Below are 256,901 nucleotides of genomic sequence, written 5' to 3' on the forward strand. Positions count from 1 at the left end.
TCAATGCCCAGGGAATTAGCAATCAAGAAATCAAACGACGTATTTCACTGCGCAAATTGCTGCACAATCCTTCTTGAAAGTGGTGAAAAGTAAGGCTATCACTTGGATTTCTAAGGTTTCCCTGACCCAAGGCATGACCCTTTGTATTCATCTCGTAGGCATGTGAAAATCAAGCACTGAATGAGGAAGACAAAAGAAGAACTAGTGCATCTGACCTCTGCTGTTAGTGAAAAATATTGAAAGCATCACAGAGTGCTTTAAGAACAAACAAACCTATCCTGGAAAAACCACAGCCAGAATTCTCCTTAGAACGTGGCACCAAGATTTAATCTCGTGTATTTTGGACCTGTTATTCAAGAGAGGCCAGTTCTAGAGAAGACCAACATGCTTGGGAAAGCAAAGAGTCGGTGAAAGAGATGTATTGACATAGTGGCTGCAACAATGGCCTCAAATTTGGCAACAATTGTGAAGCTAGTGCAGTGCTTCATTCTGTTGTACATGGGGATGCTCTGTGTCAGAGTCAACCTGGAAAATCATAATAGCAGCATTTGCCTTTTCAACAAATATATATCCGTGAAGGTGATTAAAACAAACTAAAAAAGAATGTATTTAAACTATTTCACATCCAATTGGTATTGAAGTGGTTTAAGAACTCAGTTGCTAACCACCAGGTCAACAATTCAAACCAGTCACTGTTCCACTGAAGAAAGATGTAGAGATCTCTTTTCATAGAGATTATAAATTTAAAAATCCTATGGGGGTAGTTTTCCCCTGTCTTACAGGGTCACTGTAAGTCAAATTGGCTCGTTGGCTATGGGTTCAGTTCCATTTCAAAGCTAGATGATGGTGGAGATAAGGCACGGTTTAAAATCTGGAGAGGTGCAGTCAGTGTAAGACATTAAAATTTTTATAAATTATCAAGGGTTTATAAGGGACGAAGGGGGGAAATGAGCTGATTACCAAGAGCTCAAGTAGAAATAAAATATTTTGAAAATGATGGCAACATATGTGCAACTGTGCTTGCTTGACACAATGGATGGATGTCATGGATTATGATAAGAGCTGTAAACGCCCCCAGTAAAATAATTCTTTAATTGTAAAGATGTGTGTCAGGGTTATATCCTTTCGCCATACTTATGCAATCCATTTGCTGAGTAAATCATGGGAGAAGCTGGATTATATGAAGAAGAATGAGGTATCAGGATTGGAGGAAGGCTTATTAACAACTTGTGATAGGCAGATGGCACAACCCTGCTTGCTGAAACTTAGGAGCACTTGAAGCATTTGCTGATGAAGATCAAGGATTTCAGTCTTCAATATGGATTACAACTCAATTTAAAAAAACAAAATCCTCATAGCTGTAACAATAAGTAGCATCATGAGAAATGGAGATGAGATTGAAATTGTCGAAAATTGTGTTTTGCTTGGATACAGTCAGTGCTCACGGCCGCATATGGGAGCAGCAGTCAGGAGATCAAATGACAAGTTGCATTACGGTAAATCTACTGCACAAGATATCTTTAAAGTATTGGAAAGCCAAGTTACTTTGAGGGAAAATGTGGGCCTGACCCATATGAGGGTATTTTCAATTGCTTCACATGCATTGAATAAGGAAGATCGAAGAAGAATGGATGCATTTGAATTGTGGGACTGGGGAGGACTATTGAAAATAGATGGACTGCTAGAATATTGAAAATACCATGAATTGCTAACAAGATAATCCAATCTGTCTTGAAAGAAGTAAGGCCAGAGTGCTCCTTAGAAAGAAGAATGTCGAGACTTTTCCTTACATATACTGAAAATGTTTTCAGGAGACACCAGCCATGGGAGAAGGCCATGATGCTTGATAAAATGGGGGGACAGCAAAAAAAGAGGAAGACCCTTAATGAGATGAGTTGACGCAGTGCCTACTATTATGGGCTCAGGTAAAGGAACAATTGTGAGCATGGCACAGACTGGACAGTGTTTTGTTCTGTTGTGCATTGGGTTTCCGTGGGTTGGAACCAACTCAATGGCACCTAACAACAACAGCAATACCTATGCAAACATAATGTGTTTAAGAGCTCTAAGAATCTCTTATGACAAAGTCACTTTTATCTGAACTTTAATGTTCCCTTCTGCTTCTTTTTAACTTCCTTTTTAATGATTTTAAATAATAGTAAATTAAATAAATGTTTTTTTAAGTACCATGCATGTTATAATCTCATTCTTCTGAAATTACTTCTACGTGTACAAAGGGCTTCAAAACTCCCACACTTCCATGTGGCCCATCAAGAGGGGCGGAGAGAAGTTGGAGGAGATGAGGGACCATGAACGGAAGGAAGAAACTTTTACCCCCATGCCCAGCCCGCACTACATGGAGCTCAGCCAGCTGCTGTTGAATCACGCTGCCGACAACATCCCTAAAGCAGACGAGATCCGCACCCTGATCAAGGAGACCTGGGACACGTGCATCGCGAAGCTCCGGGTCTCAGCCGACCGCCTTGTGAGGCAGCAGGAGGCACACGCCAGGCTGGACAACCTGACCCTGCTGGAGATCAGCACCAGTGGCATCTTCCTCACGCAGGCCCTTGGCCGAATGTACCGGGTGCGCACCGGCCTCCAGCCCCCTGACGGCACCCAGTCCCAGGACTTCTAGAGCCAGACCCATGAGGCAAGACTGCTGGGAGAGTGCTTCTGGAGATGAGAGGTACTCCTGGTTCTGAACGTGTGGAAATGCTAACAATGCATGAGCCGTGGGGGAGGACACCGTCGAAAGCCGGCTCCCTGAGCAGTGCCTGGGTCCACATCTCTCTAGGGCCAGCCATTTTCTTGTGGGGCTGGTATGGACTGTCACCGTGGGTGCTGTGCTGCCTTGAAGGTGCATGCAGTGGATGTAGCTTGGACTTGGCTCCCTGTTCTGGACAGGCTCTTGGCTGCCCTTGGCATTGAGCAAGGACACTCCCCAGAGGGCCAGCAGGCAGGGCCTTCAGAGCCAACTTTGAGAAGCGAAGTACCCCCAGACAATAAATTAATAGACCGAACATGAAAAAAACTTTGTGGCTTCCCCCAGATGCGTCCACTCCCTTTCCCCTCTCCTGACTTGACTTTCCCATCAGTATCCCTCATCCCTCTGATAGGGATGTCTACTTGTCTTGGGGGCAACGGTGGGGGGAGGGGAGGAACTTGTCATAAGTTTGCATGGCAGCCACTCAGTTCTCAACATCCCCTCCCCATCCCTTGACAATTTGACCCCAGCTGTTGGGAGGAGCCCTCCGCCAAAGTATGAATAAAGGAGGGTGCAATAGTTTATTGTGCCAGCCTGGCCGATAAACACAAGTAGGATTAATTGAAGGGCAGAGGAATAAATGGCTCGGTGAGCCTCACCTTGCTTGTTCTGTGCCTCAATTTAAAGGGGTACACTACCTATGGGATGCCTAGCCTGTGGACAGTGTCGCTGTAAGTTGAGGTCCCTTTAAGCCCACACGATTGGAATGTTCGTCTCTGGAGCTGGGGACCGACAGTTGATGACAGTTGGGGACCTGCCTTGCTGTTTGCTGCCTGGGTATATATAGCTCAGCTCTCTCTACAGAAAGGGACTGGCAACTGGCAGCTCTCAAGCCTCAAAGGACTGCTAGTGTCTCACTGCTTTCTCATTTAACTGTTAATTTCTTGTATTATCTATCTGTATATAATTTAACAGTTCATTTCTTGTATTATATATCTATCTTTATAAATATATTTATATATAATTACTAGCAATCTGGTCTTGTCCCTCTAGAGAATCCTGTCCAACACAGAGGGTAAATGGGAGGTGATGTCAAGGAGTTCAAGTAGGAAGAGAATGTTTTGAAACTGATTGTGGTAGCAATTGCACAATCCTGCTTGATGTGATTGAACTAAGGAATGATATGATATTTGTATTAGCTCCCATTAAGATGGTTTGGGGGCGGGGCAGGAAAGTTTGTGGGAAAATCCCATTATCTTTAAATTCCTTTTTTCCATGAACTTTTTGAAGCCCCCTCCCATATGCAGCTTACACACACATAGGCACAGAATGATTCCTCTTGAAATGTCCATAACATATGAATACAGATTTCTCTTCTGGATGGATGGATTTAAGATAATTTGTTGCCCTGTTTTTGTACCTTTTCTTTTATCCCTTGAATTTTTTATAAGCATGTATCATTTGTATCAAATTGGAGTCTGGGTAGCCCAAATGGTTAAGTGCTCAGGTACTAACCAAAAAGTTGATGGTTTGAAACCACCACCAAGGTGCCTCGGAAGAAGGGCTTGGGATCTGCTTATAAAAACCAGCCATTGAAACCCTTATAAAAACCAGCCATTGAAACCCTTAGGGAGCACCACTGTACTCTGCTATACATGTGGCTGCCAGGAGTTCAGCTAAAGTCTATGGCAACTGACTGGTTGCTTGGTGTCGCCAGTAAATCAAAGAGTTGCAATATCTTAGAGCTAGACTATTTTCTGTTACCAAAAAACGTTCAGTCTCTGCCTGGTACTGTGAGACAAACTTTGACAAGGAAAAAGACAGTTTAATAACACAAAGATTCAATAATGCAAAGGAGACAAAAGATTTCTTCTAACTTCCTTTTGAACAAAGGAAGTAATGGGTTTTTATACATTTGAAAAAGAGAAGAGTTTTGGGAAAGGTATGAATAATCTTATAACTGGGTTATGGTGCACTGGTTGATAAATATCATGTCATCCTCTTATGCTGCATTCTGCTCTCGTGATTGGTCAATTTTTATGAGTTGAATATTTACAAAACAATGGAATTATTTCTCTTGTTTTTTGATGGAACTCAATAGAACAAGCTTTAGCCTGGTTGCTCTTTAAAAAGCACTCTTATTCTCAGGCCTAAAATCACAAGCTACTCATTTGGTTCCGTTAGTAGTAATATGGAAATTAAAATAAGTGATGAGGTAATTAAAATCATAAATATCTTAGTAACTCTTAACCCCCTCTTTATTTACTTATCTTTGCATATATTTAATGTTCATCTTTACTTAAATCATTCAAATAAAAATAATAATAATTTATAAACTATCAAGGGTTCATTAGGGAAGGGGGAGGGAAGTGGGATGGGAAAAATTAGGAGCTGATACCAAGGGCTTAAGTGAAGAGCAAATATTTTGAGAATGATGAGGGTAATGAATTTACAAATATGCTTGACACAGTTGATGTATGTAGTGATTGTGATGAGTTATATGAACCCCAATAAAATGATTTCCAAAAAAATTTTTTTAATTACGTCAAGCCCTTACTTTTAATAGGCAACATCAAAGGCAAGTTAATCATACATTCTAGAAAAATTACCAAACTAATTTTTAAAAAAGGAAAATGGAGCCTCAGCAGTTCACTGAACCCCCATACAGCTACCCTTCCAGAGGAAAGAAATATTCCCCTCATTGTTTTGAGGGAAATCCACAGCTAATTGTTTTAGTTTCCTAAGGCTGCCTTAACAAAAAGACCATAAATTGGGAGACTTATCAAAGCAGCAACTCTCATTCTTTGGTGGTGGGAATGCCAAATAGTATTGCCACTTTGACAGACATTCTATCCGTTTCTTATAGAGCTTGCTTATCATGTGATCCAGCAATCACACTCTTAGGAATTTACCCAAAAGAATTAGAAATGTATGCCCACCTACAAAAACAAACATATGTTTATAACCACTTTATTCATAATAGTCAGAGTGTGGAAGCAACCAAAATATACTTAGATAGGTGAGTGGATAAACTGTGGTACGTCCATATAATGGAGTGTGATCTGTGTTTCCTAGGGTTGCCAGAACAAAACACCACAAAAGTGAATGACTTAAAGAACATAAATTTATTATCTCACAATTATGGAGGCTAGAAGTCACCCCTTCCCCCCACCCCCTCACCCCAAAAGATTCTTCAGTGTCTCCTTCAGCTTTTGGTAGCCTTTGGTGCATTGTGGCACTCCTTAATTTGTTTGTAGTTGGCTGCTCACATGTTTCTGATTCTGTGTCCCTGTTTCTCCCTGCGTTTATGCAACACAGTTCAAAAAAGATTAGGACCCGGCCTACTCCATTATGACATCATTAACTTAATTAATAACCAAAAAAGATAAGATTTCAAACAAAGTCATATTCATTAGGACAAATGTTAAGTTGCCAACAAATTTTTTGAAGGGAAGGCATATCAATCTGTAATAATTGATAACAAGAAATGAGCTATAAAGCTATAAAAAAGCATGGAGAAAATTGAAATGCATATTTCTTTCATTTTTTTAAATCATTTTATTGGGGACTCATACAACTCTTATCACAATCCATACATGCATCCATTGTATGTCAAGCACATTTGTACATTTGTTGCCCTCATCATTCTCAAAACATTTACTTTCTACTTAAGCCGTTGGTATCAGCTCCTCGTATTTCCCCTCCCTCCCCTCTCCAGCCTCCCTCATGAACCCTTGATAATTTATAAATTATTATTTTGTTATATCTTACACTATCCAATGTCTCCCTCACTCACTTCCCTGTTGTCCGTCCCCCAGGGAGGAGGTTATATGTAGATCCTTATAATCTGCTCCCCCTTTCTACCCCACCTTCCCTCTACCCTCTGGTATCGCCACTCTCACCACTGGTCCTGAGGGTTCATCTGTCCTGGATTACCTGTGTTTCCAATTCCTATCTGTACCAGTGCACATACTCTGGTCTAGCCAGATTTGTAAGGTAGAATTGAGATCATGATAGTGGGGGCGGGGGCGGGGGGCACGGGAGAAAGCATTTAGGAACTAGAGGAAAGATATATGTCTAATTGTTGCTACACTGCACCCTGAGTGGCTTGTCTCCTCCCCGCGACCCTTCTAAAAGGAGATGTCCAGTTGCCTACAGATGGGCTTTGGGTCCCCAATCTGCTCTCCCCCTCATTTACAATGATATGATTTTTTGGTCTTTGATGCCTGATCCCTGATCCCTTTGACACCTCGTGGTCACACAGGCTGGTGTGCTCCTTCCATGTGGGCTTTGTTGCTTCTGAGCTAGATGGCCGCTTGTTTACCTTCAATCCTTTAAGACCCCAGATGCTATGTCTTTTGATAGCCGGGGACCATCAACTTTCTTCACCACATTTGCTTATGTACCCACTTAATTTTCAGTGGTCATGTCGGGAAGGTGTGCATCATGGAATGCCAGTTTAATAGAACAAAGTGTTCTTGCATTGAGGGAATACTTGAGTAGAGGCCCAATGTCCATCTGCTTACCTTAATACGAAATCTATAAATATATGCACATAAATGTATTTCCCCATTCTCATATATAAATATATTTTCATATGTACATGCCTGTATTTAGACCTCTACAAATTCTCTTAGTCTCCTAGTTCTTTCCTCTATTTCTTTTTACTTTCCTCTTGTCCAACTATCATGTTCAGCCTTCATTTGGATAATTCCTCTCAGTTACATTGCCCTTGATCAAGCCCTTCAGGTCCTCCTACACCATCCTCGCCATCGATTTTATATCACTTGTTGTTCCCTTATCCCTGGGGTTGTTAACTCCCACTTCCTTTCCCCCACCTTCCCCTCTCCTATGTCCTCCCCAAACTGTCGGTCCCTTTATTTTCCCTCCAGTTTGTTTATTCCACCTATCTTATCTAGATAGACCTTCAGAGATAATAATATGCACACACAAAAACAAGACAGAGCAAAACAAAGCACCAAAAGAAAACAAAAACGACCCCCCCCCAAAAAAAGCCTGTAAATAGTTCAATAACTGTTTGTTGACCTATAGGAGTGTTTTCCAGTCAAGTCTGATGGGGAGCCATGCCCTGGCCCCAGAGTCTATTTTTGGTATTCCTTGGAGACTTTGTTGCTCTGTTCCCCTTGCTCTTCCATTGTATACCCTTAGTGTGGTGGGGTCAGATAGGGTGAAATTCCAATACTTTGACTTCAGCGTTGTCCCCCATAGCGCTATGGGTCAGTGTGGGACATCGTGTCTTGTCTTGGGGGCAGTCCTATGGTCTTCTCTGTGCTTTGGCTGCTCTGAGTGGGAATATTATCCTCAGGGCTTACAACTATATGTTTTATCACACAAAGGGCCCATGCAACTATAAATTTTATCTGTACTGCAGAGACAATGCTAGATCCAGGTAGGTCCTGTTCTTTAAGGCAGATATCTTTGGAAGGCCACATGTAAGAATCTTCATCCTCAGGTCCTGGACCTGGGGGTATAATTTTCCATTTTTTTTCTTTTATACACTGAGTCATCATAAAGAACAAGGATAAAGTATAAAGGAGAGACCTGGTTCCTCATTTAGAAAGTTGGAGCAATAAATTATGCTAAGTCTACTGTACTGGGTCTTTACTAGGGTAAAATACAATGAGAGTTCCTGACTATTCCAATGTTAGGGGTTTTCACTAAGCTGAAAGCATCATTTAACCAATTCTTCTTGTCAGTGGTAAGGTAGTTAGAAATTCCCAATGTGGCGTGATCCCCAATGGTGAAGAGATAGGAAGGGGTGCTGGAGGACCCTTGATGCTATTCTTTACAACCAACTGGTTTTCCTGATCCCTAGCTTCATTCCATGAACTCAGGAGAGTTAAGACAAGGCTGGTCTCCTTCCCTGTCCTGTTCAGTTTTTATGAAACACATCAGCATTGCATCAAACTGTGTTGCACAGCAGAGCACATCACACTTGTGAAGTCACAGGCTGTTGGCGAGAGACGTTTGAGTAATTCCAGTACTCCTTTTTTCCAAACTTCATAGGTACATTTTCCTTCATGGAGAATTTAACATCTGGAAGACTTCATTTGATAAATATCAGATATTCTGTTATCTCTGAGAAAAAGAAAAAACTTTGGGGGGGAGGGGTCTTTTTTTTTGAAGTTCAGCACACACACACACATACAACTACCCTCCCATCTAGCAATAAAACAGAAAAGCCTTTGCTCTTTAAATTTTATCTTCTCTCTCCCTTTGAATGGAGACCAAGCATGGAAAGTTTCCATTCAAAGGAATAATCATCCCCTAGACGGTGAGGCTGATGTGGAGGTGGTGGTGGTGATGTACACCTGGATGTAATGCAAGCTCATCGTCATCATCTACTGGGGCAGATGCTGGTCTGGGAGCCCAGCCACCTGCAGTTTATTCACACCTCCACAACTTGTCCTCAATGACTACCTTGGTTTCCATTTCTCTTCCTTCTAATGGAAAGAATGAAATCATGCATTCTCTCCTTGGGGCTGTTGTGAGACGTGTGTATGAGAACCCACTGACTGTGTTGGTGTGCCCTGAGTCACTCCAAGATAAAAAAAAATGTATGATGTAAGTACAAAGCACCAAGTACATAGCACTCTGAGAAAATGTATTCTATGATCTCACTTGATGATTAAATATTTCACTATTATCCACTCAATAACACAACATGCAAATGCAGTGTCTCAAAACACAACATGCAAATGCAGTGTGTGTGTGGTCTCTTTCAAAGTATTATAAGTAAGGAGCACTGGTGGCACAATGGTTAAGCACTAAGCTCGTATGTGAAACATTGGTGGTTTGACTGTACCTCTGCAAGAAAGGGATCTGGCAATCCACTTCCATAAAGATTACAGCCAAAAAAACCATTGGCTCTGGGGCGGTTCTACTGTCACATAGGCTCATTTATGACTTGAGATGAACTTAACAACATCTAACCAAAAAAATGTGTGTGTTTCAGATCTGTAAGAGTCACTGGATAGTATAAACGATTAGGTTCTGGGCAACTAACCAAGAGGAAGGCAGCTCAATATTCTAGAGACCTCAGAAGAAAGACCTAGCAATGTGCTTCCAAAAGGCCCAAGTCATAAAAGTGGAAGGAATATGAGTATCTAAAAGTTTGGCATATTATATTTATATATGTGAGAAGTCAAAAGGTCCCTGGAAACCCCATTATATTTTCATTCGATTTTTTATTCACTATTTGAATATGTACTCCTATGTACTAGTATGTGCTGCAAACATAACCAAGTATACAGTACAGCATACATAGGGGAACTTTTCTGAAAAAATAAAACTTCTTGTCTGTAACCAAACATCCTTGGAGGAATTATTCAATGGTCTTGGGGACATAGGTAAATTGGCATAACTTGGTCTGCAAAGACAATCCTCTACATCTTATTTTGGTGAGTAGTGACTCAGATATTAAAAGCTTGTAATAATTGGTCTTTCCTCGTCTAGGAGAAAGGAAGAGTGACTATGAAAGACTCAAGGAAATAATTAGTCCACAGATTATTGGACCATGTGAACCACAGCCTCTACTACCCTGGAATCAGAAGAACTAGATGGTACTCAGCTACTACAACTGACTGCTCTGATTGGGCTCACATTAAAGGGTTTTGCAAAGAATGTGAAGAAAATGTGAAACAAAATTCAAAATCATAAAAAAGATTAGACTTCCTACTGTGACAGAGATTGGTGGAGCCTCCCAAGACTATGACCCTTAGACATCTTCTTCTTTAAACCTAGAACTAAACCCACCTTTCAAGGATCACCTTTCAACTAAGCAGTAGACCTATAGACTGAAAATAATACCCATGAAAAATGTAATGTTCAAGAATAATCTAACACAGGAGATCAAAATGGTGATATTTGCCCAAAACAAAGCCTCAGAGGCAGAGATTAGCAAGAAAAAAAAAAAAGACTAATGGGATTGAGGAATCCAGGTAGGAAATGGGAGGAATGCTGTTATATTGTGGAGATTACATCTAATATCACACAAGGGAAAATGTACATATTTTTAAATGGAAAATTAATATCCTCTATAAACTTTAACCCAAATCACATTTTCTTTTTTACTGAGAGGATCCAAATTTAAGACTAAACAGACACTGTCCAGACCCTCTATAACAAAGACTCAAGCAACCAAGGGAAATGAATATGGATGACAATCCTGTTAAAGCTTCAAAGGAAAGAATAAAGAAATAGATCAAATACTGAGGAGAAGAAGAGACTGCATGAAAACAAAGAACAAAGAAATGGTACACTGCCAGTTGGCACAACATGGTCGTTTTGAATCATTGCAAGCAGTGTTTTCATTGGAGCAGGGACCAGTTAACCAGCATGTTTGCCCAGAACTACAGCAGCACTCACATCAATAATCAGTGATCAAAGAAAGGTGGCATCCTTCTTACCTTGCACAAATCCCTGGCAAGCAGAGTTATGTTCCTGCCAAACAACACACCCAGCTCCTGGTCAAACCCCACAACCACTGACAGTACTGTATCACTTTTTAATCTTTAGCTCTCTCCTTAGTTTTGTCTTCCTCTCTGCGTTCTTTGCATACTTTCTATTCTTTTTCTTTTTCTCCATTTTTTTTGATCCCACAGAGTGAGCATCCTATTCCACCAACACCCACATGATTAGCAGTGCCTGCCCTGTCCCTCGCCAGCGGGAGGTGTGCATGGTCACAGGCCCTGCATTCCTGCACAGCTATGTTAAGCAACTAATACTTCAATCAGTACTGTGTTACTCTTTTTTATTTTAAAAAGTATTTTTCTTTTTTATATCTTCTTAATTCTTCCCTTTCCCTTCTACCTTGTTTCTCTCTTCTTCTGGTTTTTCTCCCCTTCCTCTTCCCCTCCTTCAATGCTCTGATTTTTCAGATATCCACCACTTCCTATGGTCAGCAGTACCTGCGCCCACATACAGCTCCATGATCCTACTACAGTAGAGTTCATCAGTCAGTACTTTATTTTATTTTCCTCTTGTCTCAGCTATTCCCTCTTCACTAACCTCTTTGTTTTTTCTCCATCACCACCCCCCACTGCTACCATTTTTTCTTGATCTAGTTGAGTAGGTACCCCACCCCCACCTCCATGTTCAACACACCAGTTCCTGTTCCTCCACATTCAACAGTGTACACTCCCATACAGCACAACACTATGCTTTACTTGTTTTTTAATTTGTTCTTTTTTCCTTTTTCTCTATTCCTCATGTTTTTTTTATAAAGTCTTCCTGTTACCTCTCCCTTCTTTTCTTTTCTTTTTCTCTCCACTCACCTTTTGTCTTCTGTCTTCCCCCAGCATTTGGAAGCCAGTAGTACTATCCAGTCATACCCACCACACCTGTCGCCCTACACATTGGCCAAAGGCCAACATCCACTCTGCAGCACTGGGTCAATGACCAACACCAACCCAGCCTACTCTCAACTGCTCTGCCTGATCAGCAACCAAAGATTTGCAACTACAGGCCCACCAACTATCAAACCCACCAAACATAGATGGAAAGTGGCCTACAGTTGTCAAACTAGTGACCAGAGTAACACACATGTCTATTGTCCAGATATATTAAAGGAAAATGGAAAATTCAAAATGAAGCAAACCAGCATACCATCAATAAATTTTACACAGCACTACAATGGTTTGGAGAATACAGATATCTTTAAATCATATGTGCAAAAATACAAGATGGCTCACACAAGTGACCAAACTATAAGGTTAGAAAATATTCCAGTAAAAGAAATATTATATCACCTTATCTAATAATCTAATAATGATCTAGATAATATTATATTAGATTATACAAAATCCAAAATAAGCTTTTTAGAGATTTTGAAAAAGCTAAGAAAACCACAGACAAAACCAAAGAAAGCACAAGCTAGAAGAATTTAATACACAATACAAGAACAAATTAATAAAATAAATGGAAAATTGGAAACCAAACAAAATTAACAACAAAAACATTCAGAAATAAATGCTAAAATTTCAGATAAATTGAAAGGACCAAGTATAACTGAATCAATAGAAAACAGAATCAGGAAGATTGAAGACAAATGTCTTACTTAATACTAATCTGTTACAGAAACAACCAGAAAAATGAACAACCAAAACAAATAAAAGAAAATTAAGAAAACCTAAGAATTATGTGGGATATCATCAAAAAGATTAACTTATAAAAAAGATTAACTTCTATAATATGAATTCCAAATATAAAAAGCAGAAGTTTGTCAAAGATTTGTTGGAAGAAAACTTCCTTAATATCATGAAGGATGGGAAAATATCTCAAAGAATCTCAAATAGGTTACACCAGTGGTTCTCAACCTTCCTAATGCCACTCGTGACCCTTTAATACAGTTCCTCATGTGTGGTGAGCCCAAGCCATAAAATTATTTGCATTGCTGCTTCATAACTGTAATTTTTCTACTGTTATGAATCATCATGTAAATATCTGATATCAGGATGTATTCTCATTGCTACCAATTGAATATAATTAAAGCATAGTGATTAATCACAAAAACAATATGTAACTATATATTGTGAAATATTTATTTCCAATTACAAATAACTGCAATTTTATCTTGAAGCATAGTATAGCATGGGTAAGAGTCTTCAAGGGTACTCGTAGGTGGGTGTATATGCATGTGGGCGGACCCACCTGGAGACGGATAGAGAAGCGGTGTCTCATTCCTAAGACCATTGGAAATATGTGTTTTCCGATGGCCTTAGGCAACCCCTGTGAAAGGATTGTTTCACACCCAAAGGGGTCGCTACCCACAGGTTGAGAACCGCTGTGTTACACTGTGAAAGAAAATCACAAAGATAAATCATAGTCAAACTTTCCAAATACCAAGGCAAATAATCTGAAAGCAACTCAGAAAAAAAACCCCAAAAAGATATCTACAAAGGAGAATCAATAAGACTAAGCTCTGATCTAATGGAAAAAACCATGTAAACAAGAAGGCAATGGAATGATGTATATAAAACCATGGAAGAAAAAAGATGCTACCCAAGAATTATGAATCCAGAATATTGTCCCTCGAATATGATGGTGAAATTAGGACTTTCTCAGATAAACTGAAATTCAGAGAATTTATAAAACCAGACCCAATTTACAACATATGCTAAGGGAAATCCTTCAGAAGACCAAAGCAGCAACAACAACTTTAAAGTAAGACATATGACGACATCACAAGGAAATCAACCAAATAATATAGACTTAAAATAGGGAACCAGAGATGTGAGTTTGTTAATAATTATAAGTGTAAAGCAAAATATTGTAATACATGATATAGTTATAAAACTTTTGAAGTCAAGATGATATCAAAATGGAACCAACGATTTGTAGAAGATAATAATAAATTAAAGGGTATCCTCAAAGATCATAAATTGTTTTACTAAAAATAAAAAGAAAGACAATAATGTTTTACTAAGCACTAAAACAACAGCAATGAAGAAATTTATAAGAAATTGTATAAACAAAACGACTCAATACAGAAAATTATGTAGAACAAAGAATCCATCAATATCACATAGACACAAAAAATAATAAAAGCAGTAAATTAATACCTATTGACAATTAAAATGAACGTAAGTGGAATAAATACATTTATTTTTCAGAGATGGAAAATAGCAGAATGGATTAGAAAAAAACAGGTCCCACTGGTATGCTGTGTACAAGACATAGAACTTAGACAATAAGACATAAATAAAATAAAAATATAAGGATAGAAAACAATCAAGTTAATGACAATCAAAAAGAATAGGAAGTAGAATTGTTTTATGATACAATAGACTCAAGGCAAAATCCATTATAAAAGACAAGGAGGGACAATATATATAATTAAAGAGTCAACTGATGGACCCAACAAACAGTCTCAAAATAAACTTATCAAATTCTAACAGAATTGAAGAAAGAAATAGAAAACTTGACAATAGCAGTTGATTTTAATACACCACTCTTGATGAATGATGAAATAATTATAAATAAAGATACAGAAGATTTAAACACAATCAGCCAACTAGACCTCATAAATATATGCAGAACACTCCACCAAGAACAGGACAATACATATTCCTTTCCAGCACACATAAAGCATCCCCCACGAAAGACCATTTGTTAAGCCACAGAGTAAGGCTCAATAAAATTTAAAACATCAAAATACTACAAAGCATCTTCTAAGCTCACAGTGCTGTAAAATTAGAAATCAACAACAGGAAGGTGAAAGGGGGTAAAAGAAACACGTTAAAACTAAAAAAAAAAACAAAAAACATTTTACTTAAAAAAAAAACCCTGGTAATAAATTTTAAAATCCTAAAATCAAATGTGAATGAAAACACACTATGTCAAAATCTCTGGGACACTACAAAATTAGTACTCAGAGGGCAATTTACAACAATAAATGCACAGCTCAAAAAAGAAGACTCAAAATCAACAATTGAAACCAACATTTCCAATAATTAGAAAAAGAACACTGAAGAAATAAAAAAAGCCTACAGTAACCGAAAAAAAAAATAATAGAGATTCAAGCAGGAATAAAGAGAAAATAAAAGAAAAACAGAAATAAGACTAGAAGCTGATGCTTTGAAAGGGTTAATAAAATTGACATGCCCTGGCAATTTTAACAAACAAAAAATGTTAAAACCATGAATAAAACCAGATAAGCTATGTCACCACAGAACCCACTGAAGTAAAAAGAATAATAAAAAAGCACTGTGATCCAATAAATGAGAAAGCCTAAAGGATATGGAAAATTTTCTAGTAATAGTCTACTTACCCCAACAAACAGAATATGAGATAAAAAAATTTAACAGATCCATCACAGAAGAAAAAAATTGAACTATTGATGAAAAATAAAGGCCTAGCCCAGTTTCACGGTAGAATTCTATGAAATATTCAAAGAACAGTTGACATCGATTCTTCTCAAACTAAGTCACAACACAGAAATGGCTGGGATACCCTTGAACCCCATTCACGAGGCAAGCATTACCCTGATACCATAAACGGCAAAGCCATAACTAAGAAATAAAATTATAGCTCACTATCCCTAGTAAACACAGATGAGAATTTTCCCAACAAAATCCTAGCCAATAAAATTCAATGGCATATAAACAATATAATAATGTTTAGCAAACAGTATTCATATCCCTTATGCAAGAATGGTTCAGCATTAGAAAACCAATCAATGTAATCTACTGCATAAGTAAAACAAAGGAAAATAACCTATCTGAACCCAACATCCATTCTTGATACAATATTCAGCAAAGTAGGACTAAAGAGAAATTATTGTTCAACATCTTCACTTCGCTTCTCAGAGCATCCCTATAGCAACCCTACAGGACAGAGTAGAAATGCCCTGTGGGTTTCTGAAAAAGTAACCCTCCACTTTCTTTCCTCAACATAATTAAGAGTATATAAACAAAGCCTATGTCCGATATATTATTCTCAGTGAAGAGAGATTGAAAGTACTTCCCTTGACAATACTGGAAACACAGTGTGGGAATTCTGCCCAATCTCATCCCACCACACCGAAGCAAAACACTAAGGGTGTGGAGAACAGAGCAATGAAGTTGCCAGGAAATACCAAAAATAGACTTTGGGCCCAGGGCTTGGGGCCCCATCAGACTCAACCGGAAAGCATTCCTAAAGGCCAACAAACAGTACTTGAACTAAATACAAGTTTTTCTTTCTTGTTGTGTTGTTTTGTTCTTTGTCAGTGGTTTGCTGTTGTTGTTGTTTTGATGTATATTGTTGCTTGGTTTTGCTCTGTCTTGTTTTTGTGCATGTTATTATCTCCACAGGTCTGTCTAAATAAGATAGACTGGATGAACAATCTGGAGGAGAAAACAACTGGACCGACAGTTCCGGGGAGACATGGAAGAGGGAGAGGTGGGGGGAAAGGCAGTGGTGTTAACAAACCCAGGGACAAGGGAACAACAAGGGATCCAAATTGAAGGTGAGGAGGGTGTAGGAGGCCTGGTAGGGCATGATCAAGGGTAATGTAACCAAGAGGAAACCCTGAAACCCTGGTGAGGAGTGAGCATGATAATGGAACAGGAGGAAAGTCAAGGGAAATAGAGGAAAGAGCTGGGAGGCAAAGGGCATCTATAGAGGCCTAGATAAAGGCATGTATATATGCAAATATATTTATATATGAGGATGGGGAAATAGATCTATGAACATATATTTATAGGTTTAGTATTAAGACAGCAGAAGGATATTGGGCCTCCACTCAAGTACTCCCTCAATGCAAAAATCCTTTCTTCTATTAAATTGGCATTCTATGATGCTCACCTTCCTGAGACAACCGTTGAAGAAAAAGCGGGTGAATAAGCAAATGTGGTGAAGAAAGCTGAGGGGGTCTTAAAAGCTTGAAGGTAAACAAGTGGTCATCTAGCTCATAAGCAACAAAGACTACAACTCCTTTTATGACCTAGCTTAGAAAGTCACGCAACCCATCACTCCTGCTACGTACAAAACATAGACTCAAGGAGAGGGGAATTCAACTTTACATCTTGAAGAAAAGCATGTGACATGGGAAATTTGTTTTGATAAATTTTGAAAAATAGTGCTAACATACATGAGATCCAAGCTAACCTACTGGCTGGCTGACTTCCAGGCATGCCCCACATGGTCTCATTCCCATGTTCATTATCTCGTCCTATCAAATCCACCTTATCCTTCAAGACTCAGTACAAATGCTGACTCATCTATGAAGCCAGCATCACAGCCCTGTCTCCTCTGGCTCCCCCCAGTACTGTAGCTGTTTTTCTGAAGCACTGTCTCTTCTATCTGGTGTCCTAGGTATCTAGGCTTGCTGGGCTCTTCCGCACCAAGGGTTATTTCCCCACCTCCTTGTGGCCCGCCTGTGTCTGGAAATTGGTCTCACCAACAGTAGGTTCAAATGCCATAAGTTTACAGGAAGGACCAATGTGATTTGAACAACATGTGCTGGAAATGTGTTTTACCAGTGGAAAAAAAAAGCATTGCTGGAAAGTTTAGCCTTTGGACACAGCCCCGGCTTGGCCCAGTCACAACTGGCATGCTCCATAAAGCAAGGAGAAAAGCTGGATATTATAAGTTATGCTGTCCAGGTCTATCTTTCCCCACATGCTTCTAAGCCAGACAGACATTGCCTGTGGAGCTTCAGGGATCACGCTGGCACATGAAGCTCTTGACTGTACATTGAAGCCAGGGGTCTCACTCAGGTCAGTCGGAGCTCTCTTTTCCTTCAGGGACAGCAAATTACAGCCCAGGGACCAAACTCTACCCCTGTCCCCATTGGCTCTGTTTTGGATTGAATTGTGCCCTCTCAAGATATATATTGAAATATTGGCCCCTATGTCTATGGAAGGAATTATATTTATAAATAGGATTTTCTTTATTATATTAATTAGGGCATACCTGAAGAGGGTGGGTTCTAAATGCGATCCTCTGAGTTGTAGAAAGAGTAGAATGGACACAGACACACAAGGAGAAGTAGAAGAGAGACTATGGAGACAGTTGTATCAATAGCGTTGTCAACAGTTAGTAGAATCTGAAATAGATGAGAAAAGATGCCTCACCTCCCAGAACCATGTCTTGAATTTCAGCCTCTAATCTCAACTATGAGGTTATTTATAGTCACTCACTTGTGGTATTTGTGTTACAGAAGCCCAAGATAACCAAGACAACCTGCTTTGGTAAATAGAGTTTTATTGGAACACAGATACACCATTCATTCTGTATCCATTCTATTTTGTCCATGGTTGCTTTCACATTACAGCGACAGAGTTGAGTAGTGTGACAAACCATGTGACCTACAAAGTCTGAAATATCTACTCCCTGCCATCTCACAGAAAACCTTCTCCAGTCCCTGCCATAGACACTTGCATACGACCTCACTATTCCTTGGCCCAGAGTTGGCTGGAAGGGAATAAAAACTCCCCTTCAGCATGTGCTGCCTCCCATTCTGCTTAGCCTGAAACATAGCCCAGGCATTCTAATGAGAAAGAGAAGGCTCCAGAAAGCCCACATGAAAGAATTCAACCCTGAAAAAAAAATAATTCAACCCTGTAATGGACTAAAGATATGTCAAGAAAGAGACTTCTCATGGTTCTTAAAGGCTGCCACCTTGTCTCTACTTTCCAACTTCCTCCCTATAGTGGCAGATACTTTCTTTCCCCCTGCTTCAGCTAAGAGCTGAGCTTGGAACTGTATTAAAAATAAAATTCAAGTAAACAGAAAATTAAGGGGGAGCGAGACATAAAAAAGTTTAGCAATGGACTAGTCTCCACACTGAGGGACACCAGGCTGCTGTAAGGGAAGATCGGCCCAAGCAGAACTGCTCCTAGGCTGGAGCACAGTCACTGGCAGGCTGCGAACACTGGATCCCTTGGCACTCAAGTCTGCCATCCACGGTCCTTGTTTTTTAAGGCCTTTTCTCACCTCAAACCATAGTAGGCACTATTGAATGAAGACAAGGAAACATTCTTCTCCACTCCCAGTGAACATCCCTCCTCCCTAGGTGCTTCGTTACAAATGGGCATTTCTCTTCTCATGCATTTGTCTGAGAGAGGCATAAAACTTGTCCTGAGTCTAGGGAGTACTCAGCCCCTTTCCAGTTCATGAGGCCAATGGGTAGCCTTTTCCTTAATGAAAGGGTCTTGTAGAATTCTGACCTCTAAGACCTTCCGAATGATTAGTCCAGACTGAAATGATCTCATGTCAGCTTTGTAACCTCCAGCAAGTTACTTAATCTTCTGAGCCTCAGTTTCCTGAAAATGAGGTGAGAATACCAATTGCATACAGTTAAATGATATCATCCTTATATTTGTGGATCCCTTATTTGTGATCTTTTCATTAAGTCACCATTTCTCCTACTGCTGGTAGCAGTACCCCAGTATCCCACTGAAGGTCACTACATCATTATTCATAGTCTTTGTGCTGAACCTCCAGCTCCAAGGCTGGAACACATAGCTAACACTAGCCAGTCAGAGGATCGTATCCTCTCATATCCCCATAGCATTTATTTCTGAGTGAAAATGTGACCCAGTCAAACCCAATGAAACAATAAAACTTTTCCCCCAACAACAGAGAATGGTAACCATCTCACTGAAGCTTGTGGATTAACACATGAGTTGAGAAGAAATCAAGAACAATGTCAATGAAGATATTGAATCCAGTCACACCTATAGCTAACACTATCCCATCAACATTTCATTATGTGCATGTTTAATTCTCTTCTTTGTTGTCTTTTTGTTGAAGTCTAGCCACACTGGCTTTCCTGTCTTGTACCAGATCAAAGTCCAGGCTGATTCAAGTGCGAAGTATCAAAGGCTGGACATTCAAAAGTGCTTGTCAAGTCAACCCCATTTCAATCTGTTTAGGTCAAGTGTTTGTTTGTTCTCTCTTGCTTCTCCCTCTCTGCTCCCTAATATAGCATCCTGGACAACTGAGAATTTGCTCAGACCTCTTTATTCAAAATTTCCAAAAAATGTTTTCTCCTCCAACAAAGAATTGCATATGCTTGATGCAGCCACCAATTGGAAACAACTTAAATGTCCATCAACAAATGAAAAGAAAAATAAAATATGGTGTAGTCATATAATGGAATACTATTCAGCAAAAAAAGAGACACATTTCATCACACCAAACTCTTATTCTGCTGCTATGTGGAATTAGTCAGATACGAATGCCGAGACTGTTCATTCCCTAAGAGCTTGTATTCATTAACCAGTCTCCCGTTGTGGCTCATCTGCGATCTGGGCTTTTAGGAAAGCCTCTTCTTTCTTCCTCAGGAACGAACTCTTCAGAGGGAGAGAGGGAAAGAGAAGAAAGAAAAAGGAGGCCGAGGAGAAAGACAGAGAAGTGAGGGAGGGTAAAAGGAGGGAAAGAGAGAGAGGAAGGAAAGAAGGAAGAAACGACAGGGAGAAAGACGGGAAAAGGGCAGCAGAAAAGCATTTGAGGTGATTTCATATAGGCATCCGCACTATCTAACACACAGTAGGAGGTCAATGAAGATGTGTAGAGCTGAAGAGAAAGCCAGGATAGCTGTATTTTACTTAGGAAGCATGCGTGGCCCTCTGCCCAAGTACCTCCAAGCAGAGCAGCTGGATAAACACAGCACCAGTGAGTCGTTTGTATTTGCAGGGGAAACAAATAATGTAAACAGATGAAAGACTCTATGTGATAATTAGAAACATTCTTAATGCTGTTCAGACACTGCTGAGGCTCCCAATTATCAAAATAGAGAGAACGCAGCAGCCTGCTCACCCTCCCCATCCTACTGCCCCATGGACTTTTTTTAACCGATTGAGTTCTAAGTTTGTGTATTCCATATTTGTAGACAAAGGATCAGCCCTCTTTGCTCCCAGCCTGTTGGCATCATAGACAGTCTTTAAGATCAATTCCAAATGCTACATCCTGTGAGAAGCTGCTTCTGGCCCTCAGAGGCTCAGATTCCCACACATTGTTTAAGGCTGTGGGAGCATTTCCCTCATTCTGTTTTGTCCTTGTAACTATGGGTGAGCCAGCCTGGCTCCATCATGAGACCCAAGATCCATGAGAACAAAATGCTAGGTTATTCATCCCTACAATTGCCAGATGATCCAAGAGGTCCAGCACACAGTTTGCGCCCAATAAGAGTTGCTCAAACCAACTGTATGGATTGAACTGTATCTCTTTTGCTCTCAATAAGATCTGAAATGTGTTCCAAGCTCCCTTACACTTTCTGTCTCTGCTCACTTCCAGATTCAAAGAGAAAAGAAACATCAAGGCATGTCATTCCCTTCGCCTCAAACTGGTTTTGTCTGTGGCAGCTCACACTTGTTCCCTTCTGTCTGAGGAGAGCCTCTTCCTCCTCCTCAGAGCTCAGCCCTTCATTCTACTCCTCTCGTGTCATTAAATGTCAAACATCTCTGGTCCTGCGTGCCTTATCTCCTCCATGCGTGTGCAAACCAACCTCTTACACATAAACAAAAATGCACACACCGGGGACACTCAACATGCAGCAGCTCGGTGAAGGGGAGAAGAAGCCAGAGAAGGCAACCAACAAGAGGGAATGCGAAGAGGCTGAGAAAGGGAAACAGGGAAACTTGGTCACACATGCCGTCATATATTGACTTTCCCAGGTGTCTTTTCTCAAATTTCTTTCATTCTCCGCTTCATGGTTCAGTAAGGCGTCCTGGAGGCACAGTGGGTTACAAGTTGAGCTGCCTACCGAAAGGTCAGAAGTTCAAACTGACCAGATGCACCAAGAGAGAAAAATGACGTTGTATGTTCCTGTCAGGATTTTCAGTCTCAGGAACCCCAAAACGTAGGTTCTGCTCTTTCTATATAGGGTCACTGTGACTTGGAATTGAATCAATGGCAGATTTGATTTGTTTGCTTACTTCTTTGGTTGTTAGTGTAGCACATTTTGCACTTCACTCCTACTCTAAAATATGTTCTTTACATATAAAAAAACTCCTATTTTGTTTCTTCCCTTGAAGGCTTTACATGCACATAAAATTGCACTTACTCGCTCCCGGAGAGGGACATATCTGATCGGAGCACAGGGAAGCAGAAGAAGGGGGAGGAGGAAAGAGTGGAGCACATCATGGCCCACAAGGCCCTGAGGACGATGACCCCAATTAAAGCAGCCAGTCCACAGAGAGGACAACACGGCCATTCCCACTATGAGACATGACATCCCTCACTGACCCATAGCCTTGCAGGGGCAGCACCTGAGACACAGTGTGGGAATTGCGTCAGACTTGATCCCACCACACCAAGGCAAAGCACTGGGGGAGTGCAGCAGAACAGCAAGGGAATGGAGCGGCAAAGTTCCCAGGGAATACTGAAGGTGGACTTTGGGGCCAGGGTGTGGTGCCCCAACAGACTGGACTGGAAAACACTCCTAAAGGCCAACAAATGTTCCTTGAACTAACTACAAGCTTTTCTTTCTTGATGTGTTTTGTTTTGTTCTTTGTCAGTGGTTTCTTGTTGTTTTGTTGTATACTGTTGCTTGGTATTGCTCTGTCTTGTTTTTGTGCATGTTATTATCTCCACCGGTCTGTCTAAATAAAATAGGCTGCATGAACAATCTGGAGGAAAAACAACATGACCGACAGTTTCGCGGGGACATGGGATAGGGGAAAGTGGCGGGGGGGGGAGGGGGTAAGGAAGTGGTGTTAACAAACCCAGGGACAAGGGAACAACAAGTGATCCAAATTGGTGGTGAGGTGGGTGTGGCAGGCCTGGTAGGGCATGATCAAGGGTAATGTAATGAAGAGGTATTACTGAAACCCAGGTGGGGACAGAGCATGATAGTGGGACAGGAGGAAACTCAAAGGAAACAGAGGAAAGAGCTGGGAGGCAGAGGGCACTTATAGAGGTCTAGACAAAGACATGTAAATATGCATATATATAGATGAGGATGGGGAAATATATCTATATGCCTATATTTATAGGTTTAGTATTAAGGTGGCAGAAGGACATTGAGCCTCTACTCAAGTACTCCCTCAATGCAAGAATACTTTCTTCTATTAAAATGGCATTCTATGATGCTCACCTTCCAGACATAACTGCTGAAGACAAAGTGGATGAATAAGCAAATGTGATGAAGAAAGCTGATGGTGCCCGGCTATCAAAAGATATAGCATCTGGCATGTTAAAGGCTTGAAGATAAACAAGCAGCCATCTAGCTCAGAAGCAATGAAGCCCACATGGAAAAACACACCAGCCTGTGTGATTACGTGGTTCCAAAGGGATCAGTTATCAAGCATCAAAGAACAAAAAATCATATCATTGGGTGCACACCTCCATGATATGATCTCTGAGGACAAACAGGTGCATAAGCAAATGTGGCAAAGAAAGCTGATGGTGCCCGGCTATCAAAAGATATAGCATCTGGCATGTTAAAGGCTTGAAGATAAACAAGCGGCCATCTAGCTCAGAAGCAATGAAGCCCACATGGAAAAACACACCAGCCTGTGAAATCACGAGGTGTCAAAGGGATCAGGTATAAGGCATCATCGGAACAAAAAGATCTTACCATAGTGAATGAAGGGGGGAGTGCAGAGTGGAGACCCAAAGCCCATTTGTCGGCCACTGGAGATCCCCTTGCAGAGGGGTATAGAGGAGGAGATGAGTCAGTCAGGGTGCGATGTAGCACCAATGAAGAATACAGCTTTCCTCTAGTTCCTAAACGCTTCCTCCCCACCCCCTCACCCCCCCTCACTATCATGATCCGAATTCTACCTTACAAGTCTGGATAGAGCAGATGTGAAGGGCAATACTGGGAGGGTAGAGGGAGAGTGGGTTGGAAAGAGGGATCCGATTACAAGGATCTACATGTGACCTCCTCCCTGGGGGATGGACCACATAAAAGGGGGTGAAGGGAGACGCCGGACAGGGAAAGCTATGACAAAATAATAATTTATAAATTATCAAGGGCTCATGAGGGAGGGGGGAGTGGGGAGGGAGGGGAAAAAGAAGACTTGATGCAAAGGGCTTAAGTGGAGAGCAAATGCTTTGAAAATGATGAAGGCAAAGAATGTACAGATGTGCTTTATACAATTGATGTATGTGTATGTATGGATTGTGATAAGAGTTGTAAGAGTCCCTAATTAAATGTTAAAAAAAGAAAATGGATAATTACAGATAAAATTAGGTTAAAAGTTAAAAAAAGAAAATTATTAAATCAGAAATTGTACAAGTATGCTTGATCTAATGAAACTGTGGATTATAATAATATCTGTAAGAACTCCTAATAAAATGTTTTAAAACAAAATAAACAAAAGAAAAAGAAAATGATGAGGGCAATGAATGTACAAATGTCCTTTACACAATTGATGTATGTATGGATTGTGATAAGAGTTGTATGAGCCCTTAATAAAATGTTAAAAAAATTAAATTAAATTTTAAAGTTCCACTTACTCACGCCAAATTTTCCCTTCCTCTGTCTTCTTCCTATAGCCTGTCCCATTTGCCTGTGTCACAGAATGGCACCATCATCACCTACCTGTGACCCATCATACACAGAACTGCAGCATTCCCCAAATTCAATCAATATCCAAAATGCTTCTTGAATTCTTCCTCATTTTTACTGTTTGGGTTGTACTTCAGCATTTCTGCGGAGTTGTATTGATATGCCTGTTACTAGCCCACTGGTCTTTTCTTCAGGGCTAGACTCTAATCTACCACTTTTTACCTGAAATTTTGATCATGTTATCTGTCTTTTAAAAATCCACGGCATGTGAACAAGGGGGGTTGGAGTGGAGACTCAAAGCCCATCTGTAGACAACTGGACATTGCCTCACAGAAGGGTTACAAGAAAAGGGACTAGTCAGCCAGGGTGCAGTATAACACCAAGGAAACACAGTATTCCTCTGGCACCTTGTGGCTTCTTCTTCCCCATTATCATGACGCCTTGCAAGTCCTACAAGTCCGACTAGACCAGAGCAGGTGCACCAGAATAAGAGCTCTCAACACATGGAATCCAGGACAGATAAAACCCTCAGGAACAGTAATTGGAGCAGTGGGATACCATGAGAGTAGGGGAAAGGTGGGGGGAGAAAAGGAGAATCTATAGCAATGATCAACATATAACCACACACACCCCTCCAAGGGGACAAACAACAGAAAGGTGGGTGAAGGGAGACAGCAGACGGTGTAAGATATAAAAATAATCATAATTTATCATTTATTAAGGGGTCACAAGGGTGGGATGGTGTCGGGGGGAGGTAGGGAAAAAGGAGGAGCTGATACCAAGGGTTCAAGTAAAAAGACAATGTTTTGAAAATGATGACAGCAACATATATACAACTGTGCTTGATACAATTGATGTATGGATTATTATAAAAGCTGTAAGAGCCCCAATAAAATGATTTATTAAAAAATATGTGACTCCTCATATACTATACATTGAATTGACATGCTAATGCCCTAAGCCCTTGTGCCTGTGACCCTGACATAACCTTATTTGATAGTGACATCTTTGAAAATGTTCCCAGTAAAGATGAAGTCATGTGCCCTCGTGCAATCTGAGTTGTGCTCTTATAAAGGAAGAGAAGAGACACAGACACAGAGGAAAGATAATCATATGAAAACAGAAGAAAGAGCATCACCAGGAGCTAAGAGAAAAGCATGGAATGGATCGATTCTCCCTCAGAACCCTTAGCAAGAAGCAAGATGGTCGAAACCCTGCCCTCAGACTTCTAGCCTCCAGAAGTGTAAAAATAAATTTCTCTTCTTATAAATCTCTGACTTCTTATAAATCCCTGACTCTGCTACAGCAGCCCCCACATCCTCAGCTGTCCACAGCATATCACCACCTGAGCCTTTTCAAATTTCCTCCTGCCATCTCCCCACCCTGAATTACAACCACACCACACTACTTGCTACTCCTTGCCTACATTTTGCCCTCTCCATTTCTGTGCCTCTGCACATTGTATTCACTTCTCCTATTTTAAAATCAATCTCCAAACTACCCTCTCCAGCTTCCTCAGATGACCTCTCCTTCCCATTGTGTTCACAATATAACTGAAAATCTAGTAGTGCTTCTCGCCTTTCCTACACTGGAAAATACTTACCTATGCAACCCAAAACTGTTAGGATCCTGAAGGCAAAGGCTCTGTAGTTTATCTTCACCATCTAAGTGCCTAAGTACAATGCTTAGCACATAGAAAGTGCTCAAAGGTAGTAGAGTGACCAGGATGACAGACAAACAGATGAATGGGTGGACAGGTGGTGGTGGATGGATGGGCAGATTGATAGTTACCTCATATGTTCATTGTTTCAGGGATCACTGGGATCACTGAAGCATTTCATTTTTTTCTTCATATTTTGTGTTTTGTACCTATCTTAAATATAAAATTAGGATAGAGGCAAGGATGAAGAGACTTTGTTTCATGTACTATGGACATGTTATCAGGTGAGACCAGTCTCTGGAGAAAGACATCGTGCTTGATAAAGTAGAGGAGCAGCAAAAAAAAGCTCCTAAAAGAAGACCCTTAACAAGATGCAATGATACAGTGCCAACAATGGGCTCAAACATATGAACAACTGCGAAATGGCACAGGCCCCAGCACTGTTTTATTCTGTTGCGCATAGGGCACTCTGAGTTAGAACCAAATCAATGGCACCTAACAATAAATAACAGGATTTGTCCATAAAACAATTCTCAGGGGGAGGAAAAAATGGAGAAATATCGTCAGTTTTCTTTCATATCCTGGTGATGGTAGATATATTTTACAGAGAGCATATGTTCACAAATTTTCTCTTATAATTATGTAATTAAGGATAAAATTCATGTTATCATTCTAAGAAAGTATGGAATCTGTGTCATAATCCCAGTAAATGCTATAAAAATAGCAATATTCCGGTTTTAAGAGTTTATTTCGCTGCTAGAATCCCAGATGTGGAGGGGGTGGTGAAGATCATTTGGAAAGAATAGACAATTGGAGAAAATTGAGGCTCAGAGAAGTTGATGTGCAGGTTGCAAGTCACAACCCATTTCTAGGCAACATCTTGGTCTCTTAGCCCTCTGCTGTAAATATCACATTTCAGCTGCCAATTAATTACTGATGATTTCAAATTTAAAGGAAATACATTTCAAAAGACATTTGGGAAACGGAGCCACAATCCAACTCTCAGACACGCCCTGAAATACCTGTGGCATCACTTCTCTCTGAGTTGTATATATGAGGTTTTAACACTTCTTGATTAACATCTCAATTAATATTAATATCTCATTAATATTATCTCATTCATAACCTTTGTTTATATAATTGAGAACAATAAGAATCTCTTATCAGTGTATGTGTTAGTCTGGGTTTACTAGAGAAACACAACCATAGGCACTCATATGTTTATAAGAGGGAACCTTATATCAAAGAATAATTGTACCTTAATTGTGGATCCAGTGGTGGTAGAAGCCTCTCGGCACAGGCATGGGTCTCCATGTGGCTTCTCCAACTCCTAGGGCTCTGACTGCATCAGTGCAGCTCCATGTGGCTTCTCAACAGTAATGTCTTGAAGGAAGTGAGCTATTTATCTCCTAAGCGCCTCCAAATGAGGTCATCAAGCTGTGATCTGATTGACAGGCTAAAATCCACCCCTTGACTCTTAAGTTTCAATTTGACAACAGATTATGTAACTACCACAGTGTAACATTTTAAAATAAAACTATATGAGAGTGACATTCCATAGAAAGTGGCAAACCATCACTTTGACTGAAATTTCATTTTCAGTGATTTTGGTCTGCCACTCAAAAACATTAGAGGAAACAAATAAATAAATAGCATTAGAGGGTATTTAAATTTTTCAGGACTCAAATATGAAGCTGGGATTTCTACTGCTCCCAAACAGAAGGCCATGGGGACTCATGTAGCCTGGCCTTTAGCTGGGATCTAATAAAAGTGGGGAAATAAAATATAGTATTACTATTCCTACAGGAGACACTCTACTATTCCATGAAGCAAGCCAAACATTTACTGCTGGGTTTGCAGGCCTCCGTTCCTCACTTCCTATTGAAACCACGGTAGTTTCCAGCTCTGGCAAGGAGAGCAGCATCAGATTGCCCAGGAAGCGTGGTAAGTGTGGAAGTAGTTGCGCTTACTTCCTAATCCCTATTGAACAATTTTACATTTCACCACATCCAAGATTCTGCTTCTAGGTATCAGTGACATCTTTCTCCTTCCCAATCGCACGGCACTATTCTACAAATTCAAAGCCTCTTTTCAAGCTTACATTCGTGACAGGGAGAGAATACCTAGGAAACAAGGTAAGCGTGGATTTCTTTGTGCTTGTTTATTAATCTGGAGTAAATAGGTTTCACATGTTTTCACATCATGTGAAACTTCAGCACAGACTAGATGCATGATTGTATTATGAAATTATTAATAATTTTCTTAATGTAACCACAGCATTATGGTTGCATTAGAACATTTAAGTGTATATTTACATAGACATAGATAAACCATATAGAAAAATGTAAACAATTGCTAAATATAGGTGGACATATGATGCTCATTTTATCATTATTTTGATTATTTTTAAAGTTTGAACACATTCAAAACAAAAAGCAGCAATGAAGAGACAAAACATTTTGTATAACTCCAATTTATGTTCATAAGTGAACAAAAACAAAAGTGTATATCAAATAAAGTTTTCCCATAAGACATGCTACTTATTCCAACATCTAAACAAAAATTAAAAACGACAGAGCAAAGCAAGTGATGTTCTGCAGAGATGGTGGCGAGGTGAGGCGAGGCTGTGGGCACCCTCGCGCCCTGCAGACTTTAGAAAGGGGAAGTCAGGAATGGTAATCAAAGAGAGTTACCCAGCACTTTTATTGCTAGGAGGTCACCTTATGCCAATAAGAAGACAAAGGGGCTAAGATGAATGCATGAGCATGTTCAATGCAGCAGTTTATGTGTCAGTCTGGGTGGACTAGAGAAACAAATCATGGACACACATGTGTATGAGGAAGAAGTTTATATACGAGAGCAATTGCACATTAAGAAAGCATGCCAATACAGTGCAGTCCAAGGCCATAAGCCTGATACTAGCCCATATGTCCAATGCCAATCTATCACGTCCTCTTCAGACTCAAGAAACACATGCAATGAAGCCAAAGGCAGGGCAATCACAAGCCAGTGGGTAGAAAGTCTTTGGGTCCAGTGGCATTGTAAGCATCTCAGCACCAGCAGGGGTCTCTCTGTGGCTTCTCCAGCTTCAGACATCTGGTTGCAAAGTCTTCTGCAAAGTCTCCCAGTTAGTGGCAGAGAGAAAGAGCAGTGTCTTCTGCCTTCAAGGAGGAAGTCCCAGATTTCCCAGCATTCTCAGGAGAAGGCCATGCCCACAAAGAAGTCTCACTGGCTATCTCCAAATTCACAGTATAGACTCCACCCTGACACTCTTAATCCTTAAACTGACACCAGATTAAGTGACTACCACAGTTTATAAAAGCAAAACAACTTTCAACCCACAAATTGTCCTTTACCAGGGGGCAGATATAACTAAGTGAGAAGATCCTTGGGTGGTGTAAATGCTTTGAATTTGTCTGTTAAATTAAAACGTTGGTAGTTCAAAACCACCCATCAATGCCATGGGAGAGAGACCTAAAATCTCCTTTTAAAAAAAACAAAACTCAATGCCATCAAGTCAATGCTGACTCATAGAGACCTCCTGTGGGTTTCCAAGACTGTAACTATTTATGGGAATAGAAAGCCCAGTCTTTCTCTAGTGGAACTACTGAAGGTTTCAAGGTGCCGACCACATGATTGCAGTCCAACCTGTAACCACCATATCACCAGAGCTCCCAGGAAAATCCTATGAAGCCAATCTCCTCTATGACATGCTTGGAATTCACTAGTCAAAATCAACTCACTGGCAATAGGATTGTTTTTTGGTATAGTTTCAGGGTGGGAATTTCCAGGTTGTGTAAAATAGTCAATGTACTCAGTTGCTACCCAAAAGGCTGGAAGTTCAAGGCCATTCAACAGCTCCTCATAAGATAAGTCTGGTGGCTTCCTTCTGAAAAATCATTGGAACGCTTCATAGTTCTACTCTGAAACATTTGGAGTTGCTGTGGGTCAGAATCACTTTAACTTGAATTTTTTAATAACCATGTGACAGAATATTTGGAACCATATTTGCAAAGATATACACAGTTGATAAAGATAGATGTTCCAAAACCAAAAACTCCTCAGCAAGTCAATGCCAACTTCTAGCAACCCTACAGAACAAAGTAGAACTGGTCCATAGAGTTTCTGAAGCTATAATCTTGATGGCTTGTCTGTCAGTTTGTTACTGTGGTGGCTTGTGTGATGTTGAAATCTAGTCACCAGCATTTAAAATACCAGCAGGGTCACCAATGATGGACAGAATCAGTGGTGATTCCAAATTAAAGGAGACTACAAAGGAGAAAAAGGCAATCCACTTTAGGAACATTAGCCAGGAGAAACGTCACTGACAGCAGCAGACCATGATCAGATATGGTGTCAGGAGATAAGCCCCAGAAGCTGAAAAATACTCAAGATGTGACAGGGGAAGAGCTGGATCCTTAAAGTAGAGTTGACTTCAATGTCCTCACAATTGAGCGAATAAGCAGCATCAGTGTTCGTAAGAAAAGACTGACGTTGTCATTTTCCTTGGATCCACAATCAACACCCATGGATGCAGCTAGTCAAGAAATCAAATGACATATTTCATTGAGCACAGCTGCTGCAAAAAACTCACCAACCAAATCACTGCCATCAAGTCAATACTGACTCATAGTAGCCCTGTTGATGGGGTAAAACTGCTCCTGTGGGTTTCTGCAACTGCAACTCTTTATGGGAGTAGAAAGTCTCATCTTTCTTCCGCAGAGTGGCTGGTGGTCTCAAACTGCTGATCTTCTGGTTAGCAACCCAAGACCTATTTAAAATGTATGTGTTATATAATATAAATGTGTATATATATAGATATATACACACATATGCATATATATGTGTCACTTTAAGATTAAGGTACTTTAAATCAAGGTATTTTCGATGGCCTCATATGAAAGCTGGACAATGAATAAGGAAGATGAAAGAAGAAAATTATAAAGTTGGCAAAAAATATTAGGTGAGGAGCCTTGGTGGCGTAGTGGTTATGTGTTGGGCTGCTAACTGCAAGGTCTGCAGATCGAACCCACCAGCCGCTCTGCAGGAGAGAGAGGAGGCTTTCAGCTCCTATAAAGAGTTCCAGTCTCAGAAACTCACAGGGCCAGTTCTACCCTGTCCTGTAGCGTCCACAATGACTCAAGAGCAATGAATTTGGCTTGGTTTATTATGAGGGAGCGGGGAGTGGAGTGGGGAGGGAGGGGGAAAAAAAAGAGGACCTGATGCAGAGGAGAGCAAATGCTTTGAGAGTGATTAGGGCTTTGAGAGTGATTAGTGCTTTATACAATTGATGTATGTATATTTGTGGATTGAGATAAGAGTTGTAGAGCCCCTAATAAAATGTAAAAAAAGGAAAGAAAGAAAATGATTAGGCCAAAGAATGTACAGATATGCTTTATACAATTGATGTATGTATATGCATGGATTGTGATAAGAGTTGTATGAGCCCTAATAAAATGCTTTTTAAAAATATTAGGTATCCCATCGACTGCCAGAATGAACAAATTTGTCTTGGAAGAAGTATAGCCAGAATGCTTCTGAGAATTGAGGTTGGTTAGATTGTGTCTCTCCTACTTTGGACATGTCGTCAGGAGGAACTAGTCCCTAGAGGATGGCATCACGCTTACTAAAGCAGGCGGTCAGCAAAGCCAAGAGGAGGCTCATCAGTGAGATGGATGGGTGCAGTGCTGGAGGGTGAAGGGGGCCAGGGCGGTGCAGTACTCCATTCTTCTGTACTCAGGTTTGCTATAAGTTAGTCAGTACTCAATGGCATCTACAATACCAACAATTTGTATGGAAGCTGATGGCCACATTTTCCTCCTGTGGAGAGAGTTGTGGATGCATTTGAACTGCCAGCCTATAGCACTTACCCACTGCACTACCAGGACTCCTTGGTAAATATAGGCAGAGAGAAATTCTATTGTTTGGGTTTTTACTTTTTTGTCTTTAATGTCTTTTTTGAAAACAAGTATTATTTATTACTTTGTACTTAGGAGAAAATTAAGAAAAAATGATCATTGCCATCTGGGAACAAAGAGGACACATCTCTTTTCAGGCAAAGTACGTGAATGGGAATCCTGGGTGTGCCAGTCCCCAGAAAAGGGGGTAGTTCTTGACAGAGTGCGCTGGCTACCATCACTATTGCACCATGTCCCCTAGGACATCTTCTAGGGACTCATGAGTTAATTGGGGATGCACAGTTCTCAAGCTTCTCAAAAAGAAGAGAAAACAGTGTTCTGATTCTTCATCTTACTTTTTAGGTGTGCCAAGCTCCACGTCAGGGACTGATTACAATCCTGCCATCCACAAACAAATGGAATATTCTGAGCTTCCACCATTTGGAGGCTCACAGTTTGCATATTTTTTTTCACAAACAGTTTGCATATTTTTATGAAGAAAAATAAACACTGTGTTTTGTAACAACCAAAATATGATGGATTAAGCATGCTTGAGATCCAGAAACACTTGCATGGCCCAGGCCATGGATATCAGGCAGGAGAGCCAGGTCTGGACAGGTGATGGAGACCAGGCCATAGCCTGTGAAATGTGGAGAGCTGTGTGGATGTGCCCAGAGAGGAGGACATCTTATCCAGTCACGTCCCCACCATTCCTAGAAAACAAGAGGAAAACATTGTTTATTGTAATATTGACCATTGTGATGATGTCCAAGGCCTTTGCTGCTGCTAGTCACAACTCAGATCGCTCAAGTGTGCCCCTCCAAACATCCATCCAGCTGTTGTTAGAACTGGAAGGAATCCAAGTAACACACATGGCTTTCCAACACATTCCATTGAGGCAACTGCTTTTGTGGTGAGTCTTTTATAACCAAAGTCCTAACGCAGTGATTCTCAGGACTGGAATATGCGAGATGGTTTGGTTTACCTTCACCTGCTGAAAGGGGTTGAACAAAAGGCAAAGAGTGCATGCCAAATAAATCTATACCTGTCATAAACTTTCTCAAGGTTTCTTTGGCCAGAACTGTCATATGGCCACTTATCATCGAAAGGAAGACTGAGAAGTGTAGTTTGAGGGCTAGGTCCATTCACATCTCCACACATATTCCCAGTAAACCAAGGAGGAAGTAAGGAAAAAGAGAAAGGTTGCTGAGGAATGAAATGGAAATACCTGCCAGTGACCTTGTGTCTCTACCATCCTTTCTCTCTCAATCCTTTATAGCAATAGGACTAAGTGGATTCATCTGCCAGTAGCAGACCAAAGGGTTCTGGAATCATCTTTCCTGCAAGTGAACCCCAGTTTATTACCTTCAGCAAGAACATCACTCTCAACACACTGCATTGCTCAAGCAACTTACCAAGGTAGGAGAAGGCAATTCTCCCCTGTGCTCTTTTCTCTCAACTTTATTTCATCTTTGCTTTGTCAATGGTTCACTGATGATATTACAAAGATGTTCCTACTCTTAGGATATCTCTCATTTCCTTCAATAAGCATTTTTTCTATATTTGGGAAACACCCATATCCTCATAATTTCTCTGTTCTGAGGAATGTCTCTTGTGAGGTCCAATCATCATTGAATAGTCATCTTTGATGTATGCAAGGTTCCCTCCCAGGAAGATCCATCATTTTACTTGGAGAATTAAACCAAAAACACAAACCAAACTCACTACCACAGAGTCCATTCTGAATTATAGTGACCCAACAGGACAGGGTAGAACTTCCCCTGTGGATTTCTGTGACTATAACTCTTGACGGGAATAGAAAGTCTTGTCTTTCTTCAAAGGGGTGACTGATGGTTTCAAACAGCTGTGTTTGTTGTTGACAACCCAATGCATAACCTCTACACCACCATGGCTCCTTAAGGAATTATCACTAATTAGAGCTTGAAAACTCCCTAAAAGACATCTGTACAAACCCTGTACATTCTTATCATCTTTGAGATAACTAGCTGTCATAAAGCAATAACTTGTTATAACTCATAGTTCAGCCGGTTTATTGGGATCAGAGAGACAATCTTTTTAAAAAAATCATTTTATTCGGGGCTCATGCAAGTCTTATCACAATCCATACATACATCCATTGTATCAAGCACATTTGTACATTTGTTGCCCTCATCATTCTCAAAACATTTGCTTTCTGCCTGAGCCCTTGGTATGCGCTCATTTTCCCCCTTCCTCCCTGCTTCCCCCTACCACATGAACCTTTGATAATTTATAAATTATTATAATTTTGTCATATCACTGTCCAAAGTCTCCCTTCATCCACTTTTCTGTTGTCTATCCCCCAGGGAGGAGGTTATATGTAGATCCTTATAGTTGATTCCCCCTTTCCACCCCACCCGGTATCGCTTACTCTCAACACTGGTCCTGAAAGGATCATCTATCCTGAATTCCCTGTGTTTCTAGTACCAGTGTACACGCTCTGGTCTAGCCATATTTGTAAGGTAGAATTGGGATCATGATAGTGAGGGGGCAGGGAGGAAGTATTTAGGAACTAGAGAAAAGTTGTATGTTTCATTGTTGCTACACTGCACCCTGAATGGCTCATATCCTCCCTGCGACCCTTCTGTAAGGGGATGTCCCGTTGCTTACAGATGGGTCTTGGGTCCCCAATTGGCACACCCCCCTCATTCACAATGATTTGATTTCTTTTGTTCTTTGATGCCCGATACCTGATCCCTTTGATACATCATGATCACACAGGCTGGTGTGCTTCTTTCATGTGGGACTTGTTGCTTCTGAGCTAGATGGCTACTTTTTACCTTCAAGTCTTTAAGACCCTACACACTATATCTTTTGATAGCTGGGCTCCATCAGCTTTCTTCACCACATTTGCTTATGCACCTGCCTTGTCTTCAGCGATTGTGTAGAGAAAGTGAGCATCATGGAATTCCAGTTTAATAGAACAAAGTATTCTTGCATTGAGGGAGTACTTGAGTGGAGGCCCAATGTCCATCTGCTGCCTTAATACTAAACCTATAAATATATGCACATAGATCTATTTCCCTATCCTTATATATAAATATATTTACATATATTTACATGCCTTTATTTAGACCTCTATAAATGCCCTTGATCTCCTAGTTCTTTCCTCTATTTCCTTTTACTTTTGTCCCACTATCATACTCAGTTTCGTTGGGGTTTCAGTAATTCCTCTCGGTTACATTACCCTTTATCATGCCCTACCAGACCTCCTACACCCTCCTCACCACCAATTTGGATAACTTGTGGTTTCCTTGTTCCTGAGATTGTTAATATTATTTTCTTTTCCCCTATCTGCCCTTCTCCCACGTCCCCCCCCCTCCCAACCATCAGTCCTGTTGTTTTCTCCTCCAGATTGTTCAACCAGCCTATCTTATTTAGACAGACCTGCGGAGATAATAACATGCACAAAACCAAGACAGAGCTAAACCAAGCAACATAAGAAAACAAAACAACAACAAAAAGCCAGTGATAAAACAACAACAACAAGGAAAAGCCTGTACTTAGTTCAAGGACTGTTTGTTGTTGGCCTTTAGGAGTATTTTCCGGTTGAGTAATGGGGTGCCAAACTCTGGCCCCAAATTCTATTTTTGGTATTCCCTGGGGACTTTGTTGCTCCGTTCCCTTTGCTGTTCTGGTGAACGCCCTTAGTGTTTTGCCTCGGTGTGTTGGGATCAAATCGGTTGCAATTCCCACAGTGCAGAAAGATAATCTCATGGGATCTTTTATGTAGCTGCCGCAAGATGTTGGTTAGAACTGTGTCATCCAGAAATTCACCAGGGCTAGTCATCCAAACTGGGTCACATGGCAAACACATGATGCTGCTGCCAGCAGAAAGTTCAGTAGGGGCTGGAGACTGGGATGCCTCCACATGGTTTCTTCATGTGGTTTGAGTTTCTCATGGCATATCATCTGGGTTACAAGACAGAGTTCTACAAAAGTCTCACACAGAAGATTCAAGGTCTCTTAAGCTTAAATCTCAGAAGTCCCATGGCAACACACCTACTGCATTGCATTGGTCAAGGAAGTTTACTGAGATTAGCCAAGATTCCAGAAGGAAAGAATTTGATTCTAGCTCTCTAGGGAGAGTATTAAAGAATGTATAGCCATCTTCAATCTACTTTTTTTTAATGAGACAATTTAGGATCACTTGTGGTGGGGAGATACCAAAAATAACTCAATGCCCTTAAGTCCAGGCCGACTCAAAACGGTACTGTAGGACAGAGTGGAACTTCCCCTGTGAGTTTCCACAGCTCTAACTCTTTACAGGAGTAAAAAGCCCCATCTTTCTACAAGGAGCAGCTGGTGGTTTCAACCTACTGACCTCAATGTTATCAGCCCAATGAGTAACCACTAAACCACCTTTTGGTGGGGAGATAGTAGGATATAAATTTGGGAAAGATCCAGTGGTAGACTATAAAAGGCCTCAAATGCCAATACTTAAGATTTGGGAAATTGCTCTCTGAGTGACAATGTATTAATTTCCTTGAAGAGCTAAAAAGAAGAAAACCCTTAATGAAACGGATCAACACAGGGCCACGACAATGGGCTTCAACGTAACAGTGCTTCACTCTCTGTAGAGTTGGCAAGGAGTCAGAGTTGACGGCACCTAACAACAACAAAGCTTTAACAAAGTACCACAAAATGAGAGGCTTATAAAGATAGAAATGTACGGTCTCACATTTCCGGGCTCTAGAAGTTTGTAATCAGGCATAGCCAATCATGATCATATTCCTGATCCATCCCAAGCCTAAAACTAAACTCACAGCCATCTAGTCAGTTCTGATTCATGGGGATCCTATGTGCTTATGGGAGCAGGTAACCTCATCTTTCTCCTACAGTTGGTGGATTTGAACAGTCAACCTTCCAAAGCTTACCCAAGAGCACCACCAGGGCTCCATCCCACCCCATCTCAATTTAGCAATATTCATCATTGTTGGTTAAAATAAAATAAAATATTCACCATTGCTGGATAATTTTTTTTTGTGTGCCAAAAACATTATCCTAATAGAGTACAAAGGGAAAACATCTCCCTTAAGTAGAAATTAGATTTTATTTTAGGACATTTGATGGACATATGCACACCCCTGTTTATCCTTCACAAAGTTTCACCTGACCCCTTTCTATTTCAAATATGGTGAAACCATTTAGACAATATCTTTCCGTGTCATTAGTGTTTGGAAATGGCTACTGGAGATACTCAAAACATTACTTTTTAATCTAGTGGAGGTTTGGGTTTTGTTTCTTAGATTTTGTGTCAAAAGAGTGAACTTGGAGGTTGAACAGTATTTCTCCACAGTCTCACGGTGTAGGAACACCCGTTTGATTCATACCTTTACCTTCTCCTGCACTTCATCTTGCCCAGACACTGAGGACCTTCTCAGAATGCTGAAGGCACAGGCACGGTCTGTGCTGTGCTCCTCCTCCTTTAGAGCACATAGACCTTTAGACAAGCCAGGTGAGAGGATGTGCTGTGATTCTGCCCCAAATACTAATTAAGGGAGGGGGGGTTGTATCTCTTGTTTCTCTGAGAAAAAAAAGAAAAGAAAAATTCCTCCTTTATTTTGCAATTGAGTCTTATTTATTTTTTATTAAAACATGTAAAGTATCTTTGCCTTAACAGAAATGATGCCCCTCAGTGACTAAGGGCGATACAGGGGACAACACTGGAGACACAGTGTGGGAATTGCACCTGACCTGATCCCACCACACCGAGGCAAAGCACTGGGGGAGTGCAGCAGAACAGCAAGGGAATGGAGTGGAAAGGTCCCCAGGGAATGCTGACAGTGGACTTTGGAGCCAGGGCATGGTGTCCCAACAGACTGGACTGGAAAATGCTCCTAAGGGCCAGCAAATGATCCTTGAATGAACTACAAGCTTTTCTTTTGTGAACTGTTTTGTTTTGTTCTTTGTCAGTGGTTTGTTTTTGTTGTTTTGTTGTCTGGTTGTATACTGTTGCTTTGTTTTCCTCTGTCTTGTTTTCGTGCATGTAAGTGTCTCCACAGGCCTGTCTGAATAGGACAGGCTGGATGAACTATCTGGAGGAAAAACAACAGGACCGACAGTTCCAGGGGGACTTGGGGTGGGGGAGGGTCAGGGGGGGTAAGGAATTGGTGTTAACAAACACAGAGACAAGGGAACAACATGGGACCCAAAATGGTAGTGAGGCGGGAGTGGAAGGCCTGGCGGGGAATGACCAAGGGTAAGGTTGCATAGAGAAGAGGTATAGCTTTAGACCAGGTGGGGACGGAGCATGGTAGTGGGGGCAGGAGGAAAGTCAAGGGAGATGGAGGAAGGAGCTGGGAGTCAAGGGGCATTTAGGGAGGTCTAGACAAAGACATGTACATGCAAATATATATATATGAGGATGGGGAAATAGATCTATGTGTCTATATTTATAGGTTTAGTATTAAGGTGGTGGAAGGACCTTGGGCCTCTACTCAAGCACTCCTTCAATGCATGAATACTTTCTTTTATTAAATTTGCACTCTATGATGCTCACTCTCCCGACACAACTGCTGAAGCCAAAGCGGGTGAACAAGTAAATGTGGTGAAGAAAGCTGATGGTGCCTGGCTATCAAAAGAGATAGTGACTGGGGTCTTGAAGGCTTGAAGATAAACAAGCGGCCACATAGCTCAGAAGCAACAAAGCCCACATGGAAGAACACACCAACCTGTGTGATCCCATGGTCCCAAAGGGATCAGTTATCAGGCATCAAAGAACAAAAAATCATATCATTGGCTGCACACCTCCATGATACGATCGCCGAAGACAAACGGGTGCATAAGCAAAGGTGGCAAAGAAAACTGATGCTGCCCAGCTATCGAAAGAGATAGTGTCTGGGGTCTTAAGGGCTTGAAGGTGAACAAGCGGCCATCTAGCTCAGAAGCAAAAAAGCCCACATGGAAGAAGCACACCGGCCAGTGCGATCACGAGGTGCCAAGGTACCAGGTATAAGGCATCATGCAAAAAAAAAAAAGATATAAGTGTGTGTATGTATGTGTATATGTGTGTATATGTGTGTATATGTATATATGTATATATATACCATATTAAATGAAGGGGGAAGTGCAGAGTGGAGACCCGAGGCCCAAGTGTCGAACACTGGAAATCCCCTCACAGTGGGGTTTAGGAGAGGAGACGGGTCAGTCAGGATGCGATGTAGTACCGATGAAGAACACAGCTTTCCCCCAGATCCTGGATGCTTCCTCCCCACAACTACCATGATCCGAATTCTACCTTGCAGGACTGGATAGGGCAGAGGTTGTACACTGGTGCTTATGGGAGCTGGTGGCACAGGGAATCCAGGGTGGACGATACCTTCAGGACCAGGGGTGTGAGGGGCGAGGCTGGGAGAGTGGAGGGTGAATGGCTTGGAAAGGGGGAACTGATTAAAAGGATCCACAGGTGACCTCCTCCCTGGGAGATGGACGACAGAGAAGGAGGGGAGGGGAGACTCCGGATAGGGCAAGATATGACAAAATAACAATGTGTGGATTATCAAGGGCTCATGAGGAAGGGGGGAGCGGGGAGGGAGGGGGAAAAAAAGAGGAGATGAAGCAGAGGGCTTAAGTGGAGAGCAAATGCTTTGAGATTGATTAGGGCAAAGAATGTATGCATGTGCTTTATACAATTGATGTATGTGTATGTGTGGATTGTGATAAGAGTTGTATGAGCCCCTAATAAAATGTAAAAAAAGAAAAGAAAAAAATGATTAGGGCAAAGAATGTACAGATGTGCTTTATACAATTGATGTATGTATATGCATGGATTGTGATAAGAGTTGTATGAGTCCCTAATAAAATGTTTAAAAAAAACATGTAAAGTATCTTTGCCTTAACAGATGTATAGTTCTTCTTTTTCCAATCATTTAATTAGGGGTTTGTACAACTCATCACAATCTATATATACATCCATGTATCAAGCACATTTGTACATTTGTTGCCATCATCATTCTCAAAATATTTGCTTTCTACTTGAGCCCTTGGTACCAGCTCCTCATTTTTTAAAAATCATTTTATTAGGGGCTCATACAACTCTTATCAAAATCCACACGTACATCAATTATGTAAAGCACATTTGTACATTCATTGCCCTCATCATTCTCAAAACTTTTGCTCTCCACCCAAGCCCCTGGCCTCAGGTGCTCGTTTTTCCCCTCCCTCCCCACTCCTCCCTCCTTCTTGAACCCTTGATAATTTATAAATTATTATTTTGTCATATCTTGCTCTGTCCCTCGTCTCCCTTCCCCTACTTTTCTGTTGTATGTCCCCCAGGGAGGAGGTCACATGTAGATTCTTGAAATAGGTTCTCCCTTTCCAACCCACCCTCCCAGTATCGCCACTCACACCACTGGTCCTGAGGGGATCATTTGGCCTGGATTCCCTGTGTTTCCAGTTTCCATCTGTACCAGTGTACATTCTCTGGTCTAGTCAGACTTGTAAGGTAGGATTCAGAGCATAACAGTTGGGGTGGGGGCGGGGGGAAGCATTTAGGAACTAGAAGGAAGTTGCATTTTTCATCGTGCTACATTACACCCTGACTATCTCGTCTCCTCCCCAAGACCCTTCTGTAAGGGGATGTCCAGTGGCCTACAAATGGGCTTTGGGTCTCTACTCCACACTTCCCGCTCATTCACTATGGTAAGATTTATTTTGTTCTGATGATGCCTTATACCTGATCCCTTTGATACCTCGTGATCACACAGGCTGGTGTAATTCTTCCATGTGGGCTTTGTTGCTTCTGAGCTAGATGGCTGCTTGTTTACCTTCAAGACTTTAAGACCCCAGACACTATCTCTTTTGATAGCCAGGCACCATCAACTTTCTTTGCCACATTTGCTTATGCACCCGTTTGTCCTCAGAGATCATATCATGGAGGTGCGCACCCAATGATATGATTTTTTGTTCTTTGATGCTTGATAACTGATCCCGTTGGAACCACGTGATCACACAGGCTGGTGTGTTTTTCCATGTGGGCTTCATTGCTTCTGAGCTAGATGGCCGCATGTTTATCTTCAAGCCTTTAACATGCCAGATGCTATATCTTTTGATAGCCGGGCACCATCAGCTTTCTTCACCACATTTGCTTATTCATCCACTTTGTCTTCAGCGGTTGTGTTGGGAAGGTGAGCATTGTAGAATGCCAATTTAATAGAAGAAAGTGTTCTTGCATTGAGGGTGTACTTGAGTGGAAGTCCAATGTCCCTCTGCTACCTTAATACTAACCTTATAAATATATGCACATAGATCTATTTCCCCATCCTCATATATAAATATATTTGCATATGTACATGTCTTTATCTAGACCTTTATAAATGCCCTCTGCCTCCCAGCTCTTTCCTCTGTTTCCTTTGACTTCCCTCCTGTCCCACTATCATGCTTAGTCCCCACCAGGGTTTCAGCAATTTCTTTTAGTTACATTACCCTGATCATGCCCTACCAGGTCTCCCACACTCTCCTCACCACCGATTGGGATCGCTTGATGTTCCCTTGTCCCTGAGTTTATTAACACCACTACCTTTCCCCTCCTCCTCCCCGTCTCCCATGTCTCCACGGAACTATTGGTCCCATTGTTTTCTCCTCCAATTGTTCATCCAGCCTATCTTATTTAGACAGACCTGCGGAGATAATAACATGCATAAAAACAAGACAGAGCAAAACTAAACAACAATATACAACAAAATAACAACAAATCATTGACAAAAACAAAACAAACAAGAAAGAAAAGCTTGTAGTTAGGTGAAGGATCATTTGTTGGCCTTTAGGAGTGATTTCCAGTCCAGTCTGTTGGGGCACCATGCCCTGGCCCGAAAGTACACCTTCAGCATTCCCTGGGGACCTCGCCGCTCCATTCCCTTGTTCTGTTGCACCCCCATAATGTTTTACTCGGTGTGGCGGGATCTGATCGGGTGCAATTCCCTCACTGTGTTTTCGGTGTTGTCACTTGTCGGGCTATGGCTCAGTGAGGGACGTCATGTCTCATAGTGGGGCCAGCCATGTGATCCTCTCTGTGGACTGGCTGTTCTAATTGGGAACATCGACCTCCTGGCCTGGTGGGCCATGATGTACTCCACTCTCTCCTCCTCCCCCTTCATCTGCTCCCATGTGCTCCAATCAGATATGTCCCTCTCCTGGAAATGTAGATTCAGTGCTGTTCTTTGAAACAAATTCTTCTGAGGGGAGGGGCAGATGTCCCCTTAGTAGTTGGGGTTTGGGATGGCCCCCCAGGCCTCTCCACTGGTTCCCTACTCCACACCGGCATGTTGTATTCACATCTTGGAGCATCAGGTTGAAGTTTGGTCCCTCTATCCCTTCCAATTTTCTGGTCTGGCAGTAGGAGCTCCAGACTGATGAGTCCTATCTGGTTGCCATTTTCTATGTCCTCCTTCCTCCTTTCTTCAGAACTAAATTAAAAACAAGCTTTGCTGTTCTGGCAAGGCCCCAATCAGATGGGATCATTTGCCTAGCTCGAGTTGCTTATTTATAGTCGATGAGAGACTAGAGATCAAGGTATAAATCCTCTCTCCCTTTTATTTCTACAATTTCAGTGGGAGGATATTTCCTACTTGGTACTCTTTTTGTAACATTGTGAAAGTGTCTAGACTAACTTCAACCCCTCCTTGATCCCCTATACATGTCAAGTTCTGTACCAAGGATGCAACTGCCCCAGTGCTTTGTGTCTTGCCCTCTTGTTGTTAGCAGAGAAGGGATGCACTGAGAAAACCTAGCCATTTCTCATCTCATCCCCAGAGTTCTGCCCAAGTCAAGGAAACATCCTCCTGGTTATATCTGTGCTTAACATCTGCAAATGTTGGCCGGTGGTGGGTAGACATGAGAGTATGTATGTGGGGAACAGTGCTAAGGAGTTGTATCCTGTTCCATGTTCTGATTTATGGAGGCTTGATTCTGCATGTGCACATTCATGTATGTCATTGTCATGATTTTACTGATATTTTCTGATATTTTTTATCAAATGTGTGAATAAACATTGGTACAGAAAAAGAAAGTGCTTCCTCCTTGTAAGAGGACACTCTGTCCAACTCCCACTAAGCATCTACTTGAGTTCTTCTGACCTAACTATTCCAACCACCATGATGGCTGGAGTAGTCATTGTCAAGACTCCTAATAATAAGTCACCATCTACTTATAGCCAATTGATCTTCCATAGTTGGTCAAACAACAATATTAAATGAGAAAGAGCAAATGGTACTGACAAAATTTAATTTCAATGTGTAGAAGAATGAAACAGGACCCATAAATCAACTCTTGTGAAAATATGACCTCATGATAGATTAAAGATCTAAATGTAAATAAAATCCAGAGTTATAAAAATCATTAGTGGAAAAACAAGGATGAATTTAAGGATCCTATTGCAGGGCATCAATCAATAACAAAATAGATGACTGTGATCTACTAAAAATAAGACACTTGTGTCTATCAAGAGACCATCAAAAAAGTGAAAAAAATAGTGGGTGGGTGTGGGGGCAACCCATGGAATGGAGAAAATGTTTTTGACAATGACACAGTGAACAAGGGTCTAGTTTCTAAAATGTATGGAAAACTGTAACATCCCAATAAGAAAAAGATGAATAACCCCATTAAAAAGTGGGCAAAGGATATGAACAGTTCATCAGAGATGATATCTAAATGTCCAACATGAAGAAATTCTCACAATCACCAGTCATTGGGGAGACACTCCTAAAAACAACAAGAAATGGGTAAGCTTACATGAACAATGACAGCCAAGTTCCAAAATACAGAAAATAACAAATGCTGAGGAGGCTATGGAGAAATTGGAGCCCACATGCATTGCTGGTGGGACTGTAAAAATCCACAATCCCCGCAGAAAGCAATATGGTGACACCTCAAACAATTGGGAAAAGAAAATCCTATGATCCAGCAATCCCTCTACTGCATATATATCCTAAAGAAGTAAGAATCATAATATGAACAGACATATCCATCCTCACACTCAGTGCAGTATTGTTCCCCAAAACAAGAAGACAGCAGCAATCTAAATGTCTTATGAATTAATAAATGAAACTCTAGCCCATACACACAATAAAATACTATGTATTATTTTTTTTAACAAAGACAAAACCATAAATCACCTCATGGTTTAGTTGGTCTGAATGAAATTATCCAATCACAAAAGGAAAAATATATGAGACCACTGGTATAAGCATGAGCTTGGGCGTCACACAGCAGGACAGGGGTGGGGTGGGAGGTTGGGGGTTGGAAATAAAGACTTCCATACCAAAGGGAACAGACTTTGGATATTTCTAGGTGGGGGAGGGGTCGAGGAAGGTAAGCCTGTGGGCTGATTGTTGATGAATGATCACTTTAGCAAAATGGAAGATCTCACTCACTGCCATTGAGTCAATGCTAACTCCTAGTGACCCCTTGTGGTTTTCCGAGACTATTAACTGTTTACAGGAATAGAAAGTCCAGTCTTTCTCCTACAGAACTGCTGGTGGTTTTGAACCGCCAACCATGTGGATTGCAACCCAATACGTAACCACAGTACAAGGGCTCTATAATGGTTCACAGGTGAAGAAGAGAAATGCAGGAGCAGATGAAGGGTAAATTATTAAGAGGGAGGGAGGAATGGAAGGAGGTGATTGCTAGTTTAACTTGTTGAATATAAAACTGGTGATCTGAAATGTGAACCCTCACCTAATTTACAATTTAAAATTACTATAAAAATAAAATAGAACACGTCTCCAGGTTGCTGTTGCTCTGGAAGCAGTAAGCAGAAGGGTCAGTGTCCAGATTTTGCATGATGGTAGAGAGATCTCACCCACATGAACAGACAGCCCAAAGCTGGCCTAGCACTCCCTCTGAATGAAACCGAAAGTGTGACTTCCTGCACTGTCTTCTGAAAGCAGTGTCTGTCTCTTCCACATGCTGTATGCTTCCTTCCTTCTGCCACAGGAGTTTCCTGGGAATGTACAGGCTTCCCCAAAAATGATAATCAAGTGTCCTCAGGCTCCATGTTTATAAACAAATAAAGACAAACCTTGGACAAGGTAACAAATGTGAAATAGCTGTTAGCAAATACAATCTCATCGAGAGGACCACGGACTCTCCAAAGCCTTTCAGGTTGTAGGGAACAAAGCACGCATGGGCTGTTCTGGGCATACTGGTCAGGATGTCGTCCTCTATTAGACAATTTACAGCTCAGAAAGAAAATCCCCACGCTCAGAATGAATGGACTTTGTTAGGGCCTCACTCATCTGCAAATGAAAGTCCCATTTCCTGCACAGAGCAGAAGTCTTACTGGTGAATTGAGTAGGAAATGTCATAAAAACACTGCATTTCTTTTCTGTGCTCTTCCTCACATAAAAGTCAGAATGGTTTGGGAGTGTCAGGGAGGAGAGTCTTTGTAGCATTTGTGCCCTAATAAAAATTTGGGGGGAAATAAAATAGGTCATGTAAAAGTTAAAGCCAAATCAAAAGGTTGGAGAGAAGAAATATTTGCTTAGCACCTTATTATGCGCCGTGCCTGGTCTTCTTTACCATTCATTATGTCCTTACTATTCACTCTTCTGAGGAAAGTGTGTTAGTCTGGGTACATTAGAAAAACAAATCCATAGAAACTCATATGTATAAGAGAGAGTTTTATATAAAGGGTAAGTGCACATCAAGAAAACATCCCAACCCAGGCCTGCCCAAGCCCACAAGTCCAACATTAGCCCATATGTCCGATACTAATCCACAAAGTCCTCCTCCATCTCACAAAACACACACTATGACTTCAACTGCAGGAGGAAAGCCGAATCAGTGAGAATGTAAGCATCTCAGTGCTGACAGGGGCCTCCATATGGCTGCTCCAGCAACCAGGGCTGCATCGGGGAAGGTCCATGTGGCTTCTCCTCATGGATGTCTTGCGGGAAGTGACCTTGCCAGCTGAAACAGGAAACTGGCTAAGGCAGTAGCATCCTGGTCCGACCATCACAAAGCAAGAGACCTGAGAACTAGAAGGGCGAGGCTCACTGAGCCATTTATCTTACTGCCCTTCAATTATCCCCACATGTGTGTATCAGCCAGGTTGGCCAGGTTGGCACAGCCAGGTTTACCTATCTCAGTGGGTATCATCCTAATTTGCAAAGGAGATGATTAAAAAACCAGAGCGATTTGGTAACTTGTCGAAGATCACACAGCAAAGTCAAGAAACCCAGATATGATCACTTTTCCATTTTCTTTGTTTTTTCTTGAACATGGCTGGACATCTACTTCTCTGTAATGCACTCTTCCCCTCCTATCAGAAGGCTCCTCCCCAGCCACCAATGATTCCATTTTGATGGACGTTCCTGGGTTGTGGGAGCTTTCATGTCTTTCTGACAAACCGCAGGAGAGAAAGCAGCTCCAGGCACGGTTCAAGCTGCAAAGCTTTCTGGAGTGAAAGATATAAAGCTCGCCTTATTGAGCAAGTGCAACCCTGAGAGAAACAAATAAAAATAAATTCTTCAGCTCTGGTCTTGTTGGAATATGTGGACATTTTTGCCAATAAGTGACATCATTTGCCTTCCAGATTTTATTAGTAAAAATAGTCTAGCAAACCCTTTGAAGAAATTGTCTTCTTAAAACATAATATGGTTTTATGTTTGTTTATTGCTTTGAAGAAGTGTTTTTGTGACATGAGACATACCGACAGGCTGTTCTGACTGAGCCCTGGAGTGGGAGGTCCAGGGGTTTATTGAGCTTACACTAACGGCACACACCACCTACCAGTGCGGGCACGCGCGTGCACACACACACACACACACACACCACAACAATCCACATTTCCATCACACACCACATACCTCACTCTGTACACACACGCATACCATGTCACACACACACGCACCAAATACCTTACATTACACACAAAATCACCACATACACCAAACACATATATATATACCAAATACATATAATAATCCATTCACATATTCCTCACACCAAACATCTTGCTCCATACACACACACTCACACACACCATACATATGTCACACATATACACATACCACATGCAGACATCTTAGCCTACACTCACACACATGGGTGGCTCTGCCAGGCACCAGTAATTCCAAGCCAGCTGAAAATGCTGTTTCAGACAATGTGAGGAGGGAATCCCATTTACCAAAACTCAGCACGGGGTCCCTATTTTCTCTCTCCCCTTCAGGTAAATCAGGCAGAAGCCTGATCAAACAGTGTTTTAAGAAGCCGAAGTCTTAAAATGTGTAGTGGAGCCAGCACATTTCCTTAGCTGAAGAGTCACATAGGGGGCTCTCTCGGTTATCTGCAGACTAGGTTGCTGCAGAGAAAGTGAGAGCATCTGCTGTGGGGCCAAGTGCCCTCCTAGGAGCACAGGGATGAGTGAACTCCTGTCTTAGTGGAACTTCTCTGTTGTACTGGAACATCCTGCCCAAGACCAGCTCACAAGAAAGGACCAAGAGCCCGAGAGGAAAATATCATGTGTAAAAGGGGAGCCTGGCCAGTTGGCTCAGCTCAATACCCAGAGCACCTGGCTGGGTGGCCCACCTAAGCTAGGCACTCCAACACAAAGCTGGGGTAACCTTAGCCAGGGTGGGCTGTCAAGGAGCTGGCAGAGTAGAGTCCATCACAACCCTGCGCAGAGGCATATCAAGCCCCAAGGACAGTTTATAATAGCAACACAGTGTAGAGAAATCATCACTCAAAGAATTAAGTAAGCTCTCTCATTTTGTTTTGTTTTGTTTTGAGGAGCCCAGGCAGGAGAAGAGAGGCTGTTTTCTCACAAGATTGATTGACCTCTTAAAGCTGAACAAACCTCAGGTGGCGGGAACCCTCCAGCAAAGAACCCGACGGGTGGACAATAAATGACTGTGGATGGACTATGAGTACGAAGAGAAGACATCACCAGAGCTGCCCTATGCTGCTAAAGAAGATCCCTGGGGCACACCTAGTAGCTCAAATCTTGTCCAGGCGTAGGGAAGAAATGGGATGTCCTTTTACCTAGCTCCCACTCCGAAAGACTGGCTGCCTTGACTGCCTCAAGGGGAATGGTTACAAACTGTGCAAACAAGTCCCATTTAAGGTTGTCAGATAAGATACAGGCTGCCCTGTTAAATTTGAGATTTTCACACAATGAAGCTATATTTGGGATCTACTTGTACTAAAAACATGTTTGTTTTTCTATGAAATTCACATGTAACTGGGCATCCTGTATTTTTATCTGCTAAATCTGTAGCTCCTGCCCCATTGCAAAGGAGTCTCTTATCTGTAAACCTCTGATACAAGCAACAGAGCCCCATACTTTTCTCCAGAATCAGAGGAAGTGGCTGCACCAAGCAAAGGTGAGGTTGGGGAGTACCATTTCTGTTTGTCAAGAGTGAAGGAGGATATCAAAGAATTGGTGGCAGATGCCCTAGAGCAGGGGTCCTCAAACTACGGCCCACCGAGGACATTTATCCAGCCCACCAGGTGTTTTTGCTCCCTTTTGTTTCTTTACTTCAAAATAAGGTATGTGCAGTGTGCGTAGGAATTTGTTCATAGTTTTTTTTATTTTTAACTCTAGACCGGCCCTCCAAAAGGTCTAAGGGACAGTGAACTGCCCCCCTGTTTAAAAAGCTTGAGGACCCCTGCCCAGAGAAATAGTTTAGACACACAGGAGACCCACAGAAGCTACAGACTTGAGCTCCCATTCCATGTGTATGGTAGTATAATGGGTTACACGTTGAGGTGCTAACCACAAGGTCATCAATTCAAACCCACCAGCTGCTCCACAGGAGAAAGGTGGCGTTTTCTGCTCCTCTAAAGATTCACAGCCTTGAAAATCCAAAGGGGAAGTTCTACTTAGTCTTATAGGCTCACTATCAGTCAGAATCAACTTGATGGCACTGGGTTCTTTTTTTCTAGTAACTACAGTAGGGAGTTCCATGACTAAGTCCCAGAGTTGCTTTGGCTGCTGCTGACAAGGCCTCCACACCCAGGCCCTTTTCATTTAGAGATGCTCATGTCCACTTCTGTAACTGCAGGAGAGATGACAAGACCAGGTGGGCCCCTCTCCCTTACCAAAGTAGACTGAGCTCGATGAAAGGAAATTAAGTTAAAGGAAACTCAAGTATTCCAGGTGTGTCTCCTCTCACCCCACCCCAACGGGAGGTCGTCACTGGTGCACTTCTGTTCACTGTTCTTGGGCCAGACTCAATGCCCCAACAAAAGAGATTAGTCTTTGCCTGTGCACTTAGAGAAACCAGTCTGGGGAGTCCAATTTACTCTAACACCTAAGGGCAGGCCCAGGCAGATTCCAGGGTTGTTTACCAAGGGGCTGCACAACCACTGATCACCATCAGTGTCCTCTCTCTTCCAACCTCCCCAAATACCCACGCCTCCCAAGAGGCCAGAGGAGGTCAAGAAGCCCAAGTGTTAAGTAATTTTAAGGAGCAGCTACCTCCCCAATTTGTCATCTTGGCCTGCATCCTTCCAGAGATCCTTGGCCCATATATGCTACCTCCAGTCATTTCCTTATCTTGAGCCCCAAACCATCACACCCATACCCACAGGGGTCGTCTAAAACCAATGCAATTCACATGACACCTGTACCAATTTATCAAACGGTTCTCAACTTTGTTGAAGTATAAGCATGAATAGTACCTTTGTCTCCAAAAGTTACTTTTAATCATACTCTGTCAAGTCTCCTTTGGACTTTTCTTGATGACATTTTGAACACAACTATAAATAACCTCAACCTTGATCATAATACTCCTCTTCTCCCCTTCCTCCTCCAGGCCTAGCTTGAGAGAGCCCCTAAATGATTGTGGCTGAACTCTGGGACACTTTCTGCCTGCATCTCCAAGGCAGAACTCCTGGTGTATTGGGGTGGGGAGCCAAAAAAACCCAACCGCTTGCCATCAAAGTTGACTGTAACTCACAGCAATCCTATGTGTGTCAGAGCAGAGCTGTGTGCTATAGGTTTTTCAATGGCTGGTTTTTAAAAATTAGATCATCAGGCATTCTCTGAAGTTGCCTCTGGGTAGAGCAAACCCACCAACCTTTTCGTTAGCAGCAGGGCACATTAACCATTTGCACTACCCAGGAGAGATCAGGAAGAACATGAATAAGCCATAAGAGAAATGAAGTTCTGATACATGGAATCTTGAGACCATTATGCTGGGTGAAATACATCAGACACCAAAGGTCAGGTTTTACTTATATGAACATCTAAAATATGCAAATATATAATGATAGAAACCTGAATAAAGGTCATAGGGGGTAGGGGAAATGAGAGCTACTACGTATTGGGAAATGAGTTTCATTTAGGGTGATGAACAGTTTTGGAGATTAATAGTGATGATGTTGTTGTTAGATGCTAGAGTCGGTTCCGAACCATTGCAACCTTATGCATGACAGAAAGAAACACTGCTTGATTCTGCACATCCTCTCACAATTGTTTCGGTTTGAGGCCAGTGTTGCAGCCGCAGTCTCAATTCATCTTCTTGATGGTCGTTCTCTTTTTCACTGCCCTTCTACTTTATCAAACATGATGTCCTTTTCTGGGGACCAGTCTCTCCTGAGGACAGGTCCAAAGTATATAAGATGAAGTCTTGCCATTCTTGCCTCTAAGGAACATTCTGGCTATACATTTCCAAGACAGATTTATTGTTCACTTTGCAGTCAGTGGTACTTTCAATATTCTTCTCCAGCACGACAATTCAAATGTATCAATTATTCTATAGTCTTCCTTGTTAAATGTCCAACTTTAACATGCATATGAGGCAATGGAAAATACTATGGCTTGAGTCAGGCATAACATAGTCCTTAAAGTAACATCATTGGTTTTCAAGACTCTAAAAAGGTCGTGTGCAACAGATTACCTAATGTAACTCGCCTTTGGATCTCTTGACTGCTGCTTCCATCAGCCTTGATTGTCGATCCAAGCAAGACAAAATCTTTGACAACTTCGATCTTTTCTCCATCCATCATGATGCTACCTATTGGTCCAGTTGTTAGGGTCCTGATCTTCTTTACATTGAACTATAATCCATACTGAAGGCTGCAATCCTTGATCTTCCTCACTTTCAGCAAGCGAGGCTGAGTCATCTGCATATGAAAGGTTATTAATAAGTCTTTCTCCAAGGAAGTGGTGTTAACAAATCCAGGGACAAGGGAACAACAGTGATCCAAATCGGTGGTGAGGATGGTGTAGGAGGCCTGCTAGGGCATGATCAAGGGTAATGTAACCAACAGGAATTGCTGAAACCCAAATGAAGTCTGAGCATGATAGTGGGACAAGAGGAAAGTAAAAGGAAATAGAGTAAAAGAACTAGGAGACAAAGGATACTTATAAAGGTCTAAATGAAGGCATGTACATATGTAAACATATTTATATATAAGAATGGGGAAATAGATCCATATGCATATATTTTAGGTTTAGTATTAAGGTAGCAGATGGATATTGAGCCTCCACTCAAGTACTCCCTCGATGCAAGAATACTTTGTTCTATTAAACTGGCATTCTACGATGCTCATCTTCCCGACACAATCGCTGAAGACAAAGCGGGTGCATAAGCAAATGTGGTGAAGAAAGTTGATGGAACCTGGCAATCAAAAGATATAGCTTGTTTGGGGCCAGGGCGTGGTGCCCCAACAGACTGGACTGGAAAACGCTCCTAAGGGCCAGCAAAGATCCCTGAACTAACTACAAGCTTTTCTCTTGTGAACTGTTTTGTTCTGTTCTTTTTCAGTGGTTTGTTTTGGTTGTTTTGTTGTCTGGTTGTATACTGTTGCTTTGTGTTCCTCTGTCTAGTTTTCGTGCATGTTAGTGACTCCACAGGTCTGTCTGAATAGGACAGGCTGGATGAACTATCTGGAGGAAAAACAACGGGACCGACAGTTCCGGGGGGACTTGGGGTGGGGGGTAGGGGGGGTAAGGAAGTGGTGTTAACAAACCCAGGGACAAGGGAAAAACATGGGACCCCAAAGGGTAGAGAAGGGGGAGTGGCAGGCCTGGTGGGAAATGATCAAGGGTAAGGTTGCTTAGAGAAGAGGTATACTCTAGCCCAGGTGGCGATGAAGCATGGTAGTAGGGCAGGAGGAAGGTCAAGGGAGATGGAGGAAAGAGCTAGGAGTCAAAGGGCATTCATGGAGGTCTAGACAAAGACATGTACATGCAAATATATATAGGAGGTTGGGGAAATAGATCTTTGTGTCGATATTTATAGGTCAAGTATTAAGGTGGCGGAAGGACCTTGGGCCTCTACTCAAACACTCCCTCTATGCATGAATACCTTCTTTTATTAAATTGGAACTCTATGATGCTCACTCTCCCGACACAACGGCTGGAGCCAAAGTGGGTGAACAAGTAAATGTGGTGAAGAAAGCTGATGGTGCCCGGCTATCAAAAGAGATAGTGACTGGGGTCTTAAAGGCTTGAAGATAAACAAGCGGCCATCTAGCTCAGAAGCAACAAAGTCCACATGGAAGAACACACCAGCCTGTGTGATCGAGTGGTCCCAAAGGGATCAGTTACCAGGCATCAAAGAACAAAAAATCATATCATTGACTGCACACCTCCATGATAGGATCGCTGAAGACAAATGGGTGCACAAGCAAATGTGGTGAAGAAAGCTGATGGTGCCCGGCTATCAAAAGAGATAGTGTCTGGGGTCTTAAAGGCTTGAAGGTGAACAAGCGGCCATCTCGCTCAGAAACAAATAAGCCCACATGGAAGAAGCACACCGGCCAGTGCGATCACGAGGTGCCCAAGGGACCAGATATAAGGCATCATGCAAAAAAAAAAAAAAAAGATATAAGTGTGTGTATGTATGTGTATTTATGTGTATATGTATATATGTATGTGTATATATATATTATATTAAATGAAGGGGGAAGTGCAGAGTGGAGACCCAAGGCCCAAGTGTCGGCCAATGGAGATCCCCTCATAGAGGGGCTTAGGAGAGGAGATGGGTTAATTAGGGTGTGAGGTAGTATCGATGCTTTACACAATTGATGTATGTATGGACTGTGATAAGAGTTGTATGAGCGTATCAATGAAGAACACAGCTTTCCCCCAGATCCTGGATGCTTCCTCCCCCCAACTACCATGATCCGAATTCTACCTTGCAGGGCTGGATAGGACAGAGGCTGTACACTGGGTTGGAGATACAGGGAATCCAGGGTGGATGATACCTCCAGGACCAAGGGCGTGAGGGACGATGCTGGGAGAGTGGAGGGTGAGTGGGTTGGAAAGGGGGAACTGATTACAAGGAGCCACAAGTGACCTCTTCCCTGGGAGAGGGACAGCAGAGAAGGGGGGAAGGGAGACCCCGAATAGGGCAAGATATGACAAAATAACGAGGTATAAATTACCAAGGGCATATGAGGGAGGGGGGAAAAGGGAGGGAGGGGGGGGAAAAAAAGAGGACCTGATGCAAGGGGCTTAAGTGGAGAGCAAATGCCTTGAGAATGATTGGGACAGGGAATGTATGGGTGTGCTTTATACAATTGATGTATGTATATGTATGGATTGTGGTAAGAGTTGTTGGAGTCCCTAATAAAATGTAAAAGAAGAAAAAAAAAAAGACTTGAAGGTAAAAATGTAGCCATGTAGCTCAGAAGCAAAAAAGCCCACATGGAAGAAGCACACCAGTCTGTGTGATCACAAGATGTCAAAGGGATGAGGTATCAGGCATCAAAGAACAAAAAATACTATCATTGTGAATGAGGGTGAGTGTGGGTTCGGGACCCACAGCCCATCTGTAGGCAGCTGGACATCCCCTTACAGAAAGGTCGCAGGGAGGAGACGAGCCAGTAGGGTGCAGTGTAGCAACGATGAAACATACAACTTTCCTCTAGTTCCTAAATGCTTCCTTCCACCCACCCACCCCATTGTCATAATCCCAATTCTACTTTACCAATCTGGCTAGACCAAAGGGTGTGCCCTGGTACAGATAGAAACTGGAAACAAGAGAAACCAAGACAGGTGGTCCCTTCAGGACCAGACTTGAGAGTGGCGATACTGGGAGTGGGGAACCGATTACAAGGATCTACATATAACCTCCTCACTGGGGGACAGACAACAGAAAAGTGGGTGAAGGGAGATGTCGGACAGTGTAAGATATGACAAAATAATAATTTATAAATTATCAATGGTTCATGAAGGAGGGGTGAATGTGGAGGGAGGGAGAAATGAGAAGCTGATTTCAGGGGCTTAATTGGAGAGCAAATGTTTTGAGAATTATGTGGGCAATGAATGTACAAATGTGCTTCACACAACTGATGTATGTATGCATTGTGATAAAAGTTACATGAGCCCCCAATAAAATGAATAAAAATTTTAAAAGTTCACACTCCTTGAAAACCCTATCTAGCAGCTCTATGCTGACACAAGTTGGACTGCCTTGAGTTGGAAAGGACAAGATGACAACTGTGTTGGTGTTAGCTTGGGTTTTGTTTTGTATATATATTTTTAATGTTTAGATTGGAAGCTCCTGGGTGGCACAAATGGAAAATGTGCTCAGCTGCTAACCAAAATATTGGAGGTTTGAGCCTACCTAAAGGCAGTTTAGAAGAAAGACCTGGTCATCATTTCTGCAAAAATAAGCCATTGAAGCTCCTTGGGATCAGTTTTACTCTGATCTTGATAAGCTCTCGATGAGTCCAAATTGACTAGATGACTCTTGGTATGATTTTTGGTTCTTGTTTCTAGTAAGCCTACGTGGAGAATCTCCTTTTATGCTCAGCAGGTTGATAACCTTAATTCCATCTGCAAAGTCCTCTCCTCATAAGATCTAGATTAGTGGTTGATTGAGTAACCAGGGAACAGAAATCTTTTTTTTTAATAAACCACTTTATTGGGCGTTCATACAACTCTAATCACAATCCATCCATTCATCCATTGTGTCAAGCACACATGTACATATGTTGCCATCATCATTTTCAAAGCATTTTCTTTCTACTTGAGCCCTTAGTATCAGTTTCTTTCCCCCCCTCCTTTCTTCCCTCATGAACCCTTGATAATTATAAATTATTATTATTTTTTCATGTCTTGCATTGTCTCCCTTTACCCCCTTGTCTGATGTCCATCCCCCTGGGAGGGGGTTATAAGTAAGTCATTGTGATAGATTTCTCCTTCTTCGCCCCACCTTACCCTTACCCTCCTGTTATGGCTACTCTCAATATTGGTCCAGAGGAGTTTATCTTTCCTGTATTCCCTGTGTTTCCAGCCCTTATCTGGGAACAGAAATCATGATGGGACAACTTTCAAATTCTATGCCCATTTCATTCTCCTTTCCCTCCAATGTACTTAATTTAGTCTTCTTTTTGCATAGAAAGGCCCAGCCCCTCTACTTTGCTAAAGATTACAGCCAAGAAAACCTTGTGGAGAAGTTCTCCATGTGATCACCATGAGTCAAAATTGACTAGCCAGCAGTGGGTCTGAATTTGGGAATTCTACTGTATTTAGCTATTCATTCCAATAGACTTATGCCTCCTTCAGAGCAGGAATCAGGCCTTGAGCACACTGTTGGAACACAGCACATGTTGCTAATAGAAGAAAAATCTTTCCCAATGATGCACCAATGCCAGCCTTTGACAGGTACTGAGCTGGACCAAAGGATCAGGGACTCAGGATAGATTTCCTGGAGATAAAGAGGCAATGGGATTTCAAAGCTTCTCAGAAGATGCATAATCTACTCTGGTAAGGGAACAAAACTAGTGCTACAATTTCTAAGTCTCCCTCTCTGCCCCCCATCTGTCACACACACACTCGATTTCATTAGGGTTTATTGTAATGTCCCCTCTTTCATCCCTCATCCTTTCTATTAAAATTTGCTTCCTCCTTTCTTTGGTTAGGTTAGCCAGCAGTCTGTCGATTCTGTTTATTCTTTCAAAGAACCAACTGTTAGTAGCATTAATTTCTTCCATCGTTTTCTTATTTTCCCTCTCCTGAATCTCAGCCCTGATTTTCATTATTTCTTTTCTTTTGAGATTAGTAGGGTTGTCCTGCTGACTCTGCCCTAGTAGTTGTGAATTTTGTGCCAGCATATCAATCATGAGTCATTCTTCCTTTTTCAGGTGTGCATGTATTGCTATGAAATGTCCTCTGATAACTGCTTTTGCTGCGTCCCATAAGTTTTGGTACGTCATGTTCTCGTTCTCATTGGTTTCTAGAAATGCCCTAATTTCATATCTGATCGTGAGTTATTCATCCTCCAGTTGTTTACTCTTGTTTTCATCACCTTCCTTTTTTTTATTTCCAGCCTTATGGCACAGTTGTCAGAGAGAGAAGTCTGTGTGATATCAATGTGCTTAAATTTATGTAGATTTGCCTAATGCCACAGCATGTGGTCTATCTTCAAATATGTGCCATACAAGCTTTAAAAGAATGTGAATTTTTTGGCATTTGGAAGAAAAGCTCTTTAAATATCCATCAGGTCAAATTGTCTAATTGTAGTGTTTACATCTCTAACCACCTTGTTGAGTTTCTTTCCCTGTGATCTATCTTTCTTAGAGAGGAGTGTATTGAAGTCACCCACTATAATTGTTGAGGCTGTGATTTCTTTTTTCATCTTTTGGAGTATTTGGTTGACGTATTCAGCGCGCCTTTCATTGGGGAATATATGTTTACAATGCTTAGTGGTTCCTTGTCTATTGTTCCCATGAGCATTATAGTGTACTTCCTTATCTCTTTTTATGGTTTGCACTTTGAGGTCAATGTTATCTGAGATTAGGATTGCAAGCCCTGATTTTGAATTGCTGTTCGCTTGGTATACCTTTCTCCAACCTTTGATTCTCAGCCGATTTCTGTCTGTAGCCTTGAGATGTGTCTCCTGTAGGCACCAGATTGATGGGTTTTGTTTTCTAAGTCAGTCTGCTAGCCTCTGTCTTTTAATGTCCAATTTCAGTCCATTGATATTCAGGGTTACTATTTTCCTCTGCGGACTCTGTGATGTCATCTTTTTTTTTTTAACAATTTATTGGGGCTCATACAATTCTTATCACAGTTCATACATATACATACATCAATTGTATAAAGCACATCTGTACAGTCATTGCCCTAATCATTTTTTTCTCCTCTTTTCTTTTTTTACATTTTATTAGGGACTCATACAACTCTTATCAAAATCCATACATATACATACAATAAATGTATAAAGCACATCCATACATTCCCTGCCCCAATCATTCTCAAGGCATTTGCTCTCCACTTAAGCCCCTTGCATCAGGTCCTCTTTTTTTTTCCCCTCCCTCCCCTTTCCCCCCTCCCTCATGTGCCCTTGGTAATTTATACATCGTTATTTTGTTATATCTTGACCTATCCGGGGTCTCCCTTCCCCCCTTCTCTGCTGTCCCTCTCCCAGGGAAGAGGTCACATGTGGATCCTTGTAATCAGTTCCCCCTTTCCAACCCACTCACCCTCCACTCTCCCAGCATCGTCCCTCACACCCTTGGTCCTGAAGGTATCATCCACCCTGGATTCCCTGTACCTCCAGCCCTCATATGTACCAGTGTACAGCCTCTGTCCTATCCAGCCCTGCAAGGTAGAATTTGGATCATGGTAGTTGGAGGGAAGAAGCATCCAGGATCTGGGGGAAAGCTGTGTTCTTCATCGGTACTACATCACACCCTAATTAACCCATCTCCTCTCCTAACTGTGATGTCATCTTATACCTTTTGTGTTGGGTGTTTTCCTACCTTCCTTTCTTTTTAGTGTGTTATGCATTCGTGTGTGTGTATCATTCTTGACTTCTTTCCACCCTTAAGCCAATGCTATTTTGGGGTTTGTTTTCTCTTTGTTGCCCTCTGGGTGAGGTTGCTTTATGTGGCAGTCTCTTATTTATGTTTGGTGAGTGTTGTTCTGCCCATACTGAGTTGGCTAGGATCTTTTGTAGGGCTGGGTTTCTTCTAACGTATTCTTTGCGTTTTTCCCTGTCTGGAAAGACTCTTACTTCCCCATATATCTTGATCGATTATTTGGGGGGGGGGGGTAGAGTATTCTTGGGTTTGTGTTCATTTCCTTCAATTTTTGGAATATGTTACTCCATTCTCTCCTTTTCTTCATCATTTCTGCTGATAAGTCTGAGCATATTCTTATTTGGGAACCTTTATATGTGATTGCTTGTTTTTCCATAGTTGCTCTCATGACTTTCTCCTTTTCCTCAAAGTTGGATAGTTTAGCTATTATGTGCCTTGGTGACTTCTTGGGATCCATTCTAGCTGGTGTTCTTTCAGCCTCCTGAATGGTTGCCTAGTTTTCATTCATTAAACTGGGGAAGGTTTCCTCCAATAATTCTCTATTGTTGCAGATGACTTCTTTGTTGTGTCTTCCTCCCGTAATCCAGTTATTCTGATGTTGTTTCTCTTCACGGCATCAGACATAGCTCTTAGGTTTTCTTCAGCTTTTCTGATGATCTTATTAGCTTTTTTCCCCCACGTATGTTAAAGTCTGCTTGGCTTTCCTCCTGACGATGGGTGTGGATATCTGCTTCTTCCAGTCGATTCTTGAGGCCCGTGAGTCTGCTACTGGTTTTTGTTATCTCCTCTCTAAGCTCTTGTATTTCCCTTTGATGTATGGACTTTATCTCCTCTATCATTTCATCAATTTTCTGTATTGTTTCCCTCATATCCTGTATGACACCAAGCAGCATTCTGAAAATTTCTTTCTGTGGCAGATCAATGTCTGTTTCTTCTATGCACATTGTTAGGTTCAGAACACCTTCTGCTATTGCCTTTTGTTTCTCCTGTTTTGCATTGAGGTTGTTGTAGCTGTTTTCTGTTTGCCTTGGGTTGTTTTAGAGAAGCCAGGTGCCATTTTTCAGAGTCAAAGAGCACTGGCTCTCTCTGGAAGACTCATAGAAATGCTTCTTTGAACTGCCTGCAGCTAATTTCACTATGGAGTTAGCCTACCACTTTATCCTCCTGTGGCTTCACTCTCAAAGGGAGTTCCCCAGAAGGCTGGTGGGTTGCCTACTATTTTTAGAACACCATGAATAGTGGGAAGAATTGCCCTGGTCAGGTAGATAGATCAATGCAGAGTTTGGCCAGCTTGGAACATTGATGAGTGTTTGCCAAGCTTCCTTAGGCCATGTGAGGCATTAACGTTGGTGGTAGGAAGTTCCCTGAGTCACATGGGCCCACAGAAGACAAATAGGAGCTCCTCCAGCTACATAGGCAGGAATTCTCCTGGTGGAGGGCAGGTGGGCTTTCCCCAGCCTCGGGCTATGCTATACAGGATGGAGCTCACCTAACTGGGCAGAGGGCAGATGTAAATGCCCTAGCCTAAGGGGAGTGGTTTGGAGGTCATCAGTGGTGTGTGAGAGAACAGAGAAGGGACAAAGAGGAAAAACACACAAAAAAACTAAACCCACGGAGACTGTGGGGGGATAGAAAGAAGAGAGGGAAACAAAAGTAACAGTATAGCTGATCCCCGATTCCTGCCCATGTGGTTTCAAGGGTTTAATCCCTGCCCCAAAGCAGCAGCAGCAAGCTGTGGTTCTGCTGAAATAAATCCCCTATGTGGGCTCCAAATGGTCCAGGCTCCAGCCGAGACAGTGGCAGGGCTAAGCTCAAACCCCAGCCGTCCTCCACTGTGGTAAGCCAAACGCCCCAGCCCCTCAAAACCTTGTGGATCTGTGCCTACTTATATTTATGATATATTACAATGCCGCAGTGTTGTATTTCCCTCTTAGTAACTCTCCTGGGCTGATTTCTGCAATTCCCTCTGTTATGTGTTACTCAGTTGCCACTTCCAGGAAGTCCCCCCATAAAGAGATTTTTAAAAGCCTCTCCAGACTCATTTCAAGAAAGGGTTAGGAGAGAGTGAAAAATCACTCAATCTACTACTTTGAATCCTAAATTCCTTGACTTATATTTAAAATTTTCACACATCTAATCAGATACATAAAACTCTTTTCTAGAATTCCTAGTGGGAGTATGTGCATGTTATGAATAATGTAGCATTTGAAAAATGCACTGGCTTTATCTGTTTGTTTTTGCCAAAGATGTGTCTGTGTAGCTCTACTTACCTAAGTGAATGCATGTGGTTGTGGAAAATAACATCCGTTTATGCAGGTAACAAAAACCAAACTTTTATGATATATATTTAAAAAGATAAAGTTTGACCAAATCATTGAAGGACAGAGCTGAGGAGTCTTCAGATTTTTCTATTTCTATTATAGACTAAGACACTTAAAAAAGAATTCACTCTTTCTCTAAAGTTTGAGGGAGGCAAATTGAGTTGCTATTCTGGGTCCCAATTCAGTTCTCTCTACATTCTCAGGCTAACTCTCTTTAGAGAGTATCTCTTAGCAAATTAGTGAATTGGAATTTGTTTGCACTTGAACTAAAAATAATTATTTGTCAATTCATATGAAGCCTGCTAGGTTCAGGGGTAGAATTCTTGCCTTCCATGTGGGAAATTCTAACCAATGCACCTCATATATAGCTACTACCCGACTGTCACAGGAGGTTCTCCTGTTGTGATGTTGCTAAACAGATTTCAGCAGAGCTTCCAGACTGAGACAGATTATGAAGAATGGTCTAGTGATATACTTTTAAAATTCAGCCATTGAGAACCCTTGGATCACACCAGTGAAATCCATAATGAATCACTGAGATGTCTCAGAAGCAGACAGTGTTTAATATCACTGTGCATGGGGTTGTCATGAGTCAATTGCTGACACATTTATGGCAGTTAACACTCACCTCAGAGAACTACTATTATATCACAATTTTTATCTTCATTGAAATTTTAAGGGACATGATTTGTATATGCACAAGCAATATTAATTTTGACTTAGCAAATAATTGTAGCCCATTAAGTGACTCTTTAGCCTTCCAAAGCAAACCAGATCCTGTTACTTGCTTATTTGAGATCACTTGTAGCACCCTACTTACTTCCCAATAACTACAAATGCCATAGGGTAACGTCCAAGTTTCTTCATGACCAGACTTCTGCTTACATTGCTTCACCTACCAACCTCTGCTCTGTGCTAATGATGTTCCTCTGCCTGGGATCCCTCCCCTTCTGAACCTCTCAAATGCCACTTCCCTCACCCTCATCCAACTTCCTTCCCAAATGATGATAATCTCATGTTCACTTCAGTCTCACATCATCATACCTTGCCTTGAGGCCCACTTTGGATTAAATTGTCCTTGTGTGCCCCTGGGCACTTAATCCCATCTTCTGGTACATCATGCTCTCTTTTCATTATTGTTGCTCATCAAAGCCATGCTTAACTCCTTCATGAGACTCTGAGTTCCTTGAGGAAAAAGACTATGTCTTGCTTCTGCATTCCTCTCATTTACCTTGGCTTGCCCCACAAGTATCCAGTAAACCCCGCCCCACTGTCATTGAGTAGATTCCAACTCACAGTAACCCTAGTAGGCAGAGTACACTGCACCTGTACCTCTAAGTTTCTTAGATTTTAAGTCTTTATGGGAGCAGTCTCATCTTTCTCTCAAGAAAGGGTTGTGTTAGACCTGCTGAGCTTTCAGCTAATACCTCAATGAATGATCCACTATGTCACTATGGCTCCAATTAAAAACAACAATTAAAAACCAGTCATGCATTCTGGGTCAACTCATAACAACCCTATATAAAGTTTCTGAGGAGACAAATTTATGAACACTGACAGAAGACCCTAAATGTCATTAACAATACAATACAAGAAAGAAAATATCAAAGTGGATGCCATAAGAGACTCTGAAACTTACTCTTGATTGTACAGTAGCTAATGAAAATGTAAGAAATGATGAATTAGAGTTGACTAGGAAATTTCAAAGAGTAATGTAAGAAGACTAATATTTTAATGAAATGTGTAAAGACTGGGACTTAGAAAGCCATAAAGGAAGAATACCCTCAGCACAAATCAAGCTGAAAAACTGAAGAAAAAAATTAAGTCTAGACATGCACCATTGAAGGATTCTATGGACAAAATATGGAATGATACAGGGAGCATCAAAAGAAAGTAAAAGGACTATGCTGACTCATGCTACCAAAAAGAATTAGTTGCCATCCAACCATTTCAAGATGTAGTATATGATCAAGAACTGATGGCACTGAAGGAAGAAGTCCAAACTTCGCTGAAGGCATTAGTAAAACACCAGGAATTAATGAGATAACAATTGAAATGTTTCAACAAACTGATGAAGCACAGAAGCACTCGCTCATATATGCTAATAAATTTGGAAGACAGTTAACTAGTAAAGCAACTGAAAAAGATCTATTACTATGCTCACTCTAAAGAAAAGTAACCCAACAAAATGCAGAAATTATTGAACAATATCATTAACACCACATGCAAGTAAATTTGCTGAACATCATTCAACAATGGTTACAGAAGTAAATCAACAGGGACTTTCTATCATGTACTTTGGACATGTTATCAGGCGAGACCAGTCCTTGGAACAGAACACCACATTTGGTAAAGTAAGAAGGTCAGCGAAAATGAAGAAGACCACTGTCAAGGCAATGGATTGACACAGTGTCTGGAACAATGAGTTCAGACATGGCAACAATTGTGAGGAGTGGTGCAGGACCAGCCAGGGTTTCACTGCTGTACATAGAATTGCTAAGAGTTGGTACAGACTCCATGACACCTAACAACAATTCTTTATGAATGTAGTCTCAACTTTCTCCCTCCATGTGGCAGATGGGTTAGAACTTTTTGGTCCAACACTTACCCAACAGTGCTCCAATGTTAATATGAAAGAACTAAAAATCTGACAAATGATATTTTGTATTCAATTAAAAAAGAAACCAAACTTACTGCCATCGAGTTCAAGCAGATTCAGAGGGAATATATAAAAGTAGTGAATACGTGAAAGAAAAGGAGGGATCAAGGAAGAGAGGGGAAGTAAAAGCTAATAGGCAGGTCTGTATGTCTCAATTTAAAGGAAACTTGGATTCATAATTAAAAAATAAACCAACCAAATTATTGAGGCCATAAGAGAGAAATTATTTTTGAACAGACCTGCTGGCGATAAATTAAAAAAAACAAAAACCAACTTCTAAACAAATGGCCAGAACATCAAAACTAATATTTTGAGGAAACAATTATGTGCTACTTCATGTAACTGGGAATAGATATTCTGTAAGATCCAGCAATACCTCTGCTGGATATAGCTTCAAAAGAAGTAAGAACCACAGCAAGAACAAACATGGGCTCACTCCCGTGTTCATTGAAGCACTGTTCATAATAACAAGAAGATGGAAACAGCCCACATGCCCATCATTTGAAGAATTGATTAAGAAACATTGGTACATATGCAAATGGAATTCTGTGGTTCACTAAAAACAATGATGAAACCATGAAGCACCTCATGACATGGATGGGCTAAAGAGCATTATGCTGAGTGTAGCCAGTCAATCATAAAAGGACAAATACTGTCTGAGGCCACTATTATAAGGATAAAAACCAAGGCAAAGACTTTCATACCAAAGGGAATAGACTTTGGAGGTTACCAAGTCAGGGATGGCAAAGGAGGAAAGACGAAGCAATGGTCTAGAGCAGGGGTAGGCAAACTTTTGATACAGGAGGGTCAACCCTGTCCCTCACAATTGAAAAATTATTCAAGAGCTATAATTATCTTTTTACAAACAAATGAAATCACCATTATGAGTAAATCCTTTAAAACTTTTCAGTTTTACTTCCTGGCCACATTTATGCACCAAAAAGAGCCGCATTTGGCTGCCACAGGAGCTACGTTTGCTAACCCCGAGTCTAGAGGGTTGAGAGGTACTGACCTGGGTGAAAGGGAGGAGAGGTCTGCAAGAGGGAGAAAAGAAATCAGAAATACGAAGAGGGATGTGTAGAATGCTAGTGGGAGGTTATGAATTGCTTGAAATGTTCAAAATCATAAACCAAATAAGATAAAATTTTGAAAAGGAAGTAAAAAGTCAATCCTGAGGTACATTGCTATAATTCTGCTAAGGAATCAACAATCTTGAGCCCTATGTGGGCAATGACCTGACATCTTGTGCCATTCCAAATACACAATACATAACCATGGGCGAATGAACTGATTACCAGTGTCACTGGAAAGCCCATTGCCAGATCCCATCGAGTCCAGGTTTTCATTTCACAAGAGCCACTATTGTACTTCGCCACCTACCAGCCTCACCATGAGGCTTGGGGAGTGCACATTTGGATGTCTAGAATGTTCGCAACTATATTTACGGTGCTTCCCAAAGCTAGAAAGTCAAAGCTATAATGGCACAATGAATAGGGTAATTATCAACAGAGTATGAAATTATCTAAAATCCGAGTTGCTTCTATTCGGGCCCAGAAGAGTGGGCTGGAAGAGCATGCACAGTAGAGAGGAGCCGAAGAAGAGTTCAGGGGCAGAGTCAGAAAGGTGGGGAACTCCGGGCCAGTCACTTAACCTCGATTAGATAGAATTTCTTCATCTAATAAAGAGTGGGGCTTAATGAGTACTTGAGAAATTCCTTTGAGTACTAAAGATTCTATAGGGCAAAAATATTCTAGAATACTAAGTAAGAAAATGAAAATGAGCCAATTGGGTCACCATCCACAGAGTAAACCTCCTGAGTTTCAAAGACTGCAGGGGAGATATTCATATTATAACCATATTATTTGCTGTTTTCTTGGTTCATGAACTGTTGCAAATTATCTATGTTCTCTTTAGCTCAGTCTAGACCACAGACCAGTTCTGCTTCTATGATCTCTCCCAAATATACAAAGTTTATAATTTCATTTTATACTCCATTCGACTTGTTCGTAGTGGGTATAATTGGAAGACTGAACCCCGTAAGAGCTGAAATGAACCCCGTAAGAGCTGAAATGCTATCTGAAGTCCCTCATTTCTTACCCACATTTGTTCTTGTCCATCACGGAGCCATGGCATGAAGGGAAATACCAGAGAGCTACTCCTGAGATAAGTGGGTTGTGATGGAATATGTCATACAGCTAAATTAAGAGGTTCATTTCATTGTCCACTGTGCCTGTTTCTTAAGGATGATGGGCAAGATGGCAGGCTCATAATTAAAAGCCCATTTTTTTAAAACCATGTTGGCTAGGAAACGTGTTCCCTCTTCAGATTCTGTGGAAGCTAGGAGGGTAATTTTACAAATCCTCCAATGTAGCTCTCAGTTGCTTGATTTGAAAAACAAGAGGCTGGTTTTCCAACCTGTATTAGCTGTGTGCCCTTTAGCAAGTTAGTTTTCTCATCTGTAAAATGGGGGAAATAGTAGTACCTATCCCAGGGTTGTTGTGAGAATAAAATAGGCACATATGTATGCTTATTTAGTTTACATCACAAAACTATCACACAGACAAGTGGTCTTAACCTAGCAAGTGCTCTGTAAACGTTAGCCTTTGTTTTCACTGAAACAAAAAGTCATCCTTTTGTTCAACATAAGTATTGGAAAGGTTGGCATTCTTCAATGTAATCTTACTAAGGGGATACTGAATTTGTAAACATGTAGTGAAATTTCCATTAAATTTCTGAGAAATATACCTGTGTAGAATCCTGGATGGCCTTCAGAGATTGGGATGCTTATGCATTTGCATTCAATATACAAATTCTAAAAATTATCTGTAATGGTAAAAATAGGCTGGCTGTCGTAAGCCTCCCAGTTCATAACTACTGTAATCACATGCTTAGAATTTAAAAACTTTGAAGATAATGCAAGCTAAGCTGAATTGACCAATAATCAATTTTTCATAAATTAATATAATTGGTATACTATAAAAAGGCCATACTCCTCTAAAATGACACCGAGAAGGGAAAAAAAGAACAACGGTGGACTTATAAATATTTGCATTATAATTGTTATAAACTGTGTCCCCCAAAAGACATGCTGGGCTCTATGAATGTGACCTTACTTGGGGAAACAGGTTTTTTCTTCACAGATAGTATCAGCTAGCAGATTCATATCAGAGTAATGTGGTACAGTGCTAGAGAGGGCAGGGTCACCCACAGGGGCAGAGCGATCAAACAACAAAGGAATGCCATGGATTGCTGCGCATCAAAGAACCAGAAAGAGTACACAGAACAGTTTTCCAAACCCGCAGAAAGAATGGACTCAGCCAATACCCTGATTTGGACGTCTAGGCTCCACAACTATGAGGATACAAATCTCTGTTCTTAAAGGCCATACGTTGTGTGATAACTTCCCAAGAAAGGACAGTCTTTCAGGAAAATGGAGAGCTTTAGTTAAGTCTGCTGCAACACAACTTTGAGTGTCTTGTACAAAATTATTTCCCTCATAATCAAAGATATATGTGGGGACTTCAAGAAGTCCATGGGAAAATTCTGTTGTCTTTTAATTCCACTCTTCCATGAACTTTTTAAAGCACAAGTAGCCATTCCACACCATAATAGCCCATAAAAGATAGATGGAGAAAGGCTGTAGCTAAATCGTTACAGAAGGCTCAAGGGCCTCTCCGTGTGTGTGTGTGTGTGTGTGTGTGTGTGTGTGTGTGTGAGAGAGAGAGAGAGAGAGAGAGAGAGAGAGAGAGAGATTGATTAGAAATAGCGATTTGGAAAATATGAGAATCATCCCATAGACTAAAGAGAATGTTTCCATTGAGATAAAGCACCCAGAAGCGTGCCTAACACACCAGAGATGGTTTAGTTTCCCCACCCACCCTCCCTCAGAAAGCTAAGGCATGTGGTGATGGAGAAGTTGCAGTTTCCCACTCTCATCAAATTAAACTTGGGTGGCTGGGCTGGCTCCTGCAAAAGGAAAAGGAAGCACATATATTCTGCAGAGTGGCCCCAGGCTCCGGTCTGAGTCCCCAATGTGCTACGTACTACAAGCAAGCCCTGGTAGATCACATGGCCTCAACAAGCCCGTTTCTCCACAGGAATATAAAATGCTAACATGATCTGTTCAATTGTTTTGTGAGACTCCAATGGAATCACTTTCAGGGAAGCACTTCTTTAGAGGACTTCAAATGTTCTATCTTTGAGTCCTGTGTGGATTAAAGCAGACATGCCCAGTTCCTACCAAAGGGTAGAGGGATATGACTTTGAAACTGGACTCAGACCTCATCCCAACATGCTGGTAGATACTAAAACTTCAAACTTCTCCTATCCCTGTATAATTGATCTAACTCAATAAAGGAATCTCTGATCTCCTCAGCATGCTTCCTGGATCTATCTTGTTATTAGGATGCACCATGAAAAAGGTACTAAATTTCAATATTAATAGTTAACATTACTAGAGATAACTTTCAAGATGCCAAAAAAGCAGGCTCTTAGGACAGCAATCTCTCTGAATAAACCAGTGCCAAATCTCATCATTGGAAGTAATCATCTGAATGTGGTGCAATGATAGAAATATTGTCTCTGGTCCAGCAAACATTTTTTGGTAGACTCAAAATGGAAGCTAGTCTAAGTCTGAAGTGGGTGAGTGGGCCTCTTCTTTTTGTCTGCTCTGTCACCGTCAGGGAAATAACTCATTCCTTTTAACTTCTTTAAGGACAAGTGTTTTGGGTGGAATTGTCCCTTCAGGAATGGCTTTCCAAGTAGGTTTCAGACATACCTGTTATTTGATATATCTATTAATAGTAATAGAAAATTCAATTCAAATAGCTTAAGAAATGGAAGCCATTTAGACTTGCTAACTAAAAAGTCAGTAGTTCAAATCCAGCTGCTGAGGATGAGGCTCTCCACACTCCTAGTGTCTCTAGAATCTTGTGCAGTATCACTGTGGGTTGGAAAGTAGTGGATGGCAGTGGATTTTTGGACAGCTGGTACAAGTTGAAGTCCTGTATACAGCTTGATAATGGCCCTCAACTGATGAAAGGGCCAAGTTATCTCTTTAAGTGTCGTAGAGCTGTCTCTTCAACATTGCCCTGTCCTAGGCATGCTGTCCCTCTCTGGGTTATGTGGTGGCTGCCAGAAACTCCATCTTTCTCTACAAGGAAAGGTCTTTGTTCTAGCGTCACTATAGAAAGTCCTGATGTTCACATTATGTGAACTGGCTCGTCATGCATACATACTCCAAACAAATCGTTGTGCTCTGCAGGTGGAAGATGACAGCTGGTTTGATTCAGGTTATGTGCTCCACCCCTAACACTTTGGTAGAAGTTGGTAACTCAGAGAAATCTGCAACACTGTTTAGGGCAGAAAGGCAAATGGTTTTGGGAGGCCATGGCACTGCCAAAGAAGTCGGAGGTCTGCATTTCAGCACAGGTGATGACAGCAGTGATTTCGTTTCAGAGCACTTTTAACCTTGTCCAAATCTGCAGAGTATGTAACAGCTGGCAAAGTCTGATGGGCTTGTTTTGGATATTTCTCTCTCTTCATCAGATACAAGCTATCATTCTTTAAAAGGGATATTATCAGTATATATATATGTGTGTGTATGTATGTATATATATGTATGTGTATATATGTGTGTGCATATATATATGTATGTGTATATATGTATGTGTGTGTGTATATATACCATAGTGAATGAAGGGGGAAGAGCAGAGTGGAGACCCGAGGCCCAAGTGTCCACCACTGAAGATCCCCTCATAGAGGGGTTTAGGAGAGGAGATAGGTCAGTCAGGGTGTGATGTAGTACCGATGAAGAACACAGCTTTCCCCCAGATCCTGAATGCTTCTTCCCTCCAACTACCATGATCCGAATTCTACCTTGCAGGGCTGGATAGGGAAGAGGTTGTACACTGGTGCATATGAGAGCTGGAAGCACAGGGAATCCAGGGTGGATGATACCTTCAGGACCAGGGGTGTGAGGGGCGATGCTGGGAGAGTGGAGGGTGAGTGGGTTGAAAAGGGGGAACTGATTACAAGGATCCACATGTGACCTCCTCCCTGGGAGATGGACGGCAGAGAAGGGGGGGAAGGGAGACTCCGAATAGGGCAAGATATGACAAAATAACAATCTGTGGATTATCAAGGGCTCATGAGGGAGCGGGGAGCAGGGAGGGAGGGGAATAAAAAGAGGCCTGATGCAGAGGGCTTAAGTGGAGAGCAAATGCTTTGAGAGTGATTAGGGCAAAGAATGTATGGATGTGCTTTATACAATTGACGTATGTATATGTGTGGATTGTGATAAGAGTTGTATGAGCCCCTAATAAAATGTTTTTTTTTAAAGGGATATTATCAGATTTAAAAATCAATTTTTATATAAAATTATACTTCAAGTGCCTTACATTCAAAAAGGAAAATGATGAAACATCAAACTTTTCTAAGATTAACAAAAGTACCATCAAAGGGAAAAAAATCATGTGCTATATGAGGTAAAAGGGGGAAGAATAATTTTAAAAATCATACTTGAGTTGCATTTAACTTTCATAATCATTTTGTGTATGAGCGTGAAGCGCCCAGTTTTAAAATGCTCTTATAATACCAACTAAAGAAAAGTCTACGGGGGAGCTCATGCATTTTCAAGATTATAGACTCTTCAGCCTTTTTTAAAAATCGCCTGGGCTGACAAACAGAAGGAAGCTACATCCACTTGCACTTCACAGGGATGTGTAGGAAGCATGTGTGCACATGCATGCACCACTGCATCAGTCACACCTCACTCGAGTGTCACTGGTGGGTGCCACAGGCCTGCCGGACACCCACGAAGCCACCAGACAACCACTGATTTGGACCAGGCACAGCATACTTTGAAACCAAACTGAATACGCAAAATAGTTGAGCTATTCAGTGTCCCAAACCCACAGCCAAGTTCCACAGAAATGAGTTGATAGAGGAAGGAGGCCATGAGATTGAAAGGGTCTGAAGTACAAAGAAGACTTAGAAGGTGGAGGGGAAGTTGGGGTGTGTGTGTGATATAAACTTCACTAACTGGTCAGGTTCAGGAACAGGTGAGCACCAAAGGCCTGCCTGCCTGGAGACTTAGTGGTTATGTGTTGGGCTGTGATCCACATGGCTGGTAAGTCTGAAACTACCAGCAGCTCTCAGGGAGAAAGACTGGGCTTTCTCCTCCTGTAAACAGTGTTGGGACCACAGAGGGGTCACTGAGTCAACACTGAGTTGATGGCAGTGAGTTTGGTTTTTTGCGGGGTCCAGTACTAGCCCAGATAGGTGCGTAGGGACACTTTGGGGATTCAGTGAAGCCTGTGGGACAGGGCTGTTTTTGTTTTCTTGACAGGATGCAACTCTGTTGCTCTCTAGTTAGTGGGAGATATTTTGAGTATTGCTTCTCTGACAAGTTTCCATCTTATAGAAGCTCCAACTCTCAAAGGTTTTACTGTTAATAACAGTGTGATTCATAGTGGGAAAAACCACTGAAGTGTGGCATTCGAGGAATAAACCCTTAACCCTTCAAACACTAATTCTCATACAGAATGAAAGTTTCTTTGGGATTTCCACTTAGGTCTCAGGAACTGAAACATACTTTACTAAAGAACCAGTCATAGTTTTAATGGCAACATTTTCCTGTGTGAAGCAGAATAAAAGCTCCATGAAAACATGCATCAGCAGGTTTTGCCTAACAGAGAATGAACCACAGCAGACCCAGTGCTGCTGCAGTGACTCCCACTCAGAGCAACTCAGACAGAGTATTTTGGTTAGCTGCTGAGCACCTGAACAACTGTGCACCAGGGCTGCTTAGAAGGACAAAATCAGTGGGAAATTTACCAATTACCAACCGATATTTTAAAGAATGTATCTTCTAAAGCGTATAAGCATAATTTACAGTTTCATTACTGGCACTTATTTGTGGAACATGCATAAGGAAAGTCCATAAATACATTTTCTTTGTATAATCAATTTCAATGCTTAACATATTTAGTTTGATATTTAGGAATATCGTACTCTACTAAGCTGCTAGTGTGCCATTCAAGTGGATGTCCGGGCTACTTATTTGTACTAGGATCTTTTCAAATGTCCGTATTTCTAAATGCTACACAAAACTGACCAAATTGGCAGAGTAATACAAGACAGAAAATACTGCATTTAAGCAAGACTGTGACTGCAGTTAAAGTAAAACCAAAACAAGATGCCTGGCCAGAACACAGCCTCTCTGCTCGAGAAAGATTCTTCCCTTTTTCAATCTTTACTTTTTGGGGAAAGGCAGAGACTAGCATTACCTTTCGTGGGAAGGAAACTATACGTCAGGGGACCTGGGCTAAATAAAACCTTGGCTTTGCCCGAGTGACCCCATGGCCCTTCTTGACCTCTGGAGGTCTGTCTTTGAATCTATACATGAGTTTGATCTAAGCTATCCCTGACAATTTCCACTTCATCAGTTCTGTGACTCTCAGGAAACTGGGATGGTGTGGCTAGAAGGAACACATTAGATTATACCACTGGCTCTCAAAATGGGCTTCATGGAACAGCAAGCAGTGTCCCCACCTGGGAATGAATCAGAACACAAAATTTTGCAGAGTTTTCCTCTGCACACATGTGGTCACTAGAAGTCGGCAACTAATCCCAAGCACTGTCATCAAGTATCTGAATAATCAGAGACTCAGGGTGTTGAGCAGATATCTATAGACTTAGAAGCCTTCCAGGTGAATCCTGGGGTTTCAACAAAAATTACACTTAAAGAAAATCATAGTGCCAAACATGTAGTGAGTAAAATAAATCTAAGATCTGTCATTTGCTCAGTTTATCAGACCTCCGCACTCACTGATGCATAGGAAGGCACATAATTCTCAGGATTATAACATAGATGGCATTGTAACCAGTCCTCTGAAATCCTGACAAACTAAAATAAAAATGAAAACACACAGGTAAAAATTAGGGAAACTTTATATATAAATAGCCAATGAAACCTAGTTATTGAAGTTAGGGTTTTTTAATTCATTTAGATTTTCCCAAAGTAAATAATTTGTGAAATAATTATTCCCAACTATAAACATTTTTTGTTTTCTATCTTATAAACATTTCATTAACGAAAGGCATATTCAGGTTTGTAACTTAAGCTAAAGGTATACTTCATCAATGTAAAATCATATAGTAAAGTGTTCTGTAAACAATAGAAATTTAAACTGTTCTGTACATTACTCTAGTTGCTTCCGATACACAATGACCTTGGTATTGTTTCTAATTTAAGAAGGAGAGTTCACATCTACACATAGTGGCTCCATAAGAAAGTTATAATTAAGTTACAATATAAAACTATTTTATGTACAATATAGAATTTATCACGAATAATTAATAATTTACTAAATAATGATTTGCCCAGCAAAAGTATCTTGTTCTTCCTGTATCAGATCACACCACCCATGAATCAGATCACTACCCATAAAGAAGGTTGGTTCAACTTCACAACCCACATTTCCTTTTTCCTCAATCTGCTAATGGAATTGTTTTATTACAACGAAAACTTGGTCCTTAAAGAACATACCCCAAAAGTCCTTTATTTGAAAACGGAGTCATTCCTACAGCAGGACAACTTAAAGCCCAGGGAGCTTTCACCTTGGAAATGGCTTAAATTCATTTCAGTCACATAGGATTCTGATAACAACATCAGCATGCCACAAATGAATTCACATCAGTAGATCTAATGACATAGCACAGCTCATGAAATATTAAAGCATTTCAATATATAAATGCACATTGAATAACACATAGTATCCTCATTTCATTTTTAACACTTCTTACAAATTGTTCAACTCTATACTGATGAACTTTAGGAGCATCTATGAGAGACAACTTTAAAGGAATGGGTTCTCCAAATAAATAAATAAAATGAAGATGAGATAGTTATGCTTTCACAAGTCTTGATCAATGTGTTCAGCTGCTGAATTTTTATACTAGTCTCAGAGATTCTGCAAACCAAATGACCTGAGCTTGTTACAAAGGATGACAAAATGAATGCAACATTAGATATAATTTTTATTTGTTTGATTTATTAAATGTAGACTGCGATGGTCTCAAGGCAAATTCTAGAATATTCCCCTCCCAACCCAACAGTTAACATGATTCTGAAGAACAGTCTTACCTTCGATACCTATCCACCCATACACAAACATATTTATAGAACTCCATGTACAAAAAGATTCATTTTTAACAACTCAGGACCACAATTATCTAGAATTTAGATCTTAATACTTCGCCACTTCAAAATTACCCACTTGATGATGCAAGAATATAAGTGTTAAGGAGATAAAAATTCATGCAACGATACTTAGGGGTTGTTTTAAAAGTAAATTCAGTATTTGATCATTCAATGCAATGTAAGTGCACCGAATATCTAAAATAAAACAAGTGCCAATTTCATCATGAATTAATAACACATTTATTATCCTGAAACCAGACTGGTCTGAGTTGTCTGTGTTAGTGCTCTAGAAACTGATTTCTCTCATATTTTCTGTGTTAATAAAAACCAAGATTTCATTTCTTCTTTGCAGTTAAGAAAAGATGTCAGGGGCTCAAGGTAGGTATGTTCTTGATAATTCAGAGTCAGAAAGGACTTCTTCTTGAGCAGAAGGTTCATAATCTCCTGCATTTTCAGCCAATTCAATATCTACCTCATCATTACTTTCTGCACTGTAATCAACTTCTTCAAGGAATCGAGGCTCATCTTCATCCAAAACATAAGTGGTAGGGCTGTAGCCAAAGCACACAGAACACACACAAGACCTTCATTAGATGTTAAAGTTCTAGAATAAAGATTACTTCACCATACTGGATTAACTTTATCATGTAAGTAATATTTATGCAAATGAACAAACTGAGCAAATTATACTAGTTTAAAGTTCCTCAGATAAACATCAAAGGATGGGAAGCACATTTTAAATTATATTACAAGAAATGTCACTATACCTACTACAGTTAGATAGCAGCAACAAAAACAATCAACTTGCCCACTGGTTACTCCCTGGAAGAACATCATCAATTTGGAGGTTATTAAGATTTATTTTTGATGTTCTATTTTAATCACTGTAAACCAGGCAACAGATAATTACAACAGGTTTTATAAAATACTATGGTATTTAATTGGTACCTTAAGCAATACCCAGGAATCACTTAATTCTAAGTCTATAAAATGACTACCTGACATAAAAATAGTCCATGTATCTGTCCCCAGAGTCTTCCTAAGTTAAGGAAAAATGGGTGAAAAAAAACAAGTGAAGACTCTATATCCAGATTAATTACTTTCCCTTGGGACATAGAATAAGTTATTTTGCTTAAAAGCACTAAGTGCTCATAAATGTTTTATCAGGCCGGTGTTTTAAAATTAAGATAACCATTCCGCTAGGGTCTCGAGAACATCCTTTCCTCTGGAAAAATCACATTATTCTGACTTCTCCCCCACTTGTCCGATTGTACACACACCATATCTCACACGACAGAAACACTGGGAGGTCTCCATTTTGTGGCCAAAGCTACCTTAATTTCATACATGGGTATACCGATTCATGCCTCACCTGCTTCCAAGGAGAACTTCCTGTAGCTGATGTTAAGTCAATGCTAAGAAGTCAAACAATGAAAAGCTAACCTGTTCAAATGACCAGAGATGTTACTAGTCACCTGAAATGGAAGAATAACTGCAACCACATAGTAAATTCCCTTCAGTTAAGGCAGAAGGGGAAAGTCACGGTAATGAATTACACGATCATAATTTTCAGAGAAGAGAAAAACCTCCTCTGGAGAGAGTCATTTTTTTCTCCCCATAATTTCTTTAGTCTTACTCATCGAAGAGAAAATAAATTGCAAAACCCACCTTGATCTGACATAGCAAACTTCCTTTTCAAAGTTAAGCATTTACACTGTGATAAACTCATGCTGAATGGAGCTAGTCAGCTGGATGGGGTTGCATGAGACTTTAGAACAAACTTCACACTCTCAGAAACAATTTCACAGCTTTTAATTATGAACTATAATAGTCAGCATATGTCTTCAGGGGGGGATTCGATTAAAAAGATAGTTTAGCTCTTAAAATGACTGCTTTTTCTTTCAAAGGACAATTAATTTCTTTTTCTTCACTTTGGTGTTCCAGATTCTCAGAGGAGTTCCCTGGTGATTCTGAGAAGAAATGGATGATTCGGCCGAAGCCAAAGAGGGGGGAGAGCAGCTGATGGAAAGCAAGCAGGTAAAGATCAACCTTCTCCTGCCACACACTTGCTTGTTTTCTTCCTGGAACCCTATCTGGCAAGAAGACAGGATACTGGCACATGCAAGGAACCCTGTTCAAAAGTCAGGTTCTGGCTGGTGTAGGGAGGGGTGGAGACTGGCAAGTGTGTGATGCCAGCGTCTCCCAATAGGTAGGCCAGGCACAAAGTCAATGAGCAGGTAAGCAGGAAGGAAGCATCCTTTAGGAGACGTACGGTCTGTAGAATTCCAGTCAAGGAAACCAATTGGCATCAATGAAGTTACTTGGGTGCGTCCAGGCACTGCACCGAGGTCGTGATTGGAGAGGTGAACGCTAAAAGGTTCACCAATCCAAAGTAGGGAAAGAGCTTAAAGGAAAAGCCTCCCTCGTTTTATAAGCTGTGATTCAATGCGGAGACAGAAGGAGAGCAGTGATACTAGAATAACAAAGACTCTCATGACAGACCCAAAGAAGCTCCTGGACAGCAAGCAGGCTGGGTGTGATGCTGGTGTCAGATTCCAAAGGGAACCTTTAATATGAGACAAAAAGGAGCTAGACCTGAAAGACAAACATCTGGAAAAATTTTAAAACTATAAAAGGCATTTTCAACGCTCTACATCCTAAAAAACAGCATGCATCTTTCATTAACTTAGCTGGTGGAGCAGAGGGCTGCAGACAAACATGTGTGGACATCTTGAGGTCGCTAGTTCCATTTTGACTTGAAGGAAGTTTACTCTTTGGAGGAGCCCTGGTGGCACAATGGTGACGCCCTCAGCTAATAACCAAAGGGCCAGCAGTGAGTGCTCACCAGCAGCTCCACACAAGAAAAGTGTGGCACCTTGCTTCCATAAAGATTTTCAGTCTTGGAAACCCTATCTACGGGCAACTGTACTCCATCCTACAGGGTCCCTATGAGTCAGAATTGACTCAGCAGCATTGGGTTTTGATTTGGTGTGGATCAAGATAATCTTACTCAGCCAGTTCTTGGTATGGGCTCATTCACAATCTTGAGTGTGAAATAAACTACCTGATATCACCCATTCAAGTACCTAGCAGCAGCGCGGTTTCACATACTATTCCACTCCAGCAGGATCATGGCCTTTGTTAAATTCCACCCTATACCTGAAGATATTCAGAGTTCTTCCAGCAACTGAAATGGGGCCACAGTGCTAACGCAAGAAGGGTGGTAGGGCTGAGTGCATAAAAGAGGAGGAGGAAATTAGGAGTGGAAAGGGGTGTATGTATGAGTGAGTAGTTTGTATGTGACACAGAGAGAAAGCTAGCAATGATTCAGTTTTAAGACTAAAGACGACTGAGATGCGGGGAGAGGAAAGAGGCAGAACATTACAACTGCCACAACACCGCTGACACCATCCTTCATATTGCTATATCCAATCACTCTTTTCCAGTTCCAGCAGTTCCAACCTGGAGCTCTCTGCTACACTTAACTAGAGTGAAAATTCTTATTCTCTCTTGGTTTGCTTCACTCCCCTGTCCCTTCTCAGTGCTAACCAAGGGCTCCCCATCCTTTCAGTATTCCTCACACAGATGCATCTAAAATGTCCTCTTGTCCAAAAGCTTCTCTTAGATGCATGCCCTCTTTGAGTGAGTTCACCTTTTAAATCCGTATTCTAATAATTTCTCAATTCATGTTTCTAGCCATGACCTCTTGTGCATGCATTAACTTGCTAACCTCATGCACATGGCTGGCCCAATAAACAGCCCCAAAGCAAAGCAGCATGTGCACATCTGAACTCCTCCTACCCCTTAACATAATCTCGTGGTGTCTCAATTACTTTGGTAAGTTAATTGAGGTCAAAGTCTCATGAGAAAATCCTGTCAGCCGACACCATCCATTTATGTGCCTGTCGGTAGCAAATTGCAGGCCCCACACGATCAGAAACTGAACATAGCCATCTTAGATCCTCTAATCAGCTCCTAGAAGTTTCTGACATGTTGCAGTAACTGAATAAACATTTATGGACTCTGAGAATTCATGCGGTTCATAAGATCATCAATTTTCACACTGCCCCACACTAGCCATTTTATTTTTTTTGTGAAAAAAAATTAAGGCATGAGACCAATCATAAAAAATCATCTGTACTTTTATTAGTAATTCCCGCATAAGATTAGAGCACTCAACAACTAATAAAGTACCCTCCTATATGTTAGCTTATATGGTACTCCACAAACTTAAAAACATTTTTTTTCAAGGTAATTTGCTCTAAGGTTATGAAAGGTTTGTTTCCTTTACATCAGCACACAGGAATTCAAACTGATTTCACTCACAAGAAAAAGAAAGTCTAACAATCATTTAATTATTTCTCATCACTATTACTTTGTATTTCTACCACTACCTCTGTGTTCTCATTTTCTCCACAAGGATTTACTCGTTTTGCCACATTCCCTCTCTACATTGCCATCTCTTCTTTTAATTCACAAGACAAAAGTGAGCAAGCCAAAAACAATTCGATAAGAAAACACTTCCATCTACAAGAGAAGGGCACTTTAATCCAACAGCAAATCCTCCCCTCCCCACATGCTGCTCCAAGAAAAATACCAAAACCTTCACCCAAGGGGCCTTTTCACATGATGAATGCACTGAAATCTCTGTTGCATGATGCCATATGATGTGGAAAAGGTTTATTATTCCAAATGATTTCTAAAGAGAAAAGATTCTGCTTCATTCAAATTCAAGAAGATGTCTAGCTATCCTCACATTAAGCCATTAAACACATCACAAATTAAACCTGGAGAGCTCACTATCTCCATCAAATTTACATCATACCACTTCCCATGACGCTGACTTTACATCTAGGAGAGTGGAATGCAGACCTGCTGCACTGCAACCTGTACATACACGGAGGGAGCAAAGCCCTGCAGGCACAGCAGCAACTTCTGGGCCTGTGCCTCTCCTCCTCTACTTACCATGGGTGAGACTTGGGGCCAGTTATTCACTCTGTCCAAGTACCAGCTTTCCATTGCATGCAGCAGAAATGCACAAATTTTAAAAATAAAAAAACAAAACAAAGCATCAAGTGCCCAAACTATCAAAATTCCCAAACTGCTTATTATGTTTGAGTTTCTTGGGTTGAAACGTCAGAGCTAGAGTAAAAGAAATGACCATGTGTACACGGACTACAAGATTATTTTATTTCTAGAATTTATACAGTGATTCCTAGACAAGGGGTAAAATCAACATCCTTTAAGTATCACAGTGTGCATTAAATCATTTCCATAGAATATACAACAAATTATTTAAGTGACTCCAATATAAATACAGACACACAATGAGAATATAGAGTGTTTAGTAAGAAAATATTTCTCTCTCTGAAAAAGAAAAAGGAAGCTGCTAATTCGCAGATACTTTTGTTGGAGGAGGGAAAAAAAACAAACCAAACTAAACTGCCTCCGGAAAAAGTTAACTGCCGTACATACTTGAGTATATGCTGAACCGAGTATCAGCCAAGGCACCTAATTTTACTACAAAAACTGCATTAAAAATGTGTTGAAAAACTCGGTTTATACACGAGTATATATGGCACTTAAGTCACTAAATTACAGCGTACTTAGCTATTGATCTCAATACATTCCTCACACATAACTGGAATGTTATATGGTAGGTAGATGCATTGTCCAAATAATGGGGGGAAGCTTTCAAAATGGCAAAATTTAGCTATTTTGCATATGTGTTTAAAGGGCAAATCATTTCATGAGACAAAGAGGGGATCTCTGAGTTATACCAGGGCCCACTTCCTGGTTTTGCCAGGAATTGCTAGATGGGTGACCTTGGATAAATGACTCTAAGCATCTGCTTGCACAAATATGTCAAAGATAACCATACCACCTCTCTCTTGATTCCGATCATTCTCAGTAGAATACTAAAATCTGAGATAAAGCTAAAAGACATTCACAGTGTGTATATGTGTCAGTAGTCCCAAGACCACCCACTTGGAGGAACTAACAGGACTCAGCATCTATCAAACTCCGGCTCTGATTTCCTACAGTGAAAGGACAGCGCAGAGAAAAGGTACATGAGGGAAGTAAGGCCAAGTAAGAGCAGCTGCTAAAAGACAGGGAGGGCATCAGAGCGGTCAGTACCTCCAGAGGATTGCAGGAGATGGAAAGATTAGAGTCCAGGGCTGCCTAGGCAACCAGAAGTTCAGTAAAGCTTCCTGCAAGAAGGAGGGCGCAGAGATTTTGATTCCCAACCGTCAACAACAGAGGCATTTAACAAATACTGCAAACCTCATACTACCCATAAGGTAGAGTAAGCGCCCAACCAAACACAAGGAATGAAAGATCTAAAACATACTAAAGAGACAAATATTGGAATTGAGAGCCTGCCACAGAAGAGCCTTAAACGCTCAATAGTGATGTCTAGAAGACTATAACTTAAAGGAATGAAAAAAGACAAAAGTTACACCTCTGCAAAGCTACCTAAGATCAGCTCAGTCGCTCACTGGGTTAGGGCAATCTACCCTACATTAACTGCTTGCTGAAAGACAGACTGAAACCTCTTTACAAGAAGGTAGTATTTAAAGCCTCTACAATATTTTAATATAAAGTACCTGATGTGTGTGTATGTGTGTGTGTGTGCGCGCGCGTGCGCCCAGAGATGATCCAGATATTTAATCGAATAAGTATAAATATTAAAATAACCATGATTAATATATGAAGAACTTCACTCTGTTCCAATTTTTAAAAATCAAATGAAAAATCAGTAGCTTGAAAATAAATATAAAGCTGAAAAGAAGCGAGATAAATTTAACACAATTTTTTTGATGAGCTGAAAAGAGAATTGGTGAAATAGAGAATACATGGAAATATTTCAGATGGAAGCAAACATCACCAAAGGGTCTAACATACAAAAGATTAAACAAACATGTTAAATAAAACTACAGGAAAGAGTGTGGCGAGAACAGATAGGGTAGTGGCTGAGAATTTCCCAAATGTAATGCAGTAAGACCCAAGGCATGGATTTAGAAAGTACTGTGAATCCTACATGCAGTCAACATAAACACAAAGGAAACTACAACTAGGCTCTCACAGTTAAATCTCGAAAAAGCAGAGACCAAGAGAAAATCTAAAGCATTTAGAGAATACACATTGCCTTCAAAGCAGCAAAAATAAAGAGTGGCAGTTGACTTTTCAACAATGGAACCAAAAATTTGTTTCTGATATCTTTAAAATGCTGAAAGGAAAAAAAAGTACCATACTAGAATTCTATACAGAGTGAAAATGAAAGTAGGATTTCCAAATTTAAAAGCAAAACAAAAACAGAAATAATTTGTAGCCAAAAGACATGCACTAAAAGGAAAATGAAAACAGTTCTTAATTTTAAAGTCTCAAGTAGAGGTTTATGGGCCAGAAATAACCTCAGTCTTTCGGGCAGCTAACAACAATATAATACATAATTTATAGATATACAAGGTCATCAAAATTCGTGTCTCTAGCTAAGCCGTAGAGATTAACAATTATTGATTTGACGCCTACTTGGATCTCAGTTATAAGATTCATTTGCTTCTCTTATGAGAAGCCTCAAAGCCTTCCACAAATCAACTCGAACCAAGAATCCGAAAGTGCTCACGTTAGTTCCACCCTTTCCAGATGATGTCAATTTCCTCTTTACTGAGGGGGCAAAAGTGTGCCACCGACTTAGCCAAAACACAAGTGGTTAGTCATCTTGACTTATGAAAAGCTATGATTTCCAGTACACTTGGAAGTCATGACACGATCTTCAATTATATGCCTTGATGTATATTCCAAAAGTAATTATAAATGATGCTTAGAAGGGAAAACCAGACTCATTAAAAGGGAGATAACTTTTAAGATTAACTTGATTAAATTATACATTAAAAATAGAACACACTGATACCACTCAAGTTTTACTATATAAGTCGGTAACAGATATTACTATCAACATTTGGTTACAACTTGATCTACATTAATTATGTCAGTAGAAAAAGTGTCCACTTATTTATAAACAAACACTAAATTTCACACAGAGAAATCATGAATATAATAGGTTGATATTTCATTTTATTGTGGATAGTCTGTAACAATCAATAGTTTTACAATGCTTTATCAGTAACTTCCACCCAGTTTCGAGTATAAGGGTAGGAGCAGGAGGTGAACTTTTAACAAGAAATATAATGTTTGCTGGCCTACAAACCAAACTCATTCCCTACACTTTGAAATAAATGCACTCTAACTTTACAAAAATATCAAATGAACCTATTAAAAATAACATAAAATAAAGCTAATGCTAAGTATAACTTAAAGTCCTATTTGTTTTAATAGTGGTATTAGAAACAGCTTTCATAAAGTTTATGACATTTACAATATATACAAAGGAACATTTCCTAAGCTATACCACTTAAAAAAAATCATTTTATTGGGGCTCATACAGCTCTTATCACAATCCATACACAAATCCTTTGTGTCAAGCACATTTGTACATCTGTTGTCATCATCATTCTCAAAACATTTTCTTTCTACTTGAGCCCTAGGTATCAGCTCCTCATGTTTCCCCTCCCTATCTTACCGTCCCTCCCTGACAAACCCTTAATAATTTATAAATTATTATTATTTTCCCAAGGCAAATACTGTCCGATATCTCCCTTCACCCACTTTTCTGTTGTCCATCCCCCAGGGAGGGGGTTATATGTAGATTCCCTGTAATTGGTTCCCATTTCCCCCTCACCTTCTCCTGTCCCTCCTGGTATGGCTATACTCATTGTTGGTCTTGAGGGGTTTATCTGTCCTGGATTCCCTGTGTTTCCAGGTCATATCTGTACCAGTGTACATTCTCTGGTCTAGCCAGATTTGTAAGGTAGAATTGGGATCATGATAGTGGGGGGAAGAAACATTAAAGAACTAGAAGAAAGTTGTATGTTTCATTGGTGCTATACTGTTCCCTGACTGGCTCATCTCCTCCCCACAACCCTTCTGTAAGGGGATGTCCAGTTGCCTAGAGATGAGCTTTGAACCTCCACTCCACACTACCCCTCAATCTTAATGATCGGATTTTTTGTTCTTTGATGCCTGATCCCATCGACAACTCGTGATCACACAGGCTGTGTGCTTCTTCCATGTGGGCTTTGTTGCTTCTCAGTTAGATGGCTGCTTGTTTACCTTCAAGCCTTTAAGATTCCAGATGGTGCTAATATCTTTCAATAGCCGGACAACATCGCCTGTCTTCACATTTGCTTATGCACCCACTATGTCTTCAGTGATCATGCTGGGAAGGTGAGCTTCATGGAATGCCAGTTTAATATAACGAAGTGTTCTTGCATTAAGGGAGTACTTGAATGGAGGCCCAATGTCCATCTGCTACCTTAACTCTAAACCTATAAATATATACACAAAGATCTCTTTCCTTAGCGACAGAAATATATTTACATGCATACATGCCAGTATTTAGACCTCTATAAATACCCTTTGCCTCCTACGTTCCTTCCTCTATTTCCTTTTACTTTCCTCTTGACCCACTATGATGTTCAGCCTTCATTTGGGTTTCAGTAATTCCTCTCAGTTACACTGCCTTTGATCAAGCCCAATAATGCCTCCTACACCCTCAACATCAAGTTTGGATCACTTGTTGTGTCCTTGTCCCTGGGTTTGTAACACCCATTTCCTTCACCCCGCCTCCCCTTCCTCTCATGTCCCGCCAGAAGTTGTTTTCTCCTCAAGCTTGTCTATGCCGCTCGTCTTATTCCATGGGTACTATGCTGCTCTGTTCCCTTTCCTGTCTGTTGTACACTCTTAGAGTGTTTCGCCTCAGTGTGGTGGGTGACATCAGGTCCCATTCCTACACTGTGTCTCCAATGTTGTCCCCCGCAGTGCCATGGGACATCGTGTCTCATAATGGGGCCAGCCCTATGGTCCTCTCTGTGCTTCGGTATCTCTGAGGGAATATCGTCCTCAGGGCTTTGCGGGCCAGGATATGTTCCACTCTCTCTTCCTCTCTTTATTTGCTCCTGTGTTCTCTGGTCACAAATGTCCCTCTCCCTGAGCTGTAGCTGTAGCTTCAGTGCTGTCCTCTAAATGAATTCTTCTGCAGGGAGGGGGGGGGCACTGATGACATATGATATACTACTTTAAAAATGTTTCCAAATACTGCTAGAAACATGGGTACTAAATCTGAAGTAATATAAAAAAACCAAAGTTCCAGAGTTAAAAAAAAAAAAAGACCAGTTCGTAAAAGACTAAGGATTAAGTTAGAACTATTATCACTGTACGAGTGACACAAATGGTTAAGCACTCAAGTACTGAGAGGTTGGTGGTTCAAATCCTAGCAGAAGTTACCTCAGAAGAAAAGCCTGTTGATCTACTTCTGAGAGGTCAAAGTGGAGAAAACCCTATGGAGAGCAGGTCTACTCGGTAATACACAGGGTCACCATGAGTTAAAACTGGCTCCACAGCCACTAGATATTTTTGGTTTTGTCTGTTTTACAAAATAATCAGTTATGATGAGAAAATAAAACCAAATCAGATAAACATGTCCATACCACATTTTTATTAACACACACAAATGTTGCAAGATTTGGAAACAAATCTGAATTCTCACTAAAACCAAAACTAGAGCTTGAAAAAGAACAAAACTGGAGTACTCATGCGCTCAGATTACAAAGTCTGCTACAAAGCTACAGTAATCAAAAGTATAGTACTGGCATAAAAATGCAGGCTTAAAGAATTGAGAGTCTAGAAACAGCTCTGTATATCTATGGTTAACTGAATGTCAACAAAGATGTTAAAATTACTCGATGGGAGAAAAACAGGCTTTTCAGCAAATTTTACTGAACAAATGGATCTCTACATGTGTAAAAATACATAAAGAGGTTGGACCTCTACACCATATGCATAGATGAACTCAAAATGGATCACAGATATAAATTTAAGGGCTAACACCATTTTAAAATATAGAGGAAAAAAGATCTATTTCTATGCTTCTTAGAAGATGTTGATATATTTTATTGTGCCAACCTGGCCAATAAACATATGTGGGGTTAACTGAATGGCAGAGATATAAATGGCTCAGTGAGCCTCGCCTTTCTAGTTCTTGGGTCTCTTGCTTTCTGATGGTCGGACCAAGGTGCAGCTGCCTTAGCCAGTTCCCTGCTTCAGCTGGTAAGGCTCACTTCCTGTAAGACATCCCTGAGGAGAAGCCACATGGACCTACCCCAATGGAGCCCTGGTGCGGAGAAGCCATGTGGAGACCCCTGCCAGTGCTGAGATGCTTATACATGCACTGATTCGGCTTTCCTCCTGCAGTCGGCGTCATTGTGTGTGTTTTGTGAGATGGAAGAGGACTTTGTGATTGGTGTCGGACATATGGGTTAATGTTGGACTTGGGCAGCACTGGTTGGAATGTTTTCTTGATATGCATTTAACCTTTATATAAAGCTCTCTCTTATACATGAGTTTCTGTGGATTTGTTTCTCTAAACTACCCAGACTAACACAGATGTAGTATTCTTAGGTTTTCTAGGAAACATGACATTAGATTTGTCAATAGATTCACAGAGAAGGCATCAAAAGCGTAACCCAAGAGTAAAATAAAGATTTTTTTTAAAAATAAGAACTTTTGCACAACAATACAGTGAAAAGACCATTTAGACAAAGAGGGAAAACATGTGCATATCATATACCTGTTCTAGAACTGCAAATACATAAAGAATTCTTTGTAACTCAACAACAGAAAGAAAAACCAACCAATTTAAAAGTGGGAAAATGCAAAAGCAAACAAAATTTTAATGGCCAAAAGACAAGAAGAACCTTTCCCAAAGAATATACACAATGACCATTTAGACACAAAAAGAAGTCCAACATAGTTACCAAGAAATACACATCATAAACTGCAATGCAGGCACGTCACACTCAAAAGGATTAGTTCCTTATCAGAAAAACAAAGCATAACAAATGTTGGAGAGGATGTGGGGAAACTTACTCATTACTGGTGGAAAAGTAAAATTGTCCAGCCACCGTAGCGAACATTGCAGTGATTCCTCAAACACTTAAACATAGACTGGCTTATCATCTGGCCAAGAGTCAGGCAGCCAATTTGTGGTCTACATAACTTGCTGCCTTCAAAAAAAAACCCAAGGTCAATGCCAATGAGTTTATTCTGACTCATAGTGACCCTATAGGACAGGACACAGGTGCTCCTGAGGGCTTTAGAAACTCTAACTCTTTACAGGAATAGAAAGTCTTGTCTTTCTCCAACAGAATGGTTGGTGGTTTCAATCCGCTGACCTTGTGGTTAGCCCAACATATCCTGCTACATCGGCAACCAGGGCTCCTGAACTTGACACAGATTAACTCTCCTAGTTAAGCTTTAACCTAGTTTGGCTCATGGTCGTTCATATCTTTTCACCCAGTCTCTCAAAGGCTATAGTTATTCACTGGCCCTCCTGGCCAAGCCCCATGTGGGTTTTCATCACTAAAACCTCTCCTTTTTCCCACACTTAAGACACTAGAGATTTTAAAACTGACAAACAAAAGACTTCATATACTAACCAGGAGCTCCCACGCTGGGTAAACCCTTCCCTACAATTCCAGTTGTTCTTGCCTTTCCCCAGGTGCAACCTCCTGCATGGGCCTTGTGTCCAGTCTGTGCTATAATTTCCTCGTGCGAGTAAAGGTACATGCAAGTATAACAGTGTTCTGTTCTAATGTAAGTGAAATACCTCATAATTTGGTTTTCATTATTAATGCCTTTTATTATCATAACACTGTGAGTTAAAACCTGAGAATGATAACCTGCTGCAACATTGTACGTAATACATATTACTAATAATGTAAACAGACAAATATCAGGTTGTTAAAATAATTTCTCATAGCTCAAACACATCATAAATCATTGCATCCCTATATTTTCTGGCTATCTTGTGTCTTACTTTCTTCTACCATATCTGGCATCTCCAAATCCCTTGAATCACACTTAAGAAACTCAGCAAACTTATAACAGCAAGTCAAAAAGTATAGCTACAAAATCATAGAAACCTTTATTAAACAAAAATAGCAAAAAAATTAAATTTCATTTAAAAACCATTTACATCAAATAGCTTCTTTCATGTTCTGTGAATTTGACCTCAAAGGGAGCAAAGGGAGACAATAAAAGTTAGGCCCATATACTATATGGTTGATTACAAGGCAGTAAGTAATTAGTTTTTCATCTAAACATATTTCATTAAAATTACGATCTAGAACATACTTCTTCCACAAGCCCAATCTCCTGAACTTCAGCCACCAATTCAACATCCTAATGAAAAATCTTTTTAAAGGTTTCATCAGATTCATTCCTAAATCCTTTAAATAGTGGTCACTGAGATGCTTAATAGTTAAGGTGACAAGTAAATTTAGAATACATTTTGTTAAGCAAAAAATACTATCTCTGTAAACTTTTTTAAATCAGAGTTTTACTAACATTCCCAACTTTGATGGAGCAGAAAAAAACAAAAAAAAACATTTTACAAGGAAATGATAATATAGACCTAGTATTACATCCAATGGAACTTTTATTATATAATGAATAGTTGGGTTTAACTAAATGATTTGTATGTCATCCAATAGATTCCCTGGGAATATGGAATACATTTAATGTTCAACCTCAGCCTTCAGTGAAAAGAAGTTCTGTCACTTCTGGGGAAAGTGTAAGTGTATTTAACATAAGAAGCATTTTTCCTGAACCCTCCTCAAACACCAATAAAATGATAGAAAAGAGTAATTTCCTTTAAAAAAGAAAAGGACAAATTCACAAAGAAATGAGAGAGAAGGTGACAGCAAAGAAGGGAGATCAACAACATGTTGGAATAAGATAGACAGATGGTTGAAAGTAATGGAGCAGTGGGCAAAGTTACAACTTTTCTCACTTTGCTAAGCACCTGCAATAGGGAAGGGCAGTAACAAGAAAAATAGTGATTTGTATCACCACACTCAGAAAAATTTAGGAATTGGAGGTTCTGGCTATTGATAAAGAAATTATTTCAAGGTGGAAATGAAAAGAGAAGAACTACTTGGGTTACCCGATCCCTTCAGTATCATGATCACACAGACTGGTGTGCTTCTTCCATGTGGGTTTGTTGCTTCTCTTAACCCAAATTAACAAATACCATCAGTCTAACCCATGGCTTTATCTTACCCTCTTCCACTTGACAGTCTTCAAAATCGGTTCCCTTTGGTTCCACCCTCACTTTATAACAGTGATCTCATATGATATTTATCTTTTTATGATTGGCTAATTTCACTCAGCAATGATGTTCTCCAGGTCCATCTATGTCACACTGTGCTTGCCGGTTTTCACTGATCTTTTGTTACAAAACTAAAAACCAAACTCACTGCCATCGATGAGTCAATTCCACTCATAGAATAAAAAGTTGGAATGGAATCTCAAGTTTAAGATGGAATAAATTTCATCAATGTTTATTATCTTATTTGGATAGATGTATAGTTATTCATAGGATAATTTTCCTTTTTATAGGAAATAGATTCTACTTTCCAGTAAGTCACTGTTCACCACATATTGAGCACCACAAATGTGGCTCATCAATGGAGATGAGCTATACATATACCATATACACTAGGTTTCACACACTTAGTATGAAAAAAGAAGGATGCAAAGAAATATTTTTATATTATTACACATTGAAATAACACTTTAGAAATTTTGGCTAAATATACTGTACAATTATACTTACTTCTCTTTCCTTTCCAATATTACTACTGAAAATTTTACATCCCAATGTGGCTTGCGTTTTACTTCTATTGGATAACACTGCTCTGAAGTATTGGGGGTTGGGGGGAGTAGTCAGGGCAACAGGCTAGCAATTTGTTCTCAAACAGATTAAGAAAAAAAACCCCTTTTCACTATACTTAACAGCTTTTGTGTTAAGTTTATAATTGCGTCAAAAATACATAATGAAAAAGTTACATCTCTTGAAAATGCAAGGCGAGAAGCCATCAGAGAGAAAGAGGAATGGTAGCAGGAAAAGAAGTGACTGCTTGTCTAACAATGCAAGTCAATGAGCAGAGCAACAAGCTAGAGTAAAACTACACAGGGAAATGGGCTGAACTGATAATTCCTTACTACTAGGTTTATACTAGTAAGTGGTCAAAGAGTAACCAAGAGGAAGTTCTTAACTTTTTTTGTGTGCTATCATCCCCACCTCCCGCTTTTGAGAGTTTGGTGAAGTTTATGGACTCCTTTTCTCAATAATGTTTTTAAATATATAAAACAAGATGATTATAAAAATCATTTATATTGAAATGCAACTAGCAAAATGTTAAAAGCATAATTGTGACATGGAACCTTTTATGACTTCTTTAAAATGTACACTTAAAAAATAAAAACAGCCAAGGCTAGTGGTGAGCTTAAAATACATATAACTGTAACTGTAAAGTTCTAACAGACATAAATGACATTTCAGGATATCTATAGTAACTGTAATATGATAGAAAAATATCTGTCACTGGTGGAAAAGTCACAGGTACTACTAATACAACTATAACTTGTTATCCACATTCATAATCAACCTAGAAGTTACTGAAAATAAAGATGCAACTTTTATTCCATTCTAGTTCATACAAGTCCCAGTAGTGAGGTTATGAGTTGGGCTGCTAACCACAAGGTCTGCAGTTCGAAACCACCAACTGTTCCATGGGAGAAAGATGAGGCTTTCTACTTCTGTAAAGAGTTACAATCTCAGAAAACCCCAGGGGCAGCTCTACCCAGTACCATAGGGTCATTATGAAGTCCTTGTCATCTCTATGGCAGTGGGTTTGAATTTAAGGATACTTTGAATGCCTTAATCTTTGGGGGATCGTCCAGAGACGAGGTCTGAATTTAGAATACATAAATTAAAACTTAAAAGGAGGTTTCCTAAATATAAAGTGAAACAACTGTCAATCTTTATACTCATTTGCATTATTGCTTAGTAAGCACTCTGAAAAGTAGAGAATGTAGGTGATCCCTCTTAAAAAACCACATCTACAAAGATTGGGATCTTCATCAATGGTTTTTCGCACTTTAAACTGCAGACGGGTATATGCAACAATACATAGCAATGAATTAGCAATTCTGATGGCAAATCAATACCTAACACCCAAAATCACAAAAGTTCTAAACAGTTAAACTACTCTTGCACATATACACCAAACTATAATAGAGTACCTACTCAGAAGATATAAATAAATAATCAAATAGAGCAGTACATTCACAGCTTCAAACATATGTTACCAGAGGTTATTGAGGAGTCCATATGATGTGTCAACATTAACAAATAACACTTGTTTGAAATATGCATCCTAAACCTTAATGTACGCAATATGTTATTACTGACATTGTGCATTACTAGATTAAAGGTTATAAAAATTAAAATCAGTAAAAGAAGCATTCAAAATGTAAGAATGTTTTGTTATAAACTCATCCAAGAATCAATGTTAAATGAATCAAGACTGGGCCGAAACTTAGTATTGGTCACTCGGGCAGAAGGGATGGGACAAGAGGGAGTCATTGGTTAGAGAGGACCAGGTTTCTGTTCATGGTGGTAGAATAATCCAGGACAGGATAATGGACATGGTTCCACAATATTGTGTTCATCAAAGTCACTGAATGGTACATGTGAAAAGTACTGAATTGATTACAAATGTGTATGTGTATACACACACAGACACACATATTTACCATGATAAAAAAGAATCAGGAATATTATCACAATTAAGAACAAGACTGAAAACTTAATTATATGAATTCTGAAAATGTTCTTGGTTGTCAACATTTCATTGCCGTTCCTCTGCTTAACTGCTCAATGACCTGTAAGAGTTAGCAATAACTTAATAAGAGAATAACACAATCTCTTAATAGTTAGCAATAGCCCAATGAGAGAATAAAGCAAGATTATCCTACCTAGTTACTTTGCAGCTTGATTCAATCAAGTCATTTTCAAAGTCAAGAAGGTTAGAAGGCAGATTATATTCCAAGGGGGATGTCAGTCTTTTCAAACGCAATAAACCAACACAGAATTTTGCTCCCATCTCTTCCAATTCTCGAGTACTAATCTGTAAACTCTATAAACAAAGCATTATTACAATATAACTAAAAAGTTTATAGTCCTTTAACTACATCACATTAAAATTATAAGAGATTTATAACTATATTAATAAAATAGAAAGCTGTTTTGTATAAGACTGAACTTTGGCAAGAATAATTTCTTAACAAGGTAAAATTATTCAAAGAAGGAGCCCTGGTGGTATAGTGGTTACAGGATGAGCTGTGATCCACAAAGTTGGCAGTTTGAAATCACCAGTTTCAAACTGCATGAGAAGGACTGGGCTTTCTACTCCCATAAATAGTTACGGTTTTGGAAACCCACTGGGGTTGCTAGGAGTCAGCATGGACTCATGACAATGAGAGAAGTCACAAAAGAAATGACGTGCACTAAAAGGGATTTTTTTAAATGTCTACTCTCATTAAGTGTAATACCAGCTTTGGTCACTAACACTCTAGGAGGGAAGGAAAAAAAAGATGAACATTTTATGATTATGTTCCTCCTGGGGTTCATGGGCAAAACCATTTCAATCAGAGTCTGTTAGTAGGACAATATACTGCAGTCTACCACTTGGAATGATAAAAATAAGGCTCCAGAATATATACTTGGATATTACCTTATATATTTTTACTGCATGATAAAAGAGTAAGTGAAAAATAAGGCAACAAAGCTAATTTTGAATATTCACATTTCAAAAAAATAACTAAACAAATACGTAACTGAAATAAATAGCAGTAAATTAAGTTCCATGTCAATTGAGACTACAGCAAAAAGAATTTATTACAACCCCCTTATTCCTTTTTAAAGCAATAAACAGTAGGTTTTTGTTGTTATGTGCTGCTAGATTGATTTTCAACTTATAGAAACTTCTTGAGCTGTACTCCTTATAGGAACAGATGCTCAGGATTTTACTCCAGCAGAGTGTCCGGTTGGGTAGTTTGTAGAACGATGAACTTTTCAGTTAGGAGCCAAGAGCTTAGCCATTGTACAACCAGGGTAGCTTAAAAAACAATCTAAGTTAGTTTATGAAAAATTAAATGTTATCAAATACAACCATTAAAAAGGCTGTAAATCAAAATACAAGGGTAAGGGTCAAAAAGTATTGCCACTGACTTCCAGTACATATGTTCACAATTTATTCCAAACCAAACATGGATGGCTGCAAACAAGTAATCTCAGTAAAACACTTGTCTTAGTCTCATTAAGGTGCCTTCAAAAAATGGTGCAGTCGAAGCAGTATCTTCCAATGGGATCTGTTGGGCTAGTTAACTTCAAGGCAGAGAAGTCAGCTCAGGTTAAGGCAAGTGCGCTGAAATTCTGAAAGGGTAACCTTGATGTGTTTTCTAGAAGAATAGAGGGTGATTGTGGGGAGTTACTATGAAGAAATTTTAGGAAAATGTAAAGCTACATTGGTGAGGGGAAAAAATCCATAAATGTTACCCCAAGAAATTGGTTTCCATTATGAAAATGCACCTGCTTGTTTTTCACGGGCAGCAAGAGCTGTCCTACAGAAATTTAATTGGGAAACCTTACCAAACCCACACTACAGTCTGATCTTTCCCTTTCAGACTTCTTTTGTTTTCAAAACTCAAAAGATATTGACAAGGAACACAATGTTTGTCCCTTGGTGCCTAAACTGCTTTCTCGATGTGGTATACACTGAACAGTACAGAACTCTGCAGGGAAGGGTCAGAGTGATGGAAACAACGGCCCTCAGGAGTGTACACACCTAGATGGAGGATAGAGCAAGAAACTAGAGCTTCACGTTTTGCTGGAGGGTTTTTTTTTTTTTGTTTGCTTAATAAAGGTTTCTATGGTTTTGTAGCAATACTTTTGACTTACCTTAATAGTGCTTGTCAATTAATTTTCAGGAACAAATGGATCTCTATAGTAAGTAAAACCCTACTAACAAAGGTTGCGGAAAGAAAGCACACACAGCGAAGGAGTGCTACACCAGCTTTCCAATGATTAGACCAAAGACGCTCCTTGGGCACACAGAATACGAGCACTACCACATGAAACATAGATACTGCTATGCTTACCCTCCAAAAAGACCACTGGCCTTTGTCCACATGAAACATAGATACTGCTATGCTTACCCTCCAAAAAGACCACTGGCCTTTGTACACATGAAACATAGATACTGCTATGCCTACCCTCCAAAAAGACCACTGGCCTTTGTAATAACAATTTCTGTGTTTAAATGAAGACTTTGCAATGTCCCAAATATTCCAGGGGGTATTTTGCTTCTTTATTTAAAATGTTTAATAAGTGTTGCATGTTTCTGAACGAGGTTAGGAAATAAAAATAAGCCCTACCTACAGCCTAAAGTTCAGTAACGCTCTTGAAAATTAAAGAGAAGGGATTCTTAAAATATTATTAGGCTTATACAATCCAGTAGCATTAACTAGTTTTAAAAGTGTTTATTAAATCAATGTATGCTCAACTAAACCACATGGAAGAAATGAAAATTGGAGATCCATTTCGTTTTTTAAAGTTCATAGGTTTAAACAAATATAATTTACCTATTTTAATTTTTTTGGTCCTTTCATGACCACGCAAGTTATCAAAACACACATAGAATATTTTAAAAATACAATAAAAGTCTATCAGTGGAATCTACATACAATAAGAAAGCACTACAGATGATTTCAAGGTGCATTCATATCCCAACCTACCTGTCTACCTTGTTCATACACAAATACTGGCATGCTCTTTTGTCGTTCCCCAACCATACCCTCCCTGGTTTCATAAGGTATTTTCTTTTCATAACACTCTGATTTTGTATTGTTGTCACAAATTTGCAAAAGTGCTTATAAAAATTGTTCGGGGTGAGGTTGGCAAAAAAACACAGATCGTTCACATGTGATTTGTAAAATAACAAAAAATTAGGTACTTCCTGGCCCACTGACCAGAGGCTAATTTTTACAATGATGCTTTTGATCACCTTTTCCTAACCGCATACATTTCCTCTTTAGGAAATCATTTAATTCCAAAGAATGTGCTTCCAAAAATCATGTAGCACAAAGGTTTTTTCCCTAGGAGACACAAATTCTTACATAAAAGTGAGTCTCAACGTTTCTTTCTACCCACACATTTGTGGAATGTGAGGCCTTTGACAAAAGCTGTCCCCGAAGGTCATAAGGGCTGTGATTGGGAGGTAAGGGTGCTGCTGAGGCTGCATTTTCTCTGTCACCACTATCCTGCCCTTGGTAGACTAGAAGTCACTGTTCCACAGTAGTTGAAGAAGGCTCAAAAAGATAGCACATTTTCAACAATTATTAAACTTTCATCAATTTCAAATTTAAAAGCCAATCACTCAAAAAGTAAAATGTTCTAGTTAAACAGGGCCCTGAAAGTTTGAACATCACTTGCAAAAGCTATACAAATTTCTTCCAGTGTATTACAGTTTGGAAAAGTTGTTAGGCTCTCAACTAATAATTTTAAGCATTAATTATCAAATGTTTACATTTCTACCTACAAACCCATTAGGACATTTTTAACCCTTTCTAAATACAAAATTAACTATTTTTTAGTAATAATAAATCATTATTAGATTCAGTATCCTGTTCCCCTATAGCAAACATGCAAGCAAAACAAAACAAGTGTAATAATTAATATATAATCTAAAAATCTTTTAAGTAGCATAGCCAGAGAAATAAATATATCGTCAGGTTTACTAAAGTCTATTAAAGTCAAACTCATTGCCCGTGAGCTCCTTCAATGTTTAAAAATAAATACTCAAAATCAGTTTATAGGTTCAGAAGTAAAGTTTAAACTCTAGTTGTTCTACTGAAAGTCAATGATCAAGAAGAGTAGTTTTAGTGAACAACAACAAAAAAATGTAGTGATGGTATGTATTTTAAAAGCACACATAAAGAATACCTAAATGTATCAAACAAGCTGCTTTAAAAATAAATTTGTTTTTAAATGCACATATACTGGCATCTAGTATATAAAATGTTTAAAAATTCATTAATAATGCTCTATTTGCACATCTAATTATATACTCTATAGTAATTAAACATGTATAACAACATGCTTTCTAAAAATTATGCTCAAATGACCAAATATGCTCAAATGACCAAGAAGTCTCTAAGGACCTTAAGTAAGTTAATTTCACAAAGAAAACTGTTGGTTCTTCCTAAATGCTTCCTCCCCCCCGCCCCCGCCCCCCCCCACTACCATGATCCGAAGTCTACCTTGCAAGTCTGGATAGAGTAGAGGTTGTACACTGGTGCAGATAGGAGCTGGAGGCACAGGGAATCCAGGGTGGATGATACCTTCAGGACCAGGGGTGTAAGGGGCGATACTGGGAGGGTACAGGGTGAGTGGGTTGGAAAGAGGGAACCGATTACAAGGATCTACATGTGACCTCCTCCCTGGGGGACGGACAACAGAAAAGGAGGTGAAGGGAGATGCCGGATAGGGCAAGATATGACAAAATAATAATTTATAAATGATCAAGGGCTCATGAGGGAGGCGGGGAGCGTGGAGGGGTGGGGGGGAAGGACCTGATGCAAAGGCCTAACGCGGAGAACAGATGCTTTGAAAATGATTAGGGCAACGAATGTACAGATGTGCTTTATACAATTGATGTATGTATATGTATGGATTGTGATAAGAGTTGTATGAGTCCCTAATAAAATGTTTAAAAAAAAAGATGGCCTATGACTCAACTCTGTAACTGCAAATTATATATAACTCAACATTATAAATCTATCATTTATCACATACCTGAAACTATTATAATGCATACGGAAGGAAAATCAGGAGATGCTTTACCTTATATTTTCCCTGATCGCAGCCGCACAAAGTACTTTCCATGGTATAGCTTCTCTGCACGCCTATTTCCCTCCAGACTACAACTCGTGCTGTTGATTCTTTCGATTTCTCAACTACAAAACTACAGCTGCTCATACAAAATGCCGGGGCAATATGGCTCAATATTTTAGGCAAAGTCTGTGAAAAACAAACAAGAATAATACAATCAGTCAATAGGTGTTGGCTTGGTTTTTTGTTGGTGGTGTTGCTTTTGTTTTCTTCATTTTTAGAATAAAAACATGACGAGAGCAAGGCCATGTAGATGTTCCTGCTACAATCTCAGCTATTCATAACATTAAATGAGTCTCTTACTGAACAGAATTTTCTGCTGGAAATAGTTGGAACTGGTCCAAATCAAAGGGCTCAAACATAAGAACAGCGGTGAGGATGGCACAGGGCCCAGTAGGGTTTTCTTCTGCTAAACACAGGTTCGCGATGGATCAGAACTGACTTAATGGCACCTAACAACGACTCCCCAAAAATAGTTTGAAAATCAAGCTGCAGCTAGACTTTCAAGAGATTAACAGATCCAGTGGTATGGTTACACAATTAGAGGCAAAATAATAATCTATAAATTATCAAGGGCTCATGAGGGAGGGGGGAACGGGGATGGAGGGGGGAAAAAGAGGACCTGATGCAAAGGGCTTAAGTGGAAGCAAATGCTTTGAAAATGATTAGGGCAAAGGATGTACAGATGTGCTTTATGCAATTGATGTATGCATATGTATGGGTTGTGATAAGAGTTGTATGAGCCCCTAATAAAATGTTTTTTTAAAAAAAGAGGCATCTAGTATAGATAATACTATCTTGATATGGGAACAACATAAACATGTGAAACAGTCAAAAATATCAGTCAAGTGTTAACTACTCAAATTCTGCTAGTCTATATTGTGTTTCTGTGTGTGTGCGTACATATGCATGTGTGTGTGCACTATTAAGTCGGTTGTTGACTCACATTGGTAGCAAAAAGTTAAGGAAGAAATGTCTACTGCAGTGAGCTAGATACGACTTAGCAGACTATAAGCTTTGATCCAATCCACCCATACCCACACCCACCCCCCAGAGGGGAAGAGGAGGAAGAGTCATGGAACACCTATCAACATCCTGAAAATATACTTTGGAAAGAACTTCATCGCTATCTTTGACCTACAGCATTGTTTTGTTTCCCTTCACATCAAAATTCAGGGCATTAACATGATAGATAATAAGATAAAGGTATTCATGAAGAAATTCGAGAACAAGGACGTGTTAATTTCATGTTTTACAATGGGAAGAATATGCCCTGTATTTCACTTCCCATATCCATCCACTCAACATTCAATGTTTATTGAGCATGCAGTGGCAAAATGGCTAAGTGCTTGGTTGGAGGTTTATGTCCACAGCGAGGGGAGACCTGGCTCTCTACTTCTGCAAGGTCCCTTCCATTGAAAACCTGATGGAGCGCAGTTCTACTCGGACATGCATGTTGGCGCCGGAAGTAGGAATTAAATCTACAGACTGGTTTTGTGACGAATCCGATCACCAGCTGCACTGTAGTAGTGTTCCCAAAAAGTGAGCAAGCATACTTGCTAGTCATGTGGAGTTGATTATCTAGTATTTTAAAAAGGTATTCATTAAATAACAACACAGAAAGCTAGAATACAAATGTTAAAAATCCTGGCAAAAATATAGTATGGCTTTATCCCAGGGAGCTATGTTAATATCCCCTGAAGAGTGGGAATGAGGGAAACATGATCAAAAGCAGAATGACAAAGTAAAGGCCTGGTGGCAGCACGGTCCACACCGGGCAGCACGCTAACACGCTCCTGTCTGCTTTCTTACATTCTTTGAGTCTGAAACCAGTACTCTGTCATGAGGTCTGCTCCTTTGTTTTCTTCAATGACTGTGGGAAGACCTAGGAGAGTAAACTCACGAAGGTCAGTAGCTAAACAGTGGGCATTTTACACATATTCCTGGGCTCGGCTTTGACTTTCATTCTAGGCTTTGTTTCTCTTAAATGTACTGTCCCTTTCCCACAGTATTCCTGTTTTGGTGATGCGCATCTTCCCAAGTACCCCAGAGAAAGATGATGTGGGAGGGGAATTTCTTGAGACTTTCCATGTCTAAGAACATCCTTTTTCTACGTTCACAATTAATAGACAGGATGGGTACAAAATTATAGGTTGGAAAGTTCATCATTTGTCCAATAAGCTTTTTAAATTTTTCAGTGATGTTGTTGAAATATCTGATGCCCCTTTCATGGATAATCCTTTGTAGAAGAATATGAAAACTGAGAGAAACTTCTCCTGAGTGAAGTCAACAGTTTTCTTTTTTTAATTTTTTAAAAACATTTTAATAGTTTTCTTATGTACCATCAACAATCAATTTGGGAGAGAAGGCAGGCAAATGGGGGGGAAAAATTCCATCCACAATTATAATAAAATCTATAGTCATTCAGAATAAATCTAACAAAATACCAGCTCCAAAGTTTTTTTTCTTAACTTTATGAAAAATATAAAAACCAAAATGGATATAGATACGCAATGTTCTAGAAAGCAATACCAAATATAATAATGTTTTCAGATTTACTTGAACCCAATTTCAGAAAAGTTTATCCACAGACTAATTCTAAAATCCACAAGAAAGAATAATGGAAACAAGTCAAGGTAATTGTTTAAAGAAAAATTTACCTTAACAGATATCAATACCTGTAAGTACACAATAATTAAATAATGTGGTAGGCAAAGAGAAAGGAAAAACAGTAACTATAAAACCTGAGAGCCCCAAAACAAAGCTGAACACATAGAAACATGACAAATAGACAACTTTATAAAATTGGCAGAAATCTTACTCATTATTTGTATTTTACTCTTTATATTATTATTTTATCCATATCACCTTATCTCGAATTTGGTTTTTATTGTTTCTGTTGGGTTTCTGTGGGTTCCTGTGGGTTTGTGACCCACAAGCGGAGTAGATGCATAGTGATAATAACTGAAACAAGGGTTGATGGGGATGTGGGGTGGGGAGTGGGTGATAGGGAGGGAAAGGGAGTTTCTGGAGTGGGGAGAGAGCTCTAGAACTGACTATGATTGCACAACTCATTTTAAAGGCAATTTAACCATGCGGGATGGGAGGGATGTTCTAAAATTGATATGGTAATGATTGTAGAATTCTCCTTGATGTGATTGAATGACTGAACTATTGAAATGTATGCTATGTGAAGTATGGACCAATAAAACTGTTAAAAAATAAAATATCTGGATGGAAAACAAAAAAATAAAATTGGCAGAAGATGGACACACTAACAAATGGCACTTGATTACCCACAGAAAACAGAATTAGTTGGCTAAATCTCACACAAAAATAATTCTAAACAGATAAAAATTTTAATGGTAGAAGTCAACATCTCTAGAAGACACTTTTTTTTGTTTTTGTTTTTTTTTTTTAGAAGACACTTTTAAACGAGCATCTGAAGGACAATGATAAAATGGTAACATTTATTGAATCTGGGTAGTTTGCATATGCTCAATTAGTCCCTGTCATCCTACACATTTTTAAACTTCAGAACCTGATGGACTATTTGTAGTTACCCGGTATCCCGTGTCTTCCACGACATCACACGAAGTCGCATTGTCACTGGTGTGCCACACTGTCTCTTTGATGCTGCAGCCATACATAAATACATTTTTCTTTCGAGAGTGGCCATGATAATCACAATAAACCTTGAAGAGATAATGACAATCTTAAAAATTAAAGACATCAATTTACACATTACCATGATAAGCTCATTAGCAAACAGCCCACAAGCAGGTCTGTTCCAGAGCCCATTTTTAAAACACAATTATCTCTTAAGAAGTACAATAAATTAAAGAGTTCTGGAATGGATCTATGATTAATTCTAGAATAGCTACATCCTTTGAAAGTCCTGCATGCACCAAGGCAGGAGTTTATCTCTCTTTCTTTTGTAGCTATCATTCAACATTTAGAAAATAACATAGTTAGGGCTCAAAGTACAACTGTAGCCATCACTGCCCCCCAGATATTGTCAAAACATTTACCTTATTTCAAGAACACAAAAACATTTCTATGAGAAACACAAAAAGGCATGACTGAAACTAATTTTTCAAAGCACTTTAAAAATGAAAAACAAAGGGCAGACGTATCAATTTCATCTCTCTACAACCTTTTACAAACTTCCCAAAGGAAAGTTAGCTAATTTGAACATAAAGAGAACATTCTAAATACAAATCTGCTGAAACATAAGAAGCAGATAAAGTGTCTAGGATAGATTCACACCATGCCTAATACTACATTGCCCATGAGTTGCTTGGAAATTTAACAGCCTGAAGGCAGGCTGAAAGCTCAGGCTTATACTCCTAAACATTTGAGAATTTAAGATGTCGTGAGATAGTGTTGGTGTCAGTGCTGTTCAACCTGTGAAATTAGAAACCTAAATTTCACAGCCAAATGTTACCAGGAGATTAGCCAAAACCAAACCCATTGCCACCAAGTCAATTCCCCTTCGTAATGACACTGATAAAGGGGAACTGTCTCTGTGGGTTTCTAGGACTGTACATCTTTACAAGAGTAGAAAATATGGGTTTATGAGTTATTACATATTAAAACTGATGAAATAATAATATTGTATACAAGGGGGTACCCCCCAAGACCCCGGAATTGCACTGGACAAGCAAAGTGTTCTTAGTTTGCATTTTTCCCACTAGCGGAGCATCGAGCAACTCATGCTGAGCTAGTGTACCCAGTGGTGTCACCTCGGAAGGCTCACTCTGGTCACAGTAAATTCTTTCGTAAAGGCAGTTTCACTCGAAACCCTGTTTTTTGTGGTGGCCAAATTAAGAGAGCAGCCTGTGGCTGTGAAATTTTGTTTCCTGCTCTGAAAAAAATGCTGCAGAAACTGTTGTGATATTTACTATAGCTTCTAAGGACTGTACTATGGAAAGAACTTAAAAGTGTACAAGTGTTTTTTCTCATTTCAAAAAAGGTAAAAGGTCCCTCATTCTGGATGTCTGTCAACTTCCCAAAGGGACGAAAATGTTGACTTGTGGTGAATTTAGAGTTCGTTTCACCAATCAGACTGTTAATCCAGCTGAAGATTGTGTAACAGTGTGGGACAAAAAAAGGCTAGTTTGTGGCAGACAAGGGACTGGTTTTGCCAACATGACAATGCACCTGCTCACACGGCCATCTCAGTGTGGTAGTTTTTGATGAAGTAATAATATAGCTCTCTTGCCCCAGGACCTTATTCACCTGACCTCGTTCCGTGAAACTTATTTTTGTTTCCGTAACTGCAGAGGGACACAACAGGACAGCTACTTGACTACTTAAAAGAGGTCAAGAGAAACACGAGGGAGGAGCTGTCAGCCATCCAGACAGCTGAGAATGAAAACTGTTTCTAAAAATGGAATTGCAGATTTCACAAATGTATTGTCATGGAGAGTACTTTGAAGGCTATAAGGTTGCCTTGTAAAAATTCTAAATACAATAAGAGTTGTATGAGTCCCTAATAAAATGTAAAAAAAGAAAAGAGGAGAAAAAAATGATTAGGGCAAAGACTGTACAGATGTGCTTTAAACAATTGATGTATGTATATGTATGAACTGTGATAAGAGTTGTATGAGCCCCAATAAATTGTTAAAAAAAATCTAAATACATAGCTTTGGGGGAAAAAACGGGAATTTTTTGGAGGGTAACCTCCTTGTATAGGATTCTAAAGTGGGTGCTAATATGACACTCTAATTAAAACACAACCATTGGAAACAATTATTTGTAACTATTAGCTTTTATAACCAGAAACAAATACAAAGACGTTAATCAACAAAAACATTTATTTGAGCATGCAGAGTAAAAACATGTATGCCACTCACCAAGGGTAAACGCTTCACTGCAGCCAGGTACTGAAGCAGCCCCTTTGCATGGTAAATAGTTGGATGTAAATCTGGATTTGGACTTTGCCACTGTCTGTTCAAATCTTCTCCACTTAAAGAACAACGGTGGCTGCATATATAGAAAGATACAATGATAGAAACACACTGGTACCAATAAATCATTATGGAAGCTCCTGGTTTGATTTTATGATTCTATTCCATACTTTCAAAAAGGAATGGGTGGCGGGTGTGACTGAATGTATAATTTAGTGAGCATCTTGCTCTGGGCAAAACTTAATGTTATATACCTTCCACTATGGTAAGTATTCAGATGAACAGGTGGAATTTTCCAAACTATAGGAAAATTATCTCTCAATACAAGGGCTTTGTTACATTATAAGATATATTAATGGCTTTATTTTCCATTTGATTACACAATAATTGTGTGTCATGCAGTGGCACCTGTGAGATCCATACTGTCCTGGTCTTTAATGTTTTCTGCCTCTCATTTTTCTACTGTTCTGTATTAGTGGGAAATACTTACCGTATATACAAGTGTATAAGCCGAGTTCTTCAGCACATTTTTTATGCGGCTTTTGTGGAAAAATTAGGTGCCTAGGCTGATATTCGGGTCGGCTTATACTCGAGTTTATACGGAGTATTTGAGTTTTTCATCTCTAACCGGTTTTCATCATTGACAGTTTTTCATCTCTAACTTTACACAGGTGGTAGCTTTTGTAGGTTTTACTGTGTTAACAATGTATATCTTGATTGTTCAGCTATTACATCAAAATGGCCTATGAAAATCAGAACATAATAACATATAACATAAGTATAAACAGAATTCTAACTGGCAAAAACGTATTTTTAATTAAAATCAGATATTAAGAACTTGTTTAACCGCCATATTATTAAACTAAAAATAAATTATTCCACTTGTTAAAAATTTAATTATTTCCTAAAATGTAACAAATATTTATGCTAATTCTATATCTTTGGGCATGTTCATGGCAACTAGGCTAAAACTGAGCTTTCAGAAGCTTTCTGAAGACGTTATCCAATTGCTAGAAACAAATGAATTGTACAAACTATACATCCCTCTACTTCAAAAATATCCCAGAAAGAACCCAGATGATATCATGGTTAAATGCTTGCCTATTAGCTAAAAGGTTGGCAGTTCAAACCTATCCAGTCATTCTCTAAGAGAAAGATCTAGTGATCTTCTTTGGTAAAGATTATTTGGTAAATACTAGTATTAATAGTCTTATATCTTTGAGTTGATCTGATAGGGCACAGTTGAACTATCTCATAGTTTCCAAAACTGTATCTTTTAAAAGAGCATATTTCTACATCTTTGTCCCATAGAACAGCTGGTAGGTTCAAATTGGCCACTTTTTGTTAGCAACCAAATGCTTAACCACTGCACTAGCAGGGTCCCCCTTCTGTAGAGATTAAAGCCAAGAAAACTCTATGGGGCAGTTTCACTTTTTCACATAGGTTGCAATGAGTCCCAATCAATTCAACTGCACCACTATCAACAGTTTGGCTTAAGGAATTTCTTTGTCAGAAACTACATCTCCTAATACCAGCAAGAGATTAACAGACACAGCTAACATTCCACTTTAGTGGAAATCAATCCTGAGAGGCTGTACCTTAATAGAACAATTTAAGATCGTGCGACTAACAAATTTTTCTTTTAAAAGAACTGTGGCAGTATATGTTAAAAACATTTTAATATTCTGACACTGTAGTTTCCTTAAAGCAATGAACAAGGCACATATACATTGCACACAATCATATTTCCATGAATACAGAATTCTCCCAAATATCCTACTACCAGGATACAAAATATTTTTTTTCATTTTGAAACATCTTAGGTGGATCCCCCACCAAATAAATAATCCCTGTCCTAGAAAATCCCAAGAGTTAGTTTTCCCAGCTAACTTGGATAGTAGTATTTCAACAAATTTATATACGATAGCCAAATACTTTATAACATTTCAATGAACTATTTCTTAACTTACTTTCCATTGATGACACCATCTGGATTTAGCATCGGGACAATTTTAAAAATATAGGATTCACGTAAGCTCTGAGCAGTCGGGCTATTACTCATGAGATACTCCAATGTTCCTTTCATAACCCAACTTGCATTAGTTTCTCCAGGATGTACCCGAGCAGATAAGAAAATGTAAGGGCGATTTCCTAAAGTACACATAAAATTTCAAATTAAAATGAACAATCACTGAAGTTTGTATATCTTTCTGGGAAGCTTTAGCAATGGTTCTACTCAATGGTGAATTCTGATGTCAATTCACAACAGACCTCAAAGTGCACCTTCTATACATGAGCATTGCACTAGGTCCCATGGAGGAAACTAACGTGAAAGCAATAAGCTAAAAGAGTTCATAATACACACAGAATACAATAGACAGCATTTGATTATGTCATTCACTTTTCCCCAATTTCCTAAAATGTAAATTTAGTCCTTTCATATAATTTTGGATTCATCAAGAACAAGTAGTTGGAGAATTTTTCATTAACTCATGGGATAATGAAGAAAAATATAATCTTACCCCTATCTTATAGGCACTGTACTAACTAGAGAGTGGAGTGGTGGTGTATTTTTTTCAGAGGTTTACAGAGAAAAATATTTTTTGCTATATGTTTAGACATATATGTCTACAAATAATTGCTTGGCTCACCTCCTCTTATTTTCATACATATAATGTTCTTTCTCTTCCTTAAAAATATTTTTCTTTACAGTTTCATCAAAATGAGAACAGATTTCTTATTTTTGCTACCATAGCTGTACCTTTTCAACAATTTATAAAATACAAATGGCAAGGAAAAACAAGTAGCTATTCAATATAAATACCAAATGTTTGCTTGGTTTTGAAATGTCTTATTTGGAAATAAGTAATATTACTTCTCAATTTTAAAAATTGATGGTACTCTCTGAGCTCTAAAACCAACACTGTACTATAGTTAGAGTCAGATTTCTAAGTATAAGAATATTAGTACAAAACAGAATCTTAGAAATTATCTAACCTTACTCCCTCACTTTTAAAATAAGGAAACTGAAGTCCACAGATGCACATTAATTTGACCAGGTCTAGAAATCAAGTCCTCTGATGCCTACTAGTGCTGGCATCATTTCTATTACAAATATATATTAGAAGAAATCCTGAGAATATGGTATTGAGAGGGAAGAAGGCAGACTTACTGAATTGATAGATATGTTCAAAATAGTTTGACTCTGGCATTGCTGTTATAGTCACCAAGGGACAGCTGTTTCCAGACAGGGTTTCACACAAAACATCTTTTCGAAAATAGATTTGCTGAGGATTGTGTGCTGACTCCAGTTTTTGAAGATGCATCTTGATAAAAATTGAAAAGCGAAGTACATAATCATTTAAAGAATCCCTGATCTGAGATTCAGAAATAATGCATGCAGATCTCCACATAGCTAAAAATGAGTAAGATTCATTATTCCTTATCTTAAAACCTCCAGGATCAGATGTACTTCAAATGCCAGTGCCTGAGAAATCTGAGAAAAGTACTGAGGTGCACATGCCATTAACTGTGCGACACCATCGCCAGGGGCAGGGGCAGAACCCTGGTATCACTGCTGCTGCTGCAGCAAGCATCTGAAGGGATGCTTTGGCAAAGCCTAAGGCAACCAATATTCTGAAATAAGCTTATTTAGGCGCTGCTGCAAAATGAGCTATTAAAAAGCCTTTGGCTTTCAAAGACTTTGGGGTCTGTGAATAAGTGACTGCAGACCTGCAACAGCTATCTAAAATTGAAAAAATTATGTAACATAAAATTTTAATAAAATCTTTCCTGATTTCAAGATTTAATACAGGTTCACTATACAATATCTAGAAAACAGAAAATAAAAAAATTAGACGTTTACATATCATCTAGGTTACAATCAACAGATATAATGTAGTTTTAACAAAACTGAGATTGTACTTTGGTGTTTTTAATATTCTGCCTTTAATACTTAATATATACACAAACATATGCACACATATTCATAATTATGAATGACACATAAGAACATGATATTAATATGGTACAAATATGATACAAAATTGAATTATGGCTATTTTAAAACACCAAGTGCCTTTTCAAAGAAAAAACAACTTTTGGTGCTTTTCTTTTCAAGTTGGACCAAAAATAAATTATCCAATCTCTGATTTTATGATATTTAGGTGGTTTCCAAATATTTATCTGTTTGATTTTAATAATCACTAGTTACTGTGAGGTCACCATTAGCCAGAAACTGTAGAACATGGCAAAGATTAGACAAAAGGGAAGCCTGCCTAACTCTGGGAACTAAGAAAAGTCCTTCAGGAAAAAATGAGGTTTGAACTGTGATTCAAAGGACAAGAGGAGAGAGACAAGTGTGAGACACATAGACAAAGTATGCAGGAAGAAAATACAGGAAGAAAATACAGGCAGAAAATACAGGAAGAAAATACAGGAAGAAAATACAGGAAGAAAATACAGAAGAAAATACAGAAGGCATGACAGAGAACTGGAAAAGAGTTCACTATAGCAAAGCAAAAAGGAACACCAAAGAGAAACAGAAACCCTGCAGCAGAAAGGAGGACTGGTAGACAATCTTCACCAATGCATGCTTCTGATGATTAAGAAAATTAAATGATAACATAGATAACATTTCTTCTTACATAGGTCTGTGTTTTACTATGAATTAAAATATTATGCTTTGGAGGATTAATTTAGGATGAGATTATTTTAAATTCCATTAAAGATAAGTATTAAATTATGCAATTCAAACTGTATGTAGATGACAGTAGTAAATGGACACTGATAAACTATCAAGAAATGTCTAAATGAATCATGAAGTTTTATATTTAATGCAAAGGGTTAGAGAATTGACCTCACTGGCTACAGCAGAGGAATTGGACTAAAGAAAAGGCAATTGGGTAAATGTGAATCCTTGGACCCCAGTTTGAAAGAAGCTAGTAGAAGCTGGGAAACAAGGGCTGCTGAATAAGGTAGTGCTGGTAGGGCTAAAAAGAAGTAAGAGAAATCAAATATACTTAGAAAGTAAGCACAGCAAAGAACAATTACAGCTTCCAATCAAAAAAGGTGCTATGATCCCTTCCCCGGTAAAGTGCCTACATTCTCATGGTTTTGACAATCGGAACAGTGAAGATACTCTATGTTAACAATAAATCTATCATGATTGATGACTTAATTATTTGAATTAGCCAATAGTTAGTGTTTTTAACAAAGCAAATATTTTATTCATTGCAAAAATTCCAGAGATCAAGTTTTAAACTTCATACTCTACATAAACCTAGTTCTACAATTCTATAACACAACCATTAGAAGAGAATTTCCACTAGAAAAATTTTAAGTGCACCCACAATTTCTCTGATTTTCTGTTAACATTCATAACATTTGGTTAAATAACTGAGAATCACAGTTAAAAATAAGTAAATAATAGACTCTTAGCTGAAAATGTCTACAAAAAGGGATGAAAAGTAAAATTCATGTCAGATTTCTTTAGACTTACTTACTATTAAATAAAGGATCACCTTTCCATTTAATTCCATTCAATGTTTCCAAAAAATATGTAGTACTTTATAAAAACTTCACTATGAAGCTTTTTCTTATTAACATATTTAATTGAAATTAATATTTCTTTAATTATCTGACATAATCAGAAGACAAACTTGTCATCATTCACGTACACGTGTTCTCACCTACCTGCAAAGTGGAATACGTGTATGGATAGTGATAAGCAAAGTAGCAAACATCATCTTTATGTGGAAAACTGACAGTGAATGTAATTGTATAGTAAGATTTTCCTTTTTGTCCTCCAGCAGCAACTGAACTTCGTGAGAAGTGGTTTCTACAACAGAAGAATGTAAGGTATTTAGTTCATCCACACAAAATTCGGATTTTTCTTGCTATTTTTATTTAAAAAGGCCTTCAGGGAAAAAGAATAGCCATGGTCCATAAAAACTTTAACACTAAGAACCTCTGAAACATAGATTTGGTATTAATAAAGCAATTAAGTGATATCAGTCAACAACATTATTGTTCACTTCTGAGTTTACTAGTTAAATGAAGTAAATAATCTATGTGTCAATTTTTAGAATCCCACTTTGAATATTCAACAAATTACTGGATCTAGACAACGGTAATTAGCAATTATAACCACTGAGTGAAAGTCTGTGGGGCATCTTTATAACAGATGGGTCTCATGAAAATAGCTAAATACATTAATCAATATTATGAAAAAAGTATTAACATATGAATCCCACATTGTGATATGATAGTTCTGAATTTCATAGCACCAAAAAGAAAACATTCCTGCCAAATATCAAATCTGAAGTTGATCAAACTTCTAGATCTAATTACAAGTTTATAGAAAATAAGAGAGAGAGAAAAACAGTTAACAGCACAGGGGCTCAACCAGCAAACCCAAAGTGTGAAAAATCTTCACAATCGACCAAACTTCTTAAACAAATAATGGAGAAGACACAAAAAGAAAATGGAAACCTGTACATGAAAACAAACTAAGGAGGAATAACAAGCAAAATAAAATGTAACGTCCAGACTGGTTACCTTCTACAGGGGAAGACTCAACAATAAAAAGCATCTATGAGACAACAGATGAGGTTTGAAAACTGCCTAGATATCTCATCATATTAAGGAATTATCTTATTTGCTAAAATGATAGTGTGGCTAAATTTCCTTAAAAAGAAACATAATTATGTATGGGTAAAATAGACCCATCTAAAAATTTAGAATGAAAGTGGGGTTGAACTTATAACTTTAACTACCAGAAAGTAAAACTAATTGTAGAAGTGGTGATAAATACAAGGTGTCTCATTATCTTACTGTTTTTGTAAATGTGTGGATTTTTCTTAAGATAAAGTGCTAAGAACTGAGGAAAGTGCAAAATAATTTCAAGAATTTGTCTCAGTGAACCCTCAGCCCTCAAGAGTTTAATATCTAATCAAATAGAATGACTCTTTTCAAGTGATAAAGCAGCAAAACATATTTTATCTCATATGTTAGTAGAGGGTAATTTTTCCCCTGTTGCAGATGAGAAAAACAAGCCTCAGAGGCAATAACTAACATGAAAAATGATGAAACAAGGACAATTGTAGATTACCTGGGCAGGAGGTTTCAGAAAAGTAACCATAATATAAAGCAAAGCTATTACCCCGAAAGTCATAAACATTTACGGAACTGAACTGAACGCTGATTCCAGATGTGGAAGCATCGAAGAGAAAAATTAAACTTAAGCAAACAGAAAGCTTGGCTCTCTCTCCTTCCATAGAGTAGAGCAACCACCTGTCACAGTAAACCATTTATTTTACATAGGAAAAAGGAAAGGCATTTGCTAACTAAAGATTTTTATTTTATCGGAACACTGGGAAATATAGTCAAAATATTTTTAAATTTTAAAAGATCACATGTAGTAGTGCAAATACTTCTGCCAAATCCTAGCCAAGCATCACTCCAATATCATGAGATTAAGACTTGGAAACTGAGAAATAAAGTGTTCTTACAATGAATATGAAAGGGGGTAGAAAAAATGGGAGTTTATCAGACATTACACCAAGTACAATAGCACCAAAGCCAGGGAGGCATTTTCTTCCGCGATGCCAGTCCCACAGTCATACCCTTAGCAACTTTCAAATACTCGGCTGGAGCATCACTCAGGGTTGACCTTGCCACCCAAGTCAGTCCAATGTTAGGAGAAACAAGTTTAAAAACTTGAAAAATGGGGTACTCAGAAGAAATATTAATAAACCTTCTCACAAAAACAATAAAGAGGAAAATTATAAAGATTTGGTCAACACAAAATCAACAGCAACAAAAGAAAATTCATGAGCAAAAAGAACTCAGCAAAGAAAAGAAACAAAGAAACAGCGAAAACAACACACATACACACACAGCAGTATATTCATATTGTTGTTAACTTACTGTTTGGTGCCATCAAGTTAGTTCTAACTCATAATGACCCTACCTGCCACAGAATGAAGCACTGCCCAGTCCTGACCCATCCTCGAAATTGTTGTTATGTTGGAACCCACTGTTACAGCCAATGCATCATCTCGTTGAGAGCATTCCCCCTTCTCAATGACCCTCTACCAAGTATGATTACCTTTTCCAAAGATGGTCTCTGAAAATTCATGCCTACCAATAATTTCATTGAATGCAAATAGATTAAATGAACTACATGATCCAACAGCATGTTACCTACAAGAAGCTCACTTTGACAATAAAATTAAAGTAAGCTAAAAGACAAAACAAACAAGCAAATGGCAACTAAAATTAGCCTAAGTGGCTATTTTAATTTCTAATAAAATACACTCTAGAGCAAAATCACAAATAAAGAAAAAGAAAGGGCATTATATTATAATTAAAGTGTAGATCCAATAAGGAATGACCATAATCTATATGAACACAATGGAAGAGCACTAAAATACATAAAACAAACCAACAGAATTTAAAAGATACAGGTAATTCCACAAGAGAAGGAGATGTTAGACTTTAACAAATCACATTCAATGAAGAACAGAATAACTGGAAAAACTCCACAAAGATACAGAAGATCTAAATAACACAAACAGCCCACGTGCTCTTCCAATGAGCCTTCTGGATCCAGATTATAGCTATGCCATCAGAGGAGCAGGAGCAGAGCCAGAAGACAGCATGATGGGCTTCCCAACTCACAGAGCAAGTTAATCTGAGTGCTTTTGTGCGGGATGCTGGCTTGTGAAGTGAGGTTCCTCTGGACACTTAGCTGGCAAAATGGATTTGCTGACTCAGACAAGTGTAGCTAAGTGTCTTTGGGCTGATGCTTACTGGTGTGGGATGCCTCCAGGAGCTGGGTTTGCTGACCCTTGGCGCTTGAACTGGATGCCATCCAGTTGAGACTTAGAGCAGAGTGGTATGTGACTTTGGGTATTTACTTGTCGACCTGAAACTTTGTATCATGGCCTGGTAAACAACCATCCGAGCATTTCTCACTGGCATTACAACTTGTGAACTTCCTTCATAAACCCACTAATCATGAATTTTGTCTGTGAGTTCTGCATAGCCATTACAAAGGATCTTAGAGATCAGAGTGGTAAAGAAGACACCAATTAAGTCAACACAATTATGTATGCCTCAAATATTTATGTTTGTTATCTACCATTAAAATTTAGAAGATTTACTATTTTTTCACTTAAAATTAGGATATAAACACTCCCTTATATTATTGAAAAAATAAGAAAAAAGAAAGTAGTATAATGTAAAAGATGGTGTTTTTCGAGAGGATGGGTGGAATAAGTTGGAAGCTTCTAGGCTATATGTCTTTTCTTTTAAGGTAAAGGGTTAGTGTGACAAATATAGGCTAACCATCAACAACTATAATTACAACATTTTTTAAAGTTCAGCACAGAATGGCTGACAGGTATAACTTAATTCTTGTTTCTTGTGTATTTTTCCACAGGACAGGGCAACTGTGTCACCTGTTGTACACAGGGCTATTATGAATCCAAACTGACTAAAAAGCACCTAGCAACAACAAACATAAGTAAAAGAAGCAGTGTATTTTTTTTTATTATCCACCGATTAAGAGAAATATGAAATTTATTCAGATTCAGAAAGATTACAAGTTACCTTATATTTCTATTCCTAATTTATTTACTTCTCACTTTGCTGATAAAATTAAGGGGGAACTTTACTGAGATAAATTCAAAGGAAAATTTTATTCTCCTGGAAGTAGCAATGCTTATGACCATGGTTTTTCAAAAGCCCTTGTCATAAATTATTAAAACAATTTAATTTTAGCTATCTCAGTTGCCTTACAATGATGGCCTTATTAAAAGGGACTTTTATGCTAGTTAAATATACCTTCAAAAATCAAAGTGTATTGTATAAAAATGTAGGGACTAAGATTAATAATAGAGCAGAAACAACGATACCAAGCAAATGCTATCTGGAAACGTACTGCATACAGAAATAAGAGGAAAAAAATGTGAGGCAAGGTATAAAATAATCCCAATTTAATTAGAAGTGGAGTTGAAAATGTTCATTAACATTTGTTTTTAATTTATGTATAGACCATCCATTTGGCATCAAAGTTAAACTGGATAAAATGCTACAACGTAGCAGAACAGGGCACTAACCCACACAGGGAAAGGGTGTTGATTGTGTCTCCACAGGGAAAGAGGGACCAGACATCAACCCGGAGCTCCAAGACAAGAACGCAATACACTGACATGAAGCAGGGAACTGATAGAGAGGCCTGAGGGACCAGCCCCATTACCAACATAGTGGACAGCACCACCCTCCCCCCAAGAATAATTCCCTTTGTAGGACAGCACTGGAGCCACAACTCAAGAAGAGGGAGTTGTCTGATTAGAGCACACAGAAGTCAATGAGCGGGGAGAGGGGGAAAAAATTTTTAAAAAAAGAGTGAAGCACATTCTGGCTCACCAAGTTCTGAGGACAATGTTCCTGCTCAGAAGAGCAATGCACAGAGATGATCACAGGGTCGGTCTCACCACAGGACACAGTATTCTTCATTGACCCATAGCACCATTGGGGACAACACTAGAGACACACAGCTGAAATTGTGCCCACCCTGAGCTCACTACTCCGAAGCCAGCCTCTGGGGGCATACAGCAGACCAGAGGGGTAAGCAGAGCAATGAAGTTCCCAGGGATAGATGTGGTGAAAGGGCATAGACATGCAGGAGAGCAGCGGGGGAGCAGAGCAATGAAGTCCCCAGGGATACACGGGGAGCCAGGGAATGGCACCCCATCAGACTCAACTGGAAAGGACTTGTGAAGCACAACAAATAGACTCAAAACTATTTACATGGTTTTCCTGTGTTGTTGTAGCTATTGTTTTACTTCCTATTATTGCTTCATTGTACTCAGTCTTGTGATAGTACATAGCATGTCTACATGGAAGGGATAGGCGGGATAAACAAGCCAGAAGAGAGAACAATGGGATGACAGTTCCTGGGGGACATGGGAGAAGGGGAGAGAGGGAAAAGAAGTGGATGTAAAAAACCCAGAGAGAAGGGGGCTGGATCAAGGGCAATTTAACTGAGAGGAATTCCTAAAACCCAAAGAAAGCTGAACATGTTAGTGGGACGAGAGGAAAGTACAAAGTAATAGAGGAAAGAACTAGGAGGCAGAGGGTAGTAATGGAAATTTAAATACATGCATATACAGATGTAAATATATTTATATATGATGATGGGGTAATAGATCTATGTGCACATATTTATAGGTTTATTATTAAGAAAACAGATATACAATTGGCCCTTGCTCAAGTACCCCCTCAAGACAAGAACACTTTGTTCTAAGAATTCAGCAGTCTGAGATGCTCACTTTCCTGGAATGATCACTGAAGACAATGGGTGCACAAGCAAATGTGATGAAGAAACTGATGGTGCCCAGCAACTAAAAGATATAGCATCTGAAGTCTTAAAGTCCTGAAGATAAACAAGCAGCCATCTAGCTGAGAAACAACAAACCACACATGGAAGAAGCACACCAGCCTGTCCCAATTCGATCACTGAGGACAAAGTGGGTGCAAAAGCAAAAGTGGTAAAGAAAGCTGATGGTGCCCAACTATCAAAAGATGTAGCATCTGGGGTGTTAAAGGCATGAAGATAAACAGGCAGCCACCTAGCTAAGAAACAACAAAGCCCACATGGAAGAAGCACACCAGCCTACCCCAAAATGATCGCTGAAGTCAAGGTGGGTGCATAAGCAAATGTGGTGAAGAAAGCTGACGGTGCCTGGCTGTCAAAAGATATAGAACCTGGGGCCCCATAGGCTGGAAGATAAACAAGGGGCCATGTAACTGAGAAACAACAAAGTCCACATGGAAGAAGCAAACCAGCCTGTGAGATCACAAGGTGTCGAATGGATCAGGTATCAGGCAGCGAAGACCAAAAAAAAAAAGTCATAGCACTGTGAATGAGGGGGAGTGCAGAGTGGGGACCCAGGGCCCATATGTGGGAAATTGGAAATCCCCTTGCAAAAGGGGAGTGGGGAGGAGACGAGCCAGTTAGCGTGCAGTGTAGCAATCACAAAATATTCAATTTTCCTCTAGTTCTTGAATGCTTCCTCCCCCTCACTATCATGATCCCAAATCTACCTTACAAGTCCAGCTGGACTGGAGGATGTTCATTGGCACAAATAGGAACTGGAAATACAGGGAATCCAGGCCAGATAAACCCGAGGGCCAGTGGTGAGAGTAGCGATACCGGAAGGGTGGAGGGAAGGTGAGGGATAAAGGGGGAACAGATTGCAAGGTGTACATATAACCTCCTGCCTGGGGGATGGACAGCAGAGAAGTGGGTGAAGGGAGACATTAGATGGTGTAAGATATGACAAAATAATAATTTATAAACTATCAAGGGTTCATGGGGGAAGGAGGGGAGGGTAAAAATGAGGAGCTGATTCCAAGGGCTCAAGTAGAAAGCAACAGTTTTGAGAATGATGATGGCAACATATGTACAAATGTGCTTGACAAAATTGATGTATGTATGGATTATGATAAGAGTTGTATGAGCCCCTAATAAAACGATTAAAAATACTTGGTAATTGAAAGGAGGTAAGTATTCCTGTCTGAATATTAAACAAAAAATTGCACTTGATATCATAGAACTAAAATAATGGTACTGAATTTTTCTAAGAATTTCTCTTTTACAGTTTTAATCAGTTACATTTTAAAAGTTTCGAAGCTGAAAAGAGAGTCCCTGGATGGTACAAGTGGGCTAAACTCTTACCTACAAGCTGAAACATTGGCAGTTAAAGCTACCAAAAGCAAATTTAGCAGACGTGTGAGCATCACGTGGCCTTGAAAACTCATTGGAGCAGTTCTATATTGTACACATGGCGTCATCATGAGTAGGAACTCACTCAAGAGAAACGAATAGCAACAAAGTCATAAAAGTTAATTATATATATACCCTGTTTCCCCAAAAGTAAGACATTCCCCGAAAATAAGACCTACTTAGAGTTTAGCCTCTCGCTGAAATATAAGGCATCCCTCCAAAAATAAGACCTCCCAGAAAGTAAAACCCCGCAAATCTACCGTTACTCTGGACCATAGTGGAGGGCGCTGCAGCGCAGCTCACTGTTGGCCGCAGTGCAGCTGGAGCAGACAGGAAATGTGAGATCTCTTTTAATAAAAAAATAAACAATAAATGTGTACCATATTCTTCATGAAAAATAAGACACCCCCTAAAAATAAGACCTAGTGCATCTTTGGGAGTAAAAATTAATATAAGACACTGTCTTGGGCAAGATATTACAAAATAATAATTTATAAATTATCAAGGGTTCATGGGGGAGGGAGGACCAACGAGGGAGGAGAAAAAAATGAGGAGCTGATGCCAGGGGCTTAAGTGGAGAGCAAATGTTTTGAGAATGATGAGGGCAATGAATGTACAAATGTGCTTTACACAATGGATTGTGATTAGAGTTGTATGAGCCCCTAATAAAAGAAAAAAGAGAGGAAAAAAAATTTCATAGGACAAAAAAAGAAAAGACACTGTCTTATTTTCGGGGAAATAGGGTAGCCAGCGAAGATTTAGAGTGTGTATCAAAGAAAAAACACATTTTATTTCCATTGTATACACTTCCAGAAAATTCAAATTAGTCCTTATTAAAATACTACATAATCCCACAAATCAAAACAGGAAATAATCATTCCACCATTTCCTGCAATGAAATAGTAGTGAAGTTAATATCTCATATATAAGCTATTCTCAGAATACTTACTTATAGTAACAAATGTCAGTACCCACACGAATCCACCATGGTCTAGAGTTTAATGCCTCTTGCACAGAATACATGAGTGGTTGCATACCTTTGAAATAGACACAAGAGAGAAAATTCTTTTCAGAATTGAGTTTAAAAAAAGTCTATCTTATATTTGTGAAAAGACCAAGCTTTCAGGAAAACAAACTAAAACACATTTCACAGTATGTGTTTTTTAAATCGCAAAAATTTCATAAATATCTCCTAAGTCAAATAGTAATACACTTTCATTTAAAATTTCAATTATCAGTTGGAATTGCCTTTAGAGCAAATGTCAGCAACAAAGTAATAAAAGCTAAAGATTTGAAACTAGCAAAGGGGTAAAGAGAAGATTTAAACTAAAAGATTAAAAACTTCCTTATTCTGGCCCCTACCCCCACACGGTCACCTTCCCCCCACATCCCCAAAGGAGTGTACAGTCCGTCAGTGAAAACTCACGTGCTTTCTGAGCGGTCCAATGACTGATATCAGCTTTATTGCTAATAAAATTTCCTTTAAAGAACTACAACTATGCCTAAAAGAAAGGCAGCCCATCCAGGTGAAATAAAGCAGGAGCCAAAGAGAAGATCAGCTAGACTGTCTGATATTCCTGTGCCCATTAATTTTGAGATACAGCCAAAAAGAATGGCCACTTCAAGGAGAATGAAGGCAAAAGGTGATATGATCAGAAAAAATACAAACACAAGTACCAAAGCAAGAGCTGAAACCAAACAAGAAGTTGTTGACGCAAAACACAACACTCAATATATTGAAAATGGAGAAGCCAAAATTATAGAGGAACTACCTACTGAAAAAGAAATGGAGGAAATAAATGAAAAAAAGTGAGGAGGAGGAAGGAAAAAAGAAACAGTGACAACAGAAGGAATGGAAGGTGAAAAGTAAAAAGAGAAAGAAGAGGAAGACCTAAGCAAAGATAAGAGCAGATGAAAAAGAAGATACAAAAGGGAAAGGAGATACAAATGGACACAAAGATGGAAACGAGAAAGCAGAAAACTGAAAAGAGGAAGAATTTGGAAGAAAGAAGATGGAAAAGAGGACAGAGTTGGGAAATGGAAAGATGAAAAAGAAGACAAAGAAAAAGATAAAAAGTAGGATGAAGATGGAGAATATAAAAGAGAATGTGGAAAAATAAGGAAGAGGAAGATGGAAAAAAAGAAGAGAAAGATGGAGGACATAGAAAGGAAGATGAAAATATGTTGAAGCTAGGGAAAAAGAAGCCAACACGAAAGAGGTTGCAAAAGAAGAGTCTCAGAATATTGTTTAAAGCTGCCCTACAGAGCTTCATAATTTGATAATATGCACTCTGTGAGGTAATATTAATAAAGACGAATATTATTCCTTATAGGAAGTGCAATTCACAAATTGTGTGAAGCTATTTCAGCACCATCTGAGGAGAATACTCATTCCCATTGAATGGACTTGGCATTTTTATTTCAAGAGTCAAATAGCTTTCTTTCTATTTCACTGGCCTTATCCTTTTGCCAGTATCACATGATTTGACATGTCTTGAAATCAGACAACATGAGTCTTCATACTTCTTTTTCATGACTGATTTGCCTATCCAGGACCCCTTCCTATTCTAATATGAATTTAAATATAAGTTTTTCCATTTGTGCAAGAAAAGCTGTTGCAATTTTCATAGAAATTGTGTTGATTCTGTAGATCATTTGAGGTAGGTTGATATTTTAATTGAAATCTAGTGTGTTTAACGTTATTTGTATTAAAAGATAAAATTTACTTTCCTTCATTTAAAAAGAAAACCATTTTGTTGAGTTTATCCTTGACTGTTTAACTTTCTAAAAACGTTTTCAAGATTTCTAGCTGGTTATTGTAATAATGATGAAATATTCATTTTTTACATTTATTTTGTATTCTTATCCAATATACTCACAGATTTTGTATGTTTTTAGTATTCTCTTAGGTTTTGTAAATACATAATCATTTGTAATTCTAATAATGTATGCAAAATAAAACTGAGTGTTCCTTAGAAGCAAGGAAGGCAATACTTCCAACTTTCTTTGGATAGATTATAATTAAAGGTCAATGTTATGAAAAGGCATCATGCTTGGTAGAGACTCAGCAAAAATGAGGGAAGCTCTCAATAAGATCGATTGAAACAATTGTTACAATTGGCTCAACCATATCAAAGATGACAAAGATGGTGCAGGATAAGGTAACATTTTATTCTGTTATCCATAAAATCACAAGGGTTCTGAATAGACTTAATAGCCATCAACAACTACACTATTATTTAAACTACAGTATATACTTGTGTATAAGCCGAGTTTTTTTGTATATAAATAATTTATTGGGGACTCTTATAGCTCTTATAACATCAATTGTATCAATCACATTTGTACATATGTTGCCATCATTATTTGCAAAACATTTTTCTACTTATACCATTAGTATCAGCTCCTCTTTTCCCCCCTTCCTCCTCTACTGTTCCATCCTCATGAACCCTTGGAAAATTATAAATTATTATTATTTTCATATCTTACACCCACATTTCTGTTGTTCCTCCCCCTTGGGAGGATGATCTTTTCTTTTTTTTTTTGAATCTATACTACCTGAATTTCTTTTTTTATTTTTAACAATTTATTGGGGCTCATACAATTCTTATCACGGTTCATACATATACATACATCAATTGTATAAAGCACATCTGTACAGTCTTTGCCCTAATCATTTTTTTCTCCTCTTTTCTTTTTTTACACTTTATTAGGGACTCATACAACTCTTATCACAATCCATACATATACATACATCAATTGTATAAAGCACATCCATACATTCCCTGCCCCAATCATTCTCAAGGCATTTGCTCTCCACTTAAGCCCCTTGCATCAGGTCCTCTTTTTTTTCCCCCTCCCTCCCCTTTCCCCCCTCCCTCATGTGCCCTTGGTAATTTATACATCGTTATTTTGTCATATCTTGCCCTATCCGGAGTCTCCCTTCCCCCCTTCTCTGCTGTCCCTCTCCCAGGGAAGAGGTCACATGTGGATCCTTGTAATCAGTTCCCCCTTTCCAACCCACTCACCCTCCACTCTCCCAGCATCGTCCCTCACACCCTTGGTCCTGAAGGTATCATCCACCCTGGATTCCCTGTACCTCCAGCCCTCATATGTACCAGTGTACAGCTTCTGTCCTATCCAGCCCTGCAAGGTAGAATTCGGATCATGGTAGTTGGGGGGAGGAAGCATCCAGGATCTGGGGGAAAGCTGTGTTCTTCATCAGTACTACCTCGCACCCTAATTAACCCATCTCCTCTCCTAAACCCCTCTATGAGGGGATCTCCATTGGCCGACACTTGGGCCTTGGGTCTCCACCCTACACTTCCCCCTTCATTTAATATGGTATATATATACATATATACATATACTTATATACATATACACATACATACACACACTGATATCTTTTTTTTTTTTTTTTGCATGATGCCTTATACCTGGTCCCTTCGCACCTCGTGATCGCACTGGCCGGTGTGCTTCTTCCATGTGGGCTTTTTTGCTTCTGAGCTAGATGGCCGCTTGTTCACCTTCAAGCCTTTAAGACCCCAGACACTATCTCTGTTGATAGCCGGCACCATCAGATAAGCCGAGTTATTCAGCACAAAAATGTGCTGAAAATCTGGGGTTTGGCTTATAGACAGGTCAGTGGTATCCCAGAGAAGTGTAACATCTTGAGGGTGATTACCATTCCTCCGCTGTTCATTCAAAGCCCTGATACTGAAGGGCTTTGAATGTTTGTTTACTCACATCCTATGACGTGGATGGCTGCAATTCGCAGAAGCACCCATAGATTCACTTACGCAGGAAGCTGAACTGGTAAGGATGTGTCTGTGGCTGCGCTCCGTCTCTCCCCTTTGGTCTCTGTGTTAATTCACATCCTGCATTTTCCACCTAGGCTTATACTCGAGTCTATCAGTTTTTCTGGTTTCCCAGGTAATTATTAGGTACCTCAGCTAATACTTGGGCCAGCTTATATTGGAGTATATATGGTAATTTCTTTCCTATTCTGGTATTTATATTAGGTATTTAATTTTCTATTCTTATTTATATTAAAGAAATAATACCTCAACATAAATGCTGAATATAATGGTAAGAATATACATCTAGATTATTCATAATTTCTTTTAAAAATTCTGCCATTGACAGTGAGACCTCCCCCACCATTATCCTCTATTAGGGGCCTATAACTAATACAATAATAATAATAAGGGCTGAAAATCAGGCCCTGACAGCCCTGACCAATTCTGTCCAGGGGCATACATACAACCACCAGCACCACTGAAGTCTGAGTCCCGCCATCACGGTTGACAAGTTAATCGCCAAAGTACCTGCCTAAACAGCAGTCTGACCCACCAGCACCGTAGGCCACAGGCAGCCTTAAAAACACAGTTGCCAGTCACAGAGATAAACAGCTCAGGACCCCTTGGTCTCCCAAAAATATGGTGCGCAGCTCTACAAAATCGTTACGTAAACAACAGCATACCATATCACTCCCAACAAGAAAGCAAGAAAGACAAATCACAACATCAGGGCTAACAACGCTCATAGAAGAATCAGACATGGATATGCCACAAAAAGTAATTTTCAGAAAGCTACGGGGAGTAATACAGGGGATGAGAGAAGCTATGCAGGATAAGGATGGAATTAGAGAGGAGATGAAGTCCACGGTAGACTGGAAGAAGTCTATGTACCAAAGGGAAATATAGGAGCTAATTGATGAAGTAACAAGCTACACCCAAGATGATAGATCTCACGAACAGACTAGAGGAGGCTGAGAATCGTATCCGTGATCTCAAAGACAATCAGGCAGATCTCAGCAAACGAGAAAGACAGTCAAATAAAATAATAAAAGAGGCAGGGAAAAACCTGAGATCAATGAGAGATGTTATGAAAAGGAACAAGAAACAGGAAAGAAGTCAACAGCCAAACTGACGAGGGAATTCCTGGAAGTAATCTTTCCCACCTTAATGAAGGAAAAGCATTCATTCATACAGGAAACAGCAATGAGATCAATTAGACTAAACTCCAAGAACTCACCAGGCATATAATAGTTAAACTAACTTTGAGGAAAAAGAGAAAATTCTAAGAGCAGCAAGAGAAAGGAAGAGAGTCACATACAATAGCTCTCAGGTAAGAATGTGCTCAGACCTATCAACAGAAACCATGAAGAGGAGGAGAGTGGAGTAATCTTCCAAAAGCTTAAAGAAAAAACGCCTCCCCAAGAATCCTCTACCCTGCCAAACAATCTATTAAGTTAGACGGAGAGATACGGTCTTCCGGAATAAAGAAAAAGTCAAAGAATACGCCATAAGACACCCAACCCTGCGGAAGATCCTTGCCAACTCACTACATCTAGAACATCAACCAAACAAGCAGGAGCATACCATATAACACAACTCCAGCCAGAGACCAATGAGCCAATAACAATCAGCAAGATAACATCAAGATAACACCAACAATACCCAGATAACCAAGATTTCCCTCAGTTGGAAAAGAAGGCAATAAAGAAGCCCCCCACAAAGACACAGCATAATGAAATGAAGGGAGATAAGAAAGCAGCCAACACAAAAGGCATGAGATGATAGCAATGAATCCACAGATTGTGACACCAACTCTAAATGTAGACAGTCTCAATTACTACACTAAAATAAAAAGATTTGCTGACTAGCTTGGAAAACATAGTCCATCAATCTGTTTCCTTCAAGAGACATATCTTAAGCTCACAGATAAAAATAAACTAAGAATAAAAGGCCAGTGGATAATATATCAGACAAATGGCAACTTAAAAACAGCAGGAGTCAAATCCTTATCTCAGAAAAATTGACCTCAAGGTTCAAACTATAAAAAGAGATAATGAAGGGCACTATATAATCCTCAATGAATCAGTTAACCAGGAGCTGGTGAGCACAATAAATATATATGCATCTAATGAGAGACCCACGAAAGTTTTCAAACTATTCAAAATATGAAAAATGACATCACAGATTCACCAATTATAGTGGGTGACTTAAATATACCACTTTCAGAGAAAGATAGATCGCTGGGAAGGAAGCTCAGCAAAGAGACGATAGTGCTAAACATTACAATTAGGCAACTGGATCTGATAGACATATGTAGAGCTATGCATCCAAATGCAAAAAAAATCACATTCTTTTCAATCACGCAAGGCTCATTCTTGAAAAGAGACCACATGCTGGGACACAAGTTGAGCCTGAGTAAATTCAAGCAAACAGAGATGACCCAGATGTGCTTCTCAGATCACCACGCCATACAACTGGACATCAATAAAAGAATGATCAGAAAAACAGGGGCAAACATTTGTTAAACGAATAATGAATTCCTGAGACTTGAGTGGGTACTGGCCCAGATTAGAAAGGAGTTAACAAAGTTTCTAGAATCTAATGAAAATGAATTACAACGTACCAAAACTTATGGGATACAGCGAAAGCAGTTATCAGAGGTAGCTTGATAGCTTAAGTGCATATATGAAAAAGGGAGACATATGACCGATACATTCTCACAAAACCACCAGAAGCTAGACCACAGTCAACAGAACTTCTCCAATAGCAAAAGAAAAGATATAATAAAAATCAGAGTAAAGTTGAACCAGTGGGAAGACAAAAGGATGATGCAAAATATTAATTCAGCAAAAAGCTGGTGTTTTAAAAGGATCAACAAAATTAACAGACCGCTGGCAAATCCAATCAAAGAAGGGAAAGAGCAACAATAACAGCCAGGATGAGGAATGAAACAGGGAGAATCACATCACACCCCAATGAGATTAAAAGGACAATCACAAAGTACTATGGAAGTCTACTCTAATGACTTCAACAATGCGGAAGATGTGGACAAATAAGTGGAAAAACAATCCCTCCCTAGAGTATCCCAGATGGAGATCAAGAACCTGAACAAATCCATTTTAAAAGTAGATAGGTTTATCAAGAATCTGCCAACAAAAAAGCCCCTAGACTGGATGGCTTCACAGGAAAATTCACCAAACATTCTGTGAAAAGCTGACATCAATCCTCCACAAAGTATTCCAGAGCACAGAAAACGATAGCAATCACCCAAACTTATTTTACGAAGACAGTAAAACTTTGATACCCCAACAAGGCAAGGATCCCACAGAAATAGAGAACTACAGACTCATATCTCTAATAAACATAAATGCAAAAATCCTTAACAAAGTATTAGCCAATCAAATACAAAAGTATATAAAACATATCATCCACCATGATCAGGTAGGATACATCCCAGGGATGCAGGTATGGTTCAACATCCGAAAATCCATCATTATATACCACATTGATAAAAAGTATATGAATCACATGATAAGACTGAAAAGATGCAGAAAGAGCATTTGACAACATCCCAACAACCATTCCTAATTAAGACACTCAAGAAGATAGGAATGGAAGGTCAAATTAAAACAAGCTATCTATGAAAAGTTGACAGCCAACATCATAGTCAATGAAGAAAAGACAAACTCAATCACACTAAAAAAGGGGACCAGACATGGACGTACCTAGTTCCCACTTCTATTTAATATTTTACTGGAGGTCCCAGCTAACAACATAAAGCAGCGGAAGGGCATTAGAGGTCTCCAACTGGAAAAGGAGGAGGTAAAGTTATCACAATTTGCAGACATGTTTCTGTACACTGAACATCCCAAAAGTTTCACAAGTGGAGTACTGATAGAAATAGAGAAATATGGAAGAGTGGCAGGATACAAGATCAACAAACAAAAGTCAAACAAACAAAATTGGTTTGCTATATATGTTGGAAGAAAAGATCAAGAAGGCAGTACCCTTCACCATAACCAAGAACAAATTAAAATATCAAGGGCAGTGGTTCTCACCTTCCTAATGCCGTGAACCTTTAATACAGTTCCTCATGTTGTGGTGACCACCAACGATAAAATTGTTTTCATTGCAACTTCATAACTGTAATTTTGCTACTGTTATGAATTTTAATGTAAATATCTGATATGCAGGATGTATTTTCATTGTTTCAAATTGAACATAAAGTACATCACAAAAATATATAATTATACATTGTGAAATATTTACCTCTAATTAAAAATAAATTAAATTGTGGGTTGGAAAGGGGTTACCGATTACAATGATCTACATATGACCTCTTTCCTGGGGAACGGACAACAGAAAAGTGGGGGAAGGGAGACATCGGACAGGGAAAGATATGACAAAATAATAATTTATAAATTATCAAAGGTTCATGAGGGAGAGAGGAGCGGGGAGGGAGGGGGAAAACATGAGGATCTGATGCCAGGGGCTTACGTGGAGAGCAAATGCTTTGAGAATGATTAGGGTAATAAATGTACACATGTGCTTTACACAATTGATGTATGTATGTATGGATTGTGATGAGTTGTATGAGCCCAATAAAACGATTAAAAACTTCAAAAATATAAATGAAATTTTATCATGTAGCATGAATAACAGTCTTCACACTGGGGCATACCTGCCGGTGGGTGGACCCACCTGGAGACAGATAGAGAAGTGGTATCTTGGTTCCTAAGACCATTGGAAGTAAGTGTTTTCCGATGGTCTTGGGTGACCCCTGTGAAAGGGTCGTTAGACCCCCAAAGGGGTCACGACCCACAGGTTGAGAACCGCTGATCTAGGGATTGATTTGACCAAAACCACAAAAGACCTAAACAAGGAAAAATTAAAAGACCCTACTACAGAAAACCAAGAAAGACCTCCACAAGTACAATATCTCATGCTCACGGATTGGAAAATTGAATATAGTAAAGATGTCAATCCTTCCCAAGGCACTTGATAAGTTTAATGCTATACCAATTCAAATACCAAGAACCTTCTTCAAAGAATTGAAAAAACTGACCCCAAATTTCATAGAGATGGAAGAAGCCCGAATTAGCAGAGAACTCCTCAAGAAGGACAAAGTCAGAGGGCTCACTTTACCTGACTTTCACACCTACTACACAGCCACAGTGGTCAAAACAGCCTGTACTAGCATAATGACAGATACACAGACCAACGGAAAAGAACAAAAACCCAGAAATAAAACCATCAGCATATATACAACTGATCTTCGACAAGGGCCCCTAAGACATGAAGTGGTAGGTGGAAAAGTGGTGCTGGAAACAATGTGGTGCTAGAAACAATGGGTTTCCACATGTAGAAAAATGAAACGAGATGTCTGCCTCACCCCATTCACAAGAAACAACTCAAGGTGGATCATGCCTAGAAAGTAAACCTCCAAACCATCAGGACCATTAGTGAAGGAATTGGGAAAAACCTAAGAACCATGTCCCAGGGAATACAAAGGCTGACTGAAATAGGAAAGGGTACACACACAGGTGAACTGGAAATCGACAAGTGGGATTTTTACTAAGGCTAAAATACCTGTGTGTGTCAAAAGACTTCAAGAGGGTAAAAAGGCAACTCACAGATTGGGAGAGGATTTTTAGCAATGACACACAAAGGGCTTATTACTAAAATCTAAATACCCTCCTTGCCTACAAAAACAGGAAAACAGTTAACTCCTTGAAGAAGTGGGCAAAAGAACTGAACAGAAGTTTCACTCAGGAGGAGACCATATGGCCAATAAACATATGAGAAAATGCTCTCGATCACTAGCTATTAGAGAGATGCAAATCAAAACAACCATGAGATACCATCTAACATCCTTGAGGTTAGCACAAATCAGAAAAATCAGAGAGCAACAAATGCTGGAGAGTATGTGGCGAGATAGGGACTCTGCTCCACTGCTGGTGGTCTTGTAGGTATGTACAGCCTTTATGGAAAGCGATTTGGTGATATTTAAATAAAGTGGAAATTGAACTACCTTATGACCCAGCTATACCTCTTCTGGGAATATATCCAGAAGAGGTAAGAAAGAAACCACAACCAGTCGTCTAGGCAACAATTCCCAATCACAAAGAGATGGAAACAACCTATATTCCCACCAGTAGACGAGTGGATCAGTAAACTCTGGCATGTACACACAAAGGAGCACTGTGCATCACTTAAAAAGTACTGATGATCACATGAAACATGTCGTTTCATGGGAAGAGTTGGAGGAAATTATGCTAAGCGAGGTAAGCCAATCGCAAAAGAAGTACTCCATGAGTTCCCTGATGTAAATGTAATCAGCACAGTAGGTATAGAAGAGAACCCACCTATATATCACAATATTCAGACAGAGGTACAGGGAATCAGGAAGAGGTTAGATTAAACCCACAGAGGTACAGGTAGTTCCAACACAAAGAAGTGGAATGGTGGGAGGCAGAAAACGGGGGCCCAAAAGGGAGATGATGACATGGGGGTGCAGAGCACTAACCCAGTAGGGGGAGAGTATTGGTTTTGTCTCTACAGAATTGGGAGTAGGCATGTAGACCCCACCACGTGCACCAAACTATGAGGGAAACGTGGCCATGTGGAGGAACGCATGAAAAGAGATGGCTACGGGGCTGTCCCCCAAAAGAACCAATCTGACCCCGTCCCTAGAAATATGGGTGACAGAGAATATCACTAAACCTGAAGGTTGGGTAGAAGGGCCAGCATGCCATGCCCACACAGAAGCAGACCAGGAAGGAAGAGAAAGGGACAACCGGTCTTGGACCTTATGCTGGCACACCAAGCCCAGAGGACAACGTCCCTGTGGGGCATGGCTTGGACACAGAGGGGACCGTGGGGCTGACCACAGCTCCTGCCATGTTATCTATCCCCTTAGTGGGGCAGACTGCAGCAGAAGACAAATCTGGGGTCACACGGCAGGGAAGTAGTGTAGTCTGAACCTCCCAGTGAGGCAAACCAAGAAGGGAACAAACAGATCAGTAATGGAAGCAAAGCAAAGTTATGAAGCCCCTGAAGAACCCCCCAAATGGATTTCAGGTTGGGAGGGGGAGAACCCCAATAACCAGTGGGGAGGTAGTCATGAAGGTCAGCGAACAGACCGGGAATTATGTATATTTTCCTCCTTTTTTTTCCTGTTAATCTTTTCTTCTTTTTTCTCATTTCTCTCCTTAATTTCTTTAAATATTTTGTTTTCTTTTTGTTTGGTCTATGTCATAGTTAGTTTGCCTACTTATGTAAGGTAAGTGTGGGAAGCAAGACTGAAGAAAACGCAGCAGGACCAACGGTCCCAGGGAGACATAGTGGGATAAGGGCAGGGGGGAAGGGGTGCAGAGAAGGCAGCGCCACAGACAGGGGCACAACTAGGGAATAAGAGTCAACAACAAGGAAGAGATCAAGAAAAAAACATTTTTTAATTAAAAAATAAATTAAAACTCTGCCATTCAATGCTGGATCTTTTTTAAAATTTTCAAGTCAAATTTATCATGCTTAACAGTAAACAATAGTTGCTAATATTGTGCGATATCTATGTGCTAAGCATTGCTTCAAGTATTTTTAAAATCATTTCATTGGGGGCTCATACAACAAACATACAAGTGCAGGCACCAGCGAGATGTGCACATCAAGTTTTTCTAATGTCTTACAATAACCCATTTTTGTAGATTGATTATTATTGCCCTGGTCCTCATGACACACTGGTCGAAGCACTCAACTGTTAACCAAATGGTCAGCGATTTGAACCCACCAGTACCTGCATGAGATAAGAGTGTACTTCCATTAAGACTGCAGCCTTAAAGACCCTCCAGAGCAATTTTACTCTGTTGCATAGGCTGACTGTGGGTTGGAATCAACTCAATAGCTGTTGGTTTGCTTTTAGTCATTTGGAACCATGAGTAGTTTCCACTGTAATTTTTTACTATACTTTTAATCATTGTATTAAATGCCTTTTGGCACGTACTAATAGAATAACATGTGCAGTGAATTATGTTCTAGATTTTATAATGTGAATTATTTTTGCGTTCCAAGAAAATGCAATTTGTCTAATTATAAGGGTTTAAATTAGCTACTATCTCATTCAGAATTTTTCTTAAATAAAGCTAAGTCTTTTTCTTTTGAGTTACCTTTATTAAGTATTGGTATCAATATTATACTAGCTTCAAAATGAATTAAAGAGATTTCCATGACTTCTATGGAATAAATAACAAAAACACTAATTATTTTTTAAAGGGTAAACATACCCAGTTGAGATTCCAAAGGAATTATGCTTGGCCTTTAAAAAAAGAGGTGGTATTTTTGTTACTTATTCCATTTACTAAATGTTATTTCCTTTTCCAACATTTCAGAGCCTCTACTTTTTCTTACTCAATTTTGGCATCGCTCCTTTTTTTATATTTCTATCTCATTAACAGCATTTATTTTTATAATTACCAGGCTGAGGACTTCACCATTAGTAGGTAACAAAATATTTTTTTAAATTAAATTATTTGTAAGTAGTGAAAGAGATACATAGGAAATAAGAAGATAGATTCAAATAGTAAGCTATTAAATAATTGCAGGCCCAAAACAGTCAATGGGATACAGGTTGTTTATAATGATTAAAGGCTCAATTCACAATGAAGATTAATGATAGTGAAGGTCTATGTACCAGGTAAGATCCAGTCTGGCCATAAAGCAGAAACTACCAGAGATGCAAATAAAAATAGGTTAGCACACACTAGTGACAGCACTATTAAGACAGATCAATTGAACTAAAAATAATAATATACAGAAGTTCTAAACAGCATAACCAATAAAGCAAGTTCATGGCCAAATATAAATCATTTCCCCCCCAGCAAAGGAATTCATTCCAACACACAGAGTCCTTAATAGACAGAGTAGCCCAACGTGTACCCCACTATGCAAACTATAAGAGAATAAACTTCTTCTCAAGAACACACGAAACACTCACAGAACTTGATCATATACTGGGCCACCAGAAAAATATCAATGAGTTCCTCTAGAAAGAAACAGTGTAATTTAAACTCATTGATCACATTCTAATAAAATAAGAAAATATAAACAAAATGAAAGGATCAAAGAGAGAGAGTACATATGCAGGAAGCTGGAAGATAAGCTGACTTGGGGTATCAAACTACAAACGAGGAGAGGAAGTTATTAGCCAGAAAATGCCCCTCATTGATACACTGGAATCAATCATAATATATTAAAAATAATGGGAGCCAAAATTCTCCTTGTTGTACAAGGTGGGTGCCAATACAGAAAGGAAACTAATTAAACCTGTGCTATCAGATAGATGAGAATTGAAGGTACCAATGTACGCTCATGATGGAGGAGTCCCACACCACCCACATACACACAGACATACAAACACGAAAACAAGTACACTTGTCATTTTTATTAATGTAAAGTTGTCCAGTGAGAGGGCTTACAAGAAGTATGAAAACACAAAGCAGCATGCACAGTGAGCATACAAATATTGCTTTTTAAATTACACCCTCCACTAATGCAAACTTGGGCACTCAGAAGAAAAGACTGAGTCTAAGGCTGGAGAGAAGTGGAGTTGAGGATCCAAAAGGAAATAGGGACATGTCAAAAGGGCACAAAAGCCTGCTTAAAAGAAGTTCCACTGGCCAAGTCTTCAGCAGTTTGAACACTAAAATAAATCTTTATAATAACACATTATAACCAACTGAGTGAAATAGGAAACTCAGCTTACTGGTATAAATAAGCTAAAAGTCTGATGAAGAACAAGATATTTACATTGTTGCAAAATACTTCCACATAAAATATATACTAATTATAAAGAGAAAAAGTCTAACTTTACAGTGGGGAAAAAAGCCTGGCATACACCAGCTTAATCAAGTGATCAAATAATTAACATCAGTAACAGTGAAATATGATCTTTTGTCACCAGAACATAAAATTGCTTCTCTGAAGTTCCTGCCAAAGATGCGTAATTTAAATCTAATCGTGAGGCACATGAACCAAACTATAAAATAACAGGCCCATAATTTCAAAAGAATAGTCATGGTTGTGGAAAGTCAAACACTGCAAAACTGTTCCTGACGGAAGCAGACTAAAGAGACCTGACAACTCGTAGCGTGGATCTTTAACCGAATCTTTCTACTACACAGAGCATAACTGACATGTGAAGAGCAGGTAAGACTAGTGATTAGATGAGAAAATTTATCAAGGGTAATTTCCTGATTATTATACTTACAAAAGTACTTCAAGGTGACAAAGCATCATTTCAGGAAAATATTTTCCAATAGTTTACAACAAAAAAAATTTAACCTTTTGTGTTTCAATATTTTAAACTCATATTGGAAATCTTTAAAAGTTTCTGTTAAACAATTCTTGGGAAAAGAGATCACAGAATATCATAAAAGGAAAAAAAATCAAGCACTCAATGAGATATTTAAAACAGGAAATGACAAGTCACAGCTTTAAACATCATTATTAATTAAACTCAAAGAATTAAAGTCCTGACTCAAAGCTAGAAAAAAGCTTTGTCTAAAAAAATCACAGAAAGGAAAAAGAAAAAAAAGGAATGAAATGAATAGAAAAACATTGTCAAAAACATAAAAATCGGATTCTATCCATAATGTGGTAATGGGAGGAAAGTGGTTACCAAATAAGAGGGCATTGGAAAGATCAAAATAATACACCTGAATACTTAAAATCTTGCCAGTTTATTCCTCCCTCTGATGCACACTGGGCCTAATCTAGTTTCAACATATTAGGCTTTTGAGTTTTTTGTTTGTTCATATTGGGGTTTACCATTGGAGGTAACCCTCTTGAATTTTTGTTATAGCCTAGGATTGATGCTACCCCCAATAGAGACAGCAAGTAGAATAAAGGTTTCTGGGAGATACAGTGGTAGTGATGGGCAGGAAAGGGGAGCTGACGTCAAAGAGTTCAAGAAGTAAGATGATTTTTTAAAACTGATTGTGGTAACAATTGTGCAAAACAGCTTGATGTAATTGAACTATGGAATGTTATGATATCTGTATTAACCCCCAGTAAAATAGTTTTGAAAAAAAATCCTGGTTCTTTGGGAGAAGCAAGAAATACACAAACCATTAGTTAATTTAATCAAGAAAATAAAGATAGGACTTAAATGAATGGAAAAGCATCTGTGATCATTAAAGTTTTGTGTCAACTTGGCCTGGCCAGGCTTATTGGTGGTTTAGCAATTAATCCCCAGTGAGGTGACCTAACACAATGTAATCAACTCCATAATGACATCTGGTATGAGTAACTAAGCCATTATAAGAAGATTAAGGTGGGATACAACACCTTTACTCAGGTCATAGTCCTACAGAAATCAACTGAAAGAATGTTTCCTCAGGGGGATGGACTGCTTATAATATAAGTGAACACAGGAGAACAGCTTGTTTGCTTTGCTTTTTGCTGGGTCTGGATCCCACATCTAGCTCATCCTCCTCTGGTTCTTTCGGCTTGAGGCAATGCCCTGCCATACTGCCTACCATCCCTGGAAGTCATCAGCACCCTATATCTGGACTGTCGACCTTGGAATTATTTACTTCGGCAGTCACAAGCATCTGCTGGCCTTGGATTCATTAGCAGTGTGTCATCTTCTTGCCCATCTTGGTTCATCAGCCCCAGAAGATACAAGAGTCAGGAAAAGCTTCCACCCTTACATCTGACCCAGAGATTTGAAACCTGTGTGGATTTGGACTTGCCCACTTTTACAACTGTGTTGGTCATTTTCTTGATAGAATATACCTTTAGATAGATGTTTTTAACCCAGTCACACTGATTTGCTTCTGTGAAAAACCTAGACTAAGACAATAGCCTTATTTACATGATTGAATACTGTTAATATAGTAATACTACCCAAAATAATCTAAAGATTCAACACAATCTAAAGATTATGTATCAAAATTCCAATGTCTTTTCCTACAGAAATGAAAAAGCCAATCCTCAAATTTACATGGGACTACAGGTGGCACTGAATAGTTAAAACAATCTTAAAAAAAACAACAAAAGTTGAAGACTCACACTTCAAAATTTCAAAGCCAAGTAACCACCATAATTAAAATAGTATGTGACTGATTTATTCTCTCTCTCTCTCTCTCTGTGTGTGTGTGTGTGTGTGTGTGTGTGTGTTTGAAAGCATTTGCTTGCTATCCAGTAGATTCTGACTCATGTGTGTAAGAATACAACTGTTTGGGGATGGAGGGGGAAAAAAAAAGAGGACCTGATGCAAAAGGCTTATGTGGAGAGCAAATGCTTTGAAAATGATTAGGGCAAAGAATGTATGGATGTGCTTTATACAATAGATGTATGTATATGTATGGATTGTGATAAGAGTTGTATGAGCCCCTAATAAAATGTAAAAGAAAGAAAATGATTAGGGCAAAGAATGTACAGATGTGCTTTATACAATTAATGTATATATATGTATGGATTGTGATAAGATTTGTATGAGCCCCTAATAAAATGTTTAAACAAAGAAAAAAGAATACAACTGTTCTCCAAAGGGCTTTCAATGGCTAGCTTTTCAGAAGTAAATCACCAGGCCTTTCTTCCCAGAGTGGACTTAAACCTCTAATCTTTTAGTTAGCAGCAAAGCATATTAACAATTTGCACCACCCAGGGACTGGTATAAGGAAAGACATAGATCAATGCAATAGAATTAAAAGCCTGAACACAAACTCACTTATGGCCAAGAGATTTTAGATATGTATGCTATACCAACTCAACAGGGAAAGAACAGTCTCGTCAACAGATGATACTGGACAAACTGTGTTTCCACAGGTAAAGGAATGAAATCAGAGAAACTTCCTTAAATCATATATAAAAATTAATTCAAAATGGATCATTAACCTAAATATAAGCTAAAACTACAAAAGTATATCTTCATTATCTTTGTATTTAGTAATGATTTCTTAGCTATAATTTCAAAAACCTAAGCAAAAAAAAGTTTAATCAAACTATATCAAAATTAAAAATATGTGCATCAAGTGACACCATCAAAAAAGTGAAAACTTAAAGGCAATTTACCAATGGGGGAGGGACAATGCTCTAATATTTATGCAGGGGTGAGTATACAATTGTCCATATGATTGAATGATTAAACTGAGTTATAAGATATGGAAATTACTTCCCAATAAAACTGTTGGAAAAATATTGCAAAGAACGTGTGCACACACACAATAATGAATAAAAAATCTGGTGAAAACTGAGAAAGGTCTACAATATAGTTAATAATATTGTACCATTGTTTTTTTTTTTCATTTTAAAGTTGTACTGTAATTTTTTAAGATCTTTTCTATTAGGAAAACTGGGTGAAGAGCCCATGACACTGTTTGTACTATTTTTTGCAACTCCCTGCGTACCTATAATCATTTCAAAATATAAAGTTATAAGTATTAATGAAGAAAAAAGAAAACAAAATCCTTACAACTGGACTAATAGGTAACATCATGATAAATGAAGAAAAGGTCTAGGATGTCAAGGATTTCATCTTGCTTGAATCCACAACCAATGCTTATGGAATAAACTACTGAATAGTATGATGTGCTCCTTCTAGTTCAATAAAACTAATTTTAAAAAAATCATAACTTAAAAAAATGTTCACTGAAGCAGCAGTAGAGATCTAAGGTCACACTGCATTAGGCCACATCTAAGATCTAACGTCACATCTAACATAATTAAAAGATGAACAGAGGTTTAAAATGAGTGTTGGTGGTGCTCTGGGCTAAGCATTGGGCTGCTAATCATGAGGTGAATGCTTCAAGCCCATCAGACACTCCATAGAAAGATGAGCTAGTAAGCTCGTGTAAAAATTTAAATGCAGTCTTGAAAATGCAGAAAGGACAAATCTAGTCTATCTTTTTTTTGACAAAGAACAAAACATCAAGAAAGAAAAGCTTGTAGTTAGTTCAAGGAGAATCTATTCTATCTTATAGGACCACTATGAATCAGAATGGACTCAACGGCAGTGGATTTTTAAAGGATATGAAGTCATTCTTCCTAAGAAAATATGTTGTAACCAGTAAGATGATCAGCATACAGATAAAGGCTGTAACTTTCTTGTAAGTTTGAAAAGATTTAAAATATAGTAGACAGAAAAAGTCAGTGATAATGACTTAAACCAGGGCCTTACTAAAGACTCATACATTTTGTGCATATTCATTGTATGTATCCAATGGCATGTGTTACATTATCATTAGGAACATAAAGTGACCAGCATCCCGCCAAGAGAGTTGCTAAGAGGGAAATTCAACACTGTGGGAGCACAGGAAGAGCATCATAAAGATAAGTAGGCACAGGCACATAGTGTTTTGAGGGGCTGGGGGCTTTTGGCATACCTCAGTGGAACCTGGCTGGGGCTTGACCTTGGCCCTGCCACTATATCCGCCTGAGCCCACTGTATCTGCCAGACTGGGACTTCAAAACAGCCATAGTTTGCCCCGCCTGCCTCAGGCCAGGGACAGGACCCCTGCAGCTCCACTGGCAGGGATAGGGTTTAGCTACATTATTGCTTCTGCTTACATGTTTGCTCTCTAGTTCCCCACAGCCTTGGAAGTATGCCCAGGGGCTTTTCGTGGTACAGCCACAGCTTGCTGCTTCTGAGCAGGGACTAAACTCAAACCCTCACAGCTCAATGGGCAGGGATCCGAATTCAGTTACACTGTTGCTTTTGCTTACATCACTGCTCTCTGTCCCTGCACAGCCTCTGAGGGCTGCTCAGCTGCATTCTCTCTGCTCAGCTGGGGCTTGCCTCGGGGCAGGGACTAAACAATTGCAGCTCCACCAGCAGGAGTGGGACTCAGCTACATAGTGGTCTTTGTTTCCCTCTCTTCCCTATAGTCCCACACAGTCTAAACTTCTTACTTTTTTCCCCCTCCTCTTTGTCTCTTTTCGGTTCTCTAACACTCCACTGCTGACCTCCAGCCCATTTCCTTTAGCCTAGGGCATTTACACTGGCATCACACCAAGCTAGGTGAGCTCCACCCTGTGTAGCTAGTCCAAGGCTAAGAAAGCCCTGATTTTCTTCCAGGGGATACTCTGCCCAACTTCTCACCTGGGATTTCCTGCCTGTGTACTTGGGGGCATAAGGCAAGTCAGCCAACACTCATTAACATTTCAAGCTGTTGCAGGAACCTCTGCCTAACCTCCACAACACCAAAGCAGACAACCCACCAGCCTTCTGGGGTACTCCCCTGATAGGGAAGCCACAGGAGAATAAAGTGGTAGGTCAATCCCATAGTATAATTAGCTGTAGGCACTTTGAAGAAGCATTTCTATAAGTCTCCGAGAGCCAGTGCTCTTTGACTCCCTGGAAAATGGCAGGTGGCTACACGAACACAATATAAACAGCCATCAACCCCAATGAAAAAACAGGAGAAACAGAAGATCTCCTGAACATAACAACTTACATAGAAGACGCAGACATTGAGCTTCCACAGAAAGAAATGTTCAGAATGTTTCTTGGGGTCATACAGGATATAAGGAAAATGACACATAAAAAGGATTAAATGATAGAGGAGATAAAGGCCATAAACCAAAGGGAACTACAGGAGATAGGGAGGAGATAATAAAAACCAGTAGCAGAAACACAAACGTGAAGAATCGACTGGAAGAATCAGAGAATCGCATCAGTGACTTGGAGGATAGCCAAACAAACTTTAACAAACGTGAACAAAAATCTATTATGATCAACAGAGAAACTGAAAAAAAACCTAAGAGCTATATCTGAAGCTATGAAGAAAAACAACATTGGAATTACTGGCTTGCCGGACGAAGACACAACAAAGAAGTCATCTGCAACAATAGTGAGAGAATTCTTGGAGGAAAGCTTCCCCAGCTTCAGGAATGAAAACCAGGCAATGATTCAGGAGGCTGAAAGAACAGCAGCTAGACTACATTCCAAGAAGAAGTCACCAAGGCACATAATAGTTAAACTATCTAACTTTGAGGAAATGGAAAAAATCGTGAGAGCAGATAGGGAAAAACAAGCAATCACATATAAAAGTTCCCACATAAGAATGTGCAGCAGAAAATACATAGAAGAGAATAGAGTAACATATTCCAAAATTGAAGGAAAACAATGCAAACCCAAGAATACTCTACCCAGCCAAATTATTGATCAGGATAGATGGAGAAGTAAGACTGTTCCCAGACAAGGAAAAACTCAAAGAATATGTTAGAAGAAACCCAGGCCTACAAAAGATCCTTGCCGACCCAGTATGGGCAGAAGAACAACACTCACCAAGCATAAATAAGAGACCGCCACATAGAACAACCTCACCCAGAGGACAACAAAGAGAAAACAGTCCTCAAGATAGCATTGGCTTAAGGATGGAAAGAAGTCAAGAATGACACACACACACACACACACACACACACACGCACAACACACTAATGAGAAAGGAAAGTAGGAAAATCCCAACATAAAACGTATAAGATGACATCAGAGTCCACAGATGGAGATAATAACCCTGAATATCAATGGCCTAAACTCAGGCATTAATAGACTGAGACTAGCAGACAGGCTTAGAAAGCAGAACCCATCAATCTACTGCCTACAGGAGACACAAGTCAAGGCTACAGACAAAAATAGGCTGAGAATCAAAGGCTGAAGAAGGTCCTGCCAAGCAAACAGCAATACAAAAAATACAGGGGTTGCAATCCTAATCTCGGATAAAATTGACCTCAAAGTGCAAACCATAATAAGAGATAAGGAGGGACCCTATATAATGCTCAAGGGAATGGTAGGCGAAGAACCACTAAGCATTGTAAACATGTTCCCTGAATGAGGAACCCACTGAATATGTCAACCAAACAATCCAAAAGATTAAAAAAGAAATCACAGACTCGACAATTATAGTGGATGACTTCAACACACCACTCTCTTGAGAAACACAGATAATAGGGAAAGAAACTCAACAAGGAGGCTAGAGATCCAAACACAATTACACAATTTGACCTGATAGATAATTACAGAGCTTTTCATCCAAATATAAAAAAATTCACATTCTTTTCAAGTCCAAATTACACATATTCGAAGATAGACCACATTCTGGTATGTCAGGCAAAATCAACATAAATTTGAGCACATTGAAATAATACAGACCTCTCTCTGACCACTGTTCCATAAGGCTGCAGATCAACAAAAGACAAACAATTGGAGGTGGTTAAATCTCTCCTGCAAAAGGAGTGAGTACTGACTCAGATTAGAGATGAAATTAGGAAATTTCTAGAAACCAATGAAAATGAGCACACGATATACCAAAACTTATGGGACACAGCAAAGATAGTCACCAGAAGAAGTTTCATAGCAAAACCTGCACACCTGAGAAAGGAAGAGAGACTCACGATTGATATGCTGGCACAAAATTTACAACTACAGCAGAGTCAGCAGGACAATCCTATTAATAGCAAAAGAAAACAAATTGTAAAAATCAGGGCTGAGATTCAGGAGAAGGAAAATAAGAAAATTATGGGAAAAAATAATACTGCTAAAAGTTAATAATTTGAAAAGATAAACAGAAGTCAAACCTAACAAAAAAATGGAGGGAACAAATTTCAATAGCAAGAATAAGGGATGAAAGAGAGGTCATTACAACAGACCCTAATGAAATCAAAAGGATAGTTAAACTGTACTATGAAAGACTCTACTCCAATTTGGAAGACATAGATATCTTCTTGGAAACACAATCCCTCCCTAGACTATCCTCGGTGGACATCAAGAATCTCAACAGACCCATAGAAATAGAAAAGGTTATCAAGGGATTACCAACAAAAAAATCCCCTGGACCAGATGGCTACACTGGAGAATTCAACCAAGCATTTAGGGAAGAACTAACACCAATCCTACACAAACTTTTCCAGAACATAGAAAAAGATGGCAAACTCCTTCTATGAAGCTAGTATAACTCTGGTACCGAAACTGGGCAAGGATCCAACAACAATCGCGAACTACAGACCAATATCCCTAATGAACACTGATCTACAAATCCTTAACAAAATACTAGCTAACAGAATACAAAAGTATACAAAACAAATAATTCAACATGACCAAGTGGAATTCATACCAGGGATGCAGGGATGGTTCAACATGGGAAAGACCATTAGTATTATTCGTCACATTGACATGAAAAACGGTGAGAAACACATGCTAATATCGATAAATGCAGAAAAAGCATTCGACAACATCCAACACCAATTCCTGTTTAAGACACTTGTGAAGATAGAAATGGAAGGAAAGTTCCTCAAGACAATACAAGCTATATATGAAAAAACAACAGCCAACGTGGTAGTCAATGGAGAAAAGACTAACACAATCCCACTGAAAAAGGGGACCAGACAAGTATGGTCCTTGTCCCCACTCTTATTTAATATCGTGCTGGAGGTTTGAGCTAACAGCATAAGGCAAAGGAGAGAAAAGGTGAAACTATCACTATTTGCAGATTATATGATTTTATATATGGAAAATACCAAAAGCTCCACAAGCAGAGTACTGGAAGCAATTGAGGAGTTTGGGAGAGTGGTAGGATACAAGATGAACAAACAGAAGTCCAATGGACTGTTATACACATTGGATAAGACCACAGAAGAGGAGTTCAAAAAGGTGCTACCCTTCATAATAGCCAAGCACAAATTGAAATATATACCTTGCGGATATACCTGACTAAAAAAACAAAAGTTCTATATGGGGAAAACTACAGAACACTATTTATTACAAGAAACCAAGAGCAACCTCAACAAATGGAAGAATATCCCATGCTCATGGATTGGAAGACTCAACATAGTCAAGATGTCAGTTCTGCCAAAAGCACTATATAAGTTTAATGCAATCCCAATACAATTACCCTCATCTTTCTTCAAAGAAAAGGAAAAACTGATTACCAACTTCATATGGAGAGGGAAGAAGCCCAGAATTAGCAGAGAACTCCTCAAGAAGAAGGACACCATGGGAGGGCTTGCTTTACCTGACTTTGGCACATACTACACAGCCACAGTTGTAAAAACCGCATGGTATTGATACAATGACAGACACTCATATCAATGGAAAAGAACTGAAAACCCAGAAATAAAATCATCAGCCCTCTTTGATGAGGGCCCAAAAAATATCCAATGGGAAACAGTTGCCCTCTTTAACAAGTGGTTCCGGGGGGGAAAAAATGGATATTTACCTGCAGAAAAATGAAGCAAAAAAAATGAAGCAAGACCCTTATCTCACTCCATGCACAAGAAAAAACTCAAGGTGGATCACAGACCTTGAAGTTAAACCCCAAACTATTAGGGCCATCAATGAGGGAATTGGGACCAACTTGAGAACTTTGGCACAAAGAATACATGGGCTATCAGAAATAGGGAAGGACACAAACACAGAGGAGGCACAAATTCACAAATGGGAATATACTGAAGATAAAACACCTGTGTACATCGAAAGAATTCACCAAGAGAGTAATAAGAGAGTCCACGGACTGGGAAAACATCTTTAGCAATGGCATATCAGAAAAAGGCCATATTAGTAAAGTCTACAATACTCTGCTAGCTTCCAAAAAGAAAAAAACTAATTGCCCACATGAGAGGTGGCCAAAGGACTTAAACAGAAGTTTCACAGGGGCAGAAATCCGAATGCCTTACATACATATGAGAAAATATTCCCAATTTTTAGCCATAGGAGAAATGGAAATTAAAACAACAATGAGGTACCACCTAACACCCTCAAAAGTAGCCCAATTCAAAATACTAGAAAGCAACAAGTGTTGGAGGGCCTGTGGGAGCCAGGAACTCTCATTCACTACTGATGGACTTGTAAGTATATGTGACCACTATGTAAATCGATCTGGCGATATTTAAAACAGATGGAAATCGAGTTACCATATGACCCAGCAATCCCCCTACTGGGCATATACCCAGAAGAGGCAAGGAATAAAACCAAGGCCAGACATCTGTACTCCAATGTTAATTGCTGCACAGTTCATAATTGCAAGGAGGTGGAAGCAACCCAAATTTCCATGAACTGACGATTGGATTAAAAAACTGTGTTATATACATACAATGCAGTACTACACATCACTAAAAAGCAGTGATGAACGTATGAAGCACATAGTGGCATGGGAAGAACTAGAGGAAATCATGCTAAGCAAAGTAAGTCAGGTACAAAAGGGAAGACACAACATGAGCCCGATGAGGTAAGCATTTTAAAAAATGCAAAAGGGGCATAGGGAAAAAGCTACTGCTTACAAACATTCTTGGGGTGAGGACCGAGTAGTATGGCAGGAACCAGATCAAATGCAGGGATGCACATGGTAGATAACTGGGGAGGACGTGGGGAAAAGAAAAAAAGGGATGAAAATAAGGAAGAAATGATAGCGGGGGCATAGGGCGCAAACCCACCCAACAGAGGGTACTGTTTATATCTCCACAGGGAAAGAGGCACCAGACTTCAACCCAGTGGCCCAATGTGTGAATGCAACATTTTGGCGTGGAGTAGGGAACCAGTGGAGAGGTCTGGGGTTCTGGCCCCAGTACCAAATACTAAGTGAACACCTGGCCCTCCCCCCCAGAAGAATTTATTTCAAAGGACGGCATTGAATCTGCACCTCCGGGAGAGGGACATATCTGATCAGAGAACATGGGAGCAGACGAAGGGGGAGTAGGAGAGTGGAATACATCCTGCCCATCAGGCCATGAGAACAATGACCCCAATTAGAGCAGCCAGTCCAGAGAGGACCACGTGGTTAGCCCCACTATGAGACATGATGTCCCTCACTGACCCCTGGTCCTGCGGGGACAGCACCAGAGACACAGTGTGGGAATTGCGCCCGACCTGATCCTACCACACTGAGGCAAAGCACTGGGGAAGTGCAGTGGAACAGCAAGGGAATGGAGCAGAGCGGCAAGGTCGCCAGAGAATGCTGAAGGTGGACTTTGGGGCCAGGGCATGGTGCCCCATCAGGCTAGACTGGAAAACACTCCTAAAGGCCAACAATGATCCCTGAACTAATTACAAGCTTTTCTTTCTTATTGTGTTTTGCTTTGTTCTTTGTCAGTGGTTTACTGTTATTGTTATTTTGCATATTGTTGCTTGGTTTTGCTATGTCTTGTTTTTGTGCATGTTATTATCTTTGCAAGTCTGTCTACATAAGATAGGTTGGATAAACTATCTGGAGGAAAACGGAACTGAAAGTTCCAGGGTGAAATGGAATAGGGAGAGTTTGGGGATAAGGAAGTGATGGTAACAAACCCAAGGAAGACAAGGGAACAAGTGATCCAAATTGGTGGTGAGGTGGGTGTGGCAGGCCTGGTAAGGCATGATCAAGGGTAATGTAATGAAGAGGTATTGCTGAAACCCAGGTGGGGACGGAGTATGATAGTGGGACAGGAGGAAAGTCAAGGGAAATAGAGGAAAGAGCGGGGAGGCAAAGGGCATTTATAGAGGTCTAGAAGAAGACATATACATATTCAAATATATATGAGGATAGGAAAATAGATCTATGTGCCTATACGTTTAGTATTAAGGTGGCAGAAGGACATTGGGCCTCCACTCAAGTACTCCCTCAAGGCAAGAATGCTTTCTTCTATTAAATTGCCATTCTATGATGCTGACCCTCCTGACAACCGCTGAAGACAAAGTGGGTGAATAAGCAAATGTGGTCAAGAAAGCTGATGGTGCCCAGCTATCAAAAGATAGAGCGTCTGGGGGCGTAAAGGCTTGAAGATAAACAAGCGGCCATCTAGCTCAGAAGCAACAAAGTCCACATGGAAAAACACACCAGCCTGTGTGATCACGAGGTGCCCAAGGGATGTTATCAGGCATCAGAGAACAAAAAATCATATCATTGGGTGAACACCTCCATGATACGATCGCTGAGGACAAAGAGGTGCATAAGCAAATGTGGCAAAGGACACTCATGGTGCCCGGCTATCAAAAGCTATAGTGTCTGAGGTCTTAAAGGCTTGAAGGTAAACAAGCGGCCATCTATCTCAGAAGCAACAAAGCCCACACGGAAGAAGCACGCCAGCCTGTGCGATCACGAGGTATTGCAGGGATCGGGTATAAGGCGTCATCAGAACAAACAAAAAAATCTTACCATAGTGAATTAAGGAGGAAGTGCAGAGTGGAGACCCAAAGTCCATTTGTCGACCACTAGAGATCCCCTTGCAGAGAGGTCTAGAGGAGGAGATGTGTCCGGCAGGGTTCGATGTAGCACCGATAAAGAATACAGCTTTCCTCAAGTTCCTAAATGCTTCCTCCCCACCCCCACCCCCACCCCTGCCTTACTATCATGATCTGAATTCGACCTTGCAAGTCTGGCTAGACCAGAGGATGTACACTGGTACAGATAGGAGCTGTAGGCACAGGGAATCCAGGGTGGATAATACCTTCAAGACCAGGGGTGTGAGGGGCGATACTGGGAGAGTAGAGGGTGAGTGCGTTGGAAAGGGGAAACCGATTACAAGGATCTACATGTGACCTCCTCCCTGGAGGGCAGACAACCGAAAAGTGGGTAAAAGGAGACGTCAGACAGGGCAAGATATCAAAAAATATTAATTTATAAATTATTAAGGGCTCATGAGGGAGAGGGAGGATATGATGCCAAGGGCTTAAGTGGAGAACAAATGCTTTGAAAATGATGAGGGCAATGAATGTACAGATGTGCTTTACACAATTGATGTATGTATGGATTGTGCTAAGAGTTGTATGAACCCCTACTAAAACATTTTTTTTTAAAAAGGAACATAAAGTGAATGGTTGCCACATTTGTTTAACAAACATTCAATAAACATTTATAAGTGTCAAGCTGAGGATACAGCAATGAGCAAAAGAAGGCATTGCTTCTGACCTCAAGGTATCTGAAAACAGTGATGGAGGTAGGAGAAGAGGGATACAGGAAAGACATCAATCAAGCCACACATAGATAAAATTATAAAATGAAAAAACAAACACAAGGTATATTTTACCAGAGGGACTAAGCCACTCTAGAAACTGAGCAACTTCCACTAGCTAGATTACAAATTTCTACTTTGTTGCCTGGTCCCATAATTATACTCAATTTATATTTAAAAAAAAAACATAGTTAACTTCCCACTATCATGATGCCATTTCAACCTTACAAATCTGGCAAGATCAGAGGATGTACAGTGGTACAGATAGGAACCGGAAACACAGGGAACCAGGACAGATGATCCCTTCAGGACCAGTGGTGAGAATGGCAATATCAGAGGGTGGAGAAAAGGTGGGGTAGAAAGGGGGAACCGATTATAAGGATCTGCATATAACGTCCTCCCTGGAGGAAGGGCAACAGGGAAGTGGGTGAAGGGAGACATTGGACAGTGTAAGATATGACAAAATAATAATTCATAAACTATCCAGGGTTCATGAGGGAGGGGGAGCGGAGAGGGAGGGGAAAATAGGAGCCGATACCAAGGGCTTAAGCAGAAAGCAAATGTTTTGAGAATGATGAGGGCAACAAATGTACAAATGTGCATGACATACAATGGATGAATGTATGGATTGTGATGAGTTGTATGAGCCCCCAATAAAATGATTTAAAATATATATATAATTTTAAATCTTCATTTCACAAGTACAGAGGGAGAGGGAGAGAGAAAAGGAAGAGTGGGAAGGAAGGGTGAAGTAATGGGATAAAACAAGAGAGACCAAATGGATTCAGATGATAGTGAGGTTACGAAGAGGAGTTAAGGGAGGAAGCTGGGAAGTAAGAGAGAAAGTGGGACAGAGCTACTAAAGTTAAAAGTTATTAAAGATGCAGGTCTGCCATCTAGTGGTAATTTTTAAACCTATTTCAAATTATGGACATGGGACAATGGATTTATATAGCAAAATCTACAGCATATAAATAATATAAAAAAAACTGTGCCGTCAAGCCAATGTCAACTCATTGAAACCGTATAGGATTGGTTACAACTGCCGCTGTGAGTTTCTGAGATAACTCTTTACCATAGTACAAAAGCCCTCTCTTGCACATTCCAGTTGGTGGTTTTGAATTGCTGACCTTGCAGTTAGATGCCCAATGCATAACCAGTATGGCTCCAGGGATTCTATAACAAATATAGCCACATAAACTCTCAAATTCAGCATTCCAAAGGCAACATTCTCTTTATAATTAAAAATAGTATTTAATACATGTAATCGTAACTGATTAACATCAAGGCCATTAATTTGTGAGAAAACTATTTTATAGACCAAAACTCACTGCCATCGTGTTAATTCCAACTCACAGCAACCCCATAGAACTACCTCTGTGAACTTCCACCACTAACTCTTCACGACAGTTGAAAGCCCGGTCTTTCTCCCTCCGAGCAACTGGTGGTTTCGAAATGCACCTGGCAGTGAGCAACTCGTCATGTGACCTCTACACTAAGATGGCTCCTGAATCATTTCACATAGTGCCCTGAAAAAATCTCCAGTAAAGCACAGCTGGAAAAACAAAGGCAACTAAAATCCTGACTCCCTAAGGCACTGCCAATGAAAAATGCCTCTACTTAGGGGCTTACGTGGAAAGCAAATGTTTTGAGAATGATGAGGGTAATGAAAGTACAAATGTGCTTTATACAATTGATGTATGTATGGATTGTGATGAGTTATACTCTAGCCCAGGTGGCGATGAAGCATGGTAGTAGGGCAGGAGGAAGGTCAAGGGAGATGGAGGAAAGAGCTAGGAGTCAAAGGGCATTCATGGAGGTCTAGAAAAAGACATGTACATGAAAATATATATAGGAGGATGGGGAAATAGATCTATGTGTCTATATTTATAGGTCAAGTATTAAGGTGGCGGAAGGACCTTGGGCCTCTACTCAAACACTCCCTCAATGCATGAATACCTTCTCTTATTAAATTGGAACTCTATGATGCTCACTCTCCCAACACAACGGCTGGAGCCAAAGTGGGTGAACAAGTAAATGTGGTGAAGAAAGCTGATGGTGCCCGGCTATCAAAAGAGATAGTGACTGGGGTCTTAAAGGCTTGAAGATAAACAAGCAGCCATCTAGCTCAGAAGCAACAAAGTCCACATGGAAGAACACACCAGCCTGTGTGATCGAGTGGTCCCAAAGGGATCAGTTACCAGGCATCAAAGAACAAAAAATCATATCATTGACTGCACACCTCCATGATAGGATCGCTGAAGACAAATGGGTGCATAAGCAAATGTGGTGAAGAAAGCTGATGGTGCCCGGCTATCAAAAGAGATAGTGTCTGGGGTCTTAAAGGCTTGAAGGTGAACAAGCGGCCATCTAGCTCAGAAGCAAATAAGCACACATGGAAGAAGCACACCGGCCAGTGCGATCAAGAGGTGCCCAAGGGACCAGGTATAAGGCATCATGCAAAAAAAATAAAAAAGATATAAGTGTGTGTATGTATGTGTATATATGTGTATATGTGTATATGTATATATATATATGTATATATATCATATTAAATGAAGGGGGAAGTGCAGAGTGGAGACCCAAGGCCCAAGTGTCGGCCAATGGAGATCCCCTCATAGAGGGGTTTAGGAGAGGAGATGGGTTAATTAGGGTGTGAGGTAGTATCGATGGAGAACACAGCTTTCCCCCAGATCCTGGATGCTTCCTCCCCCCAACTACCATGATCCGAATTCTACCTTGCAGGGCTGGATAGGACAGAGGCTGTACACTGGTACATATGAGGGCTGGAGGTACAGGGAATCCAGGGTGGATGATACCTTCAGGACCAAGGGTGTGAGGGACGATGCTGGGAGAGTGATGGGTGAGTGGGTTGGAAAGGGGGAACTGATTACAAGGATCCACATGTGACCTCTTCCCTGGGAGAGGGACAGCAGAGAAGGGGGGAAGGGAGACTCCGGATAGGGCAAGATATGACAAAATAACGATGTATAAATTACCAAGGGCATATGAGGGAGGGGGGAATGGGGAGGGAGGGGGGAAAAAAAAGAGGACCTGATGCAAGGGGCTTAAGTGGAGAGCAAATGCCTTGAGAATGATTGGGGCAGGGAATGTATGGATGTGCTTTATACAATTGATGTATGTATATGTATGGATTGAGGTAAGAGTTGTATGAGTCCCTAATAAAATGTAAAAGAAGAAAAGAGAAAAAAATGATTAGGGCAAAGAGTGTACAGATGTGCTTTATACAATTGATGTATGTATATGTATGAACTATGAAAAGAATTGTATGAGCCCCAATAAATTGTTAAAATAAAAATAAAAAAATTAAAAAAAAGAAAGTACAAATGTGCTTTATACAATTGATGTATGTATGGATTGTGATGAGTTATATGAACCCCCAATAAAATGATTACAAAAAGAAAAAGGCCTCTATAAAAATTTGCCAACCACCATGCCCTAATCAAAAGATCAAGAAATAAAATTTAATAGAAAATAAACTACTCTCTGGATTTCATTTGCACATGAAAATTAAATAAATCCTACCAACTGATGAAGTTTCCAGTGCAAAATGTATTTTCTTTAGTCAATAGTACCATCTGATACAAATTCAAAATGGGTATAAAAAATACAATACTAACTACGTACTTAAGATTTCTTAGAATGTTGAATTCCAGTTTATTAAAATAAACTTTCATTTCTTCTAACTGTACTAATCAAAACTAACATCTAGTGAAAAATTACATATACCTAACAATATTTTCTACCAATTCCTCACTAAATTCTTATAGAGATACGGAAATAAAAACACAAAGACAACTTCTTTTCAAAATCTTGGAAGCATTATCTATTAAATCTTACTAAGATACAAGGAGTAGGATTCAGAAAAATCCAATGAACACTATGTCTCAAGACCTAAAGTCTTCCTGAAGAAATGCAAGATGAACCTTTTTGTCCTACCTACCTGAGCAAATAACAGCTTATAACAGGTAGACCTTGGCTCAAAAGCTGAGAATACCAGTTTGATGGTTGGAGTTTGTGTTAAATATAGTCTTGAGAGAAGGTAGGGGTGGAGCACAACCTATTAGGTCTGAGCCTAATGACCTCTCCTTGGGGGTGTGGCCTTTTCGTATAAGAAGGAAACCCGGAGCAGAGAAAAGCTCTTTTTGCCCCTTCACCTTCTGCAGGATGTGGATCCTGCATCTGGTTTGTTAATCTCTTCTTGTGTTGCCTGTCCATCCCACATGCGATCAGTGGACTGCCAACCTTGGACTGATTCACCTGATCTCGGAATCATTTACTTCTGCATCCCCCAACCTATGGCCCTCCTACTTCATCACTCTGCTTCCTAAATGTCAGCTGCCACAGTTACCCAAGTCAAGAGAACCTTGACTTGAACCAGTCTGACTTACATACTTCTACAACTGTGGTAAGCCATTTCTGTGGTAAGCCATTTCTTGATACAAATCTCTTTCTAAACACTGATTTTGCTTCTCAAGAGAACCGAATCTAATACAACCAGAAAGATTGTATCCTTTCACCATACTTAGTCAATCTGTATGCTGGGCAAATGATAGAAGAAGTTGGGTCAAATAAAGAATAATGTGATTATCTAAATTGCAGGATCATTCAATGAAACCTATAATATGCAGATGGAAAACTCTTGTACTATCAAGTGAAGAGGACTTGGAGGCACTTACAGAGGAAAATCAAAGAATACAGCCTTCAGTGTTTACAACCTAATGTAAACAAAATCCTCACAGAGCCAACAAGTAGCATCATGATAAACAGTGAAGAAATTAAAGTTTTCAATCCCCAATAAATGCTAATAGAAGCATCGGTCAAAAAATCAAATGAAATATTACACTGGGCAAATCTGCTCCACAAGCCCTCTTTAAAATATTAGTGAGCAGCGTTGTTACTTTGAGAACTAAGGTGAGCCTAACCCAGGTCAAGGTATTCTCAATCACCACACATGCATGTGAAAGCTGGACAATGATTAAGGGAAACAGATGCATTTGAATTATGGTGATGGCAAAGGATATTGGAAAAACTATAAACTACCAGAAAAACGAAATAATCTGTCTTGGAGGAAGTACAGCCAGAATGTTCCATACAAATGAGGGTGCTGAAACTTCATTTCACATAGTTTGGACATATTATCAGGAGGGAACAGTCTCTTGAGAATACCATGCCTAGTACAGTAGAAGGTCGGGGGGGGGGGGGGGGAAGAAGTCTCAATAAAACAGATCGACACAGTGGTGAGGACAATCAAAACCATATGGAACCAATGAGCCCATGTAAACCACATGAACACCAGTCTCCATGAACCCTGTAACCAGAAGAACTAGATGGTGCCCAGCTATCATTAACAATCTACCATAATAGAAGGCCCTGGATGAAGTGGGAGAAAAATATAGTGAAAAATTTTAAATCACAAAAGAGGTTTTCTTTTTACTGGTCAGATAGGTCGGAAACGGAATTTACCACCATAGCTCAATTTTCAGCCAAACAAAAGTCATGTCTACAATGGGAACAGTAACCCTAGCGAGGTCTGTGCATTAGAATAATCAACCATTTGCAGTCAAAGGACAGCACTTATCCAACAACAAAGTTCAGAGGGGCTAGGAGAGAAGGAAGAACAGAAACAGGAAACACAAGAAAGATGTGAAAGAACTCATTTATATCAATGCGATTCCAGAAAATATGTAAAAATTACTGGATGTAAAAGTAATGGTCTGCTCTGTGACCCTTCCCCCAGATTCATGATAAAAGGTTAAAAAAACAAAACAAAGTAATACGTTGTATTAGAAAGAAAAATGATACAATTATATCAACTGATGCAAAATAAAAGTATGCGACAAAAATTTTTTTTTCCTCTTCTCATTGTCTGTAACAAAATTTATCCCTGAGCCTCACCAGAGGAACAGGGCCCATGAGTTACAGTGTCTCTGTGGCAGCCTTTTGGGCCAGTGCCAGCCATGGGTGGGGCAGGCACTGAATTTGACACAGCTGCAAGCGACAAAAATTAACACTATTCATTTATAGAAACTGTCAGGAAACTGAAAAGAAGTGAACTTCAACTAGATATAAATATAAAAATTAACCTATAGAAAATATTATACTTAAGGGTAAACTATGAAACTATAGCTTAAAGGAGATCTTTGTGGTGATGGAATCGTTTTGTCTTTATGGTGCTAATGTTACATGAATCTACAAACATGATGAAATGGCACAGAATTATACACTTTTATGGAATGCCTTTGTCAATGTCCTGGTTTTGACCTTGTTCTACAGTTATGTAAGCTATACCATTAGAGACTTAGTGAAGAGAACATAGGATTTCGTCATCATTTTTAAACTTCCTAGGAATTTATAGTTATTCCCAAATTATTCTATTTAAAATAAAAGACTTTCATATTTGTTTTCATCTGGATTAGTTTATATGAAAAACTTGATTCTAAGCAGCATTCATAACTCTTTAACTGTACTTGTGGGTGAAATCAACACAAATACCAAGTAGTGTTTCTTCTGCAAGTGTAATTCTTTTCACCAACAAATCAAGGCCCAGTCAATTTCCAACACTGCAGCATATCAAGTATGCTAGTCAGGGAAAAAGAATACTCAAACATTAGGAAAATGGTGATAATATAGTTTAAAAAAAAAACAACCTTTTGTCATATAATTAAGATGCCTACAAGTTCTGTCAATTGGGAAAATAAATGATCTTACCATAATTAAATTGACTGTTGGATTTTTCACAGTTAATGATGTTAAACCTATACGCCACACTTGGTCTCATTCCACTGACTTCAAAGTAAAACCACTGATGATAATGATTGCTATTTATATCCGAGTTCAGAATGAGATCATATTCATTTCTGAGAAGAGATAATAAGTCTAATGAAAACTAGAAAAATACAAATACATACAAAATTTTAAAATCTTAACAGACTTACTTTCTAATTTGAATTACTTTGCGCAGATTCCCAGATTCAAATTTGGAGTTAAACTTCAAGATATCTCCTTCTTCTGGAATGATATAACTAAAGAAAAATTTGAAAGCTTAACAAAATATACTGCATTTAAAGAGGTAAGAGAAAACTATGCTGTCATATTGCCTTCTTCATTTTTTTTAAAAGGAAGAACATAAGCAAAGTACAAACTCTAATTTATGTTGACAGAAAACTATAACTAGAGTCATTCGCAAGTTTATACGGAGGATGATCTTTACATAGCTGAGAGAATATTATTTTTTTAAAGCCCATTATCATGTGAAAAAGATTCATTTTTGTAAAATCCATATGACCTGCCATAAGTAGTGAAAATTCAATAAACTATACAAATCTCAGTTAAAAATTTCTTTTCAATTTAGAGAGCTTGATGAGCGATTATTTAATTAGCACCAAAAGCGAACAAGTACTATTGTTGGCATTTGATATATTCCTAACTGCAGGAACATTTACTAAGAGCCTTACAAGTGGCAGTCACTGTTCTAGTTAGTCTCTTTGGATGTCTGATTTATCACAAATAGCTCCACAAGAGTAAAACAGTCTATCCAACGTTGTTTAGTTACAAGCAGCACAGTAGTGAGATGCTGGCATTTCTGTTTTTATCTGCATCTGCCTGGATCTACAAGACATGGAATTATAAACTGTGAAATGACTAAGAGACTTATAAATAAGCTAGATGTTTCTTTTATTTTTAAAAATATTATCTCAGATGAAGTCACTAGCTTTAATAGGCCTGTATACGCTTATCTAACAAGAACCTTAAAGTCGTTCATAAGTAAGATCACAAAAATTTGACATTGTTTGTACAGGGAAATCAGCTGAGGGCTAATTTGATTCCAAGAGGGAATCAAACATTCTACCATTGAGTCCACTGCAACTCATGGTGACACTGTAGGGAGGGCAGAGTCGAGCTCTCTACTGCAAATCTTTACAGGAGTAGACTGGATCCATCTTTCCACTGCTGGTGGGTGTGAGCCACTGGCCTGGCCATTAGGAACCTAATACAAAACGCATTTCACTTAGCCCTCTGAGGGAGGCAAATGACTGAATAGTAATTGCACTTAACTTTCTAACTTTACTTACTTATACTCAAACCATACACTATAATGTCGTTACCAATCCTGCATTGTAAAAGACACAAGCACGGAAATCAGAGGTGACAAATGCTTCCAAGATCAGCAAGTAACTTAGACAACTTAAATAAATTATAAATAGTAGGAGACAGAGGGAAAAGTGGGAACTGTGAAGAATTAGCAAACACATGTCCCTTCTAAAGCCGATGACAACTTCATTCCCCAAGGAAATGAGGCCCAATACTGAGGGTCATACTAGATTTTCACATGAATTAGTATACTCAATTTTAAGATTTTTTGAAGCAGAGTATCCATTTGTGATCTTTGTTAATAAACCTATTTTAAAAATCTACATAAGAACCAAGGCTTATGATATAATCCAAATAAATAACCAAGATTCGCCAATACATCTCTAAGATTCGCCAATACATCTCTAAGAAAAGGTGAAAGAGAGCACAATGAGGATAAACCAGGTGGAAGTAAATTCCAATTTTTATCTTTTAAAAATAAGACTGAATTTTTCTTTTTAATGTGCCCTAGGCATGAAACAGCTCTGGCCACGATCCAGGCATCAAGCTAGGATGAACAAAGGGCTGCCAGTCTGCTCTGCCCCTGACTGATATAAGAGCACCACCACCAATCAGGTGTCTCTTTGCTCATAGCCAGGGGTTAAGGCTGAAATTTTACAATAAAAACAAACCAAAAAAAGTTTTTAAATTGCACTTACTTTGGGTTATCTAAGTCATATACCACTCGGTCTATGATGTCACTCTGATGAATCAGTCTCTCAATATCCTGAGCAATTTTTGTCCTAAATCATAAACAAAAGGCATGAACAAATTTTGGCCTAAATCCATTATTATGTGACAACACACCACTTTCTCCAAAACAAGTTTTAGATTAAAAAATGTAATTGCTAAAAATTTCATAAACAAAGAGAAATAATAATCCCTGTCAGTATATATTTATAGAGAAAAATTATCAATACATACCCAAAACTCCTGACTCATAGCCTAATCTTTCTCCCATCAATACATAACAACAGTCAAAATTTTTAAGCATATAAGTTCAAATAGGTAACCATAAAATACATAACACAAGCCCATTAGTAACCCCCTCTGTGCCACCTCCCTTGCATCCCCCCGGCAAAAAAAAAATCTTGAATGTCTATTATACCTTTCTACAGAGAAATGGCACAGATTCACCAAAAAACCTTCTGAAAAGTAATTGCATTATTAAAAACAGCAGAGACCAAAAAGAGCTAGAGATTTTGTAAAGATTTTTTCTTTCTCTAATACAACAGAACAGGAATTTCATCAAAATGGATTTGACAATTTGCTTGCATGTCTTATTTTTAGTGAAGTTGAACCTATCTTTGTAGTTAAATGTTAATTAATGGTATTTCCTTATTTGATAATTTATGCCTCTCTTCTATAATATAAATAGAATAAATGCATATTAATGTATTATAAAATACAACTAGAATTTTTTTTCAATTACACAGAGATCAATATGTAGGAAATAGTGAGCTTCTGTTAAGGTGATGGTAGAATTTGGGAACAAAAGGGTAAAGGCTGAATTATATAATAAATATAATTAATATCACTGGTAGCACAGGTGAAGACTATTGAAATGTCAAATATTTGGGTACGTGTATATTTACCACCATATGAATGTGTGTATCTGTGTAGACACACAACCAAAAACTGAAAGCAAAGTCACTGTCATCCAGCTGACACTGACTCATAGCAACCCTAAAGAGCAGGGCAGTTCCAAGACTAACTACTTATGGGAGTACAAAGCCCATCTTTCTCCCTCAGAGCAGCTGGGAGTTTCAAACTGCTGAACCTGCAGTATGCCGCTCAACTTGTAACCACTATGCTACCAGGGCTCCTTTTTCCTGTATACGGCCAGATATATTTTAAGCTTTGTATAGGGTCCTGGGGTCTCTGTCGTTACTACTCAACTCCACAAAAGTTGCGCAAGTCAGGCAAAAACAGTTCATTAAAGGACAGAGATATGGTCCCATAAAACTATTTATAGATATTGAAAAATGAATGTATGTAAATTGTCCAAAATTAATTTATGTTTTATTTTCCTCAACCATTTACACTGTGAAAAAAACAAAAACCCATTTTCAGCTTGCTGGCTAACCACAAGTAGTTGGCCAAAGTGGGCAAGCAGGCCGTATTTTCCTAGCCAGGAACTAGTGAATGACTAGTAAACTTTTCTTTGGCTTTACAAGCGTGTGCATGCGCGCGCGCACACACGCACACACACACACACACACACAACTGAGACAATACTTGGTTGCAATAAATGTGACACACTCATTTTTTGAGAAAGGTTATTTGCTCAAACACACACAAAGAGATAGTAGGAGGACCAATTCTAGAATCTAATCATTTTGACTTGACTTTCAGAGCACATCCTACTGCATGACCCCTCTCAACAAGTCGAAGCTAACTATCCCACTATTTCTACTACATGCATTTGTTCTGTCAGCTTCAAAGTAATGCTACCTAAAGAAACAAGTAACCCTGAACATTTTTTTACCATTAAAAAATGATGGATAAGAGGGGAAGAAAGCTTTGAGATAAGGCTTTGAGGTATAGCATATAGAGGCTAGAATAATCATCAAAACTTCCTCATAAATACATGACAAATATTTAGAAAGGAAGTAGATAAAGCAATTAATATACTTCAAATATCAAAGTATTATTGTCTGCTACACAATTTGTGAATATTTAAATTTGTTGTTGTTGTTGTCAGTCACTATTCCTAAGGTAACCAACATTATGGGGAAAGCTCTATAATTTAAATAACAACAATACAGCCATACTGTTTCAACAAAATATGGTTAGATTCCTGTCTCAGATCAAGCACTGATATCCTGATAAGTATGTGAAATATGATAGGGAAATGGGAAATATGATAAGCATTCTCTGCAATATAGCATATATAGTTTAATAGGGGGGTTATACAAACAATTGAACTAAGCAAAAGTCACCACTGTACAAAATATATAGTGATGCAAACTAGCTGGTAGTTTTAGATGGTTTCATATGTTATGACTTATTTCTTGTGCAACAAACCAGAAGACATCTTTTTAAAATTTATGAAAATCAGTAAGATTTAACTCTACCGGCAAAGTAATCTAAATATCTGGAATGGCATGGATCACTTAACCTTTGAAGGCATTTTACAACCCAGTCCTCTTTCTCATTACAAATTGTTACCAGACTTAAATTATTGGGTTTTCTGTGGTTTGGAGCTCTTGAGTTTCATCTCTTTTGCATTTTTACTTGTATACTATCACAGCTGTCTTTAAAACACAAAAGCCAACTCTCATTTCTACAGGACAGTAGAACTGCACCTGTGGGTTTCCAGGATCATAAACCTTTATGGAAGTAGAAAGCCTCATCTTTCTCCATGAGGTGACTGGCTTCAAAATGCTGTCCACGGAGTTAGTAACCCAACATGTAATCCATTCTAATAACTTTTAACTTATAAGTAATTTTCTTCTGAACAAAGTAAATTTTTAAAAGTTTGCTTCATATTTTGACACCTGTATTATTTAAGAAGGACAAGGAAATCTGCAACCCACCTTTGTACACCGTAAGGCCTTTCTAAAATAGGTTCTTTGAATGGAGGTGGAACATGACCAAAATAATCAGGATAAGCCACCTCTGAATATTCTGGAACAGACTTTGTATTTTTCACAATCTCAACATACAGATCTGAGTCATGGAGTGTTGGTCCATCAGTTACATCAACAGAGGCTTGTTCCACTGATGTATTAGACTCAGTATCTTCATCCTCTTCAGTTTCTACTCCAGTACAGCAAAGCTTCCCTAGCTGAACTGTTCTTCCCTCAAACAAAACATTTCCACAAGTAGCCACGTGTGGACATGCTTTAGTGCACGTAAGGACAGTAAGGGGGAGATTGCAGTCCTTCTTCACTCCCCCTGCAGTAAAACCCAGGGATGCTTGAGATGGAATATTCTGTAATGTAATTCGGTCCAAGGCCTTCACAATATCATTATTTACTCCATGGACTGGTGAGATAGTCCTATTTTGATCATCCAATGGTTGTGGTAATATTCGGTCATTATCTTCTTTTGCTAGATTCGTAAAGGTAGGCTTCTTACCATCTTCACCTCCAGAAGGAGACATATTCTCCTTCATTGCAATGCCTTTTCCTAAATCACCTGAATTCCCAGATGGTTCCTCTCCTGCTGTAGGAACAACAATAGGGCCACATATTTTTCCTTCAAATACAAAAGGCTTTGGTTCTTTGGAGATTAAATCATAGTCCTTTGAAAATAAAAAATAAGAATAAGTTTAATCTTTTATCTGTGAGTATTAAAACGTATCAACAAAACTAAGATCATAAAACCCTCAAATTCAAAAGGAATTGCATAGGTCCCAAATAGGCAAAACAATCTTGAATAAATTTAACAAAGAGAACACAAACTTCTCAATTTAAAAACATATTACAAAAAGCTCAAGTAATCAAAACAGTGCAGTGCTAATGCAGACCAGTGCAATAGAATTAAAGTCTGGAAATAAATCCTTACACCGATGGGCAATGACTTTCATACGGATGCCAAATCCACAAGTTAAAGAATAAAGTCGGGCCCATCTTCAAACTATAGACAAAAATCAATTCAAAATGGATAGATGGCTTAAATATGACTAGGACCATTAAACTCCAAAAAGAAGAGATAAGGGTAAAGTTTCAAAATAGTCAATTAGACAACAGATTGTTAAGTCTAACACCAAAAGTACTAGCGACCAAAGGAAAGGAGGGAAAGGTTATAATTGTTATAATCAAGCCCCAAAATAGATAAAGATGCACTATCAACAAAATAAAAAGACAATCTGTGGAAAGAGAGAAAATATTTGGCGGAACATTAATGAGTGCCAATCTTGAGACAATAATGCAAAATAAAGAAAAAGCATGAAAAATCAAGACATGAAACTTTTATTTACAAATGTGGGTTAATTTCAAAATCATTCTAAAAGTGAATCACTGGTGGCAGAGGGGTTAGTATTTGTCCTGATTAAATTATGTAAAATCATTTGATTCTTTAAAGTTTGTGAATATACTATTTCATTAAAACTTTAAATCAAATTTAAACCAAAAGGGTAAAAAAGAGAAACCCAGGAGGGGGAAGGAAATGGCAACCAGATAGGACTCATCCCTCCGGAGCTCCAGCTGCCAGACAAGAAAATTGGGAGGTAAGGCGAAGGAAACGGGGAGGTGGAGTCCAGAAATTAGAACTAGGGTACCAGGGATTCTCCTGAACCCCTTTTTGGGTGGGATTTCCACTCACAAAACAAACCAAGAATGCTTTAAAGTGCTCTAGCTTTGGAGAGGCCACAGGCGCCTGCTGTGCCCTTGCCAGGAGAAGCGATCTCTGCAGGCAGATGGCATAGAGGGGACAGAATCCCAGACATGAGGGGAACCTCTCTCCAGAGCTCTCCACGTGGTTGACTGCCTTGAGCCCACGGCCAGGGGAATGGTGGCGGGTAGCCACAATATAGAGTAAAAGAAAAAATATAGTATTACCTTAGGAAGATCGCGGTGTGGGAGAATATAAGCGGAAAGTTGGGAGTCCAGTGAGTAAATTTAGTTCCATTTGGCTGAGAAGGAAGCAACCCACCTAATACGCTGGATCTCCCCCTCTGGGGGCCAGCCCGACAGCCCCCAAATCCTAGCACATCACAAGCAAAAATAAAAAAGGGGAAAAATATATATTATTGGTTTAAAACTCAAATCCAAGTCTGGTTGCTCAACTCCAAGGGAGGCCCTTAACATAAATCAGCATAAGAAGTAACTCAGCTAGGAGCTACAGCCCAGAGACTGTGAGAGACGTTTGAGTATAAGCTAGCTGGCCAGGGAGATAAGAGGAATACTCAGCTCAACTTCTTACTGGGAAATTCCTGCCTGTGTGCCTGGAGGCATAAGGCAGCTCAGCCTGCACTCCTCAACCCTCCAGCTGCAGCAGGAACCTCTGCTCAACTTCCGCAACACCAAAGCAGGCAACCCTTCTGGGTCACTCCCCTGAGAGGGAAGCCACAGGAGGATAAAGTGGTAGGTTAATTCCATAGTGAAATAAGCTGTAGGCAGTTTGAAGAAGCATTCCTACAAGTCCCCCAGAGACAGTCAGTGCTCTTCTACTCCCAGGAAAATGGCATCTGGCTCATCTAAAACAACGCAACGCAAACAGCCATCAGCCCCAAGGACCTCAGGGAAAAAACAGGAGAAAAAGGCAGTGCCAGAAGATGTCCTGAACAGAATGACATGCATAGAGGAAGCAGACACAGCTGCCACAGAAAGAAATTTTCAAAATGCTTCTTGGAGTCATAGAGGATATGAGGGAAACAATACAGAAAAAGGATGAAATGATAGAAGAGGTAAAAGCCATAAATCAAAGAGAAATACAGGAGCTTAGAGAGGAGATAACAAAAACCAGTAGCACACTCATGGACCTCGAGAAGTGACTGGAGGAATCAGAGAACCACATCAGTGACTTGGAGGGCAGCCAAGCAGACTTCAACAAACGCGAACAAAAACCTAATAAGATCATCAGAGAAGCTGAAGAAAACGTAAGAGCTATGTCTGATGCTATGAAGCTGAACGACATTAGAATTATAGGCTTACCGCAGGAAGACACAACAAAAAAGTCATCTGCAACAATAGTAAGAGAATTTTGGTGGAAAGCTTCCCCAGCTTAGTGAATGAAAACCAGGCAACCATTCAGGAGGCTGAAAGGACCCCAAGAAGTCGTCACCAAGGCATGTAATAGTTAAATTATCCAACTTTGAGGAAAAGGAGAAAATCATGAGAGCAACTAGGGAAAAACAAGCAATCACATATTAAGGTTCCCAAATAAGAATATACTCAGACCTATCAGCAGAAACTATGAAGGAGAGAGTGGAGTAACATATTCCAAAAAATTGAAGGAAAACAATGCAAACCCAAGAATACTCTACCCAGCCAAATTATCGATCAAGATAGACGGAGAAGTAAGAGTCTTCCCAGACAAGGAAAAACTCAAAGAATACGTTAGAAGAAACCCAGCCCTACAAATGATCCTTGCCGACCCAGTATGGGCAGAAGAACAACACTCACCAAGCATAAATAAGAGACCACCACATAGAACAACCTCACCCAGAGGGCAAAAAAGAGAAAACATCCTTCAAGATAGCATTGACTTAAATATAGAAATACTTGAAAGGCTGCTGAAGTAAGCTTTTAAAAAAAAAAAAAAGGCAAATGGAGCATAGGGAAAAAGCTACGGTATACAAATATCCCTGGGGTGAGAACCAGGTAATATGGCAAGGACCAGAGCAAATACAGGGATATACATGGTAGTCAACTAAAAAAGGAGGTGGAGAAAGGAAAAAAAAATAATAATAAAAAAGAAAAGGGTAGATAAAGGGGCACAGGGCACTAACCCACCCATGAGGAGGGTATTGTTTGTGTCTCCACAGGGAAAGAGGGACCAGACTTCATCCCGATGCTCCAAGATGTGAATGCAACATGCTGGCGTAAAGCAGGGAACCAGTGGAGAGGTCTGGGCGGCCGACCCCAACCCCAACTACTAAGGGGACATCTGCCCCTCCCCTCAGAAGAACTTATATCAAAGGATGACACTGAATCTACAGTTCTAGAAGAGAAATATATCTGATCGGAGCACATGGAGCAGAGGAAGGGGGAGGAGGAGAGGGTAGAACACATCATGGCCCACCAGGCCAAGAGGTCGATGTTCCCTATTAGAACAGCCAGTCGACAGAGAAGACCACATGGCCGGCCCCACTATGAGACACAAAGTCCCTCACAGACCGACCCACAGCCCTACAGGTGACAACACCGGAGACACAGTGAGGGAATTATACCCGATCGGATCTGCCACACCGAGGCAAAACATTAAGGAGATGCAACAGAACAGCAAGGGAATGGAGCGGTCTCGGAGGCCCCCAGGGAATGCTGAAGGTGGACTTTGGGGCCAAGGCATGGTGCCCCAACAGACTGGACTGGAACACACTCCTAAAGGCCAGCAAACAATCCTTGAACTAACTACAAGTTTTTCTTTCTTGTGTTTTGTTTTCGTCATTGGTTTGTTGTTGTTTTGCTGTATATAGTCGATAGGTTGTGCTCTGTCTTGCTATTGTGCATGTTACTATATCCACAGGTCTGTCTAAATAAGATAGGCTGGATGAACAATAGAAGAAAACACATACCGATAGTTCTATGGAGACATGGGAGACAGGGAGGTGGGGGGAAAGGTAGTGGTGTTAATAAACCCAGGGACAAGGGAACAACAAGTGATCCAAATTGGTGGTGAGAAGGGTGTGGGAGTCCTGGCTGGGCATGATCAAGGGCAACGCAACTAAGAGGAATTGCTGAAACCCTGGTGGGGATGAGCATGATAGTGGGACCGGAGGAAAGTCAAAGGAAATAGAGGAAAGAGAGGGGAGGCAGAGGGCATTTATAGAGGTCTAGATAAAGACATATATATATATATATATATATATGCAAATATATTTATACATGAGGATGGGGAAATAGATCTATGTGCATATATTTATAAGGTTAGTATTAAGGCAGCAGAGGGACATTGGACCTCCACTGAAGTACTCCCTCAATGCAAGAATACTTTCTTCTATTAAATTGGCACTCTATGCTGCTCACCTTCCCAACACAACTGCTGAAGGCAAAGTGGGTGAACAACTAAATGTGGTGAAGAAAGCTGATGGTTCCCGGCTATCAAAAGAGATAGCGCCTGGGGTCTTAAAGGTTTGAAGGTAAACAAGTGGCTATCTGGCACAGAAGCAACAAAGCCCACATGGAAGAAGCCCACCAGCCTGTGTGATCAAAAGGTGTCAAGGGATCAGGTATCAGGCATCATCAGAACAAAAATCTTACCATAGGGAATGAGCGAGGGAGTGAGGAGTGGAGACACAAAACCCATTTGTAGGCCACTGGACATCCCCTTACAGAAGGGTCTTGGGGGAGGAGACGAGACAGTCAGGGTGCAACGTAGCAGCGATGAAAAATACAACTTTCCTCTAGTTCCTAAATGCTTCCTTCCCCCACCCACCCCCTCTCCACTGTCATGATCTGAATTCTACCTTGAAAGCCTGACCAGACCAGAAGAGGTACACTGGTACAGATGAGAACTGGAAACACAGGGAAGCCAGGGCGGATGATTCCCTCAGGACCAGTGGAGTGAGTGGCGATACTGGGAGGGTATAGGGAGGGAGGGTTGGAAAGGGGGAACCGATTTCAAGGACCTGCATTTGACCTCCTCCCTCCCTGGGGGACATACAACAGAAAAGTGGGGGAAGGGAGATGTGGGACAGAGCCAGATATGACAAAATAATAATTTATAAATTATCAGGGGTTCATGAGGGAGGGGGGAGTGGGGAGGGAGGGGAAAAAATGAGGACCTGATTCCAGGGGCTTGGGTGTAGAGCAAAAATTTTGAGAATGATGAGGGCAACGAATGTACAAATGTGCTTTACACAATTGATGTATGTATGGATCAAGATGGGTAGTGTATGAGTCCCTAATAAAATGATTTAAAATAAAAAGTGGGGGAAAGTGGGAAGATGCTATTATATTTTAATTCATTTTTTTCTACACTTAAAAAAAAAATCCCCTATTATACTTAACTTTAAATAATACATTGTTTAATGGTATTTTTAAAATATTATAGGCCATCTATGTATAAAAAAAAGAAATGTTTTGAAACCGACTGTGGTAGCAATTGTGCAATACTGCTTTATGTGATTTATGGAATGTTATGATAAAATATTTTTTTAAAAAGAAAAACCCATAATATGCAACCATATACTTGTTAAAAGAACTACTAAAATATAGAATTTTCACACTACCAAAATTCTAACATGGAAAAAAAGGAGTAATGAAACTAAAAACAATTTTCACTAAGAATAAACAATCATAGTTTAAAACAGCATGATAGGAAAAGGCAATCACCAACATTATACTTAATAGAGAAAGACTGAACAAGGGTATCTTTTGACATCATTTCCATTCAATTTTGCACCAAAAGTCCTAGCCAAAGCAGTAATACAATAAAATAATTAAAATGTATCCATATTGAAAACGTAAAATTATCTTTACTGCATTTGATAAGACTCTACACTGCCATGGTATTGATGCGGACTCATAAGGAGCCTTGCTGGCATAACGGTTACACATTAGCTGCAGTCCCCAAGGTCAGCAGTCTGAAACCATCAGCCTGCTCCTTGGGAGAATACATGGCTTTCTATTCCCACTAAGAATTACAGTATCAGAAATTCACAGGGGCAGTTCTATCCTGCCTTATGTCTTTTCATAAGGGGACTTCAAAAGGTTCTTGGAAAAATTACATTACCTTTTCTTTCCCACTTTTCCCTGAACTTTTTGAAGCCCACTATTATAGAAAAGCCCAAAAATCCAGGAGAAAAGCTGTAGCACTCAGAGAAATTTAGCAAAGCCACAGGGTATAAGGTCAACAAACAATAATCAGTTGGGTTTCTATACACCAACAGTGAAAAGCCTCCATGGGTGCTTAGGAAAACAATTCCATTTACAATAACATCTACAAGAACAAAATAACTAGAAGTAAGTCTCATCAGAGATGCGAAGGACATCTAGAACGAAAACTATAGACAACAAAGTAGAAAATAACAAATGTTAGAGAAAATGTGGAGAAACTGAAATCCTTATCCAGTGTTGGTAGAAATACAAATGGTGCAGCTGCTGCGGAAAACAGTGCGGCCGTATCTATTTTTTAAAATGTAATTTTAAAAATCACCCTAAAAATGCAACTATCAAACAGCACATATAACAGGTAATAACCCCCCCAAAAAAAATTAAAAGAAGAGATCTGTACAACAATGTTTATTACAACATTATTTACAAGTATAAAAAGTTGAACAGGCAAATGATGTGTAATAGATAATATGTATTAATAGTGACCAATAAAAAAGTAGCTGCTTAGGTACATCCAAATACCTCATAGGATTTAGTTCTTCTGTTTGCAAGTTTAAAGTCATGGCTTTATGGGACATCCCAGTTCACAAGCCTAATATAATACATTTGATTCTTCGTTTCTGCTTCCTCATTCCTTGCCTAATGACTGGTTTCGAACTGCTGCCATGGGGGTAGGAACCCAACATATAATCCACTCTGATAACTTTTAACTTGGAGTAATTTTCTTCTGAAAAGCCAAAGTAAATTTTTTTAAGTTATCCTCATATTTTGATGAGTGCTTGGAGTCTTAAAAGCTCGCAAGTGGACATCCAAGGTACAAGTAAGCTCTATCCATCTGGAGCAAAGGAAGAATCAGTAAGAGGACACAGATGACAAATGTAGGGCAATTGCCTCAAACGAACAAGTCCATCTTTTGCCATGAGACCAGAATAGCCTGATGGCATCACCAACTATTCATTAATGATCAGAGACCCCCACAGAATCTTAAAACCGTCAACCAAAAGAATCCTCAAAGTCTTCTTAAAACCATGTACCTGGTTAGCTCAACTAGTACACAAGGTCTGCCATGAGCATTATTCTCTTTTAAGAACTACATGTACAGGATCAAATTGCAAGAGCAACTCAAATGATCAGATAGGAACCTTAGGGTTAGCATGCTTGTACAAATCAAAGAATACAGTAAATGTCACTAAATCGAGTATGCAGAAACTGTAGGACTGGGGTATGTTTTGCTGTGTATATCGTAGGCATAACCAACCCCTTGAGTGAGTAAGTCATGAAGCCTAAGGACACAGCACCATAGACATCAATATTAACTTTCACAGGACACTCCGCAAAGACAATCTTCTACATACTATTCTAGTGAGTGGATATCATGGTCTTGTGAGTGGCCATCTGAAGTGCAACTATGGGTCCCTCCCTGTCAAAACAAAGAGTGAAAAAAATCAAAGACACGTGAAAACAATCAGTCCAGAGGACTAAAGAACCACATAAAACCCAAACTCTACAACCCAGAGACAAAAAGAACCAGATGTACCCAGCTAGCACTACCAATCACACCGAAAGGGATAACCTTAGATGTTCCAGGATACAATCAAAGAAATATATGAAACAAAAGTCAAAACCATAAAAAGACCAATGTACTAGTCAGATAGCGATTAGTAGAATCCCCAAGACAATGTGTGGCCTTTATTCACCCCTCAGGCCTGGAACGGAACTTATCCCTATGGCTCAATTTTGAGTCTGAAAATATACAGGTCAACAAGGTGAGCAAACATGTTTGGCCCACACCCCACCCACCCCTACCCCCCCCTCCCGTCCACCTTTCGGGGGTTAAAAATACTCATGAATCCCCAGGCAGTTAAAACCTTTTTTACTATAGCTCACCACCAAGAATAAAGTTTAGGTGCCCACTTTTACAGTTCCCTGGAACATTCCAGTAAGAGGAGTGGTATCAACCACTTTGTGAAAAACTATTCCAGAGCTAATGACTTGAATTTGGACTTCTACCCTTCTATACTGTGAGAAAACAAATTTCTATCTGTTAAAGCCATACTATTTGCTAATCCATACTTACGGTATATCTGTTTGAGACAATATATTCCCATAAGGGAGGCTAATAAGTGTTAATAAGTCACTCTCTGTTAATGAAAAAATATTTCAATTTCTACAATGTTCTCTCCTCCTGCCCAGTGGTTATATAACAAACTATAAGGGGAGGAAAGGATAGGTTCAATATACATAGGACTCTTTTTTATTCAGCATTTAATCTCCATCTTAGTAAACATAATTGATACAAAGAAGACTCCAAAAATTGATGTACCAATTGTTATAAGAGTTCTAAGAGCCTCAATAAAATTATTTATTAAAATAAAAAACAAAACAAATCCATAGAGTCACTGGATGAGTGGCTTAATGCCTTGGGGGAATGATAGGGAAGTTGGAGGGAAATGGGGAGTAAGTAGCAATGAGTAGGAGGAGGAAGAAACTGTTCTGAAACTGATTGTGGTGATGACTATACAACCCTTTTTGATGCGACTGAATTATTAAAGTGTATGATGTATTAATGATATGTCAATGAAACTACGAAAAACAAAGAAAAAAGAAATATAAATTTAAGATAACTTAAAATATCTAAGAATAAATAAAGATAGCAGTTAAAAATGATGATGAAAAGATAGAAAAAATTTTAAAACTAGTCCAACGTCTCTGATTTGAGGTAAGATAAGTAATATGCAGCTCTAGAAATTTATGTAATTATCCAACATCACTCAGAAAAACAATGCTATTCTCCCCTTTTAGGAATGAAAGCCGTAATTATAGATCTAAGAAAGAAAAAAAATAAGAACTCTTTATTAAAATCAAAGAAATTGCTTAATTTTTTAGGTTTATACCTGAAAATCATCAACAAGCTCAGGGAAAAGGTGTTCATACATTTTTAGTTCTTCTAGAGCTCGTCCTGGTTCTTGCTGGGGTTTTAGCTTGTTAATATCTGTTTCAATATCTTCATTCTGAAATAATACAAATAGCATATAACCAGCAATAAAGACATATATACATACATATGTTTATTTGTATATACATATAAAATACAGAATATAGTTTTAGATTTTAAAATTTCTAAACTATCCATTAGATGTAATTAGTCAGAGAGTAATCAAGGAATAAGTCTTACTTAATTTTACTTTAAATTCAATTTGATATATTATGTTTGGGTTGCTGTTACGAATGCATTTTTTGTTTTTTGTCTGACAAACATGCACATGCACACGCACACACACTATACAAGAGTGTATATTTCAAATGAGACTTGTTATTAAGTATGCTTTCAAGACTGTTGTGACTGTTATGCTTTTGCATTGCATATGTACAACTTACCACAATATGAAATTAGAAATAGAAACATATAAATATACTTCTATGATGCTCTCTAGCCAGAAAATCTTTAAGTCCTTAGCAGTTTATAGATTGTTAGAATCCATGACTATAAGTCATTACAAAATTACTTTAAATTTTCTAATTTCATAAACAACTCCTTAATCTCTCAAAAGCAATATAAAGATTGTTGCACACAACCTCTTAATCTCTAAATGACACATCAGATTAAAATTAAATGACATCTTACAATGGGCAAATCTATAAACTAATATCTCACTCTGAAGATGTAACACACTAAATATAGCACATATTGGCTCCTTTCACATACGACCAAGGCTGCTGTTGGGTTCCAACCCATAGTGTCTCTATATACAATAGAAAGGAAACACTGAGTAGTCCTGCGTCATCTTAATTATTCCTCTGCTTAAGCCCACTGTTGCAGGCACTGGTCAGTCCACCTCCTTATGAGTCTTCTTCTCTTTCACTGGCCCTCTACTTTAATAAGCATGATGTCCTTCTCCAGGGACTGATCTCTCCTGAAATCATCTGCAAACTATATCAGATGAAGCTTTGCCATCCTTTCCTCTAAGGAACACTTTACTTCTTCCAAGACAGATTTGATTGTCCTTTTAGCAGTCCATGGTACTTTCAATATTCTTCTCCAGTCAAGAAAACAATGGGACTGACGGTTCCGGGAGGACATGGGAGAGGAGGAGGCAGGGTAAAGGAAGTAGATGTTAACAAACCCAGGGACAAGAGAACAACAAGTGATCCAAAATCGATGGCAAGGAGGGTGTAGGAGGCCTGGTATGGTTTGTTCAAGGGCAATATAACCGAAAGGAATTAATGAAACAAAAATAAAGGCTGAACATGAAAATGGAACAAGAGGAAAGTAATAGGAAATAGAGGAAAGAACTGGGAGGCAAAGGGCATTTATAGAGGTCTAAATACAAGCATATACATATGTAAACATATTTTTATCTGATGATGAGGAAATAGATCTATATGCATATATTTGTAGGTTAAGTATTAAGATAGCAGATGGACATTGGGCCTCTACCCAAGTACTCCCTTAATACAAGAACACTTTGTTCTATTAACCGGGCATTCCATGATGCTCACCTTCCCAGCAGGATTGCAGAAGACAAATGGGTGCATAAGTAAATGTGGTGAAGAAAGCTGATGGTGCTATCAAAAGATAAAGCATCTGGGGTCTTAAAGGCTTGAAGGTAAACAAGTGGCCATCTAGCTGAGAAGCAACAAAGCCCACATGGAAGAAGCACGCCAGCCTGCATGATCACAAGGTATCGATAGGATCAGATACAGGCAAAAAATCTTATCATTGTGAATTAGGGGGAATGCAGAGTGGAGACCCAAAGCCCATCTCTAGACAACTGGACATCCCCTTACAGAAGGGTTACAGAGAAGAGACGAGTCAGTCAGGATGCAGTATAGCACAGATGAAACATACAACTTTCTTCTAGTTCTTTAATTCTTCCTCCTTCCCTCCTCACCTCCCCCCCCCACTAGCATGACTTTAATCCTACCTTACAAATCTGGTTAGACCAGAGCATGTACACAGGTACAGATAAGAGCTGAAAACACAGGGAATCCAGGACAGATAATCCCCCAGTATCAATATTAAAGGTAGCCATACCAGGAGAGGAAAGGGAAGGTGTGTGTAGGGGAAGGGGGGTGGGATAGGGAACCAATGAGCTACCTAGAATTCGCTGGCAGGCAAATTAACAACAGAAAAGTGCATGAAGGGTGACATCGGTCAGTGTAAGACATGAAAAAACAATAATAATTTATAAATTATCAAGGGTTCATGAGGGAGGAAGGGTGGGAAAAAATGAGAAGCTGATACCAAAAGCTCAAGAAGAAAATGTTTTGAAAATGATGATGGCAACAAATGTGCAAACGTGCTTGACACAATGGATGGATGGATCAATGGATGGATGGATGGTGATAAAAGTTGTACGAGCCCCAATAAAATGATTTATATATATTCTTCTCCAAAACCACCATTCAAGTGCATCCATTATTCTTCAGTTTTCTTTAATCAATATCCAACTTTCACATGCATGTGAGACAATAGAAAATACCATGGCTTGGGTCAGGTGCACCTTAGTCCTCAAAGTAACACCCTTGCTTTTTAAGACTCTAAAGAGGTCTTGTGGAGCATATTTACCTTATGCAATATGTCTTTTAATCTCTCAACTGCTGCATCCATAAGCATTGATTGTGGGTCCAAACAAGACAAAACCCTGACAACTTCAATCTTTTGCCCATTTATCATGGTGTCATCCATTGATCCAGTTGTGAGGATTTGGGTCTTCTTTACATTGAGTTGTAATCCATACTGAAAGCTGTTATCATTAATCTTCAGCATGTACCTCAAGTTCTCCTCATTTTCAGCATGCAAGGTTGTGTGTCATCTGTGTATCACAGGTTATTAATAAGCCTTCCTCCAATCCTGATGCCAAATTCTTCCTTATATGATCCAGCTTACAGATTGAGTAAGTATAGAGTGATGACATAATCCTGATGTACACCTTTCCTGATTTTAAACCATGTAGTATTCCCTTGCTCTGTTCATGCAACTGCCTCTTGATCCAGGTATAAATTCAGCATGAGTGCAATCAAGTGTTCTGGAATTCTCATTCTTCTCAAGATTATCCATTGTCTAATGCCTTGGCATAGTCAATAAAACATAGGTAAGCATCATTCTAGTAGTCTCTGCTTTGAGCCAAGGTCCACCTGAAACCAGCAATTTCCTGACTCTGGGCTGAAATTCTGAAAGCTCCATGTCACTATATTGCTTCAACTGTTATTGGATCGTTTTCAGCAAAAAGTTACTTGTTTGTGATATCAATTACATAGTTCTATTATTTGAGCATTCTGCTTGTTCACTTTTCTTGGTAATGGGTACAAATATGGAACTTTTCCAGTCAGTTGGCCAAGTAGCTGTCTTCCAAATTTCCTGGTAGACGAGTGAGTATTCCAGAGCTTCATCTGCTTGTTCAAACACTGCAACTGGTATTCCACCAAGCCCTGAAGCCTTCTTCCTGGCTAATGCTTTCTGCGCAGCTTGAACTTCTTCCTCCAGCACCATTGGTTCTTGCTCATATGCCGCCTCCTGCAGTGGTACAATGTCAACTAGTTCTTTTTGGTAGTCACTCACGTATTGTCTCCAACTTCTTTTGATGCTTTCTGTATCATTTAATATTCTGCCCAAAGAAATCTTCCAATATTGAACTTAAGATTTAGGCTTTTTTTTCTTCAGTTCTTTCAGTTTAGGATATGCTGAGCATGTTCTTCCGTTTTTTTTATTTTATAACTCTAGGTCTTAGTACATTTCATCACAATATTTTACTTGTCTTCTGAAGCTGCCCTTTCAAAGTTTCTATTCAGCTCTCAGACCTCATGATTTCTTCCATGTGCTGTAGTTACTCTGGACCAAGACTAGAAAATTACATATAAGAAGCAGGCTAAAACGCATTCCTTTAAGAAAAAAGCAGTCATGTGACCCCTCTCTACATTATTAACACTCTCTAGAGTCTCTATTAAAGACTAAAACTTAGACACTACTCATGACTGCCAACCTCTGATCCTAACCACAAGGAACTTCCAACGAGTTAGAGCTATAATCAGTCCTTTCTCCCGAGACCTCTGACAACAGGTAAACACCTAAATTCTAAAGGCTAGGTAGGACTTAAACCATTCAACTAAAATTGTAATTGTCACTTCTGATTCTCAAATGCTTAAAGTGTATGTCTTCAAGTCGTAGCCTGTGACTTTTGCCATGATCACTTATAATACATTAAATGAGTTTATGTAAGAATTGCATCCATTCACTACATCTTTCCATCAGTACTGCTGAGGAAGTAATCCAAGAAGCTGAACTCTATGAAGAATGGAGCATCAACAAGAGTGTTCATTCACATATGAAGATAAACGTGCTTACTGAAAGTAAAGAGGACTTGAAACATGCTTGTTCTGATGAAGATCTAACACTACAACCTTCAATATGCAGTCTATCTCAACAAAAAGAAAACAAAAATTCTCACAACTGACCCAAAAAGCAACATCGTAATAAAGAGAGAAAAGACGGAAGTTTTCGTAGACTTCACTTTACTTGGATTCACAACCAAAATCCACCACAGAAAGAGCAGTCAAGAAATTAAATGAATAATGTATCGCTCTGGGAAAATTTGCTGCACATGCCTTCTTTAAATTGTTGGAGAAAGATGTCACTATGAGATCAAGGTATACCTGACCCAACCATGATATTTTCCACCATTTCATATGCATGTGAAAGCCAGACAAGGAACAATGAAGACTGAAGATTTGATGCACTCAAATAAAGGTACTGACAAGGAATACTAAAAGTGGGATGACTGCCAAAAGAACAAACAAATCTGTCTTGGAAGAAGTATAGCCAAAATGTCCCTTGGGAGCAAGGATTGCAATACTTCACTTCCTGTACTTTGGACCAGTCCCTGGCAAAGGAGATCATGTTTGGTAAAGTAGAGGGTGGGTGGAAATTAAGTTGTTGTTGTTAGGTGTCACTGACTCGGTTCCAACCTTATGTACAGTATATCAAAATACTGTCCAGGTCCTGCACCAACCTCACAACTGTTCCTATGTTTGAGCCCACTGTTGCAACCACTGTGTCAATCCATTTCATTGAAGGCTTTCCTTCCACTTTTCTGCTAACCCTCTACTTTACCAAGCATAATGTCCTTCTTCTCCAAGAACTGGTTTCTCCTGACAACATGCTCAAAGAATGTAAAACAAAGTCTTGCCACCTTTGCCTCTCAGGAGCACTCTTGCACTACTTCTTCCTAGATTGATTTGTTTGTCCTTTAGGGAGTCCAAGGTGCTTTCAATATTCTTCACCAGCACTAAAATTCAAATGCATTAATTCTTCTTCAGTCTTCCTTATTCAACGTCCAACTTTCACACGCATAGAGGTGACTGAAAATACCATAGCTTGGGTCAAGTGCACCTTACCCTCAAATAATCTCCCTCTATTTGGGGCTCTAAAGAGGTCTTGTGCAGCATATATTCCCAAGGCAATAAATTATTTGATCCCTGACTGCTGCTTCCAGGAGCATTGACTATGAAAGAAAACAAAGGATTTGAAAAAGACGACTCTCAAAAAGATGGACTGACACAATGGCTGTAAGAATGGGCTCAAACATGACAATAATTGTGAAGCTGGCACAAGACTTAAGCAGTGTTGTGTTCTGTTTTACATAGGGGTCTCTATGAGTCAAACCAACTGAAGAGCACCTAACAATAACATCGCATTGGTAAAAAGAAGTGGACATTCATACCAGACTTTTTCAGAATCCATATTCCACTATTTGTAAAGTTAGGCTGAAAACTATTCTGTGCCTCAGTTTTCTCATTTATAAAGCAGGGTTAAAATTACATACCCTGTAAAATTGCTCTAAGGATTACCTGATTGCCATGAAGTAGGTAAAACAGTATTGCCTCTACAGCTGAGTTCACTATTGCTACTGGTTCACAAGCAGTGTCATTCCAAACAAAATGTACTAAAATACTTCTCTGTCATCAGTAGACAGCCGCAGACAGTTCTCACAGGTATACACTGTTTCGTCGGGGTGCTTTTCAACAGAAAAAAAATTATTTTTGTGCCATAAAATAATTATGAAGCCAGGGCTAATAACAAAACTCAAGTGAACACATTCCCAAACGACTAAAGCTTTGCAATAAGTTTGCAAGAATGTTACCCTACCCCAAAAATCCAACAATGCTTAGACCAATCAAGCATTTTCAAAGATAGGGAAGACCTCCATTTGAGCAAAGAAAGGGAAGATCATACACCTTGACCAATGAGGAAACTGTGGCTGAAGTTCTGAACTGGTAGAAGAACACAGAACTATTACTGATGTGATGGCTATTGACATTGGGATCCACACGACTAGCAAATTTTGATTTTAAGTTTCTTTGACTCTGAAAGCTAGCATCTCAATAGATGTAAAAAAGATAACATGAAAATCAGCTAGGTCAAAGCACTGTGCTTTCCATCTGTCTTTCAAGCAAGACCAAGGCTAATGAGGAGGATTTTATGGAATGAACCATAACCAGACATGAGTCTTAGATGCACCAATATAATCCAGCAGTGATCAAGAGCCAACAAAAGCAGTGGCTTCTGAGGGGACCTGCTGGACCAGTTTATATCAAGGCATAGAGGTCAGAGCTCAGTAGCTTATGGCAACTATTTTTAGGGAGTCCAAATAAGTCACCTTGAAACATTTTCTCAAAAAACACAAAGCAATCCTCGGGCTTATGAGGAAAGTTTACAGAAAACCAGAAACTGCACTGATTAGAAGAGGTCAGGAAAGTGGACTAAGAAATTATTTTCCATCACAACAATGTACCTACTCATTCTTCAGGCTTAGCAAGGGTTGTCCTGGAGAGAATTCGTTCCCCAGGAGAAATTCATTGGGAAACCTTACCCCATTCACTCTATAGTCATGACCTTGCCCCTCAGTCTTCTTTTGGTTCCTCAAACTGAGAAAACATTGAAAAGAAATGCAATTTTAATCTCCCAAGGATGCCAAAAATTCTGTTTTTATAGAATTATTTGGGGAAGAATTAGCGATAAGGAAGCACCACTTACAGAAATATACAGCTGCCGTGGAAGATGTTTTGAGAAAGAAACTTTTGCACTGTGATATTTTTCACTTAATAAAGGTTCTAATATTATAGCAATACTTTTTTAGTTACTCTCATATATATATATAAAGTGCTTGGGCTAGCATAGGTGAGTTTTCAATAAATACCAGCTATCGCCCCTCCCCTTATTTTCAATATAACTACTGCACTGAGGAGGAGAAAAAGGTGGGAGAAATGTGAAAAATCAGATACTTCAGTCAACAATGTAAGCCAGTGACAGCATTTTTCAAAGATGTTAGTGTTGTAAAAGACAAAGAAATCTGTGAAAATGTTCCAGGGAGCAAAGAGGCAAGATTAATTAGATGCAATACCCGACACTAGATCATATATTAGAAGGGGGGGGGGGGGAAATCTTAGAAAGGACATGTCAACTGACAAAACTGGAGAATGGATGGTAGATAAAAGTGTTATATCAACTATAGATTTATGAAGGTGATAATTACCGTATATACCCAAGTATAAGCCAGCACATTTTAATGCAATTTTTGTGGTAACATTAGGTGCCTTGGCTGATATTCAGGTCAGCTTATACTTGAGTATGTACAGTATGTAATGGTTACATAAGAGACTATCATTATACTTAGAAACTATAACCCCAAATTTAAAGGTCCATGATACATGATACATGCAACTTACGTACAAATGGTCATCTACACACTCACAAGTTTCAAGAAGTAAAATCAGAACCAGTGCTATAGTTGACAGTTCCAGTTGAACTGTATTTCCCCACCGAGTTCTATCATTGCATACAGTCATCAAAATAACATAATTCTAATGAAAACCCTGAGCCATGAAGAATGAAATAGTCATGCCCACTGTTGTTCCAACTCACAGCAACACTATAGAGGGCTTCCAATACTATCAATCTTAATGTGAACAGATAGCCTCATCTTTCTCCCAAAGAGCATCTGTTGCGTTTGAACCACCAACTTTTGAGTTAGCAACCTAATGTTTATCTCACAGTGCTACCAGAGTTCCTTAAGTAAATTTTATTCAACATAAGTAGTTTTTGATAGATGCAAAAGTATATAGCACTTATCAGAAAGTTTCTCTTAAGAAACAATTTTGCACTTACACTCAAAATCTCAAAAGCTTATTACCCCAAACACATATAAAGAATCCAAATAGCCAACCAAAACCAAACTCACTGCATTGAGTTGAATCCAACTCACGGTGGCCCTAGCTGGTTTCTTCTACAGCTTCTGGAGGCCAGGACACAGGCCATCATTTGGTCCAGTCAGGCTAATCTGTCTACTTGGCAATTTTACCATAGCCTGCCCTGATGATCAAACTTGGCAATAATGGAAATGCTTACATATCTTCTACTAAAAAGTCGCTTCCAGTATCTTGAATTCTATCTTCCAAACCAAACTCCAAACTCACTGCCATGGAGTTGATTCTGACTTGCCCCTATGGGCTTCTGAGACTCTACCCCTTTACTGGAGTAGCAAACCTCATCTTTCTTCCATGGACACGCTGAGGATTTTAAACTGCTGACCTTGTGGTTAGAAACCCAACATGTAGCCCACTATGCCAGCAGTCAAGTGTCTTCTGATTTTGATGTAGTACCCTGAGACAAAAAAGCCCCAACAGTGAGTAAAATTGTCCCACTTCTCACCAAAAAGAAAATATATACATATACAACCAAACAAACAAAAACAGCAATAACCCAAGCAGATGGCAAATTAAAGAGACTGGAAATCATTTTTCTAAATGCTAAAGTGGTCTTTTCTATCACTGAAAAGCAAAATATAACACAATAGTCAACTTCCTGATGTAACAGCTTCTTTTACCTAACATCTAGTGTAATATGACAATTATATTATCTTTTTCTCAAATCAATTAATACACTCATCCATCTTCTTGTCCAATTAACTGAACCCTATGACTTACTATGTCAACAATAGTCTCACAAAAATCATTTCTGTACTATTTTTGTATCCTCAAAAGATGCTGGGTGATATTATGTTTTGGAATAAGTTGCTACAATAGATTCTCACTTGGAATGCTTTCAAAATCTAAGTCAGAAAAATCTGATTAAATCTGTCTGGTAAGAGAAAAGTAAGTTAATGTTCAGGTCCTTTCCGAACGAGTAATTTCAAAGCAACATTACTTGTCCATCCTTGTTAGATTTTTTGAAGTCATCTGCAACAAAAAGATGTGGATGCAAATCAAAATGTTAGGGGGTCCAAACCTACTCTCCAGTTCTGTAGGAGGGACCTGGTGATCTGATCCAATAAAGATTACAACCTAGGAAAGACCCTTTGGGCTTTTTCTGCCCCTCCATTTTACCAAGCATGACAGCCTTCTCCAGGGACTGGCCTTTATTTTTTTTTTACTCATATTATTGCGAGCTCATACAGCTCTTATAACAATACATACATACATCGTGTCAAGCACATTTGTACATATGTTACCATCATCATTTTCAAAACATTTTCTTTCTACTTGAGCCCATGGTATGAGATCATTTCCTCCCTCCCTCATGAACCCTTGATAATTTATAAATTATTGTTATTTTCGTGTCTTATAATGACCGATGTCTCCCTTCACCCACTTTTCTGTTGTCTGTCCCCCTGGGAAGGAGTTATATGTAGATCATTGGGATTGGTTCCTTCTTTCTCTCCTGACCTTCCCTTTACCCTCCTGGTGTTGCTACTCTCATTATTGGTCCCGAGGGGTTTATCTGTCCTCGATTCCCAGTGCTGTGAGCTCTTATTTGTACCCATGCACATGCTCTGGTCTAGCTGGACTTGTAAGGTAGAATTGGGGTCATAATAGTGGTGAGAGGAAGCATTAAGAAACTAGAGCAGTGGTTCTCAGCCTGGGATTTGCAACCCCTTTGGGGGTTCTTTCACAGAGGTCACCTAAGACCATAGGAAAACATAGGTTCTGACGAGGTTAGGAACCAAGACACTGCTCCTCTGTCTCCAGATGGTTCCACTCACTGGCAGATAGACCCACATACGAGTACCCAATGTGAAGACTGTTACCCGCGCTACACAATGCTTCAAGATAAAATTTCATTTATTTGTAATTAAAAATATTTCACAAATATAATTACATAGTTTTTATGATTAATCACTATGCTTTCATTATGTTCAATTTGTAACAATGAAAATACATCCTGCATATCAGGTATTTATATTATAATTCATAACTATCAAAATTACAGTTATGAAGTAGCAATAAGAATAATTTTATGGTTGGGGTCACCACATGAGGAACTGTATTAAAAGGTCAGAGCATTAGGAAGGTTGAGAACCACTGAACTAGAAGAAAGTTGTTTTTTGGAGTTTTTTAAATCATTTTATTGGGGGCTCGTACAGATCTTATCACAATCCATGCATACATCATTTGTGTCGAGCAACAATTGTACATTTTTTTCCATCATCATTTTGAAAACATTTTCTTTCTACTTGACCCCTCGGTAAAAGCCCACCTCCCCCCACCCACCTGCTCTATCCTCCTGAACCCTTGATAATTTATAAATTATTATTTTTCATGTCTTACACCGATTGATGTCTCCCTTCACCCACTTTTCTGTTGTCCATCCCCCTGTGAAGAGGTTATATGTACACACTGTGACTGTTTCCCCCTTTCTGCCCCCATCTTCCCCTAACCCTCCTGGTATCACTACTCTCATTACTGGTCCTGAGGGATTTATCAGTCCTGGATTCCCTGTGTTGGGATCTCTTATCTGTATCCAGGTACATGCTCTGGTCTAGCCGGATTTGTAAGGTAGAATTGGGGTCATGATAGTGGGGGAAAGGAAGCATTAAAAAACGAGAGGAAAGTTGTATGTTTCATCAGTGCTATACTCACCCTGACTGGCTCATCTCCTCCCTGTAACCCTTTTGTGAGGGGATGTCCAATTGTCTACAGATGGACTTTGGGTCTCCACTCCACCTTTCCCCCTCATTCACATTGATAGGATTTTTGTTGTGAGTCTTTGATGGATGATACCTGATCCCATCAACACCTCATGATCATGCAGGCTAGTGTGCTTCTTCCATGTGGGCTTTGTTGCTTCTCAGCTAGATGGGCGCTTGTTTACCTTCAAGTCTTGAAAACCCCAAATGCAATATTTTTTTTATAGCTGGGCACCATCAGCTTTTGTCACCACACTGGCTTATGCACCCATTTGTCTTCAGTGATCATGTGGGGAAGGTGAGCATCACAGAATGATAGGTTATTAGAACAAAGTGCTCTTGTGTTGAGGGAGTACTTGAGTAGAGGCCCAATTTCCAACTGCTACCTAAATACTTAACATACAAATATATGCACACAGATCTATTGGGACTGGTCTCTTCTGACAAAATGCCCAAAGGATGCAAGATGAAGCCTTGCTATAGCTTAATGAAGCCAGTGATAACATAACTGTATACCAACCTTGAAATTTTGATCTAAGTCATCTTCATTTTCAGTTTCATTTTCAGCTTCTAAATCTACATCATCGTTGTCATCACTTTCATCTACTACATCATCCACTGTAATAAAAAATGAGTTTTAAGAAGTCCAAAAGTAAGCATTCTACAACATGCACACTCAAAAGTACCAAGTTATATATATGAAGTATTTTCAATCACAAAAATAAGTAAATAAGGTTTCTTACAGGAACAATGACAATCAAAATTAATGCAGGTGTTGAGGAAACTATAAGTGAAAGTCCTTTTAAGTTGGAATTCACTGCCATTGAGTCGATTCCAACTCACAGTGACACTATAAGACAAGGGAGAACTGCACCGGTGAGTTTTTGAGATTGTAAATATCTACGGGAGTAAGTATTTCTCCCTAAAATAGGGAGTAAGTCTTTGTCCCTAAAAGTTGGAAAGCAGTACAAAATTCAATTGATGTTTATTGATGTTCTTGGTTTCTTAAAAATAAGTCTGGATCCATGCTATAACATAGATCAACCTTGAAAGTCTTAGAAACTCATCGAGGGAGATCAATCACTAAAGGACGAAGCTTGTATGATCTCACTTAACATAAAACAACAAAAAACAGACGAGTGTATAGAAATCTGGGGCAGGGGTGAAGGAGGAAGAAGATGCCATTGTTTGGAATCAGTAAGTTCTTGTTTATGGTGATGGGAAATTACACAACGATTATGACTGATTGTTGCCCAATATGACTTAAGTAATTAATATCACTAAATTGTACACCCACAAATGGTGAATAGCAAATGTTATATATATATATTTACAACAAAATTAATGTCCGATGGTGCATCTGCCAGAACGAAACATCCTGTTTCATGTTAATGTTAAATTTCAATAACTCACTGCACCCTTGTAAAATTTATCTCCTATTCATTTGTTTCAGTGACTATCCTGTCTTATAACACTGTACAATATGCTATGAATATTTATTTGCTATATAAATTTTAAAGATATATAGCTCCCGCCTTCCAGAGTTCCTAAGATTAATAGTAAAAAGGGGTGAATAAGTAATCGTGACACAGAAGATAAACACTAACTCAAGCATATATTTCAAAACTTTATTACTCTTGAATATAAACCTTAGATGAACAAAATTCGCTTGTTTCCCTGTGGTTTAGAACACACACACACACACACACACACACACTGCCAGGAAGTGTTTCCCAAAGTTGGTGATATGGGCCCTTGGGGAGGCAGAGAGAATACTGAAATGATCAAAGGGGGACTGCAAAGACAGATGTCTACATTTTATCCTGGATTAAGAGCTATAATACAAATGTATCTAATTACTGGGGGGCACTGGGTAATTTTTCTTTCTTTCTTTTTTTTCCCTGAAAAGAGGCAGTAGGCCAAATAAATTTGGGGACCCATGCTTCAAATTGATCCCCAAACTTTATTTCTCCTTAAGTCAGCAGTTTCCAGTTGAGATTCAGCTGCTTTCTAAAATACTCTGAAATCAAATGAACACTACCTGAGAATTCACTCTATGGGCCTCTAAATGACACGGACAATTTCAAACCATTTATGGGAATGAACTTTGCAACCTACTCCTACAAGGTTAGTTCTAATAAAGAAAGGTTTTCTTCAAATTTATACTGTGTTCCATTTTGAGTCTAACCTTCAGATTTTATTTTTAATTCACTAACATCCCTTACTAAAATTTTATATAATGTAGCTCTTCAAACTCTGAATCAAGCTTGATCAAGGTTCCTTCACTTTGCTAGAGTTCACTATTACCAAAACAAGTTATATATTTTAACTGCTTTCGTCATTGCGGATATCCTTCATTTATATTGCCTGTTTTGTAATCCAACCATTACATTGTTAATGTGATTTTTTAAAGTTTAGTCTTGGTTTTTTTAAATTGTTACTGATACACCAGAAATGGAATGACTAAATGTAAACTGCTGGGGGCCCAGGGTTGATCAGTAATGATCACAACATAGAACAAACAGTTAAGATCTAAGGAAAGTGTAGAGCTATAGATAATATGAGTGAGTGAGTATGGCTATTAGGAAGAGAAAATAATATTGCCAAGATAAGAAAGTGAGAAGTAATCTTCGGAAAATGGACATTAATATGAGTAAGATGTATAAGCTTGAGTAAGAACAATCAATTAAAATGAGAAAATGGCCCCATAGGTTCATCTATCATATACTTAAAAATGGAAAAACATATAACACAATCTCAAGAAAAAGAATATCTGGAAAATGTGGTAGCAATTGTACAATTCTACTTGATGTGATTGAACTATGGAATGATATATGTATTAAATCCCACTTAATAAATTTTTAAAATAATAACATTGTATTACTAAAAAAAGAGTACGCAACAATTTGGAAACAAATGATGAGAGTTGCACGATGAACACAATTAATGCCACGAAACTACAGAAAGCTAAAATGCTGATGTGGAAAAAATTCTATCATTTCACTGGGGCTCTTATAGCTCGTATAACATTCCATACAGCAATTGTATCAAGCACATTTATATATGACATTGCAAATATTTTGTGATCTGTATTTTTACCACAGTAAAAAATTAAGCTTGGTGGTAAGTAAATAAATAAATAGAGAAAATAAAGAGTTTAGAATAGACCCACATATCTCACAGTAGGTAAGTGCTATAGATTTTCAAGAGAGGAATAGCTTAGTTAGATTTGACTTTTCAAAATATCCCTCTGACAGGTATGAGAGAAAGAATATGGATGAAGAGAGACCAATTAATAGCAGAAAAGACAACAGTTGTCTCGATCAACATGGCAGAAATGGGGATGAAGACAGTATTTATTAGGGAAAGTTCAGAAAGTAAAGTTAAAGATAAGGAAAGAATGGCCGGGGGTAGGGACTGGAGAGAAGAGCAGAGAGCACTTGGAGACTTCTCATATAAGTAATAATTTTTTCAAATGCAAGAGAGGATTTTTTAAATGATTTTTTATTTTTATTTCTAGTGGAACTTGTAACAAAGATTAACTGTCCTAGTATCTGCTCTACTCTCCTTCCATTTAGAAACAGACTCCCTGATTTTTAGCTAGACACTATGGATTCCAACCTTCGCTGTAGTCGTGGTAACCCAATAACTGATTTTTAGCCAAGGTAAGACGAAGTTATACATGTAAATTTACGTAAGCTTTCTTTAGAAAACCATCCTGTCCAAATTCTTTCATTACCATTACCCACATGCACATGAGGAAGCCAACAAAAACATAAAGAAAAACAAAATAAATAAGAACCCATTTCCTGGGATGACCTAGAGCAGCAGTTCTCAACCTATGGGTCACAACCCCTTTGAGGGTCGAAAGACCCTTTCACAGGGGTCCCCTAAGACCATCAGAACACGCGTATTTCCGATGGTCTCAGGAATCAAGACACCACTCCTCTGTCTCCAGTCTGATCCACCCACATGCAGATAGGCCCACATATGAGTAACCGGCATGAAGACTGTCACTCATGCTATGCCATGCTTCTAGACAAAATTTCATTTGTTTGCAATTAGAAATGGATATTTCACAATATGTAATTATACTTTTTGTGATTAATCACTATGCTTTAATTATGTTGAATGAAAATACATCCTGCATATCAGATATTTACATTATGATTCATAACAGTATCAAAATTATAGTTATGAAGTAGCAATGAAAACAATGTTATGGTTAGGGGTCACCACAACATGAGGCACTGTATTAAAGGGTCGTGGCATTCGGAAGGTTGAGAACCACTGCCCTAGAGGGATGGAAGCCTACTGTTCAGGACCACCTACCTGCCTACCACATGGACTGACAAGTGAGGAATGAAGAAATCTATATCTTGAGGTAATGTAACAAAATAAAGGAGAGCATGGGCTATGAAGGCAGAATGCCCAAGTTCAAAGCCATACTTTAGAAATTTGGCCAAATTATTAAAGCTCTCTGTGTCTCGGTTTCTGTGTACTAACTAAGCACACTATGGGGTAATTGAAGAAAGGGATCCAATGAATTGGTGAAAAAAATTCAGGATCTTTTCATTTCATCTCCATGAAGATTTTAAAGGCCCCTCATATGTGAAATGCCAGGCTAATAATATATGATATGAAAATGTCTGCTATTGCTGTTTCTGAGTCACCGTGCTGCCTCGTTCTAATAGTAGTTCAATTTATTCAGCTTAACTCAATTACCAAATGTCCTCACATTCTCTTTGGAAAGATAGCCAATGTGGACAGGAGAAATTAAGTGCTCGTATTGTATATGGTAACCTGCGTTATCCACAAATGTCCTAAAGGCAGCCATCAGTCATGGGTGGGGGGACACGGGCAATAAGAAAGGGACAGAAATCAGAATATTCTATTGCAAACAAGATGGCTGCCTCAATGGGGAGAGGACACAATGCAATTCAGCATCAATTCAGAGAGAGTGTGGGTGCTGTATTTTTACTGAAACTCTCAAATATTTTTCTTCATAATGGTATTTTCCATTAGATTTACAATCCAGATACGGAATGTCATAATGTCACATTAAGAGTATCTGAGACCTTTTTTTCCATTCTAATGAACTATCTTCTACCATTACTAAAAATGAATATTATCATAGCTTAATCATAAAAATTAAACTCAGGGTTCATGAGGGAGGGAGGGAGGGAGGGAGGGAGTGAGAGGAAGGAAAAAAGTAAAAAGGTGATACCAAGGGCTCAAGTAGAAAGAAAATGTTTTGAGAATGATGATGGCAACAAATGTACAAATGTGCTTGATACATGGATGTATGTATGGATTGTGACGAGTTGTATGAGCCCCCAATAAAATGATTTAAAAAATTAAACTCAGGAATAAAAATCGATTCTTATTGTTCGTTTCAGAAGACTCTTAGTTTATTTATTTATAATTCATTTATCATTTAATTACCCTAAGAATTTTGAGAAAATACTTGTCAACGAGATTAGTTAAATTATACTCTATCTGTATGCTATAACCATTAAAGGAATGCCAGCACTTCAAAGAGTTACTTTCAACATCAAGGAGTTCTGAAAGGAAGAAAATGGTGACAGTGATTTTGGTAGCGATTGTACAACACTGCTTGATATAACTGATATATGGAACAGCAGGATGTCTGAATTAGCTCCTAATAAAGTGGTTTAGAAAAAAAAATAAGATGGGGGGAGTTACTTTCCTTTTTATTTTCTAACTGATTTGTATTACAACATCTACATACTTATAGAAAAGCTGCTACACTTTATTCACTTTCCTTAGAACTAATTCTTCATGGAAGTTTTATTTCCTTTCAGTCATGTTTTACAATTGGTTCTCTATTTTCAAGACTGACATTATTATTTAATAAATATTTTTAAAATATGATTGTAACAGTGCAACATGGTATATTGATAAATTTATGAACATGCTATTGATAAATGTACATTAAGGATAATAAAACTGATTATAATTATGCAAAAGGTATTTTAAATCACATTTTAACACATTACTTTTACATATAAAGATACTCCTCTTATTTTTCTAAAAGAGATCAGTTAGCAAGAAGGAAAACTACAATATAGAAATTCTATTTAACAACTTAGGTTATTTTTTCTTTTCTATCTTGCTATTCAATCAACTAAATTACACTATTGCTCACAATAACAAAGTTTGAACTGTTACTTCCTTCTACTATATGTCTACAATGTATTGTATGGAAAAATGTCAAAGAATTTACCCATAAAATTTTCCTATTTTCATTGTGATAAGAGTTGTATGAACCCCCAGTAAAATGATTTTAAAAAGAAAAAAATTTTTCCTATTTTCATTCAGGTACATTGTATCCAACTATTTCTTAGTATTAAATCATAACACCCTTGGTAATCAGTTTTCTGGGGTTTTTTTAACTTAAGAAATTAAAGTTCATTTAAAAGTCATAAATGTGAAACAAATACAATTTCCTAAGCATTGAATGTTTATATTCCTGTGCTTTCGAAAGTTATATTAAAACTAGCACAGTACGCAGTTACAGAATTTTTTTCACAGCTCACATTTCCATGTATGTCACACATCCCAAGTTGCTAACTATACTTTATTATACTTAAATACAAACTAGAATAAAACACGAGGTTTCTCATGTTCATTAAAGCCATCTTTGACTGAGGAGCAGAACACAAATCAACAGCATCGTGCAATGTAAAAGTAATGGAAGGCAGCAGTCGCCACGCAGGCCTACCTTCAGGGGGCAAACTGTAGAGCTGGGCCACAGGACCAGTCACAGGAATGACTGGCAACTGGAATTGGAATGAACTTTTAATTGTTGGGAGTGGCAGGCGATTTTTAGGGAAACACTTCCTCATGATCAGACTAGAAGTGTTGACAAGGGGATCAAGGGTCCTGACTGCCAAGCATTCCTGTGTTTAAAAAAAGAAAAGAAGAAGAAACTTCATGTTGAAAACTTAGCACTATTCTTCCTTGAATATCTTAACTAAGGAGAACTTAGCACCATAGTTGGTGCTAAAAGTCATTGAAAGTACTAAGTAATAACTATAAATGACATGGTGAGACTTAGCAAGCCTGCGCATAAAGATTAAAAAGCAAAATTTAAAAAGAAAAAAAGTGTTAATAAAACAGTGAGAAATCAAGAAAGGTATAAGAAATAAAAAGAACAGAGGTGATGTATATTCAGTCTTGTCCTTCTTAGAGCTACATCAGTTATCACTGTCTAATAAGTTGGCTGTTCAACTTATTAAACATTTAACTGAAAACCATGATTTTAAGTTTTAAGAGATTAATTTGCTGTCCTGGACTCTAAATATCAAAAAGGATCAAGATGAATAGTAGATATGGAACTATATCATATGATAATAATATAATTAACAATTAGCACTTAAATGATACTTTAATATGCTGGTAATTTTTAATGCCTATTTTACATCTGACCCTTTAAACAGAGAAGAAATCAAACCTCAGTAATGGTTAAAAACATAAACCCAGTCATCCAGAGTTTCTGGCTCCAAATACTAAACATTCAAATCTGTTGTAAGAATAATAAAAAGAAAAAAACAGCTATTTCCCTGAAAGAGAGAAAATATAAGGTAAACATAAAATGAGCTCAAGTATCTTAATCACTGGCATGAAGAAAAAATATGTTTACATTATGTAATGCAAAAAACAGCGAAGAAAAATAACTGGAATTCTCAACAGAATTTTTCCCTAATAATTACAGCCTTTTATGCAGCAAAAGGACTGCATTGTAGCATCCCCACAGCTGACAGTTTTCTACAGATGCTATTAAGACTTGGTCAAAGATGCTATCAAGGGTGTTTACACTTAAGAGGCCTGGCAGACCCAGTATCCTCAACTATAGGTGTCACTTTTGTACCTTGTCTATATGAAAAGACTATCCAACAGCAAAGCAAGTAGAACACTCAGAGACACATGAACTGCATTATCAGTGGTAGAGATTCCAAAATACCTGCTGAGGGCAACAGTACATCAATGGTCTATCTGTAAAAACATGGCTACATTAGCTCCCTTCATGGCCAGTGGATACACATCTTCCCTTTCCCAGGGTGGGTCAAAGGGAAGAAATCTCCAACTCGGTGTGAGGTTCCATGTGAGAAATGGATTTTGTGTTTCGGATATGTTTAAATGTATTTATACTATTTTTACTTCTCTAAGAGTTTGTAACACCAATTGGCTTTTTTTAGAACCAAATCATATCATTAGTACATAATCACAGTAAGAAGTAAAAAATTTTTTTAAAAAGTAAAAAACTTACTTGTGAAGTGTTATACAGAATTTTCATTCCATTGGCATCAATAAATGCTTTTCTACCCAGCTTGATGTTTGTAACACTTTTCAAACTCTGTAGGATTCCTTTCCGAATGAGCATGTTTCTATGTCGATTATCATGACGATGCCAATCTACATAAATTGTTAAAAGCACCTGGACATATCCTCTGTCTACAGCTCTCCTGGCATTGGTTTCTTTAACCAAAAAAAATTACAAAAGAATATAAAAAAGATGATGAGAAAATATAATAAAACTTAAAATAATCACCTCAAAGTTACAATAAATTGTTATTTCTTTTTCCCAAAATAAATCACTATCACTCGCTACCATGGACACTACTACATCACAGAGTCTGCACCATACAGACTTAAATGTTTTTACTACAATAAATGAGAGTAAGTCAGAACGCATTGTTACAGAATCACAGAAATCCTTATTAAAGAAAAATATAAAGCTACAGCTGCTCAACATGTCCTTTATGGACATCTATAGGTGTCTGGAGACAGTGTCTCAAGGCGGCGTTCCTACCTCTCTAAACTTTCCCCGCAAGAATTCTGGGCTCTTCAATTTCAAAATGGTAATTTTGGTACGCTTGGAGGGCACAAGTGGTCTTCCTTAGAGTTTGGGGATCAAAAAGAAGTTGCTGGGGTTTGCTTTTTGCTTTTTGGTGTTTTATGGTGAATTAAGGGAACGTTTACAGAATAAATCATCTTGCATTCAACAAACCATACACTGTGCTTCATCTACTGCAATGCCCTCAATGTACTATCACTTATTCTGCTTTCCTGTTTCTACTCCTCCTTCTCTCTGAATCCTCTGAACTTTGGCATTGGATCTTAAAAGGCTGATTATTCTATCATAGGGAATGAGTTCAGTCCCAGACCTGAAGGATCACTAAGGATCGTAGACCCAGGGGTCCCACCTACCCAACAGAATGTCTGTCTCTTCTTTTCTGAGTTTGTAACAAAAGAAGTCTGAAGGGGTAAGACTTGGCCTGTAGAGTAGATGGGATAAGGTTTTCAAAAGAAATTCTCACAGGACAGCCATTGCTACCCTATAAGAATGAACAGGTGCATTGCCATGATGTTCTGAGAAAGATGGCTTGGTTTAAATTTCCTGGTCTTTTCCCCATTGATGCAACCTTCAATGTTCTGAAAATAGTAGCTATGACATTCCTAATAAGCCCCTGTTGTCGTCGTGAATCCTTTGACCAAAGTCTCCAAAGATTATTCCTTAGGAGTCCAAAAAACAATCACCATAACCTTCTGAGTTGACTTCTCTGCCCTGGCTTTAACTAATCTAACAGATCTGTTTAGAAGCCACTTTTTTGATTGGACCTGGCTCTCTGTATAGTTTAGTAAATCCAAGACTCATCCCTTATTACAACTCATTCCCCAAAATCAACTTCAAGCTTCTGATTAGTTTTAAAAACTAATGAAAATCAGCTCCCAGTGTTTCTGGCACCCATCGAGTTGATAGCTTGCTAAGGCCAAATGTTAACATAAAATTTAAAAAGCCCAACATGTGAGATCCTATCTTCAGTATCTACTGCATCAGTGATAATTCTACCATCTTCTTCAACCAGTTTCTGGACTTCATCTGCAGTTTATTTGCCAAAGTTGACAGTCTTCCCTGTTTTGGCTCATCTTTGAAGTCTTCCTGAAAACAGTTGATCCAACTAAAAACTGTTGTTTCAGGTAGAGCACCTTTCCCATTAACTTGCTGTTTCAGGTAGAGCATCTTTCCCATTAACTTGCTGCAAAGCTTCAATGATTTAGGAAGATCCACTGGTATTCTGGTAAGACTTGGTATTAGCCCTGACCTCAAAATCTTTTTTACCCCCACTGGCACAAAAAGTACCCTTTCTCTTCTTTATAAGGTACCTTAATGAGATTAAGTCAAATGCATTACTCAGAAAACTTGTCTGTAGTCATCCATTGATCACAAGACATGTCTAAACAAGTGTTGTTTGAGATAAGCCTATACATGAATGAACTAGACCTCTGGTAGCAATACTTTTTGACTTACCCACATATGATGTTCAACAGGGGAAAAATATCACCTTTTCAAGAAATCTTTCTGTATTTTGTTTAGTGGTTTAAATATATGAAAATATACTTAAAGTGAAAATAGTTACACTTTCTTAAAGGTTCATACTAACAAAAGATCCATGGATTTTAAAACCTATCAATAGGTCTACTTTGGTTATACCAAACAGATTTTCTAGCCTTTAACTCACTAGCTGTGAATTTAATTTGTTTAAAGATATTATTTTCATTTTAACTTCTATTACAAATGGTGTGTTTGATTGGAGCTCCTTTGGCTTTTCTTTTAGTCAAAACTAGATGTGTCTTCGCTAAAAATATTTGCTTTAATTATATCATAACAATATAAATAGCTAGGCCAAAACAATACATTTAAAATACTCAAAACATTTTAGCAACAAAATGTAATAATTAGATAAGGATAAGACTGCTTTCCAGACATGAGTATTATTATCTAATGAAACTGCATTACAGGGATTTTTTAAATAAATGGCCAATTTCATTGGAGTAGAAATAGCAGAAATACACCTAGAAATGTGACCTGATTTTATTATTTTTAGAGTCTTGAGATTTAAGAATTTTAGCCAAAACATTTTATTTTGACAAGATGGCAACAAGGGAATAAAGTCATATTAACATACTGAGACACCAGCACCATATTGGTTGGGGTGATTATAAGAAATGCAAGGTTAACGAGTGTGGATTGTCAGACTGTCGGGTTGTTTCCTTACAAAGAAATACAAAATTCTTCATAATCTCATAAAATGACCCCCTAGTTCCTAACATGAACACTAAGATGACACAACAGTAAAGCTCCAGCTTTGAGAATTACTGCCATTTACAAAGGTGTAAGAAGGCCCGCTGCCATCAAGGCAATGCTGACTCATAATAGCCCTAGAAAACAAGAACAGAACTGGCCCCAAAGGACTTAAAGAAAACAGATTGCTACATCTTCCTCCCATGGAGCTACTGGTGGGTTCAAAGCACCTAGTTTTCAGTTAACAACTGAGCAATTTCAGTGCTGTGCCACCAAATCTCATAAATGTGCTTACACTTGAAACATAAATATACTGAAATAATCATACTAATTCCTTCTCAAAAACTATGAACTCATATTAGAGAACCAAGAGACCAGCCAGTGGGGGAAAACTTTAAAACTCTTTAAAACCCCTAATGTGCCTACAATAGCTAGGTGTGCTAAACATAAGTTTCATGTATTTTGAGTACATATAGTTTTTGTTTACATTAACTGCAATACGTAAGCCTTTAGCTTAATAGCTATATGATTTTGTTAAAACGCATAATGTTCACTGTAGCTTCTTTCACAAACTGTGTTTCTACTGGAATTTCTAATGACAAAAATGGTATTTATGAGAAAGATCAAATAAGAAATTGTTTCATATTTCAAATAAAAGTTTAGCCTTTAAAGAAGGGTAACAGAGGGAAAAAAAAGAAGGGTAAAAGAACTACCTGCAATCTGCAACTAAGCACTACTAAGACACATTAGTAAAGGGATTTTTATTTGTATTCAAATTACTGAACTTCCAATTAACCTGTTTCTTGTTCTCTAATTAAAAGACAACTTAAGTTCACCTTTAGGCTACAGCTTCTAATCCAGATTCAAGCAATAGTAAATGAGCTGCGTGTCTTTCTAGATTATGTGTACACATACTCATTAATTCTTGCATCTAATACAGTAATGCAATTTACACATTTAAATTCAGTTACTGTTGCTCAGTCCCTGAAAAAATACCAATCTTTTAAAAAAACTAATGAATAAAATATTCCATAATGCTACTGTAATTTAAAAATATGCAGTGGCTACTAAATGTTACTGTGCATTGTTGCATTTTCTTCCTATTTAAATACATGTGGTGTGGTTGTTATTCGGTACCATAAATTCAGCTCTATCTCATATCAACACCACATACAACAAAACTAAATACTACCTAATTCTGTGATTCTCCTAACTGCATGGCATGCTTGAGTCCACTGCCGCAGACACTGTGCCAACCAATCTCGAGGGTCTTCCTCTTTTCTCCTTTACAAAGCATGAAGTTCTTCTCAAGATCTGACAGCACGCCTAAGACACGTGATGTATAGTCTCACCATCCTCACATCTAAGGAGCAGTTGAAAAATCACTAAGTGTAAACTAAATTTTTTTTCCGGATGGAGTAAACATGCTTACCTACTACTCTTCTTTGATGAATTTAGAATCTCAGAAGACTACTTAAAAATGAAGATCTCACATTTTAGGTGTAAACTGGTTTCTATAAGCTACTTAAAATTTAAAAGTTTTATTATAGTTCTCTTTGATTTATAATTAATGACTTATCAGTGATTCTAATAAATTACATTTTATTAAGAGTTTAGTTTTAATAGTTATTCTATTGCACTCCCGATAAAAAATTAACCTTAATTCTATGTTTTAATTAATAAATCACTTTGGGTGGGGCTCTTACATATATTACAACAATCCATACATCCATTAACCTTAATTCTTAATTCAAACTTAAGGGCATGTTGGTGTCACCCTGAATAGACAGTTTCTTTTCTGAACTGCCTTTCATTATTTTCCCCCGGGGAGAGAGGAAAACATTGAAAGTCATCAACACAGAGTTTTAAGGTTAAATGTTGCTGTGGTCTAATAAAATATTGTGATAAACCAGTCTTCCATGGGAGTGCTTTTGACGTACAGCGACTACTAGTTCTGCTAAGGAGAATTATTATTTAAAAGAGATACTAAGTACCTCAGAGATTTTTAAAATGTAGATGATTACTCTTTAATGAAAGATATCATAACATGGTAATATATATTTATTCCAATAGTTCAATTTTTATAACAAACAGTATTTTATTTCTAAATTAAGTTTGTCTGAAATTTTACAATAACCATACTTTTATGCTATAATTTAAATTTATGATAGAAATCCACTTCTAAAAATATTTCTAAGTGAAAATTGTATTACAGACACACAATGGTTGTTCAAGATATTTCTCAGAGTAAAAGTTCTCAATACTACTTTAGCTAAATGTCAAGAAGATTCTTATATAATACATATTATTTTACTTAACTAACAAGGTTTTATGTTTACATAAGAAGTCAATGTACATGAACTATATTAATTTACTAAATAATGCATAGCTCAATCAATATAATGATATCATGATATATACCAATTCTACTAGATGATCAACTTATCTTTCCACTAAAAAATCATAAATCAGCTTTATAATTAAGAGGTTTGGGAGACAGGCTGAACCTACATATCTAGTTCCTTTAAAATGGTAGATAAAATACTCAGAGAAATAAAGTCTAGTATTTCTAGTTTTAAAAACTTACTTGATTTTAGCAATGCAGCAAGAGTGTCTAAAGCAACCCTGTCAACATGAGAAAATACAAACAACAACAAAACTAGTAAGATTAATCTACAATAGTGAATCCACACATAAGTAATTATTATATTATAAATTTTATCATTGCTATAACACAATTAATTACATGTAGTGTTTCTCAGTACACATCTTTCTCTTCAGTTTAATATCTGATAGGAGACTGAAAAAGCAATACAATACCTGAGTCTTTAAAAGAGGTTAGATAAATATTAACAACTACTGTCTGCATTTGATTTTCATAAATTTAACAAATGAATGACACTATCTTACGAATCTCTAGGTTCTGACCCACAAGGTTTTTTTTTAAAGGCTAGCTTTACCACAAAGTCCATTTATAATTCCAAATTTCTATATATATTTCCATAGGTGTCTAATTTGAAAGTATCTTGGCTTTAGAAGGTAATAATCTTCACACATAAGGTTAAAACAAATATAAAATATTGTAGAAGTTGGAGGTTTGGGAGAAGAAAACCTTAATTATTTTAGCTACAATGCACCAAAAAGGGGGGGGGGGCTAACTAATGTCTCAAGAATTATTACTACCTTTAAAGGACAAGGAAATGGCTCTGTATGTTGAAGACACTTATATTTTCTTTAAAAATAAATGATGAAAAATAATGAAATCAGCTAGCTTTAATCACTTAAAAATAAATGCAGCACTACTGTGAAACACTTGTATTTAAATAGGTTTTTTAAAATGAGTTGCTAAAGAAATGGCACTGAATTTCAATAACTTTAAAACTATACACATATAAACTACAGAACCTCTAACAATGCAAATGGTAGAATTAATTTACATTAAAAAGTATTTGTTTTCAAGTTTAAGCATTTCACTCATCACAAAGCATTTATTGAATGCCTACTAGACACCCACAACAGCAAGTTGTGTTTTCATGGGTAAAAATTTAGAAGACAAACATCTCTTCCACAAACAGCTTTACAGTCTAAATAAGGTGGGAAAACGCATACATAGAAAAAATAGAATGAAGCAATAGAGTAGACTATGCATACATTAAAGGTATAGGAGAGGTAGCAGCTCAAGAAAAAGGGAAAGAGTTTCGAAAATATACGATCCTTTGAAATCCTACTTTCTATCACAGGATAAATGTCCTGGAATTTTAGAAGAGTTTTTTGAAAAAGAATCTTCAAAAATTTGGCTAGAGTTTGTACACAATCAAGCAGCTCTTTTTCGAAATGCTGTAAAACTTATTGAAAGTGAAAAAACTCAGGTTATCGAAATAGCAAATTAAGTTAATAATTTAAAACTTTGGTGTCAAGGGCGGCTAGAAAATAATTTTCTTCCGTTAACTATCCGTAATAGTATAAGCCATCTAGAAGAACAAGAAGCAATAAATCATGCAGATATCATGAATCATGTTAAAAAGTTCTATAGTAACTGCATAGATTATTTAGAAGAGTGGACGGTACATTACAATGATATTGAACATTTTCATTGGGTTACATTAAAAAAAGAACTTAATTGGAATGATGTGCAAAAATCATTCGATCATACTACTCACAATTTCCCATATAGTAATATTTCCGAAAATGATCTTTTTAATGAGGTATCATTATTTTTAAAAATGCATTGATAAGGAAAAGGTTAAATCTTGGGCATCAGGAAAAATCAAAATGGTTAGAAATATTTCATCATTTGAAACAAACCATGTTCCATACAATAATGCCCTAAAAACTGTGGAATACGTGCTGTCCTTACCAGGAACTAATGCTGCGACTGAACGCGTTTTTTCTACGGTAAATAAAGTGTGGACATCAGAAAAATCACAATTAAGTGTTGAGACTTTGAAAGCCATTTTACTTGTGAATATAATGTAACAAATTCTTGTGAAAATTTTCATGACCTTTTAAACGACAGCAATCTACTAAAAAAATTCACTCAAATGAGAAATATGCCAAAGAATAAATAATATATATAATTTTAATGCATTATATATGTAAATTGTACTTATGTTGAAATTTTAAAAATATTACAACACGATTTTGCATGCTATCAAAGTTTTTGTTGCTCCATATAAACTAAATTTTTAATCAAGAAACCCCCCCTCCCCCCGCCCCCCATCCCATCCCCGGTCAATGGTGTCCTGCTTTACCAATGTTAAAATCTGGTCACCTTAATCTAGGCAATGTCCTGAAAGATGGCTAAATCATTAAGCAAAAAATTGATGCAAATATTTATGATTACTGGACCATCTAACCAAATAATTTTAAGTAAAGCAAACCAAGGTATCCAGAACTAATGAAATAATTTTGACCAGAAAAAACACTTATTAATATGTTTATACCTTTGAGTTGTATGCCATGTTAATGATTAGTAAATAAAGCTATTGGAAGTTTAATAGCAAAAGCAACAACACAGGAACCCATCGATAAGTGAGGTTTCAGTTCTGTTTACAGAAAATATGAAGATTATAACCACATGTTAAATAAACCAAGGGTACACTCATCCAAATCCAGAAAATGAGCCTCCTACATGACATTATCATCTCCAAGATCCTTCAACAAATAAAATAGGGGGGAGGGGATTCACAGACAATTACATAGAATATGAGACATATCAATTAAATATAATGCAGAGATATTACTAGGAATCTCATTAAACAATTTTAAATAATTTTTTTAATTAAATTTATTGTTCATTTGAAAGCAAGTCAGTTACACAGTGACATGACAATTCAAACTGGTTCACAAAAAAGGTGAGAAGAGAGCTTTCGGGGTCAGCTCGGCTATAGGACATCACTTTCCACCTGATCAGATACGACAGAGGGACAGACAGTTACAAAGGCACCAGGTGGGCCTTGACAGATTCAATACATTCAAAATTTCAACTCAGAAGTTTCTGTCCAACAGTTTGGAAAATGTACTCTGATGCAGAACAAGTTAAGTTACCCTTTCTTTGTCCGTCTGTTACAATGAAAAGATTGGGGCTGAGTGTGTTTGGCAAGAACATTAAACTTACTAGCCTTTCTCTTGTAACTACTGCTTGTTTTTTAAAAATTAAGCAGAATACAAAACTCTAAAAAAAACTCTCCCCTTTGAGAAATCATTTTGGAAAACGATGGGAGTAAATGGCGTAGCACCATCTCCAGACTCCTCTATTCTCTTTGTCAAGCACAGTGATCAGCGCATTGGGAAGTGGAGGGTCTGCCAAAACAACGCGGACCAGTCTAAAGTTAACAACATTACAAGGAAATCAAGCCTTCCAGTTGTCCAGTGAAGAATGAGGTTCATCCTTTCAGAAGGCAGTATAAGAATTAGTTTAAAAACAAAAAACAGCAAACAGAAAGAACTATATTTGCTATGCTGCAGAAGAAAACAGATGTTTCAAGTAGCTTCTGCCCCCAAAGAATGTCATTATTAGCAGTGTTCTACTTACAGTCTTATGACTATTAAAGAAAATAAATTAAGAAAAAGGTGGGTTTTTTTAAAAAATACATCGAGTTTGAGAATAAAATACCTGATTCACAGCTCTTTTGTAAAACGTTACTGTAAGCAGAGAGAAGTCAAGCATGTAACTTTCTCATTGCTAACAAAAAAATACTGTGTGGAAAATACATGTCTAGGTTCCTTAACATGGAGAGCCCTCAGGATCACATGTTCACAGGAGGCATTGCTGGTGGAAGACAAAGAATGAAGCAGTACCACAGCCCTTAGCCCCGGAGACAAGGCAGCCCTGCCCACCAGAAGACTCAGTGCATCTATGCTGAAGGGCTTCTGATTCCTGGTGACCCCGTGGGGCACAGTAGAAGGTTTCTGAGACAGTACATCTTAAGGGCAGCAGATTGCCTCTTTCTCCCAAGGAGCAGCTGGTGGGATTGAACCACCGACCCTGCTGTTAGCAGCTAAATTCGTAACCTAGTTTGCCACCGGGGCTCCTCTTGAAAGCGCCATGGTGCAGTTTTCTCTCCTGGTCAATATCCGGGAGATGGAGCAGCAGGAACTTGGTGTATGCTAAAGACAAGACTTCCCAGTGTACTACTGATATGTACTTTGAGCTCAGTACCTTCGCACCAATTTTGAAGGCAATGTCATTTATAAAACTAGGCAAATGTATAACATTTTAAAATATTAAAATCCATGATAAATATCTCCCATGCCAAAGTATTCACATATAAGACACTCTGGCCAGCATATAAGTTAGTCTCGCTCTTAAAACACAGAATCTAGATTCTCCAGGCAAAAGTTAAGTAAACAATTCCATACATCGGCTCTCAAATCCGACAGTCAATGAGTTCACAGTCCCATCAATAAAGCCACATCAGTAGTGATAGGTCCCAAGGCTTTCCCAAAGTGAAAACTTGATGTAGAGTGACATTTCACAAAAGTTACCACAGAATAGAGTCTCACACACAACAAAATCACGGTCAGCACTGTAATTAGGATCTCCCAGAAGTAGTAAATACTATGTTCTTAAAAGTAAAAACTTTGTTCACAGGAAAAGGACTAAAGTGCTAAAATTCTTTAAAGATTTAAAAAACAAAGGCAATCTGTCTTTAAGACTTGCCACGATCACTTAGGAGACAAAATTTGGTACGGTTACCTCTAAATTGAGTAATTTAGTATGAATATTTCTATGTTATGTAATGATATAATCCTTTTTTAAGAACAAAAAAATAAAAGTTAAAAAAAAAGTCTTTCCCTCTGTTTTGAAAAGCTCTATTCCGCTGACTGGTATAGTAGGAATGTTCCTTTGATTATGTAATGAAATAAAAGCACAAAACCACAAGAAACGAAGATGAAATGCTAAAAGTTTCTTATTAAACACTACAGCTGAAATTCCCAGACCTACACTAAAAGCTAGAAAGTAGGAATCCCTAACAAAATGTCTCATTGCTCCTCAAATACAGCAGCTAAACTACAGGAGAAAAGTCAGTCTTATCTATCCACACCAAAAACATAGTATCATCAAAATGCAGCAGCGGTCAATCCCCAAAGATCACTGCCTTAAAATGAGGGGAAAAAACCCAAGTTAAACTGCTGAGCAGCTTAATGGACAGTCTCCAGAATTCTCTTGGAGGCCTGGGCAGCATTTGTCAGCAAGACCTGCTTTGTGCTGGTGCCCAATCCATGCACAGATGGCTGGCTTGTCATCACTTCTCTTCAGCCTGCAGGACTGCACCAAAACAACCACAACTTAGCCACAGCCACTGAGTCAGTTCCGATGCACAGTGAACCTACACAGGATTCCAAAGGTAGTCAATCTCTACAGGAGCAGACAGCTGCCTCTTCCTTCACTGGAAGAGGCTGTGGGTTTGAACCTCCGACCTTGAGGTTGACAGCCCAACATTAACCCAACTGAACACTTGATTAAGCCCTGCTTTCAATTTTCGCTAACCAACTCTAAACGAGGGCTGAAGAAGGCATTTGAATCCCTCTCTACTTCCAAGAAAGATGACACATGAGCCATCTTCAGAAGGTGACAGTCAGAGAAACGTTCCCTGCTCTATGTTCCGCTCTATTCACACGAATGAAGTCAAGGACCAATATGCAAAGAAGTCCTGCAACACGAACCGCCACCAACACAAACCTAAACTGTGTACAGACCAAAAGGGACAGATGAATGAACAGTGCCCTACACTGCCTACCTTTCTTTGGGCAAGTCTTCCATCGCTGTCGCAGGGCTCCTGGAGTGACTCCAGGGCACAGACCACACCACCACAGTCAGGGCAAGTGTGGCTGGGCCGGTATGCCCAACAGCAGCATGAGCGCAGCTAAAAGTGACCTAAGTTCGCTACAACAGGTGACAGGGTTAATGCTTGACTCAGGGTGGGGGTGGTGGAATGTGGGGTGCTCTAGAGGCCTGCAGAGACAGAGAGGGATGCAGGATCCAAAATCATCACAGTTGTTGGGTTTCAGTTTGCAGCCAGTGGGAAATGGAGTCAAGGTACCATGGGAGAGTTTGCACTGAGGGACAAGGCCTGCCTTGGCTGAAGACATCCCTGAGCCCAAAGTGCCTGAGGGGAACCTATGGAGGTCTGAGGGAAGACTGCCCACCAGAGTCTAAAACTCCCTTAATAGGTGATTTTGCTTCAGCGTTAGTTGTTTGCCCCAACACATCCACTAGAAGCGAAACAGGCTCCAACTTCACAGCTTAGAATGGGATTCCATGATGTTAAAAAAAACACTTAACCAAGCCCATGCTTCTGTGACTGACTTTGGGGGGTTAAGATGGATGAGCTCTCCATGTAAGTCCATAAAATGGTGGTGGGGTTAACTGGTTAATTATGGGACACACTCCACAGAGAACCAGTCCCGTGATTACTTTTTGCCACCCTCAATGGAGAACACAATCTCCCTTCCAGCCAGCTGGAGGGGCATGGGCTGGCCACAGGAGACCTGGGCCCAGAAAGGAATAACGGTGGGGATGCCATGCTCAATCCATCACCAGCTCTTTACTGGTGGGTCTGCAATGCCCAACTGGGAAGAACCACTTCTCCAACTGCCCAGGGAGAAGGCCAGCCTAAAAGTAAACATCCCATCTATGCCCTACCACCCAGAACACGTCCAACCTCATCTAAAAGTAAACATCTTGACACACAAAAAAACCCTCTAACCAAATCAAGCTCACAGCTGCTGAGTCAATTCTGAGGTCAGAGTCACCCTACAGGGCAGAGTACAGCTGGAGAGCCTCCTTGGAGCAGAAAGCCCATCTTTCTCTTGACGAGCAGTAGGTCGCTTTTGGCGGGCTGACCTTGCAGTTAGAAGCCCCATGGTCGCCCCTGTGCCACCCGGGCACCTAAAACACCTTGACAGATATTGTTAGGGACTCTTAGCCACCATATCTGAAAGACACATGGCAAGCAATAAAGGTATCACATAGAATCCACCGATGAGGGGAAAAAAGCTTCAAGACTTGCTAGTTTGACCCTGGTCTCTCTCATAGTTAGGAGCAGACAGAGGGCTCACAGGAGGAAAGAAAACAGGAAAAGGGGGATCTCCCAGCATGACCTAACTCAACCCCAAAATAGATTCTCAGCTTAGAGGCAGAAGTCACACAAGGCTAAGGTCATCCGCTTCTGGTATCTCAACAACTATGTCGTCCAGTCACCCCTAGTCCTTATTTCATGTTGGGCTTTCTGGAGCATCTCCAAAGACCCTCTTCCTGCTCTTGCTACAATTCTGCTCCTGTATCCTTTCTTCTAAGCCACCTGCTGTTCTTCTACACACCTTCAGCCAATAAGAACGCTCCCCACTCTGTGAGGGGTAGGGGTTGGTGTGTCTATGTGTGTGCATCGTCTCTCTGGCTCAAGTGTGTGGCAAATGTCATGCCTGGTGGGTCACCTTTGACTTTAAAACAGCAACGGCTACACTGACAAGCTCAGAATCTGATATTATTTCTAAATGAAAAGCAGTAGTAGGGAAAGGGCATTGATGGCAACACAGCAAATACCACTGAAATTGATGCAGTATTCGGTAGCTAGTTGGAGTGTATAGTTATTGCTGAGACTACCCAGGCATTTTCTATTGGGCCTATGTGCACAGTTGTGTCCATCACAATCTCAAGATGACAGTGGAGCAGCGCTCACAGAAAGGTCTTGAGTGCTAACACAAAAGGAAGACTTGTAAAAACGCACACACGCACACACCCCTGAATTTCGACAGTAAGAAGCTATAACTTGAATGCGTTCAGACCTGTCGCGGGCTGCTGCTGCTGAGTAAGTGTGGCAGCCATGGCAACGGCTGCTGCGTTGGGCATGCTGCTGAAAGGGGTGGGGCCTGTGGTCACCCGGGGTGGGTTCTGCCACTTCTTGGCTTCGGCTCGCCTGGCTTCAAACACATCCACAGCATCACCTAGGAACATTTTCCGGTAGCCAAGGTACTGTTCTTTGAGCACCTTTACGTTTTCATGAATAGACTGAAGTTGGGCTGCTAAAGCTACAAATGTTTGATAAATTTTCTGCATAGCCATCGACAAATCTTGCGGAGTTATATGGGAATTATTTGCTTGAGTGGCGAGGTGGTTTTCTAGCTCTTCAATCTGCTGTCGATACTGCTGAAGCTGTACTTCAAACTGCTGAAACAGGACTCTGAAGTAGTCAGCAGGAGCTGCATTTTCATGCTGCAGGCCAGGGGGTGTTTTCTGAGTCCTTAAAGCGATTTCAGCATTTTTTAACTCCTGGGCGGTCTCGAGCTTCAGCTTGTCGATGTTGAGGGTGTTCCTCTGCAGCCCGCTTGCTGCCAGCGACAGCAGCTGCTTCAGCGCCTTCATGTCCTCCTGCACTTTGAGCATGGCTTTCGAAGACATTCTACTGATTTCTTCTTGGACCTGTTTTTGCTCCTTCACAAATTTCTGGAGATTTTCGACGTCCTGGCAGATGACAGGAGGCAGATTCTCATCCTTCAATGCTTTACTATCCTCTGGTCTTGTTTCTGTTTTATCACTCTTTTTATCCGATGAGCTACTAAAATCAATACCACCAAGGCCTTCGTTGCCAGCAGTTGAAGTGGCTGTGGTAGCTCCCAAAGTCAGGCCTAACGCACTCTGCCCAAGTCCTGCCGCTGCTGTGTTTGTGTTCTGGAAAAGCGAGCCGCCCAGGCCAGCTAAGGCTCCCCCCAGAGAAAGGCCAGTGGATGCTGTCGTAGTTGTGGCCGGGGTTCCACCCAGATTATTCAGAGTAAATCCTGTGGATGCTGCTGGGGTTGACGTCAGAGCAGAAGACAGAGTGAGACCACTGGAAGAGGTGGAAGCAAGCGGCAGAGCGAACGGAGTGGCAGACGCTGCGGGCTTACTGAACCCTAAACTGAAACCTGTTGTAGATGCAGATGTGGTGGCTGGTGCTCCTAGAGTTAATCCTGTAGAAATAGTTGTTGCTATTCCTGTGTTTGTTCCTCCGAGGGTGGACCCGGTGGCAGGTTTCACTCCAAACAGCCCAGCTCCAAATCCACCTGAAGGAGCAGATGCTGTGGCAGGGGCTGTAGTGCCTCCAAGAGTCCCAAAATTGAGGCCCACCGAAGGGTTACTAGATGTCCCGGTGCCGAAAGAGAAGCCACCGGCCGTGCCGGTCCCGCCGGCGGCCACGGTGGTGGAGCCCAGGGTCCCGCTCCCGAAGGAGAAGCCGGTGGACATGGCTGCCGCCCGGGTCCGGCGCCGTCAGCAAGCTGGAAAGGTCTGGCCCGCTCACCTCACGGCTGCCGTGGCCCCGAGAACATGCTTCACGGTCACAGGCGGCTGGCGGGAACTTCCAGGCCAGCGGCTGCCAGGCCCCGGCGGAGGGGTGGAGCCCCCTAATTTTTTAAAATCTCAGTGCCATCAAATCGATTGATTCATAGCAACCCTACAGGACAAGGTAGAACTGTCCCTGTGGGTTTCTGGGGTTATACCTCTCTAAAGGAGTAGAAAGCCACCAACTGTAAAATGATTTTTCTAAACTAACTAGGAAATATTAGCAGATATTTAGGAGTACTTATATGATAAAGAAATCATAATGTAGACGTTCTAAAAGCAAAAGGTCTATATTTGATATAAGCATACAAGAGGACTTCAAAAGTTCAGGGAAAAATAGAACTAAAAGGTAATCAAATTTTCCACAAATTTGTTAACCTCTCCCTTTCATATATCAGGGTTAAATTTCACTATTGTCTCTACTTTTATATGTGTTCAGAAACTGGCTAAATAGGAAAAATAAAGTATGGATTCTAATTCAAACAAACCAACTGTGAAAGGGCAATTGTGAGGTGGCGCAGTGATTGCATGTAGGGCTGCTAACCACAAAGTCAGCAGTTCAAAACCACCAGCCAGCTGTGTGGGACAAAGACACGGCTTTGTACTCCCCTAAAGACTTACAGACTCAGAAACTCACAGAGGCCATGCTGTTTTACCCTGTTACTTTAAGGCCGTTAGGAAACTGCATCAACTCATTGACAATTGGTTTGGCTTTTGGGTGGAGAGAAAATTAAATATAGAATGGATTTTAGAGTTTATTAAGGAGTTAATAATTTTGTTATGATTTATTAAAATGTGTTATTTTTAAATTCCACACGATTGAAGAAAATTATAAAATATCTAGGATTAATTTACAGAGAAAAAAACATATTCATATAAATATGTACATTTTGTATATGTAGTATCTAGAAATTTGATTAAAATATCCAAGTAAAAAACAAACAGAGATATAGAGAGGGAGTATTAAACAAAAGTAGAATCCTAATAACTGCTGCATATACTATAATAAATATATCAATAATATAACAATATAATGTAAGCATTATATTACACTATAATATGTTGGTATTAATGCTATAAAATTATGTTATATAAGTATATTATAAATTATATATGATCAAATGTTATTATAATAATTTAATCAATTCAATGTTTAATGTTATATCCTATTCCATTTTATATGCATATTTGAAAAAAATCTGTGATAAAAGGTTCTTGGAGGACAAAAATGACCCCTGATATGACTAAGTATTAACATAACTAAGTAATCAGAACCTGCTTCCATTTTCAAGGCTGACAATCTATTATTATATACCTACATGTCTCAAAATAGGGAGGGAAAACTAGAATTACATCATTTTGGCAAACAGAAATATACAAATTTAAGATATGTTCAACTAAGCTTGAAACTAAAAGAAGACGCTACTAAAACAGCTGCAAAGCTGGGTGACAACAGTAGGCACTCAATAAATGTTTGTGAATGACACTCTATAAATGACCTGAATCCTCTTATTCGCTGTATCTAGGAATGCTCGTATAAAAGATTATATTTACATATGTAAATGAACAACATACAGTAAATGTGATAATTTAGTATAGCAAATATAAAGTTTTATATAACTATACAGTTAATGCAAAGTCTAAATTTAAATAAATATTGCATAAAATAAATTTAATATATTCAAATTTTGATAAATACTTTAAGGTTACACTTTCTAGCAAAACCATAAAAATGATAATAGAATTACTATTTAAGAATTAAGAAAGGACCCTGGATACAACCTAATTCAACCTGCTCATTGCACAGACCAGGAATAAAGACGCCCAGAATTATACACAGCCTCAATGTACATTCAAAACATTACTCACTTCATTAGACCTGAATTTTTCTTACTAAATGGTCCAATAATTTTAAACATCAGTTCCACAACTCCGTTTTTCCCTAAGGATACTGAATTCACAGCTGTGAAGAAAAAATATATAAATTATTTTTTAAAACACAGCTAAAAAGTATACTCTTCAAGAGATACATAAGCCAAAAACATATATAAATTATTTAATATATGTGAAATTAAATTGCATGACACTAAGTCACCATAAGTCAGAATTGATTCAATGGCATTGAGTTTGGTTTTTTGCCAAGTCACTCATAAGATCCACATTAGTCAATCATTGAAGAGATGTATTTTTTTTAATAGAGAGTTGAAAAGAAATTCTGAAACCAGTAATATGAATAGGGGAAAAAATGCTGTTAAAAAATACATTTTAAAAGCTTTATTTGTTTAGTCAATAAATTTAATGAACTTCAGTAAATGCCAGGGAATGGTGATTCAGAAACAAAAATAATCTCCGAATTCAATGAAGAAGTAACGAGAATAATAGTAAAAAAGATATACGCAATTGCTAATTATTTTCTAAGTAGATTAATCATTGACGGGTACACAGCTACACCATCATCCAAGGTAGAAGAGAATGTATGTCTGGAGAAAATAAAGTTTGGGCTCAATTTCCAAGAGTAGAAAAAAGGTGTGGATGTAGATCTGGGCTCTCTCTGAAGAGGGTTAACAGAGACAATACATGAATACCACAAGTACAAAAAGCTACATATTGCGAAAGCATATTGTATCAGACAAAGCCGTACAAATGGAACAAAGAGATGGTAAAAGCAGCTAAGAAATAAATTATGAAAAAAAGAAAAAGAAATTATGAAGGGCTCTATCGTTCATTCTTTTCAGCTACAAAAAAAAAAAAAAAGAATAGAAAACCAGATTTCAAGTAAGCCAGGTCAGAACTAGCAGCAGTCTGGGGAAGACAGATTTACAAAAAAAATAAGAAGGCTATCTGGGTAAAAGACAATGAGGATCTTAACTAAAGCAAAGTAGCATGAAAGAAAAGGTTTCACAAGAAATATGCAAACAATTACCTAACTAAAAAATTCTACTCAACATTCAACTCTGAACAAATATGGTTAACAAAATTATAGATGAGCCAATGTCTCCCCTTTTCCTGGTTCAATCAATAAAATGTCTTTTAAAATGTAACTCCTAGTGTTTTATATGATTTTTATAACCTGTGTATTTGGGCTTTTTACTACACTACTTCTAATTGTATGTCTGTGCTATTTTTTTTAAACCCAATTCAGTTTTGTTTTGTTTTTCAATAAACTGCATCCCTCGTTTACTATTTTATTTTTCTGCTTCCCTTTGTTGCTCTGTTCTTAACATCTTTGGTGAGGCATATTACTAATTTTCTAATGTTCTTTTCAATTATACAAGTGTTTTCTAAGTGTCAATGATATCTTCCTCTGAGTATGTTGTCAGTTGCTACCAAGTCTACTTCAACTCATGGTGACCACATATTCACAGAACAGAACTATTCCACAGGGTTTTTTTAAGACTGTAATCTTTGGGAGAAAGATTGTTAAATGCATCTTTCAAGGTATTTATGGGTAGCTTTGAACCTTGTACAGTCCAGGATTAAAGAGGCCCAGAATTATAGAGGCAGGCTCAATTTACCCTCAAAACATTACTCACTTCATTAGACCTTAAGCACTTAATCATATGTACTATCCATATTATCAAGGTGTGTGTCTATGTGTCTATATAGAAGCATAAAACATATACTTGATGATGTATACATGTAAATAAACACATACATGAGTGGGTACCCAAAAAATGGAATTTTCTTTTGCAAAATTATGTGTCTAAATTTTTTTAATTTAAATCATTTTCTGTTGGGCTCTTACAAATATTATAACAATCCATAAATCAATTATATCAAGCAAATTTGTACATATGTTGCGATCACCATTTTCAAAAATATTTCATTTTTTTTAACAAAACAACCTACCACCTTCAAAGTATTCTCCATTACACTTAATACATTTTTTCAAATTTGTGATTCCATTCTTGGAAACATTTTTCAAACTCATCTGTTTGAATAGCTGATAGCACCTCCCTCAATTTTTTCTTCACCTCTTCTAAATCATCAAACCGCTGTCCTTTCATGTCCCTCTGCATTCGCAGAAACAGAAAGAAGTCACATGTCAGGTGAGTGAGGTACATGGGGCAAGAGAGGCATGCCGTTTTTTGCTAAAAACTGGTGCAATGAGATGGCTGTGTGAGCAGGTGGCATTGTCGTGGTGGCAAAACCACTCCCTGTCTGCCACAATCAGGCTTTTTTTTTGTACACACAGTTATGCAATCTTTTCAGAATCTCTAAATAGAAAGCTTGATTAACAGTCTGACCTGGTGAAACAAACTCCAAATGTACTATCCCCCCTCACATCGAAAGATCTAATGAATGTCATCTTGATCTTTTTATTACACTTGACAAGCTTTTTTTGGGTGATGTTTGTTTTCAGAGTCATAAAAATAAAAGTCTGGATCGCTTCAGAGCAGTTCTTTCAAACCACAGCACGTTTCTATGCTTTTTCCTGGTCAGTCAGAACCTGAGGCACAAATTTCGCAGAGACACTTCTCACTCCCAAATCTTCCATTAAAATTCGCTGATCCAAACTCCAAGACAGTCCAGATCACTTCCCCATCTGTTTAAAGGTCCACCTTGTGTCTTTGAGCACAAGTGCACAAATTTTGTCAACATTTTGGTCCATTCGGGAAGTTGACAGACATCCTCAATCGACCTTTCACCTTTTTTGAAATGAGAAAACCACTCGTACACTTCAGTTTTTCCCATAAAACTGTCCCTGTAAGCTGTGTTCAATATCACAACAGTGTCTGTGGCATTTTTCCCAAGCAGCAAATAAAATTTCAAAGCCACATGCTGTTCTCTTAAATCGGCCATCACAAAACTAAAATGAGATGTGCGCAAAACTATTTTACAAAAAGTTTCACGGTGACCAAAGAGAACCTTCAGAGGTGTCGCCACTGGGTGCACTAACTCAGACTTGCTCGATGATCGCATAGCGGGGAAACACATACCGTGAAAGCTCCGCCCAGTGGAGCTTTTCCTACTATTTGGGGAGTACCCCTTTGTGTAAATTTATATATATAACATCCACATATATCTAAGCAAGCTCATTATAATTATTTTGTAATGATATTCTGCAATAACATAGTCGTACAAAGGTAAATTGAAAAGTATTTCTATAAAATCATCAAAACCTTTACTAAACCAAAAAAAAAATCAAAATGTGAAGCTACTGTTTCTGCACATATCCTCCAGCTTTTGGATGGCCACCTCTCTCTCTCTCCCATCCTCTTTCTCTCCCTCCCTCCCTCCCCCACCCCTAAGCCTTCTCTAAAGAATTTTGTGTTCTTTGATTTACATCACATCAAAACAAGGTTGGCATCCTTGATAGATCCAAATTGTGTTCCTTTGAAATGTTCTTTGAATTTGGGGAAAGCTGAAAGGGTAGAGGTCTCCCAATTAAATTTTCATAGGACAGTCCTGCTACCCTCAGAGAGTAATCAGGTATACCATCACACGGGGAAACAAATTCTCACTGCCACTTTCCTTGCAGTTTTACTAACTGCCAATACCCTCACCTTGGCCGACATCTTTTCCACATGATCTCCACTCATCCCCTGTACTCTACTACTTAATGAGAGTACTCCAGATTATCTCAAATCACCTTTTTAGCCCATATCTCCCTTTTGTGGTGGCAAGGGGCAGGAACCAAAAGCAGCCATATTAAATCTTTGCTTTCTTTATTCACAAATGTTCACAGAATAATGACAATTCCAACTTTTCATTTTGTATTATTGTACAACATGGAGTTCCTCAAAAGCGTCTCTGGAATACTCACAGTTGGCAGAATATACTCGCAAAAGCTGCAGACAAGGTAGAACCAAACGATGATTCTGCAGATTCTGCTTGGCCAAATTCAGAGTTATATTCAGAGCCCCATTAATTCTAGCTTTCACTCCAAATTTTTTGTCTATTTAAAAGAAAAATGAAAAATAACTTTAACTCACATGAAACTTGTTAATGAGATGCTATCATGAAGCAATTATATCTTACATTTGTTTTGAACTCACATTATCATATACAGAGTCCTGAAACAATTAAAATTGTTCTTCTGTAGTATGATTTTTAAAGTATTCTATTAAAAACTAGGGGGAATAGTGAAAGAAATGGCATACATTTAAAATAATTCATAGCATGAAATAAATGATGAACTACAACTCAAACCAGATATTGAAATACAAAATACAAACTAAAAGATAACTTGTCCTTACAATGAGGACAAGAACCAAGAGAATAAAACTATCAGTAAGTCAAATTTTCTTATTTTATTTTTTTTAATTTTTTAAAATTTTCTTATTTTAAATCTGGAAGGAAAATCCCTTTTCAGTAAAAATTAAAGAAGGGATTCAGATCTCAAATACAAGAATTAAGGAAAGGTAAAAGCTCACATATTCCCTTAGTAAACGGAGTATGTTTAGATTACATGGTCCCAAGGTTATCTAGAAAATTAAAACCATGTCAGGGTTGGTTGCTATAAAACATCACATCTAAAAGTGCTAGTTAAATACTTATAAAATATATGAGATATACATGAAATACGGGAGCTTCAAAATGTTGATGGAAAAATCCCACTATCTTTTAATTCCATCCACAAACTTTTTGAAGTCCCCTTATACATAGAAAGAGCACTGATGGCATGCTGGCCTGCTTACTGCAAAGTCAGTAGTTCCAGACCACCAGCCACACCTCCGGAGAAAGACAGTTACAGTCTCAAAGGAAATTCACAGAAACAGCTCTACCCTGTTCTAGATGATAGACAGATAGATGATAGATAGATAGATAGATAGATAGATAGATAGATAGATAGATAGATAGATAGATAGATAGATAGATAGAGATATATTATGTAGAGATGTATCCTTAGTGTTTACAATAACCAATTTAACCAAAGTTTAAAAGCTAAAAACCAAATGCAAGTCACAAGGAAATGGCATAACTGCTTTAAAATTACTAGACTAAGAGTTTAGGACAGCACTTCTCAACCTGTGGGTTGCGACCCCCTTGGGGGTCGAATGACCCTTTCACAGGGGTCACCCAATTCATAACAGTAGCAAAATTACAGTTATGAAGTAGCAACAAAAATAATTTTATGGTTGGGGGTCCACTGCGACATGAGGAGCTGCATTAAAGGGTCGTGGCATTAGGAGGTTGAGAACCACTGGTTTAGGAGATCATTTTAATCCTTTGTGCAAGTAAACAACTCAAGTTCTACACAAGGGACACGTTTCTGAACTAACCTAACATAAATCAGCTTCCTCTTGTGCACTATTCCTATGTTTGTAAATTTTCATGCAAATTTTTCATTTGCATATAACTATAATAATTAAATTATAAATCTTATCATTTTCATGTTAAATCTGTCCTTAATTAGCCTGTAAATTTCAACAGTGAGAAACAAATATGCAAGAAATTACTATTAATGAAAAGCACTGGCACATTTTACATCATGTTGCTCAAACCATTCCTACCCATTCTCCCTCCTTCTAGGTACACCAATATCCAGACAAGCATTTCTATAGACAAGCAAATGCAGACATACACCAACACACTCCAGTTTTTAAAGACTGCCTCCATTTTCTACCCTATGCAAATTTATTAATTTCGGATCTTCAATTCTTGGACCTGCTTGTAAAAAGCATTCACTTCTAAGATCGAGAAAAAGTGATCACACCTAAAGATTCAAAAATTTAGTAGTTTAATGACATATAAAAATCCGTGTTAAAAGAGGGTTTCAGAGTCAACAATGACACGTAAAGCCATTACCTTTGGGCCCAATCTTGGAAAGAATAGAATGAATCTGTACCATTAACTCTTCATTTGGGGGAGATTCTTTGCTGGTATTCATCAGTAACTGTAACAATATTTGTGAACCACCTTTGGCAACTAAGAAACTAGCTCTACGACCTCCACCTGGAAATTTAAAAACAATTTTTAAAAACGGCACCACATCTGGCCATAATATATCAAATACCGTGACCTTTGAAGTGATGAGTACGAAAGTCACACCATCAAAATTATTTTTATCTCATTTTTTTTGCTAACAAAATGGCACAGGATGAACACATGCGATACTTAAAGTCTTAAGTTCAAGGCTCTAAATTACATGGGCTGCCAGGATAGTTAGAGGGATACTTAAAGATAACACAAACACAGAGACTCTGAAGGAATTTCAAAGTCCAACACCCATGATGGCTTCTACATGAGTATCAGAAAATGGCAACGTGCATAGGCTACACTGTTGACCACTGGATACAGACAGAAGTTAGACCAAACAAACACTTACCAGCTGACACCAGCTCAACGAGAATGTTTAAGATATTCAGGGTAGTTTGAAGATCTTTTGTGTTCTGAAATAGATATTTTAATTGGCTATTAAAACATTGTCATTTTTTTTTACTCTCAAACTTCTTCTACCTGATAGGATCTACCTGTATTTTACAGGTGGCCTTTCAACGTCTATCAAAAACCAAATGTATTCATTCAGGTTTTCATTATTCTCCTGTATCACTCTGGTGTCTTGTTGTTGTCCTTAAATTGCTTTACAGATCGCTTGAGTTATCATTTTCTTAGTGCCAACATTGTCACAAGAATAAAGTTCTCACTTGAATTCATCATCTTTCTACCAAATATCTCATACAAGGTAAATGAATCAAAATGTAAAAGCCATTGCAAAGTAGATAGTTGCCATCTGACCAGTCACCCAGCGCCCCCCACCCCCTGTCAGAATGTAGTCATGGGATACAGAACATGCTTCAATCTAAGGCGATTTTATTATTTATGCAGCTAAGTCACCTATTAATGGATTTGCTGGTTGTTTTAAAATCTTTTCCTATTAACATTATAAAAATAATTAAATGCATATATTTACTTGTAATCAAATATATCTCTATGTGGGATAAATTTCCAAACTTCTTTATCAAAGAATATGAGTATTTCTTTGGACAGACACTTTATCAAATGGCACTCCAAAAGAAATATATATGCCCACCAGCAATGTAAAAGAGCACATATTTCCTAACGTCTGGAAATCCAATCTAACAGGCAAAAATATTTAAAAGCTACAATTTGGTTTATATGTCTGTTATTCAAATGATATCTATGCATGCTGCTTCTGGGAAGTGTTTGTTTATAACCTTTATACATTTTTCTATTGGGTATTTTTTACTGATTTATAGAAATTATTCATATATTAAAGATAGTATAGTAACTCAAAATATTTTTCTTCAGTTTTCCAAATTAATTTTAATTCATTTGTTTTTGCTACTGTAATTACATTTATCGATCTTTTCTATCATAACACCGTGTGTGTGTGTGTGTGTGTGTGTGTGTGTGCTCACATATAGAAAAGCCTTAAAAAAAAAGAAAAGAAAGGCCTAGGGCGGCTGTGAACCAGTTAAGATCAGTTCAATCATGGACAAAGAGGGGCACAAGCACAAACCTGATTTTTTTTTTTTTTGCTTAAACTCCTTATTATAAATTATGTGAAGGTTTACACAACAGATGTCAGTCTTACATTAAAAAATTTGTAACAATTTTATTTCACACCTCATCCATTGCAATCCCATCAATATATCACCAACTCCTCCCTGTCTCCTGTTTCCAATCCTCCCTCTATCCTCTCTGAACTCTGTCCTTAGATAAATGCTCAGCTTTTGATCCGAATGGCTGTTGCCTTCATCAAATAAAACCAAAACCCCATTGAGTATTTTAATTTCATGTTGGGCTCTCTCTTCTGTTAAACTGATGTCTACTTATCTATGCACAGTCTTAAACTATTTTACCTCCTGAAGCTTTAGAATATGGTTTGATATTTGTAGGGCTGGCCTTTTATCAAACTCTTACTTCTTATAAATTGTCTTCTTATTCTTGCTTTCCCCACCCTCCACTTGGACTTCAAACACAAAACAAAGCAATTAAAAACAATATTTTTACTGAGATTGCTTTAAACTGATAGAATAATTTTGGGAGAAATGGTGGCTATATTCATACTGAATAACATAAAATCCACAATTCCTATTCCTAACATTGCAGTGAATAAAATCCATAGTCCTGATTCTCAGTGTATCCTACTGGTTCATCTAACACAGAAAATAAATTATCATAACATAATATAGTGATTCAAACATATACGTGGGCAATCACAAATGCTTATCAGCTAAGAGAACATAAGAAATGATTACTTTCAATTCAATCATTTGTTTTAAAGTAAAAATTGACTTCCTAGAGCTTTATATTCTAATGACAATTAAAATAGCATGTTAAGACTAAAATTGATACTTACTATAATCACAAAGAAATATATATACATGTATAATATGTATGCTGAATACATATTATAATATTCATACAACCATTCTAAATAATTGCTTAATTCTTAAGTCTCACTTGGTATTACAAGTTACCTAATTAAATCCAGTTTAAAATTTACCTCTAATGTTGCTAAGAGAACTTCCATTCCTGTAGAACCTTTAGCGGTCATTTCTTTTCTGGTTTTTTCTGAAAAGTAGAAAAAAAAAGTTTTTTTCTAAAGAAAGCAAAAACAACCACAAACTTTTATTATCATATAGCTAATCATATGTATAATCAATTCTCTCCATTAATCCAGTAAATATATTGGTCCTTGGGTGTTCCTACCTCTAGCAGTTAATGTAAGAATATTTCCCTTAAATGCAAAGAAATATACCAAAGGATATTTCTGTATTGTAACTGTAATAAATATGGCCAATGTAGTCTTCAAATAGGCTGCTGTAAGCACTCCAGTGACAGCAAGGAAAAAGTGCTGGTCCCCACTCCCACACACCAATATCAGAAATAAAAAGGAGAGTGTTATCAGTAGACTTCAAAAAGTGAATTATGCAATACAAAGTTTCCTAGTGATTAATTTGTTTAGAAGCACATGCTAATTCTTCAGAGCTATTCTGATTTCATAAACTATATATTCAACATAGAGTTTTTACTTCCTAGTGTTGGAAAATGGCAGAGTTGAAAAATCAACATTAAATTGAGAAGTATTTATTAATGAAAAACTACTGAATTTCAGGTAAGAAAAGTGAGTCTGTGACCGATCCCACCCCCACACCCTTCTCCATGAAAGGCAGTTGGTTGGTAAGAGAGTATTTTGTCAAAATGGGGATGTTGTTTTTAGGTGCTAGAGCTCCAACCCATAGCAACCCTAAGCACAACAGAATGAAGCACTGCACAGTCCTGCACCACCCTCACATTGTTCCTACGTCTGAGCCTATTGATGCAGCCACTGTGTCAAATCTAGCCGAGGGCCTTCCTCTTTTATGCTGTCCCCACTTTACCAAACATGATGTCCTTCCCCAGGGACTGGTCTCTCCTAACAATATGTCCAAAGTATGTAAGATGAAGTCTTGCCATCCTTGACTCTAAGGCAGTGGTTCTCAACCTTCCTAATGCAATTCTTTAATACAGTTCCTCGTGTTGTGCTGACCCCTCAACCATAAAAGTATTTTCGTAATTTTGCTACTGTTATGAGTCTGGCAACCCCTGTGAAAGGGTTGTTTGACCCCCAAAGGGGTTGCGACCCACAGATTGAGAACCGCTGCTCTAAGGAACACTCTGACCTTCCTTCCTACATACAGATCAGTTTGTCCTTTTAGCAGTCCATGGTATTTTCAATATTCTTCTCCAGCACAACAATTCAAATGTGTCTATTTTTCTATGGTTTTTCCTATTCGATGTCCAACTTTCACATGAGAATACCATGGCTTGGGTCTGACACACCTTAGTCCTCAAAGTAACATCCTTGCTGTTCAATACTCTTAACAATTTCTCATGCAGCAAATTTACCTAATGCACTGTCTTTTGATCCCTTGACTGCCAAGTCCATGAGCACTGTTTGTGTTACAAGCAAGACAAAAGCCTTGCCAACTGCAATCTTTTCTTCATTTACCATGATGTTATCCACTGATACAGTTTGAGGATTCTGATCTTCCCTACACTGAAGGCTATAAGTGCTTTTCATGTCCTCCTCACTTTCAGCAAGCACGGTGTGTCATCTACTTCAAAGACTGTTAATGAGCCTCCCTGCAATTCTGATGCCACACTCTTCTTCATATGATCCAGCTACTCTGATGGTTTGTTCAGCATGTAGACTCAACAAGTATGGTGAGAGGATACAGCCCTGACACACACCTTTCGTGAATTTAAACAATGCAGTATTTCCTTGTTCTGTTCACACAACTGCCTGTTCATCCACACACCAGTTCCAAATTATTCTCAAGGTTATCCACAGTTTATTATGGTCCAGAGTCAAATGCCTTGGCATAGCCAATGAAACACTAGTAAACATCTTTCTGATATTCTCTGATTGGAGCCAAGCTACATCTTACATAAGCAATGGCATTCCTTTTTCCATGTCCTGTTCAACTTTTGACAGTTCCCTGTCAATGTCCTGCAGCAAAAGTGAGGATTGGCCATGAAATCGACAGCTGAAGCTTGCATTGATAAAGAAGGGGATGTGGGAGAGTACACAGTCAGCTACAATTTCAGAAACAGCAATCTCAGGGGTAAGTATACAGGAATGACCACTAAGGTGATGTTGCTTATTGAAACAAATCAACAAACTCAAGAGAAATTCAACAGGGAAATCTTGCAAAAGAGAGCGGCACCTAGGAACTTAATGAACTCTATACATCGTGGTTGGCTACAGGGCTGCATGTGAGATGTACGTGATGACTTAGTATGCCCCTTCTAGCCATATTCTCATTTGCCATAATTCCTCATGTGATGTGTAATTCTAGACTCAATGCCTGTGGCTATAAACTCATTTTGGAAGGTGTTCTCTTCTATGCTAATGGGCAGGATTAGGGTGGGATTAAGATCTGACATTAGTAGAGTATGTGAGCCAAATCACACTCTTTTCCTTGGGACAACCTTTGGACCCTACCTTATTAGAGGGTATGAACCAAGCCATGGGATCTGGTATGAGAAAATTACATGGTTTACTATGCCAGGAAGGACATATGAAGAGAAATGGTGTGTGTCAGAAGGCCAAAATGCATTGGGTGGATCTGCTACTCAAGACCTCTTTAAAGTGTTAAAAAGCAAGGCTGTTTTTTTGAGGACTAAGATGCGCCTAACACAAGCCAGGGTATTTTCAATCACCTCATATGCATGTGAAAGTTGAACACTGAATAGGAAGACTACAGATAAACTGGTGTATTTGGAAGTCCAGACATGCTGTCAGGAGAAATCGGTTCTGGAAGAAGAGCATCATGCTTGGTAAAGCAGTGAGGCAGCACAAAAGAAGTCCCTCAACACAATGATTGACACAGTGGCCGCAACAATAGGCTCGAATATTAAGAACAATTGACAACATGGTACCAGGCCTGGAAGTGTTTCATTCTGTTTTACCCAAGGTCACTATAAGTCAGAACTGACTTGAAGGTACTTAACAAGAACAAGGAGAATATATAGACAAATTTTAAAAGTACATGGTAAATAGTACAATAGTAAGAAAATATATACATTATTCATCCAAGGGGCAACACTCTAAAGCAGTGGTTCTCAACCTTCCTAATGCCGTGACCCTTTAATAGAGTTCCTCATGTTGTGGTGACCCCCTAACCATAAAATTACTTTCGCTGCTATTTCATAACTATAATTTTGCTACTGTTATGAATCAGGCCACCCTTGTGACAGGGTCATTCGACACCCCCCCCCCAAGGGGTCGCAACCCACAGGTTAAGAACCACTGCTCTAGAAGAACCACAGAACTGAGCAGTGTTTGAGTACTAGTTGATTGAAAAATGGGGAAAAATCATACACATAAAAATATTATTTTTAAGAAATGCTTTAAGGATCAATTTCTTCTGGAGTCATTCAGTTTTCTACTTAAGTAAATTTGAAACTGTGCCATTTTTTCAGAAAAAGAATCTATTTTATCAAATATTGAACAGCCTTAGCACACAGGAGGAAGAATTCACAAAGATCACCAAAAAGCTTCACTATATTATCATTCCATTTATCCAGAACTTTTTGGAGCTCCCTAATACCTTTCATAAACTTTATTTTTTTAATCATTTTATTGGGGGCTCAGACAATTCTTATCACAATCCATACATGCATCCATTATGTCAAGCACATTTGTACACTTATTGCCATCATCCTCAAAACATTTGCTTTCTACTTGAGCCCTTAATATCAGCTCCTCACCTTTCATAAACTTTAAAAGTATTCCAAACACTAGGGACAGATTAACACTTACCTTGACTTTGAGCCAGATGAAGAATTTTTGATGTAACATATCTGGCAGTATCTGATTCTGTGGATTCAGTATTGCTCTTTTCCAACTGAGCCAGGAGTCCCACAATCCGAGAATTATTGGTCAGACTAAAAGAAGGGTTACTTTACATTAGGGCACAGTTGGCATCAAGTGAGTCGATACTATATAAATTACTGTTTAATATTTTTAACTCTACCTTTTAAAATCATTACATATAAAATGCCACATCTCCTTAATGTTTTACAAATTTTATATTGTTAATATTCTATCAAAAATGCATTTTACTTTAGAAAAATCATAAAGTACATATAACTCTGTCCAGCAATCTTCCTTTGTTCTGAAAATTCACCTTTTCACTTCCTAAGACTTTTTAGCTTCTCAAAACTCCAACTATATCATAACCTCTCCCCATTCTTTTCTGCTTCCTGGCTGTTATAAAGCCAAAAAGAAATATACCCAACTTCTATCACCATTTCCTTACACCGTCTGCCACTCTTTTCATAATTATGAAAGCATACATGATAATGAAAAACGCTGCATTCAAACATAGTAATTTACCTCAAAAAATTGAGGGGACAAAAGAGAAGGTAGATAAATGAATACATGTGCATCTAAATGATTCCTTTCTAATAAGCATACTACTTCCAAATCATGAACAGATGAATATAGATATGCAGAAGACAGGCAGGTCAAATGAATGGAAAGTTATATAAATAACTAGTTTCCCTGTTTCTTTTTCTCACATACAGAATGAAAGCAAACAAATAATAATCCAAGCCACCCCCATCTTCAATTTAAGTCTAATATTGTAATCAACCCATACTTTTCAAGAGATTCTGCATGAACACCAGAGGGCGATCTACCTTTTGGAAAGTAGAAGGGTAAGAACCAGCTCTACTGCAAACGCTAAGCCCACATAGGACAGAGTACAACTGCTCCTAAGGTTTCCAAGGCTGTAATATTTTCTTTATGGAAGCAGAAAGCCTCATCTATCTTTCTCCCTAGGGACAGTTGGTAAATTCAAATCACCAACCCTTCCATTAGCAGCCTAACACACTCCACCACTGGGCTCCTTAATGGGACCACAAGGTTCTAACATTAAAAAAAAGTTCTTGGAGACCCAAAGTCCATTTGTAGGCCCCTGGACATCCCCTTACAGAAGGGTCTCAGGGAAGAGACGAGCCAGTCAGGGTGCAATGTAGCGGCGATGGGAAATACAACTTTCCTCTGGTTCCTGGATGCTCCCCCGCTCCCCCCCACCACTATCATGATCCCAATTCTACCTTCCAAGTCTGGCTGGACAAGAGGATGTACACTAGTACAGATAGAAACTGGAAACACAAGGAATCCAGGGCGGATGATACCTTCAGGACCAGTGGTGTGAGTGGTGATACTGGGAGGGTAGAGGGAGAGTGGGTTGGAAAGGGGGAACTGATTACAAGGATCTACATGTGACTCTTCTTTGGAGGATGGACAACAGAAAAGTGGGTGAAGGGAGACATCAGACAGGGCAAGATATGACAAAAAAATAATTTATAAATTATCAAGGGTTCATGAGGGAGGGGGGAGCTGGGAGGGAGGGGGGAAATGAGGAGCTGATGCCAGGGGCTTAAGTGGAAAGCAAATGTTTTGACAATGATGAGGGCAATGAATGTACAAATGTGCTTTACACAATTGATGTATGTATGGATTGTGATAAAAGTTGTATGAGCCCCTAATAAAATTATTTAAAAAACAGCTCTATGTTCAGCAACTTGAGCCATACAGCAAAGCAGTATATCTTAAATAAACATACTTAACACTTATAAGGGGAGGTATCAATCAAAATGCGGCCAAATATTAATCTTTTTAGGAGTTTATTATTTTATAGTAAGAAAAACATGCAATTGAAAATATAATCAGAGTGAAACATCAATTCAAGGTCATTTTAAAAGTCATGCTTACAAGACGTAGCACTCAATTACTAGTTTCTTTGCTTTTCTGCTTACACTGTTTTTGATTCTTTGACTTTAAATTCAGAGTCATTTCCTTAAAATGTCTATTTTCTTGGAGACTGCATAATTCCCAGTGGTATAGAGACATCATACTCACAACAAATAACTTCCCAAGGCAAGGGCAAGGGCTATGAAACCTATTATCACATAATAAAAAAACTTTATTACCTTTTTCTAACACAATATCTAAGTGTAGTGAAAATATAAAGATGTCCTTATAAACAAAGTAAAGCATAACAAAGACCCATAAAGCATACCAAATGGAACACATCAAAATCAAGATTCAGTTCATACTACATGTGTATTCTAAAATACATATTATCTTCTCAAATTGTTTACTCTTCATTTATATATTATTTTCATCACATTTATTTCTCTTTGAATGCTAAACACATAATTTTATATTCATTCATCATAATCATAAAAGACAATGAAAATGAAAAATTCCTTATCCTTTTATAGTAGTACATGTGTAAGTCTGGAAAATAATATACTATTTTTAAGTGACAATAATATTTCTCTGTTTTACATAATTATTGAAGACAATAAAATCTTATTTATTGATCACTTATAAATTATTGCTCACTTATAAATGTATTATAGCTCAATACATCAAATGACTTGTCAAAGAGAATCAGTAAAAAAAAGTTTAAATTTTTTTTTTTTTCACAAGAGAAAAGCTTGTAGTTAGTTCAGGGATCGTTTGCTGGCCCTTAGGAGCGTTTTCCAGTCCAGTCTGTTGGGGCACCATGCCCTGGCCCCAAAGTCCACTAAAAAGTTAAAATTTTTAAACTGAATCTGTGAACTCAAAACCAAGGTCAATGTCATCAAGTCTATTACAATTCATAGCGACTCTACAGCTCCGAGTAGAACTGCCCCTAAGCATTCTGAGGCTGCACATTTTTTTAATAGATCATTTTATTGGGCGCTCTTACAACTCTTGTTACAATCCGTACATCAATTGTATCTGACATATTAGTACATAAATTGCCATCATTCTTTTCTAAACATTTACTTTCTCTTGAGCCCTTGGGTTTCTTACCCTCTCCTCTCCACCCTCCACCCTCGTGGCCCCTTGATAGATTATTAATTATTATTTTCTTATCTAACACCGACTACTGTCCCCCTTCCCCTCTGGTTTGTTATTCTTCCCCTTGGATGGGGGGTGTGGTTGTGTGCCAATCATTGCAATTGGTACTCCCTTCCTTCCCATCTCTCCGCCTCTTCCCCCTACCCTTTTGCTATCACTATTCCCATTCCTGTTCCTGCGTTCTGTGTGCCGTGAGCTTTATCTCTTGCCTATACCTATGTATATGCTCCCATTTAGTCCCGAGTGGGAAGCAGATCTTTATGGAAGCAGGGAGCCTCACATTTCACCCACAGAGCACCTGGTGTGTTTGAAATGTTTACCTTATGGTTAGCAGTCAACATGTAACCCACAATGCCATCCCAGCTCCTTCTGAATTTATAAAGGTCAGTAGTAATTAATCACTCTGTCCTTTACATTCTTTTACTAATGTTAACAAATGCTAATCACTTTGCATTCATTATTTTTTCCTAACTTCTGTGATCATGTTCTAGTGATGATTCTAGATTATTTGTTCCATAATAACTAGTTACTGCTAAGCATATGACTATTCAAAACCACACTTAAATGCAAATTAATCAGTACAGGCTAGGTCAAAGATTTTCCTGCTTTGGGGGTAGAGAACCTCATAATAACTTTACAGTAAAAATTACTGAGTACTTCCAAAAACTAATGTGCATTTACATCATAAGTTTTACTTTTATAATTATTGTTAATTCACAAAAAAACTATTACATGTTCATATAACTAATATTTTTATGAAAAATAGAACATTTTCCAAAACAAAAATTTGGTAGAAAAAATGGCATCATTTTAAACTTTTATAAATCTTATCAATGCCTAGTTCAGAGATGACAGCTAGATTCTCTGCTTCTGTACTCAATAGGTTGCAATATGACACATCCTGTAGCCTTGAGGAAACTAGACTATATGAGAGGTTACCAAAAAAAAGAAAAACAGAACCCCCACCCTCCCCTATGTATTTAATATTTTTTACAAAACAACCTTATCGCCTTCAAAGCACTCTCCATTACACTTAATACATTTGTCAATCTGCAACTCCATTCTTGGAAACATTTTTCAAACTCATCTGTTTCGATGGCTGAAAGCACTTCCCTCACTTTTTTTCTTCAAGCTCTTCTATTCCATCAAATCGCTGTCCTTTCATGTCCCTCTGCATTCACAGAAACAAAAAGAAGTCGCATGGAGTGAGGTCAGGTGAGTAAGGTGTGGGGGGTAGAAGAGGCATGCTATTTTTTGCCCAAAACTGGCACTCTGTGATGGCTGCGTGAGCAGGTGCATTGTCGTGCTGGCAAAACTAGTCTCCCGTCTGCCATAAATCAGGCCTTTTTTGTCCCACGCTATTACACAATCTTTTCAGAACTTCTAAATAAAAAGCTTGATTAACAGTCTGACCTGGTGGAACGAACTATGGGTCGACATTTCCATCCATTGAAGTTGACAGCCATCCAGAACAGGGTTTGTCATCAATCAACATTTCACCTTATTTGAAATGAGAAAACCACTCATACACTGAGTTTTTCCAACAGTGCTGTCCTTGTCAGCTGGGCTCAACATCACAAGTTTCTGCAGCATTTCTCCAGAGCAGGAAACAAAGGTTCACAGCCACACGCTATTCTCTAAAATCAGTCATTACAAAATGTGAGGTTCGAGTGAAACTGCTTTTACAAAAAAGATTCAGTGACCTGAGAAAACCTTCAGAGGTGACACCAATGGGTGCACTAACTCCAGAGCAAGGTGCTCGGCGCTCGCCTAGCAGGGGAAATACATACTGCGAAAACTCCGCTCTACCCAGGGCAATTCTGGTTGGTTTTGGGGGAAAGGGGTTATTTTGGGGAGAGTTACACCCTTGTATGTTCTAAGAGAAAATGAAAACAGAAAAGGCAAACAATATCTCAGTATTATGAAAATAGTTTTGACCTCATGCCCGACATCCACAGATCAGTTTGAGAACCTCTGAGCTAGGTTACAGTATCAGCATAAACAAATTTAACAATCCCCTTGGCTTATCCAACACAAAAGTTTTAACTGTTACTAAACATTACTTATTTAATACAAGTCTGGGCAGGAACCTACCAAAAGCCTTCAAACTCAGTACTCGGCAGGACCCCGGCTGCTACCAAAAAACTCCAGACTCACTGCCATCAAATCTGGAACCCAACGGGACAGAGTAGAACTATTTCTGAAACTGTAAATCTTTATAGGAGAAGAAAGCTTCATCTTTCCCCAGCAGGCTGCTACAAAAGTATTGCAGCAAGTGGTTGACTAGCTCTGAAAGCACTTTCAACTCACAATCTTAGCTCACTTCACAGAAGACAAAATGTAATCTTGCCATGGACCACAAAGGAGGAGACAGAGAATACGTTTGGCAGTCCTAGAGAGAGCCACATTTGGAAAGACAGTTCATCTAGTATTTGTGTATCCAAGTTACTACCAGTGAGATGTGAGCAGAAGTAATAAAGGCAATTTTCCAGGTTTTTTCTTTAAAAGATTAAGATATATCTTCTCTTCCTGTTGCCAAGGAGAGAGTGAGCATGAGAGAAAATGTCTTGGTCACAAAGAAAGGCAGCACAGATTAAAGAAAGAACCACCTTACCAACCCTAAAAAAAAAACCCTATTGAATTATTAGCCACTGTATTTTAAGGTCTCTATTACATTAGTTCCACTTACACCTCAACTCAAGCAATGCTATATTAAGTACACACTCTTTTAGTCTGAATCAGAGGAAAGATTTGTACAGAATTAAATCCATCCTATTATAGAATTAATCAAAGGATATCATCATTCTGGCTCATCTTCCAACAGTGTATCTGGCAATGTTCTGCTGCTATTCATAAGGTTTTCAACGGCTAATTTCTCAGAAGAAAGGGATAGCCTATTCATTTTTCATAGCATGTTCTTAGTCCAGGAACTGTTGAAATTTGCTCACGTTGGGTGACCCTGCTAGTATTTAAGAGATCTATGACATAGCTTCTAGCACTGCAATAGCACATAAGCCACCATAATATTATAAACTGACAGACAAGTTTGTCTCAAAGTACAAGTCAAGATCTGTCTCCTCAAAGCAGAGTTGGCTATAATGACATGAATAAAGGTTTGGGGACCTTCATTTGCTGATGGGCAAAATTGAAATAGAAAAGCAACAGCTGCAAACATTCATTTATAATTGGAAAATGGAAAGTAATTAGTATGAATCTAGGAACATTGGAATGTCATCAGAAATGAAATGGAAGGCATACAAAATTATATCCTAGGCCTTAAGCTGAAATGGACTGGCACTGGCCATTGTGGATCAGCATATGGCGTACTATGCTAGGAAAGACAGATTCAAGAGAAATGGCATCACATTCATCATCCAAAAGAACACTTCAAGATTTATAGTAAAGTACAATGCTGTCTGTGATACAATAATATCTATATACCAACAAGGAAGCCCAGCTAAGACAACTATTATTCAAATTTATGGGCCAATTATTAAAGGGCTGGGAAAATAAAGGATTATACCAACTTTTCAGTCTTGAATTGAACAAACATGCAATGAAGATACATTGAAAATTACTGGCAATTCAAGTAAGAAGGATGGAAACAAAAAAGAAGGGACAATGAGGTGGGAAATATGGCTATGGTGATGGAAATGAAGCTGAATATAGCATGATATAACTGTGCAAGGTCAATGACTTCTTCATTATGTATGGATGTGCTTTATACAATTGATGTATGTATATGTATGGATTGTGATAAGAGTTGTATGAGTCCCTAATAAAATGTAAAAAAAGAAAAGGAAAAAAAAAGAATAGAAAATGATTAGGGCAAAAAAATGTACAAGTGTGCTTTATACAATTGATATATGTATATGTATGGACTGTGATAAGAGTTGTATGAGCCCCTAATAAAACATTTTTAAAAAATGACTTCTTCATTACAAGTATGTTTTTTCAACACCATAAGCAGAGACTGTATAGGCAGACCTTGCCAGATGGAATAAACGGGAATCAAACTGACTATAACAGCAGGTAGAAACAATAGAGAAAATCCTAATTATCAGCCAATATTAGCAGCCAAATTGAGAACAGAGACCAACTATGAAACAGACCATCAATAACTCATATTTAAGTTCATGTTGCAGTTGAAGAAAATTTAAACAAATTCATAACAGCCAAAACACGACTTTGAGTATATCGCCCCTGAATTTCAAGATCATCTGAAGAACAGATTTGACACACTGAACAATAATATCAAGAATATCTGTCTCTCTTTTACTCTACTCCTAGTCAGAGGCAGGTAAAGTCACACCCTGGGCTGGCCCCTTTGGCGCCTGCTCCAGTACTGCTCAGAATGGACATGGCACCCTCTCAGGCCTATTCTGGGCCCATGACCTCTCTTCTTACTTACACTCTTAGACCCTAGCTCCTGGTCAGAGAACATTCTCTCCTCTCTTTTGACCCTGCTTCTGCGCCCACTCAGGCTGTGCTACAGTCTCTTTGGCCTCGGTACACCACGTGTGGGTGCACAGTCCCATGAGGTTGCCTGTGTTCCATGGTGAGCCCCAGCGCAGCTTCCGTGAGGTTTGGCATGCTTCCCTGAAGATGTATTCTTTTGAGACTGTAAAACCTGAAACTTCTCCCATCATTTATAAAACCCAGTTGGAACACACAAAAATAAAGATCTGATGAGCTGTGAGATGCCATCAAGAGCAAGCAATACATACATGTACCTCCCTCCCTCTCTGCTTTCTTTTCTATTGAAGCTTTTCACTGTTTTATTTGTTACTGTTGTTGATAACGGTGGTATTTTTTCTTTCTATGAAATGAAGGATAGGTAAATCTATAGAAAATAGCAACTGGATATATGAGGATGGGGAAATAGATTTATGTGCATATATTTATAGGTTTAGTATTAAGGTAGCAGATGGACATTGGCCTCCACTGAAGTACTTCCTCAATGCAAGAATACTTTGTTCTATTAAACTGGCATTCCATGATGCTCACCTTCCTGACACAATCACTAAAGACGCATATAGGTGAAGAAAGCTGATGGTGCCCGGCTATCAAAATATATAGCATCTGGGGTCTAAAGGATTGAAGGAAAACAAAAGGCCATCTAGCTCAGAAGCAACAAAGCCCACATGGAAGAAGCACGCCAGCCTGTGTGATCACAAGGCATAGAAGGGATCAGGTAACAGGCATCAAAGAAGAAAAAAAAATCAAATCATTGTGAATGAGGGGGAGTGCAGATTGGGGACCCAAGACCCATCTGTAGGCAACAGGACATCCCCTTACAGAAGGGTCACAGGGAGGAGAGGAGCCAGTCAGGGTACAGTGTAGCAACAAGGAAATATACAACTTTCCTCTAGTTTCTAATTGCTTCCTCCCCACCCACTATCATGATCTCAATTCTACCTTGCAAATCTGGCTAGACCAGATAATGTGCACTGGTAGAGAGAGGAACTGGAAACACAGGGAATCCAGGACAGATGATACCTTCAGGACCAGTGGTGAAAGTGGCGACACTGGGAGGTTGGAGGGAAGGTGGAGTGGAAAGGGGGAACTGATTACAAGGATCTACATATAACCTCCTCATTGGGGGATGGACAACAGAAAAGTGGGGGAAGATGTCGGACAGTGTAAGATAGGACAAAATAATAATCATTTATAAATTATCAAGGGCCCATTAGGGAGGGGGGAACGAGGAGGGAGAGGGAAAAAATGAGGAGTTGATACCAAGGGCTTAAGCAGAAAGCAAACATTCTGAGAATGATGATGGCAACAAATGAACAAATGTGCTTGACACAATGGATGTGAAAAGAGTTATGTGAGCCCCCCAATAAAATTATTTTTAAAAGATTAAAAAGAGAAATAACTAGATTAATAGCTTCTTAGGGTTGTGATAGGGGATGTGGTGAGAAATGGGAAGCTAATAATAATGAATACAAAAAGAAAATATTCTAAAATTGTTTGTGTTGGTAATCACACAACTCTTTTTAACATGCTGAAATTATTGAATTGCATGTCAATTTTAGCAGTAAAGCTGTTTAAATTACTTTTTTCTTTTAAAAAAAGTGGGGGGAAAGCTGAACAGAATGTTTCAAAGGCCAGCTCAAATAGAGCACTATAAATAAATGTGCAAAGACCTCGAGTAAGAAAGCCAAAAGAGAAGATAATGCTCAGCATATGTCAAGTTGAGAAAAGTGAAAGAAAAATACATCAGGCCTTAGATTACAATATTAAAGATTCTATGGCAAATACTGAATGATGCAAGACGCATCCAAAGAAGATGGAAGGAATACATAAAGTCACTGTACCTTCTAGAAAGAGCTGGATGACACTCAACTATTTCAAGCGGTAGCATATAATTTAAAACCCATGGTACTGAAGGAAGAAGTCCAAGCTGCACTGAAGGCATTAGTGAAACATGGCTCTAGGAATAGATAGAATTCCAGTTGAAATAGTCCAACAAGCTGTTGAAGCACTAGAAACACTCATCTATGCCAAGAAATAGAGAAGACAATGAACTGGTCAATGAACTGAAGAGATCTGTATATGTGCCCATTTCAAAGAAGGGTGACTTAAGAGAATGCCGAAATTACTGAACAATATTAATATCACATAAGTAAAATTTTGCCAAAGATAATTCAGCAGCAATTACAGCAATACATCAACAATATGCTAAAGAAATTCAAACTAGATCAAAAGTGGACATGGCAAAGGATACCAATGCTACTATAAGATGGATCTTGGCTGAAAGTAGAGCATAACAGGAAAATGTTTGTTTTATTGACTACGAAAAGGTATTTAATTATGTGGATCATAAACTATGGGTGACACTGTGAAGAATAGGAGTTCTTGATCACTCATTGTGCTCATGTGGAACCTGTGCATGGACTAAGGGACAGTCATTTGAAGAGAATAAGGGTTTAGAATTAAGAAAGACGTGTGTCAGAGTTGTATCCTATCACCATACTTACTTAATCTGTAGCCATGCAAAGAAGAAACTGTACTGCATGAAGAACATGGAATCAGGATTGGAGAAAGATTCATTAAAAATGTAGGGTATGCAGATAAGGTAACCTTGCTTGCTGAAAAGGAGGAGGCCTTGTAACATATGTGGATGAAAATCAAATATCACATCCTTCAAAAGGGACTACAACGCAAAGAAAATCAAAATCTTTGAAAGTGGACCAACCGACATTATAATAAACGAGAAAATACTGAGGCTGTCATACTCTGCTTACTCGAAGGCTGAGAAAATGATAGCAGTACCAAGTGCTCACGAAGGGCAGGAAACTGTGCCTTTTCCACCAATCAAAATTTAAAAACTCTTAAATGACAGGTGCGTTAGATTTCTGTCATCAGAGCTCCCCATTTAAAAAATACTATCAATATGAAAAACCAAGTACAGGCTGGAAAACTTCTTTGCAATGCTAATATCTGATAAGGGATTTGAATCAATAATAAGCACAATACTCAATAAGAAATCAAACACCTCAATTTTTAAGATGGAAGGAATTGGAAAGACTCTTGGCCAAATAAATAAGCAAAAGGTAAATAAGTGCATGCAGGTTAAGTTATAAGGGAAACAAATAAAAAGCATGTGATTTTTTTTCATGAGCATACCAAGTATTGATGAAGTTGTTGCTATCGATGGTTCCAACTCACAGAGACCCTATATACATCAAAAAGAAACACCATGCGTTCTTTTGGTGTTTCACAATTATCCTTATTCTTGTTTGAACTCACTGTTGTAGCTGCGTTGTCAATCTATCTTGCCAAGAGTCTTCCTCTTTTCACTGGCCTCTACCAAGCATGATGTCTTTTTTCAGAGACTAGTCTCTCCTGATAGCATGTCTAATACATAAAACAAAGTCTCACCATCCTTGCCTCTGAGGTGCATTCTAGCTGCACTTCTTCCAAGACATTGATTTGTTCTTTTGGCAGTCCATGATACTTTCAATAGTCTTTGCCAGTTTCACAATTCAAATTCATCAATTTTTCTTCACTCTTCCTTTTTCAATGTCCAACTTTCAATTGCATGTGAGGTGACTGAAAACAGACACACCTTAGTCTTCAAAGTAATATCCTTGCTTTTCAACAATTTAAACAGATGAGGATGTAGGGGAACTGAAAACCAAGCAATTCACAGGGGAAAAGTACAATTGATCGATACTGCTACTGAACAGCGCTTTGTTCTGTTGTACAGAGTACTGCATTGGAAACAACTCGAAGGCAACTAACAACACAACCCTGCAGAGATAAATATCAAAATAACTGCACTGAGTAAACGAAGCCAAAACCAACTCCCTCATCCCAAAAAGAAGACCTAGGTTGACTACAGAAACAAAACCAGTGACACTTATATATGTGCAAGAGAGAGTTTTATATCAAGAAGTAATTATGTATCAAGCAAATACCCCAGCCTAGTAGATCAAGTTCATTGTGTTAGTAGGGATGACTAGAGAACAAATACAGAGATACTCACACACACACACACACACACACACACACACACACACACACATATATATATATATATATATATAAGAAAGAGCTTTATCTGATATAAAAGAGAAATTATAAATTGAGAAAACATCCCAGCCCAGTGCAGATAAGGTCCATAAGTCCCAATATTAGCCCATATGTCCCAATATTAGCCCAATATTAGCCCATTAGCCCATAGTCTATAAATTTCTCTTTAGACTCAGGCAGCATATGCAATGATGCCGAAAGCAGGAAGATCACAGGCCAGTGGGTAGAAGGTCTTGTGGATCCAGTGGCAGTGGAAGCATCTCAGTGCTGGCATGGGTCTTCGTGTGGCTCCTCCATCTCCAGGGTTCTAGCTCCACTAGCATAGCTGTGTGTGGCTTAGTGTGTGTCCCGCCTCCAGGGAGGCAAACCGGAATTTCCCAGAATCCGTTGGAGAAGGCCATGCCCACACAGTGACCTCACTGCCTAGCACCTGACTGACAGGCTAGAGTCCACCCCTTCACTCAAGTTCACAGATCATGTAACTGCCATAGCAGCTGACAGTAACAAGAAATCTAGTCATCAATCTATACATTTTTAGAAGCATTTCTTTTTTTTTAACATTTTATTAGGGGCTCATACAACTCTTATCACAATCCATACATATACATACATCAATTGTATAAAGCACATCCACACATTCCCTGCCCCAATCAGTCTCAAAGCATTTGCTCTCCACTTAAGCCCTTTGCATCAGGTCCTCTTTTTTTTCCCCTCCCTCCAGAAGCATTTCAATGTAAACTGTAAACAGGACTTTTCACCCCTTCTTACTTCAAAAGCATAAACTAGAGTCGGATATTTCTTTCCTTTTTTTTTAATAAAAGTTACATGTAATGAAATAGACCGCTCAACTGTATTATTCAGTGAGCACTGACAAATGCAGATTGCTGTGTAACCAAAATCCCTAAGTGGATACATATAGAGCATTATTTTCACTCCCTCAGTTTCCTTATATGACTTTCCAGTCAATCTCTTCCACCTGCGCTTCAGTGCAAGCAATGATTGATCTGGCTATTTTAATTCCCAGATGCACTTTGCCTGTTCCAGAACTTCTTATAAATGCATGTACTCTGTGTGTCATTACTTTTTTATAGTTCTACCCTAAGTTATAAAAAGCAAACTCATTGCCATCAAGTCAATTCCAACTCACAGTGACCGTACTATGGCAAGGTAGAACTACCCCTCTGAGTTTCTGAAACGGTAATGCTATGGGAATAGAAAGACTCGTCTTTCTCTCACAGAGCAGCTGGCAGTTTTAAACCATTGACATTGCAATTAGCAGCCCAATGCATAAGCAGTAGGCCACAGGGCTCCTACCCTGTCCTACAGGGTTGCTATACGTCAGAATGGCTTCAATGACCAGGAGTTAGGTTTGGAGTTGCAGGGACTTTGCGACATAAATGTGATGGAAAAATAGAAAGTGGAATAAAGGCATTTCGATTGTTTGCAAGAGAATGTAATGATGGACAATGGATTCTATATCAAATAAGGAAAAGGAGATAAATGAGAAAATAAAATCAATACATGAGAGCTCACAATAAAGCAAAACTCTTGCAGGACAGTCTCATGTTGCTTAACATCCAGTATGTTCTCATGAAATAGGCTGCCATGTGATTTGAACATTGTACGAGCACCACAATTATAGCCTAGCCTTGATTGTTGTTTTTTTAAACGTATGGAACAAACTCCCTAAGCAGTGATTTGCAACAGGCTAAAAAGGATTAGCTTTTGTGTGGTTCTGAATCCATATCATTAGCAATTTCTCCATTATCTGAAACCAGTCCCTCTTGCACTGCTGTTAGCCATGTGGCTTTTGATGAAGCTCATCCTTTCACAGCTTGGAGAATTATTTTGTTTTTGAAAACAGTTATAATAAAGCAGTGCAATGTGCCTAAATCAAAAGCAATGGGGTACATGGTTTTTCCACTTTACTGCTGTTTAATAACCTTTTATTTCCAATCTATTCTTCTCCTCTGGCTCTTGCTACTGCTGTTACTAGCACTCTTTTGCTGTATTTGAAAGCCATTATTCATTTCAGGGTAGTATTTCAGAAAGAAAATTAAAACACAGAGATAACCCTACAATACTTGAAATACACGAAACTGGATGCTGCTGCCTGTGAGTCATGAGTTTGTTATACAGTAAACTTTCAGATACAAAGGGCAGTACAAACATAAGCCAGTAACAGATAGTATGAGTATCAGGACATATATATTATAGGCTACATGTGTACTGTACCATGCTAGGCCTGGAAGCACAATCATTTTGTATACAAGTGACATGAGATAGGCATGGTGCATACAGGAAGCTGTTGTGTTAGCTATGTCTCATTCTCCTATTAGGATTTCTGTTGGTCTGCTAAAAATACGGTCAGCAGTTTGAAACCACCAACAGCTCGAGAGAAAGATTAGGCTTTCTACTCCCATAAAGACCTGTAGTCATGAAAACCCACAGGGTCAATTCTACCCTGTCCCATAGGATTATTATGAGTCAGAATTGACTCAATGGCAGCCAGTGATAGAGTATAACCTTATGGGACCAGATCATGGACATATGTACAGTCAAATATTGCCCCAATGGAAGTTATGCAACACCACTGACTATACAAATCAGAGAGCAAACTCAAAAAATGTGAAGAATAAAAAATTTGGATTTTTATTTGAAATAATGCTTTTTCCTAGTGTTAAGATCTGGGACATGACCGTGGCAGTGGAGGAAATAGCAAAACCTCTCAGCTGCTGCAATCTGACCTGACTTCCTTATTTTAAATTACTACTTATTCAAATTTGCTGATTTAATCCATACAATTAGCAATCCTTGACAAAGTTCAACAAGTGGTAATATGTCACCTAAATTTGTTGTGAGGTGATGTCAAATCAGTTGTGATTCACAATGACCCTACATATAAGAACAAAACCCTTTCCAGTCCTGCACCATCTTCACAATCACTGCTAAAATTAGGTCCTTTTTTACAGCCAATGTAGCATTCCATTTTGTTAAAGGTGTTCCTCCTTTTCACCAAATGATTGATGTCCCTCTCTAGGGATTGATCCCAACTGATAACATATCTAGAGACTGTGAAATGAAGTCTTGCTACTCTCCCTTCTAAAGAGCATTCTGGATGTACTTCTTCCTAGACATATTTCTTTTTTTTTTAATCACTTGATTGGGCTCATACAACTCATCACACTCCACACATATATCAGTTGTATAAATCACACTTATACATTTGTTGTCCTCATCATTCTCAAAACACTCACTTTCCGCTTAGGCTCCTGGAATCAGCTCACTTTTTCTTTTTTCCCCCTTCCCCCCAGGTCCCCCCTCCATCATGAACTCTTAATAATTTATAAATTATTATTTTATCATATCTTACACTGCCCAATGTCTCCCTTCACCCACTTTTCTGTTGTCCATCCCCCAGGGAGAAGGTTATATACAGTTCCTTGTAATCGATTCGCCCTTTCCCTCTTCCCTCCCAGTATCACCACTCTCACCACTAGTCCTGATGAGTTCATCTGTCCTGGATTCCCTGTGTTTCCAGTTCCTATCTGCACTGCTGTGCATCTTCTCATCTAACCAGTTTTGTAAGGCAGAATTGGGATCATGATGGGTGGGGGGGAGGGCGCAAATTCATTTATGAACTAGAGGAAAGTTGTGAGTTTGAGTTTCATCAATGCATCGATGCTACCCTGAGTGACTCATCTCCTCCCCACTAACCCTCTGCAAGGGATGTCTGGTTGTCTACAGATGGGCACTGGGTCCCCATTGTGCATTTTCAATATTCTTCACCAACACCGCAACTCAAAGGCATAGATTCATCTTTGGTCTTCCTTATCATTCATCTTTCGAATGCTTGTAAGGCAATAGGAAATAACTTGTCTCAGGTCACACATGAGGTCCTCAGGTGACATCTTTGCTTTTTAACTCTGTAAAGAGGTCTTATGTAGATCTGCCCAATTTAATATATCATTTGATTTCTTGACTGGTGCTTTTATGGGAATAAGTTGTAGAACCAAGTAAAATTAAATCGATGACAACTTCAATCTTTTCTTCATTTGTCATGACATTGTCTACTGGTAGAGTTGTGAGGACTTGTTTTCCTTATGCTAAAGTGTAATCCATCAGTGAAATCTTTAGTCTCTGATCTTCATCTGTAAACGTTTCAAGTCTTCACTTTCAGCGAATAAGGTTGCATTGTCTGTCTATCAGAAGTTGCTAATGAGCCTTCCGCCAATCTTGATGATGAGCTTCTCCTTCATATAAGAATACTTTAAATCTGATTACTTGGTTAGCATACAGATTTGAACAAGTATGTTGTAAATTCAATTCTGATATTCACCTTTTATGATTTCAAAACACACAGTATCATTATTCTGTTTTAAAAGACTGACTCTGCATATGTACAAGTTCCACATGAGCACAATTAAGTATTCTGAAAATCACCTTCTTTGCAATGTTACCCATCATTTCTCATGATCCATACAATTAATAATTATCTAGTAATTTTACTTTAATCAATAAGATTGTTAGGCCTGAGCTGATACTCCTTTATAAAACACAAAATAAGAGTTAGCAGTGCCCCATCCTCACCTCTGCTCACAGGAATTCATGCCCATACTCTCTACTCTCCCCTCACCCACCCACTCCCCCAAAAAATCTGTTCCTGATTTTGTCTTCCATGCTTTTTGATGCATTTGACTTATAGACCTGGAGATTCTGGTCTCACTCCTAGCCTAGGACTCCTTAAAGACACTCAGCAGGCCCATTTGCCTGGGTATGAGGACAAGGCTGGGACCTGGCGATGCACAAAAAGATAGTCCCTGCCGGGAGACAGGCTGGTTGGTGCAGGGGCACTTGTGACTTTGCCCCAGCAACTCAATGCTCCTCAGATCTGGAGGTCTTAACTCCGAAAGAAAGAATGTCCCTCCGTGGAAACATAGCACTGATTCCATTGAACTAGCAGCTAAGAATGGCCCCTGGCCATTTGGGGCTCCTCATGCCTTTGGATCAACAGGTAAAGGGTATCACTGTACTGAATGATGTAACTGATCCTGATTACCAAAGGGAAATTGGATTGATGCTACATAAGGTAAAGAAGAATATGTCTGGAATCCAGGATATTCCCTAGGCCATCTCTTAGTATTACCACGCCCTGTAAATAAAGTAAATGGAAAACTATAAAAACCCAATCTTAATAATGACTGCTAATGATCCAGATCCCTCAGGAATGATGGTCTGGGTCACCCACCAGGCAAAGAACTGTAACCAGCTGGGGTGCTGGCTGAGGGCAGAAGGAATACAGAATGAGTAGTGGAGGAAGATCGTTCTACATACCAGTTATGACCACGTGATCAATTGCAAAGGCGAGCTTTGTGATTGTCGGTATTTCTTCTTTATATGTTCTTTTCTTTTTTTAAGTGTGATCACAGCATTTATTTACTTATTTTTTATACATTTTATTAGGGACTCATACAACTCTTATCACAATCCATACTCCACCTGTACGTTCTTTGCCCTCATCATTTTCAAAGCATTTGCTCTCCACTTAAGCCCTTTGCTTCAGGTCCTCTTTTTTTGTTAATTTCCCCCGCCCTCCCCGCTTCCCCCTCCCTCGTTAGCCCTTGATGATTTATAAATTACTATTTTGTCATATCTTGCCCTGTCTGACGTCTCCCTTCACCCACTTTTCTGTTGTTTGTCCCCCAGGGAGGAGATCACATGTAGATCCTTGTAATCAGTTTCCTCTTTCCAACCCACCTTCCCTCTACCCTCCCAGTATCACCCCTCACACCCCTGGTCCTGAAGGTATCATCTACCCTGGATTCCCTGTGCCACCAGCTCCTATCTGCACCAGTGTACATCCTCTGGTCTAGCCAGACTTGCAAGGTAAAATTCGGATCATGATAGTGGGGCAGGCGGGGTGGGGTGGGGGTTTAGGAAGCATTTGGGAACTACAGGAAAGCTGTATTCCTCATCGCTGCCATCCTGACTGACCCATCTCCTCCCCTAGACCCCTCTGCAAGGGGATCTCCAGTGGCCGACAAATGGACTTTGGGTCTCCACTCTGCATTTTCCCTTCATTCACTATGGTAAGATTTTTTTGTTCTGATGATGCCTTATACCTGATCCCTTCGACACTTCGTGATCACACACGCTGGTATGCTTTCTTCCATGTGGGCTTTGTTGCTTCTGAGCTAGATGGCAGCTTGTTTATCTTCAAGCCTTTAAGATCCCAGACGCTATATCTTTTGATAGCCGGGCACTATAAGCTTTCTTCACCACATTTGCTTATTCATCCGCTTTGTCTTCAGCAGTTGTGTCAGGAGGAAGAGCATCATAAAATGCCAATTTAACAGAAGAAAGTATTCTTGCATTGAGGGAGTACTTGAATGGAAGCCCAATGTCCTTCCGCCACCTTAATACTAAACCTATAAATATAGGCACATAAATCTATTTCCCCATCCTCATATATATATATTTGCATATATACATGTTTTTGTCTAGACCTCTATAAATGCTCTTTGCCTCCCAGCTCTTTCCTCTATTTCCCTCGACTTTCCTCCTGTCCCACTACCATGCTCCGTCCCCATCTGGGTTTCAGCAATATAAGAGTAGACAGCATCCATCTTTGTCCTGTAGAATCTGGTGGGTTTGATCCACCATCCCTGTAGTTCGAAGACCAGTGCCTAACTCACAGCTACCAACTGCAAACCAAACTCATGTCCTTCAATTTTGACTCACAGTAACCTTACTGGAAAGGACAGAACTGCCCCCAGTACTTTCCAAAACTGTACATCATTCCAGGAGTAGAAAGTCTCATTTCCTGACAGTGCCACCAAAAAACAAAACAGCTCTCATTGCCATTCAGTCAATTCCAACTCATAGTGACCTACCTACAGGATAGGGTAGAACTGCCCTGTGAGTTTCTGAGACTGTAACTCTTCACACGCGAAGAAAGCCACATCCTTCTCCCAAACATGATGCAATAAACTATTAGTCAAACAAGTATTTTAACTAAGATTCAAACAATCGCTTTATGTTTTATTCTTGTCATGTCTAGATATTTACATTTAAAATTTAGTACCTTTTCTCTGATACCACTTTTAACTTGCTCATCTTGAGTTACTTCATTTCATCATTGGAGATTATCTAAAAGAAAAACGTTAGTAGATATTAAACACTTACACAATTCTGTTCTATGATGTGTCATGAAGCCATACAACTAAAAGTTCTTCATTATGCGCAATGCAAGGTAACAATGGAAACCAAAAGAGAATGTCTAACCTGTACATGCTTGTACCAGGTTACTTCAAGGTAGAATGTGTGACTTTTGAATTACTTAAATCCAACCAGTGCAATATTACCAAAATCCTAGAGCTATAAAAATGTATACCTAGGGGTTCTCTCTCTCTCCCCTCTCCTCCTCTCTCTCCCCCTCTCTCTCTCCCTCCCCCTCCCCCTCTCCCCACACACACACAAAAAAATGTATACCTAAAAAAAATGTATACCTAATACATTCTTACAATCTAAGATTTCTTTTGAGACAATTTAAAGTATCCCTCCTGTTCTGAAAATCCTCCTTAAAATACTCAAACCCACCAGTAAAACATTCTATGACTACAGTACTTACTGTCTACCATTTCTATGGTAGTCAAATACTGGTAGTTTATGATTATTTCTATAAGAAAACATTTTAAATTAATGATAAATTGTTCTAGGCAGTACATACACCTTATCTAGAATTATCCCATTTAATATATTTAGATGCACTTTCACTCAATACAGATTTCATCTTTAGAAAGTATATATCATATCTTTTAAACAACTTAAATCTTGGTTCCTACTTTTTTAATACTTATTTGCATTTAATGTAACAATATCTGCCCCTCAAACTCTGAATATTTCTCAAATTTATATATCAATGCTTACTGGAGCAGAATCATAGGACATCACTCAAAAGTGGTATATTACTACCAAATCAACAAGTTAATTACATATCACTCATTATCAGGAGAGTCTAGTAGTCCCTGGAGAAAGACATCACAGTTGCTAAGGCAGAGGGGCAGCAATAAAGAAGTCTCAACAAGACAGACTGGCAGAGTGGCTACAAAAATGGGCTCAAATATAAGAATAATTGTGAATATGGGCAGTACCACGTGGTGGTTGGTTTTGTTGCACTCGGTAGGAGTCAGAATCAAGTCAATTGACACCTAACAACATAACCACACACTATTTAGTAAAGGACAACAAACACGCAATAGCACCTTCAATTTCTTATTCACAGGACTGGATGATTCGGGTATTCTGCTTACTTTTCTCCCATGAGAAAGTACTTCATTTACATCAACCAAGTACACATGATTCTATTTTTTATCTATTTTCATTTTTATCAACCAAAATGCCCTTTTAAAAATTGTTGCAAAACTAAAGTAACTTTTTTGCAATTTAATTTGGAACCACGATATAGGCAAAGGAGAAGAAGATCCTACGTGTTTCTAGCTATTGCTGCCAAAACCAGAAGTTAAAATCACTTCTACTTTTTGACTGGTAACACTGCCTCTAAAACCAGCACATCTCACAAATAATTCACTGTGAATTTTATTGGAATTGAGGCAATTATAAAGATTAAATGTTGAGCATGTATGCCATAGCCAACCTGACTTCGGCAGTTAAAAAATGACTCAAACTTCCAGGTCACACAGCCTAACAGGCAATTCTCTCCTCCCACTGGGACTGGATTAAAATAGAAAGGGAAATAAAGTTAGGTTCAAGGCCACGGAAACAAAAAAGAAACTTGGGAGGAGGAGGGGCTGCTGGTAGGGGACAGAAAGTTAAGAACCATTGGGGGAGGCAGGAATATTCGGCTCAGAAGCACCCAGGAAAAGCCAAAGATAGAGACTGAGAAACAGCTAACCAAAACTTTGTGAATAACTTCCTAGACACTCAATATGCCCAACTCCTACTACATTGAAAAATGCTCAACAGCTAAGCCTCTAAACCCTAGCAAATAATCAAGAGAGCACTTCAATTTATAATCCCAAGAATCCTGCTTTCAGCCCCAGGAAATGGCTAGCTCTCAACCCCATTACCCTGGTACTAAACCATTAGTTCCCATACATTTTTTTAAAAAAATCCACTGCCAAGCAATGAATTCCAACTCACTGCCACATTATGGACAGGCATTTTGTCCTTTTGGGTTTCTGAGATGGTAAATCTTTCCAAGAAACAGAAAGCCTCATCTTTCTCTGACACAGTAGCTGGTATATTTGAACCGCTGATATTGCCATTAGCAGTTCAACGCGTAAGACACTATGCTACCAGGGCTCCAGGTCCCATACACAATCTCAGAATCCTCTCTATTGCAGAAGCGTGAGGCCAGAGCACAGCAGACTACATGAAAAACCTCTTCTGCATTTGATACAGCTAATCCTTCTCCCTCTTGGAAATAATTTTTCTTCAGTTGGCCATACTGTGTTTTCCACATAAATCATTCATTGGTTCTTCCTTCTAATAAAAATGTCCTTTATTGAAGTGCCTTGTGGCTCAGTTCTTATTCCCCATAAGACTCTTGGTGGTCTCAAACTCAGTATTTCCACTTGAACCTCTACTAATATCATAAACTCAATATATCCAAAATAAATCCCCTGAACTTTTCCAAATCTGCTCCATCACCAGTTTTCTCCACCTGAATTAAAGGCAATTCACTCCAACTTCTCACCCCAAAACCTCCATGTCATTCTTGGCTCCTATCTTACACCCCAAATCCAATCCAACAGGAAGTTCTGATGGTTCTACTTTTCTAAATATATCCAAACTCTAACTAAGATGGCTCTACTTGCAAAATATACCCAGAATCTGACTAAATATCACTTCACCACATCTACCACCTGACTAAAGCCACCATCGTCACCAGTCTTCCTTCTTCTATCCTCCATACCCAATCCCATCCCCCAGACCCACCCTTTCTGGCCCAGCCAGTAATCTATCCTCAACACAACAGGCTTCATGATCTTTTGAAAGCCTTGGATGTTTTGTGACCCCCTTTACTCAGTTTTGCAATATTTCAATGGTGTAACAGGAATGTCTCCAGCCTTTTCCTCCCCAACTTCATCTATAATTCTCCTTGTTCATTCTGCTTCAGATACATTGCTGGGAAGCTTAAGTGTTCTTCAGTACACTAGATTTCACTCAAATTATCCTCTGCTTGGAATGCCCTTCTGCCAGCTAGCCAGAGAGTTGTTAGGTGCAGTCAAGCCAGTGGTGATACAAAGTGGCCCATGTGCAACATAAGAAAACAATGCCCAGACGTGTGCCATCCTCACAACTGGTTTGGTGAGAGCCCATTGTTGCAGTCATTGTGTCAATCTAGCTTGTCAAGGATCTTCTTCTTTCTCCCTGCCTAGTACTGTTCCCAGCACACAACGTTTTCCAGGAACTAGTCTCTCCAAAAAGGGCAGCTCCCTCATTGACTTGCTCAAATGTCATCTTTTCAATAAAGTTTATCTCAACCATCCTATTGAGTATTATAAACCATCTCCCAACTAAAACACACCCATTGCCCCTGCCCATATCTACCATGTCTTTTTCCAGATCACTCATGGCCTTCTAATATGGGATGATGGTGTAGGTGATATAAATCCAAGGTTCTTGATATATCCTCTTACAAATCTCATGCTGTAAAATCTAATGGCTCATTAGTCACTATTTGAGTCTTTGAAATCACCCTTTAAACTAAGGATCCCTGATGGCATAGTGGTTACAAATTGGGGTGCAATCTGTACAGTCCACAGTTCAAAACCACCAGCCGTTCTATGGAAGGAAGAAAGGGCTTTCTACAGTTACAGTCTCAATGGCTTTTTAATTTGGAAAACTAGATAACTTATTTAACTACATATATTGTTTATTATCCATTTATTTTCACTAGCATAAAAGTTCCACAGGGAACAGAATCTGTGTTTTGTTCATGAAATGCTCTCACCTGCCTAGGACATGGTCAGCACAGTGCAGTGCAGGTGGCTAACCAGGCGTTTTAACAAGCACACAAATGCTCTGAAGTTTTCTTTTCAGAAAGTGATGCTACATAAGTGAGCAAGAAACTCTTCATTTTAAAATATTCCATCATCTGATGAGTATACTGGAGTTCAACGTCACTTCTAACAAGCTTTCCCATATGACTGGGGCTTGAAAACTTTAGGGGTAAAAGTGTCTCCCAGTGGGTGAAGGGAGACATCAGACAGTGTAATATATGACAAAATAATAATAATTTATAAATTGTCAAGGGTTCATGAGGGAAGGGGGAGCAGAAAGGGAAGGGAATAAATGAGGAGCTGAGGATGGCAACAAATGTACATATGGCTTGACACAATGGATGTATGGATTGTGATTTTTTTTAATGATTTTAAATGATTTTTTTGTAAGTGTCTCCCAAACTCCCCTGAAACTAGGGTTAGAGGTATGATTTAAATCAACTAATCTTATCAATTATGAGCAATTTAAAAGACTGAAAATAAGGCAACAGCTATATTTAAAGACAGCACATACCTGAGTTAAATATGGGAATGACTATATTAGCAGGCATTTTTTAAAGCAGCATCAATCTACTCTAGCTAGTCTACGTTTAATGAAAGCAAGCAATCTGGCCTACTTCTAATATAAGGAGTTCTTGATTTAGAAAGGCGGGACTACGTGCTCAGCTGCTAACCATAAGACTGGGGGTCAAAACCTACACAGAGGCACCTAAGAAAGAAGGTCTAGTGGTCTGCTGATGAAAGGCCACACCGTGTAAACTCTATGAACTACAGCTCTACTCTGTAGTGCACGGAGCATCATCCGTCAGAAGCAATGACAGGCAATAACAAGAGTCCAGTGACTGGCTAATAGATTCTAATACCTGCTTCTATATTCAATCCATTGCCATGTGTTGTTTGGATTGAAATACATGGAGAAAGTCCAGCAAAACGCAGCTAATAACTAGAAAAAGAGGAACATTTTTATAATGTTTTCAGATAATTTGGAGTATTTTAGATAATTATTGATTCTACATCAAAACTGAACACATGGTAGTTTCTTAATAAATTAGTTGCGATGGGGAATCTGAAACCACACTGTTAGATTAAAACCCATTCTTCTGAACTCTGAATGGGTCTTTTACCATATCTGAATTTATGAGATCATACCTGGATCATTTGGAAAATATTGATTCAATATTTTGGACCAGCATCTTCCAAAAGCTTACACATTTCCTGGTTTAATATTAAAAAAAAATCATACTTGTTAGTATCACCATCCACCCATCAGAAACCTCTTTAGGTATTAGGAAGCTTTAAGGAATAGGTTATGATGGTGGGCACTAATTACTCGTAATTCTGTTTTCTTGAAAGTTAAATTTCGTCACTTATAAGTATGACTGCAAATTCTTTCACTGAAGGAAGCCACAGGCTTGCTTTTTTAATTTCAGCGAAGAATGATAAAATACCCAAGTCTGCATAACCAGTCTTATATTGACAACTACTCTTTTAACTTAAAGTGGTTCTTCATGACAAAAGAGCTTTCATGAAGCTCTAAGCTTTCAGTTCAAAGTTACAAAATCATTTTTTCGAAGACAGCACCTAATTCAGAATGTAACACAAACATTTCATGGACGCCATCCATTTCAGCACCAGTAGCAACTGGCTGCCTTTGTGTCAACCTGAAATCATGGCAATGACACATGTTAGAGTAGAACTGGCCCTGCTACTTGGGAGTGCTCTTCTGCTAGATATGCAAAGAATTAACTCCCTCACTTCCTGGTTCAAATATTGCTCAAGGGTTTGCAATGGCTGGATTTTCAGAGCTCACCAAGGCTTTCTTCCAAGGTGCATCTGGGTGGGCTTAAACCTTCAATCTTCTCGTCAGCAGCCTAGTTGACACCATCCAGGTTCTAAGACAGTGGTTGTCAACCTGTGGGTCTCGACCCCTTTGGGGACTGAACGACCCTTTCACAGGGGTCACCTAAAAACATCAGAAAACACATATTTCCGATGGTCTTAGAAACCCTGACACCACTCCTGTATCATCTCCAGGCAGGTTCGCCCACGTGCAGATATGCGATATGCCCACATAGGACTCCCCAGTGTGAAGACTGTTACCCATGCTACACCATGCTTTAAGACAAAATTTCATTCATTTGTAATTAGAAATAAAGTGTAGGAAAGAAAGATTTCTTCCAAGTTGTCTCCCTCAAATATATGTCAAACTTAGCTGCTTGCTACACATGGTAAATGACTATGTACTTGGAGGTCAACAAAAGTAGGTCAGAGGTTATTCTCCCTAAGGGTTATGGGCCATCAATCAGACTGTATAGTATGCCCCACCCTAAGTAGGGCCCACTCCCTTCTGATAAGGATAGATTGTTTCCCTGAAGGAGAACCCAGGGAGGTCAAGCCCACTCAAGGATGACCAAGGTTAGGCTACTATACTGAGTCTAGGCTCCATCCATCTTGCCACATATGAGCCCCTATTCCCTCCCTTTACTACTATTTGCATCCTCCTAGGTCATCCCTCTCCTATTGCTTGTATTCCCTATGTTACTACCCCTACCTATAACGTAGATTGTTATCTGTAATCAGAGGGCTTACATGCCCCAAAGATATATAAGCCTTGGCTAGCAATAAATCAGTCTCTCGCCCTCCCATTTGCTCCTGTCATCTTGTCTCCCATCTTCACGTGTACCACCAAGAGGAGCTGAGGTGAGCATGCTACCATGAAATATGTCTGACTTCATTTTACTCTCTACCTCCCATCTCTCCTATTTCTCTATGACTTTATCATAATCTTTAGATATCTTAACCGTACAACTGCACCTCCTGAATCTGTGATTAGTTGTGGGGCGCTGGCTTCCCCCACAATAAATATTTCACTACATAATTATATATTGTTTTGTGATTAATCACTATACTTTAATTATGTTCAATTTATAACAATGAAAATACATCCTGCATATCAGATATTTACATTATGATTCATAACAGTAGCCAAATTGCAGTTATGAAGTAGCAAATAAAACAATTTTATGATTGGAGGTCACCACAACATGAGGATCTGTATTAAAAAGTCGCAGTATTAGGAAGGTTGAGAACCACTGTTCTAGGGAATATTTAAAGCTCATACATGTAAGGGCTGCGATTTAATAAAATATATCCTTTTCACTGTCTCAAGGATAGCCTTGGTGTAATTGGCTTTATTGTATGCATTCAAAGTTCATTTGGGGGTATTTTACATATTAAACAAAAAACTCATGAAGCCACAGTGTGAACAGCTCAACCAATACCCAACTCATAAGCACCACTCAGGAACTGCTCTTAGACTAGATATACTGAAACATAAAACAATGTCACTCATGATTGATTTTTGTTGTTCTTTTGCATTTAAAATATATTATTTATATTAATATAGAATGGTTTATAACTGACATCTTTACATGAACAAAAGTTAAGATCTGCCTTCATTGATAATATATATAATCCACAAATAATGGTAGCGAAGAATCTTTAAAAGTACTGTGGACTGCCAAAAGAACAAACAAATCTGTCTTGCAAGACGTACAGCCAAGGATGGCAAGATTTCTTCTTATGTATTTTGAACATGTTGTCAGGAGACCAGTCCCTGAAGAAGGGCATCATGCTTGGTAAAGTAAGAGGGACAGTGAAAAAGAGGAAGACCCTGGATAAGATGGACTGACACAGTGGCTGCAACAATAGACTCAAATGTAAGAACAACTGTGAGCAGTGCACCGGCCTAGGTGGTGTTTAATTCTGTTATACAGAGGGTCACTATGAGTCAGAACCAACCAATGGCACCTAACAACAATCCACAAAAGCTTTTGGGGGTCCTTGAACATTTTTTGTCAAAGGACTAAAGGGTCTTAGGAATAAAAAGCTTGAGAATATCTGATCTATATATTAGTAATATCAGATCTTTGCAAAGCAAAAATAAGTAGTATATGTAATCATTCATTAAAAAACATTCTTAGGAGAATTTCATCAAAGCTAGAGAGGTATATAACATCAAATCAAAACTAATCTCACTCTTGATAATATCAGTAAAAAAGAAAAACAAAACAGCGTTTAGATAAGGGTGATTGTGTGCATCTCAGAAACACCATGCAATATCCTAAAAGGATAAATAACCATTAATATTTTAATAGTTAAGATGCTTACTGGCATCACATGTGAGTCAAAGAACCACAAAATCACAAACAGGTGATTAAAATAGCTACCAACAACAGCCTAAGGGAAACAAGCCAAGGGTCTGTCAAAGGGACAGACAGGACACTTCAGCAGCATCCCCACGGCACCCAGCTCAGACTGGAGCTGCTCTCTTTAAAACTGACTTACCGTACATATTTATGTATAAGCCGAGTTTTCCAGCATATTTTATGTAGCTTTTGTGGTTAAAGCTAGGTGCCTTGGCTGATATTCGGGCTGGCTTATACCCAAGGACATACAGTATATGTTTTGCAAAGCAGGACAGTGAGACTATGCTATCATTCCGTTTCAAAGGAGCTTGGGTCATGGTGGCATTCATCTGAAGTTCTAATACCCCATCTGCCCAAAGTCCTTTTGTTGTTGTTGTTGTTGTTGAGCTTGGGTCATGGTGGCATTCATCTGAAGTTCTAATACCCCTTCTGCCCAAAGTCCTTTTGTTGTTGTTGTTGTTGTTATAGTAGTATTCATTAGCACTTACAATGTGGCAGGCATTAACACATTCTATCCCCAAGATAATCTTAGGAGTATACACCAGCATGATCCACATCATTAGAGTTGAGAAAACTTAGCCATAAGGAGAATAAATAACATGCCTAAATTAACCCACCACCAGCCACCTGCCATTGAGAATCAATTCAGACCCAATACCAAAAGCAAACTGAGTGCCATCGAAGGAATTCTGACTCAAAACAACCTTATGGTTTGGAGTAAAACTGCCACTGTGGGTTTCTGAGATTGTAAATTTTTAGAATAGAGTCTTGTTCTTTCTCCCCAAAAGAGACTGTTAGGTTTAAAATAGTCAACCTTGCAATTAGCAGTAAAATCAGGTTAGAAAAACAGTTAAATCTGGCTGAGGCCCAACCCCATAACCACTACACTGTAATGCACAACCACAATAACAAAATAAACTTACAATTCAGTAGACAACAGCTATTTTTTATTTTATTATTATTATTTTTTTTTTTTAGGTAAGAGAATGGCTTTATTTAGAACAGCTATTTTTTATATATGATTCTATTGCTCAACTACAAAGGTTCCTCTGAGATTATTACTAGTCTCACTGTTTAGCATCTAAGGACTATGGACTTCAAGGAAGAGGAGTTGGTTTGGGTAGAGAAAGTTTTTTTTTTTAATCTAGAATACAGACTAAAATAATTACATATAAGGGGGCACCCAAAAATACAGATCTCCCCCGCCCCCAAGGGCTATGTATTTAATGCATGAAAATTTTTTTACAAAACAACCTTCAGAGTACTCTCCATTACACTTAATACATTTGTCAAATCTGCAACTCCATTCTTGAAAACATTTTTCAAACTCATCTGTTTAGATGGCTAACAGTTTTCTTCTTCAACTCTTATATTTCATCAAATCACTGTCCTTTGATGTCCCTCTGCATTTGTGGAAACAAAAAGAAGTTGCATGGAGCCAGGTCAAGTGAGTAAGGTTTGTGGGGTAGAAGAGGCATGCTGTTTTTGCCAAAATCTTGCGCACTGAGATGGCTGCGTGAGCAGATGCACTGTGGTGGTCACAAAACCAGTCCCCCACTGCCACAAATCAGGCCCTTTTTTTGTCCTACACTGTTACGTGATCTTTTCAGAACCTCTAAATAGAAAACTTAACAGTCTGACCTGGTAGAACTCCAAATGCACTGCAAGTTGACATTTTCAACGAGGTTTGTCATCAATCGACATTTTACTTTTTTTGAAACGAGAAAACCACTCATACACTTGAGTTTTTCCCATAGGGCTGTCCTTGTAAGCTGTGTTCAACATCACAACAGTTTCTGTGGCATTTTTTCCACAGCAGGAAAAATATTTCACAGCCGCCAGCCGCACTGTACTCTTAAATCAGCCATCACAAAAAATGAGGTTCGAGCAAAACTGCTTTTACAAAAAAATTCACTGTGACCAGAGAACCTCTGGAGGCGACTGTAGGAAACAAATTTCTCCCAAGTCACCTCCCCCAAATATATGTTAGACTTAAGACACTGCTTGCAGCAAATGGTAAATGATTGTCAAGTTACCTCCCTGAAGGCAGTCAGCTGTCAGACTACTGTCTGATCCCACCGCAAGAGGGGTCCATGCACTGCTGTTGATGACAATGGGCTACTTCTTCCTAAAGGCTTGCTGGCCATTAGTCTGGTCCCCGCAGGGTGGGTTTATACCCTACTGATAATGGTTTCCATAGTGAGCCAGAGAACAGGTCAAACCGGCTCAGTGACATCCAAAGTTAGGCTGCCATCCTGAATCTAGGATCTACCCATCTTGTCACATGTGTACCCCCATTTCCTCCCCTTCCTCTTACATGATACCCCTGGATAACCCTCCTCCCATTACTGTATTTCCTATAGCACAATTATTTCCTGTGACATATGTCCTCACCTGTAATTAGGGGGCTTGCACGTCCCCAGAGAATATAAAAGGCTTGGTTAGCAATAAATCTCTCTCTCCACTCAGACCACCAAGTGAGGCCGAGGTGAGCAGGCTACCATGAAATGTGTATGATTCCATTATTTCAATCTCTCTTCTATCTCTCATGCTCTCTGACTTTACTATAATCTTTACTTATTATCACTGAACAATTGTGCCTACCAGACCTGTGATGATGTATTAGCTGTTGGTTAACCCTGACAGGCGACAACTGTGGGTGAATTAACTTACCTGCAGGAGCCAGGAGGGGGGAAAATACATACTACAAAAGCTATGCTCCACCCAGCGCAATTCCAGGATTTTAGGGGGTACCCCCTTGTACGCTTACAAATTCTAAGACCTTTTTCCTGTTTGCTAAACCTATTGCCATGGAGTCATTACAAATTATGGTGACCCCTTCCTTATGTTAGAGCATAATTTCTCCATAAGGGTTTTCTTGGCTATATTTATAAAAACACATTGATAGGTCTTTCATCAGCAGTTATGCTGAGTGGATTCAAACTGCCAACTAATAGATTACCTGAGTGCAAACCAGTTATGACAATCGGAAACTTTTGCTAGTGATGTTGCAACCATTATTATATAGCTGTCTAATTAGGCTTTTCTAAAAGAAAAGTTATCTCAATAAAATTTTATGAAACTATTGGTACTATTAGGTAGCTAGCATTAGAGACTGGGATGTCCATTGACGCATGCCCAGGAGAGCCAGCATAGGACAAAGGCCTGGATTTTCCTGCTGGTGGGCACGAATGGGTGTTAACCTGGATCAGCCCACCTGGGCCAGGTGATTGCAATTCAGCCAATGGGACCCACCCGGGGTCGTTCACCACGCCTCCCCCGGGAATCCTTGAAAAGGCAGGAACCTAGAGGGAGAGGGGTCATCTTTTTCCAGAGGAAACTTGGGAGAGAGATCTTTGCGTGACCCCAGCAGTCTCTGCCAGGCCGCATGGTCAAAAGGAATCCTATGGGTGCCATGTAAAACCTGAAGCTTCTTTTAACTCTCATTAAATTCACTTGGATCAGCCTTCGGCGTGAATTCTTTCTCTTGCGGGGCCAGGACCTAGGTTTAAATCTAGCCTGGAGAGAGAGACCTTACAGTACCTAACTTTAGGTTACATTAACATAGTTAAATGTTTTGTTTTCTAATTAAAAGCAAGTTTTTTTCTTTTTTAAATTTAACCAAGCCTATTCCTTCATTTCAGAATTCAGAATGTGACTGTACTTTAAATTCGTGATAGACTGATTCAAGGGAAAGTTTTAAAGTCATTTAGAAGGAAACTATAATTTCAGTACAGAAACTCAAGAGAAGTGGGATGGGAAATTGATCAAAACTGTGAGTTAATGATGAGAGTTAAGGGGTGGACATAACATCAGTAATTAGCTCACAATAATTCTACATAAGAAATGCTCATAGTTCTTTAAAGGGTTTGGTTTGGTTGAACAGTTGGCTTACATTTTACAATAAGTATCACTTAAAGAACCTTAAATAAATTACCATTCCACAATAAAATGATAAAAATAACTTTTCCACCTCAGGAAAAAGAAAAAGGGCGATTTGTCAGAATTCAGAGGTGAAGGAGTTCATTTAATTTACATAAAGATTCAAACATAGGCATAAAGGGAAGTGATCAAGAAGAATGTGCTACAGCCCTTTCTAATTACAAATTGTCATATGCAAGCTCTACTACAACTCTGAATACTTGAAGAGAAGGGGTGAGAATACAAATAACGAAGACTGCCAAAGATGATGTCCCTAAGTGTTACTGTGAAGGACCTTCAGACACTTGAGCATGCTGGTAGGGCAAAGGGGTTTAGATATCACATTCATGTGTATTAAATACTGTTCCTATAACGGGAAATTCCCAGGAAAAGGAATTAGACTCATTAAAAACTAAAATGGTACAAGGCGGGAGTAAAGCCAAGAAAGTGTTAGCTTTACGGGAGAGGAATCTTTTGATATTTGCAATTAGGAAACTAACTCAGAAAGGAAGCAGCGCTGTAACTCTGCACTGTCATCTAGGGTGATCCGAGTCAGTTTCCTATCAAACCCACAAGACGACAAGTTGCAAACAGAGAATACAGTTCAGCACAAACCATCCATCGCCGATTTCACCCCTGCTCTCTGACCTGGATGGACCTCATGGCTTCCAAAGCACACCGGGAAGGGGGGGTTGGGGGTGACGGGGATTAGTCTCCACAACCTACAAAGGGGAAGGGTGAGTAGGGTGGAAGGGCAGGCCGCGCCGCACGCTCGGCCCCCAGCCCAGCAGCGCCTCAGCAACGCTGCACGCTGCATCGTCGAGGCCTCGGAAGACGCCAGGCACAAGGGGGGCGCTGCTCCTCAGACACCCGTGCCGGGGATGTACCCGGATCGCAGGGTGGGGATGGGACTGTCTCTAAATGGGGACCAAGGGGGGCTTTCTACAGGAACGAGCCAAAGCTACAGCCCTCAGTAGTCTTCAGCAAAATTGGGTTCACCCCGCCCCATAACACGCGTTACACAACCTGTCAGGTGAGGGGCGGAGGGGACCCCGGAGCAGGCTGCGGTGAGCGCCAGTCGCAAGCCCCCGGATTCTCCCGCCCCAAGGACGCCGCCCGCCGCTCTCGCCGTCCAGAGTCCGGGGGCGGCCGGCCGAGCGGGGAAGCAGCGAACGAGGGGTGCCCACCAACACCCCAGCCCCGACGCGTGGACAGCTGCCATGGCTCTCACCAGCTCAGGATGGGGCGCTGGCACGGACTGGCAGAGCCGCAACACTAGCCGGCTTCTCCTTGAGCGCACAGCAAATCCCTCGCCGCCTGCCGCCCGGTGTTTTCATACAAACCCCGGCGGCAAGCGAGGCGGCGGAGGCGGCGGCGGCGGCGGCGGCGGCAGGAACCGGTCTGCATCCCGAACAACGTCAGCGCGGCGCCCCGCCCACCGCACGCCTCCGCCAGCCGGCTCGCGCGCTCCGGGCGGGGGAGGAGGGCGGCTCGCGCGCGAGGGCGCGCCCTGGAGCGACTGCGCACAGCGCCGGTCCCAGCCTCTGCAGCCGTACTCCCCCCGGCAAACCCAACCTGCCGCTCGCTGCCCACTCGCCGTACTGTACGCACCCCACAAGGAGCCCCGTTTCTTCCCGAAATTGAGCCGGCTCCCACCCCACCCCCATTAATCACATTCTATTAAGAGTCTTCGGGTGCTGGGGTAGAGAGGGGGAACCGATTACAAGGATCTACATGTGACCTCCTCCCTGGGGAACGGACAACAGAAAAGTGGGTGATAAAATAATTGTAAATTATCAAGGGTACATGAGGGAGGGGGCGCGGGGTGGGAGGGAAAATGAGCTGATGCCAGGGGCTTAAGTGAGAGGGAATGTTTTGAGAATGATGCAGGTAATGAATGTACAAATGTGCTTTACACAATTGATGTATGTATGGATTGTGATAGGAGTTGTATGAGCCCCAATAAACTGATAAAAAGAGATACCTCTAATGGAAAAAAAAGAGGTGTAAGGGTTCTCAATAAAGTGAATTATAATTTTTTTATGTAGTTTGGCTACATGGGTCCACCTCTTATCTCTTCTTATCGTTCTTATCTCTTACCTCCCAGTGCCAGGGCTATGGCTTAGATCATCTCTTACTTCAAGTAGAATCCCAGAAGGAACAACTTGTGGTGGGTCCTAGCAATCAACGAAATTGGATCTCGTGGGCAAATCCAAATAAATTTGATGGTGCACGAATGAAAGAGCATGCTGACGTATTTTTTGCCTGTATGTGTGTGCAATATGCCTGCATATTTAGTCATGAAAATGGGAATGCTAAATTAGCTACTTACAGCAAAAGTGGAATGTTTTATTTGAACCAAAAAACTGTCAGAGAAATACAGATTTATACTTTTGTTGTGACTGAATCAGTTCATTGTACTATATTCTTCATAATCTTTGACATTATTTACTTTTTAATAACACCAAATCTTACTGGGAGGGTAGAGGGTGAGTGGGTTGGAAAGAGGGAACCTATTACAAGGATCTACATGTGACCTCCTCCCTGGGGGACGAACAACAGAAAAGGGGGTGAAGGGAGATGCCGGATAGGGCAAGATATGACAAAATAATAATTTATAAATTATCAAGGGCTCATGAGGGAGCAGGGAGGGAGGGAAAAAAGAGGACTTGATGCAAAGGGCTTAAGTGGAGAGCAAATGCTTTGAAAATGATGAGGGCAAAGAATGTACAGATGTGCTTTATACAATTGATGTATGTATATGTATGGATTGAAATAAGAGTTGTATGAGTCCCTAATAAAATGTTAAAAAAGAAACACAAAATCTTTGACATTATATACTTTTTAAACACAGATCATGTATGGGGCTGTTTGTGGTTGCCTGTAAAGAATATAAATTTATTATAGCCAGATAAGAAAATAAATTGATATTAAATGCTGATAGAGCTTATTATGGCTGAATTCAAACACACTAATATATTCTTGTAAATCATGAAAGTGGTTACTTTTATTTTTTATAAGAGTATAGAACATATTTGCTGATGCTTATGGTAGCTGATTTCTCATAAACACTGAGACTATTCTGACTCATGGCTGGTTAAGAATATAAAATTATTGAAGCCAGATAGGAAAACAAATTGAATTTCTTAAGTTTCTTTTGTTTTCTTACCACATGTTTAAACAAAATTGAACAGATGTGGAGGTAGTTCAAAAGTGCAGCAGAGGCTTCTTACAGTTTGCTGTCTTGGCAGACATCTTTAGTTTGTTAGGGACTGTCATTTTACAAATGTCACTGGTTCCCAATTGTAAGCACCCAAAGGTAGGTCACAGTATTTTAAGTCATTTTAAAACAACTACCACTCCAAACCACAACATCTAAACAAAGTATTATCTGGATGATCTAATAACATAAGAATAGTTAGCTTTGTAAAAAAGTCAAATACGGGTAATATCTATGAAACTATACTCAAAGAGCAGCTTCTGAAATGATCCAATCTGCAATATAGAAAGATCTGACGGTGTGTATGTGGTTATAGAATTTGAAGTTCACTTCAGCAATGCACTATTCTTTTTATTCTCATTGCCATAGAGTCGTTCCAATTCATAGCAACCCTATAGGAGAGAGTAGAACTGCCTTGTGAGTTTCTGAGATTATAAACATTTTCCAGAGGACAACGCCACATCTTACTCCTGAAGAGCAGCTAGTGGATTTGAACCACGACCTTGTAGTTAGCAGATCAACACTAACTCAGTGTGGCTTAATAGCACACTGACTCCTGAAATTAACCCCAAAAGCTAGGTAAATAGCAAGTCAATCCTGGTTGGTCATTCCCCTATTTAAAACAAGTTTTCCCATGACAAACCTTATTATCACATTTGATACTAAATATTAAAAGTATCTGTTGTAGATCAACATTATGCACAATGAAATTCACTTAACTAGGATTGCAATACCTTGTAGTTATTGGATAGAGATTTACTTATAACAAGTTTGGGTTTGTCAAGGTGAACATTGGTGACACTTCTGAATCTTTGTCATCCTTTGGTGATTTCCCTAACACCATACTTTAATAGGGTAACAAAATGCAAGAATGAGAGTTAAACTTTATAATATATCTGTAGCCATTAGGTTTAGAATAGTAATGAACTTCTCAATTGTCTCTAGCAATTTCCATCTTGAACGATAAATGGCAGGAGAGTAAGATCAAGCACAAGGTTTCTGAAATATAGCCAGACCTTTGGCGTTGTAATTAGTTGTAACTATTCAACAATATCATTCCGCAATCCACAATTTACTTCTTCTGTGCCAGACACAATCCTCCTTAGACTAACCAAGTAGGGAAGCCTGTGATAAAGAACAAAATGTCTAAACAGTTGTCCTTTGTCAAACTAAAAGGTTATCCACAAGTAAACCAGAGCGTAAGCGCAATAAGAGCCACCTACACTGATATTAAGTGAAGGGCCAATGCTGTGAAATGGAGGAATGGCATTGGTTTTCAAGTACTTGTGCCTTAGAGTGAAATTTATTTAGAATTTGACATTAAGGAAATTGAATCAAAAGAGACATATCTGTACATCACTTGTCACTCACTTTCTTCATTTCTGAAATGAAGCTTAAATATTCATGTCCAAACTAAAGCTTTAAATTTTGATATTTGACTTTTGATCCACTAGCAGGAATGTATTCTAAAGAAGTATAAAGCAAAATGAGGAAATGATACCAAAGGTTCAAACAGAAAATAAATGTTTAGAAAATAATGATGGCAACTTATTTACAAGTATGCTTGATACAATTGGTGTGTGGGTTGTTATAAGAGCTCTAAGAGTCCCCCAATAAAATGGTCTTAATTTTTTTTAATTAAAAAATAAAATAAAAAGCTCAAAATTGAACAAAAAAAACTGGACAACAAAGAAGACTTGAAATTTTAAAAATTAAAATTAAAAAAGAAGTACAAAGATTTAGCTATAAGGATGCTGATTGCAAGGTGATTTATAATGACATTATAAATGTTGAACAAAGTAAGCTGGTTGAATACATTACTAGGCTTCCATGCAATGGATTAGGACATAAAAGCAGTCCTAATTGTCATCCAATTCACCGCAGAGCAGAACTGTACTCCATCAAGTTTTCAAGGACAAGGGAACTTTTAGGTGGTTCAAACAGCCTATCTTTAAGGTCAGGAGTCAAGCACTTAACCATTTGCTCCACCCAAGGACTCCAGTCAATTGCAAGAAAGCTATTAAAAATGACGTTGTACAGCAGTTCTTCACGTGGATCCCAATGTGTTTAATTCATGAGAAGAAATGGGTTTACCTTGAAACTAATGAGAGGCTAAGAAAGTATTTCGCTTACAAAAACCCCTATGAGTGCAGATTTGCTGTAAGTTAGTAAAATTCATAAATGGTAAGAGAAATCCATTTCCTCATAAAGATTTCTTATTGACATCCTGAAGAGATTTCAAAAAAAGAGAAGCCTGAATCTCTAGATCTCTTTCACAAAATTTAGAATTCATTTAGAGTAAGATATTGTGATTGCTCATTCTACATAAATATTGGCAATTATACATAACTGTGATGGTTTTCTCTTTTCAAGGGCTTCTCCAAGTAAGAAAAATAATTTTTTCCAGTGATTTTCAGATTACTTTATCAATCTTGGAGTCTAGACAACTGCTTTGTTTTTGCTTTATTTTATTTTTTTTAATTTTTCATATTTTGCCCACTTTTTATTTATTGTAACAGTTTCTTTGGCGTATAGTTTACATATATGTTTTTGCTTTATAATGAAATAAGTCAATAATAAAGGTTTCAATAAAAACACGGCTACTTTCTTTTCTTTTCATAACTACTTCCTCTTCAGCATGTTCAAAAGAGGACCATAGAGGATTAAGAAATCCCCACTTTTCGACATCCTCCCCACCCCCCCCCAGAGGAGTCACAGGAAAGGGAGGAGTCAACCAGGGCGCAATAAAGCACCAAGGAAACACACAATGTTCCTCTGGTTCCTTGAGGCTTCCTCACCCCCACCACCATGACCCCAGTGACACCTCTCACTTCAGACAAGACCAGAGCATGTACACAGGTGTAGATAAGAGATGAGGGTTCACGACACAGGCAACCCAAGAGCAGGAATGAGAATAGCAATACCAGATGTGTAGGGAGAAGGGTGGGAGCAAGGGAAGAAGGGGCAACCGATCATAATGATCGACACACAACCACACACACCCCTCCAGAGGGAAGAACAATGGGAAAAGAGAGACAGTGGTTGGTGTGAGATATGAAAATAATAATTTATAACCTATCAAGGGGTCACGAGGGTAGGGGTGGGGGGAGGAGCTGATACCAAGGGCTCAAGGGAAAGTAATTGTCTAGAAAAGAATGATGGCAACATATGTATAACTATGCCTGACACAATTGATATATGGATTGTAATAGGAATTGTAAGAGCCCTCAATAAAATGATTTAAAAAAAGAAAGAAATCCCTCCTTTTCACTTGGTCTGCATTCTGACACCAGCCAGTGTAGTATTTCTTCGTGACTACTCACCTTGAGCTAGAACAGATCATTAAAATTAAAAGGACACAGATTGCCAAAAAACCTAAGACTTCAGTTTAGGAGCCCAAGACACTCTCACATTTGACTCACCAGATACAAATTTAGGTGTTCCTTCTACACCTTTAAGATACTATTTTCATGTTTGGAACTCTCCACTCAGCCTCCTCACTTCTAAACTAGTGGCCCCCACTACTTTCTCGGGTCCAGCAATTCCTTGGAAGGCTCACAGAGCTACGATACTTACAATTAATGTAGCAAAAGAATACAAAAAAGAGACACAGAGAAAGGTCTCAGAGAGTTGCCAAGGGGGATCTTAAGCATTCCCAAAAAAGGAGGCACTCACTCCTATGTGCATCCACATCTAGGACAAATCAGGAAGCCAAGAGAGGTTGAAATGGAAAACCTAATTACCAATTTCATATGAGCAGGCAAAAGACCCAGGATAAACAAAGAGCTTGACATAAAAACCTACTACGTAGCCACAGTAGCCAAAACAGCCTGGTACTGGCAAAAGAAAGATACAGGAACCAGTGGATCAGAACAGAAAGCCCAGATAAAATCTTTGACAAAGAACCTAGAAATATCCAACAGGACAAAGACAGCCTCTTCAACAAATGGTGTTAGACAAACTGAATTTCCATTTGCAGAAGAATGACACAAGACCCCTACCTTTCTCCATACAAAAAAACCCTCAAGATGGATTAAAGACCTTAATGTAAACCCCAAAGCTCTCAGGATCATCAATGAGAAGGCTAGAGCAAACTTAAAAACCCTATTTCAGGGCACACTTAGACTACCAAGTGTAATGGAGGAGACACATTCTGCAGATGACAATATAGATGATTGGGACATGCTGAAATTACATTACTTATACACATGAAAAGACTTCATAAAAAAAAAAAGACTTCATCAGGAGAGTGATATGAGAACCCACAGATTGGGGAAAATCTTTTACGAACAACGCATTGGACAAAGGGCAAATTACCAAAATATAAAACTCTACAACAGCTCAATAAGAAAATAACAAAAGACCCAAAGAAGAAATGGGGAAAAGATATGAACAGTTTACCAAAAATGAAGTACAAATAGCTAGCAAATATATGAAAACATGCTCACAATCATTAGCCATCATGGAGAGGCAAATTAATACCACAATGAGATACCATTTTAAACCTACAATGCTAGCTAATTAAAAAACAAACAAACAAAATAACGAATGCTGTAGAGGATGTGGAGAGATTGGAACTCATACACTGTTGGTGGACTTGAAAATACATACAGCCACTGTGGAAAATGACATGGCAATATTAAAGCAACTGGAAATTAAAATCCCATATGATCCAGCAACTACTATTAGGCATACACCCTAGAGAAATAAGAGGCACAACGAGTGGAGGTGTGCTCTTCCAAGTTCACTGCAGCACAGTTTACAATAGTGAGAAACTAGAAGCAGTCCAAATACCCAACAGTGGATGAATGGATAAAAAACTATGGTACATACACACAATGGAATACTATGCAGCCCTTAAAAAACAGTGATGAAAGCATGAAACTCTGCATGTCATGGAAGGACCTGGAAACCATTATGCTAAGGGAAGTAAGTCAATCACAAAAGAGTATTATATGAATCCACTAGTATAAGAAAAAACGCCAATTAAACAAATCTTAGGAACCAATTTATGAAAAAAAAAAAGTTGAAAAGATACTTACCAGCCATAAACCATACATCATCTCCCTTTTGAACACTTCACAAGAGCCAATGTGAACAAGGAGACCCACATTGCCTGGGGTCACTCCTTCCAGATGGGGAAATTGGGACTGTCCACTTCAGGATATACAACATCAAAACAAGGTTGGGACAAATCAATGGGAGGAGAAGCTTGCAAAAATCTAAGCCACGACCAAAAGAGGTGACCATCTACATTGTGGAGGAAACACTGATAGTTCTGTTGGTGAGTATGGTGGGTGATTGGGGAGAACTAACCCCAAGAGGGAAGGGTGGTTAAATAATGAGTGTAGGGAACTGTGCTAGTCTGGGTAGACAAACTCATAGAGACACTCATATGTGTATAAGAAAGAGCTTTATATAAAGAGTAATTGTACATTAAGAAAACATCCCAGCCCAGTCCAGATCAAATCCGTAAGTCTGATATTAGCCCATGTGTCCAACACCAATCCATAAAGTCCTCTTCAGACTCACAAAACACATGCAATGATGCCAAATGCAGGAAGATCACAGGCCAGTGGATGGGAAGTCTTATGGATTCAGTACGGTGGTGTAAGCATTTCTGCACTGGCAGGGGTTTCCGTGTGTTTCCTTCAGCTCTGAGGCTCTGACTGCCATCAGCCTGTCTAAATGTGGCGTGTCGACTGCAATGTCTCCCAGGGAGTGAGCAGAGAAAGAGAGTGTCTCCCACCTCCAAGAAGGAATACAAGATTCCCAGAATTCTCAGAAGGCCATACCCACACAGAGGCCTCATTGGCTATGACCTGATTGACAGGCTAGACTCCACCCCTTCACTCTTAATCCTCTCAAATTGACAAACAATTATATAACTACCAGGAACCTAGGGAGACAATTAGCCAGATTTTATGTCCCTGGGTAGACACTAAGAATACGTTTCTACCTCTGGCGAGCCATGCTATGGAGTAAGCACCATGATGATCATGGGAGCTGCCCTTGCAAGCAGTATGGCATAACACAGGGGCTATACTAGAAGAACTTAACACAGGGGAATGTCTGAATGAACTGAACCCTGACTCAAAGCTGCCTGCACCCTTGGACTGACTGGGGTACTAGGATGGGAAAGGAAGTAGAGAGTGACAACCCCAGTTCTGTGGAAGTGGCAGTAATTGGACCTTGGAAGGAACTCCCAGCTTGGTGGGTGTCTAATGGAAAGGGACCAATCACCATACATGGAGTACTTTGATGCCCACCTTGCAGTGACATGACAGGTTCTGATCCATTGAGCAGTGATCTACACTTGGAAGAACTGATCCAAGGAGGTCCCTCTGGCATCAATCTGCATACTTAGGGTCAACAGAGTTCAATCAAATGGGAGATCAAAAACTTGTGGGTTGAGGCTCACAGTGGAACTGTGTTGGCTTAGACTACTTGTACGGACAGTGTCTGGAGGGCTGGGTCATTGGGAAAATTGATACTGATAATAGTGCAATCAACTTATACTCCAGGAGGGTGATTGGAAATGTACTTCATTTTATATGAGTTTTTGTTTTCCTGCTTGTAGCTTGCTTCTTTTCATTTTTCCCCTTTCTTTCCTTGTGTGTGTGTGTGTGTGTGTGTGTGTGTGTGTGTGTACTATTTGGTTGCTGGTTGGCTTGTGATTTCTATTGGTGCAGTTTGTCTCATTGGGTTTTGATTTTGTCGTATTATAACTGCCAAAGTAAACCTGAGATGTGGAAACCCTATGGACAAGCAAATGAAGTCTAGGCTCCTACTTAACCCTAACCCAATTCAAGAACAGTTAACTCTGATAACATGACTCTGGTCTATACTCACCTTCATGGAATGATCACAAAAGATAAGGGTACTACAGCAAAGTGTGGTGAAGAAAGTAGATGGTGCTCAGCTATCAATTAGAACAGTTTCTGGGGTCTAAAAGACTTGTATGCAAACAAGCAGCCATCTAAATGAGGAGTCAAATAAATCCACCAGCTGTGATCTAAAGATGACAATTACAAAATTTGAATATGATGAAGGGAAATGTATCAGAGCTAAAATTATGAACACCAATTTGGAGAAGGTTATGGAACAGTGGGAGCCCAAAACTCATCTGCAGAATATCTAGTTAGACTGACCCTCTGGCAGATCCACTATAGCCACAGCCAAGAGTTTCAAACAGCCTTACTATCAGGCAGAGACCATTGAAATCTTGATTATGCTGGATAGAATTCTGATACAACCTGAATTTGTTCTGGGTGTAAGTGTGTCTTACTTGTTCTGTGACAGAAACTTCTTCCCTGGCTTTTTGCAAGTTAATAGGGGTCTTTTCTCTCTTACTCATTATTTGTATTTCTGTTTTATATTATTATTATTACATCCTTACCACCTTGTTTTATATTGTTTTTGCTGGGGTTTCCATTTGGTGAAATACAGGAGACGTGGATGCACAGTGATAATAACTGATACAAGGGTAGCTAGAAGATGTAGGGCTAGGGGTGGGTAATAGTGAGGGAAGAGTGTTTCAGGATTAAACAATGCAGCAGGGACAGGGGAGGGAGCACTGGAACTGGTTGTGATTGCCCAACTCATTTTAAAGGTGATTTAACCCAGGGGGATGGGTATATTCTAAAATTGATGTAATGATTGTACAATTCTTCTTGATACAATTGAATGATTGAACTACTGAATTGTAAATTATATGTCAATAAAAATATTGGGAGAAAAAAACATCCTAATACAAAAGGATTAAGAATATGGATGAAAAAGAATGTTTAATGATATTATAATTTATTCAAGACATATAATTAGGATAGTGAGTAGATTACAGACAATATGATGCCATTGTTATTAAAAGCACATGCATTTACATGTATAAAAATAACACTGAGCCCCAATAAAATGATTTTTTTAAAACTGGATGAACACACTGAATTGTATGGTGATCTCTCGATGGTGGGGTTATGTTGTTTAAATTTAATTTCTAACACTAATTAACTTTTCTTTATTATTTATTTATTTTGTTTGTTTGTTTTAAATCATTTTATTGGGGGCTTGTACAACTCTTACCACAATCCATACATACATCCTTTGTTTTTGGTGGGTTGTTTTTTGTTTTTTTCACAAAATCAAGCAACTTTTGTTCTTTCTGGCCATTGATTATACGACAATTTTTCCATCTAGAATAGACATATAATGGCTAAGTATATTTATATTCCATCATTGTAGATGGGGAGGATATCATTGGAATAATTCCTCACAGTCTAAAAATATATCACTGAAAATGAAATACTCCACTTTTGTCTGAAGGTTCTTAGTCAGGATGGAGCAAAATTGATTTCCAGTCCACGTGCAGAGCTTCACAGGAAAGTTTCTGTAAACAACATTCTACCTTTACCTTAATTTTGTAGTTTCCAAGGAAATGGAAGGCTGTTTGTGGTACCCATCTGAACTCTCTTTTACATATGTACAATCTTGCTTTCACCTGATTCTATCAAAGTTCATTTGCCTTTCCCCTAAACTTCACCCTTTCTCTAAATTCTATAGTAATTCTTTCTCCTTTGACGAGACCTGGTTTCTCTGACATAAAACAAATCAACAAATCTCACTTTGTTTGACCATAGACTTATCCTTGGCTGACGCTGGTTGATTGGCTAGCACAGTTTCCCTCCAGATATAGTCAAGACCCTTGCCGCCTTGCACTGGAACCCTGGACTCAGTAGTCACTTGTTCCCTTGCTTGAGCCAATCTATACTTGATTGCATAGATTTTGCACTAAATTTGGACTTTTATTTCTCTTTGACCCTACAGGATTATATGGATTTTTTTTCTATTTGTCTTTTTTTAAACATTTTGTTAGGGGCTCATACAACTCTTATCACAATCCATACATATACATACATCAATTGTATAAAGCACATCCATACATTCCCTGCCCCAATCATTCTCAAAGCATTTGCTCTCCACTTAAGCCCTTTGCATCAGGTCCTCTTTTTTTTCCCCCTCCCTTCCCTCTCCCCCCTCCCTCATGTGCCCTTGGTAATTTATACATCGTTATTTTCTCATATCTTGCCCTTCATACAACTCTTATAACAATCCATACATACATCAATTGTGTAAAGCACATCTGTACATTCATTGCCCTCATCATTTGCAAAGCATTTGCTCTCCACTTAAGGCCTTTGCTTCAGGTCCTCATTTTTCCCCCTCCCTCCCCGCTCCCCATCCCTCATGAGCCCTTGGTAATTTATAAATTATTATTTTGTCATATCTTGCCCTGTCTGATGTCTCCCTTCACCCCCTTTTCTATTGTCCATCCCCCAGGGAGGAGGTCACATGTAGATCCTTGTAATCAGTTCCCCCTTTTCCAACCCACTCTCCCTCTTCCTCTCAGTATCGCCCCTCATACCCCTGGTCCTGAAGGTATCACCCACCCTGTATTCCCTGTGCCTCCAGCTCCAATCTTCACCAGTGTACATCCTCTGCTCTACCCAGACTTGCAAGGTAGAATTCGGATCATGATAGTGGGGGGCGGAGGGGGAGGAAGCATTTAGGACCTAGAGGAAAGCTGTATTCTTCATCGGTGCTGCATCGCACCCTGACTGACTCATCTCCTCCCCTAGACCCCTCTGCAAGGGGATCGCCAGTGGCCAACAAATGGGCTTTGGGTCTCCACTTTGCACTTCCCCTTCATTCACTATGGTAAGATTTTTTTGTTTGTTCTGATGATGCCTTAAACTTGATCCCTTTGACACCCCGTGATCGCACAGGCTGATGTGCATCTTCCGTGTGGGCTTTGTTGCTTCTGAGCTAGATGACTGCTTGTTTACCCAGACGCTATCTCTTTTGATAGCTGGGTAAGTTTTCTTTAATGACCATAAATATTTGAAAAAGAAATAAATTTTGTGATTGAAACCTGTCATAAATAACTTTTATGACAATTGGGTCCAGTGGGTTCAAAGGCATAATGTATGTGCAAGCCATAATATAAATCATAAAGCACTGATGAATGTTAATTAGCATGTTTCAGGTGGTAAAGCAACCAGAGAGAATGCTGGTAGCAGTAGAATCCACTAGCCTGAACCCAAAGAAAGAAAGAAATGAAAGGTCTCCTTCACATATTAATTTCCTCTGTCCCAAACAGCCTTGTAGATAACATCATTTGAAACACAACTGATGCAAATATAAAGGATTTGGATTGTCAAAAAACAAAGGAAAGTCATTAGAAATATTTTAGATCATCCAACTTCAGACTTCTAATATCGTATGTAAATTTCAAGATTCTTGATGAAACATTATTTACTATTTTAAGGTCTATCAAATTGGGGATACCTTTATCATCTCAAGAACAGACCAGACTTTGATTTTTATTTTTTGTTCAGACTTTGATTCTTATGACTATACTGGGATGGAAATTTAAGAGAGATAATTTATCAAATCAGGAACCTTTGAGTGGTACAAACAGTGGATGAGCTGGTTCAAATTCACTGAGAGGTCTTTCTGGAATGGCCTCTGTTAAAAAATTGACTGTTAAAAGTCCTGTGAAACAGTTTCACTCTGACGCACACGGGGTTACCATTAATGTGCATCAACTCCACTGCCACTAGTAAACTAGTAATGAATCCAATCAGAACAGGTTATCAATCTCCTGAACTACAATCTACGCTTTGTTGAATAGGCATGCCATGGTGTACCAAATGCCAGAGAAGTCACAGAAGACTGTGCTAGCAGGACTAGCTGGAAATTGTAGTTACCTCTGGAACTTCCTTATTACCAATTTTTAGAAACTCTTTCTCCCAAAGCTGTGCTATTCCAGCCAAGCAATTGTCAACTGTCTATGAAGTAATATAGATACAGGCTTATGGCCATCTCTCATTCCACATACGGCCAACCAAATATACTGCTCAAAGTTCTGCCCACTTCTATATTTTTTCTTCACCATTGTACTTCCGTTCATTCTTGAGTGGGGCTGTCATGCTATAATTGTTGACTTTTGAATAGGGCCAACGTATTGGACAGACACATCTATAAGCCAGTATTGATTTTTTTTCAATTAATCAATTCAATTAATCAATTAATCAATTCAATTAATCATTTGTGCCACTTTCCAGTTGTTGTCAATTTGTTGCAATTCCTGGCAGCAGTACATATGCCAAGCAGAATTGCGTTCAAAATGGTTGCTTTATTTCTGCTGGCTTTCAAGGTGCCTCTACGGATGGAATACAGAAAGATTTGTCCCAAGCTGTCTCCCCCAATATATGTCAAACCTAGCTGTTTGCCACACATGGCAAATGACTACATACCTGGAGGTCAACGAAAGTAGGTCAGAGGTTATTCTCCCTGAGGGTTTTCAGTCATCTCCAGCAATCAGACTGGATAATCTGTTGCACCCTAAGTAGGGCTCGCTCCCTTCTGATAAGGATAGTAGTAGATTATTTCCCTGAAGGAGCGCCCTGGGAGGTCAAGCCCACTCAAGGGTGACCAAGGTTAGGCTGCCATATGGAGTCTAGGATCCGCCCATCTTGTCATGTGTATATCCCTAGCCCCTCCCCTTCCTATTATGTGCACACCCTAGCTCATCCCCTTCCTGTTGTCACACTTATGCCTATTGTACAACCCTTTCCTGTGATGTGTGT

The 256,901-nt window shown here is 39.0% G+C and overlaps 2 protein-coding genes, 2 non-coding genes and 2 pseudogenes across 9 annotated transcripts; 2 read left to right on the forward strand and 4 right to left on the reverse strand.

The window, feature by feature from the left end:
* Positions 1–2,280: 2,280 nt before the first annotated feature.
* On the forward strand, positions 2,281–3,019 carry GINS2 (GINS complex subunit 2). Its single transcript, XM_075550721.1, has one exon. The coding sequence runs from the start codon at positions 2,300–2,302 to the stop codon at positions 2,636–2,638; it is 339 nt and encodes a 112-aa protein (XP_075406836.1). The 5' UTR covers positions 2,281–2,299; the 3' UTR covers positions 2,639–3,019.
* A 25,754-nt stretch (positions 3,020–28,773) lies between these two features.
* AGTPBP1 (ATP/GTP binding carboxypeptidase 1) lies at positions 28,774–243,426 on the reverse strand. Of its 6 annotated transcripts, none has more exons than XM_075549854.1 (26): positions 243,265–243,425; positions 229,962–230,026; positions 211,235–211,359; positions 207,431–207,498; positions 205,286–205,349; positions 204,766–204,912; positions 202,781–202,912; positions 198,883–198,976; positions 187,780–187,817; positions 182,376–182,584; positions 180,828–181,005; positions 174,603–174,700; positions 163,016–163,132; positions 153,216–153,925; positions 150,336–150,419; positions 148,482–148,568; positions 148,255–148,403; positions 114,753–114,840; positions 106,702–106,846; positions 104,180–104,333; positions 102,978–103,158; positions 100,954–101,083; positions 98,659–98,790; positions 95,048–95,224; positions 90,121–90,281; positions 32,780–32,941 (listed from the first exon to the last, which is right to left on the reverse strand). In XM_075549854.1, exons 2-26 carry the CDS (start codon positions 229,991–229,993, stop codon positions 32,917–32,919), a joined length of 3,525 nt encoding a protein of 1,174 aa, XP_075405969.1. In that variant the 5' UTR covers positions 229,994–230,026; positions 243,265–243,425; the 3' UTR covers positions 32,780–32,916. The 6 variants fall into 6 exon arrangements, with proteins under 6 accessions (XP_075405968.1, XP_075405969.1, XP_075405967.1 ...); XM_075549852.1 differs by lacking the exon at positions 32,780–32,941 and adding an exon at positions 72,861–73,727; XM_075549856.1 differs by lacking the exon at positions 32,780–32,941 and adding an exon at positions 84,973–85,301.
* Positions 115,302–115,883, forward strand: LOC142448508 (high mobility group nucleosome-binding domain-containing protein 5-like; annotated as a pseudogene).
* On the reverse strand, positions 147,407–147,539 carry LOC142449619 (small nucleolar RNA SNORA5). Its single transcript, XR_012784752.1, has one exon. It is a non-coding gene; the product is annotated as a small nucleolar RNA SNORA5 (small nucleolar RNA).
* Positions 150,136–150,279, reverse strand: LOC142449697 (small nucleolar RNA SNORA48). Its single transcript, XR_012784816.1, has one exon. It is a non-coding gene; the product is annotated as a small nucleolar RNA SNORA48 (small nucleolar RNA).
* Positions 193,916–197,062, reverse strand: LOC142448218 (nucleoporin p58/p45 pseudogene; annotated as a pseudogene).
* Positions 243,427–256,901: the final 13,475 nt, after the last annotated feature.

The sequence above is a fragment of the Tenrec ecaudatus genome, chromosome 5 (genome assembly GCF_050624435.1).
Source record: "Tenrec ecaudatus isolate mTenEca1 chromosome 5, mTenEca1.hap1, whole genome shotgun sequence".
In the NCBI taxonomy this organism is placed as follows: Eukaryota; Metazoa; Chordata; class Mammalia; order Afrosoricida; family Tenrecidae; genus Tenrec; species Tenrec ecaudatus.

Bases quoted from the DNA above. Each gene is read 5' to 3' on its own strand.
- AGTPBP1 (XM_075549852.1), bottom strand. From the start codon at position 229,993: ATGAGCAAGTTAAAAGTGGTATCAGAGAAAAG. The intron at 187,818-198,882 runs GTGAGTAATGTT...TCATGTTGACAG, and splicing joins AAAAATTCAGGTCTAATGAA to GGTTGCTTTAGACACTCTTG. The intron at 101,084-102,977 runs GTAAGTTAAGAA...CTATATATGCAG, and splicing joins GATGGTGTCATCAATGGAAA to CCACCGTTGTTCTTTAAGTG.
- GINS2 (XM_075550721.1), top strand. From the start codon at position 2,300: ATGAGGGACCATGAACGGAAGGAAGAAACTTTTACCCCCATGCCCAGC.